The sequence below is a fragment of the Chelonia mydas genome, chromosome 14, assembly GCF_015237465.2.
Source record: "Chelonia mydas isolate rCheMyd1 chromosome 14, rCheMyd1.pri.v2, whole genome shotgun sequence".
In the NCBI taxonomy this organism is placed as follows: Eukaryota; Metazoa; Chordata; order Testudines; family Cheloniidae; genus Chelonia; species Chelonia mydas.
In genome coordinates this window covers 15,410,649-15,678,954 of record NC_051254.2, presented here as the reverse complement: position 1 = coordinate 15,678,954, position 268,306 = coordinate 15,410,649, and the positions used below count along the sequence as shown (strand labels likewise).

Here is a 268,306-nt window from a genome sequence, read left to right as displayed (position 1 = left end):
TGGGCTGGGATCCAATCTCGCAAACTCTTACACACATGAGCAACTGGAGGCATGTGAGGAATCCCATGGGAGACTTGGTGCATTGCTCCCCGGGCTGTAGGTAGGTTGATGCAGATTATGTTTAATGGGCTGAAAATGGTGGATTCTGAGCAAGCAGCAGTTGTGAGCAGATGTGTCCAAAACCCCATACACAACCCCGAATCCTACTAGCACTGATGCCCAGGCCAAATCCTCCAGGTGCACATAGTCCCATTAACTCCAGAGGGACTGCTCATGCTGTGGCTTTGCAGGGATGTGGCCTCTCTGAGTCACCATGACATTTGCTGCTATTATTTGTATTAAGGCAGCACCTGGGAGCCCAGTCATGGCTCACAGCCCCACTGTGCTAGGAGCTGTACATGCAGGGAACAGAAAGACAGCCTCCCTCCATGACAATGGGCCTGGAAAGCCAATGTGCCCCAGATTGCTCTGAAGCCCTCCTCTCTAGGGGAAGGAGAGTCGCTCTTCTTTGGTGATGGAGAGAAGGCTTGGTGGAGAGGAAACTTGCTCTGATTTTTTTTTTTTTAATTCTGACACTTAAACTGACCTTTTATTTAATCCTCCCCCCCCATGTTGTCAGTGAGTGCAAGAGGGGGAGCTGCCCCATGATGTCACTTTCTCTTGAGAGATCCCTCCTGGAGGGGTACCCGCATGTGACTGTCTCTGAGGGAATCTCCACTGCAGGGGGTACCCCCATATCACTGTTTCGGGGGATCCCTGCTCCAGGGGGTACCCCCATGTCTCTGTCTCGGGCGGATCCCCGCTGCAGGGACCTGCCCCCCACCTCCGTTTCTCTTGGGGATTCCGCGCCCCCCGCCCCCTGGAGCCGGCCCCAGGGCTGCCGCTCTGACACCAGTTCCTGTTGGGCGGAGCTGGCCGCCCTGCTCCCGGCTGGCGAGGCCCCCAGTTCCTCGCACTCGCAGGGAGCAGCCCGTCGGCGCGGCATGGAGGGCGGCTCGGCGGGCGGCGGCGGCGGCCTGCCCAGCCCGCAGGACTCCCCCTTCGGCTGCCCCATCTGCCTGGACGCCCTGAAGGACCCGGTCACCATCCCCTGCGGCCACAACTTCTGCCTGAGCTGCCTGGGGGCGCACAGGCACCGCCCGGGGCTCGGGGCGGGCGGCGGCCAGGGCGCCCCCCGCTGCCCGCTGTGCCAGGAGCCCTTCCCGGCCGACCTCCAGCTCCGCAAGAACCACACGCTGTGCGAGCTGCTCCAGCTCCGCCAGCCGCCGCCCGGCGCCCGCAGCCCCGTGGCCCCGCCGGCGCCCCCGGGGGAGGAGGCGGCCCCCGGCCCGCCGGAGCCCTGCGGCGCCCCCCAGCGGCAGGAGCCGGAGGAGGAGCGGGTGCTGTGCGACGTCTGCCCCGAGGGCGGGCGGGCCGCGGCGGCCCAGTCCTGCCTGGTGTGCCTGGCCTCCTTCTGCCCGCCCCACCTGCAGCCCCACCTGCGGAGCCCGGCCTTCCAGGGCCACCGCCTGGTGCCCCCGCTGCGCCGCATCGAGGACAGCCTGTGCAAGCTGCACCTGCGGCCGCTGGAGAGCTTCTGCCGCACGGACCAGGCCTGCATCTGCCAGCTGTGCCAGGGCCAGGAGCACCGGAGCCACGAGGTGGTGGCGGTGGAGGTGGAGCGGGAGCACAAGGAGGTAAGGTGGGGGCACAGAAGGGGCTGCGGGGGGACCTGTCTACCTCTCTGAACAGCCCTCGCCACGCTGGGCGCCCAGACCCTTGTGGGGTTTGCTCCCTAGGGGCAGGACAGCAGGGAGAGTTAAGTTGAGGGGCATCAGGGCTGGGATAGCATGGGGCTGTCCTGTGGGTCAGGACTGAGGGGCATTGACAGGGCTGGGTGGGGGGAGCCCAGCACTGGGATAGCAGGGGGCTATGGGTCAGGACTGAGGGGCATCGGTCGAGCTGGGGGGAAGCGCAGGGGTGGGATTGCAGGGGGCTGTGGGTCTAGATTGAGGGGCATTGGCAGAGTGGTATTCCAGGACTGGAATATTAGTGATGCTGCAGGGCAGGATTAAAGGGCATCAGTAGGTCTGTGTGCAGGGAGCCCAGGACTGAAATATCAGTTAAGTCATGGGTTGGGGAGGGGGTTGTCTGTTTTCCAAGCTGGGAACACAGTTTGGCCCCTTTCATGCATGTAGGACCAAACCTGTTAAAGCACAGTGCTATGACATAGTCAGTTTCATAGTACAGTGCTTAACAGTCAAGGTAGGATTTTGCCAGTGGAGGGAGAGGGAAGGGGAAAAAGGTGTCAAAATCCCAGAACACTCTGTGCTTGTTAACTTGAAAACTGTGCTCTGTTCTCTGCAATTCCCTGGAGCTGCAGCCAGGCGGGGGGAAATCCGCATTGGAAAATCCACTGACAAGATGGTTTTAAGTAAAAATAATAGTTTAACTGGACTGCTACAAAGGGTTCCATCTGGGCTGCCAGATTACACACATGCAAGAGATCTGGTAATGTAACTGATTATGTGTGGGTTTGGGGAGGAGGCAGAAACAAAAGTTTGGGCATATACAGGTTCCTTTGGGAGGTACTGGGCCAAATGCATCCCTGGCCTCACTCCATTGCCTTCACTTGAGTTAAACGTGGGAGCAATTTGTCCACTTGCGTCTCTTTCCCACAGTATCTTAAATCAGGTCCTTTATTTCTTTTGGCTCCATTCCCAGACTCCAATCCTTGCTCCATTCGTCTTTTGTGTTCTGTCGGCAGGCATTTTTCCATCACTCCCGTTCCCAGATGGGTTTGACTCATCGACCAAATTCTCACCCACAAGGTTTCCTTGAGCTGTCAGTTTCATTCTGGGTCATCTGCAGTAGTTGGGAGAAGTTCCCAAAGTGAGAGAGGAGGGGCAGCTTTGCCGGGCGTTGCCATGACCTGGTTAATGGCCACTGCCTTCTACTGGTTAGAATCAGAGTTGCTGAAGTGCCTGTGTTATGGCTCTTATACTGCCAACACTTCATGGGGATTCTCCTTCAGCTCAAGTGGCAGGGGACTGTGCTACTGGAGCGGATGGATCTGAGTCTGATTCCCGCTGGTGCTAGGAAGCTCTGAGTGGGCGTAGTTGTTAGAGGCAAACCTAGGCGATCACAGATCTGATATATTGTGGGGAGTACTGGGGTGGAATTAACACATGCTATTTCATCTGGTTCTTGAGGCCACCCTCCTGCTGCAGAGAAATCCTCTTGCCTTTTATTATTGAGTGCCATCGGTGTGATCTGCATGGTGGAGAACACAGAGGAAGGCAGGATCTCCAAGGAGCTGCCAGCCTTAGGCAAACAATACTCTGCCCACCGGATCTAGCATGTTTAAGGCAGATCATATTGGAGGCACAATCTACTGGACAGTGTTGGCTCTTTCATGTTAATGTGACTACTCACAGTGATTTGACTTGAGGGACGGGAAAGGGGGTAATGCTAAGGATCATGCTTCACCACCTCCCATGCATCAGGAAGATTAGTCCAAGATGGTACCTGGCAATGGAGGAGGGTGGAGTCAGCTTCTGGGGGCAGAGGTATCAGGCAGCTGCATTAGGATCTGAAGTTGCGGTAAACAGCCTGGACCGTGTCAATGTCAATTTCGTTGACCCTCCGCGCTCCCTCCCGTGGGTTCTGCAGCTTCCCAGGTAAGATCTCTCCCATGCTCTGGTCTTCTTATGCTCTCAGCCACTGGCGTGTGCCGTGCTGTTGGTGTGATTTGGCGTGTGGCTGGCTTTTTCACTTCATCGGGCGACAGCACATTGTGCCTTGCTCTCAATGCGCCTCTCTCAGGCCGATGTTTATCCAAACCCCAAGAATGTTGCTCGTGTGCAGCTGTGGCTGCAGCCACGTACTGTGCCCCTCGCAACCTTCACGAAGGGGAGAGTCTTCTTCTCAAAACTCAAACCACAGACACCCAGGAAATGTGGAGTCAAGGTCCCGCCCCTCATGCCCTTTACAGGTGCATTGGCCTGAGGACACGACGCACACTGCAACCATTAGAACACCAGGCAATGCAGAGTTAAGGTGATGCTTCCAACACACCCAGCACAGCTGCACAGGTTCTAATGTGTGTTGTGGTGAAGCTGACCCTCTTGTAAGGGGCGCACAGGGGCCTTTACGCAGCATCTCCTGGTTATCCAACCTTCAGGAGCAGTCCTCTCCCATTTGAAAGGATGCTGGGGAATGTCAAATCCCTGCTCTGGAAGGGGATGGGGAGCTCACTACACTGCTGTGAGGCTGCAGCTGTTGCTCCGTGTTTAACAAAGTTTTTTGCATTTGAATTTCCCTGTTGTTAAAGTGGGAGGTAGCAAAGGATGGGGGTGTGGTCTAAGGGAGATGGGGCCGATAGGACGCTTGGAACAGAACGACTCCCCTGCCTGGTGAGTCCTAGCAGGTCTGTTGGGGCAGTGCTACTGCCCTCTTGCTTTCTCCTACTCCTTCGACACCCACCTGCCCCTAACCCTCTTTCCCTCATATGCCACCATAGCCCTGCTTACCCTGGGGGGCCATTAATAGGGGGCCCAATAAGAGTCCTAGATGTGCAGGACATGGGTCAGGTGTGGGGGAGGGACGCAGGAAGAGATTGCTGTTGAGGGAGTCATCTCTGCCCTTCCATCCACACCTCCCCCTCCAGAAATTCCCCCTCTTCAGCTCCGGTAAATATCCTCATGCCCCTGGCTGCCAGTCCCAGTCTGACTCACCAGTTCAAATGGGGGCGTGGGGGATCTGTGCAGTAGGGCCTGGTTGGGATGGGGCAGAGATGGTTCCCTGTCTCCCTAACTACAGTACCCCTTACCTCCTGCATGCCCCTTTCGCTCTACCTATCCACAAAGCCTCCCTGACCCCCCCCACATCAGTGCCAATGAGCATGACACCCCATCCCTGCCTCCGCCAATAGGTGTGCCCCTCCCCTCCCTGCCCCCTGTTGCAGGAGCTATTAAGCCAATGAGCACAGGAGTTGAGTGGAACACCCTGCATGGTGAGTTTCCCGCCCTGCAGGGTGCTGACGATGCACACACTAGCTGTTCAGAGCGTTGGTTAATAGGGGGCACGAAGGTGCGACTGGCGTAACGGGTGTCCGTTGGGTCTGTGAAATGCCCCATCCAGTTGGGCGAGCCCCGGGAACTGCCGTGCTTCGACTGGCTCGCTGTAGGGGTCGTTCCCACGCGTTCTCAGCAGAGTGGCGCAGTGGAAGCTTGCAGCGTTGGAAGCCAGTGGGGTTGACCTGCACAAGTTTGAATCCTGCTCGCAGCGAGCGGCTCATTTAAACAGGTTGGACAAACACCTGCCAGGACTGGTCTAGGTTTACTTGGTCCTACCTCAGCGCATGGTGCTGACCTCACTGACCTCTCAAAGTCCCTTCCAGCCCCACAGTTCTGGGATTTTGTCCTTCTAGAAAAGAACCCCAAATTTCTCCTGGGCCACTCGAGCCCCAAGGGAAGGCAGAGTCCATCGGTGTCTCCATCTCTGCTGCAATGTGAGGACGAAGGAAGGACTCAGCATTTGCAAACAGACCGCCTGCTTTATTTCGGGGGCCCGTCATTCTGGAATCCCCTGTTCGATTTGCCTGAAATTTGGTAGAAAAGCTCTGCCTTGGCCTCAGAGGCATCCTCCTGATTTTCAGCTCAGTTGGTTTTTATTGGCAGACTTTAGAGGGGTGGCTGTGAAAAATAAGGGTTATCGGGGAAAAAGTGTTTGTAACATTAGTGATGGAGCGAGTGCTGTGGCTCCCTGCAGGTGATGTGTATAAGCCGCACCCATTCGGAAGGCTCAGGTTCGGAATGCAGCCCCAGTATGGCAGCTAAACACACCTTTCAGCAGGGCTGGTTTCATCCTTTTTGTTTTAAAGGCCCAGCGACCCAAGATCCTGAGCTGCGTGGAGAACCAGCTGGATGAGCTGGGAGTCACCGTCGCGCAGACCAGAAAGACCGTGGAGCTCATCAGAGTAAGATGATCTTGTCGTCACCTTGCCCAGGGCTTGAGCTGAGCTTGGAGCATTTTCTTCTCCCTTCCACCTCCCCTCTGAACTTCGTCCTCTAACAAATGCCCTGGAGAGCCCCCCTAGAACCGAGAGCAACTTCAGCGAGACTTCTTCTAGAGGCGGCTCTTCCCAGTTCGGGAGCGTTCAGGTGCTTTGGGAAAGCATGGTGGCCACCCAGCCTGCTGGCATCTGACTTCCCCAGGGGCCATCTGACCTGATACACGGCCCCCAATCTGGAATGTTGTCAGGATAGGAAATACTGCCCCTGTGGAAACCATTTCTGGGACTGAGGTTGCTCCCCTGGAGGAACTCAGTTGGGGAGGTATTTCCTTTAGCCCGGTCAGTCCCCATGGCAGCCACATACCTAAGCTTTTAGCAGGCTGATTATACTCCAGGGTTGCTTGTCTGTCACCCATTCACCTCTACCGTTCACCTCGCTTTCTGCTCCCATTTGGGGAGGTCTCGTGCCTGCTCGCTGCCTTGACCACATACCAGACCGTGGATTTGGCATTAACTGCATCTCTGCATGGGACAGCAAAGCACAGCCTGAGGGAAAGTGCTGAACTGCCATTTCCTGTGGAGAGAGGTGGGGGAAGTGAAGGGAGAGGTGATCAAAGTGAAACAAGTTGGACAAGTGCAGCCATGCTCCATGGAAATGCAAAGGGACACAGTGGGGTCTGTTGGGGTCTACTCCTGCCTCTGTTACTGCCTCCCTGTCTGACCTTGGTTCACTTCACCTCTCTGTGCCCCCGTTTCTCCCTGTGTAAAATGGGGGCAGTAACACCTGCCGACCTCAGAGGGGTGGGGTGTGGCACAGGTCTTGTCTACACTGCTTGGAGTGCGTTTTTTGGCACCACTTCAGCTGCACTGTGCAAACCCTCAATGTAAGCACAGTGCCCTAGTACAAGTGGTGGTTTGCTCCAGTGCAGCTACATTGGTGCCAAAAACCCCAGTACAGGCAAGATCTTAATGATCTGCTGCTGTTGGTAAAGAGCTTTGAGATCCTTCCGTGAACTGAGCTATAGAAAGGGGAAAGCTGATTACTAATAATGCAGATGCCCATCTTTGTGTGCACAGAGCGCTGCCCTGAAGGAGAAGGAAAATGTCAGCAGGCTCTTCAATGAAGCATCCAGAGCTCTGATGACCTTCCAGAAAGAGGTGACTGGCTTCATCGAGGATGGCGAGCGATCCATGCTGATTGAGGCTGAAGAGGATCTCCGGCAGAAGGAGGAGAGGCGTGCCAAGCTGGCTCAGTGCAGGCAGAACCTGGAGAGGGTTCCGAGCACGGATACCATTTACTTCCTACAGGTGCGCAGGGACTGGTGCCAGGAGCAGAGCAAGTGCTGGGGCAGGGTTAAAAGTCACAAATGACCTGAGGTACTGATCTCCGCTAGCCCTTCTTGGGGAGCTGGAATGTGACACTTCCAAGCCCTCTCCCTCCAAACTGCAAAGCAGCTCTTGGCTAATCCATTGTTCAATCAGGATCTGACCCAAAGCCCACTGCAGACAACAGGCATTTTTCCATTGCCTTCAGGGGGCTTTGGGTCAGGCTGCTAGGGAGCAACTTGCCCACACTCCTGGTTGCAAATGGAAGACAGACAAACACAGGGAGCAGAGGTTCACTGTCAGCAACGGGCGCTGGGCGTGGGTGGGAGCGGCAGGGTGCTGGGAGCGGCGGGGTGCTGGGAGTGCATGCTGACCTGCACCAAGTACATAGCTAGATACTTCCCAAATTACTGTTAACACTAAACCTTTGTTATAACGGAGGGCATGACTCTGTGAAGAACAAGGGCCCAGGAGCTGGCAAAGGTTAAACTATGCCAGCGATCCCTGCTGGTATGTGACAGCGCACGTGTAACCCACACACCTCCTGGGTGTGGTGCTCTGTCCCATGTAGTGGCATCGAGACCACTTAGAGAATAATGAGTCTGCTCTACAGTCAGGTGGCTTTTAGCACATGCTGTAGAGGCTCATGCACTAAGCTCCAGAGGTCCCAGGTTCGATCCTGCCTGCTGACAATCAGGGTCTGTTGGTGTTACACGTGCATAATAGGGGGTTCAGATCTGCAATGCAGCAGTGTGGGGACAAAGTCTGTAGACTTGTGCCTCCTAAGGCCATGTTAATCGGGTAGCAGGTGAACGGAAATAGGAGGTGAAGAGGGTGAGTTGTTGGAAAAGGCCCAGTTCAAATGATGCCCTAGGCTCAGGCCCATAATTAAAGGTCACTACAGTGAGTTTGATATTGGGTTTTTGGGTTGCATGTGAACTAACTCGCCTCCTTTCATTCACTGGAAAATTAAAGGGGGGGAAATAATGGGCAATTTATTGTGGGCATGCACAAAGCAGCCCCTGGCATGGAGGCAATCTCTGCAGCGCGAGCGATCCTCAACTGTGGAGCTGGGGCAATGGTCCTTGATGGGAGGAGATACTGTTGTACGTGATAATTCTTGAGTGAGATTTGAAACTGACTAAGGGACACATGGCCAGAGAAGTCGTTCCCTCCCTGTTGCATGTCTGTCTTCATGCTGGGTCCTGGGAACAATCACTGCACGAGTGTTTCGGGAAGGGGTGTGGTGGTGGAACAAGACACATCCCAAGATTCTTGAAGTCTTTTGATCCCTGTGTCCTTGGCTCAGGAGTTCCAGGCATTAAAAATAGCAGCTGAGGAAAAGAGTTCCCTGTGTCCAAGCTTCCAGAAGGAACTGAGCTTCACCAAGTCTAGCCAGGCTGTGTGTGCCATGAAGGAGCTGCTGGTGACTGCATGCAAGAACCAGTGGGACCAATTGCTGGGGAAGGGGTATGAAGAGTCTTGTTTCCATGGGATGCAAGAAGGTGTGTATTTAGCCACCATGGGCTAGCCCCTTGTTGTGTGGGCCAAGGTTTATATTGCTCCCCAGCGTGCACAAGGAGCACTGAGGCTCTTTAGAGTCCCCGTTTAACTTTTATAACTAGCAAATGAATGTGAGAAGCCAGCACCCTCAGGGCAGAGCCGTGAAGAGCTCCCTACCCGTCCCCACAGCCTTGGAAACTGTACAGCATGGTTACGCTGCAACTGCATAATCAGCCTCTCAGTCAGCCTCTGCCATCTGGGCTCACGCCTCGCTCCGGGGGTTTTATGAAGTTTCCACAACGACTAGAAAGTCAGAAGACAACAAACAGGCTTGGAGCTAGGTGTGGCTGGGTGGTTTGGGGAACTTCCCCCAAGAGGCTTCCTATGAAAGGGAGACTTGTCTCTCCCGGACTCTCCGTCCTGCCGGGGTGAGGGGGGGAAGCCGAAGCTGCTGGTTGAGTTTCAGACAGACTGAGGCAGCTCCATTTTAGCTTTTAATGACTGGTTCAGCTCCCCGTTGTTCGTAATTCTCCTGGAGACCCATCAAAATCATTCCCTTCCCAGCCCCGCCCGTCTCCTCCTGCGGAACACATGTGGCCATTGCCTGCCATTAAGCCCAGTCCAACAGGGATCTGCCTTGTGTTGTGTATACTGTGTTCTGGCCTCAGCCTAGGAAGACAGGGCTGGGTTGTTAGTGCCCCCTGTTGGCTGGCTGGCAGTGCAGCAGCAGGACCATCTATCATAGGACCCTGCATGAATGTTACAGAGTCCCAGGGATGTTCCTTTTTTGGTCTTTGTTTTATATTTTTAAATGCAGGAGTAGCACGATGCACCCTGAGCTGTGAGGCCCGGGGCTTTGCACCTCCCTCTGAGATTCACGCAGCATCCGTTCATGGGGGCTTTGTTGCCTTTGCTGTTTATGTAGCTCAATGGTGACGCCTTTTATTCCTCTCCTGGCAGCAGTCGCTGAGCTCCAACCTTCGGACAAATCAAACAGTCCAGCCTGCTTGGAGACAAGAGACTATTTCCTGAAATGTAAGACCCTGACTTTTGCTTTGGCTTCTGTTGCTATGGTCAGTTACTGTATTTCCCCTTTCTGCTCAAAGCACTGATGACATGTAAACTTTCTGTACTGGCAGCTGCGTTTGTATGTCTGCTCCCTGGCAGGGTCTGGTCCATGTTGTTGGGATAAATACCATACAGCTAATAAAGGGAGTCCATTTGCCTTCCAGCTAAAGTCTTAAAAACTCAGCCTATATGTAGCTCTGCCAAACCAGTCCGGGGAGACCTAGCTAAGACGCTGTTGCAATTAAAACGCTTTCCACTTACTTCAGATACAGATGAATTTGATCTTCTGTTTAATTAGCTCGGAACCTCTGGAGTCAAATAATTTGTAATCAGAATAACACTAATTCCGTGCTATGTTTTGAATGAGTTTGATGGCTTCAGGCAGGTGGATAATTCGGTTGCTGAATAGATGAAGTTGTTAAAGCTGGACAAAATTCTGAATCAAAAGAGCCCAAGGAAGAGCCAGGCTAACCGAAGAGGGCTACAATGAAAAGCTGCCTGATTCAGACACCGTGACTGACATTCAAAGCACTGTGCGGGGCTTGGCAAGCTGCCACACAAAGACCAGCTGTAGAACCAAAAGAGCTAGAAAGAGACTCGATCTGACAGACGGCGCTCCAGCAGCGCATGGTGGAGCACTAGCTCGCAGAGGGGGGAGAGGGATTGAGCTTGCATCCCTCCCAGTGAGCCTTTACACTACTGTGGATCTCTGCTTTCTTCCCCCGGCTTTGTTTTCTGCTCCTCGTCTGTTCACGCAGACATGGTTTTACTCACAAATCCAAGGGCGATTTTCTAGTGCTTGTCAACAGTCTTCTTGGAGGAGCTGCTGCCCCACTCTGCTGGTCACTCTCTGCAGGGAAGACGGGCCTGTGCAGATATGGATCCAATCCACGAACGCCTCATTCGGCAGGAAATTCAAGGACCTCCCTGTTCCCCATGACTCCTCTGCATCTCACTAGCAAGCTGGATCCCCTGGGCTTCGTGGATCTACACTCTGCCTTATTCCTGGGCGTGGGAGGGTGGCCTGTACTCTATCCCAACTGAACTCCTGTTTTGTAAACACCCAACAAGGCCCCAGGCCATAACCCTCCTTCTGACCAGACAGAAATCCCTTGGGATTAAATATTATCCTTCTGGGACCAATTACTGCTGCTCCAGTATTCAGTGGTAGGCCTATTGCTTCCATGTCCCCCCAGCCCCTTGCTGCCCTAGAGAACAAGACCAGCCATAAAAAAATTTGTTGGTTCTTTCAAAGTCAGTATCCATGGTGGATACCTGCTCAGCTTCTCAGTGCAAGGGCATGTGGTCAATTTATTGGGGGTAGGGTTGAGTCTGTGCAGTTCTCTGCAGCATTAAGAAGCTCTTAATGGATAAATCTGCTGCATGGTAAATTCAGAATACCCCTCTTAACCTCTCTGCTAGACAGAGAGAGCTGGTCTTTCATGTTGTTTCTGGCTCTGCTAATAATCTGCTGCCTTAGTCTGTGACTAATCACCCTAACACGCACCATCCGATCAGACACTGTATGTTAGCTGCAATCAGCAGGAATGCTTTTGCTTTCTATAGGCAGGGTTGAATTCCTAGAGGGGTGGGGGTGGCGGGAAGTTCTCGGGGTAGGGCTCTCTGCTCTGGAATTCTCCTGATGATCAGACAAAGGCCAGATCCATCCAGCAGCCAGTAGGACACCGTACTAAGGGCATGTCTACGCTGCAAGGGAAGGTGTGATTGTAGAATGCATATGCATACCCGCACTAGGTTTACTCCAGCTAGTACAGGTAACAACAGAAGTGGAGATGCAGTGGCATGGGCTAGCAACCAGGCTCCCCAGCAGGCTCCTGCTCTATAGCTAGCCTGTGTTGAAGCCTATGCCATCACATCTACGCTACTATGGTTATCCGTGCTAGCTAGAGTAAAGCTAATGCGGGTATCCCCCTCCCGCATGCTACAGTCACACCTCTGCTTGCAGTGTAGACATACCCCAAGACGCATCTCTTTAGCTTTGCTGATTTGGGTCAATAGCTGGGTGGGTGTTTATTGTCATTTGGGCCAGGGGGTGGGAAATACCTCTGCCCGGATATTGGAGAGCGATAATACGGAAACAGACCTGGTAACGCTAGCCACTGAAACTCACCACTTGGGGCTAAAGGGGGATGGGATGCTCTGTGCTAAATTCTATTCTGATTCTCTCTCTTGTGTTTGCTTGTCCCCTCCTTCACAGTTGCCTTCATCATCGATTTGGACAGCGACACCGCGGACAAGTTCCTCCAGCTGTTTGGAACCAAAGGGGCCAAACGTGTATTGAACCCCATCGGCTACCCCGAGAGCCCAACCAGGTTCATCAACTGTGAGCAGGTGCTGGGCGAGAACCTGATGAACCGAGGCAACTACTACTGGGAGGTGGAAATCATCGACGGCTGGGTGAGCATCGGCGTCATCGCCGAGGACTTCAACCCGCGGGAGTCCTATGACAGAGGCCGCCTGGGGAGGAACGAGAAATCCTGCTGCCTGCAGTGGAATGGACAGAACTATGTGGCCTGGTTTGGTGGCTTCGAATCTGTTATCCAACAGCCCTTCTTTCACACGATCGGGGTGTACCTGGAGTATTCGGAAAAGGCACTGACCTTCTATGGGGTTAGGGACTCCAAGATGACGTGTCTCCAACAGCTCAAGGTTGCCCGCTTCAAAAAAGGCCACTTTGACCCCTTCCAGAATAAGATCAACCACCAGTTCCCATCGCTGTTTGCATATAACCTCAAACCAGGCTTTTTCCTTGAAAGCGTAGATGCCCATATGCAGATTGGGCCGTTGAAGAAAGATTGTGTTTCAGTGTTAAAGCGGAGGTAACTTGCAGAGAAGACTCAGGAGTCTCTCTTGTAATTGTTTACCAGCACCATGGCTTATATAGTCTTCTCTCTGGAATAGCCCTGCCAACCCACTCTAGCCCTGTGCTGTTTGTAACCCAGGGGTTAACAAACAGAAGTCGCCTCTTAGTGGATAGAGACCTGGACTGGGACTCAGGAGACCTGGGTTCTGTTTCTGGCTCTGCCATTGCGTGACTGTGGGTAAGTCATGTCACCGTTCTGTGCCTCAGTTTTCCCCTCTGTAAAATGGGAGTAATTATATTAACCTGCTTTGTAGAGTGCTTTGAGATCTACTGAGGAAAAGCAATAGATAAGAGCTAGCTATTATTATTATCTTTAAAAAACGGGCATTTTATGATGGCCTATCCCTGCCAGCCCTCCGTTCCTAACCAAGAGGATATAATCTTAGTGACCACTCTGATCGTGTGATTCCACAGTTACTCTGCTCTGTGCCTTAGTCCACACTGTAAATGCGGGATGGTCATTTAATACGTGTTAGCTCCCCTACGCCTTCAAAATCTGCTTTCTGGGCGAACGCCTCCTAGACAATGCTTTAAAAACAGCAGGTACAGCATGGGCTGCACAAATACAATGCTCTACACAGCAACAGTGCATGCTTCCGCAGCACTGCACCACCAGCGTGCCTCAACCTTATTCTGGAGGGACCATATTTAAGAGTGAGAGTGCCCTCACCTGTCCCCCCAAGCCATACATGTGTTGCTCATAAAGACACCTCATGTCCCAAAGCAGGGAGGTGATAGACCAACACCGATGAGATCACACCTAGAATGCTCAACTGAGTCCAACACACCTCCACACCAGAAAGAGGGAGACCGGAATTCAGGGAAAACCAGCAAGAATAACTAAGGGTGTGGGAGGACTGGGCTGGTTGAGGAAAGATTAAAAGAAGTCCTGGATTGGCTGCAGGATGACGATGGGGCATGACTCCGATGCACAAGGATGTAACCTCATTTTAGTAAGAATTGTTAGGGGTGATAAGGAGGGCTGTAACTAGGAGGAAAGGGATGAAATTAAGGATAATGAAAGCTGATTATCAGGGAAACTTCGTAATAGCGAGATCTTTTCTTTTGTGGAATAGTCTCCCAAGGGAAATGGTGGAAGGCCCCATCAGCTGAATTATTTAAAAGTGGTTTGGATAAAAGACTTAAAAATATACTATGTAGAACAATCTCACATTAGTCAGGAGATGGAGGAGGTGAACGAATGTCGTAGAACTTATCCCTCTCTAGCTTCTGAGAGAGGTTCATTCAATTCTTGGCTTCTTCAGTGGGACTGCCAACTCGTCTAGCCCCCATTGCGATGTCACTCGTCCACTAAAACTGGTCTGGGACTACCAAGCTCATTTTCACATAGTCCACCAAATAACCATCCAGATGGTAACAGCTTTCAATATGGGATGGATTTGAACTGGTGACACAGAGATGAAATATCCCAAATCTCATTGCCAATCCCCTGAACAAAGTGATGTTATATGTAAAGGGAAACGAATGACGTCTGTGATGTTCATGCAAACCATCTATATATGCATCATGAACATCATCTTCTGCAGATACTTTGAATGTTGGTCTGTTGCATTTGGGAAAGAAAAATATTCCTGTGGGCATTATGAGGCCAGTCCTGAACGCCTTACTTAGGCTAAAGTCCAATTGACTTACACTGGAGCAGCTCTGGGCCCTCAATCTGCTTCCCAGTACTATAAAATATCCCAGCCAGTGGGATGAAATAGCTGCTAGTGAGAGACTCCAGCACCATTCACTGGCTGGAGATCCTGAAATAGCAGTAGTGGTATTTATGAAAATTCACTTTTAACAGATAGTTTCCTATCCAGGAACTATTATTTAGTTAATTAAGGCGTCGCTGCAGGATTCCTTTTCTGTTATAATCACATCCCTACTTTCTTGAGAACTTTAATAGCAATAAAATCCCAAACTCCTAAAAGACTCCAGTTAGTGCAGTTCCTTTTTAGTTATTAATGTACCCCAGTGTAGTTTATAAAGGGTTTTAAATGATTAATAGATGTGATAAGTTGTTACAGATATAAATAGCATGTGTTATAGAAGATGGTTATCAGCACCTTAGTAGAAGCTGTTCTAGGTGGTTGTAAGTCCTGGTTAAAAACAACCTACTGACCTGTTGGATTCTGACAATCTGTAACCTTTCATTAACTATATATTAAAACATCTGTTAATTATGTATTAACCATTTATAAATGTATCCTTAATATAAAGGATGGTGAAGAATCCCTTCTGAAAAAGGTGGAAAGGAAAAGAGAACTTTCAAGAGCACATTTCTCAAGCCACCTTCTCAAATATACCCTGGAGATATATAATAGCTGGAATGAATTACTGTCACATCTATGCACTGCAGTAACTTCATCTCCTACATGTCTCAGTGTTATATGCATTGCTGTGAGTTCATTTTCTCTGATATTAGTTTATCACCTACCTCCTAGAGCTTGCATTATAAAAAAAAAAAAAAAAAAAAAGAAATCTAGTGTACTGTATATATGTAGAGAGAAAGTAATTGGGTCAAATTCACCACAGATGTAACCCGCTTCCAGTAGGGATGAATTTGGCCCATCAACTGCTAAGATGGAGTTAAGGCTGTAAATACATAGAAATATATTCAAGGAAAAAACCTTAATAAAATGCTGTAATTAAAAAAGAAGTCCAAAGGCCAGGAAATTCACAGTTAAAATTACAGGTACATCTCCCAACATGGAGGCCTGGTGAAATGCACCCACTCGCCTTCTGAAAATAGTCAAAGGCTCCAGTCCTCTGAAGGCCAACAGCTTCAGAAGACCTGGGTTCTGTTCCCAGAACTGCCAGAAGCCTGCTGGATGACATTGGGCAAGTCACTTCCCAGGTCTGTGCTGCAGCTTCCCCATCTGTAAAATGGGCATAATGATCCTTACCTCCTTTGTAAAATACTTTTGAGATCTACTGATGAAAAGTGCTAGATATAGATATATATTGATATATATATATATATATAAGAGCTAGGAATTATTATTATATGGTGATTTTTGAAATATTATGAGCTATTAAAAAAAAGATTAGCAAATTCTTCAAGAAGTGCAAACACCTTGGATGAAATCTTGACCCTGTTTAAGTCTATAGGAATTTTGCTATTGATTTCAATGGGGACAAGAGTTCACTTCTTATGTTTTTAACTCTTATTTCTGAAACACTGTGTCTTTTTTGTGTCTGACTTTGCATAAAATCTCTAATGTAGCATGAGACGATATTTGTGCCCTTTCATGTGGATTGCTTTAGTTTTGGCGAAGCTGGAGGGTTGGAAATGGCTATATAAGCAAAAAGCTAGATTCAGCCTTCACAACAGAGAAGCTATCCATAATGCAGTGAGAGGAGAAAATAAGATATTAATCTCTGTACTTCTGCTTAATATGTGCAGTAAGGGCTCTAGGACACTTGCTTAAGTCTTTATCGGCTAATATAGCGCTCTCTCATGGGCCAAATTCTGACCATGCTACTCAAGCAAAGCTCCCATTAGCTTCAACAGGAGTTTTGCCTGAGTGTGGGCTACAGGAGTGGGCCCCTGGTTCCATTTGTGTATCAAAGAAGATGACTTAATTCCTTATTAGAATGAATGTGTCTTTGGCAGAGGGTCTGTTATGCAAAGGTGGGCATTCCCCATTTTCCCAGTTGCCCGTAGCAAAGGTGTATGTCACACACCCTGTCTGTGGTACTCATTCAGGAGATTAATCAATTAGGGTGATCCTAAACTTTCCCCTGTGTATCTGCACAACTTTTTTCCCATCCTGGGCTTCAGCGGTGAAGGCAGTGGCAGTACTCAGGAGGCAATGATGTCTAGCAGTTAGAGCAGGGCATTATGAGTTGGGAGAATTGGATTCTGTTCCTAGTTCTTCCACTGACTTGCTAAGTGACCCTGGGTGAATCACTTAACCATTCTGTGCCTCTTTTTCCCATTCTGTGAAATGGGGATACTAATACCTGGCTTTAGAAAGGGCTTTGAGAACCACTGTTGAAAGGTGCTATATAAAAGGGAAGCATTATTATATTACCCTCCCCGTGGATGGAAGAAAATGCTGATGTAAGACTTCAGAACCACTCCATAAGCAGCCACAAGGGCAGTGCAGAAATGCAATGCATGGCAGGAAGCTATTGACATGGGCCCTTCTCAGCCCTGTGATAAGCAGTTGCAACTTCCATTGTGGCTGGTATACCTGCTTACCTCCATGCCTGAACTTGGCCTATTCTTGGCAGGCCAAGAATTCTATGGCAGGTTGGAGAGGATGAGTTCCAAGGTCAACTATGAAACCAGTGCCCTGCCCAACAGTGAATAACACTATCCACTAGGCCCCACAAATAATTGGTATGTCCATGAAATGAAACAGTAGGATTTTTACAGAGAACCTGCTATAAATGCTCTTCCACATTTGCCTGCAATAACTGGTGAAAGTAGCTTTAATAAAAGACAGCCGTTGAGCTGATTCATTTTATCACAGCTATACAATTTGCTGCATTTTAAGATGAATATCCCCTGCCTATTCTTTCAGTCCATCTGGAAGAAAGATAAACCCTCATGTTTCAGGGCACAAACCAAACTCTAACTATCAGGGATAGGAAGAAAGTTCACCCTGTCGGCAGTTTATTCAATAACTTCCCTCTTCAAGATTCCTCTGGTGCATCTGATAGTATTTGGAGACAGGGTACTGGATTAGATGGACCACTGGCCTGATCCAGGATTAAAATCCCTATGTTCCTAACATGCATGGGGTGTAAACTGGAATGATCAGGAAATTCACACTGAACCAAGCCTGGATCTATCCTCTGTTTTTCCAAAAGCAACAGGATAAATCCAATAAGTGGCTGTTAAAACAGCATTGTGCAATTCTGAGTGTCTTGTTTTTTCTTGAGCAATTTTCACCTCACATAGCGATCTTCTTTTTATTTAGGATTTTTTTAGGTATACAATTACTGTATTAAAGTGTGTGAGGAAACTGTAACAATAATATAATGCTATTAAAGAATGTTAACTACCATTAAACAGTGTACAAACATCATAATGTACTGGATTGTCTTTCCTTACAAAACAAAACGACTGAATTATTTGGCCATCTTGTCATTGATTGTTCTGAGTTTTTTTAATGCTGGACAAGACAATGGAGATTTGTTTCTAAGTGATGAATGGTTATCAGTAATCATCTTGCAGCAATAGGGACTGACCTCCATTTTATCCATAGTGCATACAGGAGCTTTCTCAGCCTGCTCCACCAGTAATCTGAATTCTGACCCAGGCACCAACTAGGAATCAGAAATAGCTCTGTCTCCATTTTATCTCAGCCCTGTGCTGCTCTCTGGTAGATTCTGCCAACTACACCAAATATCACTGGTGGATTTGCAATGTGATGTACAAACAGTTCTCACTTATGGGATTGTAAACTGGATGTGAGCCCAGAAAAAATGAGTGTTTTTGCCATTACTGAGCCAGCTAGAAAATTTCCTTAGAAAAAAACATGGCGTGAACCACAACAAAATACATTGGTTCAAAAATAACTTGTAACTCAGATCGTGCCAAAGCGCTCTACAAACCTAAACGCTCACCCGTGAAGTGCAGCTGCTCAGCAGGGCACAAGCAACACTGCAAATCATTTTAAGCAAGGAGGAGTGCTGTGTCCAAGTGAACCATTTCTTGCCAGTTCAAGAGAGCTCCAAATCTGGTCAGAAGCAAATGTTAGCAGAAGATATTTATGTTTCCAAACACTCTTAAGAACTGTCCCCAAAAAGATGAGAATAAATCTTTGGATTATCCCTACTACTATAATATAGAAAAATATACACCCAATGGGGTTTAATAGAAAAGAGAAAATCTGAACTGCCTTTTTAGCTCAGTTCTCTGTTGAGGCTAGTGATGGTTTAAAAGCTAACAATTTGCCTCTTGTTTCCTAATTAATCCTGTGAAGAATTTGCAGTGTATAATACACCCAGTTCTAACCAGTCCTCTGCTCCTTAGTTCCACAAAACAGTCTCTCAAGCACACTGAGGCTGAGCATCTGAAAGAGGAATTTGGAAATTAATTTCTTGTTTTTTTAAAAAAATATGCTATGCTCAAGCAATTCTATGTGTCCCTCCACTGCTCTGAGTGGAGGAACCTACTTGTTGCTCGGGAGAGCAGCAGACAAAAGAGCAAGACCCACAAAACAGATCTAATCCAACCCTCCCAAGCAACTAACTTCTTCTTTATATTGAATACTATTTCTGAGTTGTTCAGTGGCTGTTTTCTTTCCTCCCAGTTCCTTCTGCGTTGGTGCCACTTGTTTTTAATAAAAGTAGTAACAATTTATTTAAGTCTAGGACCTATGGGACTTTTCAGGCTGCAATGTTCCCAATGTGATGCAAATTTGACAATCTCAGCATTGTGTTGGTGCAGCCTTGTGGAGTCCTGTACATCCAGGGTCAGGCATTGATTTAATTAGATGTACCTGAATATTTGGATGCTACTGTCGAAATTGTATTGTTAAATTTAGTCACCTAAATTTGGGTTCTTGCTGATTATGTACTATATGTATCTTATGACTTTTAAAACAAACTGTGTATTTGTGGATAATCTAAGCACTATACCCAGATGTACAGACACTCTTTTCTTAATCTGTATATTATATATATTTTTTAACATTAGCTTTAATAATATTTTAAGGGACAAGCATAGTGTCATGATGGAGATGTTTGTGGCCATGGTGTTGTTTGCACCAGCCTGCAGGGAGATGTCAGCACATCACAAGACGCTGACTCCTCCACGTGGGTTCCTTCTGTTCAATGCGATGGGGCGACGTGTTGACTTTTTGTGGGTCCATGACCTGAGATGTTCTTGGGGCCAATGAGCAGTGGGGGTGGGACACGGGGCCATGGGCCTGCCAGAGGAGGGAGGTCCCAGCCCATTTGGATGGACAGGACTCCTACAAACTACAGGGCACTCCGAAAGGGCCGTACCCTTGAGAAGCACCTTCCCCCTAAGAGTGCAAGACCCCATGCGGCCCCACCCCATCGGCAGCCTTGGGGAACATAGCAGGCCCACTGCAGATGGGGAAGCAGAAGGCCAGCCCAAGGCCACCTGCTACAGTCCATGCCATGCTCCATGTCCCTTGGAGCAGACCATGGAGACTACATGCAACAGCCCATCGCAGAGGGAGCCATGGTAACTACAGGTCCCAGCATGCAACACTTCACCTCTAAGGGGATCATGGGAACTACAGATCCCAGCATGCAACACTCCATCTCTAAGGGACCCCTGGGAACTAAAGCTCCCAGCATGCCACGCTCCCGCCTTCGTGCCGTGCCGCTTTGCATGCCGGGCGATTCGGTTTCCGCGCACACCCCACTCCGGTGCTCCCTCGCTGCGCAGGCGCAGTGTCTCATCCCTTGGTCCCTGTCCGGCCGCAGTGGGAGGCCCGGGACTGCGCCGCGGAGGCCATGGCGCTGAACAGGAACCACTCGGAGGGGGGCGGCGTGATCGTCAATAACAGCGAGAGGTGAGAGCCCCCCCCCCCGGCCTCTTTTTCCGGGGGGGGGGCCGTTACCAGTGGGCAGCTTGAAGGGGGAGGGGCTTGGGTCACGTGGTCCTCCCCTCCCCCCACCCTGGGAGCAAGCGCCGCGTCGCTCGACAGCCCCCTCCCCCCCCCCATGGCAGCCTGGCCCCCGCTAGCCCCCTGCCACGGGCCCGAGGGGTGTCACCTGTCCGCCATTTCGCGGGGTCGGCCCGCCTGGGGATAGCTGCCCGCGTGCTCAGGATCGTCCCCCCCGTGCCCCGGTCTTTGTGCCGCAGAGGTGGGAGCTCACGGGCGGCCACGGCGACCGCTGGGCAGCACCAGGAATGGAGGCGGGGGAGCCCCAGCTCCGCTCTCGCTCCTTGCAGAGCCTGCACCCCCTGGGACTGCTCCTGCCCATCCTACTCTGCTGCCCCCGCCGGCTGGGCAGATGTGCTCCGGCTGCTGCTGGGAGGTGTGCTGTGTCCTGGGTGGATCGCGTAGTGCCAGAGGCCTGGACCCCAGGCAGCATCCATCTCCCACCCCCTCTCCACCTGGTCACAGTGAGAACTGAGACTCCAGTGGGAATTAGGTCTGTGTTACTCCTCTCTGCCGTTCAGCAATCTCCTGCTCCTCGAAAGTTGCTCTTTCCTTCTGCTTTTGTTGTTTTGCTCGTGGATGTTGTGCCTTTCTGACCTAGAAAGCAAGCACCCTGTTCTGCCACAGCAGGGTAGTTCACTCTTCATGGCGCCTGTCCTCCGAGGCCTGTCCAATACTCAGTTTTTGTACAAATTTCTCTGCTGAGGCCTGTTCTACACATAGATTTCACTGCTTCGATTAGGAATGGGATCTCACACAAGTATAGTTTAATCGAGGTAGCCCCCGCTATCATGGACACAGTTGTACCAGTATAAAGGACGTATAACTGCATCCACTCTAGGAGTTGCACTGATTTAACTTACAAGTTTCTAAATCAGAATAGCTAAATCCATACAAAAACTGTACATTGACAAGCCCAGAAACTGCCAAAAAAGGAGCCAATTGTGGTAGTGTCTTTTGTGATAGGAACACTTGTCTACTAAGTATTGGATTGAGGTCATCAACTCACTTTATATAGGCCGGGGTGGGTAAACTTTTTGGCCTGAGGGCCATATCTGGATATGGAAATTGTATGGTGGGCCATGAATGCTCACAAAATTGGGAGTTAGGGTGAGGGCTCTGGCTGGGGGTGTGGGTTCTGGGATGGGGCCAAAAATGAGGAACTCAGGGTGCAGGAGGCTACTCCGGGTTGGGACCGAGGGGTTCGGGGGGTGGGAGGGGGATCAGAGCAGGAGGTTGGAGAACGGGAGGGTGTCAGGGTGCAGGCTCCAGGCGGTGCTTACCTCAAGCAGCTTCCAGAAGCAGCAGCATGTCCTCCCTCTGGCTCCTATGCAGAGGTGCAGCCAGGTGGCTCTGTGCGCTACCCTGTCCGCAGGCACCTCCCCTGCAGCTCCCATTGGCTGCAGTTCCTGGCCAGTGGGAGCTGTAAGGCAGCGCTTGGGGCGGGGGCAGCATGTGGAGCTCCCTAGCTGCCCCTACACGTAGGAGCCAGAGTGGGGACATGCCACTGCTTCCTGGAGCCGCACGGAGTGGGGCAAGCCCCTGACCTCACTTCCCAGCTGGAGCGGGACAAGTCCCAGACCCCACTCCCTGGTGGGAGCTTAAGGGCTGGATTCGGCCCTGGGCCGTGGTTTGCCCACCCCGATATAGGCCATTGTACACAAACTGTTCCTCTGGATCAAGTCCTAATAATGGGCCTCTTCTTTCCTTTGCTTGCTTGTAGTATTTTGATGACCTATGATCACATAGAAATTGCATTCAGTGATATGGAACACATGCCAGATGCCTTCAAAGGGACCAAGAAAGGAAGTGTCTTCTTGACTCCATTTAGAGTAAGTAGTTTTCGTAATGGGATCAGACACTTTAAATAGAGAGAAACCTTCCTGGTTCCTGAAAGTATGGTTAATCTAGCAGCCCTTGAAAATGGATGTTCTTTGGACCTCAGCAGCATTATGAATGCATTATAAATCCTTCGTCAAAAGACATAAATACTGATTAGTTCCCGCAGACAGCTATGTAGCCTGCAAGGGATCCTCAGGAGCTGAAAAGCAAATGCTTAATGCATCAGTTAAACTAATAATCATACCCATCTGGAGAGCAGCAAACTGACTAGAAATCAGGAGGAGAGAGATCATGGCTCGTGTATGCTTCTAGAAGGCACTTCACGTTATTGCCTCATAGCCTCAGCTTTCAGGCATCTTGCTGCTGTTCTCGAGATCTTGTGACCTGCAGGGCAGATGTAAAGCTCCAAGCGTGGGAAGCAGTTTCAGCACATTGAGCTCCATTTTCTCACAGTAAATTGTCTCTATGCTTCATGCTTGTTTTGAATGTCGCTTACTATGACTTTGCTCCTTTCCCCTGCAGGTTATCTTTGTGTCCAAGGGAAAGGATCCTATGCAGTCTTTCATGATGCCCTTTTATTTGATAAAAGATTGTGAGATTAAACAGCCTGTCTTTGGAGCAAATTATATCAAGGGGACAGTGAAAGCAGAGACAGGAGGTATGTATTTTTTGGTTACAGTAATGCTAAGATACTTACATAGCATTAGATTCAGAGAAACATCAAGTTTATGCATTGAGCTAAACTGGGTGTTATCCAATACTATTAAAATGTATTTCTTTAAAAACTGTAACCAGAATTGTGTCTCCCTTCCCTTTCTCCCTGTCCAGTTACAATGAATTGGTCTGTTTCAGAAACTGATCTCATTTCCACTCTCTGTTCTGAATGTTAAAGTTCAATCGGCCAAATGATCTCCTTGATGAAACATCCTTAAGCCTCTCATAACAGAGAGGTCATGCCAACAAAGTTCTAAGGGATGTCAATAAGCTATGGCCTGTTGAGATAACCTGTTCAATCCCTGTCCAGATGATTCTTTGCTAAACTTCTCTGCTTCTTCCTAAATCCACATTCACTTTCAGACAAGTAACCAGAAACAGTTGTCCATCACAAATCTCTTCTGTAGCTCAAGGAAAGGTTGTGTTATTGTCACAACACATCTTAGTAGTAAAAACAATCTTATGTCACTTTACTTTAACAGGAAACTGAATAAATGGGCATTACATGTTGTATTTCAGGCTTGAAAGGGAAGAGGCAGTCTTGAAATTGGGGAAGCTGGTTTTAAATGGGGACTTACATACTCGAGCGAACCTGGAGAAGAGGGGGAAAATACTTGTACAAATAAAACATATTTACCCAGTATTTCTTTTGTTCCTCCTTTCACTGTTACTGGAAACCTGTAATTTAATAACCTCTCTCATATCCCCAGCTCAATTTCTTTTGCTTGCTCTGACACTGAAGTCATAATCCCGTGCTTATGACCCAACAGTCTGTGATCCTGGAAATCAGCATTGGATCAAATAGGACAAACCAGCCTGTAAGGGGGTGCACACAGTGAGAACAAACTCTGAAAACCATGTAAAAGGCAAAAGGATTTGCCTAAAATCTGTATGAGTCTTTCCCAGAGGAGTTCCCCTTTAATAGGAATGTCACTATAACACACAAGCATCTCGGGTTTAAAGTGATTTAATTTTCCTGTTCCGCCACTCACACTGATTCCTCTCTGATGTGGTGCTTGGACTCTTGGGCTGTTCTTGTTTTTTGTTAAGCCTGAAACCTGTGATGTCACTCATATATATATTTTTTATCCTATCCTAGAACACCTACCTTGGACTCTGTAGTAGCTTTAAATTGCCCACATCTTTCATACCATTTATGCTCTTCGCTCCATTGGGTACCCAAACCCCCTGTCTATTTATAGCTAATGATTGACTAGCTCTAAAGGCTTTTTAGCAAACTGGATTAACACAATCCCTGTTTTCTGCACTAATCCTGTACCGAGCCAGAGCAAATCTCATGCTGCCGGTGTCATTGTCAACCACTGACAGACTATGACAATAGGCACATAACTTCATCAACCTCTGATTGATGCTCCAACTTCAGGTACCCCTTGACCTGAAACACCCATGGCCAACATGTATTTTTCTAATCAGAGCATAATTATGACGATCCTATCCTTTTACCTGCAGGCTTTTAAGGTATTTGAGACAAAGCTAAAGTGCTTTAGTGTTACATGTGAGGGATCTATATAGATGGACCACAACACTTACCTCATAGCAGGGAGACTAAATAACATTTAAAAAGATTCTCCTCTTTCAGCTGATTTATTTTCTTCTCTGTAGGTGGCTGGGAAGGATCCTTAACGTTCAAAATGACTTTTTCAGCTGGGGGTGCTATTGAGTTTGGACAGCGTATGCTGCAAGTGGCATCTCAAGGTACTGAAGTTTCAGTTTTAACAACAAGGCTAAATCAGGTAATGGTAGAGGGGGAGCTGGCTTTTTTGTGTGGGCTTGTTACAAGCATGTGGTGCGTGTGTCCTCCTTAGAATAAGCTATGGCAGGATGGATTAAAATATTTTTGAATTTCAGCCAGTAGCTGGAATTAATTTGCCTTTTTTAAATCATTAATTTTACTCATCTGGTCAGCTGTAGATCTGCTTGGCCTATTGCACTCGACTCTTGAGTTTGTCTGATTTACTGCTGTGAAGAGGTCGGATCTGTCCTGACCTTGATTCAGTCCTTGTGGATCTGGTAGAATCAATTTTCTTTTGTTTTCACAGCCTCTAGAGGAGAAGCTCCCAATGGAGCGTATGGTTATTCCTACATGCCGAATGGAGCTTACGCCTTTGCGCCACCTGCAGCCAATGGGGTGTACGGTCCCCCTCCGCCAGGATACCCCTACCCACCACCACCTCCTGGTGAGTCTGCAAACTGAATAAAGAAATCTTTCCAGTGACCAAATTAAAAGCAGGTTAAGGAAGAGGGGAAGGTGGATGTATGTTTGCAGCTAACATCTGGATTGTTTTCAGGTTTGGTTCAGCGCCTTATGCAATTTAAACAACTGAGCTTATTTAATGGTATTTGGTTTTCAGACTTGTTTTGGCTGTATATGGTCCATGGCTGGCCCAAAGGAGCTGTTCCTACAATATTTTCATTCTCTTTCTTTCCAAGCAGAGTTTTACCCTGGTCCCCCCATGATGGATGGAGCCATGGGTTACATGCAGCCTCCACCACCTCCTTATCCTGGGCCCATGGAGCCTCCAGTCAGTGGCCCAGACCTTCCTTCCACTCCTGCAGGTGAGAAGTATGTCCCGCGGGTTAGATCAGAACCTCTGCAATGTTAGTAACATCAGTCACTGAGGACGAGTTGATCTACTACATTCCAGTATCATTTCTCTTCTCTCTACGATAGCCATGTAGAAATGTACAGCAAATAGTTGTCTATAGAACATAATGAATATGAGCAAAAGCATTAAAAAGGGATTCTCCTCTGAAAAGTAACATTCTAAAATTGGCATAATCAGGGTTTCATGTTCATCATCTCTTGGTGATTTCAGAACAAACCTGCTCCATTTACAAGTTAAAATATATTTTTTTCCTAACTGCCAGTCTTGCAAACTCAGTTCAGTCTGATGGCCAACCTGGGGTCTTTCCAGCAAGTTCATCGTCAACAAATATTCTGCAGTTGGATCAATTCTGTTTCTGTATGAGCCGGAAGAGAATCCAGTTTGTTTTCCAATAGTGATGTTCATTCTGCAGGGCTAACAGGAGTAAAAAAAAAAAAACAAAAACAAAAAACAAAACCCAGCAGTGTCAAAGCTTGTATTAGTCAGTAGATCTGACTCTGATATATGTAGGAGTAGATTTGATGAGTAAGAAGGTCTCTGTGAGAACAGAACGCTTTTCAGAATACAAATGCTCTTATAAAGGAGAGCTTTCAACGGCAGCAGGTCAATAGGAATCAGTCTGACTGCCATTCGGTGAAATGGAACAATGAGTGAAGCACAGTAGAAATCCATAGAGTTAAGCAGCATTTGTTTGGCACAGCTCTGGCATTGTTTGCCACATCCCATCAGAAAGCCAGAGGACTAAGCAGAACAAACCTTGTTAATCTCAGCTGCCCAGCTTCCATCTGACCTGCCCCATACTTCCCTAATCGATGAAATTGGATGGGAGGCATATAATAGAAATGGGTCACAAAACTCAGACTTGTAGTTTCAATTAAATGAGGTTTCTCAAAGTGATTTGGGACATTTTCTCAAGTTCTTCCATGTGAAATCGCTACATTCATGCAGAACAAACACTAAAATCACATGAAGCGAATGCTAAATAAGTGAGATGTTTAATACTACTGGATCTCTTGTCTTTAAAGGAACTGGGGGTAGGGGAAGGGGTGAGTGTAGCACACCTCTTGAATCTGAATCCATAGCTATTCAGCTCAGGACTGTCACTTGGAAAGGTGGTGGGTCCATGGGGCTGAACACAAGACTTCAGAGTCCGGGGCAGCCGCACAATCCAGGCTGTTCTTGTGGATTAGCTTTTTCTAAGGAGTGAGTTTCCCACAGCTGCTATTAAAGCGTCATTTTTCTGTTGCAAAACATCTTTGGATCATTGCCTTCTGGGAGCATTGCCTGTGATCGGCTGGTCTTCAAAAGCAGCTGTTAGCATTTGTTCCATGGACAGAGCAAAACCCAGATGGCATCTGCAAGCTGATGTGGCAGGATATCGTAGCTCCTTCAGTACTGAGTCCCACAGGACCTGCTGATCTCCCTGGTTTCTAACTGGGCAATACTATAGTGACTTGATTCTTCACCCTCTGCCATTTGAAGGGGTCCCACTAACTAGGTAGCTTTGTGGTGGTGTTGCCACTTTGTAGATCAGGTGGGTACAGAACTGAGGGTTGGTCTAATACCTGGTAGGCAGAAACATGCTGGGCTTTTATTTAATGATAGAAGTTCCCTGCGTTGTCACCTAATCTTTAACCTGTGTTTGCTTGCAATAGCTGAAGCAAAGGCTGCAGAAGCTGCTGCCAGTGCTTATTACAGTCCAGTCAACCCTCATAATGTCTACATGCCCACAGTAAGTTTCATGCATTGTTCTATACGTAATAAACACCTGTATGTTGCATGTATGAAGGGGGGCAGAGTCACCCTAGGGGGAATGGGCCACTGGTAAATTTCACAGGAAATTAGATTAAATGTTCATAATCTGGATAGTGATCATGTACGGATAGTAGAGGGTTAAAAGCAGCAATATTGATTGTGTTAACAGCCATTGTTCCTGTTGGAGAAGCAGGGTTTGTTTGAACTAATTGATTTCCTAGCTGTGGATTTATGTTCCTTACATATTTTTCCCTTCCTCTATTTTAGGACCAGCCTCCCCCTCCTCCTTACTTCCCACCAGAGGACAAGAAGACCCAATAAGCTGAAAAGGAACCTCTCCATGATGCATTGCTTCCTTATTTTCCTTCTAGCTGAATCTTGGGGTGGGGTGTACAGCTTTAAGGAGGCATAGTCGTCCCTCGAGGCAGGTAGATACACACACACACAGTGAAGGAAGAGATTTAAAATGTTCTGGACTATCACTTGCAACCCTGAGGGTTTGTCACTCCCTGCTGTCAAATTCCTGCTTTCCCTGTGCCCAGTGATAGCTAGACTATCCATTACAGTTTCCCTTGCATCCCTTCTCCACCAGTACACTTAATATAGTCCTCTTTTGAATGAGGTGACTGTTCCAATTTTAAAGCTAACATCCCTAACACTGAAACAAGACGTGTCTTAACTCTGGAGAATTCCCTTCAGCCTGGCATATCTCATCTAGCTTTCATCTGCTCCATAATTGCATGTGGGAGGCTGCAGAGGGAGCTCTGGGCTTCAGAAGGAAACTGATACCTATTGCACTTCTGTCCAGTGCTTAGGAAACTTCCCTCAGCAGGGACACCTGAAATATTGCTGTACCCCCACAAAGTGCACTGTTGCATCCTATCTTGGCTCAGTCAGGTTTTATCTTTTGAGGAAATGTTTGACTTGCCTTACAAGGCTGTGTAGTGGCACCTACCTATACCTTGGGTCTATTGGGGCATTAGAATGTCCTGCTGTCTCTTTCCCAGTAAGACAGACACGTGGGTCTTAGATCAGTAATCCTGACCATTCCTTTTTTAGTCATTAATGCACCTTGGTTTTTTTTTCCTTTCCAATAACGCAAGCTGCACTTTCTGTCCAGTGATGCGTCTTACTGCTGTGATTAGACTGTTCAGTTGAGGTGGGTGTGGAAATAATTGTATAAATTCCACCCTGGAAGGATTTGGGAATTGTGTGTGTCGTTTTGACTTGGATGGGAGAGCATTTTTCCCCTTACCGGGTGGAGATGAAACATCATCATACTCTGCTTTCCTGAGGTTGTGAGGTTCCCCCTTCCATCCACCCCACACAAAATGGTTCCCAGTTGCATCCTCTTCTGCTAATATAACTGGGAGCATGTGGGAAGAAGTCGGAGACTGATGATGACTCTGTTCTGTGTTTCATTCCCTGTGGGTTACTGAAGACTGTCTTGTTGCACCCTGGAAAGACTGAGGGCCTGATTCTTCGCTCATGTTGGTTTTAACTTCATTGTAAAGTCATCAAATTCATTACTGCTCATTTTTCCAGGAGGGAGATCAGAATCTGACCCCGAGAGGGCTGCGTTTCCTAGATTTCCTTCAACAGAAGGAAACACAAGTGCTGAGATTCCTGGTCTCTGGAGTGCCGAGTTACAAAGCCAGCGTCTCTCTAGTCGCTGACAGGAGGCCCTCCTCCAACACTTCAGAACAGATTTGATTCCTGAACGTCCTGGTTTGTTTGACATACTCAAGCTGGTTTGAGCTCTGTGATGAACGGTCACATGCCAGTCTTGTCTTTCCGAGTTAGCAACAGTTGTAAATCACCTCCCATCACTATAGCAATGGCGTTCCAAGCAGAAGTATGTAGAACAATGTGTTCACTTGCGGCTGGATTTAATTTTTGGAACTAGCCCTTCAGTGCTGGTTATCCAGGAGAAAGCAATGTAGCACGGCTTAAGAACATTCCTTTTTTTCATCACTGGACCGATGATTAGTACTGTTGGTTAGTGCTCCCAGAATTTAATTATAAATAACACTAATCTTGCACTTTCACATGGGCTTTTCAGCTCCATTAGAGATTCAAGCATGCTTGTTCCATAATGTCATTTTTATATCGATTTCAGTAGCAGTCACTGTCGTACTTGGAACCTCTGTGGGACTGATCAGTAACCAGCTGTGGGAGAATCCTGCAGACTTATATATAAATCAGATTTGTAGATTTCCTTTGGGAGAGCAGTGCACGGTTCTTCCAAGCAAGTGTGCAGAAAGATCACGTGCTAAGGAAGCTTGCTGAAGTTTACTGCATGCAACGTGCCCGAAAGACAAGGCCCACCTCCTGTTTTCTTTTAGTTTGATCTCCTGAAAGCTTTCTGGCTAACAGGTCATATTACTGCTCTTTGTGCACTGACTTTTCTAGATTTGCTGTTGAAATTGCAGTGATGTAAAGAAATAGGTATTTTAAAAAAATTATTTATTTTGAAGTTAAATTAATATATTAATGTTTAAAAAAAGTTCGGAATGCAGTTTTTGTTTTGCTGAGACCGTGAAGTAAAGATAAATTCGCTTGACGCTGTTTGTGCCTGTGCATTTGTGTGTCATGCTGGCCTCACCACAGGCATTGGGATGGAAGGATTGTCTTGCATTTAAAGCACAGGGCTGGCAGTCAGGAGACTTGGATCCTATTCCTGGCTCTACCATAAGTTTCCTGTGTGGCCTTGGGTGAGTCACTTAATCTGTCTTGACTTCAGCTTCCCTGTTTCTAAAATGGAGATGATGGGTAACATTTTCCAGAGCTCCTGAGTCCTTTAGGAGCCTACGTCTCATTCCCCTAGGTTGTTTAGGTGCCATTGGTCTTTCTTGGGCCAAATTAATTCATTAAAGTACTCTGTGGTCCTTGGATGGAAGGTGCTGTAGAGTGACAAAGTATTCCAGTGAAGTATTAGCATAGTGTCTCCTCAGGCTTTGAGGACCCTGAATTCCTGGGGTGACTGTTTTCACCCCTTCGTTCTCTAGGATGCAGTGACTTACAGTCAGCTCCAGCTTGAAGAACCAGTGTGCTCACTTAGGCCAAATGCTGTGAGATGGTGAACACCTCCAGCTCCCACTGAAGTGAATGGGAGTTGAGGGCATTCAGGATCTGGTCCATAGCAGGAAACCAGCAGCCTCAGCCCTACTCCTCTTCCTTCCTTCCATGAGCTGTAACAAGCCACTTAAACACACCTGATATTCACCCACCCACTGACATGACCATCTTCCAAACCCAAGTCTCTAGCTACTGTACACTCAGCTTTGGCAGCTTATTATACATGTAATTTGAACTAGAGGTTGCTTAGCTGTCGGGTTTTTCCCTAATGAGATGAAGATGGGGAGGAGTGAGACACAAGACGAAACGGAATCTTACAGCACAATGAGATCCTGGTAAATCCTGTTTTATGGATTACATTTGTCATGAGTAATTTCAAAGCCAGCAATAGTTTCTGCTAGCTTCCCGGAGTGTAGCCTTGGAGATGCCCTAAAACACTTCCCATGGCTCTAGCAGAGTGCTTTGTGCTGCAGGGATCCTACACTTGGTTTTTATGCCCTTCCGTGATTTCCTTTTGCCCAAGCACAGAAAATCCCAAGGAATTTATGGTTGGGTACAGCGCTGCCTGTGCTCCTGCCCCCTGGGTCGTTCCCTGCAGCTCTGGTATATACGGTGTGACTCCACAGCCCTGATTAATCCTGCCTCTGCTGGATGTGCCCCAGAGAAGAAATACGGACGCGAGGCTCTGCTGGCAACTGGATCCGGTGCTGAAAGTGAGTGTGTCTTCCCTTGGGCCCTTTGCCAGCTCACTAAAGGCGCTCACATCTGAATACTGAGCGGGAAGGTGTCTCCTCCCCAGTCCAGTCCAGTGGAGATTCTGAGATAGCAGACAGGACTCTCTGCCTGCTTAACAACTGGATACGCTCCAGGGGGGCGGAGCGAGTTGCGACCGGACAAACGTTTTCCATCTGAAGAATTGAAATCAGTTGTCTAAATCAGTGGTTCCTAACCCTTTTTGTTGCAGTTCCTCTTGCGATAGGTTGGAGAACAAATACGCTTCCCTCTCACCATGCCTTCGCACAGATGTGAATCTGATTGAAGGGGCAATAGGGTGTGAGTGAAAGGATTTATGGAGCAGGGAGGGGGGTGGATCACGGTCATAGCCGAGAAGATTTTTGCAGCAGTTTTGAATAGATTGGGGAGCTGTGAAGCATGTGTGAGGAAGGCCCAAGATGTAGAGGATGCAATAGCTGAGCTGTGAGATGATCAAGGCTTGGACCAGGATATTTAATTCAATGGAGCTGCCTGGGTTTAACTGGGGGCAGATTTAATCAGAATCCATCAGATTCTGTAGTGAAATCCACATAGAAATAGAGCCTGGTCTCTACACACTAGGAGTAGAACAAATAGAGAACACTATACAGACCCAGTGATAGAGCTCTTTGCTCTAAAATGGCTGCTAACTCAGCAGACTGATAAATCTCCCTGTCCCCGACCCAAGTGGCCACCAAATCTACAAACCCCATTGAGCTACTGAGAAGCCAAGTTGAGTATTCTGGCACAAGAAGAACCCCTGCAGCTGCCTGCGGGAGACAGGGTGGTCTAGTGGATGGGGCTCTAAACTGGAAGTCAGGAGACCTGGATTTTCTATTCCTGATTCTGCCACTGAGCTATTGCGTGACCTTGAGTGAGACACTTCGTCTCTGTATTTGTTACCCCATCTGGAAATTGGGGGTAATGGTCTTACTTTCCTTTGGAAAGTGCTTTGGTATCTGCAGATAAAAAGCTCTAGGGAGAAGTTTCGTCTTATTGTTAAGAACCTGATGTAGAGATAAGTGGCGTGGAAGCACTGCCTCCTCTTGGAAGCGAAAGCAGAGGGCTAGGAAATGGCATAAATTAATGTCTCCAGATCTAGTTTCAGCATGTTGGATCTTTAATTAGTTCTAAACCAGCACTAAGTCGACATCCTGTGATCCTAAAATCATACCATTGTGATGTGTCATTTGGACAGTCTTGTATTGTATGTGGTGGTTTTGGCCCTACTGAACCAATAAAAAGGTTTTTAAACCCCCCCCACAGATTTTAGGAGCTTATTGGATCCTGAACTCTGTAAGTGCTAATGGGACGATAGCAATAACAGAGGCATCAGTGGTTAGCGCACAGGACCAGAAGTCAGGAGTTCTTCACCTGGCTCTATTGCTTATCCTCTATTTGAGATTGGGTAAATCACGTAATCTCTTTGCCTCAGTTTCCCCATCTTTAATATGGGGATATTTTCCCTGTCTCACTGGGTGTAGTGAAGCTTAATTAATGTTTCTAAAATGCTTTGAAATCACCTGATGAAAACTGCTACTACAAGAATTCCAGGTACTGTTTATTAATTCTCTCCCAACACCTTTGAAATATACAACTTTCTACAACTCTGCTGCTGCGTTTTGCCGACTGCTCTTGTTCTAGTTCTGTGGACATCTGAACTAATCTGTGGTATCTCTAATGAGCCCATCCCCATAGTACTTATTAGTTGACTAGACAAACCTTCCAGTTATTGAGAATGGGAAAACTAACTGGCTGAACTGCTGTTCTCACTTGCTATTTGAGTGGTTCTGGTAAGTGCTGATGCTTTTACTTTAGGGTCCATTCCAACTCTGACAGATGCCCGCAGGAGTTGGATCAGGCCCTCAGTTTGAAATGCTGGCATTTGTTTTTGTTCAGAAAGTGGAACACTGGAAGCAAGGCAGACCAGTCCCAGCATGCGCACAGTCCTGCTGAGACCGTAATAAATGCACTGTTGTTATCCTATGAGCAGAACTCATCATAATAAAATCTGCGTTTTGCATTAATTTACTTCCAGATGAAGCAGCTGAGTCATGTAACTCTGTCTCTGGGATTGCCGTGGAACAAGCCTGGCTAGCCAGCTACCCCATTCATATCCGGCATGCAGTTTTCCTTCCAGTGCCTGCAGGGTTGCTGCCTGCCTTCCTATAATCAGTAACTAATGGAAAAAAGCAATTGATCTTGTCCCTGGTGATTGAGGTGGTCTGGCCTGTGCAGCCACAGCCTGGGAAGCAGGCTCTCTTAGTAAATGCAAATGGGGACAGCAAGGGGCAAAGTTCAGCCTGAAATATTTCAGTGGCAGGCATTGCAGGGAGTGTCCCTGTGAGTGAATCTCTCCTGATCCCCTCAGGTAAATGGGTTTGGTTGGTTTGGATGCATGTTTTGAGTTTCCTGAGAGAGAGAGAGCAGTTGGAAAATGGTTTGTGTCATGCACATACATGTGTGGGCTTGAGATAATGGGCGGGCGTTGGTGTGTTTGTTAAAATTGACTGGGACTGATGGCTAGTTCCCAGGCTTGAGGCTTGGATTGAATCTGTGGAAGGAGGCTGATATGCTGGGGCGTGGGTTTGAAATGGCTAGATGCACATAAGCTTTCAAAAGAGGGGATGTGAAACCGGGGGGGCCGCTTTGTAAATTGTCATCCTGCTTGCAGTCCAGGGGCATCATTTCAGGGGGAAAAAATTGTCAGCATATAGAACATTGTATGTGATTATATGATATCCTTTAAAGTTGGGGGGGTGCGTATAGTGGAGCATATAGACCTATGAACTGTCGGGGGGCGGGGAGCAAATAACACTCCTGTTGCTGGTTTCAGAGTAGCAGCCGTGTCAGTCTGTATTCGCAAAAAGAAAAGGAGGACTTGTGGCACCTTAGAGACTAACAAATTTATTTGAGCATAAGCTTTCGTGAGCTACAGCTCACTTCATTGGATGCATTCCTGTTGTCGTCATGCTAGGCAATGCTCACGGCTCCGTTCACTAGAGTGAGTCAGTTATGTTACATTGGGCTGATCATGGGATTAAACTCGAAGTTGGTATTAGAGTTCCGTTTGCTCTGATGCTATCTGTTTGCTGCTGTGGCAGGTCATATGGTTAAATATGTCTGCTGCTGCTAATAGGTGGATGTGAAAAAGGGCTGGATAATTGTGTTAGGGGCTTATTCCTTCATCCGCTTACTTCCCTGGTCCTTCTTGCATGAACAGAGAGCAACAATACCCGAAGTCCAAAGGTGCAAACAATTAGATGTTTATTGGGGTGAACTTCCAGCAAGCATGATTCCAGTTTCCTTCCTCAGTGTCCCCCTTCCCAGCTCTGACACCACAGAGCCTTATCTGTGTCTCTGTTCCCATTCACCCTCTTAGCAAAACATGATTCCAATTTCCCCAACCCCATTCCCTGTTCCCATTCCCCCCCTCTTTCTTCCTGATTGGCTGCAGACTATATAGTAAAACTTGAGTTCTGCTTAGCTGTACCTTAACCAATCATTTTACTGAAATTTAACTAACCAATCCTAACATATTGTAACATGATTATTTAACCGATTATATCCTACCACCTTAATTAGTTTACACCCAGCAAACTTAATTATACAGCAGACAGAAACAATCACAGAATCAGACAGAGATTATGCAGACAAACAATAGGGAAATGGGGACTACAGTGATAGAACAACAAAGAAATGAGACAAAAAGAACAGGAGTACTTGTGGCACCTTAGAGACTAACAACTGTATTTGAGCATAAAGCTTTCGTGAGCTACAGCTCACTTCATCGGATTTCAGATCCCAGCTATTGATAAGTGAGTTCTTGCCAGACAGGATGCTATCAAACTAAGTTTTCTTTTACATCTTCTAGGCACTTCTCTTTCTCTGGAGGTGATAGGCATTATCAGGACAGGAGTCGCAAAAAGAAAAGGAGTACTTGTGGCACCTTAGAGACTAACCAATTTATTTGAGCATAAGCTTTCGTGAGCTACAGCTCACTTCATCGGATGCACAGATGTAGCTCACGAAAGCTTATGCTCAAATAAATTGGTTAGTCTCTAAGGTGCCACAAGTACTCCTTTTCTTTTTGCGAATACAGACTAACATGGCTGTTACTCTGAAACAGGACAGGATTGTATTCTTAACAGCCCAATAGCACCTTATTTCAATGTGACCAGTTTGGAATGTGAGGATGTGACCGGTCGCTTCCCAGCTTATGGCTGCCTCTGCTGCTTGTCCAGAGGCCTTAGCCTAAGCACAGGGCCTCAGACTGTCACAGTAAGAGAAGGCCCTTACACCGGCCGACAGTGATTTTGATTCTTTCTTTTATACCTCTATAACTAGCTAAATGATAAGAATACACCTAAATTCTTCGAGTATAGGCCTTTACAGACAGGCCTGAATATCTATATTCTAACAAATTGTATGAGCAATAATGTATAGTTAGGCCAGCCAATGGGGTGATCAAATCTCATGCTTTAGGGTGTAACTGATCGTTGGGGAGAGGGGAGGTCAGGAAGGAACTCCACCCTACCCACCTCCATCTCCATGGGCAGCATTGAGTAATTGGCCACTTGTGCAATAGGATGCTCTCACTGAAGCAGCAGCAGGAATTGCTACTCTCTTGAGCAACCGGTATTGGCCCTTTCCCAGCAATGATCTGGTATGGAAAACCCCACCTTTCTAAAATTTCCCTTTATGCCATGCAAAGATAAATTTAGACTCTCTCTTGTAGGTCAGTGCAGGTAGCCCTGTAAGGCCTGGGTTCTGGCTGGCTGAGGATATGTCTACTGTGATAAAAAACCTGAGGCACCAAGTCTCAGAGCATGTGTCAGCTGAGTCGGGCTCATAGACCTTGGGCTGCCGAGCTAAAAATTGCGGTGTAGACGTCTGGGCTCAGGCTGGAGCCTGGACTGTGGGACCCCGCAAAGGGGGAAGGTGCCAGGCTCCAGCCTGAGTCTAGGCATCTGCACCGCAATTTATAACCCCACAGCCCAAGCCACGCAAGCCCGACTTTTCTGACCCGGGCCAGCCATGGGTGTTTTATTCCAGGGTAGACATACGCACTGTATCTTGATCTCTATATCCAGAGACTGCTGATAGGGACGGCCTTGGGGAAAATGGTGCGCTGGACGAACTTGTATTTTGGTGCTCCTGGCCCCTCTGCCTCCCCGAGTTCCCCCCATCGCTCCTATCGTCTGCTGTCTCCCTGGGCTCCCAACCCATTGTCCCCAGGTCCCACTGCCTTCTCCCCCCGCCCCCCATTGACCTGAGTTCCCTTCCATGTCTTTGCATCCCAGGCCTGCCCTGTTCCTTGCCTCTTGACCACATTGCCCTGGGTGGTCACCCACAGCGCCCACCGGTAAGGTCTCGGCTCTGAAATGTGCTTCCTCCACTGGCCCAAGTCTGCTGCTCTTCAGGGCCCATTCTTTTTCTCAGGCTCTCACGTGTGTGCGGAAGAGGTGATTGTGGGGTGAGTCTCTCGATATTGAAGCTGGTCAATAATCTTATGTATGGTGCCTGGGCACATATAGTAGGCATGTTGGGTACATTAATACGTAAAATACCTGGTTGCCCAGGCAACATGCTGAGTCTGGATCCCAGATGTGAGCTCAAACCACTTGACCTTGCCTTTCTCAGAAGCATCTGACTTGGTCTGAAGGGGATGCTGATGTGTTTTGAGGTCTAAAGATGGGCTCTAGAACGGTGTGAAATTGGTGAGGGAATGGCCTATGAACTCTGAAGCCTCCTTTCCTGCCTCTCCAATAGCAGTGAAACAATGACTGTTTCCCTGACCTGTTCTATCATGGATGGTGCTACTGCAAATATATGGAAGTGAATAAACAAAGGGTACTGAGGCTGAATTCATCTTAATGGGAAATGCACAGGGAGGGGAAAAAATAACTTTGCCACATGTATTAAAGATTAAATTAGTAGAGAGAAAATGTTATTTTAAGTTTCTGAGGAGAACTGCAAACCGAACAAATGTCCAGTTGGACAACATCCTCCATAAGCTAGAGGCCACTGAAAGCTCGTTAAATCTAATTAAAAAGAAGCATGGCTAAATTATCCAGGGCAGTAACTGGAGAATTAGCAGGAGGAAGGAAAAATCAGGCAAGGTCTGAGTCAGAAACCACTGGTCTCGCCATTAATTCTTTAATCATTGCTGTGTTGGGCTTGTCTCAACCCCCCCTTCTCTCCAGAGGAATGCTGGGGTAATGTTCAGGATGGAAGGGTTTTACCCCTTCATTGCCCCTGGAACATGCAGTCCTGAGGAGGACACTTAGTGGTGGAACATCCTGTCCTGACCTACCAGGTAATGCAGCCCAAGCTCGAACAGCTTGTTCCCTGGCATGTTGTGCCATGCCAAAAAGGTTATTGTGATAACCTCTAAGAATTTCTGAGCTGGTCGTGGAATCGGACCTAGTACAGAGGTTATGGAGTGGGTCCGTGTCCAGTGCGATACTAGGCGCCCAAGTGCAGCTGATCTATGGTATCATAAATGGCACAATCAAATTCATGTTGTTGGAAAGGGCGAAGAGAGAAACTCCTTAGTTACATAATTTGTTCAGTAAAAACCATTCCCGTATCTTCAGGAACGCAGCATCTCTGTGGCTCAGAGGAGACATGATCGCATGTTGTCTTTTGATTGGGAGCATTTAATGTAAAAACTATGCACCCGGCACCGTGGTTCCCTGTATATGTGAAAATGTGTGGCACTGTATTCTTAGGATGAGAGCTTAAACAAAGCTCCTGTCTGCCCTGCATTGGCATTAAAAGTCCCCGGCACTTCTTGTAAGAGTAGGTGTTTGCCCTGGTGTCCAAAATTCCCTAACTGTGGGGCAACATACTGTTCTGGGTTTCTTGTCATCCAGCCCAGAGGTGGCTGCTTTTCTGCATTGCTATAGTTGAAGCAGTTTGGGGATCCCTCAGGATGGAAGGCTTTCTCATATTTCTAGGCAGGATACCAATAATCTTTGTGCTCCTACTCCTCTTGACTGTGTGTGTAGCTAATAGCAGCCCAGAGAGGGGGTGCGTTGTGGAAGAGAAAGGAATTTGATTTGCATCCCATTCAAGGCAAGGAGTGGCAGCCAGCAGAATGCACTGAACATACACTCCTGGAGAGACTGATGCTGAGAGGGTGCATCAGGTGATGCAATATCTGGAACTTTGAGCCCAAGGACAGCAGCAGTATTTCAGAGAATCTGAAGAGGAGGAGAAGGGTATGTTATGATTGCATGATGAAATTGCTTTCCGTTTTTATGCTGTAGCCCTCTTGGGTTTTTCCTTATGACTTGTCAAATAGTAACAGGCAGGGCAGAGTTTTGTATAGTCATTCAACCCAGCCTCCTCCCTAGCTGGCCCCGCGTGTTAAAAGGAGAAGTGAGTGAGACTCATGTTGAAATCATTTTTTCAACTTTTCATGTATTTCCAGCCCACTGATCAAGATAAGAGTGAGGAAAGGCTGTGGGCCCGCCGGCAGGATAATCAAGCCAAGAGGTAGGAAGACAAGCTGCTACTTACATTTACTGAGAATTGTTTTTAGCACTGGGTTCTCTTTAAAGGAGAAAATCCCTTTTAAAGTGACTTTTGTTGGTCTGTTCAGTTTTCTCTGACAACTCAGGTCACTCAACCGTGGCATCTTGTTTACCTTGGATGCATTCAATGCTGCTTTAAAACACTCTTTCAGAGGGCTCTGCTATTTGATGCAACACGCTCTAGTTTGGGGCACACCCAGGTGGCCCAGATTTCAAAAGTGACTTTGGGATCCCAGTTGGAGATGCCTAGAAGGGGGTCTAATTTTCAGAAAGTGCTGAATTGGCCCTTGAAGGTGTTGCTCATACTTACTCTGTATTTTACTCTGTATTGGCCAGTATATTATAGCAGATCTTTCCATTGCCATTCTCTTTGGGATGCTCTACCAGTCTCTTGACCTGGGTTTTCTTGAGTGGTTTGCATGAGTCTGGCTAGGTATCTGTGCTTTGGTGGTGGAAATTGTTCAGAGAAATTGAACAGGGTAGCTGAGATGCACAATATCAAGAAGCTCATAAATCCATGGTAAGAATCAGGAAGGGCAGAGATCAAGCTACATGTGAACGTGCTGGAGGTTTTATCTTCCCTAGCAGACGATCCATATTCAAAAATCACTGCCCCAGAAAGTTCATGCGAAATTCATGCTACTGGATTTTGGGAGTGGGGGAAGGACAATTACGTGTGTGTAACCAGTGCAATCTCTGGGTAGAAATACAGTAAAATCAGATACTTTTTCATAACGGTGTCTAATATCATCGTCACACTCTTACTTTTGGGAGGAGCCCAGATGCAATGGCAAAGGCTGCCTGAATGAACTCCGGGCTGGATGGAGAGATCACATGCCTAGGATTCAACTGATCCCTAAGCTCAGGACCAGCAAGGACCTCGCCCCTTCCATGCATACACATGAGGGTTCGTGCACCTTCCCTTGCAACCCTGAGCAGGGTCAGCTGTAAGGTGCAGGTGTGTTTAGAGGGTATTGACCACTGTGATCATAATTTTAAAGTAGGTCAAATTCTGTATTTAAAGTACTTGTGTCCCCCATCTGAGCCATGTTTCCGAAAAGCACTGCAAAACCAGGCTCTTGTGCATAAATGCAATGACTAGCTCAAACTTTTTGAGTTTTAAAAAAACTGTCCCTCAAATATTTAAGCTGCTGCTTTCCATGTTTCTAATTTAGGAGTCTTTTTTAATGAGAAAACCACAGCATTGTGGCTGGCCTATGACTGAAGAATTTCTGTTTCATTGTGTGTTTCTTTTCAAACCGATTTTGATGGATTGCATTTTTTGAGCTTTCCAAAGGAAGGTGAAGCCGATACAAAGACTGTCTAAACTCTTAAGTTACCCTCTCTGCTCATGCAGAGAGAAGAAATTTCTGCGAGTTTTGTTACTTGACATCTGCAAGAACCCAGTGAAAGGTGCTGTCTGCTCATGGAGAGAAAATGGGTGTCTGTGTTTTATGCCACAGCTTCTTGCACCTCCTGTGAGCTGTGCTACATCAGATCTTGCTTTTGCAATCACAAGCTTTATTGCCTATCACATGGCACCTCAATGCGAAGATGAAAACAGTTTCCAAAATCATTTTGCCTCTATATTTCTTCCATATTCAATTATGGTGCACTGGCTTCTGGGCATATTGCAGATGCTGCAAAGCAGAACACCAATAGATTCTGCCTATGTAGGGGCTAATAAAGCTGTCCGACCGATCATTCCAGTCCAGCATGTTACAGGGGAGAAACCCTCTATCGTCTAAGCCCAACAGGAAGCAAATACTTGGTTGAAACTCCTGAAGGCTGGCAGACTCAGGGGGTGTCTACGCTCGAAGTGTTACTTGTGTAAGAATACCAATATACTATACCTACAAAGTGCTTCTAGTGTGGATTCTCCAGTCTAGCAAAATCACCTCCACAAGCAAAACAAGCTATACCAGTAAAAACACAGCTTATAACTGAGTCTACACTAGGGGCTTTTGCTGGCACAGCTATGCCCATCAGGGATCACACCTCATCACATCCCTGACTGCCCTCACTGTTCCAGCAGAAATCCATAGTGTACCTGTGGTCTCAGGCTCCAGTTGGCTGCTTAAGAGAACGTGATCTGTAGCAAGGGATCAGTCAGTGTGACAGTGGAGAGGGAGAGAGCTGGCCCCTAAAGCTGAGCAGTGTAATGAACTTGAGAGGAAACAGTGCTGCTAAGACATCTCCCCCCTGAACGTCTGGGATAGTAGCAAGAGGGGAGGGTTACAAAAGAAGGGTTTCCTCACCGCAGTTCCTCCTAGGTTGTTGCAATGTGTGCACCCAACTGAAACTCTCATTGGAATGATCCCGCTGTGCAGCCCTGAAACAAGGACCGAGACCTGTGGGCGACGCAGACTGAGATGGACCTATCCACCTTGCAGTAGGAAGGGGAGGGAAGGGGTTTCTCTCCTGTGCTGTTAGGGAGGACATACACTCTTTGCCAGGCACTGCACCCTCGGGGTTCATTGCTGGCCCTTGCAAATGAAAAACACTTGTCTCTGGCTAAAAAGGTTTGGCTCTCCAGAGCTGGGAGTGAAAGCAGATGCTATTGAGAGTCCTTGTGAAACCGCGAGGGAGGTTTGCAGTGTCATTGAATAGTTACAAGCAGCCTTTTAAATGGTAAGGGAAGAACTCAGCCCTCCTGCACCCAGTTGCGTCTCAACCCTCTGATCAATGAACTAGCATTAACCTCCACTTGCAAGGTCACTGGAGAGAGTGTGTGCTTATCCAGCCACTGGGCAGAAGGTCCTGGCCCAATTGTATGTCAGTGGGAATGGGCAGAGGGGATGAGATGTAAAACTAGTGTCTGGCTGTCTGGATTTTTAAGGGATCTCTTAGCATTTTTCACAAGAGTGAGGGCTGTTAACCCACATCCTGGCCCATTTTCTCTCTGCCTACTTCAGCTTCCCCCCTGCATTTTCAGTTGGAAAGGAAATCCCTGTCTCACCCAAACCTAGCTGTTTAATGGTTCATTGTATGCTGTTAAACAGATGCTGAGTTTCACCCCAGAAGTGGTTGCAACTCAGAAGGTGCCTACACTGAGCTAGGAAGTGGTTGCAAGGACATCCGTTGGATGAAATGGCTAGTAGTCTCGCTTGTCCTTGCATAAGTGTTTTTGACATCGTCCAGGCACAGCACCCCTACCAGTGCTTTCTGGGACCCCCAAAGAACTGGCCCCTAGTGCACATAATTGCTGCAGAGAACATGATCTCGTAACCAGCCACTGCATTATGGGATGGAGTTAGCAGGACCAGCTGAACTGCTGCAACGTTTGTGGCTTCCTGTCCCCAAGAGGGAGAAATCACTGTAGATTACATGGCTTCAGCAGAGCAGAGTCAAAGCACTTCTCCTGTGTGCTGCCAACAGCTGGTTCGACCAGTGTTATTCAAATGCTGGAGGTGGCTGCTGTGTGGACACCACGCTGTGCCCGATCTGCAGGGATAGGCGTCTGCTACAGCCCCAGCTATGGAGCCTGTCCTCTTTAGCGCAAGCTGTAGCCACTCAGGCTTTTAGCTCTGGAGGTCCCTGGAATGTCAGTCAAGATGGTGCTTATTCCGCTTATGGGCAGTGAACATGTGACATGCTCCTGGCTAAAAGGCACTATTTAAATGTAAGACCAAGCCCATCCTTATCGGCAGACTGCATACACATTACGCATACATGAAATATATAGGTGCCAGAGCATCTTGTCTCTTTCCTTTGAGATTTCCTAGGCTGATTTTCTTTCTGATGACGGGGTTCTCTGGGTTGCCATCCTTCCCTTCCCTCTCATACATCAAGAGAACAGGAATACAGATCCTTTCGATAGGCCGGGGTGGACAAACTAGCCCATGGGCTGGATCCAGCCCACGAGCTGTTTTAAGCCAGCCCACGAGCTCCCACTGGGGCGCCACGTTGGGGGGCCCCACTCCGGGGCTCCAGCCAGGGTGCCGGGTTGGGAGCCGTACCAAGTGGCTCCCAGAATCAGGAGCCTTTCCACGCATAGGAGCCAGAGAAAGGACATGCCAATGCTTCCGGGAGCTGCTTAAGGTAAGCGCCACTCAGAGCCTGCACCCCGAGCCTCTCCCCAAATCCCTACCCCAGCCCTGATCCCGCTCCTTCTCTCCAAACCCCTCAATCCCAGCACGGCGCACCCTGCACCCCAAACCTCTCATTCCCAGCCCACCTTAGAGCCTGCACCCATAACCAGAGCCCTCACCCCCCCACACACCCCAACCCCAATTTTGTGAGCATTCATGGCCCGCCATATAATTTCTATTCCCCGATGTGGCCCTCAGGCCAAAAAGTTTTCCCACCCTTACGATAGGCATGTCTTGAAGGGGATGGCCGTTGCTGTTAGCAGCCGTTAACTCATCTGTCTGGTAATTTGCAATCAGATAAACTGTTTGTGAGAATGAAGAGTGCTGGTAAAACAAAATTTGTAACTCTGCTTCCCGTAACTGGAGAGGAGCTGCTTCTCTGAAATCTGCTGCACCCGGTCAGAAACCCCTGCTGGAGAGCAGCCATCTCAGCAAGTCCCTTTCCAGCATTAGGGAGGATAATTCTCTTCTCCATTCCAGCAATACAGTGGGATGATTAACTGGATTAGCTCTTTCCAGTGGCTTAAGTACAGAACTGAGCTGCAGAGACTGGAGTAGGCCCAGCTTGACCTCAATCAAACACGATCACCTGCCCCTGAGCGACATTTCTTATTCCCCACCTCCTCCAGTGCAGTGGCCTTTGGTTTGAAGACCGCTTCTGCTTTTGACAAACTCTCATGGGAATGGAGTCTGGATGATTCTCTCCTGCACCATGTTTGGAGTACAGTGAACTCCACCCTCTAAAGCCCCACAGCTGGCTTCACACCCCGGGCCAGGACCTCAACGCCACATCCTCGCCTTCTACATGGTGCATGGCTCTGACAGCCTGTATCTTCCCACGTGTTTCGTTCCGTTCCCCGTTACAGGCCCTGTGCTCTGTCCTCTCTCACTGCTGCTCCCTTCTCCTTCAGTCCCCTACACCTGAAAGAGCGTCTTACTTCCCACCCATTAACAATCGCCCCCTGGGCTTCCCACTCCTTTTGCAAAGCCTTCCCTGGTCCATCTTATCCCTGGCACCTCTGCTTCAGAGCCTTTCTTATTTCAGTTGCATTGTCTGGGTCTGAGTTGAACTGTAAGGTGCCTCTTTGGGTGTTTGTAAAGTGCCACGTTCACCTACAACCCTCGATAGCTAATAATGTGAAAGAAACTGAGGACCCAGCCGTGGATCAGAGGAACGCAGCCTCATTCCCTCCCCAATGCTGGACCCCAGATGGGAGTCCACAAGCAGGGGAGAAAGTATAGCTCAAGATCTATTCAAGGAGGCCTCTGTGCATTTCCGGTTGTTGTTAAAATGGTCAGGGTGAGATAAAGAGTGTGGTTTCCTCTGAGCATATGAACAAGGGGCGGGGCGAGGAGGTGATGCTGGTGGAGAGGGCGGTTCAAGCCTAAATAAGCAGAGCTGTAGCTGTGTTCTCTGGGGCTCAGCCTCCTGTATCCAGCACAGGTTTGCTCTGATCCACCCCAGCATGGAGTCTGTCAGCGAGATGCCAGCAGGGGACGGCCCTGAGGAGGACAGCAGTGACGTATGTGGTCTCTTTACTCTCATTTTAAACAGGTGTTTACGTTGCATGCTATGTGTCTCTGATTTCATGCGTGGTGTTCTCACTTCCCCTCGCTCCCACTTTGCTCAGATCTTGAGACGTTGCTGCACAGAGCATCTTCTGGGGTTTAATTGTTGGCACACGGAGGGACTAGGAGGAGAGCCTGGGGCTACTAAGTCCTGAGATTCCCTGAGGTCCAAAATTGAAGGCTTTAAGGTTTTCAACCTAGAAGGAGATGAGAGCTCTCAACACCTTGGAGAAGGTGCTTGGACCCATATTATCTGTCTACACTAAACACTCTCAATCCTTCACCACTGCTGTAGCACTGTTGCTGCTCCATCAATTCTGGGAACCACGGGAGCTCCAGTGTAGACTTCAAGCAGGTCTCGATGACCTGGTGGTAAAAACACTGCTGGCTGGTCTACGTTAACACCGCCACTGTGCCAAGCACCAGTGGAGCGATAATGGTGGGAGATTAAGAAGAGAAATCTCATTGTAGTCATGGTTATTGAGTAGCAAGGGCAAAAGTACCCAGTGAGAGACTGATACAGGCAGGCACTAGGGCATCTGCACTATGCTTCCTTGCCAGAGATGTTCCACCGTTGCAATTCCACCAGTGAAGAAGGACGTACTCTGAATATCATCCTCCACAGTTGAGGGCATCTGCCCTGGGATCGTTGATCCACAGCCTTAGGGTCCTTTTGGGCTCCTCACTGCTACTGTATGCCCAGGTAGCACTCACTAGCAGCTAAAAATACCCACTTCTATCTGCAACAAGCCCAAAGACTGTACAACAGCTGATCCTATGCAGGCTTGATTACTGCAGCTCAAAGCCATGTGCTCTGGAAAAATCTCCCACTAGTACAAAATGCAGCAGCCTACGTACTTCCTCATAAAGGTTGCTGGGAGCACATTTTGATGCTATCTGCACTGGCTTCCTAAGCTACTCTGTGCTGATAATCAAAGCCCTCCATGGGATTGGCCATAGCTATCTGGCAGATCGCCTCTCCCTCTGCAAGTCTGATCTTCCACATCAGGTATGTTCTGCCTGACCAATGAAACTGTCCACTAACAAGAGAGGCTCATGAGTGCAGGAGACTTTCACAAGACCTGGACCTAGACTGTGGAGCTCCCTCCCACTAGAGGCAAGAATGACCACAGGCCTCAGGACGTTCTGCACTAAATGCAAACTGTGGTTCTTCAGCTTAGCTTTTCCATAATAATCTCCATGCACGCACAAATGAGCAAAAGAACAAAAAACCAACCAACCCCAGAACAAACACTATTAAATTAATCAAGCTATTTCTCTTATAGGCTGGTGCAGCGCTGACAGACCCTGGTCCTCAGCAGGTGGGCTCGAACCAGGTGTCTCCGGAACTTAAAGCATGAGCCTCTACCGCATGAGCTAAAAGCCAACAGGCTGTTTAGCTAAGCCTGTAGAGCAGACTCATTTGATCTCTCTAAGTGGTCTCGGTGCCACTAGATGGGACAGAGCACCACACCCAGGAGGTGTGTGGGTTACCCAGGCAAAAAAGAAAGAGACAGTTGTTTCTATATGGGGGGGCCATGAAAGTGTTGAGAGAGAGCGAGAGAGCCAAAAACAGCTTCTCCCCTCCCCTCTTACAGCCCCGCTGCAGCCTGCAACGGGGGGAAGAAGTGGATCTGGTGTCCAGCATATAAAGGATTGTATTGAGGAAGAACAAAGTTCTTTCCATTTGTGCTTGAAACTTGGCTGCACTAGTGGGTCAGTCTGAAGGATGGTTGGAGGGCTGGGAGGCTTTTTGATCCACAGAAAGAGGATCCGGGAGAAAGGTCTTTACGCTCTGCTGCAGCGACCCCGAGGGAAGTACAATACTCTGTTTCAAGCCCGGTGTAGGGGACAATCTAAATGAAGTGTTTCCAAGATGGGAGGTGCTCCAAGGACCGGGAGGCTGCAGAAGCTGGAATGTGCTGCTTTTAGAAAGGATCATTGCAAGCAGAGCTATTCAGGAACCAAAGAGCAAAATACAGCTTCCAGCTGCCTCCTGCTATTTGCCAGGGACCACCTAGCAGACTGGAACAATGAGGGCAGATATGGCTTTCCCTCCCCCTATAGTTTAAGGATCAAATTCATCCTGGGTGTAACCACTGACTTCAGTCAAATACCTCTGGGATTACTTTGGCCCTAATTTTTGTATTAAAAGAATTGTTTCCATCTCTTTTTTTAACACACAGATCCTGTAAGTAATGCAGCTATTGCATCTCTGCCATTCTAGTACTACTGAGCCCTCATCTGCCTCTGCATGTTTACCATCTCTTGCTAGTTCACTCTTGGACCTTTCCTGAGCTGTGGGGGCTGCCTTCGGTGAAACTGAATGGTGGTTTTGTGATGGGCGTATGTGTGTGCTGAGCCCTGAGCTAAAAGGAACACTCATTTTACTTGTGGTGTAAGGAAAATTTGAAACTGATCTCTTGCAAGGCGATGTGATCATGCTTTTTCGCCCTGTCCTTTAACTGTCCCACGCTTGATTTCTTGTGCCTAGTCATTATGCTGCTGTGAGAGAAAGGCTACAGGCCACATGAGAATTTAAACCATACCATGTCCAGTTAAAACATAACCTGATCACCCAGTTTGGGGTGGTGAAATCATCACTCGTCAGGCGATGCTGTGTGCTAGGAATGTGTTGCTAGTTCTCGGGCTGTGGGTTGAGTGAGCGATTATCTGTGAAATACTCTGAAACCTGTGAAATAAAGACCCACTCACCTTCTGAGAACACTGGGTGTGCACTAGCCCAGTGGTTCTCAACCAGGGGTCTGGGGCCCCCTAGGGGGCCGCAAGCAGGTTTCAGGGGGCCACCAAGCAGGGCCAGCATTAGACTCGCTGAGGACCAGGGTAGAAAGCCAAAGCCCCACCGCATGGGGCTGAATCCCGGGGTCCTGACCCTGCCACCCGGGGCTGAAGCCTGCACTATGTAGCTTCACCTGGGGCTCTGACCTGGGGCCCCAGGCAATTGCCCTGCTTGCTTCCCCTAACGCCGACTCTGGCTTTTATCTGCAGAAAACCAGTGGTTATGGCACAGGTGGGCCATGGAGTTTTTATAGCATGTTGAGGGGACCTCAGAAAGAAAAAGGTTGAGAAGCCCTGCACTAGCCCCTACTACCAGGCTGAGAAGTCTCCAAAGAGAAATAACTTGGTGCTTGTGAGGATTTGCTGGTATCTTTGGCTTTGGCAGAGGAAAGGACATTGGCTGGAAAGATCCCATTTTGTTTAGAGATGAGCTTGCGCCAGAGAGCTGGGAGCTGAACTTCCCCAAAGTTTGGGGTTGTTGGGATCAGAAGGGCTGGTCCCACCCATTAAACAAAGAAGGACCAGATCGATTCCCACTTGGATCAGATCCAAATATGCTCCGTGCTTGGGTGTTGTAGATTCAGAGCCCATGTGTCATTTTTGGTTTTGATTGAGTTTCTTTTTACATAATGCACAAAGATAAACAAGTTTGCAAAAATTCACCCGCTGCAATATAGGATCCACCATGTTATCATGACCCACACATTATACAGTAAACAATGCTTGATACTAGAGATCAAACATTTTGTTGTTGTTCATAGCAAAGGTCAAATGTGTAACCGTCAGAAGATCAGATACTATTGTTACCCCTTCTCCACTTATAGGAGGCACCCATATATCAACAAGGAGCAACATAATGTTGCTGTCAGGACAATAGTTCCTTCCTGGAAAATACATTTAGGATTTATATATCCTCTTGGCTTTTCTGTGTTAACTTTATAAACCTAAAACAACACTGTCTCAAAGGGAAATCACACTGACTATGTGACATGACAATAAAATGCAAACATCATGGTGTTTCTAGGAAAACAAGCTCTACAGAGAAAGTGTCGGGGTTAGCGGCTCCTTTCCACAAATCTTAGGCATTTATTTGTAAAGAAGCCTCTAGTCACCTTATGCCATAATCCCTAGAATTCCCCAAACTTTTATACCGAGAATCTCATCTGTCCTTTCTTTCATCATAAGAACGGCCATACTGGGTCAGACCAAAGGTCCATCTAGCCCATTATCCTGTCTTCCGACAGTGGCCAATGCCAGGTGCCCCAGAGGGAATGAACAGAACAGAGTGATCATCAAGTGATCCATGCCGTCGTCCACTCTCAGATTCTGGCAAACAAAGGCTGGGGACACCATCCTTGCCCATCCTTGCTCATAGCCATTGATAGACCTATCCTCCATGAACTTTTCTAGTTTTTTTGAATCAATCATGCACACTATTGACCTTCATAATGAATGGAACAACAAGATACTCATATACTACATGGCTCAAATGCCACGTTAGCATCTCTCCTATTCTTCTGAATGTGTCTGTCCCTCACCAGTAACTCCTGACCTGATTCAAGATGTGTTTGCCCCAAGCCCACACTCTTGCTCCTGGCGTCATGAATGCTGGAATCCAAGGAACTGTCCATAGCAAAGGGCTCTGCTGCCATTTTTGATTGGCTGCCATTACTTGCCTGGATAATTGAATTGGAAGAAATTGTCTCTTCCTCCTGAAGGTTTTTTTTTTCTTCCCCATGTTGAACAGCTGCCTGTTTAGAATGGATTTCTGTGTCCATAAGTTCACAATAGCACCACCAGACTAGAATGTGAAACATTCAAAAGTACCAGGAGATCCCAGATCCTCTTAGAGGAGCATCTGGTGCTTCCGTAAAGGCCTCACTTTTAACTGTACTGAACCCAGGACCTGAGCGAAGAACGTGCTGCACTCCCTAGGCACATAGGATTGGTCATACCAAATGAACATATGTCCTTCAGCAGTGGTCAATATTTGAGGCTTCAGAGCTAGGGACACCAACCCAGGTGGTCAGTTCTGCTCTTCTGATGGTGAGTGTGGGGGGAGAGGAAATTCCTTCCTGAGACAACAAACTGACACCTGAAAGCATGAGACTTAGGTCCTCCTCAACTTATCTTGGCTTGCCTAGTTACAAGTGTTTATTGGTCACAAAGTTATCCAGCCTTTAAAAATTTATCTACAGCCTTTGTCTCTGACCTACTGCTGCCAAGAATTTCTCAGGTCAGCTATGCTCCTGGTGAAGGATTCCCAGGGGTTTTGGTCCTGTCACACTGTGGGCTTTCTCTCTCCAAGAGGGTGAGCAGCCTATCCCCAAACAAAAACAAACTATACTCTTCCCCTATGTAGAGCAATGAAAGAAAGTCCTTCCCTCACCTGGGATACAATACAAGTTTGCAGTTATTTAAAATGAATTGGAAGACAAGTAGTATTTGTCCTCTCTCAAATCTCTTCACTACCAGACACCCGCTGCTGTCTTTCCTTCTCCTTGCATACCCAGTGGTTGCACCTGCGTTAGGTTACTGAGCCCAGCTACATGTGCTCCACACCCCCTAACTGTCCCCTGTCTGCTTCTGCCCCTTGCAGAGCTGACCAGGGAATGGAGGGATGAGCTGGGGCTGACTAGGAGATTCATGGGACCTTGTTGGGTAGTGTGTCCCAGTCCCCTTCACCTGCCTTTCCCCTCCAAGTGGCTCCCACTGCCCCCTTGAAATAAATCCATTGGGTGGAGCAACTCTGATAGGGAAAGTGCTGCACAGTACAGATGCCAAGCGGGAGGGGTATTTTCTTAGACACCACATGCCTTGTCTCCACACCAAACCCTACTGGGGTGTGCAGAACTTGCCCGAATCCCTCGTTAAACTGAAACCTCACAAAGGTTTGTTCTGCCTGCAGCGAGGGAAGGGTGTAAGTTTCTATTTTGCTGTTTCTCCAGGTGTTTCAGTTGTATGGTGCAGGGCTCTTGTTTACTCGCCCACGCTGAGTGTGAAGTGGCTGAGTCTTTGTGAGTTCCGGTGAGGCGCGACTGCCCTGCCTCTGATTTGCTGCCTGGCCCTGTTGGCCACATACATTTGACATGGTGGAGGCGCTATGCTGAGACCTTCCAGACCAGACTATCAAAGCTTGAACGGCTGTGCTTAGTGCAGGGGTGCTCTGATGGGCACACTGCTCGGGCTCTATGACATTATGGAACACACTGTGTATGGGCCCTACCCATCTGCCTGTGACATTCTGTTGGCATTCTGTCAAGGCCCTTTACAGTGATATGAACCCCCTGTGAAGGGCCTGTTGTCAAGACACATGACTATCCCTCAAAGAGTTGTGAGTACAGCCCTAAAGGCACCTCTTCAAAGCCCTGTGTAGTGTGGTGGCCCTCCTGTGATGGAGCAGTTAGTTGTCTGGCCCTAGGCAATGATTCTGTGCATAGCACCTGTAGTCCCGGAGGGTCGAGATTTTCCAAGATGGTGTGTAACTATGCCAATAGACCATCTAGACCAGTGGTTCTCAAGGTCTTCCAGGGGTACATCAACTCATCTAGATATTTGCCTAGTTTTACAACAGGCTACATAAAAAACACCAAGGAAGCCAGTACAAGCTAAAATTTCATACAATGACTTGTTTGGATTGCTCTATGTACCATACACTGAAATGTAAGTACAATATATTCCAATTAATTTATTTTATAATTATATGATGAAATGAGAAAGTAAGCAATAGTTCATTAATAGTGTGCTATGACGCTTTTGTATGTTAATGTCTGATTTTGTAAGCAAGTAGTTTTTAAGTGAGATGAAACTTGGGGTACGCAAGACAAATCAGACTCCTGGAAGGGGTACAATAATCTGGAAAGTTGAGAACAGCTGATCTAGACATACAGGCTATGCATGTTATCATAAATATAAAAGGAAGGGTAAACACCTTTAAATCCCTCCTGGCCAGAGGAAAAACCCTTTCACCTATAAAGGGTTAAGAAGCTAGGATAACCTCGCTGGCACCTGACCAAAATGACCAATGAGAAGACAAGATACTTTCAAAGCTGGAGGGGGTGGGGGGGGGAAACAAAGGGTTCTCTCTGTCTGTGTGATGCTTTTGCCGGGAACAGAACAGGAATGGAGTCTTAGAACTTAGTAAGTAAGCTAGCTAGATGTGCGTTAGATTCTGTTTTGTTTAAATGGCTGATAAAATAAGCTGTGCTGAATGGAATGGATATTCCTGTTTTTGTGTCTTTTTGTAACTTAAGGTTTTGCCTAGAGGGATTCTGTATATTTTGAATCTGATTACCTTGTAAGATATTTACCATCCTGCTTTTACAGAGATGATTCTTTTACTTCAATTAAAATTCTTCTTTTAAGAACCTGATTGATTTTTCATTGTTCTTAAGATCCAAGGGTTTGGGTCTGGGTTCACCTATGCAAATTGGTGAGGATTTTTATCAAGCCTTCCCCAGGAAAGGGGGTGTAGGGTTTGGGAGGATTTTGGGGGGAAAGACGTTTCCAAGCAGGCTCTTTCCCTGTTATATATTTGTTAGACGCTTGGTGGTGGCAGCAATAAAGTCCAAGGGCAAAAGGTAAAATAGTTTGTACCTTAGGGAAGTTTTGACCTAAGCTGGTAAAAATAAGCTTAGGGGGTTTTTCATGCAGGTCCCCACATCTGTACCCCCTAGAGTTCAGAGTGGGGAAGGAACCTTGACACATGTTCTTGAGTCTCCAAAATAATCTGTCACAGTTGAGGGCACCTGCACCTGTATTTTCCCCTCTATGGTCCACCAAAGGCATATTTAAAACAGGCCTTCAGCATGGACTCGGAGGAGCATCACGTTATACTGCAGCTGGTCAGAGAGTTGGAGGTGAAGTCTGACCATCTGCCCCAGATCACACCACCCATAAGTAGGGGCAGACTCCATATATTTCTATTCCGCAGACACCTGCAATGCCAGCAGAATTTGTGCCGGCTCACTTCCCCCTGTGGGCCTAGCCCCTGTAAAACTCCCACTGAGCTCAGTAGGATCAGCTCATGTGTGTACATAAATGTGTGATAGATACAGGCATCATCCCTTAAGTGTGTGCCCACCCCAGGGCAATGCTTCTGTAGCAAGAACTCAAGGTATTCCCCATTCTACAGAGTAGTAACGTTCAGGTGACATGGCCGTGAGTATCTATAGCTTGCACACATGCTACTGACCTCAGTGCTTCAGGCTTCTTAGGCTTCTCACTCCCCGGCCATTACCTCTCTTGGGTGCAGTCATGTGTCTCTCTCCCTGCTGACCAGATTATTTTCAGGCTGCACAGTTCCCTAACTACTCTGTGAATTCCCCAGCAAGTTAGACTGCCTAAGCAAGCCTGCTTTGCTTCCCTTCCTCAGAGGTTATAAACAGCGTAATTGCCCACAGTTAAGTTACAACACAGCTCTTCCTAAGCAAGCACATTTATTTTTAAGGTAAAAGCATCATAGAGAAAACATTAAAAACAATCAGAGAACCTACATGCATGGTAATAAGCCTGCCAGAGATCACCCCAGTTCCAAAAGGTCTCCGGCAGGTGATCAGTCCTTCAAACGCCAGCAAGGGGGTTTTCTGTGGTCCCAAGTTCATAACAGCGGAGAACAAGCACCTCCAAGAATGGGTCACGTCCTTCTAACCTGTCCCAGGGAGGATTGGGGCCTCCCTTGGACAAAAGCTTCTGTCCTGCTGGATCCAAAAATAGGGCCTGAGTCAGTTTAAACTCAGGCTATTTATCCAAAAGTCCTTTTTTGGTCTGTTGGTTCTCTAGAGAATCTGGTTTGAATCAGTATATGTGAGCCTCTGCGAGTGTCGGTACCTCTTGGGAGGTGTTACAACCTGAGTGAATTTGCCTAATCACGCCCTGCTGTCCTAGCACCTGAAGGGCTGTGGTCCCCCAACCCCAGGGAAGACCATACAATCCCTGGCCCACAATGCTTCATGCACTTAACACAGCTATTGGAGGAAGTTGATGCTTCTGTCACAATCTACATTTCGTTTTTAAAAGCATGCAGAGAGGAGAAGGAAGCACCCCTGGCCTTGTTGCATTCTCTGAAAAAGCATCTGATGGAAAAAAGGTTCTGTTATGCCATCAAAACTGAACAGAAACGTGTCTCTCTGTCTTTCTTGTTTCTTCTAGATGGACCTGTCCCACCGATTTTCCAGGCGAGAGGTATGAGTCTGGCATTGTTTCTTTAATCAGTGGAGTGTTGGTAAAAGGGTTGGCAGCCCTGCATATGGACATCCTTTTTTCTATCCATATAGACAGGGAGTAGCAATGCAAGCTTCCCTGCAATGTGCCTTAGCACAAGTTCCAGCCTTACTGAGTACTAGTCCTCTGTCGTAGGGTGACCAGACAGCAAATGTGAAAAATCAGGACAGGGTGGGGGGTAATAGGAGCCTATATAAGAAAAAGACCCAAAAATCGGGACTGTCCCCATAAAGTGGGGACATCTGGTTCCCCTAGTCTGTGGAGACTGCCAACAAAGAGGATAATTAGTGGCAATTGCCATGTTGACAAAACACCTCTAGAACTGGGTTTGATTATAACAATGTCTAGTCGCTACCAGCCTGCTCCAGCTTCAGCTTCATCTGTTCCCGATAGCAAAGCGCGGAGAAGTGCATTGCTGGACAAGCTGCCCGTCATCTGTATGCCTGAAAGCTAGTGTGTTCTACTGAGCTGATGCCGAAGGGGGCATATAACAGGCTTGATTTGAAGCATGGGATAACATGGCCAGGCCATGTCCTGCTGCTTATTCTGGGCAGCAGACGCAGTTTGTGAAAGGAGAGCAAACATATTTCCCCTTGTGTTTTGTGGAGGAAACATTTAATAGTACAATCCGTACGCCCTCCACCACCCCCGCCCCAGAAAAGACCTCATCCAGCATGCCGGAGACTAGCTCACACAATGTCTAGAGGAGGAGCTGACTGTGACCTGTCACCCCCTTGCCCTGCAGCTCAATCTCTTGTACGAGGAGGTTCTCTACACCATCCTGTACCGCCAGGGCAAGCCCGAACCCGCCTATGATGCCAACACAGATGAATTGTACGAGTATGTGCAAAAGGTCAGTCCCTGGGCTCAACCCCAACCCCATCCCCATCCAGGTCAAGGGAGAGTGCCTGTCCTGCAGCTCCTTGAAACCCTGCCCTACGTTCCTGTCCTCTTGCTATCCTCTCTCTATATCTCTCGCCCTCAAAACTCCCTCCGTCCCACATTGGGAAGAGGCCACCTCCATGCCCCTAGCTCTGGAGTTCCCTCTGTCCCACACTGAGCGGGAGTTCTTCTCTCCATATTTCAGATCCCCGCAGCTGCCGGGGCTGCTCTGCAGAGCTGGAATAAGGCATGAATCTTTTCTCTGAGCTCCTGCAGTTAGAGGGGTCTGCTGGACACAGGCATGAGTCATAGTCAGAGCAGCAGTCAGCAGCACAGGACAACGCTGAGTCACACCAGCCAGCCGCCTGAGCAGGGCTGCAGAAGGGTCGGGGACCTTGGCCTGGGAAGAAAATAATGGTGAAGGGGAAGGGCAGCAGAGTCTGCACAGGGGCTGGGGGCGGAAGTGCAGCTGAGAGGAGCAGTCTGGCTGGGAAGAAGCCTTTATCTAGGGGATGGACAGGCTAGGAAGTCTGTGTGGACTGCACCCAAGTGTTCATGAGTCTGGGTCTGGATTAGGCTTAGTTTAAGCTGTTCTATCCTTTCCCATCAAACCCTTCATGAGTGCCAGCTGGCTCCCAGAGGAAGGGAGTAGTGGGAAGCCCCTGGATGTATTCCAGGTACCATTGTTATAAAGCCAACCCTATATCTTCTGTATTATTTAAAACAGGCCTTCAGCATGGACCCAGAGGAGCATCGCGTTATACTGCAGCGAGTCAGAGAGTTGGAGGTAAAGTCTGACCATCTCTCCCAGATCACACCACCCATAAGTAGGGGCAGGCTCCGTATATTTCTATTCCACAGACAACTGCAATGCCAGCAGAATTTGTGCTGGGTCACTTCCCCCTGTGGGCTTAGCCCCTGTAAAACTCCCACTGAGCTCAGCAGGGTCAGCTCATGTGTGTACATGAATGTGTGATAGATACAGGCATCGTCTCTTAAGTGTGTGCCCACCCCAGGGCAATGCGTCTATAGCAAGAACTCAAGGTATTCCTCATTCTACAGAGTGGTAACGTTCAGCTGACATGGCCATGTGTATCTACAGCTTGCACACATGCTACTGACCTCAGTGCTTCAGTTATGTGGAACAACATAGAGGGCTAGGTCAATGCCAGAGGTATGTTTAATATGGATATCCCCAAGGATTGGTCCTAAATCCTGTGCCCTATTTAATGGTAGGACAGCAGCTGGTTAGCTAAGGCCCAGGTGGACTATCCATAGTCCAAGTTTGTCCTTCGATACTGACAGTCATTGCTATCAAATCCAGATTAAAGCCTTATGTTTTGGGGAGCGAGGAGGGAAACCAACCAGCCAGGGTGAGGTTCAGGAATGGGGTAGGTGGCTTATATGGGATGATCCCCCACCTGTCAGCCTTTGTCCCCTCTGCAAAGTCTGTGGGGCTGAAAGACCAGTTATGAAAAGGAGGTAGGAGCCAGACTGTGGGAACGACTGCGTGGGAACTGGAGGTGAAATTTCCAGCTGAGGAAGCTGTTTGTGCACTAGCTGTCAATGAGCTAGCGTGCTAAAAGCAGAAGTGTAGCTGTGGCAGTGTGGGCGGCAGGATGGGCTGGCCTCACCTCATACAATCCTGCCTGGGACCCTAGCCCATCCCACTCTCTGAGCCGTGGCAGCTACACTTCTATTTTTAGCCTGCTAACTCAATTAAAGCTAGCGCGAGTACGTCTGCCTGAGCTGGAAGTTACATATCCAGCTTCAGGGTCGACATACTCATGGGGCATGTTCCCGCCCACTCAGTGCTGCTTAGTGGAATTACAGAATGCAGCCTAGTGGCGAACAGCAGCACTGTCAGGAGCCAGCTCTGCTGCCCACAGGGGCAGGAGTGGATTCTGGAGGAGAGAGACCCTCCGTGCACCTGGTCTGGAGCTGAGGGGTTGGGGGCAATATTTCCCATAAGTCCCTTGTCCTCAGATGCTTCCTTTGGCCTTGCCCACTCTACCGCATATTTCCACAGCTCCCATGGATGGAAAAGGTGACTGAACAACTTCCTCTTTAGTCCCTCGGAAGTTCAGTGACTAATTTGTTCCCCTCTGTGCAGAGGTGGGAGAGGATCAGGGCTCAGAAGCAGTTGAAAGTATTGTTGGTTGGGTTTGGTTTTTGTTTCTTGAGAGACCTTTGCCACCCCTCTCAGCACTGACCTCTGACAGCAAAAAGAAATAGCTACAGAGAGTCACGTTTGGTGCTGAAGGGATCTGTCTGTCTGCAACTTTCCAATTGCATCCTTGAAAGGGACACTGTCAGCGTCTGAACACATTGTGATCCTGCTGCTCATTTAGGTCCACACTTTGGTCTTCATGATTGATGCAGTCTGGGAGGTAGTGTGTGCTCGTGGTTGAAGAGGACTGGCAGGTCAGGAGGTTGTGCTATAAAGACAGGTCTCTGCTTATTTACAGTACTTTGTGCGCTTGACAGCACAACGTATGGTCAGTTTCACTGCTTGGACAATGGTCGTTGCATTTCCTACACTGCTCTGAAGGGGCTGCTGTACATCATCTCCCCAAGGAGGGGAGGGCTTAGCGAGAGGGGGATTGCCACAAAAACTGAATTGGAAATGGCAGCGGGCAGATGTGTACAGAGAGGAAGCAAGGGGAGAGAGATGCTTGATGTTTTCCTTAAACTCTCAGCTTCTGGAGTCACATGATTATATGAGACTCCGCTTTCTTTCTTTTTTTTTTAAGTAAGTTTCCAGTCCTCCTGGAAATATGACCTGAGTGCTCCATAAAAGCTAAAAAAAACAGAATGCAAATTAAAAAAACTCAACCTCCACATTTATTATTTTTAAAAGATCTTTTCTCAGCCATTTTCTCATGATTTTTTGGGGCCTGGTATTTGAGTGCGTGGGGTTGGCAATATTGAAACAGTGTGTGCTGCTTCCTTGTTTTATCATGGGGTTTACAAATAAATCTAACACACAGTCACTTCTGTGTATGATGGAGATTTTTCCTTCAGGTGAGATGAGTTGTTTTTTGTTTATTTTTTAATTCCAGAAACCAGTTTTTTGTCTGAAAGTGACTGTGAAGCAAGCCAAAGACATTCTGGGTAAAGATGTCACTGGTGAGTGTGAATAGATGTATGACGCATATATATGTGTTCCTGATCAGAGCAGGGGACTGGGCCAGGAGATCTGGGTTCTGTTCTTACATCCGCTGTCTCACCTTGGGCAAGTTGGTCACCCATCTGTGCCTTGGTTTCCCTATTTTTAAGATGTGATGTGAGGATTAATTAATGTTTGTGAAGCGCTTTGAGCTCCTCAGATTGAAGGCGCTTAGTGCAAAGTATTGTTATCATTGTCCATCCCCCCGAGAGGCAGGCGGACCTTGGCACAAAGGCTGGGTGTTGCATTTTGTCACAATAGATAATTCTGTTGGAGGAAATTTATTTTTTTTATGCCTTGTGGTTGCAGGGTTCAGCGACCCATACTGCCTGCTGGGGATAGAATCAAAGAGCCAGGAACCTTCCAGCGACAGCAGCTCCCATCCGGAGAGCAAGAAGCCATTAAAGGCTGTGGTGAAGGACATGATCCCCGAAGACCAGACACACCGCACCCAAGTCATAAATCAAACTCTCACTCCTGTGTGGAATGAGACATTTATAATGTAGGTCTCCCCGTTGTCCCTTCCTTTCCCTTCTCTGCTGCCACAGCTGTTTCCTTTCTGCTTGCAAGGACCACTGGCAAGGAATCTAGGTCCAAAGTTTGGTCTTTGTGATTGACATAAACTGGGAGGTAACATTGCTAGTAGTTTGTGAGGGGCAGGGGGGACTGGCAGGATTACAAGCCAGGATGCTGTGCTATAAACACAGGCCTCTGCTTGTTGGAAAGAGCAGAAGCTCCTGTGTTGTTTTAGCCTGGTAAAGAAATTGGAGACAGTGGAAAAGTGAGGTGCAATGATCTCTCAGGTTATGTCTACACTGCAAAACCAAAACACCCCTGGCAACGAGTCTCACAGCCTGGCTCTAAGGACTTGGGCTCACGCTCCGGCACTGAAAACAGCCCATATAGACGTTCCTTCTCCGGCTGGAGCTCAGGCTCTGAGGCCCAGCGACGGGACGGGGCTATTTTTAGCACTGTAGCACAAGCCCCATGAACCCAAGTCTGTAGACCCGGGCTCTGAGACCAGCTGATGTGGGGTATTTTTTTTTAATTTTTGCAGTTGATACACCTCAGTGGGTATCTGGCTCTTGTCTAGCAGGCCAGGTCTATTGCAGGGATTAGACTTCCTTGGATCTTCTATGAATAATTTTGCCCTGTGTCTTCCATATTTGTCAGCCCGGGGGCTTCTCTTTCTGGTATTCTTGGGCAAGCCAGAAAAATCTGAAGGTAGTCCAGCCAAAGACCTGCCACCACTCTAGGAATCAGAACACAAACTGAGCACCTGAAACATATTGACCACCCATAAACCTGGGAGTGCCCCAAGTGAACTAGAGAGCAATTGTGACAGTCCAGCTGTAATAACCAGGGTTTCCAGGGGCCTGACTCGTCTTCATTATTGACACAAAGCTACACCCCAGCCCTACACTGTTTCTAGCTTGTGGCGTGGGGGCTCCCTGCCTTTAATCTCTCTCTCCTTCACCCTCCCTTCCTAATATTTGTGGCCTGAGTGGAAATCCTCTCGAAATCCCAGGAGTAACGTCTTCTGATTCTGTATCCTGCAGGGAGTTTAATGATGAAGCAAATTCCAGCTTCCATCTGGACATGTGGTGAGTGTGATGGAGTGTACGCACCCATGCCAGCTTGGGGCTGAAAACTCAAGACCGGTCTGTGTGCAGAGATCCTGCTCTGAGACAGGGCTCTGAGAGCACTGCTCCTGCAGCCTGCACCCTGACAGATCCCTGTGTGGAACCCCAGCTAATGTACACGGGGCCCAGTCCTCCACTGCCAATGGCTGCACACTGTCCTTTACGCCTGTGGAAAGCGAGTGCGCTGTGCCATCGGATCAGAGGAGTTGCATTCTGCAGTCACTTTGCACAGGTGGAAAGGGTTGCACGAGGTGCAAGGCAACAGAGACTCCAGCCCTGAATTTCTATGTCAAGGTTATAGGAAGGAGGGAGGCATCTGAGGGACAAGGAAATAAAGACGGGTGTGCGTTCACCCCTACCCCTCTGCCCTGGGTCTGTGTAATCTCTACAAAGGTGATGTGCACAGGCGTTGTCAAACTGGGGCTTGTGCCCTTTTGCCTTCTTTGTGGCGGATGAGTGTTGCCTTGGAGGTGGGGCGGGAGTCTCGACTCCCCACCACAATTGCTGCAAGAAATCGCGTCTAGCTCGACAGGGTTTTATACCGCCCCCCAGCACTACACTGTATCTGAGCATTGTCTCTCCTCCCTGAACACCTGATTATTTCTCCCCTTCTGGCCCGGTGGAGTCCGTGTGTTGGGGGCCTCTCCCTTAGTCCTGACTTTGACCCTGCGGCTCCCTGGCAAACGAACGTTAACAATGCGGTTTTCAATGTGCCCCCTCCTCACCTGCTGTGTTTCTGACCTTCCTCGGCAGGGACTTGGACGTGGAGGAATCCATGCGGCATAAGCTGGGAGGGCTGACAGATCTCCATGGCCTGAAGAGGTTGGTACTGGGGAGTGGGTGGACGGGCTGTCAGTCACCCCGCTCTGTTAGCAGTGCACGCGCTCGGCTTGAGTGCTGCTCTGAGTGCAGCGCTATGAGGTCCTTGTTCAGCATGCACTTGGGAGGCTCCCCGGCTGGGCATCAGACCTTTGCTCTGCTGTGCTACAGGCATGGGAGCAGCTCTGTCACACGCTCGCCATCCCCTCCTGGGGAGATTTGCTCTTTGACGCCGGGTGTCCTGTTCTTCACACTAGTTAATCCTTATCTGCAGCAGTAATGTTTAAAGGTTATAGGAAGGAGGGAGGCATCTGAGGGACAAGGAAATAAAGACAGGTATGCGTTCGCCCCAACCCCTGTGCCCTGGGTCTGTGTAATCTCTACAAAGGTGGCTAGAATGGGCAGCCTCCTCTGAACATGGCACTCCGCTGGAGATGTACCAGGAATGTCCTTAAAGAGAGATGCAGATACTTCCCTTGCCCAGCCCAACACCAAATAGGTCACCTCAATGATGGGCCTGATGTACTCCAGCCTGGGATCCTGGTGTCTGCTGTACTGGACTAACGAGACCCAGCGTGCAGACCGCAAGAGACCAGGGCACAGGGAGATGAATTTTGGATGTGGCAAGGACTCTGGTCGGTGATGAGCTCCTCCTGGCTGGGCCACAGCCTCCTCTTCCCACTCACAGTTCTGCCGTCATGCAGGGCATGTCTCTGTGACAGGTGTACCACGTGTCCTGGCTCATGTGCATGTGCGTGTGGGTTGGCCAACCCTGCTCTGAGAGCTCTACAGGTTTTGCCGCCCCAAGCAGTGAAAAAAACTTCCTCCGCGGACGGCAAAAGGGAGAAGCTGTCGCCGAATTGCCGCCACGGCCAGCGGAACAGAGGAGCCGTCGCCGAATTGCCGCCACAGCTGGTGGGACAGAGGGGCCGCCGCCGCGGAAACACTGCCGCCCCTTTCTGACTGCCTCCCCAAGCACCTGCCTGGAACGCTGGTGCCTGGAGCCGGCCCTGTCTGAGAGTCCACACGGCCGCAGAGCCCAGGCCTGGTTAGCTGTGCCCACACAGGTGCGGCAGCTACCTGTGGCTGGGAGGGAACAAGGATTTCTGGGGGCGTATCCCAGAGTTCATGGCTCCTCACCAACTGGAGCCTCTCTAAGAATTGTTTTGTGGTGTGTTGTGGGAGAACTTGTCTGTCTTCCCTGGACCTCTTTGTAGCAATGGCTTTAGCCCTCCCACACCTTAAGCTGAGGCGCTTCTGGCTCTGCATGCTGCTCACTTCTGCCCCTCCCAACCCTGGGACAAGCCAGGGGTCTGTCAGGGGGCAGGTCAGGGCTCAACACACACTCTGCTCCATACCTCAAAGATGGGCACTCAAGCTCCCTACAATCACAGGCACCGACTTTCCAATGTGCTAAGGGGTGCTCGACCCCCAGCTCTGCCCCCGGCCCTGCCTCCATCCACCCCTTCCCCCAAGGCCCTGCCCCACCTCTTCCCACCCCCACCCCACCTCTTCCTGCCTCTTTCCGCCCCCTCCCCCCGAGCACGCTGCGTCCTCACTCCTCCCCCACCCAGCCTCAGAGCCTCCTGCGTGCTGCAAAACAGCTGATTGTGGTGGGCGGGAGGCACAGATAAAGAGTTGGGAGGCACTGATCGGCAGGGCCCACCAGTGGGAGATGCTGCGGGGGGGGAGGGCTGCCAGTGGGTGTTCAGCACCCACCTTTTTTTCCTTGTGGGTGCTCCAGCCAACAGCGTACCCAAGGAGTTGGCGTCTTTGGGTACAATGCTCCCTAGATGCACATTTGAGAGCTTTCACTGTGGATTATAGGGGGGGTTGGGCAAAGGCAGCCAGCCAGCGTGTGGTGTAGGCATGCCCGTAGTGACATAGAGCCAGTGGCTCCAAATTCCTGACTTCCAGGGGCACCTGGAGGAGCAGGGGCTCATGTCTTGGGCCACAGCTTATCTACATATTAAATTGCTCAGTTTGTATAATATTGGAATGGAAAATGAGTATCAACTACCACTGAGTGTTTGTGATCTCTACGCCCAAGCTGTTTCTGGCTCTGCAGGCACTTTGCATCCACCATTGTTGACAAGGAGAAGCTGAGAAAGTGCCCTATCATTTGCTTCCCTAATTTAGCAGGTCACTTAACTATTGGTGCTGATACTCCTGGGTGAAGGAGAGAGAGTTTTGCAGAATCATAGAAGCAAGAGGGAGACGGGCAACAAAAACGAACAGCTTCCATATGAGGAGAGATTAATAAAGCCTGGGATTGTTCAGCTTAGAAAAGAGATGACTAAGGGGGGATGTGATAGAGGGCTATAAAATCATGCCTGGGGTGGAGAAACTGAATAGGGGGAAGTATTCTTTACCCTTTCACATAACTCAAGAACCAGCGATCGTCCAATTAAATTAATAGCAGGTTTAAAAAACATAAGGAAGTATTTCTTCACACAACACACAGTCAATCAATGGAACTCTTTGCCAGGGGATGTTGTGAAGGCCAAAAGTGTAACTGGGTTCAAAAAAAAATTAGATAACTTCATGGAAAATAGGTCCATCAATGGCTATTAGCGAGCATGGTCAGGGACACGACCCCATGCCCCGGGTGTCTGTAAACCAGTGACTACCAGAAGTTAGGACTGCACGACAGGGGATGGATCACTTGATAACTTCCCTGTTCTGTTCATTCCCTCTGAAGCACCTGGCATTGGCCACTGTGAGAAGAAAGGATACTGGGCTAGATGGACCATTGACTATTCTGGGTCAGACCATCCGTACATTCTTATGTTCTCTCCAGTCACACCCATCTCCTGGGCCCAGTGCAGGATTGGCCCCTCCAGTGCCTTGCACAGCCTATAGATCTTTTACATTCCTGGGAAAAGATTTTCTCATTTCACCCAGCTGATTTATATTTTCCTTTCCAGGATGTTTAAGGATGCTCGGAAAGACAAAGGGCAGGATGACTTCCTTGGGAACTTGGTTCTTCGCTTGCAGGTGAGCATGGAGATGTAGGCTTATAATGCTCTGTTCTATAGCATCTTTCCTCTGAGCATCTCAAAGCATGTCACAAGCATTAACTAAATCTCACAGGGGTTGGGCAGCATGTGACAGAAAGGTAAAGTGAGGTCTGCAAAGCCAATCAACTGCAGAGCCAGTAATAGAACCCCGGTCTCCTGAGCCCATTGCTCTCACCAATAGACCACACTTCCTTAAGGAACTAATGATTAACCAGGGCTGCTGGCCTTCACAAGCCCCCCCAGATAGTCAGCTATCCCTCAGGCCAAGGTAATTCTCAGCTAAATCGTAAATAAGCAAAGATTTATTGGTCGTGATCAGTGCTGAGATGTACAACAGTTTTGCTGCTGGTGGATTTTGTATTGAAAAATGAGACTAAATTAGGAAATAAGGAAAAGTGCCTCCAGCCCATGGATTATTTTTTAAATTAAGTATACATGTTAATTGTCTAATATTACAAAGTCCTGCCATATTAATGTGATGGATCCTATTCTCTGAATGGGCATCCCCCTATCACTGACGCTTCAGTGTTTGACAACTATCCATCCGTCTGTCTATCTACAGGACCTGCATTGCAGGACTGACGAATGGTACAACCTGGAGCCCCGGACAGAAACCTACCCCAACCGGGGGCAGTGCCACTTACAGTTCCTGATGACTCACAAGAAGGTAGGAGGAGCTTTTCGTGAAGGGAGGAGGTTAAACACTAGGTTTGTGGGTTGCTTGCCAGGGCTATATCAGCGGGTCCGATCCTGTTGCTGCTCTGGAGGTTACAGAGGTGTAGAAGGCCCACAGGCTGCTGTAGTGATGAGGAGTGGGGAATTCATTCTCTTGTATCCTATTTGTTCCATTTTCTCTTGGGCACTCTCTAGCATCTCTATGGGTCCTTCCATGATAAAGGTCTATGCCTCAGCATCAGTGGTGCCTGGTGATTAATTACCCTGAAAACGAGGGCACTTGGTTTAACTCTTCCAGGAGGCAGTGTCAAACCTCTCACAAAGGTTGTGGTTGCTTGGACATGAACCCAAAGTCCTGCCATTAAACAAGGGACCTCTAAATCCGGCTCCAGGTTTGTCTGATGGCTTGGATGTTGGGTGTCCTGTGGAGACGTGCTCTCTTCCATCTCACACTCTGAGTCGTCTCCCCGCTTTTGTTTCTCTTTTCAGAGGGCCACCTCTTTGAGCAAGACCCAGCCGAGTTACACCGTCCATCGCCACCTGTTGCAGCAGATAGTGCTCTATGAGATCCTGCAGCACCAGGTACATGTGAAGCCAGCAAGGGTCAGGGAAGCTGGTGGGAGCTGGGTGAGGATTGAATTTCATGCTGCAGTGCAGATGGCTCAGATTGTGGCTCTCTTCAGAGCCTTTGGGTGTATCCCAAGAGACTTTCCAAAGCAATGAGTTACCCCCAATGGTGCAGGCGTCCAACACAACAGCCTGTGTTACTGAGAAGGGACATGCTGTGTAGCACACTGGGATCTTTAACGTCCACCTGGGACAGGCAGAAGGGCGCCTTCCTTTGATGTCTCCATTAAAAGACCTTGGTATCTATGGCGATTGTGTGAGATGACATGAAACCTGGACCAGTGCCAGCAGATCTGCAGCCCTGTTCCTCACTCGTGCAACAACTGCTTGACCCAGCACTTTCCATTACCTTTCCAGTAAGCTCATCCCTGTGTCTGAACCGTGTGGGTATTTGCCTGGGCTGGTGTAATGACCATGTGGCATGAGAAGGGCCCATTCTAGAGCTTGAGAGAGGAGGTGGGGCAAATGAAAACCAAGTACAAATCACAGGAGTATCCAAATTCTATGGCTGGCTCGAGGAGACTCTTCTCTCTTCTCTTCCGCAAGGCAGGATTAACTCTCTCGCTCTTTCCTTCCCCGTATAGGCTGGGAGTACTTCCTGGGATGGGGAGCTGAGTAAACATGCCAGAATGATCCTGTACCTGCACGCAGCTCAGAAAGACCTGTCTGACTTTCACCAGGTCATGGCGTAAGTACCACATGCACTCGGCCAGTGTTGTGTAATGATTATGGCAACGGCGTCTGGGAATTAAGAGACCTGGGTTCTCTTTCCAGCTCTGCCACTGATTCCGGGGGACCTTGGGCAAGTCCTTTAACCCCTCTGTGCTTTTGTTTGTAAAATAGTAATAAAATGGCCCTATTTTGCAGGCATGTGAAGCCAGACTATGCTTAGTGATGTGCTTTGAGATCCCCAGATAACAAGCACTATGGAAGTACAAAGTATAGCATTAATATTATTATTGTTGAACTGCAGATGCCCACACCTGCTGCCTATGGTAGGGTCAGTAGTCTGACTTCCTTGCTCTTCTCCATAAGTTTGGTCACTTCTGCCTCGTGCATCGCTCTAGACATACGTCATTGCCTGCACCCCGGGACATGCTCTCCCTGGATGTTTTATGGCAGCAGAACTATTGGGATTCTCTCCATCACCATCTTGCCTGTGAGCAGGCGCCAGGAAGCCCCTGATTCTTCTAACGCTGCAGACACGGCCATCGCTACGGGTTGGGGCAGGTGGAGATCGGCGGGGGGGAGCTCACCTCTCACTACCGCTACCCCAAGCTGTTTTCCCTTCCCCCGCCCCTCTCTTTCCCTCCACGTGACCACTGTGGGTGCAGCACTGAGCTCTGGGCCTGAGCGAGTCTTGGGGAGTGGCTGATTCTGACCTCCTGGGGTAATAAGAACGTGTTCCTACCTGAGGAGGGTGCTGGGCCTGGCCTACGCGCCCCCAGTCTCAGAGTGTGTCTCTTTCCCTTTCACTGCAGCCAGTGGCTGGCTTACAGCAAACTCTACCAGAGCTTAGAGTTTAACTGCACCTGCCTGCTCCACCAGATCACCAGCATCGAGTACCAGTGGATCCAGGAGAGGCTGCGATCTGAGCAGGTATGAGCAGACACCACAGCCAAGCTTGGGGCAGAGATCCGGGGAGCCGGGGACAGCCGCCAATAAGCCACGACAGCCAAGGGACCCTCTTTATGTCACCTCTCTCGGCTCCTCGTTGGCTGGTTGAGAAGCGCCACAAATTGGTGCTGCTCGGGTGGGAGCCCCCTGCAGAAGGAGTTCCTGGCCTGTGCCAGCTAGGTGAAAAACCTGACGATGGGCTAAGGAGCCACTGCTGACGCCTCATAATACAGACCGTCTTTAAGATCATGTCGTAATCTAGAAATCAGATTGAGGTGGTTCTGGGTTGCTCTTCCCTTTGGCTTCTGTGAGTAGCTTTAGCACCTTCCTAGAAGGATGGCGTTTCTTAGCGGTTTCCTTTGCAGGGAACAGATCATGCTAAAAAACCTGGCTCTAGGCTCTCCTTGAACGAGCTGTAGGGTCTGAGCCTTTGGGGTAGGATTTCACCCCAACCAGCTGGGCTTGTTAAGTGGCGGACATGTTGGGGAGCCATGCTACAAATGGAGTCCCTTGCCCCGGGTGAGAGACTTTGTTACCCTACCTTCGGTGAAGCTGGGACTGGTAATGGGCTGAGAGTCCTTCACCTCGAGCTCACTGGTTCAAACCCGGCAGTGGCTGAAGATCTTTACCATCTGGCAACTCCTCATTGGCGGATCCCAGTCCAGTCCACAGAGGACTGGTGTTCCCACGGAAACTGCCCCCATCATGGTACCCGGCACCCTTGTTGGCCACCTCTTTACGGCCGACCCGGGAATAGGCCATGGAGATTGTGCTGCCCTCTCCCCGCAGGGGGAGATCTGCTGAGGCCCGTTGGAGTGGAAGCTTGCACTGCTGCTGACTGTGCTATACCCATTCCGTGGTTCAATTCCAGTCAAAAACTACAAATAACACCGTCTGTGTGTCCAGCTTGCCTGTCTGCTCGCCCAGTTCTGGCCCCATTGAGACAGACCTCTGGCTATCAGGTCACGCTCAGGGTCTTAAATTGTGTCCGTGTTCCCTGCTTGGGAACGTCTCGCCGTTGCTGTATTTTTCGTTATGGTGGGGTTAAATCCCTGCTTTAAATGCAAAACTCACCTCAGCCTTAACTAGGGCGCCTCTACCAATGCCTCAAGCATCTAGATGGTTTTTAAGATCCTAAAGCAGTCTAGAAATCAGTTCGAGGTGATTCAGTTTTGCTTTTCCCTCTCACTTCCCAGAGGCTGCTGGGAATAATTTCAGCGTCTCCCTAGAAGGGCTGGCATTCCTTCGTGCTTCCCTTTGCAGTGGGGCAGATAATTCTTAAAATGGTTTTGGAGGCAGAGGCATGTTGCAAAATCCAGAAATAGCCCCCATCAGTAGTGAGGCCATGTTGGCTGGGGATAGGCGTCGTCCACCTGAGGAGCTGTGACCATCACAGAGTCACTGTCGCTGCTGATGTGTCTTCCGTTTCTTCTTCCCAGAAAGCAGAGCTGGCCGAATCTTTCCAGTCCTTGCTGGCCTATGGAATCTCTCTCCTCCAGAAGTACCGCATCGTCTTCCCTCTCTCTGCCCCTGAGTCCACAAACAGGCTACAGTTACTGCTCAGGTCAGCCAGCTGCAATGCTTCATAAACAGAATAATGTCAATTGGAGAAGAAACAGGGCCCCGCCCATCCTCCTGGGGCTAGTATGGGATTGTTCCCTATGCTACATTATCCAGTCTACCTTTTGACACCCCGTGTATTGGAGCTTCTACTACTTCCCCCGAGGAGACTGTTCTACAGGAAAACCTCTCTCCCACTTTCATTCCCAGCTCCCTTTGTTGTCTCCTCTCCTCTGCCTTTCCCTGGTGGGTCTGTCCCCTAAGGAAGTAGACAGACATCAAGGGTCCTCCCCCATTCTAAACTGGCATCTTGTCATTTTTTCTTCTGATGCCTAGGGAGTATTCCCTCCTGGGTGTGCATTGACTGGGTTAAATAGAGGCCTTTATATTCTGGGATAACACTTTTCTCTGGAGTTTATGTAACACCCCCCCGCCGGTCAATTCCTGTTACAGGTCCCTCTGGCGGGGAGAGATGAGTTTGTTATAGACCCCCTAGGGAGGTTTGGTTCTTTAGTGCAACCTGTAGCAGCTCATGCTTTTAGTTCTGTAGGTCAGCAGTTCATCCCCTGGTGTGTTGGCCATGAGGGCAGCTGTCACACTGTGATGGCTTTTGTTTGTTGTTTTAACTCCAAACCGTCCCCTGTAACCTCTCCTGCCCCAAGGTATTTCTCACTTCGTGGGAGGTGAATTTGGGCTCTGGACCATAAGTCCTGCCAAGTTCAGAGCCCTGATGAAGAAGTCTTAGCATTCGGTCCTCTCCCAAGCTGTCAGCATAGGAATATGTCTGTCCCTCTGTCTGTGACCTGGCAGCTAGGCGATAACTTATAGGGAGCCTCTCATTGAAGGAAGCTCTATAGAGGAAAATGTGCATGGGGAGATGTTGCTGGTGGCAAAGCTCTCATTTCTGAAGCTCTTTGGGTTGTGCTGTGGCTTAGCAATGATTCTCATTTCACAGGGTCCTGGTCCAGATGTGTAAAATGAAAGCCTTCCAAGAACTTTGTACTCTGACCCCTAACCTTCAGCAGATGGTGATGGAGGCTCTCAAGGTACAGTACAACCTCTGTGCTCTCTCCTCCCCCAACCTGTAGGGCAGTGGTTCTCAACTCGCAGCCCACAGGCTGCTTGCGGCCCAATCACTACACAGCTATGGCCTATGTGACCATCCTCAGGAACATACAGGTAGTATATATATATTTTGTGTGGATGCAGCCCACGTAATACATAGAGAGCTGCATATGTGGTCCACACTGATAAATAGGTTGAGAACCGCTGCCATAGGGGTTCCTCTGACTTCCTCCTGGAGCCGCGAGCATTGTCCCTTCCCTTATGCCAACGTGCAAAGGCCTTGAGTCCTGACCCTGATTCCAGCAGAGGGGGTGGGAGGTAGCGTTTCCAAAGCTTTTCTGCGCTGTGCCTTTGACTGCCCAGTGGGTCCCCTCTAGAGAAGTGTAAGGCGCTGCTTTCCCTCCAGGACTGAGCATGCTGCCTGCTCAGGGTGAGAGATGGAGCCTGGATGGTGAGCTGAGTCCCGCTCCCCGCCATGCTGTGTGTCTCTGGGCTGCTAGCCTGACCTGCGTTCAACCCTGAGTCACAATGAAGGTGTTGTGCTGTTGTGTCTGTTGTGTCTGGATGAATGGGGTGGCTGGGTTGTCTCTGCAGCTCCTGCTTCTCTCCCTTCATTCTGTGTCCTGTTCTCTTGCAGTCAGGAACCACTGAATGGTTTCGTATGCAGAAGCAGCACCTGAAGCCAATGGTAAAGGTCAGATCCCCCTTTCATTCATACACCAGTTTGCTGGGCCAGGCTGAGGGGCTGTTTGGGTAGGAAGAGGGAGGTGACGCTTTCTCAGGCCACAATTTTCAGAAGGGGGCAGTGATTTTTGGATGCCCAAAAGACACCTTGAGCCCAATTTTCAGAGGTGCTGAGCACCTGCAGCTGGGGTAGAAGACAACCAACTGTCCCCATAAGAAGAAATGAACAGTTGCCATTCACCTCCGGTCCCCTCCCTTCCTGTGTGTCAGTCTGAGCAGGTCACTCCTGTTAGCTTGGCACATCTCCCATTATAACCTGGAATGGAGCAGCCACCCAAAGAATGTCCCACCTTCGCTTGGCAGCATGGCCTTGTGGTTAAGGCACTGTACTAGCATGGTGGAGATCTGGGTTCAATGCCCAGCCCTGCTAACGTATTTCCTGTGTGATCTGGGGGAAGTTACTTCACCACTTTCTGTGCATCAGTTCCCCAATGGGGTAATGATGTATCCCTACCTTTGAGGGGCATGGGGAAGGTAAATCTGTGAGCTGCTCAGATATCACAGTGGTGCAGGCTGTCGCTAGATATGTTGATAGATCACTTGGTACCAAAACCAAGGCGTAACTTTCCGTCCTTCCTTTTGTAGACCATGGAGGAGAATGGGAAAGCACTGGTCAAGCTTCTCGTGGAGGTGAACGGGGATCTCAAACAATGCCACAAAATCTGGAACAAATTTTTCACCAAGTAGGTAGATGGTTCCCCCATTCCCCTCCCCAGCATCTACCCCATGCTCTGTCAGCGGCTTTGCTTAGGGTACTGAAGGCGACAGCTCCAAAGCACATTTCCCAGCTGCAAAAGAACATCTGTAAAGATAAACAGATTGTGACACCAAGTATGAGACTGGAAAGCCCCGGGAAACATTCCCTCATGGTTCGTTATGCACTACAGTTGCCTGTTGTTCAGGGATCAGAGGTTAACTACAGATGTCCTAGCTTTCCAGCATTGCTGGCTCTGCCGGCTGGAGCCTTTCAGATTGTTTTAGTTTTGTAGCTTCTTGTCACTCTAGTTCATGTCAAAGGGCTCGGGTGGGAGAGGGTTAATTGCACTGGCTTTGACAGGTTGGTCAGTGAGTTGTATCCGGCAGATTCCTGACCTCCTGTTTCTCCCCTGCAGCACTGTGAATGTGGATCTCTTCTTCATTACCTACCTGGAGCTGCAGAAGCTGGTGAGCGGGTGTTCCAGGCTCTCCAGTCAGAGCAGCAGAGAATAAAGAAATGCCAAGGCACTTAGCCAGCTGTCAGAGGAAGGGAATAATCTGAGGTGCCCCCGCACTCCATGTGCTCCTCAAGGGCTCATGGGAAGAGCTCACTCGTGGTGGAGAATCCTTTGTATTCCAAACCCTGGATATGGGACTGTGGGCATCCTTCGGTTGTGAGGGAGGGACTAATCCTGTCCCCAGCCCCAGAGGCCTGGACACTGGGACTAGCCAGGAGTTTAAGAAAGGCACATTTAGGCAGTGCAGCCTAATGGCTAAAGCAAAGGAGTAGTGATTCCTGGCTTTGATTCCTGGCTTTGCAACTGAGTCAGTTGCAAGGCTGTAAATTAACCGAGTCGCTGAAATTCTCTGGGCCCATAAAATGGGGCTAAACAGGTTTTGGCTGTATTATCTGAACCCCCTGAGCCCTCAAACAGCTGGTGTCCCCAACTTATACATCAGACAAGAGGAAAGTGTGTTGTATCAGCTAATTGGGATGGCACATTTCCTTTCCCTGATCCCATTGCAGGACAAGCATTCACAGATGCGTTCTTATTAACCCTCCTTCCCTGCGGTTCCCGTTCCCTGCAGGTGTCATGTCATGTCAGGGAAGAGCTGAGTGAGATTGACAGCAGCATGTCCCAACTCACAGCAGAGAGCCTTTTCCAGCTCTACATAAGCCTGCAGGAGCTTTATCGGATGAAGAGCTTCCTGTTCAAGAGGTACTGACCCACCTGAGCCAGGCTCAGCTCATAGTCCAGTCACATAGAGCGAGATCAACATTAGCAGCACCAGGGAAACTGAAGGGGTTGGGACCACATCAGTGGCTGACTTTCTGCTGGGCCAATTGGAGTAGATTTGAGTGGAATCAGAAGGTTCACTGGCCCAGCCACCTGTCGCTTTAGATTAGTGCAGTGACATCATAAACGCCAGACCATGTTGGGGGTTTAATGTAACCTGCACCCGCCACGCTTCAGGCATGACGCTGAACGGGTCTTCAGAGAGCTAGAGCTCCGGATATAGACAAGTGGGGTTCTGGGAGGCAGAGGTAGCTACAGACATGGCTCAGATAATACTTTAGGCTGCTCTTCTGCCAGCCTATGGATCTCTGTCCTGTGTTGCCAGGTGGGCAGCTGTGCGGTATGTGCTGTGAACGCTGCCTTCTCTGTGAGCCAGGTATTTTTCAGGTCTTAGTGGCAGTGGAATGTGTAGGCTCGTGTCTTGGTTCTGCTGCAGCACAGAAACCCGTCTTGTGTCTGTATTCCCAGGGATGGCCCCCTTGCTCTGACTGACTTCCACCAGTGGTTTAAGGAAGCCATCCCCAAGTGGCTCCAGAAGACCTACATGATAGCACTGGAGAGGACCCAGAGAGCGATCCAGGTGGACCAGGTAACACTGAGATTGCCACAGAGGGAAAAACTCCCCCCAGCCTTCCTGAGGCTCTCCATCTTTTGACATTGTCTGACCCATCTTTCACTTCCAGCCCATTCTTTTCCCCCAGGACTCCCCTCTTTCTGCTATGTGAAATCCTAAGGATCGGCAGGCTTTGGGACCCCTACAATAGCAGTCTCCTGCACCCCGACAATCAAGTGTCCCCTATCCCTGCTGAGAGCCATTGTGGCAGGCAAGCCCTCGTGAGGGGCACAGGGGTGACAGATGGAACCTGCCTTTCCTCTGACAGCTGATCCTTCGTACCCCAGGGCCCTTGCCCTCTACGCTCTCCGTAGCCCTGTCCCCTCACAGCATCATGTAATTGCTGACCCTGTTGTATTCTCATGGGTTAAAGACCATGGCTCTGTGGCAGCCTGTGTGAAGCGAGTTCATGAGCCTCTGCTTTGTTCCTTGTCACAAGCCACAGTTGGCTCCCTTTGTTGGCAGTCTCAGCAGAGAGGCCAAGGATGGAATGGGCCTTGGAGGGGAGAGACCCACTCTCCTTTAGTCTGGTCCTGCCAGGGCGGGTGAGGCCTGATGGGCAGGCAGCGCCACCTCTGCGTGTTCTGCACCTACCTTACGGGCAGAGAGCTTCACAGTCCAGGTGTCTCCCCAGTGCTGCCTTCTCTCACTAAAATCAAAGGGACCCCGACTGGATAGATAGAACTGCTCTTCTACCATGACATGCTGATGCTGTGGCCAAGAGCAAACTGCCTGGTCCCAGACCAATGATCTGGGGAGCAGAGCAGGGGAAGGTAAATAAGGGGCTACTTTGCAATAAGAGCTGGCTTTGGAACCGGTTTGTTGGTTTACTTGCAAGTTTCTTGGTAAAATGTTTTTTCTGTCGCCACCCACCCAGCTGATGCCCCTGGGGGAGCTGAATAAACACAGCACGTCCACTGTTGACCTGTCCACGTGCTATGCTCAGATTGTTAAAACCTGGCAGCAGCTGGACTGGCCGGACCCAGAGGAAGCCTTCATGATCATGGTGAAGTTTGTTGAGGTGCGTACTTGGACAGTCTAGCTGGATCAGTAATAGCAAGTTGTAACTACGCTAAGAAGAGGTCATCAAATGTCATGTTTCAGAGCATCAGCGGCAGAGGGTCAGGAAGGAATTCCTCTCCTACCCCTATCCATGTTGGCCAAGTGCTTTGGGTTTTTTAATCCCTTTCTCTGAAGCATCAGACATAGGTCAGTCTCAGAGACAGGGCGCCAGAGAGAATGGCCCATTGGCACGATCTGGGGTGATAAAGCCAACATCTGCCCCCAGCGCAAACCTGTGCAGTGTTCTGTCCACTGTGCGTTACCCATGCTCACTGCCTCTTGCCCTATCCCCTAGGACATGTGTAAAATCGCTCTGGCATACTGCAAGCTGATCAAGAGCCGGGCGGATGAGCTGTCGTCGAAGCAGCAGGACGAGGGGGATGCAGCCAACAGGGTGAGTGTCAGTGCCGGCCTCTGCTGGAAATTCAGGGAGAGGAGGGGGATTGGGAGGCTGTTGAGGGAGCCAGGGCAGCCTCTAGAGAGAGCATGTGGTGTGGGGCGGGGGTGTGGCCTGTGACCAGAGCTCCGTGATTCAATAGGGTTGTAGGGGTAATAACATCCCAGCCTTTGTTCCCTATAGTCCTGTTGGGGGGTGCATTCTGAAGGGAGTGAATTTGGACTGGGGGATTCTGTGCAAGTCCTGGGACATTTTCGGATGGAAACTCTCATTGATCTCTTGGTGGGGGAGCCAGGGAGGAAGGATTGCTCAGTGGTTAGTGCTAGCCTGGGACTCAGGAGACCTGGCTTCAATCCCCTGCTCTACCATGGATTTACTTGGTGACCTTGGGCAAGTCACTTAGCCTTTCTGTGCCTCAGTTCCCCATCTGTACCATGGGATAAAGCACTGCTCTGCCTCACAGAGGTGCTATGAGAATACATACATTAAAGATTGTGAGGGGCTCAGATACCACAGTAACAGGGGTCAGATAAGTACCTGAGAGAGCTGGATGGCTCCTGCGTTCGCTGCCCTGCTCCCAGGATCCATGGGGAACATAATCCCACACACCAGCTTTCACCTACCTACAGTGTCTCCTACGCTGGCCCAACCTTCAGCATGCATTTTCCCAGCGTGTCTATGATTGCGCTCGGTGTCTCATAGGCACTGCCAGCTGGGGCCAATTTGTGAGGTCGTGGCTGGGATCAGACCATTGTTACCTCCCCAGAGGAGGGGATGGAACAGAGCTTGCCAGCAGCACATTTAGTTACAGCCTTGTCCAATCAGAATGCAAGGAAATAAATGCCCAGCTATGGTCGTGCATGGGAACTGGGTGCCATCCTTTCCCTCTGATTAGCTCAGACAATTCATCATAGTGTGTTCTTAAAGTACAGGTCTGGAAGTCAGATATCTGGGGTCTGGATCTGCCATTGGCTTGGGCAGGAGCCTAATCGTTCTCTGCCTCAGTTTCCCCAGTTGTCTGTGCTGCTGGACATGGCTTGTGTCTCCGCAGCTGTTTGTACCAGGCTGTTCATTGATGTCCCGCTGAGTGCATAGATACAGCCACTGGGTGCAGGGTGCCTTTCTCAATGGGCCTATGGGTGCTGCTGCCCTGTGGATCTGATGTGGCTGTGCGAATGAGGGGGCCAGGCCTGGTGTGGGGGTGAAGATGGGAATGGAACAGGGGGAGCGGGCTGCGAGCAGCGAGGGTAGTGCGTGTCCACCGACGTGGGTCTTTTTCTCTTCCCTCCCACCCCAGCTCTGCATTGTGGTGAACAACGTGAAGCAGCTGCGGCTGCTGATCTTGAAGCTGCCGAAGCAGCTGGAGTGGGGGCACCTGGAGCAGCGAATGAAGGACATCATTGAGCCGGAGCAGTTCCAGCACACCCTGCACAACCAGCTGCAGGGCACCATCACCTGCCTCGACCACGAGATCAGAGACGTGGTGCAGAACCTGGCAAAAAAAGTAACCCCCCAGCCTTGCCTTTCTTCCCCAGCCTGGGCTAAGGGTGAAGACTCAGTCAAATAGGGTCCGATCCAAAGCCTATTGAAGCCAATGGAAAGATACCCATGGGCTCCATTGGCCGTTGGGTCTGGTGGATAGAGATGCCAATAGTATGGAGCTAAGTCCCGCCAGCTCTCTCCCTGGGACTGTGTGTCCTGAACCAGTCAGAGGGAGCCAGGGCTGGATGAAGACAAGATCCTTGGGATCAGGCCCTGCCAGACCCAACCCAGTGACATGTTGGAGGCAACAGGGCACAGCTGGGTGGGCTGCCTCGTTCATGAGGGAGATCAGGGACTCCGGTGCCAGAGGCAGATGGGGCTGTGTGACAAAGGGGTTGAGCTCTAAGGAGCTGGCATGGCAGGTTCTCCATCAGAAACCTCAGGCATGGTGGTGGGGGGCAAACCCAGAGTTCTAAGTGTGTGTTTCTTTGGCAGCTGGATGCCGGGATCTCCAGGCACATCCAGAATCTGGCGGCCTGCAGTGACTCTCAGGATCCAGAAGATGTAGGTGCCAACTCCTGATATGTGCTGCCCGGGGTCAGCATGGCTCTGACCAGTGCCCTGCATGTCCCTGAGGCCCAGCGGTGTGCCATGCGCCGTCAGGGATGGCCTAGGAATACCCAGTCCTGCCTCAGTGCGGGGGTGGGTGGGTTGACTCTCTGCTTACGAGTCCACGTCGGTGACCAGCTGCTACGCCGAGGGGCGCCATAAAAACCTGCAATAATAATTGTCCTGGGCGGTTTACAGGGAGGAGTCCACCCCGGCAAAGCTGCACCCTAGTTGGGAACTGCTGCTAGTGGTTTGAATGCCCTACGGTGCCTCACCCCTTCCTGCTCTGGGCCAGCCTGGCTCCTGCAGGAAGGGAGAGGCACACGCTGCTTGCTGCATGGCCCCGAACCGTACCGGCAATTTGGTAGGCTCCTTGCCAGACTCCCTGGCACAGGCAGTACCAGGAACTGGCCTGTCTGTAGGTCTAGGGTCTGTCCGGGCCTTTCATCACATACCAAGTGCAAAAGGCTCATCAGGGCCCTTCTCTGCTGTACTCATAGCACCCCCTGCTGGCTCCTGGCTGTGACTCTCCATCTCCTCCCCACTCAGGCTGTGCCAGCCGTGTTACCCGCCCCATGTCTTTGAGAGACCATAGGGGTGCGTGCACACATAAACACACACGTGTGCACACACACCCCTTGCATTGACTGGGAAGCCAGATGGAGCGGTCAAAATGCAGCTTTGGGAGCCAAGCTGTGCAGGCCAGGAGTTCAATGGGATGGGATCGTGGGGGTTGGTGCTGTGACTGATGGGTTAGGCGTGTGTGTGTGGGGGGGGAAGCCAGGTAGGTTTCTGGCTGTCACCGATCCAGCTATACACTCTAGGTAGCACAGAGAGAATCCAGGCACGGGGCTGGGGGCGGTACCACACCCCGTCAATGTCTGCTGCTTCCTGGCAGACCCAGCCCAAAGGCGCACAAGCTCTCTCTAAAACAAGGAGCCACACATGCAACTCCAAGCCTCCCTGGAGCAGCCCCAGCTCCACTGCAGGGTCAGGTGGGCACAACAGAGTAGGAGGCAGGTGCTGGCTGGCACAGCTGAGCTCTCAGGCTGGGAAATGGCAGAGGGGCCCAACGTGTTTGGGAGCTGCTTGGCAGAGAAGTTTCAGATGGAGGCAGGGCCTGAGAAACCCCTTTCCCGTTGAGTTTCCTGATTCTCCTCTCCACAGTCCATCATTCCCCTAATGAAGTTCCTGGAGTCGGAGCTGCAGTACATGAACGAGCATCTGGTCCAGGAGAACTTTAAATGGTGAGCTGCGGTGTTGGGACCACAAGTGTCAGCCGTGGGCTGGATGAGGGCAAGTGGGGAGTGTTCGATCCACACCATTAGCCTAGAGTCTATTGCTATGGACCGGACCAATGGGTTCACTGCGGTTGTGACAAATTGCACACAGTAGCCCCCTGCAGGATGCTTTCTCCGCTACTATCATTTCTCTCTCCTCCAGGAACTGTGCTACCTTATATAGAACCCTCTATCCCTAAAGATCCCAAAGCACTCTGCAGACCACATATATGGAGATCCTTCACCCACTGCCGAAATGCAACCACATCTGGGGTGGAATGCGGCAGCCTTTCTAGCCCAGAATCACTACACACAACAGGCTTTTTCAGGGGGATTTCAGGCAAAGAGAACATACTAACTACAATGTCCCAGCCAGCTTACCACACAGGAAACATCCCAGCACTTGTGAAGAATACGATGGGATCTTTGATCACCACAGTGCTCAGGGCCTTCATTTTAAGTCTATACCCCCACGACGCCATCCCCAGCACCATCGTGCTTTCCACCACTGTACTGGGCCATCAGCTCAGCACTGAGCCGAGGGCTAGAGTGCTACCTCCCCATTTACTCTCACTTCCCACCTGCCATACTAACCTCAGTGACGTTTATGGGGAGCCGTCATAACTTCGTGGCTAGCATTGATATAAACTGGCCGTCAACAAGTTTAGGCACAAAATTAGATGAAGGTTTCTAACCATCAGAGGAGTGAAATTCAGGAACAGCCTTCCACAGGAAGCAGTGGGGGCAAAAACCGAACTGGTTTCAAGACAGAGCTTGAGAAGTTTATGGTGGGGATGGTATGATGAGACTGCCTTCAATGGCATGTAGCTGATCTGCGACTGCTAATAGCAAATATCCCTAATGGATGGTGATGGGACCCTAGATGGGGAGGGCTCTGAGTTACTACAGTGGATTCTGTCTCAGGTGTCTGGCTGATGGGTCTTGCCCATATGCTCAGGGTCTGACTGATCAGCATATTTGGGGTTGGGAAAGAATTTCCCCCCGGGTCAGATTGGCAGAGACCCTGGGGGTTTTTTCACCTTCCTCTGTGGCATGGGGCATGGGTCACTTGCAGGTTTAACCTAGTGTAAATGGTGGATTCTCTGCAACTTGACGTCTTTAAACCATGATCTGAGGACTCAGTAACTCAGCCAGAGGTTAGGGGTCTACCACAGGAGTGGGTGAGTAAGGTTCTGTGGCCTGCAATGCGCAGGAGGTCAGACTAGATGATCATGATGGTCCCTTCTGACCTGAAAGTCTATGAGCTGAGGCCATCACCCCAGTTTGCAGTGTATGGGCTATTACGGAACAAGCCGGTGCTCCTCTTGCAATAGAAGTATGTCCCAATACGCACTCTGACACGTTTCACTTCCCCTCCTCCTTTCATGGCCCGGGCTTCTCTTCACTTATATCGTAGCTAAGACCAGCAGCTTCATGTCTCCACTGAGGCACTAGGGCCCTAGGTTTTCCAGCCCAGGGACTGACAGTATCCGCTGTGCTGCACTGGCCTTGTTAGAACTCGCTGTGTACTGCAATCCTTTCTCTGCCTTTTCCCCACTCACTACAGCCTCCTGGAGCTGCTCTGGAACCACACCCTGAATGAACTGACAGTTGCAGCTAACCAGCTGCAAAACTCCTCCAGGTACTACAGGAAGCTGCAGTTCGCCTTGCAGGTAAGCAGCACCTGGCAGCAGAGCATGGGGCAGAGGCCTGGCTTCGGGGGTCTCCATACAGCAAATAACTGTTCACTCCTCTCTGGTTCCCACAGAACCTGGAGCTCTGCTTTCATGCTGAGGGCTGCGGGCTGCCAACGGACGCCCTGCACACGCCAGCATTTATGGTAAGAAGCTGTTGCACCTGTCACAGCTGGCTCTAGCAGAGTGATCTCCCAGCCAAGGGGTTCTGACAAGAGGGGGGCTGCATGCGCACAAAGTTACTGGAGCCCCAAGCTTTTATTGCACACCCTAGTAAATCGCTAGCCCTTTCTCTTGCAGGGACAGAGCTCAGAATACGCCCCCTTCATCAGGGAGACGTTTTAAAGGAGTGGGGAGGACTGAAGGCCATTGTTGCAGAGGATGTGAGGGAGATCCCCACACCTGAGCCATTCCTTTTAGGTCACACATGTGAGGAACTGTCCCAGACTGAGGTGTCAATAGAAGAACAAATTGGTCAGTTATACAGTAATAAGTCACCAGGGCAGGATGGTGTTATCCTAAGAGTTCTGAAGGAACTCAAATATGAAATTGTAGAACTACTATCTGGGGTATGTAACCTATCGCTTAAATCATCCTCTGTACCAGATGACTGGAGGGTAGCTAATGTAATGCCGATTTTTTAAAAAAGACTCTAGAGATGATTGTGGCAGTTACAGCCCGGTAAGCCTAACTTCAGTAGCAGGCAAATTGGTTGAAACTACAGTAAAGAACAGAACTGTCAGACACGCATAAATAAATGCAATACATTGGGGAAGAGTCAACACGGCTTTTGTAAAGGGAAATCATGTCTCACCAATCTATTAGAATTCTCTGAGGGTATCAACGAACATGTGGACAAGGTGATCCAGTGGATATAGTGTACCTGGACTTTCAGGTAGCTTTTGACAAGGTCCCTCACCAAAGGCTCTTAAGTGAAGTAGGGAGTCATGGGATAAGAGGGAACGTCCTCTCCTGGATCAGTAACTTGATAAAAGGTAGGAATAAAAGGTCAGTTTTCACTGTGGAGAGAGGTAAATAGCACAGTCCCCCAAGGATCTGTCCTGGGCCCACTGCTTTTCAACATGTTCATAAATGATCTGGAAAAGGGGATAACCAGTGAGATGGCAAAGTTTGTAGATGTTACAAAATTACTCAAGCTAGTTAAGTCCAAAGCTGACAGTGAAGAGGTAAAAAGGGACCTCACAAATCTGGGTCACTGGGCAAAAAAATGGTGGATGAAATTCAATGTTGATAAATGCAATGTAATGCACATTGGAAAACACCTTAATCCTAACTATACATACAAAAAGTTGGGGGTCTAAATTAGCTGTTACCACTCAAGAAAGGTCTTGGAGTCATCGTGGATAGTTGTCTTAAAAACATCTCAGTGTGCAGTGGCAGTCAAAAAAGCTAACAAAATGTTAGGAACCATTAGGAAAGAGAGAGATAATAAGACAGAAAATATCATAATGCCAATATAAATGCATGGTCCGCCCATACCTTGAATACTGCGTGCAGTTCTGGTCTCCCCATCGCAAAAAGATGCATTAGAATCGGAAAAAGTATAGAGAAGAGCAACAAAAATGACGAGGGGGATGGAACAACTTCCGTATGAGGAGAGATTAATAAAACTGGGACTTTTCAGCTTGGAAAAGAGACGACTAAGGGGGGATATGACAGAGGTCTATACCATCAGGACTGGTGGGGAGAAAGTCAACAGGGAAGTGTTATTTATCCCTTCACATAACACAAGAACCAGGGGTCCCCTTATGATATCAGTAGGCAGCAGGTTTAAAATGAACAAAAGGAAGTACTTCTTCACACAACGCACAGTCACCCTGTGGATCTTGCCGGGAAGGCTGTGGTGACATTCAAAAAAGAATTAGATAAGTTCATGGAGGGCAGGTCCATCGATGGCTATTAGCCAAGATGGTCAGGGATGCAACCCCACACTCTGGGTGTCCCTAAAGCTCCAACTGCCAGAAGTGGGGTTGGATGACCGCAGATGCATCACTCGACTGTCTGTTCTGTTCATTCCCTTTGAAGCACCTGGCACAGGCCACTGTTGGAAGACAGGATACTGGGCTAGATGGACCTTTGGTCTGACCCAGTATGGCCATTCTCATGTTAAAATGTTTCCACTGAAATGTTCCCAAGGTGGCAGTGGTGGGGCAGGCGCTGATGAGCCTGCTAAGGCTCCCAGGGGCTGTCTGCTCCTGCAGATGTTGGCACAGTCATGGGAAGAGAATGCCCCTCTATCCCTTCCCACCCTAAACCTCCTGGTGGCTTCTCGCTGCTGCTGCTCTCCCTCTCGGGGACTTCTGGGTTCGAGTTCAGGTCTGAGAGCGCGGATGTGAGTACTGATCTCTGCAGGCATGAGTGTATCTGCTGGCCTGAGTGCCTAACTTTGTGTGTTTCTCCACTCACCTCCCCACCCTCCCCCCCATTCTCTCAGGATTTGGAGGAAGGGCTGAAGCTCCGCTCCGCCACGAGCAGAAAACTCATCCAGAGCTACTTCAGCGGGAGAATCCAAGAGCAGGTGAGAGCGTGCTGAGCCTGGCCTGGCCCTTCCCAATAAAGCCCCGTTACCCTGCCCACCCCCATTGGGTTGTTCCCTCACTTCACTCCTCCATAGTCACATGTAGGAAACTGGTCATAATAGGGTTATTATGGGATGGAGCCATGCATCACACCCACCCACCCACTTCCTTTTTAGTCAGTGGGAATCCTCCCCCCACCCCCAGTTGTAATCCAGTTAAATAAAGCAGCAAGTTACCAGCCTTCAGTCCTGTGACTGTGAGTAAACTTATTTTGTTGCATTGAACAGTCCCTTTACAAAACATGACCCTTCTGTTTGTATTTCCTTGTGTAAACTGGGCCTGACACTTACGTGTTGTTCTACTGTTACACTCCAATAAAACACCTGTGGCTGGCCCTTGTCAGCTGACTCGGGCTCACGGGGCCCAGGCTGTGGGGCTATAAAACTGCAGCATAGACCAGCAGGCTTGGGCTGGAGCCCGGGCTCTGGGACCCTCCTCCTTTTTGGGCCAGCACGGGTGTTTTATTGCAATGTAGACATACGTTAACAGTCGACAATCCAGGACCCAACTATAGCCCTTCCCAATCAAATCACAAGATCTTCCCATCCTCCGCTTCCTGTCCTCTGCTCCCACAGTGCAGGATGGCAGGATCCACTGGGGATGGAGAAAGCACTACTTAGCTATCCTGGGGAGGGGGCAGGGTGACGGGGAAGGACAGGTGATTGGGAGTTTAGCAGATGAGATGTGAGGGGAGAGTCGCTCCCCTGTCCACCTTTCACGTACCTAGCCCCAGTACAGACGTGTCAGGATCTCTTTCTTGCGGTGATGCCGGCTCTGGGTGCTGTATCCTTGTGCTCACCCTTTGGCAGAACCAGTGATTCACCTAACGGGCGAACTCTTGTTTCTGTTCTGCTCCTCGCGTCCCAGCTGGAGACCAGCTCTGAGAAGTACGGTGCAGTGACCATTAAAGCACTTTACCGCCCCTCGGAACAAAAGCTCCGTGTTGAAGTGCTCAACGCTGTCAACCTCATCCCGCTGGACTCAAACGGTGAGAGCCCATGGGCCGTGGAAACAGTCAGCACCAAGGTGCCACTTGGGTCCTGTGCAGCATCAGAGCTGGTGCATGCAGCCAGTGGCTCCAGGGTATGGGAGAGCGCTGAGTCTGCGCAATGACGACACCATTGGCGCATGGCCTAGAGGGGCCCCTTTGCGGTCAGTTGTGCACAGCGCTGAGTTGTGAGCCCGATATCCCAGGGAAGTTAGTTTGGTCATGACCTGTGAAATCCCCTGTTATCTGCAACACATGCCCAGAGCGGCTGCCATGAGATGAGCCTAACCCAGAGCCTGGCGGATTAAGCAGGGTGTCTGCTCGCTTCATAGAACCGATCCCGATTTGTCTCCACTCCTGGTAATGTGTGGGGTGCGCACACAGCAAGGGGGTGGCATCAACCTGTGGCATCCTCCAGAGCCACAGGGACATGTCCCCTCTAACCTGGACTGGATCATCTGGGGTGATCTCTAGGGAACAGACTGTAATTCATGCAGCCGTCCAGGAGAGGTCACTGCTGCTTCACCTGAACACAGTGGCAACCCCGTTAGCTGATAATCCCCCACAGCCAGCGCCAGCCCGGCTTTAGCCCATTGATTGGAAGAGTCCAGACGCCAAGGGGACATGTGTCCCCAGCGGGGTTCATGGAGGAGAAACTGACCTGCAAACCAGAAACTCTTGTGCTGCAGAAGCCCCAGAGAGCCAATCCCCCACTCTGCCCCCTTGTTGTAGCCCCCAAGCGCCCTTGGAGGTTAGATCCATTGTGTGGGGGGGAGGGAGGGCGGAATGCTGCTATTGCATAGCTTTGCCACGCCAGTGCTGAATAAACAATCCCAGCATCGCGCACAGCACTGATCCCTGGGAGTGAGGGGATCCCCGCAGCAGCCTCGTGCTCTCTCTCAGTCTCAACACCGCCCCCCTAGGCTCCAGCGACCCCTTTGTCCAGCTGACCCTGGAGCCGCGACACGAGTTCCCCGAGGTGGTGGCACGCACGACCCAGTGCCGGAAGAACGAGCTCCACCCGCTGTTTGACGAGGCCTTTGAATTGTACGTATGAGCAGCCACCCTGGCTGCTTCCCGTCGCCTGCTCCATACGTGATGGTGGGCGGCAGAGAGCACCAGCCCAGCACAGAGCCCCCACAGACACGCTGTCTCCACCCAGTGGCTGGACCTTCCCTTCCCAACGGGATCTGCTTGCTCCTCTGCTCGCGGGGTGGGGGCAGATCCTGCCCTGGGCCATCTGGGAAGAGAGAGCTGCATGCGTTCCAGACGTGATTAGTGCAGTCACGATTCAGGAGGGCTAAAACTCAGGCTTGTGTGTGCAAAGCCCTACTGGGTAGGGTGAGCCCAGCCTGGAGCAGAACGCTGGGCCTTCCCTGGCTGCTGAAATGAAACGTACACACAGTGCTTTTCTGTCTCTTGGTGGGGCCAGGCCAACATCTGCTAGTGTGAAATGCTGGGGCTGCCTGCCTGAGCGGCTCCACGCCCTTGGCTGCCAGCTTAGAGGGGGATGGCCGGGGGGGGGAGCTACACCAAAGCAGCAAGAAAATTAGAGAGGTGAGGATGGGTGGGCGCATTGAACCAAATGGGAAATACCCAGTGCTGTGAGTATTGGAGCTGAGCTGATACTGAGCATGGGGTTCATTTGTTCTCTCCTGATTATAAACCTACCTGTGGAGAAGCAGGGGCTGGCCGGTAAAGCACAGCACCCCGGGTTCTACAGCCAGAGGCAAGTCACTCACGCTATGACTGGGCAGCAAGGCCCTACCTGCTTGCTATAACTACTCCAATTGGAAGCCCTTGGGGGCAGGGATGTCCCTGGGTTTGTACAGCACCTAGCGCACTGGGGTACCGGCACTATAAATAACTCCTGTTTGGCTTCCTTTGCCCTGATGCGAAGGGCAATCAAGTTTGGCCCCTTCACTGCCAGCTGGATTTTGCTTCAGTAGTCACAGGGTGCCCATCACCACAGTATCTGGGCACCACAGGGTCTGAGCCCCTTGCTTGGACCCGGCTGAGTCTCCGCCTGTTGCTCCTGGCGGGTGGGCTGCGCCTGTGCCGTGGCGTGTCTGCGAAGGCCTGTGCCTGTCTCTCTTCTCTGCAGTCTGGTCCCTCCCGAGAAATGCAGGCAGCACGGCGCCTGCCTGCTGCTCACAGTGTTAGACCACGACACGGTGGGAGCCAACGAGCTGGAAGGAGAAGCCTTTTTCCCCCTCGGCGACGTGCCGGGGCTGGCCGGAGACGAGGACGCAGCTGACCCAGCCCAGGTGTCCCAGACCCGATTGCCGCTGATGCACCCCAAACCCACTGGTAGCCTTGGTTTTGTTTCCAGCTGCTCCCCTGCCCCCACCTTTCTCCCCTCCCTGGAGCTGCTTCCCTCGCTGGGCCGCTTTGGGCCAGGGACTTAACCTCTCTGCGTCTGGCGGCTGTGCCATCAGACAACCCAGTGGCGAGCCCTTCTCCTGCGGCAGGGTGCTCAGGGGTGTGCAGCGCTGTCTGAGTGCTCGCCAGTGGGTGCTTGCCTCGGATCTATGCCAGTGCCATTATATTGAGCCTTGGGGAATGGACCCAGCTCGGTGCTGGGACTTAGACATGTCTCTGCTTTCTGCTAGTGGGGGCCCGGCCCATTGCAGATGGGGCATGTGCAGGGGCCCAGCCCCTGAGCACAGCACAGAGAGTGTCACTTTGGGGCAGCTGTAGCTCTTGGCCCGGCCCCGAACTCTGCTATGGCTGAAGGTGTAGCCCCTCAGCCACGTGCTTTGCTGTCGCTTGGCATCAGCCTTGGGGGCTGAATGTGGGTTTCCTAGGAAGGATGCTCCCCTGGAATGGGGAAGAAGAGGGGCTTGAATGCACCAGTCTCTGCTCCCCTTCTTTCTAACCCCTGCCTCTCTCGCCTCACCCCAGGAGACCCACTCCTGAAGCTGCTGGAGTCCCGGAAAGGGGACAAGGAGGCACAGGCCTTTGTGAAGCTGCGCAAGCAACGGGCGAAGCAGTCCAAGGAGAGTGTGTGATGGCAACCAGGCAGGAACCGGGCCAGAGCGGAGCAGGCCTCAGCCCTGAGGTAGCAGGGCCCAAACCACTACCAGTTGCAAAGAACTCCATCCAATCCCAGCCCCCTTGGCAGCGACGGCGCCCGCGGAGGAGGCCCCCAGGGGGTGAAGCTAGGCTGAGGCAGTCTCCAGTCCCAGCTGTGTGTGGAATTGACCCAGCTTCAGGCTGAGGACGGGGGAGCTCTGTGCTGCTTCCCATCCCAACCCAGCATCAGCAGCCTTGGCTAGTCAGCGGCAGCCTGTCAGGTGCCAGCAGGGTGTGCGACATGCCCCGGCTGTGATCCCCGCGGGCCATGCTGTACGCCGCTCTCCAGATGGTGCAGGAGCAGAAAATGGGGGGAGGCCAAAAAAAGCTGCAACCAAAGCCACTGGGGATGGGGGGGGACGGGGGAGGAGGGTTGAAATCTATCCAGCTGGCCCTGCTGGAGCAGCAGCAGCTGTTCCCTCCTGCTCTAGGAGTTGCTGTCGAAGCAGAACAGAGCGTCCGAGACTTCACGAGCGCTGGAGGGAGCAGAGCTGAAAGGGTGGGAAGGGGGGAGCTGCTGTCAAGGGTAAGCGCAGGACTCTGTCCCCGTGCAGCAGGCACAGAGGGTGCTGTGCCAGAGAATTCATCAAATGCAGGACCCATGAGTGCAGCTCTGGGCAAGGGCTGGGCCCTCGGCTTGGGGCCAGGGCCTGGGAGGTCTGTGGTCTGCTCAGCTGCTGCAGCGGGTGCCCTTTGCCTTAAAGGGACTGGACCCACGCCGCCTTCTCTCCAATGTTTTAGTTACTGTTACAAATAACTAAACTTCTCAGAGTGGAAATACTCGGGGAGGGGGGCCGGGGGGAGTGTTGCTCTCGTTAAATAGCTTCCCCTCTCTGCTACAAGGAAAAGTAGGTACCACACTGAGCTATGTGCCAACCCCCCCATCCCCACCTCCTCCCCCAGTCAGTGTCCTGGTTCCTTGCTGTAGCGTAGCTGGGACTTAGTGTGTGTGTAAAACGCCTGTCCAAGAACACCGGGTGGGGCCAGCCTGCTCTGCAGCAGGAAGGGAGCAGGTTGGAATGGGGCCAGAGACCCATGATTAGAATGGGGTCAGAAGAGCAGATTATATGGGTAGAGCAGAGGCGCTCGCTTACCCTTATCCACAGCGTTTCCAGTTCCACCCTGCCGCTCGGCTCTTCTGAACTCAGCTCCAAGCCCCCAAGGCCATAGCTACGGCTCGGCAGGGACCGGTGGAGCCCAGGCACACAGATAAATACAACAGCATCCCGGTCCGCCAGGGGCTGCTGCACGATTCTTGGTGCCCTCCTCCCTCTCGGTAATCAGCAGGGACACCGCCGGCACGCTAGTGCATGCGAGGGCTGTTTGACCTGTCCGCCTGGAACGCCACAGCAGCACTGGCCGGTATGGCTGAGGGGCTGGGGGGAGCGTGCTCTGGTCTCTGGGGAGGCTTGGGCACATGTTATAGTAAAGAGAGCCAGGGCCACCCACCCACACCTTGCTGGGGGCGGCTGCGCTTCTGATTCTACTGCCGAGCAACGGCAGCTGGTCTGCAGCCACAAGGGAAACCCCTCCCACCCGAGCCCCAGCCAGCTGACTTCCCACTAAGGCCTTCCATTGTGGCTCTGATCCTGGACCACTGTCTCAGGGTCTCAGCTCACAATTGACTTTCCTGGTATTCGCCCCATGACAGAGATTGCGGTGCTGACTTGCCCTGAGTCTCTACAGCAAGAGGCTGGGTAGGGCGGTGACAGCACCCACCAGAGACGATGCGACTCCCTGAGCCTTCACCCAGAGGCGAAAGTAACATTCCACCCTTATCGGTATTGGCAGCCGGCTCTGGGCCCAGCTGAAGGCGGTGGGGCCTCGGGCAGAAGGGGGCAGAGCTGGGGAGTCAGCGTCCCCCAGCCAGCCCATCCACGCTGTGGGGCCCACGCTGCGCAGGGCTCCGGCGGCAATCTAAAGGGCCTGTGGCTCCGGCCGCTGCTGCGGTAGCAGCAGCTGGGAGCCCCGGGCCCTTTTAAATCGCCAGCCCTAGGGCAGCTGCTGCTTTTGAGCCCCCCTTATCGGTGGCCTGGGAGCGGTGGGAAGGGGCAACGATGTTAAAAAGAGGATCCTTTGCCGCGGCTGCGCTTTAACATCGGCTGCCTCCAGGCCGGAACCTGTGGCCAGTTTTTACCAGTGCACCGTACTGGCCTGTAGCGGCCCACTTTCACCCCGTGATAGCATGCAGTTGGGTCAACGCCAGAGGGACCGAGAGGTGGGCTGAGGAGTCGTAATGCCCCACATTCACTATGCCTCTGCTCCCATTTTGTACCGTGAGGCTAGCACTGCCTGGCAGGGTGTGGTGCTCCACGTGCTCAGTGTTGTCACTCCAGCCATGGCCCAGGCGTAAGTCCCTGCATCAACGTGGCTTTGGGCAGCTCCATTCTGTACTCGCTAGGGAAGTGGGGAGCTCCAACTAAGCCAACTTTAAGGTTCTCACAAATAAGCTATTCTTATTTAAAACAAAGTTACAGCCCTTTAAAAGCTAACCCCCTGCTGTACAGTAACTGATGCAAGTACTGTGAGGGACTAAGTTTGTGATTGCAGGTCAATGGGTCAAAAAAAGTAAAAGCAATAAAGAGGAAACAGCCTCCAGTTAACCTGTGGAACTCTCTGCTGGTGGGGGGGACGACAAAATTAGATGCACAAGTATGTGATGCATAAGCAGAGCAGAGCAGTGATGCGTGCTAAATGACTAGGGCTTTTGAGTCTCACAAGCCAGGGTCAACGGTGATTGCTACAGGTGGGAGACACGTGGAATTGCCATTCCAGGGGGCTAGGCCGACATTTTGAGGTTTTCTTTTGTCCCGAATCAGCCCCAACAAAGTCCCCACAACAGTTCTGTGAAATTCTATCAACCCAGAACCCTACTTCAGCACCCCACCCCATGGCCACATTCTGTTTCTATAGGCTCCGAGCACTTCATTGTGGGGGTGGTATTTTGACTTTTACATTTATTTCCAACAAACTCTAACCTAGTTCAGACCAGAGGAATCGCAATGCTGCCCCAGTGTTTTGTTAACATTTCAGCACACATGGACTAGCCTGCTGGGTTCCTGCCAAAGGGTTCCATTGTGTAGCACGGGCACGTTTGGCAGGCGGCGGTTCTTTCCCACACGGCTGCCCACACCCCAGCCAGGCACGTTTGGTTACAGGCCTTTGAGCCCTAATCCCAAACTGGGTTCGGAGCTGGAGGCTGCCGCTGCCCTGCGCAAGCTTCCAGAGGCTGTGGGATGGGTGCTGCAGCACTGAGCCAGTGACCTGCCTTCCCTGCTCCAGGCAGCCATGAGCACACCCGGCAAGGCCTAGCAGCTCGTGTGCTGGGGTGGGGGCACGTGGTTGCGCTGATGAGGTGGGCGCTGTGATAGCAGCTCACTGAGCCTGACGCTATGCAGGGTAGGCTATTGCCTGTTCCACCAAGGGTTCCCCTCCCCCACGAGTGCCAGTCCCTTTGTGCCCCCTGCAGGCAGCACTGTCCTGGGCGGGGGCGCCCGCACCCTGCTTGCACCGTGGGCAGCAGATCTGCGGCCTTAACTCATTCCTGTAGGTCAGGCGAGACACAGCGGGAGCCAGCTCCTTGCACCTACACCACCATGGCACAGTGCCCCAAGCCTCGGTCAGAGTCAGCCTGCCACAAACACAGGGCTTGAGGTGCCTCCCACCCGCATCAGTGTAACTACTGCCCCAGTGGGGGGCACTCCTGCTCTGCACCAGTGGGGGGGGGGGGGCGCAAGGGCAGAATCAGGCTTCCAGTGATGGTGCATGGAACAGCTAAAACCCATGGTGGGGGTGGGGAATGCTAAAATACACAGCTTGGGAAACAGCAAATTCCCTGTACGCTCCCATCAGTTCTCCCCCCCTCCCCCCGCCCCGCCCCGCCCCAATCCTGGGCTTCTACTGCATCAGGGCCTCTGTACGTGCCCTGAAGTACAGGTACAGGCCAGCAGGGGGAGCAGCTGACTTAGGCCTCTGGTGCAGACTTGTTGTTTCTAGGTGTGTGTGTCAGCCCCTCCCCCGCTGCCAATGCAGCGCCTGTGGGGATGAGCCAACACATGGCCACTGCTTGAGGCCCCTGGGCGCAGGCCTGCCTGCCTTTGGCAGATGGCGCAGTCCAAAGCCCTTCGTGGAGCTCGGCCTACCCCGGGGCTGGCTGACCGGAGCAAGCCCAGCCCTGTCCTGTAGCCTCCCGAGGTGGCGCTCCTGGGTGGGGCGGCCTGGTGTCCGGTTTTTTTACCGGACCGTCTGGTCCAAGAGGGCCCCGGACGCTGAAAGTCCGGATACCCGCCATAGCAGGGCCTCTGCCACCAGGGGTGGGACTAGCAGCAGCTGCTGCTTTTCTCACCCAGGCGGGCACTATAGCCTGTCTGCCCCCACCCCGGCGCTGAGCCCTGATTTCCCCGGCCCCTCACTCTGGGCCCCCCCCCACTCCCTTGCTCCAGGGATGGACACCCATCCTGCCCCACTGTACCCCGAGTTCCCCATTCTGGCCCCTCACTCTGGGGAAACCCTACCCCCCCACACCCCCCCCCCCCGTGCCCCAGTTTCCCCCACCCCAGCACCTCACTCCGGGGACTGACCCCTGCTGTGCCCCAATTGGGCAGGTGGGCAGATGCTGCATCAGCGCCCCCCCAGCCTGGCTCTGCAGGCGGCAGGTGAGGCCCAGGGGATGGGGGGAGCAGGGACGGAGAGCCAGCGACCCAGGCGGGGCGGGGAGACAGGATGGACCAGGCAGGGCAGGGGTGGGGCCTTGGGGGGGGGGGGGGGGGGGCTGCGGTGTTTGGTTGTCAGGGTTTAAAGTTGGCAACCCTACTCGTGAGCATTACCTGCCCTAAAAGCAGCCCTTGCCACTTGGGGATTTCCTACCTCTTTGCTTTGGATGCTGGTGCTTCGGAGGAGGGGAGGCTGTGCCAGTGGCTGCCTGTAGGAAAAGCGCCTGGAGGAGTCCCTTCAGCAGGCCACTATAGACCAGGTCAAAGGCTGTATCTTTTCTACTGCTCCGGCCCCAAGGGCCGCTGATGGCCCACGCTGCGCAGTAGCCTTCGCTCCAGACAAGGTCAGCGGACAGGAACGGCGTTTGGCGCCATGCAGGGATGAGCCCCGCAGGTCAACACACCGTTTGTTACCAGGTCTGGGCAGCTCACCACCCGTGGCACGAGCAAAGGCCACTCACTGTTTTGCACTGACACCTGCTGTAAGGGGTTCACCAGCCAGCCAAGGTGCGACAGTGCCGGACAGCGTCCTAGTCACCGCATCCCTCAGGGCTGGCGCGGGATTTCAGTGAGCCAGGGCTGCCGAGGTGCAGCACCAACCAACATTTCGTGGCTGAGAGGTCCACTTATTACCATTTAAAAATAACCTTGCCCTTGGAGCTACTCCAGGCCAGGAAAGGGGTGAAACCACCACGGAGCTACAGCCGAAGCCATGAAGTGTTATTTTTAGTCCTCCTAATTCTCGCTAGGAGCATGGCTTTGCCAGGGACTTTCCCACGTTGACTCAGAAGGCTTGGGGGAATATGCTGGGACCTGGGATGATACAGGAGATTGGTCTTCCACTCTAAGTGGAAATGGTGATGGGTGTCTCTTGGCCTTCCTGTTACTCAGACAGGCTTGTTACCAACCCCTGAAAACAGTCCACCTAGCAACAGCCCCCATGCCATGGGTGATGAAAACAAGGTGTAATTAAACCATGTTATTAATGAGTGCTGCAGCGCTGCTGTGGTGGATGAGGGAGCAGTTGGCCACATCATGACTGGGTGCCTCTGATATTAGTGTCAGCAGAGCAGCAGAAAGAGCGGAGACAACGTGGCTGCCTTTTCAGGGTGCCGTACGGGTCTTGTGAGTGAAGCTCTCTGGGATCTTTCGTGAGCAATGTAGGCTATTGAAATAGAGGCCAGACCTTCCTAAGGTGATAGACAATTTTGGATGCCAGATTAGAGGCACCTTAAACAGGCCTGATTTTCAGAGGGAGGGTGCCTAGCAAATCTTGATCAGCCCCAGTGAAATCCAGATCCAGGGCAGCACCCGTGCCCAGGGTGTGCTGAGCCGGTTTCAAGAGTCACACCCAATCCAAGTGGCCTGCTGGTGAGCTAATGTCAAGTCTTTGACTTGCTTTAGCTTGAACTCCCGGATAGTGGTGCCCTGAAGGGACTCACAGCTTCTAAAGGCAGCAGGGAACTCAGGCTCTGGGCTCAGGCCATTTGTCCTGAGGTGGTTTCTTGCATGGTTCCAGCAGGATAAAGTTCAATGCACAAGACACATTTGAATAATAAAAAACGTAGAGTCCAGGGGAGTGGGGTATGGGGAAGCTGCACGAGACACTCCAACCCCTGACACACCATGGGAGGGGATGGGAGCCCTGCTTGAGCCCCTTCAGCTTCTGATGCAGCCCCTCCAGCCCCACACAGCCAAGACAGATGCTGCAGTGCCCGTAGCTAGTTCCCAACACACGTAAGGTCTGATCCAAAGGCCAGTGACATCTGTATTAAAAATGCATTTTCCAAAGATCTTTTGGAAATGTTTATGACAGCTGCCATCTTCCATGCCACCAATGTACCCTTATAGTGCCTTTCATTCAAGGATCTCACTGTGCTTTTAATGCTATTTTTCACACAGAAAGTGGGTGGCAAATCTGAGAACAGATCCAAGGTCCCACTCCCAGGGTCCTGCTCTAACACTGCCTTTGATACTTTTACTGATTACATCATGGGACTGCTTCTTCAGCCAGGCTACCTCTCATTCCTCCAGAAGAAGGAGTTTGAGACCTGATCTCTCAGCCAAGACCACGAATCTGGCTAGTTTGGAGGCACCTGCGAAGAGCCTCATGTGGCTCGGTCATTCCACTGATGGGACTGTCTCAGCCCTGTTATATATTGTCATATAGATACATCTTGATTGTAAACTCTTTGGGGGAGGAATGTCAGCGACAAAGCTGTCTGGGAGGTGCCCAGCCTCTCCTAGTGCTGTATCCCAATGAGCTGGGTCTGTAATTACAGGAACTCTTTCGCTCCCAAGAGCAGGGCCAAGGCACATGGAAAGTTCACCCCACTGCCCGGATGCACTGTGCGCACATACACACACAAGCTGCTTGGGTTTTTTTTATTAGCAAAAAAATAAAAATTTATTGTCCTCTAGAAAATCCATCCTGCCCTTGGAAACTGTGACACAGATTGCATTCCTTCCAGCCCCACATGCAAATTCACTCTGCCGAGAAAAAGAGTCTAAACCAGGTTTCCAACAGCCAAAACACGTATTTACAGAATACGAGAAAGAACGACAGCTGAAATCACAGTCTATACATGGAATCAACAACACATTGTACACACCACGGATTACCATTCTGCCACCGTCTACACAGACTGAGGGATGCTCCTTCCCAATGCTCCTTCTCCGGAAAGTCCAAGAAAGAGATTGGTCAAGAACTGCCACCAGATCTACTGTAGTGTGTATTGTTTAACGCACTTATTTTGTTTTAACATCGGAAGCTACAGCATGGGGAAGCCCCATAGATATCTTTGATCCACAGTCACTAATTTGCAGGAATACTTCACTTTTGCAATACTTTTCTTGACACCAGTAACATCTATTTTCTGTTTGCAGTGCTCCAGGGATTATTATAATCCTGGAGGAAAACACTGGTAAGAATATTCTGCCTTCTGGGAGGAGGAAGAGGGAACAAGAGGATGAACTGTGGCTAGTGGAACAGCAATGAATTACTGAGTCCATTCAGCGTTAAACTCTTCCTCACACGGTGAGGAATTCTCTTCATTGTCTGAACTGTGCAAGCCCTTGCTAGTGGCTCAGGTTAAGCTTTGGAGATGTATGGAAAGTAAAAACCCCTTCTGAATGAGAACAGCTGCAGAGGTCCCTTTGCGGGAAGATAGAATGTTGTGCTCCCTAGTTGGGCCATTTCCCCGTATCATCTGACTACTATGTCACATACCCCCATGCCACAGTCTGGGTTTGGCTGGGTGTCTACATGGCCGGGAGATGAGCTAAGCATGGCCCCAGTGTCCCTAGGCTATGTAAATGCACTGTAGCTTTCCGAACATGGAGAAATTCTCAGGCTCACGGCTATTCTCTAAGGAGATTTTCTAGCTTTTTGAAGTATGTATGTAGAATATTGTTGCTCTAATTCATCTGTTTCAAGTGGACAGACTTGAATAGTTTTCATAATAAAGTACAAGTTTATTGACCTTTAAGAATACTGTGGTTTCACAACACAATTAATACTCCCTTCCCTCAAATCAGGGCTAGGAAGCTGCCAAGCAGGCAGAATTAGTCACTGAGGTCAGCGTTTCTAATGAAACCTTCCAACGCTACAGGACATTTTGGGAGGCAAATGCTACTTATCCAATAAGGACTCTGTGTGGAGGGGTGGAAGCTATGGGGGCTGTTCCCAGACATGCCCTATCTATTCAGCATCAGCGAACTGGGCTGCTAATTCAGAAGGGCTGGAAATTGTCCACTTTGACTAAGACTTTTTTTCTTTTAATGTGACTCAGTCCATAGAAGGGTCCCCTTGGTCTGATTTAATTATTCCATTCATTACACTATGGACTTTTCTGCTCCAAAATACACAGCCCGTGACAATACATTAGAGGGGCTGGGTGCATTAGCACCAATATTTCAGCAAACCCCCTTTTGATAACACACAGAAGCTGGCCACAGAATCCTGTTGCTTTAAGAGCAGCACAGTGGCTCCATGCAGGGATCACCTGGCTCAGACGATGTAAAGTCAACAGCTGCTAGAGAGAGTCAGAGCCTTTGCCCTTTTTTTTGGCCCTGTCCCCCAACTCACACTTATTTTCTTATTAATTTCTAGCAAGAAAAGGGCCCCCAAATTATTTATCAAATACACACAGATCAATTTCTCTGTTCCATCTGGAGCAAAAGAAATCATTCACATTTCAGAGATTTCATGTTGTGAAAGAGCAGCAATTAAAAATTCATAGAAACCTATCTTTAAAAAGCCTTTGTTGAAGGACCAGAGGAAGGAGAGAAAAAGTCACTGTGTTTGTATAAAGATACAAAATACAATGTATTGGGGAGAGGGTCACACTTCATACCTGGTGCTAATCCCTTCAACCTGTTCTGCTATGATTGGTGTGGGGCAGGGGAGAATCAGGATTTGAGGGCAGGGAGGGGGAGGATTTTTAGATTATTTCCAATTTGGATTCTTTGGTCCTTCTGGATACGTATTAAACAGAGAAACTGTGTTTTGCTCAGAAGGCAAACCATGTAGTTCTCCAGGTTGGAATTTCTCTTGTACCCCACTTGGCTAAGCAATCTGCCAATGGGGAAAAGTCTGACCCCCCAGCATGACCAGCTAGTTCTGCATTACTAAGGAATTACCAGATCCTAATGGGACAGACATGAGTATGCTGATCATGGGTCAATGTAACTTTGGGAGGAGAAGGGAACACATCCATAGAACCTCCCCTGTGGGAATCAGTTGCAATTATGCAGCCAGTTCTCTGGATAAACTGATTTGTCCAGAGAGCACGGGGTCACAATGGACAATCCTACAGGAAGGAAGGAAGGAGAGTAATAAACCACAATGTTAACAAAAACAAACATTACACACTAATTTCCATCCAGTAGCCACGTGGGCTGATCAGCTTCAGAGCTTATAAATATTACAGACCTGATTCGAGAGTTTATTCCCTATTATTTTTCCATTAGTTACCAAAACAGTTTAGTAAATTTCATTTTCATTGGGTTTTTCCTTCCCCCTTTTTTTGTGGTTTTTCATTTGTTTTTAAAAAAGAATTTTCATACATTTTAACAAATGATCTTTCCTTAAGATCAAACCAAGGCAGGTTCGCAGGCCTTTGAGACCAGTCCCACCTCATGGCACAGACATTCAAAGGCTATAACCAAACAACATGGCCACAATAGTCACCCAGCAGTATCGCTCCATACAAAAAAAATTTAAAAATTGATGCTAGTTACAATAAAATACACATGGAAAAAAGCATTTTTACCAAAAACAAGTTAATGGGGAGGAGAAAAAAAAAACAACTACACAGAGCTGCACTTAGAGATCATCTGGGAATGCATATTAACCCCTTCCCTGCAGAGGAAGGATGGAATCATGGAAGCAAATCTAATTAATTCCTTGCATTAAATACGAAATACTTTGAAAGTCTCTGATAACAGTTTAATTGTTCCTATTAACAACCATGGGCTGCTGGGGTTTCCGGTGCACTTCCAGGGTGGGGAAGGTGGGTAAACTAGCCCAGATCACCCAGAACCAGGAGTCACTGATGGGATTAAAGACCCCATCATGCAGTTTTTAATGCAGGTAAAACTCCCAGACATGGAGGTTATGGTCCTTTCAGACAGAACGGATACTTATCAATGTGTTTTATAGTGTCTCTGCAGTAGGTGCATTAAAAAACGCTTAAAAGAGAAAGAGAGACTCTGATGGGAGTTTTGCTCCTGCAGATACGGCAGGATTGAGCCAAAAATGGGTAATAATAAAACAGTGTCAAACTCAGGCCTCAGATACGCACACAGTGTGAGCCGTGCATTTGTACCTGAGAGGGGAGTTTGCCCCATTAACGGCAGCCTGTTTGCAGTGCCCCACAGCCTGCCCGCCCTGTATGGCGAAAGAGAACATAAACAAATTAATGACCTGGTTGGCCAGTTGGTTGGGAACCCAGCAGGTTATTGCCTCCCTCTGAAATCAGAAGTCAATTTACACACTGGAAATGGTTGTAGAAAAGCTCAGCTACTAGACAGGGTCCTGGCCAGTGGCATTTTGTTTTTCCTGGAGGGAAACAATGAACTTGAACATTTGTTGCTGGTGTAGGGCTAATCTGGAGGTTCCCATCTCTCTCCTTCCCCACCATACTAACCTAGGAGTACATTGCAATGCCAGCCCAAGTGAACAAGTAGAAGGTCGCATGAGCTCCCCTGCTGATGGTGCTGGGAGGTAAAGATCCAGGGTGCTCACAGCAGGTCAGATCCCCTAGAAGGATCCAGCCAGAGTTTGCAGAAAGCTGCATGTTCAAAAGATGAACCTGCACAGCAGGAGATGGGAGAGTGAGAGAGCCCAAGGACACCGGAAGATATTCCTTGCACCAAGGAAAAGGAATGTCGTGGAAAAGGAAGTGTGTTCATGGGACCTCAGTTCCTCCTTTCCCATCTGTCCCCATTACCAGAAGGAGATTGAGTTTGGTGGAACCCTATCTTTCCTGTTACACTCCCCAGGTCCAGCTGTTGTCTGCTAGACACCTGCAGGCTGGAGTCTATAGCTAACTCCACCAAGTCACCAGGAATGTTTGTACACAATGGCTGGTGGTTTGAGGATTTTCAACGTCCAGCTGAAATTAAAGTTCTTTTCCTTTCTCAACTGACACGATATCTTGTCCTAGTAACCGTATAATTAACCTGTGGAACTCTCTGCAACTGGACATTACTGAGCAAACTAGCTTTAGTAAAGTTTCAAATTAGTGTTATACATGTATGTGAATAAGAACAGTCTCTGCAATTACACTAGCTAAGTTTAAAAGTCACACATGTTATCAAATATCACGCTTCAGGGCATAAAGCAGTCAGCTGTGATCAGGAAGAAATAACTTATACCTGTCTCTGCAGCCTCTGGCACTGGCCACTGTTCAAGGCTGGAATAGATGGAGCAGTGATTTGCTCCATGATGGAAATTACTTTGTTGCCACCGGCATAATGCTGTGTCAGCAGCATGAATACTAGTGGCACCTGTAGCAAGAGTGCAGCTGGAGATCAGCAAATGGAACTTTTATCACTGTCCTGCGAGCTGCCTGCCTGTGTTGGCTGAACAGCCTGTTAGTGACACAGAAATAAGTAGGCTGGTGTGGATACCTCTGTTTACCGTGGCACAGCAATGGCTCTGCTCATGGAAGGAGAACCCCTCACAGGGATCTTCTGAGAATTCCTTACTGAAAGTGCTAAATATTAACCAGATGCATGGGCAGAGAAAAATTACAAACTTCCTGAGTGCTGTGCCCTGCCTCAGAACCCAGGAAGAGCTCAGGCTTCACCTTCACCCACCAGACAATCATGGAGAGCACAGAGCTGTGGGAACCCTGTTATCCTTGAGGCAGTGACGCAGGAAATATCTGGCCAGTTCAAGTACGGTCATTACCTCCCAGCTCATCTCCCACCCTGACATTCTCACTCACCAATTAGAATCTCTTCCACATGCATCAGCAATTACGAAGCACATCCCCAGACTACCATCCAACCTGAAGCTGAAATACATCTCGACTAAGACGCCATCGGGGGAGAGACAGAACCTGTGGTTCCACCTCCCTTCTACTGATTAGCCTTAGCTTGCCGGCTGGGCAGTATTTCTAAGGACTCTCAAACCCAGGACCCCCCAAACAGACCTATAATATACACTAGCCACTGGCCTGGCCTGGCCTGGCCTGAGTTGCTTTAAATTCATTTTTTCCCTTTTGTTGTTTTCTTACAAATATACAAATTGTGTAAAAAAACTTCTAAAAAGTGAACTTTGTTGTTTAAATGGACAGGCAAAGTTCTTGTGTATTCAGAGATCAGCAAGCATCCGAGCGAGCAAAGCTCTAACCCAGCAGACACCCAACAGGGCTTCTGTCAGCGGGGATGGCTTTAACAAGCTGGGTCAGTAAAAGAGTGCAGGTTTGAAGACATGATCAAGCAATGGGAATTCATCTCCTTCCTCCCCCATGAGTCCAACCCTCACTCTGGAAAGCACCTGGAGGCCCCTCTCCCCAACTCCAAAACCCTCAAAATAGTCAAAAATTTGTTATATCCTAAATAGAAAAGAGGAAAAACACAGACTCTGCACAAACGGCCCTTTGTGCTGTATTAACAACAGCTCTCAAAGTTCCTAAATGGTTAGAATTAGTGGGGAGTGGGAGAGGGGCAGTTTAGATTGGGGATGTAAAATATTAAAAAGTGCTCTGCAACTAATTTTTGTTTTTAATATATATATATATATATATATAAATATATATATATATATATAAAGTTAAAAAGTTCTATGTGATATGAGAAACCAAGTGTCCTTGAAGGGTCACGACTGGAGAGTGTGTGGCCTGTTGGGATGGCAGATGGGGCATTCGCCCTCCTCGGCACACATTTCACACAGCACGGCATGTTGGCACTGTAACACCACCCGGTTCTCCTCCTGACACTTAAGACATTTCACTGATTGCATCTGAAATACTGCCTGCAAGAGAGGACAAACCAAAACACAATCATCACAAACAAGGAGGTGCTGGGGAGAGGGAAAGCTCCTCCCCCTGCACACAGTGGAGTATATTCCCATCAGCTTTGTGAAGTGAAAGTGAGGCTGCACAGGCTGGTGTATTGAGAGCTGGATTCCTGGGTACTTTTAGGTTCTATTCCCTGACCTACTTAGATTTAAAATTGTACTCTAGCTATAGCCCTGACCTCTGTAGCTGTAGAGACCAGGGCTACAGCATTTGTTTAACCTGGTTATAATGCAGTTTGACTAGATCCACTCAGGCTGAGCAAAAAAGTTGCTAACTTCTGTTTTGGCTGTATAGACAAGGCCTTAGATCTCTATAGACCAACTGGAAAGTAAGAGGTAAGCGGAATGCTCCCACCCCAAGGTCCCTCATGCTCACCTTGTCGACTCTCTCCAGGTTGGCACGCAGCTGTTTCTGTAGGGTGTACAGTGTGGAGAGTGAGAGGGTCTCTAGATCAGAGAATGAGCGAAGGAGCTGGGGGTCCTGGCCAGCATGGATCCTCTCCAGCTCCTCCTGGAGTTTCTTCACTTGCAGCTCCAGGGCTTCCCTCTGCTCCCGGGCCAGCTCACATTCCATGTTCGCTGTGCTGGCGCGATCATTGGCTTCCTCCGCTTCCTTCTTCCAAGCATCACATGCCTGAAAGTCCCAGCAAAAAGAGAGAGTCAGTATAAACCCTTTGCCAGCATCTGAGACCAGCTGAGACTCCCTTTTACTTATCTACCTATTTAGATTCACACCAATTTACCCACATGAAATTTACACCCCCTTAAAGTCAGTGGGCCAGATTCCAAGGTGGTGCGTGCACTGGCATAACTTGAATGCCGAGAGACCAGAGGAGAGATGTAGCAAAAAAAAGTGGCTAACTGAAGGATGTAAGAAAGTGCACACTAAATCAATGTCACTCTCTGCAGTAACTAAGGCCTTGGCTACATAGGAAAGTTGCACTGGTTTAACTAAAGGTGTGATTTTACACCAATTTAATTAAACTGGTGTGAGCCTCTGTATGGAGATTCTTATTTCTGTTTAAAAGTGTCTGGTTTCAGTTTAGCTTAAATGGATTCCTAATTGACTATGCTAAAAGGAAATAAACTTGCTTTAAACTGAAACATGAAGTGTCCACACAGTCTTTTGTACCACTTTAACTAAATCGGTTTAAGATGGCCCCTTTTGTTAAATTGGTGCAACTTTAGTGCGTAGACAAGGCCTTACTTCATTCCAGCTCCTACGTATATGAAGTACACCAGCTCTCATTCCCTTACCCATTGGTAAGTGGGTGTAAAGAGGTCTAAGGGATTCTGGCTCCAGGAGGGTCTGAATTACATCACCTCACGTCATCTCTAGGTTTGGAAAAGCCTCTTTGGCTATGCCTTGACATCCTGTTGCCACATCCTCTGCAAATTGCACTGTACCTGTTTGGCTTGTTTCCAGGACTCCTCCCACTGCTTAATTGTGCTGTTGGCTTCATCCAGTTCTTGTCGCAGTCTCGTCAGCTCAGCAGCACCTGGACCTGACAGAAACGCAGGTGAGGTACTGGGCGAAAAACTCCCAGAAGCAAAGTGCTCCCATATGCTGCTGTTCATCCCATTTAAACCTGTTTCACGAGGAGACAGAGAGGGTTATGTCACAGGTGTCGGAGGTTTCCCCACTTGTTCCCTGCCCCTGTGAAATCCAGGGCTCACAGTGAATGTTTAGGAAGCAGAGGATTGTTTTAGAACCAGTTCACTCCTTCAGGAGACAGTCATCCATTTGGGGACAGCAATGCCCACACACTAAAGGTCTCACACTTTTAGGTAGCTGAGTGTGTAGTTTGGGAACTGACGTCTCCTGCCACCAGACAGAAGCTCCCCTTGAATGCGGCTCCGTCTACACAGGCTATAAAGGGGAGTTTTTCAATCAAGTTAGCTTACCCCAACTGAAATCCCCCCATTTGCACCTGTGAGAGACAGTTTAACTTCCTCAGGATCAGTTCAGCTGGTCATGCAGTAGCCTAGTTAGGCGTACGCTAGCGCAGCGGTTCTGAAACTTCATTGCACTGTGACCCCCTTCTGACAACAAAAATTACTACATGACCCCAGGAGCGGGGACTGAAGCCTGAGCCCGCCCGAGCCCCACTGCCCTGGGCAGGGGGGCCAAAGCTGAAGGCCAAGGGCTTCAGCCCCTGGCAGGGACCTGTAACCTGAGCCCTGCCACCCAAGGCTGAACCTAAAGCCTGAGCTCCGCTGCCCAGGGCTGAAGCTATCAGGTTTGGGCTTGGGCCCCGGGAGGTGGGGCTTGTGCCCTGATGGGGGGCTCAGACTTGGGCCCCAGGCTCCAGTAAGTCTAATGCCAAGCCTGGCGACCCCATTAAAATGGGGTCATTGGGCATCTTGACCCACAGTTTGAGAACCACTGCGCTACCTCGACTGCAAACACCCACTTTGTTTGCCTGCGTAGACAAAGCCAGGTGTGACTTCTCCTTCGGATTCCACAGTAAGCAAATCAGTGCCACGCATGCCATCTTCGAGCACTAAGAGGGCAGTGATCTAGCTATAGCCACATTCTTAGCCTAGCATCTTCAAACCCATTTCCCCTCTCACAGTAGGACTCAGGGCCTTGGGTGACACAGTGGAAGGAAATATATGATAAACAAGGCCACACATTGGTCATGGAATCCAGGATTTGTGCCTTGCCAGTAAAAAAAGTCTCTGTTTTTACTCAGAATGAACCTCTGCAGCCCTCATCCAGGGCACAATCAACAAGAAGTTGAGGGATGACTGCTGCACACACAGCAGAGAGCTCTGGGTACTCAGGCCTTGTCTGCTCACCAGCTTGCACCAGTTTAATGAAAGCGTTGTTTAAAAGTGATGTAGTTTAGAAATGATTTAGCGGCAAATCTCTGTGTGGTCACTCTTAAATCAATTTAAACCTGGCTTATATAGATTTGTCTTAATTCAATTTCTAACTGCATTAAGCAGAATTGATATAAATCAGGTTTAAATCAATGTAAGAGTATCCACACAGGGGTTTGCACCAGATTAACTCAAACTAATTTAAAGACCAAATTTAAGTTAAACCAGTGCATACAGACCAGCCCCTAGAAGCACGGCAGAGAGCATCTCAGTCAGAAGCAGCACTCAAGAACCAAGAAGCTGGTTATCCTTGCTGGGCAACTGAAACCCAGTGGCAGAAATTGGTTAGTTTGGGGTCTCTACCGCTTCTTTCAGGGCTTGTCTACACTAGAATGATGTACCACTTTAACTAAATTATAAAAGTAGCACAACACCCTAGTGCACATGCAATTATAACGGTGGAAAGGTACTTTAAACTGGTATAGCTTATTCCTGTATGGGAAGGGAAATAAACTATACCGGTGTCAGCAACTTTTATAGCAGTACAACTTCATCCACACTAGAGGTGGTATAATTATTTTGGGGGGGAAAAAAAATCCCACCACAACCGACATAGTTATGCTGGTTCAAAAACTGTCCCTGGCCTCCCACAGCTCTCATCTCCTGCCTCTAAGGAGGGAATGTCTGTCCATTTGCCCTCCTGCTGGTAAAGCAAAAGAATTAGCAGTGGGGGAAAGTTTAACGTTTTATTTTTATTACTGTTCCAGATTTCTTGAAAGGGAACTTGGCAATGATTAGGTTGCTGGTGTCCTGATACCACTGCTTATCATGCTGACCAATGAAATCTCACTGTTTCCTTGTACTCCCCTGCCCGTCTGGCTCCCTCTGTGGTCTCTTGTCTTGGACTGTAAGCTCCCTGGGGCAGAGACCATCTTTTTTGTGTTTGTACAGCAGCTAGCACTATAGGACCATAACTAGGGCTCCTAGGCACTACAGTAATACAAATAATAAATAAATAAAAGTAGTAACTATTGACACTAGGCATTCTATCTCAGCTACATTCAATGAGCTGCATGGACAAGTCCTACATTTTAAAACGGTAAGTTACTACGTCAAAAAACCTTAACAAAAGCTGAAAAGACTCAAATTATTCCCACTCCTCTACTGTGTTCTAAGCTGTATTTTGCTTTTTAAAAAATTCAGATCACGAAATGTATTTTGCAATTTTATTCCATTTCTTTGATTCTGCACTCTGTGTGATTATATGAATACAAACTATTTAACGCTTTTCTGCTGAAATAAAAAGTATAGCTCTATTAAAATAATTTTTTCTGTTACATTTCCCTTTTCTTACTGAAATTGTGACTTTTCTCATGAATAAAAACCAGCTGTAATTAAATACCATTGCCTTCTGATAGGTCTTTTCTCATTAATGTCATTGTATAAGCCGTTCAAGCAAGACCAAAAAGAATGCGATTACAAGATATGAGACACAGCGTTGTCAGATGCATGGAGCAACGGATTAGCAAAACATTTAGCTATTTTACTGAGATTTAGCATTGAAAATTAAAAAATCTCCCGAATTTGATAGAAAAAACGAGGAGTACTTGTGGCACCTTAGGCCTGGTCTACACTGCAGGGGGGTCGACCTAAGATACGCAACTTCAGCTACGCGAATAGCGTAGCTGAAGTTGGCGTATCTTAGGTCGAGTTACCTGGCCGTGAGAACGGCAGCGAGTCGACCACTGCCGCTCCCCCGTCGACTCCGCTTCCGCCTCTCGCGAGCTAGAGTTCTGGAGTTGACAGTAAGCGCGTTCGGGGATCAATTTATTGCGTCTAGACAAGACGCGATAAATCAATCCCTGATAGATCGATCACTGCCCGCCTACATTAAGGTGAGCTATTATCATATTAGCCCACCTTAATTGATTGGTCTCGTTAGAGCTGGTATGACAACCCCCATTTTTTCATGTTCTCTGAGTGTGTGTGTGTGTGTGTGTATATATATATATATATATCTATCTATCTATCTATCTATCTATCTTCCTATTGTATTTTCCATTACATCTGATGAAGTGGGCTTTAGCCCACGAAAGCTTATGCTCAAATAAATGTTAGTCTTGAAGGTGGCACAAGTACTCCTCGTTCTTTCTGCTGATACAGACTAACACGGCTACCACTCTGAAACCAAATTTGATAAGTGCTCTCTCACTATGGTCTAAAGGAAGCCCTATTGCCTGTTGTTGTTGTCATACACACTGATAACTCAAGAGTCACTGTAACATTCAGCCAATCAAATGATTTGATTTCTTGCAATATCTGTGGATTCTTACCAGATCCTGCTCCCCCATTCTGCCTGTGTTGTGCCCTCAGTGTGGGGGGCACAACTTTGGGAGTGGAGGTGGGGATGGAAGGGAATGTGGCTGGAGCACTGCTGCATTCTGCTGAGCCCAGGTTGTAGAATGGCAATATGAAGGGAACTGCAGCCGGGCATAGTCTACAGTATGCTTGAGGCTGCTCTTAATTACTCCAAGGGCCAGTCCAGCCCCCATTTGTTCCCAAGAATTGAAGGTGGCCTAAAACCATCTTCCCTTCTCCACCTCCGCTCTGTTGTGCTGAGGATCCAAGCTATAATCACTTGCCCTAAGCTCTGAGCAGAAAGAGATGCAGTCTATTTGTCTGAGCACAAGATGGGGAGCCAGGAACTCCCAAGTTCTCATCTCATCGAGTCATCATTAGTGCTATGTGAACTTCGGCAAGTCACTTAACCTTTCTTCTACAATTTCTCTATCTGTAAAATGGGGATATTTGCTCCCTCTAACACTGAAGTGCTGTGAAGATTTATTAATTACATGTTGGTACAGCAGCTTGCAATTTTGTTGTTATTATGGGAAGGAGAGGTATAAATGGCAACACTGAAAGAAAACATTCAAATTAAAGTTAACTTAAAAGAAAATACTTACATGGTATAGACACGTATGTATATGTAACACACACACTGTGCATTTACCTAATGATCCATGAGAAGTTGATGTCCCCAAGAATGTGTTTTCTGATTGGCTTAAGTGTCCCTGGGGCTGATGGAGGAAATGCGATGATAGGCTGACCGGTGGAGAAGGAGAGGCAGAGTGAAAAGAGGCGGAACTTCCAAGGGACCCAGGGATATTTACAGGAGCAGAACTTTGCAGCAAACTCCCACCTGGACAAAGAACACACAAAGAGGATGGGAATGTATGATCATGAAGTATGGACCAGAGGACAGCACAGGAGTTTAGAACAGCAGATGTTAGCTTCCCTCTCCTCAACAAAAAGGGGAGCCCTGGGAATTCCCACCATTTCCCTTCTACATTACACAGCTCTCAACCTTCAAAAGGGGCACTGCGGCCAGCACCCTTCTGGCCAAGAAGGACCAGATGTGACTCCTTTCAGAATATGCCAAGACTGCTGGTCAACTGGCCAAAACAGAGAGAGGCTCTCCCTCCAGGCCCTGAATGCACTCCCCCTGCAGAGTACACAGTCCCTGCGAGCCTACAGAAAACCATTTGTTTTAGATATCAGGTGAGCAGCTTTGGAATGAAAATTCACTTGCAAAATTTGTTCTTCCTTTTTTTAATACCAATAAACTATCGGCAGTCATGAGGAAGAGGATCACATCACCACTCGGTCAATCTAAAATGAGCAACTGGCTTCAGCTGTACTTGAAAGCTTGCAACTAGTGGTAACAGAATCGAGCTCCACTACACCAGAGAGCAGTCTCCTCCTGCTGCACAGATAGCTCCAAAGAGTTTTCTCCCCGCCCCCCTCCACTTGGTACTGATATATCCCAGCTTCAAAGGCAATAGTTAACATCCAGACCTAAAGGGAGTGACAGAAAGATCACAATTCCTCTATTCCATGCTTCTTGTCTCTCTAGGCCAACAAGGCTGAGCTGTGGCAGGAATGGGGCCCTCACAGCACACAGAATCTGGATGTTGAATCAGTATGTTGATCCTTTGAGGGGGATCGGATCTAAAATCGTCCACAGAATGGAGTTTGGTTTCTCAGGTAAGGTTCTGAGCAGTAGCTGCGTAGGCAAATAATAGCCATTATGGAGACAGCATTAGCTCATACAGAAGAATCTGTTTCATTGAGTAAGGGGATGTGGCAGCTAGGCACCAATGCTCTCTGCAAAGAGTCCTGAGATCTATAACTTCTGAGCCACTAGAAACAGGCAAAATGGACGTTGGTTCAAATGTCACATACAGAAGATGAGACATACATTGTATGCTTTGATATAAGGCCATTCACTATCAAATGATCCTGTGACAGTAGAACAGTATTGCCAGGTCACTGGGTTCTCTGTGACTTTTACTGGGATTTTCCTCAGGAGATGTGAGTTGCTATATTTTCAGCTGTTTTTACAGCTCCCAGACACATTTTAGATGGTCGCTGTTTACAGACCAAGACAAACAAAACATGCTCATCTCAGAAACATTCCTAGGCCCCGGGCAAGAACTCATCTCTGCTAGCCATGGAGAGTGAACTTTTGCTCTCAGGATTCTCACTAGTTGCCTGAGTTAGTTACAACTGTTGCTTCCAACCAATAAATCTTTTTTGAGGCTGATTTTAGAGCTTTGTGGGGGCTGGTTCAGCCTAGCTGATCTGGCAACACTGCTTGGCGATGATCAAAGAAAGCTCTGTTGCTTTCATGTACCTATCATGATGCCACTCGTGTGGGGCACCGTGCTGCTGTCAAATGTCTTCTCCAGGGCAGCCACTCCGAATTCGTTCAGGTCCAGGTCATCCAAGGCAGATTCTGCCGGACACAGAGGTACCAATTATGTTACAAAGGACCAAAAACTTCAAGAGATAGGGTGGCCCAAAGAGCCTACATACTGCAACAGCCATTGCTGTCTACTGGGCAGTGTACTCAGCCCTACTCTCGATCCTGTGCAGTGTCGCTATTAAATGATTTGTTGTGAGTCTAACAGGCAGCTTTTCATATGGGTTTCCGTTGTCTGCCCCGATTCCCCAAGATTTTATATCAACTTGTTCCCAACAGTTACATGAAAACAGACATACAAATCTGAAATAATAGCAATTCTCACAGATCTCCCCCATAGTGACGTTCTGGTTCTGTCCATACTATGCAACACCACCTGCCAATGTTCTGTCTGGTTATGGCTAATGCTGTATCGCCAATTTACTGAGGAGAGGCCTAGAAATGGACTAGCAGCAGCAGGCAGACTGCAAATCAGGTCTGAAGTTCAAAGACAGTATAAGGTGAAGAAAGCTTACACAGTGCCTGCCAAATGCTGTATCTAACCATATTATTAAAATATACCTCATCACAGACTTACAGATGTACATATACTTATATACATACATACCACCCGGGCCTGTTTATTTGTATTAACTACTTTTATTGTTGTAATTAATTTACATCAGAAATGCTGGCTCATGAAAGAGGATACAAAGAATCTGACTGACAGAACAGCAGTGACTCCCCTACGGGAGCCCCTTGCTCTACTCTTCTAGGGACTTTGTCCTACACTTGGAGCTCTGGATGGGGAGAGATCAGCATACAGCTGACCAGCCCCTCCTGTTAAAATCCTCAAAGGGAAAATAAAGAAGTTGTAGCTGTGGAGACTGTCACTGGGATTTTCTGCTCTACACAGTGTATACCCAAAGTCTGCCAAACCCACGCGCTCTCTCAGGGCCAGATGTTATTCATATAGAGTGAAAATCACCCCTGCGCAGAGGGCCAGCTTACGATCTATGCACCATCAAACCTCTCTTAAGCACTATTTTGAAGGTCCAAGTCGCACTTAAGGAGTGCATAGCCCTTGTGCTGATCCTCTGTGCAGGGGTGAATGTCATCCATAATGACCTGCAGAAAAGATCTGCCGAGCCATAGTCATAGAAACCCTAGAATCGCAGGGAAGTGTGGGATAAGAAACTAGAGCGCACTGTTACATCCTTCAACCTCATGGCTGCAACATGTTATTCCAATTCTCATGCCTGAAGAGCCCCTCCTGAGGGCCCCACTCAGTGTAAATAAACAAGCAGTGTTACCTATAACAGACTCCACTGTGTCGCTGGTAGGGTAGAAAGGAAGGGCATTGGCATTCATGCCTGGGATGCTGCTGGTGCCAGCGGGACTTGGTGGTGTTGCTGCCAGACTGGAGGTGATACTGGAGGAGATGCTGGAAGTCAAAGGGCTCCCCACTGGAAGAATCCCCAGTATGTCCTGAAACAAGAAGGGGGAGGTAAGAAATTAAACATATCCACAAAAGAATCACTTCAGTAACATGCAGCGATATGGCATCAGCCAAGGCTCATTGGTGAACGTGTTCTTTGCTGCTTCCATTCAGACAGATGGTTACTGCCACCAGTGTGGGGGCGGGGAAAGAGGGAGAGATTAACTGTTTGTGTTTCATTTCTACAAGTTTGTTTCTTTTTAGCCTTACAAAGATCCTTCAGGCCTCACTGAAACGAACTCACATGACCCACAGGTAGTATACAATCAGGGATCTAGGTCATTCACTCAGCAAACACATTTCCTGGAAACTGACAGGGACCCTCTCTCTGCCACAGTCCAGAACTGTGAATCTAGCCTGAACTCACGCAGGCCTTGGCCTTCACACACAAGTCTCCAGAAACCACTGGAGGGCCCTCCCTTCTCAAAAGGTCATTTCTGACCTAGAGTGCCCTGACTCTGTCTGGCCTGTCATTGGCTTCCTGCTGATTCATTTGGCTCCACAGATCTGGCTAGCGTTCTCATTTGAGGTGGGGTGAGCTCCAAGCAAGGTCTCAGAGCTCTGTTGGCATTACTGTACCTGTTTGGGCTGTAATAGAGGCTGCTCCTGGCTCCTGTATTCCAGTGAATGGGATTTTATTTTCGCCTGCTGCAGTAAATAAATGGAACAAAAGATAAGCAGGGGGATTAACAGCTAAATTGGAAATGGCTGACTGGTGGCTTTTGGAGAGGCCATGAGGAACATGCACAGCCCCCACCCCTTCTATTAGGCTGTCCTGGATGCTTTAGAATCCAAAAAGCGGGGCGGGGTGCTTAACAAATGGAGAACCCCCACAAATCGCTCGCCCTCTCAATACACGGACATTCTGCTCATTTATTTATGGATCTATTGCAATTATGTTTGCATTTAACTGAATTCCCTTTCATTAACATTAAGAACTTCTTAAGAATATGAGACCAAGTGTGGATTCCTTTCCATTGCCCATAGTATCTGCCATTCTCCAATAAAAAGAGGCAGAATTGGTAGGAAGCACATTACATTTTTATTTGCTTTTGGAATTATTTATTTTTGACAACATACTTTACTGTTTATTCTTCTACGTCACCAGACAAGGTCCCAACCAGGATTGCTTAGTTTAAAAAGGAAAGGGAAAAGAAGTGACATCAATTTCCCCATCTGCAAAATGGGGATAATGATACTGAGCTCTTTTGTGGAACGCTTTGAGATCTACTGATGAAAAGAGCTAGGGATTATTACTACTACTACAAAGGGATGTAAAAAAGATGGGGTAGAGATCAGCCAGACTCTCTTACTTTCATTTCCCATTAACAAAAACAATAAAGGCAAATGTAACGAAATTAAAAAGCAACCAAAAAACAGACTCAAGGAAATCATTTTTTTTAACCTGTGGAACTCAATGCCATAATAGATGCCACTGAGCCAAGAGCTTACTGGGATTCCAAAACAGAGTGGATATCTATATGGAAAAAAATATATCCACAGTTCCACTAGCTTGGATAAAAAAATTACAAGTGATTTGAAGCCTCTTGCTTCAGGACATTATTAGCCAACCACCAACTACAATAACTGGGGTCAGGAAGAAACTTCCCTCATGAGCATGTCATTGCATAATGGTTTATTATGGAGGTTTGGCTGCTGTTATCCTGCTGTATCTGTGATAGAAGGCAAACATGGGATCAATTACACACCCTGAGGCTGTGAAAAGGTGCCCAGGATCTGCTCTGCTTGTGTCATTTACTGGGCAGGATCCTTGTGATTTAGAGAAACACATTCCAGACATAAAAAGGGCTGCTCCTCATTTTATTGAGAGTACAGAGAGTAAACAGATCTAAGAGAGTAGGGAGAAGGGGAGATTCAGGCATGATGCACAACAGTATCACACAAAATGAAGAACTTGCCTGCCATGATCTGCCTCAACTTTTTGGATCACCCTTTCGGGGTGAGGGAAAGATGGGGCGGAGAGTTAGACAAAAAAAAGTTGTTACGAAAATGATGAATGATTGACTGCTGAGGATGGTCACCGTAACCAGAATGAATAAAGAGAAGAAAGACCAGCAGTCGAGCATAGAATTCCTCTCTTGTTTTACCTAATTGATTCATTTTCTCTCTTTAATCTGCCCACTGCGGGCCACGGTCTAGTGAACAGGCAGGTGAGATATGGACTCAAAGATCTTTCTGTACTGCTCTCCCTAAATAGTGCACCGTGTGTATGTGGCAGTCACAACTGAACTGATCTCAGGCTTGTCTTTCTTTGTGTGCAATTGATGCTGTGTTATGTTAGTGCATCTGCGTGTGTTTGATAACAAGCCTGCTAGACTACCCAGTGCATCTCTTCCTTGCTGACACTCATCTGAACGCAAAATGTGACATAAGCAGGACTCAGCAGTTAGAGTGGAGAGAGAGAGAGACGCACACATACAAACAGAATCAGCGCCCATTGTTTTTCCCACCCTTGCTGAGAGGATTCTTGCCAACATACCTGGCAACGTTGCAGCTAAGCCTCACTGAAGGTTTTTAATACATTTCAGGGCCAGCCCCAATGTCTGCAACTCTGAATTTGGTGCAACACCAGTTAAAACTTGACATTTTTTTCCTTTATGCCCAGGTACAGTAGTAAAGAAATGCCTGTACTCCTGAATAACATTAGAGAGTACAAAACTAACCAAAACAGGTAGAAAAATTAGAAGTGGAGATTGAAATTCTATCTATACCTTGCTCTGTTGAATTGTGGGGGAGGAAAGAGTGGTGTAAATTATGGATGAAACACAGAACAAGCTACATACAGCCCAGAAGAAATCTGCTATGCAGCATGTTTGCAGGTTACTAACACCTTTTCATCCAAAGGTCTTAAAGGCCTTTACAAACACTAATAAAGTAAGCTGCACAACCCCACTAGGTGGTAAGTATTATCATGCCCATCTTACACCTAGGTAAACTAGAGCATGAAGAGGTTAAGCAACTTGCCAAAAGGACCCAGAGAAACGCAGTAGCAGAGTCATGCACAGAACCCAAGAGCTGTGACTCTAAGACCGAGCTGTACATCACACTCCATCCTCACTGCACGTGAAGGGGTGGAAGAGGATCAATACTAAAAGGAGTTTAATTGGCACAGCTTTTCCAGTCTTGTGTCACAACCTGCATGAAAACTCCGTAATGAAAAGTTACTTGTGTTACTTGCTTAGGAAGCCAGGCCAGATATTCAGGTCTCTTGACTAAATCTGCTGTCTTTCTTTTTTTAAAACCAAGTATCATTTATCCAGCTACATTCAGATTCTTTTACTTGTATTGTGGTCGCTTTAGCATGCATGCTAAGCAACCATCATGTTTTACTGGGCGTGTGTTTTGGATGACATACTACTCATGCATTCAACTGAACCGTTATGGAGCATCACACAAAGCCTGGTTCACCAATGTGAACTTTAATATGGATGACCCAGATCCGTTCAGAGTAGCACAATGACAGCAGAAAATGGCAGAAGATAGATCCTACAATTTTGGGTCTTTGCGTAGTTTTCTGCCAACTGTACATTTTCATTTGGGGGGGAAAATGTAAGAATCCATCTTCCGTTTTTTTTAGAAGAACATTCTCAATCCTTTGCTGTTAGCTAAACATAGGCTGATGTCTGAAAATCACTTTAAAGATGAAGAGTTATGTAGGTGCTAAGTGTTATTATTATTATTATATTATATTATTACTGCTCTGTTAGCTCACCCTTGCCAAAAACTATCGTCAACCAAACAACAATAACAGCAAAGGTACAACTTCCCCTCCATTCACCTCCAAGAGAGAGGAATGAGATGGCTCATTTAAATACTATCACTATGAAGTCTACATCATACTCAGGTTACAGAACTCGGCAAAAGCCTCTGACCAAAATGTTCAAATACGAGCGCCTAAAGTTCGGTGTCTAATTCCTGGCCTGATTTTCAAAAGTGCTGAGAACCTGCAGGACCCACTGAAGTCAATGGGAACTGTGGACTCTCAGCACCTGTTGAAAATCAGACCACTTTTATTTATTAGATGCCTAAACAGGGATTTGAGCACAGTTCAGCACAGTTTAGCACAGTTCAGTGGCATGGTTACTATACAACTTGGCTGCGTGCACACAAGCAACGCCACACTATGTCAGAGCATACTGCCAGAACACAATGTGTTCATAGTGCAGACTGGGCTTCACTCACACACACTCATCTCGAGACAGGGCCCTTTTAAGTGTCATATTTATATTCTCTCCCCCTTCCTCCCTCAGGTTGGGCTCTTTGCCCATGTTTTCTCCAAAGCAGGGTCTCCCTCGGGCCTGGTCTCTGTTGACAGGAGACTGGGGTTCTCTTGGCCTTCAGTCTTGGAGCTGCCCAGTTACTCCTTTGCTGCAGCACTTGCAATGGAGAATGAGCATGGGGCTTTTCTTTTGTTTTTAAACAACTGCTACAAGCTGCTGTACTTAGCAGGGAGATGTGGTGGAGTCACAGCCAGCCCTGAACTTTGATCCCAAAGACACATTACATAGATTTGCAATTCCCGGTTTCTTAAGCCATGCCCATGTTAAGCAAACACCAGAACTGTTTTTGAAAATGGTTTAAATCAATAGGGCTTAAACGCTGTCCATTCCACAACTAAATCATTTTAACTAAACCAAAGAGTGGTCAAGACTAGCCTCCTTGCAGGATGGAAACACGGCTCTTTCACTCAGCTGTAAAAAAAGCATGTGGGCACAAATGGCATTAATGACTTCTAAATCATGTCATTTTTTCAAGACCTTGTCTAAGCTGGGGATTTCAATTGTTTGTATTGTAACAGAAGTACAACGTACACAGTGCTTTTTAGGCTTAATGCTAATTTCTTCAATGTAATGTAGACAGGGCCTAAATGTGTTCAGATTAAAGGCAGATTTTCTGGGCACCCCTGCTTTCAGTAATGTACAACCATATCTCAGGTTGCTAGAGACCAGCCCTCATGAAAAGATGTCTGCGAATATGTCTTCTTCAAACCCTAACAAAAATCTACTTATCGCGCTAGCAATAACATCAGCAACAGCAATTTACAGAACATCACTTTACAAAATAAAGACGAAGCCACCATCTCTGTCCCGGACACAGATGAGTCATCAGTTTCGGAAGGGAAAATGCAGAGAAATTAACGGTAACACCAAGGAAGGAAACTGATGGAAAAATTGGACCTGAAGGTGGAAAGGGTGACACATGGCAGACAAGAAACAGGAGATTATTCTAAGCTTAGGAAGCAGTATGATGAAGGCTTTAAACTGAGAATGGAAAGAGACAAAGGGAGCAGTTATGCAAGAGGATTGGGAGACACATAAAGAGGAGGAGGAATGACAGTTGAGTTGTAGGTCAGGATGAGATTATGTGGGGCAAGTGAGAAGAAGTTATTCACCCTATGCAGTAACTGATGTTCTTTGAGATGCTTGTCCTTGTGGATGCTCCACATCAAGATATGTGCATACCTGCAAACTCTTGATGGGAATTTTTGGTCCACAGTATCTGCAGGTCCATGCCTGCACCCTAGATATCCTTGTGCTCCAGTATGAGGATATAAAGGGGACGGACTCGCCATCACTCCAGTTCCTTCTCAGCCATGAATGCCCAGCGAAAGGACTCTGAGGCAGAGGGGAAAAATGGTGGATACTGGAGCACCCACAGGGATACACTTCTCGAAGAACTCCAGTTACTGTAAAAGGCAAGTAACCTCTCCTTCTTCTTTGAGTAGTGTCCCTATGGGTACTTCATGGCAGGAAATTCCCGAGCAATACCTCAGTCAGAGAGGAGGGTGCTGAAGAGGTGGATTCAGTTTGTAGAAAGCATTACTGAAAGCTGCATCGGTTCTGGAAGCAGGCATGAGAGAGTAATGCTGGGAAAACCATGTGCACTGAAGACCAGGTGGCTGCCCTGCAGATGTCTGAGATAGGTATGTTTTTCAGTAGGGCTACAGAAGTAGATTGACCGCACATACACCTTTTGTGGATCCTTACACCAAATTTAGAGAATTGAGGACCCACCAAGGTATAGACCCATGCTTGGATAGACTGTGCTTGTTGGGTCTGTAGATGGTTCTCATCCAGGCTTGAAGACACTGAAAGTGTGGTCTTGCTAAGGGTGTCACAAATGTACAGGCTTTCATATGGGCCAGAAGTTGCAGGCAATCCCTTGCTGTGGTTTGCAGGCTCTGTTGTATTGCTGAAACGAGGCTGGACATTGTGGCAAATTTGTTCTTAGGAAAGTATACTCTGGCAGTGGAGGAGTCCAGAGTGGCCCCAATGAAGTCCATTGAGTGGGTGCGAGGACAGACTTTTCCACACTGAGGCGGAGGTCCAGTGAATGGAACAGAGATTGCTGTCTGTATCTCAAGGAATGAGAGACCTTTCAGGAGCCAATCATCCATGTAGGAAAGATCATTATTCCCATCTGGTGAAGATGGGCTGTGATGGCTGAGAGGACTTTGGTAAAGATTCCTGGGGCAGTGGAGAGGCTAAAGGGTAGGATGCAATACTGGTAGTGGTCCTTGCGCACTAGGAAACGTAGGATAAGTCTGTGTGAGGGGTGCATGGCTATATTAACATAAATGTTCTAAAGGTAGAGGGAACAAACCAATCTCCTAGATCCAGGGAGGGAATTATCACTCATAGGGTTACCATTCTGAAACACTGAGAGCAGATGAAGATGTTTGAAGACCTGAGGTCAAGAATTAGTCTCCATCCCCTGTTTTTCCTCAGGACCAGGAAGTTCCAGGAATAAAACCCTTTCCAGATAAAGTCTGGTAGAACAGGTTTGATCTTATGTTAGGAGGCCTCATGAGACCACCATGAGAAGGGTCCCTGAAGATGGATGGGACAGGGGAGTTGGGGCCTGAAAGAAACTGAACTGGGTGGAACAGGCAGTAGAAATCACCTCCAGGATCCATCTGTGTGAGATGATGAGCTCCCAGAAAGGTAGAAAATGGGAGAGACAATCCCCATAACAGTGGAGGGAGGGAAAGGGTCAAAATTGTTGTTTTGAGGATGTTGCCGACTGGGACATCACTGTAGGGGACGGCCCTTTCTTAGTGAACCTGGACTTCTTCCTGGGGGGGGTGGGGGGGGTGCAGACAGTCTTGTGGGCTGGTAGTGGATGGGATGAGAGTGATGAGCCATTTGTGATCTACTGTATTTTCTTTCTGCTGCAAGCATTTAGATGCCCAGAGATCAGTGTCACCAGGGGGTCTTTAAGAGAATGGAGCAACCTGTCCATGGCATTGCTGAACAACTTGGGCCCCTCAATGGGAAGGCTCTTGACAGTCTTTTGTTTCTCCTGGGGGACGCTGGAGGAATTCAGCCAAGAAGCTCAGTGCAAGGACTACTACTGTAGCCATGGAACATGCAGCTTTATTGGTGGCATCGAGCAAGGCCTGGAGAGACACCTTAGCAACTGTCTGGCCTGTTATGGGGGCTTGAAATTGTTCCCTCTGATCCTGAAGCAGGTGTTCAATAAAAGATAAAAACTGAGTGGTTTCTAAAATCATATTTTGCCACAGGGCTTGGTTACTAGTTACTCTGAGCTGCAAAGAGGCTGAGGAGTAGCTTTTATGGTCCAGAAGGTTGAGCCATTTCAACTCCTTGTCAGATGGCTTTGAGCAGGACTGATGTTGCCTGTTTCGTTTGTTAACAGCCATGACAACCAGAGAATTGGTTGTACGTTGGGAAAAAAAAAATACCCTGAGCCTCTGGATGGGAGATAGTATTTTTTGTCAGCCCATTTACATGTAGGCAATATGGTAGCCACATCGTACAGCCTGGGGCCAGCAAAGCATTGTTGATGGGGAAGGTGATTTTGCCCTTAGGAGATGTACCTGAAGGATGTCCAACAGGGACCGTTGATGCTCCTGTATCTCCTCCTGATATTCATTCCATAAGGTCTTGAAATGCCTTTAAACCATTGGCATAAGATGGTGGGGGAGGCATGACAGCCTCAAGTGGTGAGGAGGAGGATTTGTGGGAAGGTGGTGTTTCTTCTTCCTCAGCTGGTTCTTGCTCCTCTGCAAGAGCCTCCTGTAGAGCGGGATCCAAGGGAGACGGTTATTGCTCCTGGTGTGTCCTTTTATGAGATATGACCATGTAGAACTGGTTGCCAAAAGGGGCCCCTGGGTTCCATATAAGCCCACTGTGGTGGGATGTAAGGGAAAGGGGCAGGGCCCCATAGCTTTCTTTGCCAGGGCTGCCAGCTGTATCTCCTGCCAAGAGTTTCTTCCTTAGAGTGTACCCCAACGGAGAGACGTGGCATGGGAAGGTGGAGAAACCTTGTATAGACACGTCAGAATAGGATGAGGTGTCATTCTCAGTGACCATCAGAGGAGCAAGTGGTGCTGCTACCAGTGACTGAGTTAGTACTGGGGTCTGGAAAGGGTCCTGTAACTGCACTGGTACCAGGGGCTGATACTTGATTGGCTGATGAGATGGTACCAGAGGATGTGTCAGTACCAGGGGGAAATTACTCTCGGTACCCTCAAAACATTTGTGGGAGACTGGTGACTGTGTCAGTACTAGACGACAAGTCACTGCTGAAGATGGTGGAGTCAGAGTGTAAGTAGTGTTGTGACAAATGGGCCTACAAATTTACTCAAATTGGGAGCTCAACTGTAAAAAGTACGTAAAAATTCATAAGATGTTAAAATAACTTTTAATAACAAATGTTGATGGGAAAAGGTATGAAAGGGAGACAGAATAACTGAATTAATCTAAATAAAAAGGCCGGATTGAGATGATTCAATGACTGTGTTGAAATTATGCTTGTAAAAAACAGGAGATATAGAGACGGAAGATAACAAGCCAAAACTGGTACGTCTGAAATTAAGCTGAATTGGTAGACAAAATAACGAGGAGTAGGCCATTCCACCCATCACTCCCTTTTTGGGTCCTTAAAAGACAAAGAGTCTGTGGGGAAAGTATCATAGAACAAAAAGAAGAACAGATGGAAAGAACCAACAGAGGCTACTGGCGCGAACTTCACCACCATGGCTGCCGCTGCCACCGCCACCTTTTCCTGGTGGGCCGCCACCATCCTGACGATAATTTTACATGAGTAATTATAAAAATAAAATACCAAAAAATTAAGTGAAGCTTAGCAGGCTGTGTGTCTAGCTAATGGAAAATGCGATGCTCCATCTCGAGTCACAGTTCAGCAAGAAGTGTAATGACAGCGGGTCCACCCTGCCTCATATTCTTGACCCAGAGCACATGGATATCTAGAGAGCAAGTGCAGACTCATGAATGCTGCTCATGAAATTCTCCAATCAAGAGTGTACAGGCTCATGCACATTCTGATGTGTAGCACTCCTATGGACACTACCTGAAGACCAAGGAGCCTCAATTTAATGTGGAAGCCAGGGAAGAGATTCCAGAAAGGTGATATGGTTGGAGCAGTGGGAGAGGAAGAGGACTAGCAGTGGTGTTTTAGACAGACTGGAGAAGTGAAAGGTGACAATAGCAGAGATCAAGGTGCAGTGATCAAGGTGACCAAGATGTGAACAAAGATTTTAGCAGTGGAGAGCAAGAGAGGAAAAGATTAATTCTGGGATAGTCTACATCTGAAGAGAACCTGGATATGGAAGGAGGCGATATAAATGACATCAAGTTGCTATCCAACGGTAATAGAAAAGGAAAGAAGTGGAGAAGGACTTGAAGTGAAGAGGAGAAGCTAAATTTTTGACAGACTGAGTTTGCAGGGGCAGCAGGACACCAAGGAGTTGATGTGAGACTGAATGGATTGACAGAGGTTGGGAGTGGAAGAGTAGATTTGGGAATCAAACACTGTGGCAACAGTGTGTTACTTTTGTTCCACAAATGGAGGAATCAATCCAAACTAAGTCAGGCAATTGCTCTCCACCACCCAACACTCCTTTCTTACCTGGCATTTGAAGCTCTTCAGATACTCAGCCCCCACCTGATCCTCCCGCTCAAAGCCTGGTGCTTTCTTGTAGCTGCTGGCTGCTGTTACTGAGTCTGTGGGAAAACCAATGCTCTCCAAGCTGTGTTGTTTCCCAATGGCACCAGGAGGGGACCCACATATATTAGATGGACTTCCGAGGCTGCTGTTCCTACAGAGCATCTAATGGGAGAAGAAAACATAAGGGTCATAAAAAAGGAGAGTTCAAACAGTCAGCAGCACTGAGTCAAATGATTCCTAAGGACACTGATTCTCTTACTTCCTTGTTTGTGCATTAGCTTTATTGATGGTCAGCACAAACAGACAGATCTAGACAGCCAGTAGGGGGAGCACAAAATACTGTTTGTGTGCAAATCTCACAAATATAATGTCTCTTTGTTGTAATTTCTCAGCAACAGAGAGGTGGATTTAGCACAGTGATTTGTACCCTGAGGCTCTAGAGACACTTCAACCCCTCTGCAGCCTCACATGCAACTCCTGGAGTTCACAGGCCTGACCAAAGCTCTTCTCATTTTCCTTAAGCTACAGGGTGATTCAGGTTAGGATCCTGCCTGCACTCTGAGGATGAACAGTGTTTTAACCCTGTTAGACAGTAGTAAAAACACCTGAGCCTGCCGGAGCAGCATATATGCTACAGCATCTACGCTACAGCATCTACCAGTGGAGCTGCACCTGCTGGCCTGAAAATCCTAGTGTAGACAAGGCCAAAGTATCGACAACCAGTGTTAAAACAGGGCTCCGCAACAGGTTCTCTCCTTTAGGCCACAACTATGCATCATGCATTTAAACAGGATCACTTTTGCAACTTAGAACTATGTTTGCACATGCTTGTTGCTCCCAAAGTTTGAAATGCTGCATAGAGAGGGCTGGAGATCCAAAGAGGGAGTGCTGTGAGCGTCCTACAATCCTTTGATTTTTTACACAGGCTGTCTGCTGTTTTCCCTCCCCTGCAGTCACTACTTACTGTGGTGGAGGTGGGGCTAGTTGGCAGAGTTCCTGGTTTATTCCACACCTACAGTACAAATACAAAATAGAACATGCCATGTGAGGTTGGTTACTTCACTGAGTATTTTCCTCTGATTAATTACTCATGTAAAATTATCATCAGCAAAGCTATATTTGTTTGCAGACTACAGGTGAGTTGCATCATACGCGCATTTAACTTACGCAAATTCAACTATACACGCTCGGGTGGGGGATCGATCTAAGTTACGCCACTTCAGCTACGTGAATAACGGAACTGAAGTTGACGTACTTACATCTACTCACTGCGGTGTCGTCACTACGGCGAGCTGACTGTTGCTGCTCCCCCGTTGACTCTGCCTGCACCTCTCGCAGCGGTGGAGTATAGGAGTCGACGGGAGAGCGCTTGGGGGTTGATTTATCGCATCTAGACTAGACACGATAAATCGATCCCTGCTGGATCGATCACTGCTCGCCGATCCAGCGGGTAGTGTAGACAGCCTCTACGCGCTGTTGAAACCTCCCGCCAAAGAGGGGCAGCCTTCTGATGAGAAGGAATTCAAAGCCAGCCAAGGTTGGCTTAACAGTTTTAGGACCTGCTTCAACCTCAAAAATGTGCAGACTACTGGTGAAGCTCCATCTGCCAATGAAGAGGCAGCAAAAACCTACCCCGAACAATTAAAGAAAATCATAGAAGAAAAGGGCTATCTTCCAGAACAAGTTTTTAATGCTGACAAGACTGGGCTCGTCTGGGAAAAAATGCCCAACCGCACTTACACTTCGAAATCAGAAAGACAAGCCCCTGGCTTCAAAGCAGTTAAAGACCGTGTGACTCTGCTGTTTTGTGGCAATTCAGCTGGGCATTTAATAAAGCCGGGCTTGCTCTACAGGGCTGCAAATCCCTGTGCCCCAAAAGGCAAGAACAAAAATCTCCTGCCTGTGTTCTGGCAATCAAATAAAAAGGCTTGGGTGAGGGCAGCATTATTTCTGGATTGGTTCCACAAGTGTTTCATTCCGGAGCTCACGCGGTACCTTGAAGAGAAAGGACTGGACTTTAAAGTGTTGCTGATCGTAGACAATGCTCCTGGCCACCCTACGGCACTCCGGTTTGCGATTTAAGGGATTTTCAAGGGTAATTTTGACTATACGCGATTTTCGCTTTATGCACTGACTTTAGAACCTAACCCCTGCGTAAGATGGGACTCCACTGTACATGCAGCTGCCCTGATGACTGAGGAAATGACAAAAAGACCATGTGTTTCCTTTTTTGGTATGTGTTCATGGATGAGGTAGGGTTCAGTTTTGAAGACTGAAGGGCTCCAGAAAGAGAACAGATCTCAGTGACCATCAGATGGACAGACATTTCCTTGTGGCTTGCCCAGCATTCAGATGGCACTTTCACAGAAAATAAAAGAATGTCTGTACTTTATTCCACAGTGGTATTTACTAAGAGAAAATAAATTAGTTCAACTCATCTAAACCAGTTTAGAATTTGCAATCATGATTTAAGACCCTGCCATTCTAGCTCTTCAAAATCTTCATCAACAGTTTGGGAACGCTGCAAGCTCCAAAGTGGCTCAATGCAAATAGGCAAAGATAAAAAAACGGGAAAAAAATCAGAAAGAAAAGAAGATGCCTTGCACCCCATTCACTCCCGTGTCTGTATGTTGTCTACTTTGATTGTAAGCTTTTCTTGACAGGGACTTTTCGTCCTGTATGTACAGCTAATGTACTTAGCACACTTTGGGGCACTATATAAACCAGTAAATGTAGCAGGGCTTGGACACCCCTTGGTAAATCACAGATATTCCGTAATGCAAGACACATTGTGCACAGGCTAAACCTCTCTGAGATTTCATGGATAAGCAAACTAAACTGCAGTTTCGTACTCTAGATTATACTGGCTCATGGCTTGTACATGGAAACAGAAGCCCTACATTTATCTCCAATCAGAAAGGAGTTAGGCTGGATGCACTGCTGCAATCCACTCTCCACTTTCCTGAAAAATACCTTAACCCAGAGCTAAAAATGAAACTTTTCAGAGAATGAAAAGCAGAGCAGTGCTATAGGCATGGAGTGGGTTTCTAGGAAGAAGGCAAAAACCTGTGTCCCACCCCAAATAAGCTCTTTGCGGGAAGTACTGAGCTAGAGCCAACAAAATTCAAATCCTTTGGGAAATTCTCCTCCTCTGGAAGACAGTGGTACAGTAGGTCAGGGAAATGCAGGTTCACAACATGTAGACAAATGCTTCCCAGCAGGGTCACATACATTACTAAGGTCCGGGGCATGTGGACTGGAAGGGCTCACTGGAACAGAATCACCAGCAGCTGATGGCATATACATCACAGGGCCTGTTTGCGTTGGGCTGGATACAGCTGAAGATGGCTGTAAATCTTCGAGTGGAGGCTCTGCGAGAAATAAAAGGGCGTGCAACATCACTCAAAGCTACATGAATGGCCAGGGATCACAAGATGCTTGGGAAGAACAGCAGCTACATACATCTCCTGCTGCTAGCTCTCCACAGGGAATGTTTCAGGGATGCTTATTTTGAATCAGTATAGAAGCAACAAGAAATCCTATCAGGCAAAATGGGTATTTCTTATCCTCTATTATTAGTCTTTCTCCAATTCTGCAAGATGCTGGCCTCTAGCTCAGTAATACCTCTTCCTCCAACAGTATTTTTACTAAATGAATTACACGCTACACATTCAGGATATCCTGAACTAACTAGGGGTTTGGGTCATGCTATGCACACAGGTGATTGATTTGTTAAGATTAGCTAAGGGAGATAGATACATTTCCGTAAGTCCTCAACACCCACCATTACAGAAAATGGTAATGTGTGTACAAGGCTATGGAATTGCCCCCTTCCCTTTAAACATCATAAATACCCAGGAAAACAGTTCAGGGTTTTGCTGCACTGATTTAAAACATTATACAGCCCTCAGCAACAAATGGCTATCACTCGTGAAATTCATCAGGATGATTTCCAAGAGATTTAGATGTTCTTGGACATGATATTATTTTCCTTTTTATAGGGGCTTCCATCTATGGATCTCAAAGCACTTCACATATAGTAATGAATTAAGCCTCATTACACTTCCATCAAGACAGAAATTATTATTTTCACTTTTAGATGGGCAAATCAGGGCACAAAGAGATTTGCACAAGGTCATGCAGTGAATCAGTCTAAGAGCAAGGATTAGAGCCCAATTCTAGTGGCTCACAACAACTCTGCTCCGACTACCAAAAATTCCGCATTGCAACTTGAGTGCAGGATCGAATAGGAACAATGGGATGTGAAAGAGCTAGCCCTCATTTATAAATGCAAGTATCGACAGTAATAACCAAATTTATCAGCCAGAATTATGACAAAGAAACTGAAAGGGAACGGAATTCAAGTTTTCTATCTGTTATGTATGAAAGCACCTTTCAGTATGGAATTCCAAATTCAAACAGACATTTGTAACTAGCAATTCTAGTCATTTGGCTCTACTCTATTACATCCAGAGAAATATGAAGAACAAGCCAACAACAGACTCTCTGCTCTCTTTTAAAGGGGCATTGTCAGGAAGTATAGAGGTTTTCTAGAAAACAGTTTACAAAACTTACTAGTGCAGTTTTTAAAAAATATTAATAAAAACAGCTCCTATCTGGATTTAAACACTCTTGTGAAGTATTTGTGATTCAAATGTTGGAGCATCATTTCATACTGTATAAGAGAATTAGCAAGAGAATCTGCCTAATAATGTTCCTTAGTATTTATATAGCACTTTTAATCTTCAAAGCATATTACCAACCATTAATTAATCCTCACACTAAAATACTGTTATTACTTTATACGTAGAGAAACATGCAGAGAAAGTTGAAGTGTGCAGGACGTCACTCTAGATCAGGGGTTCCCAAACTTGGTTTGCGGCTTGTTCAGGGTAAGCCCCTGGTGGGCCGCAAGACACTTTGTTTACCTGAGCGACCGCAGGAACGGCCACTCGCAGCTCCCAGTGGCCCCGGTTCTCCGTTCCCAGCCAATGGGAGCTGCGGGAAGCGGTGGCCTGGCTGGGAACGGCGAACCGCGGCCACTGGGAGCTGCGAGCTGCCGTACCTGTGGACACTCAGGTAAATAAAGTGTCTCGCGGCCCACCAGAGGCTTACCCTGAACAAGCCGTAAACCAAGTTTGGGAACCCCTGCTCTAGATGATCATGATGGTCCCTTTTGGCTTTAAAATCTATGACTTGTCCAAAACTGCAGAGGGAGTCAGTGTTTGGAGTTGGGATTAGAACTCAGGTGATCCTGGCTACCAATTATAGGGGGCAAAACTAGACTAGAAACAAATCTATTTTTACTGTCTAATCTCAGTTAAGATATAAAATGTAAATTAAAAACACAAATGGTAAAAATAAATTTGATTTTTAAATGTTAATAATCTCATGTTAGAAATTACATTCTAAGATTTTTAAGAACTCATATGCTTTGAACTTGACTGTGTCCCAGTTTAACCATATGAAGAAGAAAGGCAGTGTTCTCTCTATACTATAGTCCTGATAATTCTGAGGATATGGAGAGCTGAACTAGTGAGATACAAGAGTGGGAAAGATGCTTCAAAAGTGAAGGCGATGAGTAACCACGGTTGTAGCCCTACAAAATATCTATTGCCTTCAGCTGTGCTCACACCTCCTATTGGCATCATGACTTTAAATGAGCTACCAAAGAAAGCTCTCCCCTTTGTGGTCCTATCTACTCTGGCCTGGAGCACCAAATTAAAGTCATTTATGGCTAAAGCATCACTGAAAGATGAGAGAAGAAGCTAACATACGTTCTACATGTGCAAAGGCACAGAAGGGTCCCCGAGGACAGCTGCCAGACTGCTGCATGTCGTTGCACTTGGTGGATTTGTAGATCTGAGAAGAAAAAAACAAAACAAAACACAACACACAGAGACATAGTAAGAAAAGACTGAGCGTAGCGACTCAGGCAGAGAAATGCCTAAAACAGATTCAATAGTGAGACAGAAACACAGACTACCATCACAGACACAAACAAAGATCTCAGAGCATCCATTTCAACACTTTGCCTTAAAGAAAGAAAAGCCACTGGAGTTCTGGTAAAGTCAACAATTGTCCCATGACAGCAATGGTCACCTAAGGGTTAACATTTACCATCAGTCCCCAATGACTTCAGTTGGAGCTCTGGGTGTGGAACAATAGTAAATTATAGTGTTAGGGGAATAACCGATAAATGACAGGCTAGAAGACTGATCCCCTGTTTACTAAGAAAATGATCAATAACTGACAATCGTTATCAGAAATGGGTCCTTCCTTCCTCTGATGGGGAAAATGACATTGCTAGTGTAGGCCAGACAAAACCACTTTCAACACCATAACATGAAGTATGACTGTGACATGCTTTCTGTAATTCTTCTGGAAAAGCTTTGGGCCAGTCTGCACTAACAGTTAAGCCGTTTTCAGAATTGGTTCATGGGGACCTGTTATTGACAACAACTATCAATTACAAATCACTTTCATAGTAGATAAACCCTATTAGTTCACCTGTGAACCCATTCAACACATCTACAATACACACAGATACACTGTGGACTTACCCTCTCTTTCTCTCTCACACACACTCTTTTCCCCTCCTTAGGATCATAAAATATCAGGGTTGGAAGGGACCTCAGGAGGTCATCTAGTCCAACCCCCTGCTCAAAGCAGGACCAATCCCCAATTCTTGCCCCAGATCCCTAAATGGCCCCCCTCAAGGATTGAACTCACAATCCTGGGTTTAGCAGGCCAATGCTCAAACCACTGAGCTATCCCTCCCCCCCAACTTTACCTTCCCCCCAAATTGTCTTTTTTTCTGACTAAAAGGGACCCTTGTCAAGTAGCTGTGGTCCAAGCTCACCTCAGATGTGCTGCTTCTGCACCCAAGGACCATGTTGCAAGCAGCTCACCATTCCCTGCCTGTTTGCTGGGCCCTTGCTGCCTATCAACACCTGTAACCCTGGAATTCTCCCTCTCAAATAGCAAGATGTCAAATGGGAAGGTCAGGTTACCATACCTCTGGGTGAAACTGCTGCTCTGTGCGAGTGTGGCAGTACTGGCATGTGTCCCCATTCTCACACTTACTGGGGTCTCCCCACTCGTCTCCATGTTTCACACTGGGGCATGGTGAAGATCTGTATAAAGAACAGGTAGTGGAATGCATCAAACACAAACATGTATTGGCCATTCTCAGTCCTACCTCCTGGCACCCCAACATCCCAAACTGGGAGCCAGGCTCCACTGCTCCCTTCCATTGTACACACGCTGCTCTCCCAGCTTCTTCTCCTGCACTCACTTCTTGGTGTCTATGCAGCTTCCTCCCTGCTACCTCTGCAGCTTCTATGGCTTGTAAAGATCGCCCAGTTAAAGAGATTTTTTTTTTCACCATCTCAGACTAAATGCTGACTTGAACCAAAACAGTTTAACTGTATTTGTAGGTGATATGATAGTGTCAAAGATGCTGGATCTGTTTTCTGTTTCAGAATTGGGTCTTCATATAATGTTAATAAGTTAACTGGCTAATCCCAGAACATATAGCACTGTAGGCTAGTCAGTTTCCAGGGTTACATTGTGGCCCTGTAGAAGACTGGCTGTGTGGGGTCACTAGCGAAAAGGCAGGCCTGTTTCCTTTCTCTCTGCTGAGAACTTTTTCTGTTTCCCCAGGCTGCACTCTTGATGTGCCCCATTCCCCCTGTTCTATATGGTCTTACCCATTCCCTCAGTAACCTGCAGGGGAGGCCCATCGCAGCAGCAGCAGGGACTGAGCAGACAGCCACATCAGTTGTTGGGGGAGGATGGCTGGCAGCACAGAAGTGGGAGGAATACTGATGCTCTCCATGCACTGGTAGGGGACCCTCAACTCTTCCAATACTTGCTAATAAGGCACAAAGATGGGACAGAAAGATGGGAGGGGGCACCTGTTGGAGATAGGAGGAAGAGTCCCTGGATGGCACCCAAGGACTCTCATGGCGTGTATGTTTGTCCTCGAGGTGATGGGTTAACGCTCCTTTGATTTTATGGGGTTTTATAATTGATTGGAAAAATCTGTGACAAAAATGTGGGAAGGAAAATGAGACTGTTCATGATTTGCCCACCATGGTTTTCAGCCAGTTTTGATATTTTTAAGCGCGACTGAAGAAAAGCCCCCAAGGCCATAATAAAAGTTCTTTTGTGCTCTTGGAAATCAGAGCCACTAAGCTGGACAAACTGTATTCACGAAGACACATCAATGATAATGAGTCAGGAGACAGGAAAACGACGTGAACACCTGTAACCTAAGTTGCAGGACTCTTTAACAGTCAAATGAGGAGTGCAAAGCAGGCACCACTGGTGATCTCCCCAAACCCCTTTCAATCTCAATCATCAGACATATGAGATGGCCTGATAATTCTGAAACATTTACCTGCTCTCAGTTAAGCCCATAAAAACATGACCTACATGCAGCATGTGGTTTTGTTTACAAATGGGACTAAATTCCCCTTTTAGTTTTTTTTCACCCTGCATCACTTTTTTGAAATGAGTTTTTTGTTTAATTCATTATGGTTATCATGGAGAAGCCAGATGCAGGTTCTGTCCACAATGAGTAGATCAGAGCTGTAACATGATTTGGTAACACAGTTATTTGTTTATTATAGACATTCATTATTGACCCTAGTTATAAGGCAAATCCCCAGGCCTGGGGACTAGCATGTTAACCCAGCCCTTCAGCACAGCAGAACTGTCAGAACAGGCTTTAAGGAAGGGCTAACAGTATAAAATGAAGCAAATCCAAAGTCCTTGGTTGGGGACCTCCACCAACCCTGAACTCCTAAAAGCTGGAAAACGAAAGGCCCAGGATGAGGGTACCTGTATTTGTGTTTTCTTGGACTCCTTCTTCTATCTTTGCTGTTGTGGTAGTACGGACAGGCGTAACCCTGGCGACAGAGACGGGGGGGTTTCTTGCATTGCTCTGTCTTGTAGTTTCCCAACACATACGTTGTGTCTGTGAAGGAAGGTCCCACAGGTTACTTGGAGATGGCAGGTGCTTTGCTTACTATGCAAAAGCCCTTGATGGGAGCGGGCACTCCAAGCACACTGGATTGCCCTCCTTGCAAGACCCTAAGAGACTCACCTTGCCACCTTGGCTCCTCACTGAGTATTTTCTCTATCATAGCATGGCTTGCAGCGACTGCAGATTGACCCTCTATGCCACCCTCTGATGTGGTCTGACCGTTCTGCAAAGCCTCCATAGCCTGAAGCTCCCTTCGGGAATAGAGTTAAATGAACAATAGGCAGACAGAGCAGATGAAGAGACAGATACATGTGTCTACAATTTTGTCAGACAGCAATTGCTACAGCACTTCGAAGTAGTTGTATGTTCATGATGTCTCCTGGCTTTTGCCATAACATACATAGAAACAAGTGATTAAACACTGGCATTCCCTGGGAATTTCAGTCTCATAAGTTTGAACCCCCTTCAGGGTTCTCAGGCAGGGTGCGACTAGCCTCGTGCTTCCTCCTTTTTGGGGAACCTCTTTGAAGAGGTTTTTGTGTTTTCCCCTGCTAGGGAGGGAAATATTGCCATCACTCTGATACTTAGCAGTATTTTGTTACATTTGTGTATATTCTTTGATCAGCTGACCTTCCATTCAGGTCCAGTGATCACCCCTCCATGCACAGCCCCAATGTGAAACTCCATCCTCTGCTACCTGATGTCATAAACAGGAGAGCGTAGGTCATGAGGCCCATGAGCAAAGGCGCAGTGGAGGCCGTTCTTTGTGCAATTTCCTTTGGAGTCAGTCTCATGGATGCAGATTCCAGTTTTGTAGTAGCGCAGATGATATCTCCTCTCTGTGTCACCAGTAGTTCTATGCAAGAATGGACACCTGAGGCATAGGGGAAGAGAGCCAAATTCTGGTCACACTCTTGTTGTCAGGGTGGACTCACCAGTATGAAAGGACATGCTGATGATGAAGACTGCTGTTGTTGTCAATTTTACTAACCCTGCCCCTCTCTTTTATCATGCCTTGCAGCATTCTTTAAATCCTAAATCTGCCACTGCATACTAGAAAACAGCTTCTCTCACAGACAAACAACTGGATCCTTAAGCCTTCAGAGGCTCATTATTCTATAGACCAATGAGCGTCAGGGATCCAGAAAAGAGCAAGAACACTCTCAAGGCTTTACTGGTACATTAGCGATGAATGAGGGACATCACATGGCACACACATTTCCTCTGCAGCTCTCCTTTCATTTAAGTTCCTATCTGTTACTGTTTCCTGCCAATATACTGCTACAGGGCCCGTGGGCTGGGCCAGTCCATCAAGAGCTAGACACACCCCTCACAGGAGGGCATGGGGCAAGGGAGGAAATACAGAACACTATCATTTTAGCTAACACTTTATTTTTTTCTTCCTACTGCATCTTAGTCATACCCAAAGTGGGGAAAAAATCCACAAACCTGTCACTAAGAAATGTAAAAGAACCAGAAAAATAAGTGAAGTTGATGTACTTGTGGGACCTATCCAAAGATACGGACCAACTAACAGCAGTAAGATGGTTTCATTCACTACTAACCTGGGCCAAATATGAACCAGTGATCTGGAAGTCAAAGACTCCATATCCTATTACCTGCCCAGCCAGCACCCCACTAATGAGAGATAATCTGAATAGAAACTGACACCACAGGTCTGGTGGATTGTTTCATTCTCTTCCACCTACCTTATCTTTTATTCAATTAGCAGAATTTCCCACTTTCCAGATATGTCTAACCCTTTTTGTTTATATTGGCACCATGAAACGTAACTGAAATTGCATCAGTCTATATTTTGACCACAGTCAAGATATGCTGTTATTCCTCTACAGATAATCTTGTCTCTGATTCTGTATTCTCCATGTTCACTCCTGCATGGCTGAGGCCTGCCTTAGCACACTGCAGCAATAATCTTCTAAAGTATCTCTCTATTCCAATAGAACCAACCAAACAACTGATGAGGAAAAACATGGCATTCTACAGTGTTTCTCCATCGTGTGTACCTCCCATGGCTTTAGTGAAGTATTACTGGTCACTAGGCACCAGTAAAGGGTAATTAAATTATATAATTTTAAAAGTTGAGGCTGGATGGTTCAGGGCACAGGTAAGAGGACACAGAGCTTTTCACCAGTGGGCCATCAGTTCAATTCCAGCTCAAGCTGACAGTTCCCATGAGCTAATTTGATGTTTGCATGGTGGCCATTCAGTCCAGTTCTTATCAAAACTCTTATCAAAGCTGAAGATGCAAGGACTGAACACGTAATGGAGACTGAACTTCTCTCTCAATCCTAGAAGTAGTAGCTTTAGGATTGAAATACAGAGGTTGCTACTGCAGCTTTTATATCTGTTCTTATGTTACTCTGAATGATCTTAAGCTTAAAAAGCTGCTTTGCTGAAGCGTCTTGTCTCTATAAACACTGGTTGGAATCAACACCTGGACTAATCCCAAGAGCTGACTGGCAGAAAGTAGGAATGAGCAGACTTTACTTACTCATCTCCTTCTGGGCAGATTCCTGTGGTTTCATCATATTTGGTACAGTAAATGTCAGGGCTGTAGTTAAAGGTGCCATCCCGACGGCGGATAGATCTGCGACGACGCTGGTTGACAAAGTGCCAGTGGAAGCAAGTATAGGGCCGGTGCTGAGTGCATTTGTGCTGCACAAAAAGGGGGCACTGCTCAGTGCGGAACTCCTTCAGGTAACTGCAGGCAGAAATCAAGGAGAAGGAGGTTAGAACAAGGAGATTCATCAGAGCCCACGTCAACTCACTCAGCCGAGGCCATGCCAAACTACACAGCATTCATCATAGAGATGCAGGCTGTCTTTCCCACACCCTCCCCCGTTTTAATTCTCAATAAAAGATTGGAAGCTGCTGGTTTTCTGTAGCAGAGAGACATTAGTTTCCAGGCCGCTCAACTCAAACTTGGAATTCAAACATCAGCACTAAAAGCAGCCGCAATCAACAAAGAATTTCCTATTATATTTTAAGTATAATTTAAAAGAGGGCTGTCTGAATGCTTAGTGAACTAGTTAAATATTTAGTAAGCAAGCAGTATTTTTAGATACAGCTCTCTCTAATTCCACCCCTAACTCTGAAAGATGTGAGTGGGAAGAGATTTTCTTCCCTTAAAGAGATACAGTCAGGTTAAAAATCACGTTAAATAAACACACCGTAAAGACAGGTTTAATGCCTCAGATTATTACAACTGAAAGAGTTTTTAAAAACAGATATATTTTTCTCCATTTGTCCTGACTGGTTACTTTTTGCTTTTTCCTAAAGCTTGGACAGTGAAAATAAAACTAGTCACTTTCACTATCCGGGTCTTTTGCATTAAGGAATCAATCCTGGCAGCTGCTGAGCACTAAGGTTGCCACCCCTCCAGGATTGTCCGGGAGTCTCCAGGAATTAAAGATTCATCTTTAATTAAAGATTATGTCATGTGATGAAACCTCCAGGAATACATCCAACCAAAACTGGTAACCCTACCGAGCAGCCTCAACTCACTTTGAAGTCTAACGGAGATGAAGGCGCTCAGCATCACACATGACTGCTCCGCACTTAGCAGGATCAAGCCCTAGCTAAGAAAATGTTGCAGTATTTGGACTGTAAAAAACCCAGATGATATTTAAATTATTTTTTTAAACAGTATAAACATTAATTTTACAGGAGCTTTTAGGGCTATTCTGTTGGATTTTTCTTCCTTTTAAGACCTACATATTTTTAAGGCCAAAACAACCTAACAGTGTCCCTTTAAAATTTGTATGTCTTCTCTATCTTCAGAACTAAAGTGGTTTTGAGCCACTGTTGGAGATACAGCAACAACTGAATCTCAAAAACAGCCAGCAGAGGATTAAAAAATGGTTTACATACCTGAATGAGACCTAATGTGGGGTTCTTACACCTTCCTGTCAAGCACGTGGTGCTGGCCACTGTCAGAGACAGGATATTGGGATAGACATCCCTTGAGCCTAACCCAATAGGGCAATTCTTATGTGCCTAATAAATTTAGCACAGCTACTGAGTTTTGACTAATGTGGTATTTTGTAATAACCTGTAACCAGAGCCCAGTCAGATCACTGTGTCCCAGTAAATCATTATTGACTGTGAGGTTTATTCACATATACACTATAAGGCAGGAAAATAAAAAGTACTGAACTTTGTCAAGGGCTCATTCCCCTCTTAAATTATTATTGTCTTTTTAATGTTGATTTTAAATAAACAGAAATGCACCACATGCTTGAAGAAGCAGAAAATAATCTCAGGCTGTGTCTGTACAAGGAGAAACGTGTGTTTTTAAAATCATTAAAATATGGTGGCTAACACATTTCAAAAATAGCCTTTTCCCCAGCAAGGACAGGGCCTCAGAAATGCATAACATATTCCAAGCCTTTTCATTTTCAGAGGCCAGAATCTTGCTGGCAAGGAGTTTTCTGCAGGATGATTTTGCTACTGAGAAAGGTAAAAGGCTTTCCCAACCATTCACTTCCAAATCTTTTGGCCCTATACACATTTAAGACCTAATTTTCAGAGGTGCTGAGCACCCACATATTCCATTGCCTTCTATTACAGTTGTGGGTACTCAGTACTTCTGACAATTGGGCTCTAGGGCTTTCTATTATGTCCAAAACCATTTTTAAACACCCTTGCAAGCTAGTGTTGCTGTAACACCGAACAGAGTTATAACTATAGATATCATATAGTTATAAAGCAAGTCAAAAGAATTTTCTGTACCTGTGCTATGGACTAGAATTTGTTTATTACGACTTTTGTTTTTAAAAAGGTTTAAAAGGCCTGCTCCTCTGAGAAGAGATCCATGCCTCAACCAGGTTTGTGCCAACTGTGTTGAAAAACAATTGCCTAGAAAGGCTGCGCCATGCTTGAAAGGTTTTCTAACACAGCTATTCCCAGCACAATTTCATGCCATTGTAGGAACATGCACTCCTTGTAAAGGGCTGACCCTTATCAAACATGTAAGTTTTAGCTGATCAAGCCCAGTTGCTGTATCATGCTAATGAGCCTTAGGGAAAAATGACTGTCCACTAATGCCTGCTCATCTGGGTTGGGAAAACCAATTATGCTAGTTATGAGAATTTGAGAAGTAACATGATCACTTAAATGCCAATACCTAGAATGTTTTTTCACAATAATACATAGCAGCATATAGCCCTTTTCACCCACAGATCTCCAAGTGCCTCACAATGATGAAATAATATTATCCTCAATTTAAAGATTAGGAAACTGCAGCAGAGAGGCTAGGTAATATGTCCAATGTCACAGTACAAGCCTGTGACAGTCAGCAATAGGGTTGCCAACTTTCTAATAGCAGAAAACCGAACACCCTTGCCCTGCCCCCCACTCACTCCATCCCCCTCCCTCTGTCACTTGCTCTCCCCCACCCTCACTCACTTGCTCACTTTCACCCGGTTGGGGTACAGGATGGGGTGAGGGCTCCGGCTGGGACCAAGGATGAGAGGTTTCGGGTGCAGGAGAGGGCTCTGGGCTGGGGCCGAGGGGTTTGGAGTGCGGGAGGGTGAGGGCTCTGGTGTGGAGTGCAGGCTGTCAGGTGAGGCTGGGGATGAGGGGTTTAGGGTGCAGGAGTGGGCTCCTGGCTGGGGCTGAGGGGTTCGGAGTGCAGGAGGGGGCTCAGGGCTGGGGCAGGGGGTTAGGACTCGGGAGGAAGTTTGGGTGGGGGAGGGGGCTCAGGACTGGGGCAGAGTGCTGGGGTACAGGCTCTTGGAGGGAGCTCAGGGTACAGGCTCCAGGCAGCACTGACCTCAGGCAGCTCCTGGGAAGCAGCATCACATCCCTCTGGCTCCTAGGCAGAAGGGCTGCCACGGGGGTTCTGCCCAATGCCCCTGCCTGCAGGCGCCACCCCTGCAGCTTCCATTGGCCATGGTTCCTGGCCAACGGAAGCTGCAGAGCCAGCGCTCGGGACAGGGGCAGCGCGCTGAGCCACTGTGACTGTCCCTATACCTAGGAGCTGTGGAGGGACATGCTGCGCAGAGTTGGGTAAAGAGCCTGCCAGCCCTGCGACAACCAGATTTTTAACGGCCTGGTCAGCAGTGCTGACCAGAGTCCCTTTTTGATCGGTAATTCCCGAGGCGACCTTTCTGAAAAGTGCTGAATCCTCTCAACTTCCACTGAAATTAATGAGATTTGAGGGAGCTGAGCACTTCGCAGTACTGGGCCCCAGGACCCCTGCCTTCTAGATGTAAGCTTGCTTGTGTCTGAGTACTGATATTATTTTAAAATAAAGAATGGAACAGATGGAGAGGAGAGGAATTTGAACAGCTTTAGCTTAGCAGGGAAGTTTAAAAATGCTTATGCTGACGAGGGAGTACAGTCTCTGGAGTGTAGGCTGTTGCTGAACCGCAGTTCAAAATTAATTGCATTTTATGATTGGCTAAGTTCCCTGGAGATGCATTTATTATAATGTAAATTAGAAATAATTACATAAGTAAATGGTTCACAAGAAAAGTGTTTAACACCTAACTGACTTCATTGGAAACTCATTCTTTAATGCTGTCTATTAAATAAATGATCTCTCACTTTCAAAGCAAGCATTGAAAACAGGTACCATTGAGCGCCATACCAAATGCATCAAATGTGTATAAACACTTCTGCAATACAGCTCAACAGAGCTAAATAAGGGTTGTCAGAATAGCTCAGAAATTCCAATACTTTCAATCACTGGTTTTGGTGCAAATTCAAAGGCTAGGTTTTTTTTCAAACCAGTGGAACACTAAAAACAACTTTCTCCACAATGAAAGGTAAATTCTTCCTATAGCCATGCACTGTCTTGATCCAGGAAGCAAGATCTGGGTCAACTGGGAAAATATGAAAAACAGGCCATTCAACCAGCCCAGACAGAAACATCCACTTTGTTTTGAGGTGCTTGGAAAGACATTCTGAATTGCTGGTATTCTAACGTGTTCTTGAGCTGCAGAAGAGATGCACACGACCACATTAGCCATAATGGAATAGCTCACAAAGCAGTCATTACAGCGCTCTTTGTCTCTGTTGAGAATCTTTGCAGAGAGAGTACAGTGTCAAAACGAGCCCTCAGGTTATCAGAATGGTCTCTAGACAATTTCTCGGCAGAGCTGAGATAAGGAATCTCTGGAATGACCCCTAAATTTAAGAACAGTTGGTCAAACTAATGGTTATTTAGTACAGGGTCAGCCAAATGATGCTCCCAAGCAGGAAGAGGAAATACAGTAATGATACTTTGCATTTCTCATTTCCAATCCAATGATCTCAAGAAACTTTACAAAACCCCTTTGTTGTAGGGAAGCATTATTAGCCCCATTTTACATATAAACTATCCCTATATTTATGAAACAAACAAACAAACAATCATGGAACAAATAAGACATGTACCTATCCACTTTGCTTGCATTATCTGTCATGTCCCTTTCTGACACCTTTTGTATGTCTTTTTAGATTGTAAGCTCTTCAGGAAACAGACTGTTATTCTCTGTGTTTGGAAAGCATGCAGTATGCTTTTTGGGGTTTACACAATCAAAATAAATAAAACGGTAACAATGCTAGCTGAGTCAAAAGGACTGCTGAGTGGGGTGTTACTGTTTACCATTCCTACCAAACACATAAAGCCACTCTTCATTTTAAACAAGCAGAAGAACAAGTAAGAGACCATCAGAACAATGTAGTTCAAGACACTGGGTCAAACTGAACCTGTTGCTGAACCAGTTGAAAGCAGTATTTCAAGCTAATATAATTAGGAATGGTCTAGATAATACTTAGTTCTGCCACAAGTACAGGGGACTGGACTAGATGACCTCTCGAGGTCCCTTCCAGTCCTATGATTCTATGAATTTGGTAAATTAAGCCAGATTATGTTTAAAACGAATTTGGAAATCATGTTCTAGATTAGTTTTCTGTGTAGGCTAAAACATGCTTTCTAAACTCAGTTTAAAGACTGTTTTGTTCAGTTTCCAGAGAAAAATCAAATCATGTTTATACCGAGCTAATGTAACACCGACAGATCCTGATCGTCGTTGGGCGGAATCAAACCTGGGGCCTCTGGAGTTTAGTGCATGAGCTAAAAAACCACTGCCTAAGGGTATGTCTACAGTACGAAATTATTTCAAAATTATTCTACTTGAATTTTCGGAAGCTATTTTATACATTCGGTCTTCTGTGTCCCCACTAAAGCGCGTGAATTCGGCAGATTGTGTCCACACTACCAAAGCTAGCATCGAATGTCGGAGCGGTGCACTGTGAGTAGCTATCCCACAGTTCCCGCAGTCCCCGCCACCCATTGGAATTCTGGGTTAAGCTCCCAGTGCATGATGGGGCAAAAACATTCTCGCGGGTGTTTCTGGGTGTGTGTCATCAGAAAGCTACGGCAGACAATCGTTTCGCACCTTTTTGGCGTGCAGACACCATACTGCTTTCAGCAGACGGTGCACCACTGCTCTCCTGCTACTATGAATCCACCTCTCCAACTCAACTCTGCTATCGTGAACTTAGCAGCACAGCTTCCGCCACCAACTCTGCTCTCCTGCTATTGCCACGCTTCCGAGCTTCTCCATGTTGTCTGTCCTGGGCTCCCACCTCCATGAAAGCCACAGAAGACAACCATTTTCCGCCGCTGTTCGGCTACCGTGAACTGAACAGTACAGCTTCCGCCGCCAACTCTGCTCTCCTACATTTCGCGCCCTTTTTCCAGGATTACCCGTGCAGGTGCCATAGCCATGGAGCCCGATCAGATCTCCGCTGCAGTTTTGACCATTGTAAATACCTCACGTGTTATCCAGCAGTATGTGCAGTACCTGCAAAACTGGGTGAGGAAGCGACGACAGCGCGATTTAGTGATGAGGACATGGACACAGACGGCACGGCATGTGGCGATTGGGAGATCATGGTGCTGTTGGACAAGTTCTTGCTGTGGAATGCCGATTCTGGGCCCGGGAAACAAGCACAGACTGGTGGGACCGCATAGTGTTGCAGGTATGGGATGATTCCCAGTGGCTGAGAAACTTTCGTATGCGTAGGGCCACTTTCATGGAACTTTGTGACTTGCTGTCCCCTGCCCTGAAGCGCAAAGACACCAAAATGAGAGCAGCCCTCACAGTTGAGAAGCGAGTGGCCATAGCCCTGTGGAAGCTTGTAACGCCTGACAGCTACCGGTCAGTTGGGAATCAGTTTGGAGTGGGGAAATCTACTGTGGGGGCTGCTGTGCTGCAAGTAGCCAACACAATCATTGACCAACTGCTATCAAGGGTAGTGACTTTGGGAAATGTGCAGACCATTGTGGATGGCTTTAATGCGCTGGGGTTCCCTAACTGCGGCGGGGCAATAGACGGAACGCATATCCCTATCTTGGGACCGGAACACCGGGGCAGCCAGTATATAAACTGCAAGGGGTACTTTTCCATGGTGCTGCAAGCACTGGGGTGGATCACAAGGGACCTTTCACTGACATCAACGTGGGATGGCCGGGAAAGGCATATGATTTTCGCATCTTCAGGAACTCTGCTCTGTTTGAACAGCTGCAGGAAGGAACTTACTTTGCAGACCAGAAAATTGCTGTTGTGGATGTTGAAATGCCTATTGTTATCCTTGGGGACCCAGCCTACCCCTTAATACCATGGCTCATGAAGCCGTACACAGGCACCCTGGACAGTAGTAAGGAGCAGTTCAACTATAGGCTGAGCAAGTGCAGAATGGTGGTAGAACGTGTGTTTGGACGTTTGAAAGCGCGCTGGCGCAGTTTACTGACTCGGTTAGATCTCAGCACAACCAATATTCCAATTGTAATTGCTGCTTGTTGTGTGCTCCACAATATCTGTGAGAGTAAGGGGAAGACGTTTATGGCGGGGTGCGAGGTTGAGGCAACTCGCCTGGCAGCCAGTTTCGCACAGCCAGACAACAGGGTGATTCGATGAGTGCAGCAGGGCGCACTGCACATCAGAGAAGCTTTGAAAGCCAGTTTCATGACCGGACAGGGTACGGTGTGAGAGTTGTGTTTGTTTCTCTTAAAGTTACCAGCCCCCCCCCCCCATATATATATATATATGAAAGGAAATAAGGTCCCAATTGTTTAAAAAACGTTCTTTATTATTTGCTGCACAAAACATTGAGAGAAATCAGAAGCTAGACGGGAGAGGGAGTGTATTGGGTTGGGGGGTGGAGGAGGAGGGAAGGACAAGTCCAGAAACCAAAGAAAAATTTAGGATATGCCAGCTTTCTGCTGCTTGTGCAATCCCCTGGTGTTGACTGTGTGGGTCCCTATAGCCTCCCCCCCATGTTCTTGGGCATCTGGGTGAGGAGGCTACGGAACTTGGGGAGGAGGGAGGGCAGTTATTCAGGGGCTGCAGCGGCAATCTGTGGTCTTGCTGCCTTTCCTGCATTAGATCCACCACACAGCGGACCATGTCAGTTTGCTCCCCCATGAGCTTGACCATAGCATCCTGCCTGCTCTCATTGCGCATGTCCCTCCTCTCGTTGTATTCATGTAACGCTTTACGCGACTCCGCAATTGTTTGCCTCCACGCGTTCAACTGGGCCCTATCAGTATGGGAAGACTGCATGAGCTCAGCATACATGTCGTCAGGGCCCTATCAGTGCAGGAGGACTGCATGAGCTCAGCAAACATGTCGTCCCTTGTTCGTTTTTTCTGCCTTCTAATCTGGACCAGCCTCTGGGACAGAGTAGATAGGGGCCGCATTGAAACATTTGCACCTGCTGCAGGAGGAGAAAAAGGGAGGGTAGTATTTTAAAAGATACATTTTAGAGAACAAAGGGGACACTGTTTCTCAGTGAAACAGGCAATTCATAGTACACAGCACATGTTCTTTCTGTACAAGGTCTCATTTTGCCTCTTATGCTGAAGTGCCTGCCACTTTGCTGTGAGTAAGCCATCACATGCAGCCAGGCAACAGAATTCAGCTTGCAGGCAGCCTGTGGGCTCTCTGGGATGATTGCTTCACACAACCCCCCCCCCCCCCCCACACACACACACACACACACCGCGGGGCTCCGATGAGGCTCTGAGCAGGGATGAGCCCTTTAAACTAAATACGAACAGCCCAGAGCGGCTGGGTTTCCCCCCAACCCCACCGCGTGGCTCTGATCAAGCTCTCACTCACCAGAAGTGCCTTCTCCAGGGTCATGGTCCAGGAGCATGCTTTGGGAGTAGTGGAAGGCTACTGGCTCCAGCGTTCAGAATAGTTCCTGGCTGGGGGGGAAAACAGATTCCCCACTTGCCACCTGTGCACTGTCCTCCTCCTCCTTCTCTTTGTCCTCCAAAAACTCATCCTCCTCGCTCCGTGCTACTCCCCCCTTGCAGGTGTCCACGGACAGTGGTAGGGTACTGGTGTCGTCACCCCCCATAATTGCATGCAGCTCACGGTAGAAGCGGCATGTATGGGGCAGTGACACAGAGCGCCCATTCGCCTCCCTGGCTTTTTGGTACGCTTGCCTGAGCTCTTTGATTTTTGTACGACACTGTTCTGTGTCCCTGGAGTAGCCTCTTTCCGTCATGGCCCTGGAGACTTTAGCGTACATATTTGCGTTCCTTTTTTTGGAACGTAGTTCTGCCATAACAGATTCGTCTCCCCAACATGCAATGAGATCCAGTACCTCCCGTTCGGACCATGCTGGAGCTCATCTGCAAATCCAGGACTGCATGGTCTCTTGAGATGGTGGACTCTGCATGGTCCCCTGTGATGGTGGACTCTGCATGGTCGCCTGTGATGGTGGACTGTGCTGATGGTCACCTGTGCTGATGGTGACCAAACAGGAAATTCAAAAGTTCCCAGGGCTTCTACTGCCTACCTGGCTAGTGCATCGGAGTTCAGAGTGTTGTCCAGAGCGGTCACAAGGGAGCATTCTGGGATAGCTCCCGGAGGCCAATATCGTCGAATTGTGTCCACAGTACCTGTAACTCGGAATTGCGATCTCGATTTTAGCGCTACTCCATTTGCCGAGGTGGAGTACAGAAATCGGAGTAAAGAGCCCTTTAAATCGAAAAAACAGGTTTGGTCGTGTGGACGGAACCAGTTTTATTTTGTGGTAACTCGGCTAATTCCGAAATAACCGCGTACTGTAGACCTAAGAGCCACTTAGCTAAGGCTGTACAGCATACGCATTCTCTCTTTCTCTTTCTCTCTCAATGGTCTCAGTTGCCCTGGATGGGTCACAACACCACACCCAGGAGATGTGTGGGTTACACTAGCACAAACCAGTTTTGTCTACAAGATCAATCACGTCAGGGGACACAGTTACTGCACATTTCATTATAAAATAAACAAAACGCTAGATTTTTTAATCACTCCGAATTTAAGGTGATAAAATATTTGCAAGAAAATGTAACCATATTTAAATGTATTTATGAATTGTGCTAAACCCGCTTTGAGGCACAATTTAGAAATAATTCAGTATTACCCACATTGCTAGGTTGATGTGTTTTAACCATCAGGGGCTACTGGTCCCTTAACACAAATTGTTTTGTAGAACTTTAAGAACAGTTGAGCCATCGTGGTTCATGGTCTAATGTAGAGGAGGGGTTAGATACTTCCCCAGCTTTGTAGTCCAATCTCACAGACTGTTTGGGTTAATAGATTTAATAGAAGCACTCAGATCTATCACTTTACTTCAGGCCTGTCTCCTCCTGCCCTAACTCAAATCTCAGCCTCTCTCTCTCTTTGGCATCTCCTAGTGGATGTCTAGTCATTAACTCAAACTCAACATGACTAAAACAGAGCTCTTAATCTTTCCCTCAAGCCCTTTCCCCTGCCTCTTTTCTTCTATTACTATGGACACCACCACCACCCTGCCCATCACTCAGGCCTGTAACCACGCCTCATCTGCCGCTTGAGTTCTTTATATCTAGGCTAGGCCTAAATCTTCCCAGTTCTGCATAACATCTCAAAGAGATAGCCTTTCCTATACATCCACACAGCTAAAACCCTCATCTAGGCTCTTATCTTATCGTCTCGATTACTACACCATCTTTTTCTCTGGCCTTGACAAATACATTCTAGCCCTGCTCATATCCATTCAGAATGCTACTAACTAACATAACATTACACCTTCAATCCCAGTCAAAGATATGGCCTGAAAGGACTGAATCTATCGGGCAGCAGCATATCTGTTTGCCCTATGCACAACTCAAAAAGATATATAGATTTCTGCATTTACAAAAATGAATGCTAACCTTAAACATAAAAAATTGTAGGCTTCATGGCTTTTCCCCACTCATGCAAGTTCTTCCTCTCCACTTAGACAATATATTTTTGAGAGAATTTTGACATGTGTATTTCAAGAACATAGTTAAGTTTATGGCACTACACATGTAAGGAAAGTTATGCATGTGCTTAAGTATTTGCAGGATTGGGCCAAAAGCATTTGAGTGGGCAGAGCATGGAAGGAGGGGACCCAGAAGAATCTTGAGTTGTGGAGACAGGAAAAGGCCCTTAAAAGACTAGAATTTCACATTTGAAACACCAGGCCAAAGCAGTATTAATCTGGACACCAACAAATTCAGGATTCAAAGATTAATGGACATTTAAAAAATTTTAGGCCTTAGCTTTTGTTTCTCAGTTTCCCCATCTGTGAATGGAGTTACTTTCCTAACTCAGAAGATTGTTGTGAGGCTTGCTGTTTGTAAAGCATGCCGAGTTCCTAAGAAGAAAAACACTATAGACATGTGAAGTATTCTCAAGGTGGACAAACAGGCCCTAGTGATAGGCCAAAGCTACATGGTGACATTATGAAATATGGCTGATGATGGAGGTAATTCAGGTACCTGGATCATCCAACAGCAAAGGGATCTTCCAGGGGAGGGGATAACTAGACTTACATCGACTCAAAGCCTTTGATTTTAGAAAGGTGGCCATCACTGCTCCTCCACTGCCCTTCAAAGGAAGTTTAAACAGAAACATCAGTGTCAGAAAAGTACTGATGTTCCAGACCCCCAAGTGGTTTGGTGGGTGGAAATATAGTAAAGGCAATCCAACAGGAATGGGTTGAATCTTTTATTTTATTGTACTTTACTAGATCTTATTTCCCTTTGGTCTGGTCACTAGAAAGCCACCTGTGCTGAATTTCTGAATATTTACAAGATTCAAGGGTTTCTTACCGTTTTTTTGTTTTTATATCCCCAGTGTTTTCTGCACAATATAAGCTTTCATTTGAAACAAGATTACATTTCTAGTCTTTCTGGCTGTAATGATGGCTTCAAAATGTAACCAGAAAGTGTTATTGTGTCAGAGAAGGGTGAGATGTTCCCCATTCCTCTCAACACAGCATTAAGTCTAAAGCTCAATTATGACAAATTTAAATATCAATGTTAACTATTTTGTTGCTGATGTTCTTATCAGAAACATCCAATGGGGCTGAGTACTCCATTCATTTGAAAGGACTTTCCACAGGAAGAAGGCTAAAAGGCAAACTGACTTCGGCTTTGTCTACATTTAAACTGCTACTGCAGCTGCACCACTGTAGCACTTCAGTATAGACACACATTACAGCAATAGGAGGGGTTCTCCCGTCTCTGTAGTTAATCCACCTCCCCGAAAGACAGTAGCTAGGTTGACAGAAGAATTCTTTCATTGACCTAGAGCTGTCTACACCAGGGGATAGGTTGGCTTAACTACATTGCTCAGGAGTATGGATTTTACACTCCTCTAAGTAACACAGCTGGGTCAAACTACCTTTATAGCTTAAACCTGGCCTTTGTTCCCTCTTAATGTGGTACTTTCACCCATCACTGCAGGGTGACTGCTGTCCCAGTTTACTGGAAAAGACCTATGTTTATGATGCCCTGATCAGAGGTGAAAGTAAGCCGGTACGCCCCCGTATTGTGTACCGGCAAGAGCCCGTGCGCCGTACCAGGGCGGATCGGCGTCCCCAGGCAGCAATTTAAAGGGCCTGGGGCTCCCAGCAGCATCTGGAGCCCCGGGCCCTTTAAATTGCCGCCAAAGCCCTGCGGCTGGAGCCCCGGGGGTCACGGCGGCAATTTAAAGGGCCCGCAGCTCTGCTGCAGTAGCAGCAGCCAGGAGCCCCTGGCCCTTTAAATCACCGCCAGAGCCCCCAGCTGCCACTGCTATTCCGGGGTGCTGGCAGCAGGGCTTGGGTGGCGATTTAAAGGGCCCGGGGCTCCCACTGCTGCTACCCTCCGGAGCCCTTTAAATTGCCACCCGAGCTACTGGAGCCCTGTGGCCCTTTAAATCACCCCCGAGCCCCAGCACTCCCAGCCGCCTCTGCAGCTGGGAACTCTGGGGTGATTTAAAGGGCTCGAGGCTCCCAGGTGCTGCTACCACAGTCCCAGCCCCAGGCCCTTTACTTGATTTAAAGGGCCTGGGGATGTAAAGGCCCCGCCTCTTCCGGTTGAGGCCCCTCCCCCTCCTAAGGACTCTGGAGAACCGGTAAATCCTTTAAGTTACTTTCACCCCTGGCCCTGATTGATTATAGTGAAACCTGGGCTTTGTCCCACTTTCATTATAATCTGCTGACTGACCAAGCTCTTTCTGCCCTTTGGCTGTGTGCCTCCATACTATACAATACTCCTCTCCCCACCTTACAGTATTACAGGATCCAGCTTTCTTAATGCTATGCACTGCCTGCCAAATGCTATAATGTGTCATGTATGCACTGGGTGTAACAAATGAGGCATGCCGAAGCCTGGGGGGGTGATCTCAAATCAGGGAAGTGGGCTGGTAGCGCATCAAGGCAGGTGATCCCTAAATTCCTCATTAAAGGCCTGATTCAAAGCCCTTTCACATCAACAGAAAGACTCCCACTAACTTCAGTGGGCTATGGAGCCGGCCCTGAAGAAGGGAGGGTGTGCCAAATGTCTGTGTGTTGGGACAAGGGAATATAGAAAACTGAAGTGAGAAGAGTTGGAGGACTCTGGAAGTCAAAGGAGACAAGCAAACAACTTTTCCAAACTCTTCTCCTTCCCACACCATAAAAAACCCAAGCCCTACCTCCCTGTCATGCACCCTCAACCCTCACCTCCCAAATTCCTTCAGTAAGTCCCCTCACCTCACCCCCCAAAGTTCTTCTCTAGTCTCAGTCCTCCTTTTCCAGAGGTGGGCAAACTACGGCTCGTGGGCCACATCCGGTCCGCGGGACCGTCCTGCCCGGCCCCTGAATTCCTGGCTGGGGAGGCTAGCCCCCGGCCCCTCCCCCGCAGCCACGCCGCCATGCGGGCAGTGCTCTCGGCGGTGAGGCTGTGCGTTCCTGCAGCGCAGAGCAGCAGCATGTCTAGCTATGGCCGGGCGGAGCAGCTGCCAGACATACTGCTCTGAGCAGCATGGTAAGGGGGTTGGGTAAGGGCAGGGGATCCCAGGGGGCAGTCAGGGGACAGGGAGCAGGTGGCGGTTGGATGGGGCAGAGGTTCTGTGGGGCGGGCATGGGACAGGGAATGGGGACGGGGTTAGATGGGGGGGTCCCAGGGGCGGTTATGGGTGGGGGTCCCAGGAGGGGGCGGTCAGGGGACAAGGAGCGGGGGAGGGGTTGGATGGGTGGGGATTTCTGAGGGGGTCAGTCGGGGGGCGGGAAGCTAGGCTGTTTGGGGAGGCACAGCCTTCCCTACCTGGCCCTCCATACAGTTTTGCACCCAGATGTGGCCCTTGGGCCAAAAAGTTTGCCCACCCCTGTCCTCTACTCCTCCTAATCAAAATTCTTTCAGCTCCTGCAAAGACACTAGGGAACAGAATACTAGAGAACAGAGGCTGGGTCTTCTGCAATATTGTGATAGAGAGAAAGCCTGGTCATTAGATAAATTATTTGACTAATCCTTGCTAAGACACTGTCTACAAAAATTAGAGCAAGAATGAGATATACAGTATTGTCAGCTACAGGGCGCCTCAGCTACACAGGGTTTTTTGCGTTAGTGTAGTTATACTAGGAAAAACCTCTAGTGTAGACTAGCACGAGAAGTGCAGCATAAAAAGTGACTTGCACTGGTTTGAAACCAAGTGTTTTTATAGTGCAAACTGGTATTAAAATAGAGGCTACAGGGCCAACAGATTTGAAAGCCAAATGACAATAAGTTTTTGGCAAAAATCTTGCTGGCTTTCGTCATGATTTGAAGGAAAGTCCTGTGCAGATTTTGCTAGTATTCCCCCTCAATTTCTACTCCTCGTAGACACAGCATCACTGTTTTCTTTCTCATATTCCTCTGTGGCCTCACTGCAACAGGCATGTTAGTTCTTAATTGGTGCAAATGTGTTGGCAGGGAGACATTACGCAAAACAATCTTGCTGAAACAGTTACAGTCTTGCAAGAAATTCTATTTTTGGACTCCCCCTAAATCTGAAAATAGTGGTCCTTTCCCATACAACCAACCATAGTGAGCCAGACCTTTCCATTTTGCACCAGACCAAGAACTGCCTTTGAATTCTCCCTCTTCCACACATCTTCCTTACACAAAATACAAATGTATCCTTTCTTACTGAAATATATAAGCATTAGCCAATTTTCTTCCCCATATCCCCCACAGATAGGGACAGTTTTGAAACTCTTGAAAAGATTATACAGCATTTAAACTAGAAGAAAATGAAATGGATCATGTTATGAAAACAAGAGGCAAACTATGAATGCAGGATGGGAGGCGGAAGAAGTGTGACAAAAGCTCGCATCTGTCAAGATTACAGCCTTCACATGCCTCAGTATCTTCTTTATCTTCTAAATAAACTGAACCACCAACTGAAAAGAGGTCACACTGCAAACAGTACTATGTGATTTCAGAGCTGTTATATTTCCCCTCCTCCATCAACTCTTGACAATACCGCCAGTCTAAGGGTCTACAAAAATCTACCATGCAAATTGCCAGATTTCACAAGACTCTGCTCAAGAAGGTCCCAGGTATAGAAGAGCAGGACGTTCAATGAAAATATTTTGGCCTTGTAAAGTACCTCCATTTTAAGATCTCAAAGTACATCACAGATCAATTAATTTAACCTCTCAATTCCTCTGTCTGATAATAGCAGTCTAGTACTACCACTTTATTGACTGAGAATCTGAGGGACAGATGGGTCAAGTGACAAGCCCAAGGCCATGCGAAGCGTTAGGTGTACTGGCAAAGCTGTGTCGGAGCTTATAATAAGGGAAATTTCAAGGCATTACAGATCTTGAAAGAAGTGTCTCTCACATCTAGCACCTGCTTCTTATTTTCATGAGCACCATATTCTCCCACAATTTTAAAGGAGATGGAAGTACACATCTAGGATTTTCAAGTGATTATGTCACAGTTGAAGACAGACAAGTACATACTCCACTTTCTGTTTTTGAGTAAAGTTATAGATAGGGCCCTACCAAATTCACGGCCATTAAAAACACGTCACGGACCGTGAAATCTGGTCTCCTCCTGGGAATCTGGTCTTTTGTGTGCTTTTACCCTATTCTATGCCGATTTCATGGGGAGAGACCAGTGTTTCTCAAATTGGGGGTCCTGTCCAAAAAGGGAGTTGCAAGGGGGGGGGAGTCACAAGGTTTATTTAGGTGGCTCGCGGTATTGCCACCCTTACTTCTGCGCTACCTTCAGAGCTGGGCGGCCAGAGAGCAGCATCTGTTGGCTGGGCGCCCAGCTCTGAAGGCTGCACCCTGCCAGCAGCAGTGCAGAAGTAAGGATGGCAATACCATAGCATGCCACCCTTCCTTCTGCACTGCTTTCTTCAGAGCTGGGCAGCCGGAGAGTGGCAGCTGCTGACGGAGGGCTCAGCTCTGCAGGCAGCAGCACAGACATAAGGGGCAATACCATACCATGCCACCCTTACTTCTGCACTGCTTTCTTCAGAGCTGGGCAGCCGGAGAGTGGCAGCTGCTGACGGAGGGCTCAGCTCTGCAGGCAGCAGCACAGACATAAGGGGGCAATACCATACCATGCCATCCTTACTTCTGCACTGCTGGTGGTGGCGGCTCTGCCTTCAGAGCTGGGCTTCCGGCCAGCAGCCATGGCTCTGCAGCTGCCCAGCTCTGAAGGCAGAGCTACCACCAGCAGCAGCACAGAAGTAAGGGTAGCAGTACCAACCCCCCGCTACAATAACCTTGTGACCCTCCCACAACTCCTTTTTGGGTCAGGACCCCTACAATTACAACACCGTGAAATTTCAGATTTAAATAGCTGAAATCATGAAATTTATGATTTTTAAAATCCCATGACTGTGAAATTGACCAAAGTGGACCATGAGTTTGGTAGGGCCCTAGTTAAAGCCATGGCTCATACTGATGTGCACGCAAAGTTCTGTCCATTAACCAGATCTTCAGACCTACATTCACTCCCAATAAGGAAAACATTTAAAAACAGTCATTTACAGTGTTACAGATGTATTTTGTCCCAGCTAAGTCTTCAGCTACACAAATTTCAAATTGCATGCACGGATAACTGCTGACCACACCTACAGTAAAGACTGTCTGCCACACTGTTTTTGAAACATTTGTGATGCTGCTGTCTGAACTGTTTACAACAAACATGGCTGTGTCTGCAAAGCAGATTTCTTCATAATACAATCATCAGTTTGTGCCTCCATACCACCTATGGTGTCTGTATTTATACTTGTGCATTCTGGGGAAATGTGGGCAGGTATACCATAATGCTTCAGCAGATGACAGAATACCTGTAGGACATACACACAAAGTGGCAACAATACCATGTGTGGCAACAATACCATGTGTGGCAACATGTTCTGGGATGTCCTATTTCACAGACAGCTAGGAGGAAGGAGGACCAACCAACACAGTTACATAGGTACAGTTGTGGGGGGAGAGAGGGATGGTCTATACTGAAAAAGAAAAAACCCCCAAACTCTAAAAAAAGGTGCCAAAACCCTTACAGGAAGACAGTCACAGGCCAACAAAAGCCATTGGCAAGGGCAAAACACTGTTCACTCCCATTGTTACTAGCCAAGTTCTGACCATATTTTGTGGGGGCACAAATCATGTTCACAGCCAACCATCCTTCCAAACTTTATACTGATGGGCAAAAAAGATGTGTTTTTCAATCATGCTATGCTAACTCAATTGAAAACCACGCTTACTTTTCCCATAAACACAGGCCTGGCCGGCTAAACTTGGGTTAAAGTTGCACTGAAGTCAGGGCCTATAGGGTATCAATGGAAGAAGGTTCGTGTTCACAGTGTACACCTTCTCTAGGCCTGCCCTACGTACAAAGTTGCACTGGTTTAACTGCACAATTTTAAACCAACTTTGTTAAAATTGGTGCAACTTTGTGTGGGGGCATTCTAAAATTTATTTAAATCTGACATATTGGTTAAGCTTGAAAGTTACATGGCCAAGCTCCAATATAATAATTTTTATACAGATCTAAGAGTGTTTTCGCAAGGGTTCGCCCTGTTTTAACTATACCAGTTTAACTAAACCAGTGCAAGTCTGTGCATAGATTAGCCCAGGGATCTCAAACTCAAATACCGCGAGGGCCACATGAGGACTAGTACACTGGCCCAAGGGCCACATCCCTGACACCTTTTCATATAAAGGTACAAAAGCCCTCCCCTCTGCTGCCCCTGGCCCTGCCCCCACTCCACTTCTTCCATGAGGCCCCATCCCTTCCCAGCTCCCATTCCAACCCCTTCCCCAAAGTCCCCACCCCAACTCTGCCCCCTCCATGAGGCCCCTCCCCTGCCTCGCCTCTTCCCACCCCTTCCCTGCCCCTATTCCAATCCCTTCCCCAAATCCCCTGCCTCTTCTCCACCTCTTCCCCTGAGCACGTGGCTCCCCACTCCTCCTCCCTCCCTCCCAGGAAGTGCCTGGAGGTAGGAAGAGGAGCGGGGACACGGCGCGCTGGGCGAAGGGAGGGCGGTGGGTGAGGGGAGCTTGGCGGCCGCAGGAAATAACTCCGGGGGGGTGGAGGGGCACGGGGAGCTTGGCAGGCCGCAGCAAATAACTCCACTGATCGCATGTGGCCCGCGGGCCGCGTGTTTGAGACCCCTGGATTAGCTCATAGCTGCAATGTTATATTTCAGAGCAGAAGTGTCTTTACAAGCTGTTGTGCACAAGCCAAAGCCCCACATGTAGTCTGCCTTTTGGTTTCTTTCGGTTTGACTTATTTTGCCCAATCTAAAAATGTCTGAGTGCATATTAACTAACATGATTTTAAGTACAACTTGGCACCTAAATTTAGGCAGGGCATATAGTGTTTTAAAATGAGTTAGTTGGTTGTGGCTAACCCTAGCTAACAGGTTTTTAAACATGACTTGACCTGTCTACAATAAAAGCAAACTTATGCTTAAAATAACATTAGTTACCATGTTTTCAAATATCACTTATTTTCCCAATCTAGAGGAACCTGTTGTTGGCCCTCACTTTAGACTGCAGAACGTTTAGCTGAAATGTCACAGATGCTTTGGGACCCTTTTGAGCCTATGAACTGGACAGTAAGGCCTGGTCTACACTAGAAAATTAGGTCAGCTTAGTTATGGCAGTCGGGATCTGAAAAATCCATGCTCCTGTCCAGTGCAGTTAAACCAACCTAAGTCCCCACGTAGACAGCACCAGGTGGATGGAAGAATTTTTACATTGACCTAGCTACTAACTCTTGGCGAAGTGGATTACCTATGCCAACGGGAGAACGCCTCCCGTCAGTGTAGCTAGTGGCTACACTGAAGTGCTACAGCAGTCCAGCTGCAATGGCGCAGCTGGGTTGCTGTAGCGTTTAAGTGTTGACAAGCCCTTGCTACAGCAACAGGAAGGGTTCTCCGGTCTGTAAAGGTAATCCACCTTGCTGAGGGCGATAGTTAGGTTGATGGAAGAATTCTTCCGTCAACTAGCACTGTCTATATGGGGACTTAAATTGGCTTAACTATATCTCTCAGGGGTATAAGATGTAGCTATGCCAATGTAAATTTTCAGTGTAGACCAGCTCTTGGTGAAAACCTGGCCAATACTGAAGACATCTCCTCTAGTTGAGGTCTGAATGGCACCTGTTCATCTCAACGATGGGTAAACTCTGAAACTTAATCACAAAACTTTTATCTATCTAGAGTTTATCTCTTGCTTATCATCATGATATCTGCACACCAGTTTAAATGTCAACATCATTAACTATTTTACTGCTGATGGTTTAGCAGAAATATCCAGCTAACATGCTCCTCTAGTATGGTTGTTAAAGGTGTGTTTACACTGGACTATTTTTTACCTCAAGTTAATTGGATCCAGACTACAGATGTTTGTTCTTTCCCTAAATATTTGTAGCCTGGATCAAACGTGGGGAGTGCCTACTGGCCTTCATAAACATATTACCAGTTAACTTCAGGTACTAAATCAATTTGTTCAAGGTAAAAAGGTCTAGTAAAGACCAGCTGAAAAAGACCATATAGGTCTGTGTTGTGTAAATCATGATCCCTGGCTCCAATATATCTTTCTACACAGCAATTCTCCCACTACTGGTTTAGCACCAACATAGCTGGTATAGGCTAGGCACAAGTGTGTTAACCACTATGTCACTTCTTCTGCTTTCCAAAAGTTCCAAAGCTCAGCATCCCACATGTGGGAATTTGCAGAGGCCACCTCAAATAAATATTGTTTTCAGATACTTATTACTGAGCTGTGGCAAAGCACAGACTAGTTTTCAGCTACAAACTATTTTACAGACATTTACAGTAAGTACACCAACCTTTCTCACTCTCTAATTTACCAACAAATTCTCAAGAAATACAAGACCAGTAATCATCCCTATGATGAACAGACAAAGAATCTTCAAGAGTATTTTGGCCAATGATTCAGAGACTCCCTCCCAAACAAAATAGATAGATAATTTATAAATTGTTTGCAGACCAGATCATACTCAACTGAACCAGAAGAGCATAAAAGCTCCACAAGAAATGATTGATTTACAATGCTCCAATCCAGTCTAATCCGAGTTTTGTGAAGGAAATGTAGCCTGCTGAATGTCAGATTTGTGGTAGCTTCTTTGGACGGGTGTACAGTTGGGAACAGATATTTTCTACTGTGAATTTCAATCAAAACATTGTGATTACCTATCAGATATGAACCTGCATTTTGTATCACACATAGCCAACACAAAGATAAAGCCAGACATCAATAAGATGGTTTTAGAGAAGCAGTGCCAGTCTTTCAATTGATATTCCTTTCCCTGCAACCCACAAATCATACTTTGTGTTTTTATAAAGCATAGTGGATACTTTCAGCACTCGATAACAAAAGTTTGCATTTATTTCAGATTAAAATAGTATATAAATGTATATGCAAATTAGGTGTGGCCTCATGATCATTGAAAGTTGCCAGTGTGGTATTTTATGCTGCAAAGATTGTGTACCACTGCTCTAGAGTGTTCACCCAGGGTTTTCTCTGTTGTGATGGTAATCCAAGTGCTTTTACCGATATCTCACAGTCCTTTGAATGTTGCAAGAAAAGACAGCTCTTCTAGTGTATGGATATGGATTGATGGACAGCCGTCTTTAGTATGTAATATAGCTGGATCAAAAAGAAAAAGAACCAACCAGTAAAATAATCTTGACTTCATAATAAATTCAGATTCTTTTGTAATTAATCATCAGGTACTATCTTGGGAATCTATTCTCCCCTCTGTATGTGTGTAATGCCTACTGACCTTAATGGGAGTTATGGGCACAAAAGGACTGAAAAATAAACCCATTAATTATAATCTTAATAAACCAGTGAGCTCTACAAAATTTTGTTAGTAGTTTTGCTCATCACGATATCAAGCGCTGGCCCTAGGTTTTTGCAGGGCTCTAAGAAGCTCCTTCCTGAAACTTGTGTAGGTTCCTATCCTACAGGTACCAGTAAAAAGCGCATTCTATTCAATAGTTTTTGGTGATCTGTGACTCTTTTCAAAAAGGTTAAAACTAGGCCACTTTGCTGTTGCTCAGTAAACCAATACTTTTATCTGCACCACTGTGCTTCAGATTTTATGATTTCTTCTTTTTAAAAAACAAATTAAGACTAGAGCTTTTATTGTTGCAAAAATAATCTTAGAAATGTGAACCAAGTGAGGCAGTGATGTCTGCAAAAGCCAGAAGACAGCTTGAAACCACAGCGCTAAGAAAAGTGTAAATTGCTCCTTTTCATTTCCAGGGGATGTTAACTCTGACTGTGATACTTTAAATGTCAACAGTGTTAACTATTTTAGTACTGTTCAAGTACACAAAGAAAGTTTGGGAAAGTACCAGACTGTAGCAACCTCCCCACCTCTCCTGATACCTGAAAACAAAAACAAGTTCCTAAGAAGGGAACAGGGCAAGGCAGTTAGGAAATTCCATATCTTCCATAGTCTGCTAGGATAGGAATCAGACATGAATTCAGATTGGGACTAGAGGATGGAGTTCTAGTTGATGGGATCTGTGCGTGTGAAGCAGGAGCAGGACTGCACGGAGCATTTTGTGAATACATGCACCTAAAGCACTACAGATTAGGGTGCCAATGGTTTCAATGTGACTTGGATGTCAATATGTCCTGTTTATATACAACTGTGCATTAGAAAATTAATTTAAAGAAATAATTTGAACATTATTGCTCCAATTGGCAAGAACTCCTTTAAAAATCTGCCCTGTGGCTTTCTATAATTTACATACATATTCCAGCTAGTTTCTTTGAAAAATCTTAATTTATGAAGCTACTATTACATGCCCACATAAAATTGCTTTTGGGAAGCTAGTCTTGAAAAGATTTTGTATTGCCTAGGATTAAAAACTGGCCAGGTTAAGTCAAAAGTCTATACAGAGAAACATTCTGACTGGAAGTTAGTTGATGGCATACATAGAACCAAGAGCAGACTGAAGTATTATCAAGTTTTCTAAAATGCTGGGGGATTACGTTTGCTGGAGAGATACACACACAATTCAGAATGAGCAAAACTTTACAATAAAAGTTGGCCTTCACTCTACAAGGGGTATAATAAGAAGAGTAATTCTGTACTAGAGCTGGTCAGAAAAACATTGATAGAACCATTTCCATCTGAATACACAGTCCTGTTGAAACTGAAAAGCTTCTTGAAATCGAGCCAATTTTGCTGGAATTTAATTTTGGAAGAAAACTGAAAACAAAAGTCCTGGCAATGTCAAAACGTCCTGTTTTGACATTTTTTTAATGAAACTTTTTTTTTTTTTTTTTGAGTTTCACAACTTTTTTTTTCTAATTTTTACATTTGCATTATATAATAGAAAAGTAAAAAAAAACTGAAATAGAAATGAAAAACAATATTTTAATTTTGTCAAAACAAAATGCTTTGATCAACCCAAAACAATTTTTTTTTCCCCAGAATTTTCCTTCATGGAGAATTTCAAAATTTTCAGTTTTCATTCCTATTCGGAATGAAGCCAAGTTTAAACATCTTGAAATCCTTTCTGAAATGGAACTTCCGTCATCTGCACAGCACTAGTTCATATTCTACACAATGGTCACCATGATGTGAACTCTCTGACAATTCTGAGATGTTGACATGACTTCCAAAAGGACAAAATTGATCAGTCAATCTTCTGAAAACTATAGTCTTCCAAACAAAGGCCCCAATCACATATTGTGTTTTAAGTCAATGGAGCTGCATACAAGTAAAGCATAAATCAATGGAGCTCAGCAAGACACAGAAGTTCCCCTGCATCAGGGGTTCCCAAACTTGGTTCGCGGCTTGTTCAGGGTAAGCCCCTGGTGGGCTGCGAGATGCTTTGTTTACCTGACAGTCCAGAGATACGGCTGCTCGCGACTCCCAGTGGCCATAGTTTGCCATTCCCAGCCAAAGTGATGGCGCCACTTCCCGCACCTCCCACTGGCCGGGAACAGCAAAACCGTAAACAAAGCATCTCGTGGCCCGCCAGGGGCTTACTCTGAACAAGCCGCTAACCAAGTTTGGGAACCTCTGCCCTGCATGGAGGCCCAATGACTTCAATCCCAATGCAGGATCAAGAAGGCCTAAAACATTAAACATTCCCCCACCCCAAAAACAAACAAACAAACCAAAACCACCTAATTATATTGAAAGTCTGTGAGTATACGGTCAAGAAACTACTGGTTTCCAGCTTGTCTCTGTAACCATTTTCTATAGTAAACATACATTGTGAATGCTACATTTCTTGCAACTGCTCCAGTACTTCACATTTTCACCTCCCTGTTACAGTTCACACTTCCTAATAACAATACATGATGGAATTGCTTTCAAGGCGGTTCAGTCAGCCAATAAACCAGCCTGTACTTGCCCAATAATGTAAACAGACATTTACAGACAACACAATACAGCAGAGTGTAGTAGTTCCTTGTTTTAAATTTTATAACAATAGGTATTTTGGTTTCTTCCAGGTATCTCAAGAGTTATTAGTGAGTTGCAAGCTGTCTTTAAAATGTACCTGTCTCTTTTTAAATGTGGCCAAATTCTGCTGTTACACAAGCATAAATCCAAAGTAACTGTATTGATTTAAAGGGAGTAATCAGTATAACAGAACTGAATTAGGCCAATCATTTATTATTTTTAGAGATCTGTTTGTTTTAAGAGTATAAAAGGTAACTTTTGAAAAAAATAAAATTAAACAATTTTAAACAAACTGCTTATAAGTAAAGAACATTTCTGGTCATACTAAAAGGGTGACTTAAAAAGAAGACCCACTTATAGGAGAAGACTAAAGGGTGTGAAGTCCACTGCAGGTAATAACTTCACTGAAAGTATAAATCTAACGCACTGTTGATTTTTAATCATATTTTCAGAAACAGACAGTTTGTGCATATAAAGTCAGAACTATTTACACAGCATATTCACCTGGTCATCTCTGCCCATTGATAAGAGTTGTGGTCTTAAATCTTAAGGGCTCAGGCACCGCAAACACTTCAGACTTTTTTTCAAAAAATTATTTCAATGGCATGCTTGTAAAAAAATGAAAATGTGATTATTTATCAGTAAGAATATAAACATAAGATTGTTTGCTAAGCTGTTCAAAGGAATTCCAAACCCACATAAAAATAGTGGGATCAGATTTCTTATTATGATATAATATTTATATAACAGTAGCACCCATTGGGAACCCATTGTGCTGGGCACTGTGCAAATACATGCAAAAGCACCGGGCATGTCTTGGTTGCACCTAACTCAACTCCCATCCATATATAAAAACCGTTAAATCGAGTGCAGTGATGCTTTTAATGTAGGCATTAACTTCTCACACAACCGGTATGCAAAGCGGATGCAGGCTAGCATTCCTTGAGTGGTGCTAGTTATCCAGCTAGTGCCTTCCCCCAATTCCCTTGTGAGCCCAGGAAGGGCAGACTCGTTCTCCCACAATACACTGCAAAACAATTCATAGTGCAATCAGCTTACTTAGTAATAAGAAACATGGTATATGCTCCCAGAAGTCTTAGTGTCACTCACAAGCGAGTGCAGCCCCAGTATGGACAGAGCAGCTTGTCCATAGCACAAAATAACACAGCAGTGTTATTTTCCAGTGCTGCACTTGATCAAGGCTAACTTGAAAGGAGTACCTCAAGTGTAGATAATGTGTGTTAACTCTGCAGTGAAAATATACCTACAATCTATGCCCCAAAGGGTTTATAACTCAGCTAGAAAATATTTAGATCACCTGGGCCTGAACCAAGGTGTTCTCTTGGGGGAGTAGGATGGGAAAAGGGGTTACTGTTCAAAATAAATGTGAGCACACTAGAATGGATACATTCACGAGTCTCATCAAATCTCACCCACATCTGAATGTTTGGCTTTCTGCAAAGTTCTCAAACAATCTGACACTCAGGTGAGAACATGTGCAGAAGAAAGTATCACTCCATTTTCACTCTTCTGGACTTCACAAGAGGGATAAACAAGTCCACAACCCTTATCACACAGTTAAACAGAGCTCAATAACATCCAGATGGACTAGGCTGACTAAGTCAAAACAAAATCTTCACTACATGACGATTGGTTTTCTAACACAATTGATCACTTGCTTTAGTTTCTTCGAACCCAGCCTCTATTCTGATTTGCAGATATCTGGGTATCTAAGACGATAATTATACCAGTTAAACATAAGAAACAATGTGAAATAATGCAAAACACACAGGTATTTCCATAAACTATTTAAAATATTTGATTGAGGTTTGGCAGAACACATGAAAAGTATTTTTCCTTCTGTTAATGGTAACCTAAAGCCTGACCAACAAAGATGTTACAAGAAACACTTCATTGTAACAACACATCCAGCCAGCCTGCAGAAACCTGAAGCCTTGTTTGGGTATCTTAATGACATCACCGTACTCTTGCAATTAAAGCAGGATCACAAGGAACCATCGGCTAATTCAATAAACCCAGAGAGAACTTAAAAACAGTGGGGTACTTCTAAAATTACTATTCATCTGAATTCTGCAATTTCCAAAATTAAGAGATTTGAATAAGAAAATAAATCCCCAGGGGAAAACCATGAGATCTCTCACTCAAATAGGGAACGTTGGCACATGTAACAATATACTAATGTACTTCACTTCCAGCTACATGTTACAATTGCCACTAATGTCAAAGCTAAGATTTTATAAGGCTCTTGGTCAACTAACAAAAGGAGCAGAGCAAAAGGTGTGTATTAGCAACAATTGTTGTTTCATGTTTCCTTTTGCTGTTGTTCTAGAGCAAATAAAGAGGAGCTCCATTCCAGATATGGAACCACAGTTCAAAGTAAATTAGATTACATATCAATATTGCCAACATTTGAGAAAATACCAATAAGGAAATCGGAACATTTCCTAATAAACACAACCAAAATTCTTTAAGACAGAGATTTCCTGTATCGCCCCCATTCCCAGAGGACAGCACAGGATGTGGATAATTAATTCTATTTGAATTTACAATTTGTGACCATAACGTCCTTTTACTGAAACAAAACCAAAAAGAACAAAAAAAGTGCAATGAGAGATTTAAATGTTATAGCATGTTCACATAACAAAGAGCAATCAAAATAGGTTCCCATATATTATAAAAAGAGTTTATGACGTGATGTGCTCTAGTTTATAAATTTTCAAGCTTCTTATAGTACGAATCACATCTTAAGAGGTAGTTTCACACACACTTCCCTTCTCATCCTGCAAGCATGCAGGTCACCTCAACATTCCTGTGGTAACTACAGCAATTGCTTTCATGGATATATAGAAATATTTTTAGCTGCCTTTCATGCAAGTGTTTTTGTCCTCTTTGAAAAAAGTTAATCACACAAATTTTTCTCTATTTTGTTGTTTCCATTCCCCTTCCCCATTCTTCTCTACCACTTGGTCCCCTTCTCCTCTCCCCTCCAATTTTCCTGTTGCCTGGTTTCTCTTCCACTGCATGTGATTTCTTGCTGACTTGTTCCCTTTTCCCCTACTTTTGTGGGTATGCTTAAGAACCATGTGGTCTGCTTCTCCCCATGCTATATCAGACATAACCATCTAGCTACCTAATTTCTTTTTCATGCGGACATTCCCCTCCCACTCATGACTGATAGTTTCACTCCCACTGGTGACCTTCAGTCCCCAAGAACAGCTCCTGTTTCCTCTCCTCCACCTTTGTAGCTGTGGTCCTAACAGAGAGAGCTAAGCTAGATTCTCTTTATTTGCAGTATATTCAAAAGATTCTAAGATCTACATCTGTTGAAGTGGCTGGTAATATGGAGAGCCAGCACAATATGGCCAAGCAGCTCTCTGTAAATCACCCAGCAAGTGCCCTGAAGACTACAGTTGGGAAATTGAGATTAGTGGTTATTGGAGGTGACTGTGAGTTAGGACTCCTAAATTCTATTCCCAGATCTGTTACAGATTGACTTTGTGATTTCTTGCAGGCAGATTACTTAACCCTGGTATACCTAAATTTACTCCCGTGTAACAGGCGTGAGTGTTGTGTGATACAGTGCTTGTAAAACACATTAGGTTCAGTGAATAAAAGGAGCTACAGAAATGCAAACTATTATTTTCTAGCAAGAAAAAGTCCACCATTACACACACTAGTGATATGGGTAATTTGTTCTCATGATTTTTCCTTCTAGAAGCCGATGCACCCTAAGGAGAAGGGTGACACAATTCAGGGATATTTTCTTCACAGGGCACAGTTCCAGTCTAATATTTTTAGAGGAGGTCCAAGAACTGCCAGTTATTTCTACCCTCACTGCCCCCATCACCAACCCTCCCCTCACCATGATGCTCCCGCCACTTAACCCTTCCATCTTCTTCCTATTTAAAAAAGAAAAATGAACTTTATTGCCACCGCTTCCAACCTGTATACTTCAGCCGCCAAGGGAACACCACTGGCCAGGAGCACTGAACAGCACACTAACGATATTTTTGTATTCTTGGGGAAACATGCTCCAGCAAGAATTCCCACACGGAGAAACACACTCTAGTGAGGGATGCTACACACTAGCAATATTTCTTTCATGGAGGAGTCATGCTTCAGTGTAATGGGAGCATGGGGGGAAGGAGGAAGAGTAACATACTCTGCCATAGCTCCTTGAAGAGAAGGAGACACTTGTGTAACATTTGCCACATATGGATGGGGCTGTGACACACCAGTGATCTTTCCCACATGTGCACGTGCAAAACATTCAAGTGATAGTTCCTTCGGGGCATGCGGGCGAGATACGTTCTAGTGAGGAATTCCGCACGTGACGTGCTCTAGTAAGGTTTCCCTCAGGGGTATGTGTGTGCAACATGGCCTTCTGGTATTTCCATAGAAAGGTGTAATGACAGTTCTCTGATGGGGGTGGGAACCTAGACCTTCTAAATGTTTTCCTTATGGGCGTGTGAGAAAACCCCTAGTGATGTCTCCTTCACAGGTCCATATGTGAATATATGACCTGCCATGGGGGCCTGTCCCTAGTTGCTGGGCATGTGACCTGTCCAAGCATTATTTGTCATGAATGTGTTTGTGAAGCAGGGGAGGCACAACACATGGACGGACATGCTCAACACAACAGTCACCCACACCAAGGATGGGGGCGAAGGACTGATGTGCTCAGGCCTTAGGGCCAACACACCCTCCTGAGGTGGGGGGAAGAGCAATGTATTCCAATTAGAGCAGATGCACCCAGCCAAGAGAAGCTAGGGGGTGGGGGAGGGAAACAGACTCAAAATGGGGGTGACCCACCCTTCTGCTGGGGGTGACACACTCTGCAACAACAGCCCCACCATGTGGAAAGGACCCAGGCAGCCTCACTGGGGGGAAAAACAACCTGATAAAGGGGGTACAAAGGAGACCCCGAGAACCCCGGGGGCAAGGCTGGGGGGGGGAAGAGAGGGGAGGCCCCAGTGCATCATGGTCAGTGCGTGTGGGAGTATGCGCGTGGGGGTAAGGTGAGTCACTTCAATCCCTGCCCTGCCCCGCCCCCTCCCCTAAGGCGGGATCCCACCGGCCCGCGCCGGCCACGGCCGGTTCCAGCCGGTGCCGGGCGGGCTGTTGGTCTCCGTGCGCGCGTGCCGCACGCTGCCCGCTGACGTCAGGCGTGTGTGGCGCGCGGGCGGGCGCCGGGCGGAGGGCGGCGGCGGCGGGTGTTCTCGCTACGTACGTGTAGTGCTGCGGTTTCTCGGGCTGCGCCTGCAGCGCGCTGGCGGGGGCCGCTGGCCCGGCCGCAGGGGGGCCGCTCGCCACCGGGCCCTTCGACATGCTCCTGCCTTCCGTTCCCTCCGCCGCCGCTACCGCCGAGGAGACTTTATTATTCACTCTGCGCGGTCCGCACGGAGACCGCAATGCGCAGGCGCCGCCGCCGCCATTACCGCCCCGGTGCGCAAAGCATGATGGGATTTGTAGGCCGGGCGCTCGCGCAAACTCCACCAACCCGGGACACAGCTTGGCGGGGCTTCCGGCCTGTAGAACTACAACTCCCAGGGGCACTGTGCGGACATTGCCCTGGACTTCCTTCAGCGAGGGGCTTGATGGAAGTTGTAGTTCTGCTGCCCCTGGGAAGCCTAGCTCTGCACCTCCTGGAGGCAGGGGAAAGAGCTGGTAGTTCACTGGGGACATGGAAGTACTGGAGATTAAGTGGGGTGCATACACTAGAGATTCAGACCTGTAACCACAGCCCAGATAAGGGAGGGTTGTGGTTAGAAAGGTCATTGGTAAATGTAGAGTTCACTGTGCACACCCACCTACACAAACCAGTGAAAAAAATATTTTCAATAATAAGAATGTATACATAGGCAAAGTAAGAAAATGCTGCTTGAGAACTTATCAGAGTTTGATTCAAGGCTCTTTACAGTGTATATTTTCACATGTGATGTTTACAACTTTTTTTAATTAACCCCATGATTTCCCACAACGGTGAAAATTTAGATAGCTCTAAATTGAAAAAAAAAGCTTTAAAATAGACGTTATCCATCTAAGTTATAAAAAAATAAAAATATAATTATTCCAAGTTATGATAAAATAGGATGTGGGGAGACATGCCATTGCTGTAATACCTTGTAATCTACTGATTTTTTAAACAGTAGACTTTGTAACAAACATGGTCCTTAAGTATTGTCCTGACAACAGTTGACTTTTTTTCCTACAGTAAATTGAGAGAAAGACCTTTGTGAATAGTGTATGTTTTGGTACACACGGCTTTTGTGAAGGTCATGGATGAGTTGGTTTGCAGAGGATTAGGGGGGTATTTTCTGTATACAGCTTCATTTTCTCTCCCTCCCCTACTTACAAACAAAAGACAGACATTCAGCTTCTGCATGACATTCTGCTGGATTCTGTAGTGTTAATTTCTACATTTCCCTTCTCTGTACTGCTTACCTTACCCCACAAGGCAGAAAAGGTCCAAAAATAGGCAATGAATAAATAACAGCACACTCCATTTGAGAAGGATGGAGAGAGTTGTATGGAGAAGCTGCCTCTTTATAGCTAACCCCAGATTCTGTATCAATGTTGGGTTATTGTACACACCTTTCATGCCTTCCAAGGGAGAAAAAACCTCTCCCGAAAGGAACATTTCCTCAGGAACTTTGCAGAGTTTTGCGTGTAAATTATCTTCTTCCATGGGGAGATGATGTAAGCCTTTGTACACAGAATTTTGATATCTCAGGCTCAACACATAATTATTAAACCCACTGGGCTATTTAGAGTTGGGGAAGAGAGGGAAAGAGCACAAGGATTTATGGGAGGAACACCTTTCATTTTAACTTGGCCACTACGCACAGATTAAACAATGTTAATATTAAACTCTTAGGCCTGGTCTACACAGTTTTTGTATCCGTATAACTATTTTGGTTAGGTAATGTCTACACTTAAAATGCTACTGCAGTACAGCTGCACTTCAGCATAGTCACTCACTTCAGAGAGGGTAGGGGTATTCCCCTTGCAGTAGTTAATCCACCTCCCCAACAGTCAATAATTCTCTTGTCGACCTAACACTGTCTACACCAGTGGTTAGCTTGATTTAACTAGGTCGTTGGGGTGCAGATTTTTCACACCCCTGAGTGACGCAGTTGGGTTGACTTAACTTTTGAATGTAAACTTGACCTTAGGGGTGTGATTTTTTTTTTTACCTAAATAGTTACACTGCTACAATGCCTAGTGTGGACACAGTTATGCTGATACAGTTTAAGAGCTCATTATCCTACATTTACAGGAATAAGATCAAATGTATAAGTATCTTATACAGTATAACTGTGTCCACACTTGTAGGAGTTGTACTACTTTAACTATATCAGTATAGTTACAAATTTTGTATGTAGACAAGGCAAAATATATAAACAAATAAATCACAGTAAGTGATTAGCCTGTAGAAGGAGAAATGTTGGATTATCAAATAATACTCAAATCATAAAAAGTTTTATATATATACACACACACACTCACCTCCATTGAAGACTAACATGTTGTGGCACTGTTTAACCCAGGGGAGCTAAACTTTTCATAGTGCTATTGGATAGCCAATCTACCCTCCCATTTGTGATTGCACAGAATCCCTGTAGTAGCTACAACATTTGTTTATAAAGTAATATTATGTCAATGTTTAATCTGTTTGTACCCGTGTTTTAAAGGAACTTACAGCTGCACGCAAGGAATTATCAGCACCATGTGAACAGCCAGCTCTGTGGACCACCAGGAGTGGTTCCACACACCCTCATTTGAAAATCACTGGTTTAAGCCAAACAGACTGACTTTTTCTAGACCAATTAGTCCTGGCACTACCCTGGTTTCCTCTGCTAGTTCTCTTCCTTGCTCCAGTTAGGAAAACCCAACATACACTCTGAATGAAAGGCAACACAGAAAAGTTAGGTTTTACCTGGTAAGTTTGTTTTGTCTGCACTTTGTATTTTATTATCTGTATGTGTCTGAGTAGATCCGTGTATCTTTGGAATTTTGCATATGCGCCTTCCTGTCACAGCTTGTTTTAGTTTTAGTTTCATTTTCTGTAACTGCTGGATAGCTCCTCTTGAGTCCTAAACCAGAACAAAAAGCTATAAAAGTATTTCTATAATTAGAGGCTTGGGCAATCATCATTATAGAATTACAGAAAAAAAGTCTAGAATCAGGACATAACTCTTGTTAATAAACACTAACCACGGATTTATCTGCAGTGTTAATAGTGTACCATCCAGTAAAAAAACATGCAAAGGATTTTTTCAGTTGTCATCACAGAGTGTTTGAACTTCTAGAGTTTCTGGAAGGCTAGCATGTTCATTGTCTCTAAGCACCCAATGAGTCAAATTAAAATGGGCTCCTCCTTGCAGCCCATGAGTCTTGGCTTTGGATGGAATGGAGTATAAGTAGGTCCCTGTTCCAAAGTTTCAGCTACTAAGATCCCTTCTCTGTTGAAAGCACAAAAAGACCACCATTATATAAATGAATGCAAAATAGTTTTATTTATATCTAATTATTTTGCTTTCATAAAAAGTAACTTTTTTATGTGCAAACCCCAAAGAACAGGAAAATTAAACAGAGGATGAAGACATTAGGTGGAGAGGATGCATATATGTAAACCACAGCAGTCCCTATCCTGCAGCATGTGATGGATCCTGTCACATCATACTAGTACAAGTCTGAGTTAGTGTATAACCCACATCTGTGCAGAACTTCTTATTGCATATGGCAAGAGAGGTGATTAGCAATGTTCAGCTAACCAAATCTAAATTAGTGGGCTGGTGGGGTAGCTTTGGAAGTGGCTTGGTGTAATTATGAGTTGCCACCAACAAATGATTGAAGCAGATACTGATTTACAATGTGATCAATAGTTTGCAACTTATGTCCACGGTCACACTATGTTGTCTCTCATCTTCCAGAGGTGTAAGAGATGATGGCATCTGCCATGTGATGTTCTGAAATGGTGCAACGTGGACCATTGTTTCTGAGGTAGGTTGAAGCCTGGATGTTCTTTTGTCTGGTTGTCAGTCGGGTTTTGGATATTACCATTATCCCAGAATTCTTCCCAGTGTGCCTCAGGATTGAATGAGGATGCTTTAAGAGCTTTAGGCAAATCATAAAAAGGCTTGTGAGATTTCAGGCATGTCTACAAGAGGTTCTGGAGGTCTTCATGAATTCAATTGTACTCACAAGCTGTATGTGTCTCTCTCCAGGATTTTGGGTGGGGGTACATGTGCCAGAGTAGACAACCGTTGAATGGGTGTTGATTTTAATGTTCCAGTTATAACTTTTATTGTGATATTAAGCTTGCATATCCAGAGATTTGGTACATAAGCTGCCCACCCTGCCTGGTGCACACTATTCAGCATTCAAGTACATCAGTGCTACCATTGCTGTTTGAAAGGTGTGTGCATCAGCACCCCATGTTGGTTTTTGGACATGGCTAGTTCTTCCTTTTACCTTTTTGCATGTCTTTACCAGATGAAATTTAAAATTCAAGCTTCTGTCCAAATTTACACCCAAGTACATTGGATGGAGCTAGTTTTGGACTCATTCACTGTGAAGGGTGACATTAAGTCATTCCTTGGCAGCTTTATTGTTTAGGTGAAAGACTATTACCAAGGTTTTGGAGGAATTATGACAGAGCTTTCAGTATTGAAAGTATTCTGCCATTAACCTGAGGCTGGCATTGAGGAGGTCACCAATGGTGATGAGGTCTTTGTATGGTACCACAAGAGTGTTGTTCTCAGCATAAGTCACTAATGTAGACATTGAATAGTGAAGGAGTCAACATGGATCATTGAGACAGACCATAATTAAGGGTGTGTGCTTTGCTGATCTGCCCATTCAAGAGAACATAGTATCTACAGTTGCTCAACATTGTGGCCAGGAGTCACATAATGCTATGGCATTTGATGACGCTTCATGCCTTGAGTAACAGCCTATATCTCCATATTGCACTGTATGCAGCAGATAAACCTGTCAATGCTGTTCCAGTTTTTAGATTCCACTGAAAACCAGCCTCAATGTAATTAGTAATGGTGAAAACCTGCTCGCAGCAACTTTGTCCAGGTCTGAAGCTGGCCTGTTCCTTTCGCAGAATGGTCTCAAAGATAGGGGAGAGATGGGCCAGTAATACCCTCTTGTGATGGGGTGCCTGTCTGCCCTCTTCCCATCCTTGGCTGACCTAAGAACTGCTCAGAGACTCATCTTTTAGTGCCCACTCTGTATAATTTATTCAAGTCCCCTCCACTAACACTTATATAGTGCAACACAACAATCCTAATCCCTATGGGACCTTCATCAGGGCCCTGGAAAGACAAGATATCTCTTTTCCTTTGGATCACCTTCAATCTGGGCACAGCGAGCCCTGTCCTCCCCCATAACAAGTCTTTCCTGGCTTTTATCAATATTGTCATCTGATGGATCAATTAATTCTTTAACTCACCCTTCCTCCCCAACTGATTAGCTCATTCCTCCCTTTTTCCTCAATCAGCTGTTACTGGGGAAATTAATTGAGGCTACAGTGATCAGAGTACTGACTCATCTGTGAAGCCTCAGCACTCTGTCACACCTCTCCATTAATTTATAATCTTGAATTGGTCTGCCAACAATGATCGTCCCCTGAGGAATTTGGGATAAATGCCATCCCTGCCAGCAGCTTTTCCACTTTGTGTGACCATAAGGGGCTTATTTACTTCTTCTGTAGTGTATGGGGATGATGGTAATGAAGTGGTGGGGCTTTGTTAGATGTTTAGAAAGAGCTCTTTCTGAACTTCTGTGCAGTACTGGTTCTGCCTTTCACCCTCACTTCTGTTTTTAATCTGTGAATTGGGAGGGTGCTAAACCTGGTGCAATATCTATTTGAATATGTAATTCTTTATTTCAGTTTTCAGGACATACAGATGTGATCAGGAATCAATATAGAGCAGGCAATTTTAGGTGTTCAGTTTATGCCCTATGTACAGTACATGTGAAAACAATATCATAGTCCCTGTCAGGCATTTTGGGCCTGATCCTGTTTATCCTATTCAAATTCCCATTGAAGTAAGGATTGCATGATTTAGCCTATCCGTTGTTAAAAATGTAATGAAATGGTTTCATTTAGTAAAATATAATCTTTGAGGTGGTTACATTTCTAAACAGACACAATCTTACTTACTACAAAGTAAGTACATAACTAAATTTATTTATGTCTGAATATCGGTGATATCATAGCAGAATTTTCAGAAGCCTTCATGATCCATTGTTAACTTCGAGTACTCAACAGCTGACCTTCCAGTGATCTGCTGCACACCATCCATCCATCTCTTCACTGGTTGTCCCTGACTACGATGGTCCTCCCCATCCCTTTCATAATAACTTTCTCAAGTTTATTTCCATCTCTATGCCTAACGTGACCAAAGTATATAAGTTTGTGTCATGCTGGTGTCTGTTGAGCCACTAATCCTGTGAGAAAACACGGGTGCGTGCTATTATGAAATTAAAGCCTGGGAAAGGACCAGAGGAGTGGTAGATAACGTTCCCAAAGAACTGGCAAAAGCAACTGGCGAAAGCAATACTGATTTTATGTGGTAAATTTGTGATGATATATGGATGACTAGAAATTGGCTGGACAACTGGATGAAGAGAATTTTTCTGACCTTGCCAGAAAAGGGAAAAATAACAGAGGGTAGTAACTATCATCTCATCTCCCTGATAGTGCACACAAGCAAAGTTCTGTTCTACATAATCCAGAATTGCGTGAAAAGAAGTATAGCAGCAGAACTACCACCACAAGCTGGCTTCAGAGAGTGCTGAGACACACCTGACCAAATTGCAAATATCCATCACATCACTGAAAAATGTAGAGAATACAGTCACCCACCAATCATATGATTCATTGACTATCAAAAGTGTTTGATGCTATCTGACATGACCGCCTTTGGACGATATTAGCAAGCATGCAGATTCCAATCTGACTAAACTCAGTGCAAGTCTCTACCACCAACAGCAGACCATGGTGTGAACAGCAGTAAGCGGTTTTCTCCTGAGTAGGGTGAGAGACAGGGGTGTATTTTGTCCCCAGCCCTCTTTAACGTATGTGCAGAATTTATTATGAGACAAGTCTTGAAGATTTTTATAAAGTGGATGGAGCTGGGATTTCCATTGGAGGTCACCTCTTAACCAAACTCACATATGCTGATGACACAACTCTCTTTGCTACAACCATCAATGCAATGCAACAAATGCTGAAGTCTGTAAAAACAGTTTTGTGAGGAATATGGACTATTCCTGAATGTAACAAAAACAAACTGCACATACGTTGACACAACAAACAACAACAGGATGCAAGCAAACATCACAATTAACAGATCAGCTGTAGAAGCAGTAGATTATTGAATTCTTTGGTATCATATATATTCAACCAAGGAGGCTGTTCCAAAGAAATCTGAAGAAGACTAAAGATGGCTCACTCAGCTATGGCTTCCTTTAAGAGAATGTGGAAAATATGTGGCATCTTGAAATATACAGACATGCAACTGGTGAAAAGCGTAACCATTTTCATAGGCTATATGATGGGATGTTAATGCTGCTGAAAAAAGAAAACTGAAATTTTTGAAATGTGGTGCTGGTGAAGACTTACATATTAATGATTTATTTTCTGTGAACTTTACAGAAGTTTTCCCAGTTTTGATATATTCATATTTTGTTTTTTTTTCTTCCTATCCAATTTTGTAAAAATGTTATATTGATACCTTTGTTAATGTTTGTATACATGCTGATGTTGAAGATAGTGCTATATGACGGCACTAGGAGTTTTGCGTCAGTAAGAAGTTGAGGATGAGTGAGTTGTAAGTGCTAGGGCCTCAATCTTGCAAATACTTATAAATAAGCTTAATTTTAAGCATATGAACAGTTTCACAGGTAAACTCCTGGTCCAACTGAAGTCAGTGATCAAACTCCTATTGACTCCAGTAGGGTCAAGATTGCACTAGAGCCCTGTGCAGGACTATTTTTTAAATTCTGCTCACGTCCTGCCCTGCCCTGCAATACCCACTTCCACCCGCTCCCACATTTTTTCTTGTGTTTTTATCCTGCTCCCACCCACAAAATCCTTAGATCCCACAAGAGAGACAGATTCCCCCAAGTTACTAAAATAAAATAAATAGTCAGTTAGTATATTCTATATATATACGGAATTCAGACAATTTTTACCACTAAAAGAATAAAACAAATCTTGCTTAAACCATGTAAAAATACTTTAATCTCTGTTATAATAGACATCAAATCTCAGTCCCTCACTTACATTTAAGTATTAAAAGTTTTAGTGTTTTCCTGCAAATTACCACAGTCTGTTGGGTTTTTTTGCCCACTCAATCCTGCCCTCAATAAAGTGCATTTTACCCATTCCCATTATTATGGTAGCGGGTCCTTTGGGACCAGCAGGATCTGCAGGGCTCTGGATTGCACCTATTGACTTGAGTGGGACTGCTCATGTGCTCAAAGTTAAGTCCACATGTATTTCTAGAATTGGGGCCTAAGTTTCTTCCTTTATATCACTGTATTATTATTATTATAGTTATTATATAACTATAAATCAGGTTTATTTTATTCGTATGGTTTTAGATACAAGGGGGATCCATGTCGTGGAGATATATAAATACACAGATATTACGTATTTCTTATTTAACTTTATTTTTCAGTATGTATAGCTATGTATCTGTTGTATAAAATAAATGTTATGAATAGGTTTGTGTAGGAGAGACAGAAAATAATCTTAATGACATTAGTGTGTTGTGTATGAAAATCACTAGCACACAAGGCCCTGATCCTGCAGTGAACTCCATGAAGCCCAATGCTTTAACTTTACGCATGATGTATACAAGATCAAAGCCTTGGTATATGAAATGTGTTGTAAAGATCAAATTTATTACATTACTGATTGTTCTGCTTTATTTTTTAATGAATTTACCCACCCAGACTGTCCGCATTTAGAAAGGACCATCCTTATCCTTAGCCAAGTATTTATAATATTCCCTGCTTCATCTTTAAAAAAACAAATTCAGTGTATTTCAGTGGAATTAAAAGGTTTTAATCCACAAACATCCCTGAATTTGTCATAGATTTCAAGTGTTGGTACGTAGAGTATGAAAGACATTATAGAAAATAAAGTTTACTAATTAGTGTTTTGTGCCTGAACAATGCTTTAGAAAATGAAGTTAATTCACTATTAATAATGGTTATTATTTAAAAGGGATGATTAACTGCATTTTTGTTAACATACATTTTTATGAGGGACTTTAGGAGCTGATACACAGACATTAATAAAGCCTCCAGCATGCTTCTATTGAGCTCCCTGTCCTCCAGCTGTCCTCCCAGCTGCGCTTAGGACATTCATACACATTGCCTTCCTATTGCCTTTCCATTGTGGAGCTTTACAACAAAGGGTAGGATCCAAAGCATGTTCCATTTTGTCCAATCAGAACAAGAAACCTGGAGATAGTTCTGATTGGCTCATTCCTGCCTCCCAGTAGCCAATCGGCGTGCTATTTTAACAACCAATCAGCAGCCAAGCTTGCATCCAATCAGCACTGAGAAAACGGAGGACCGCCTTTGTGTCCTGTGACGGCACGGCGCCGGCGGAAGCCCCGGCCAATGGGGAGGTGCGCCGTTTCCAGGTATTATGAGGTCATCACGCCGCCTGCCGCCCCCTCTATAAAAAGCCGGCCCTCGGAGCGGGAGAGCACAGTGAGGGGGATTGTTGGCTGGGTTGGGTTCCGTGCGCGGAGCGGATTATAGCAGCAGCAGCAGCAGCAGCAGCAGCCGGCGGATCCTCGGACAGGCGGTGAGTGGCTGTTCCGCGCCGGGCAGCGATCGGCTCCCGTGGGGACAACACGATGGGCCGACCGGCACTGCTGAGCGCAGCTCCTGGGGGCGTCGGATGAGACTCGCGCCAGGCCTCAGGACCGTGTCTGGCCGGCTTTGTCCCGGAGGAAGCGGCGCGATCCCTTGTCTGCGTGGAGCGGGCCTGCCGGAGGTGGCCTTCCCGTGCTGCGCGGCGGCGGCCGCCGCTTGGGACTCGCCGGCCGGCCGCAGGCTGAGGGAGGCGGCCGTGACTCACTCTTCCCTCCGAGAAGCGGGGGCGGGGGAGCCGTGACTCCTCCTCCTGCTCCCAGGGGAGGCCGCTGGCGGCCTGCCTGCCGCGCGGGGGAGGGGAGGCAGCCCACGGACATCTGCTGCCTGGGGCTGGCAGCGCTGTGCCCACGCCTCTGCGTGGGGAGGAAGACGGGGGCGGTTTTGCCGATGGCGAGGCCTGCTGTCCCCATGCTGGGGAGCACAGATCGGGGGGGAGTTCTCGTGAGGAAAGGAGAAGGTTTAATGGTGGGGTAGGCGCTTCCTTGTGTCACACGTGCCTGTTTCTCTTCTAGGTAAGTGAGGGAAAATGGCCCGTACAAAGCAGACTGCCCGTAAGTCCACTGGTGGCAAAGCTCCACGTAAACAGCTGGCCACTAAAGCGGCTAGGAAAAGCGCTCCCTCTACTGGTGGCGTCAAGAAACCTCATCGCTACAGGTAAGGAAAAGAACCTTGCTGAGGCGGTGCCTGAGAATATCCTGCAACTCTAGACTTGGAGCTGGAACAACGCGTTGTGATATCCTCGTGGACTGAAGTCTCTTATTGTTCCTTCTAGGCCCGGTACTGTGGCCCTTCGTGAGATTCGTCGTTATCAGAAGTCAACAGAGCTGTTGATCCGTAAGCTTCCCTTCCAGAGGTTGGTAAGGGAAATTGCTCAAGACTTCAAAACAGACTTGAGGTTCCAGAGTGCAGCCATTGGTGCACTGCAGGTATTGTACTACTAGTGACCTCGCTGCTGCTTATGGTAACTTAGGAAGCTGGGGGAGCATGTGTTGCTTTCGGAAGGTTTCTAACACTCTCTTCTCTTGCCTTTTTTTAAAACAGGAGGCTAGTGAAGCATATCTGGTGGGTTTGTTTGAAGACACAAATCTATGTGCCATCCATGCCAAGAGAGTCACCATCATGCCCAAAGACATCCAGCTGGCTCGCAGGATACGGGGAGAGAGAGCTTAAGAGAAAGCAGTTTTTATGGTGTTTTGTAGTAAATTCTGTAAAATACTTTGGTTTTAATTTGTGACTTTTTTGTAAGAAATTGTTTATAATATGTTGCATTTGTACTTAAGTCATTCCATCTTTCACTCAGGATGAATGCTAAAAGTGACTGTTCACATAAACCTCAGTGATGTGAGCCTTGTTGCTCAAGAGTGACAAGTTGCTAATATGCAGAAGGGATGGGTGATCTTTCTTGCTTCTCATGCATGTTTCTGTATGTTAATGACTTGTTGGGTAGCTAAAATTGTAAGGTACTAGAATTGATATAAATGTGTACAGGGTCCTTTTGCAATAAAACTGGTTATGACTTGATCCAAGTGTTTAACAATTGGGGCTGTTAAGTCTGACCATACATCACTGTGATAGAATGTGGACTTTCAGAGGGTGAAACTACAAGTCTTAACCACAGTGTAACTTACAGTTTCCTAAAAACGTAAACCTGGCAGCTATAGAATACACTATGTGCATTTATAATAGCTATTTTATATATTGTAGTGTCAACATTTTTAAATTAAATGTTTTACATTCACATGTGAGGTGTCCTGTCATTGATGTCCATGGAGTTAAACAACAAGCTAGATAAAATGTTTGAAGGGAGTGAGTTAATAATCTTTGCCCGGGGGAGAGGTAGTGTAATACTTGAGAATATTCTTGCACTAGTTCGGTGTGGTTAGTCCTTACAAGTGACCTGAACCAGGGAAAACTTGAGCTTTTGTCCTCTGGCTGCTTTTGTGAAGGTCATGTTTTAAATTAGGAAGTGGTCTTGTCTAGGCTGGAAGGCAGAGCTTGGCTGGTCCCACTCCTTAAATCACAGTAGCAAAGATTTATTTATTTTGGAGAGGGAAGAAGGCCTTAAGCTATCCACCTTCAAGGTGCATTGGTATACACTAATCTCTGTTCCTTAAAACCAAAGCACATCAAACAGGCTGCAAAAAGAGTTAGGGCTCTAATGGGTTGTCTTAATGACTAACCTAGGGCCATTAAAGTATTTATTAATGGTTTAGAAAAGAATAGTCTTAACTAACTACATTATGAAGTCACTTCAGTTTTAAGTATGTATTTTCCTTGGAGTTCTAAGTTTAGGAGCAAGCATGGGAGATCTCAGTTGAACACTGAGGTGTTTTAATTTAGGAGCCTTCTAACTTGACAAATTTTAGGTGCTTTTGAAAAGGTTAGACTTTTTCTCTAACTATTTAACTCAAGTTACAGGTTGTGAGCAAGTTCTAGAAGGAATAAAATTTCTCTATTTCAACATCTTTTGTTTCACTTTCAATTTTTTTTCCCCTGCCTGGAATAATTACTCTTAACTTCTTCCCTGCTTTCAACTTTCCCTCAGAAAATAGAAGCAAGAAAAGCATTACTAATAAAACTCCCCCTCCTCCTGGAACACACAGGTGGAGGGGTGAACTTAGTTGAAATTCTAAAACATGTAATACATCTGTGAACACTTCAGTGGTAGCAGCTATAACTTAATTTGACTAATTAAAGATACAGAAAAGGTGTTAAGAGCAGCACTGAAATTGCTGTCTTTTTCAACTTGCTGTGGGGAGGGAGGTCATTCTCTTTTTCCTTGGCTGTTCTAGAATACTTGCATCCACGCTACTAGTAAGTCAAACATGGAAAAACTGACACTGGGAACAGCTGTTATTCCCATCTTGTTTTATTCCACAAGTGAAATTCTCCATGGGGAATTTTGTAAAGAAAGAACAGTTTATGATGTTGAGACTGGGCAGTAAGTTAGCCTTGGCCTTCAGACTGATAGCTTAGAACAGAATGCATTTGAAATGCTTCCTTCCAAAATTCTGACAGTTTAAAAATAAAATCCTAAATTCAGTTCGTTACAGATGAAGACAGCCTCTTAATCCGTTGTCAAGGTCTTAACGTCTGAAAATAGGATGGAATTGTCACCAGGGCTCCAAATGTGGGTCACTGGAGTGCCCCGAGAATGCTCTGAGTTAGAGCCATCACTCCACCTTCTCATCAGACAAACCATTCAGTGTGTTTAAATCCAGCAGCTGAGGGAACAAGTACTTATTACCAGTTACTCTTCTGAAAACTCTTAAGTTTTAAGGGTGGCACCAGCACCCTTTTCCTCTTTGCAGAATGATTTATTTGGGACAAAAATGTCAGTATTAATACCTTCATGTAGAACATTATTTCCCCCCAAATTGTGGATACTCTGAACAGCACTAAGATAAGTGACCAAATACTACAGGGTAATAATACAAGATTCTAACAAGGGCATTGAATTATGATGTAAATCACTTGAAAACATCTTAAATGCAGAAGGGCAGAAGGTTAAGCAAACTGGGTATCACCATCTTGACATTTATTTTTATTATGAAGGATGGTCCAGTGGTTAGGGCACTAGGACTTGGGAGATTGAGGTTCAATCCCTGCTCTAGCACAGACTTTCCCTGTGACCATGGGCAAGTTGCTTAGCCTGTGCTTCAGTTCCCCTCCTGTAAAATGGCAATAAATGCATTGCCCTACCTCACAGGGGTGTTGCCCAATAGGTACCTTTTGGGGGTGTTTACACAGCAAAAAAAAAAAAAAAAAAAAGACCTGCAGCAGTGCGTCTCAGAGCCCTGGTCAACTGACTTGAGCTCACACCACAGCTAAAACTAGTGTAAACATTCAGGTTCAGGCTGGAGCCCAGGCTCTCAGATTCTTGCCTGGTTTCAGAGCCCAGGGTTCCAGCCCAAATATCTACGCTGCTATTTTTAGCCCCATGCTGCAAGCCCAAATCAGTTGACCTGGGCTCAGACTCACTGCTACATTTTTTGTTGTGTTTTTTTGCTGCATAGACCTACCCTTAGATACCTGGGTAAATAAAATCCAAGGCTTACAAGCAATGGAATGTCCCACAGCTTGATTCAGTCCTATTTGGAAAAGTATCTTTAAATATTAGCCCCCTGAAACAATACAACTCCATTCACTGAGAGCAGGTACTGAAACTTTGGTATTTCTACCAGCTGTTACCTAAAACTGGTTAGGTATGTGGTAAATAAATTAGGTACAGTATTATAGGAATCACTAGAATTTTTCTTTAAAAAAAATCACATTAAAATATTTAATTTTACCTACTCCTGTGCTAATTAGACATCACAACAAAGAATGGAAGTAAACAGTTACTTATGGTTTACATCTTTCCCAATGCCTTATGCTTTTTTAGCCCACCTGTTCTCAACAGGGAGAGTTTCCAAAACACCAAAAACTTCACACATGGGTACAGCTCATTAGATCTTGTGATTGGGGCAGTTAAACAAAGGGCATTTTCCAGAGAAGAATTACTTCACGATCTCAGGCCTTGCTTCAGGAAAGCACTAAAGTACATGCATAGCTTTAACTTACGGACATGTTCAGGATCTATCAGCTTCAGTGGGATTTAAGCACAACCTTTAGAAGATCACATTAAAACATTTCTTTTTACCTACATGTGCTAGTACCTCACAGAAAGTGGAAGTCAGTACTTGCATGTTGCAGAACACAAAGAACTTCCATCTTTTTTACTCTAATTTACATCTAAAACAGTAAAATGTTTGCTTACCAATTCTCTTGATAATTTCTTCACATTCTCTCTCAGAATTTGATTCAAACACAAGACAGTCAAAGGTACTGTGTTCGGGGGTCCCTGGTGAAACCCTGAATAAGAAAATTCCTTTCAATAGACAATAATAAGTCCAGCAATTCACAAAGGGGCTTAAAATGGTGTCCAGGTACAGGAAGTACCATAGAGTGACCTCATCTCAACAGCCGGTGCATCTGTCCCGGTTTCCAATTAAGAAACAGCAAGGCTGGTGGTCCATGTACAAGTACAGCAATGGCACACATCTATTGCACCCTGGGCTGGTAGCCCCCATTTTCTTTTATTGACTTTCTCCAAAAGAGTATACATGTTTTCTAACTCTAACTTACTTGAGAGTGGTTTAAGACTATGCATGAAAATGTAATTGATAAATTCATGATCCCAAACACCGGACTAGGTTTAGCCCACACTCAACTCTTACCCAACACAGAAGGCAAAAAGATGGTTGCTGTCCAGCCGGCGACCCACACAGGAGATCTCCGGATAGGGGTACTGGAACAGAACCTACGGTGTAACAGTCAAGAGAAAGATTTGGTTAGCAACAAAGCTGACAGTTCAGGGTTCAATCCCTGGGGCCTGCCGTTTGTTCACTGAATTAGTCTGGCGTTAAATAAATTGCTGCAAAGGGAAATTCTTTTCCATGTAGAATGAAGTCAGAGCTGCTGCTGCCACGCATAAGAGACACAAAATAGTTTCACATTCTGACACTGCTCTGTACACACAAAGCTCAGTGCACTTTCTACAAGCTAAAAACATGCAAAAGCAGAACCATGCTAATGAAAGTGAGAGGACACAAATCGGGATATTTAAACATCACTAATGTGCCATGTTAGAGGGCTTTCACTTCACCCTCCCGCTTCCCTGCTTCTTGTCACGCTGAGAGCAAGCAGCAAAAGACCAGAAGTCCTAAGTGCAGACAATGCGATGTTTATTAGGGTTAGTTTCCAAGCAAGCATATTCCAAAGCCCTTCACACCAGTCGGGCTTATTTCTATATGCCGATAGTCTGTTCCCCAGTGTTACGTTCCCATCTCTGACGCCGTAGAGAGTTTACCCTGTGGCCCCCTTCCCAGCTCTGACGCCGCAGAGCCCTGCTTGGGTCCCTGTTCCCCCCTTTAGCAAGCATGATTCCAATTTCCCTTCCCCCCACTTCCTGTTTGACCCCAGTTTATAGACTAATATTCTCAGCTTACTTTACCTTAACCAATCATTTTACTGAAATTTAACCAATCGTAACATATTGTAACATAATTCTCTAACCAATTATATCCCACTACCCTAATTAACTTATACCTAGCAAAATTAATTATACAGCAGACAGAAACAATTAGAGAACCAGACAGATTAACAATAGAAAAGTGGAGGCCAAAAAGATAAAACTACAGAAATGAGGGTTTCACAACCACAACCATTGATCAGTGAGTTCTTGCCAGACAGGATGCTATCAAACTAAGTTTTCTTTAACCATCTTAAGATCAGTTTCTTTATCTGGTGGTGATGGGATCGTCTTCCTAACAGCCCAATACCACCTTATTTCAGTGTGACTGGTTTGGAATGTGAGGGTGTGACCGGTCGCTTCCCAGCTTATGGCTGTCTCTGCTGCTTAGCCAAAGGCCTTGGCCTAAGAACAAGGCCTCAGACTATCCTAGTGAGAGAAGGCCCATACACAGGCGGACTGTGATTTTCATTCTTTGTTTTTAAACCCCTGTAACTAGCAAAGTGATAAAAATACACGTAAGTTCTTAAAGTATAGGCTTTACAGGCAGGCCTGAATATCTATATTCTAACATGCCAGACTGTTTCAACTAAACTTGAAGACATCCCTTTCTCACCTTGGAAGAGGTTTTCTCTTGTATGAAGACTTCAGTTTCTTTCACGTCAAATAAAACTTCCTGAATAAATAAACAAAACCAACTTTTAAGATTTATTTTAGAGAAAGATAATAGCAAGAGAGCGCTTAACCAGGAGTGATGTAAATCATACAGAAGCCCAGGTTTTCAGGAAACCTTCTGCTGGTGGCAAAATCCACAGATCACAACGGCTGGTTGGTGCAGCAAATTTAATTTTCAGCTCTTCAGACTTTGGTTCAAATTCAGTGTGGTCATGAGTGAAAATAACCCCGGTGATAATCTCCGTCTAACCTCTGGTCATGATTTGGCAGGATCGCAAAATTGCCACATAATTTAGTTCAGGAGGAATAAAGGATGGGAACCAGCAGAGAATATTTCAGGTCAAGACAGGCAGAGCTGTGTGCGGAGGAGGAGTTATGCAATACTCAGTTTGTGTTCTCCCCTACTGAGCTCACAGGACCTTATTCACTGTTGCCCTCCATCTTGTGCAGTCCTTTATACCGGTGCATAGCGGGCATCAATCACGGCCATTCTAGTACGGTAGTGTTTTCAACCTACTTCACAAACATCTACGCAAGGTTCAGGACAATGGTAAATCAGGCCCAGAAATGTAGATAACTGATTGAGGATTTAAATTCTCAGATTCCCTATTTTAAATGTTTTCTGTTCTTCTGGTTGCAAAGATCCTTCTATATATTAAATCCCTACCGGTGGTTTGTTGAATATACGGCCCAGCTGGTTGAATCTGGAACCAGAGTGAGCGAACAGCACTGGCAGAGATAGGACCTTCCTATATTTATCTTACTGAGGTGTGGTAACAACATCACAATCCGAGCTCCGTCAACTTAAATGCCAACATTAATCTGCCAGTATTCATAGTACACAAACACCAAGCTTGAATGACTGAAGCGTAATTGTAAACCCAGCTGGGGCTGATTCTCATTTAGACTATGTCCCTCTCCTTTTGCCAGCCACATCCTCCCACACACCGGCTCCAAACCTACACCCGTCTGTTCTGTGCCGGCTCAGCCAACTTAACCGTAGAGTTACTCTTCAGCATTTCTACAGCACCACAAGGTGGACACCGCACTTTACAACTGATCAGTATGCCAGACAAACAACAAAAATCCCTCCCTGTGGAGTTTATACACAAAAGGCAGGAATGGATCCAGTACAAGAATATTAAAAGTGTCCTGAAAAGGGAAAACAACGCCTGGTCTGTGCCTTTATTTTGCTTCTTTGTGAGGTCTAAAGAAGGCCCGACATTTTGTTAAAGGAAAAGGGGTTCCACTTGTTTAGTCAGCTTAAATCTGATCGGAAATTACCAGTCTTGTCTTCCCAGGATTTGCTGGTGAACTTGGAGGTGTATATTATGCCTATTCAGTGAGTACGGTACTACTCAGCTGGCATGAGAGTGGCAGAGCTGGGCTCTTAAATTATAACTCTGAAGGGTAGAGCACATGTCTTTTTTCCCCTGAGCGTTCTTTGCACTCGGTACTATGTCATCGTGAGCAGTACTAGCCAGCCTCTTCAACTCAATCCATTTCACCCAGGGCTTAGGTCTCAGGCTCTCTTCCTACTACAATAACGTGCACCATACATGCACAATATAGAGGTATCCCAGATGCTTGTTGTATGTGCACGTAGGCTGCGTGATGCATGTATTCAAAATACAGAGCTACGGCTCTCATGCGCTCTGTGTTGCGTAAGGAAAAGGAAATACATTCTCACCAACCCATTTTGTTTTGACTCGTGCAATAGACACAGATTTGCCGAGCTCCAAACACTACGTTTCAGACTCTTATGAATACTCAAGCCATGTGGTTCTCTCACTAGGTTTGACAACCTAAGCAATGCAAGTAGTATTCCCCTCGCTCCCTCCCAACACACTAGCTCAGGGGTGGCCACCCTGAGCCTGAGGAGCCAGAATTTACCAATGTACATTGCCAAAGAGCCACAGTAATACGGCAGCAGCCCCTCATCAGCTCCCCCCGCCCCGCACCTCCGGCAGCCCCTCCCTCTCCCTCCCCACGCCTCCTGATCAGCTGTTTCGTGGCAAGCAGGAGGCTCTGGGGGGAGGGGGGAGGAGCGAGGGCAGTGCAGGCTCAGGGGAGGGGCAGGAAGGGGTGGAGTGGGGGCAGGGCCTGGGGCAGAGCCAGGGGTGGAGCAGTGAGCACCCCCCGGCACATTGGAAAGTTGGCGCCTGTAGCTCCAGCCCCGGAGTCAGTGCCTGTACCAGGAGCCGCACGTGAACTTGTGAAGAGCCATGTGGCTCCGGAGCCACAGGCCGGCCATCCCTGCACTAGCTCTTCCCCGAGCTCTCCTGTGCATGTGTGCGCGTACACTCGCACCACAACATACTTAGCTTCGTAGCTAATGCCAGCATCGCCACTCATGCATGAAGGTGGAAGACTTTCTCCTAGGCTATGGCAGGAATCACGTCACTTGTAGAAGCCACGTGCAGGAGGAAAGCCAATCCTCACTATATTAATGTTACGGCTGAGTCTGCACTTCCATTCCAAGCCCTGTTTTCACTCTAACTTTTGATCAGAGTGACCCATTTGTTTGCAATCTGAAATGCTTACAGCAGGGTAGGAGAAGGAGTTTTCCCTAGAATCTGGAGAATGCAGGAAGTGTTTATGCTACAAATCAAAAAGCCACTGTGGCTTAGAGGTTTCTCCAGTGCCTAATGCTTTTTTTAGTCCACCAGTTCTTGGCAGGGACGAAAATTTCAAAACCACTGAACTTCACAGAAGTCTGAAGCTCTTTAGTTCCTGTGAATGGGGAAGTTTTAAATTGAGAGGGCATTTTCCAGAGAAAAATTAAATCACAATCTCAGGCCCCAATTCAGGAAAGCCCTGAAGCAGCACATGCTTAAATTCTAGCGACTTTAATGGGATTTAAAACCCATGGATAAGCGATTTCGTGAACAGGGGTTAACCCTTATGGACCACAGCCACAGACAGGCTAGACAAGTCAGTTGCATTACCCTGTATAGTGGAATGACCACTCTGGGCCTTTAAAATTTGCATCTGAACACCAGAGACTAGACAGGTCTGGTTTGCTACCATAGAGGAATGAGATGGGGGGAACCTGGTTGAACAGGGGTGAAGAGAATCTGAAGAGGAGACCCTGGGCTTGTCATAGAGATGAAGAGTTGGGGGTCAGCGGGGAGGCAGAGGAGTTCCCAGGCAGTGAAGAACCCCTGTCCTGTTCTTCAATGCCCCATCCTTCTACTCTGAAGGCCCCAGGCAGGAGGTCCCAGGGAGCAGAGAACCCCTGCCCTGTCACACACACCCTCACTGCTAAGGACCCAGGGAGGATTTTTTGGAAATTAAAAAGTAAGAAAATTCCCAAACAAAGAAATCAGACTAGAGGAAGGGGTGAGAGTGCCGGGGAAGTTGTGCTTATTAAACAAATAACCCCCCAAACCCTTAGAAACCGAAGAAATTCAGCGTTAAGATTAAACCAAAAAGAAACCCAAAGAGCTGAGAAGTCTAGAACAGCACCGGCACCCCAAACAACCTCATCTCTGCCCTGGAGCGATGCCAGCTGCCAGTCTAGCCTTCCTGCGAGGTCACAGCGAGTAACTCACCCGTGGGCACAGGTGCTGCTCTAACACCAGGAGTATCCCTTCGTCCAGCACCTCTTTGCCACCGTACTGAAAACGGATTGGGGCAGGCGGTGGGGGGAAACAAAATGATGTTAAATGAAAGTCAGTGGAAACAAGACCGCGCCCCCCGCCCCACACACACTCACTCCAGTCCATCAGAATCACAACGGTACCTTTCCTACATTGGCCTGGCCCAGGTACCGCAGGTTGTACAGAAGCCTGGGGAGGAAGAAACAGAATTAGGACAGGGAGTCCATGCAGAGCTCCTCTAAGGTGTCTTGCTATGGCACAACTTAAAGCATGCACTAAACCCACTCACCCCCAGAGCGGAATGATACTGGCTGCTTCACGGCTGAGATTCTAGATGAGTCACAATACTGGTACCAACCTGAAGGATCTCCACAACCCCTGGGCATGGGGCATACGTTTCAGCGCAAAATAGCAGCATCCAACACGCACTGGGCAGCTGAGGACTGCTCTGGAGCACACGCTGCAGTGGAAACGCTGCCCAGCCCCACATATGTAACAGAGACCTCTACTCCCTTCCCCATCCCGGCCTGGCTTCATTTCCCAACGTCAGGGCTAACCCAATGCTGGGCACCTGGGATCACGTCACCCCTACCGAAGTGTGTTCCTCAGTTCCAGCCGGCCCTACCTGCCCCCTTGCAGACACCGCTCCTCCTTCTCCTCTTTGTGTGCGTGCTCCTGTTGGAGCTGGAAGCTGGGGACCTTCTCCCTTAGCACTTGCAGGTAGGGCAGCAGCGGCTTGTACATCCCTCCGTCATGCCACTTCCACCGGATCATGCGGAAGCTCAGAGGCTTGCCCTTCAGCTTCTGCAGCACAGTCCCTGCCTGACAGAGAGGAGAGAGCCAGGGCACGCATTGAGGGCGGGGGGCTTGGATCATCCCATGCCAATCCCTCCCTGCTTTCTGTGGTGTAGCTGTGTGTACTCTCAACAGCTGTTAATAATGGAACAACCTGGCCCGCCCCTGCGATCCGGCCACAAGCTGCCAACACATCGTTCCTCCCCTTCCTGCTCACCAAGATCAGGGAAATTGTTCTGTATCCATCCCACGGCCAGACATCTCCCTCCCCCTCCCCCCACACTAGTGAGGCTTTCACTTCAGACAGGATCCCAGAAGAGGGGGCAGCACATCAGCCCCTGAAGGCAGGAGTTCGTCTGACCCCGTGTGCTTCCCCACACCTGTCCGTTGCGTGCATTTCTCAGGGAAAAGCCACTGATCTCGTCAATGACATCTCCAGCCAGCACCACTTCGTCCACCTCTGCCTGGCTCTCGGGAAGCACCTCAGTGACAAAGATCCGACCGTCCAAGTACCTGAGGGCACAGCCAGGACACAGAGTCATCCCAAGTCACAGAAAACATCCCAAGCGGCTGGGGAGGCAGGATCCCTCAGGCCAGAGGAAGAACTAACGTGGCTCTACGTTCCTTGGCCCAAACAGGAGGTAGGTCCAGCCAGTTACAGCCCTTTTGCTCATTGGAAGACAGGGCAGCTGCTGGCAGAGTCCATTGGCATTTGGGGTGCAAGCCTGCCATTCCAGTCATCCTTCCCCTTGCTCTGGGGCAAGTGCCCTGCCTTTCAACCTGAGTCAGGCTGGCATCTAATCAGGGATGCGGCCCAGACCACGGCCATTGGAGAGAGTCCAGAGAAGAGCAGCAAAAATTATTAAAGGTCTAGAAAACATGACCTATGAGGGAAGACTGAAAAAACTGGGTTTGTTTAGTCTGGAGAAGAGAAGACAGAAGGGACAGGATAAGAGTTTTCAAGTATGTAAAAGGTTATTACAAGGAGGAGGAAGAAAAATTGTTCTTCTTAACCTCTGAGGACAGGACAAGAAGCAATGGGCTTAAATTGCAGCAAGGGAGGTTTAGGTCAGACATTAGGAAAAACTTCCTAACTGTTAGGGTGGTTAAGCACCGGAATAAATTGCCCTGGGAGGTTGTGGAATCTCCATCATTGGAGATTTTTAAGAGCAGGTTAGACAAACACCTGCCAGGGATGGTCTAGATAATTAGTCCTGCCCCGAGTGCAGGGGACTGGACTAGATGACCTCTCGAGGGCCCTTCCAATTCTATAAGTCCATAGATCCCAGCAGCACTTACAGCAATGCAGATGTGAGGCTGCCGAGCAGCAGGGGAAGGGAGGAGGAAAGCTGGTCTCTTACCTGAGCACCATCCCCAGTTCTCTGCAGGGTACAGTCTCATAGGTCACACACACCTACAACACAGCATCTGTCAGTACAGCCTCCAGCAACGGCTCCAGGTAGCACAAGAATTCCCTCTCCAGCCCCTTTCCGCCTTGGCAAGGAGGGGGGCATTTTGCCCCCCATTAGTGTTTGCTCCATTTACATTTGGGGGAACTGCTCGGAGAGATGCCAGCCTGAGACCTCTGGAGTCTGAGGTCATCCATTTATCCACAGAAGAAGTGCAGCAGCAGTGAGCGTTCCCCCTTAGAGCCCCACCCTGGGTCTCCAGCCCAACGTTGAGCACCACCGCCATGTCTTTCCAGAGTCTGCTAAAAGCCCGCCTAAGGTGCTCAGCCAAAGTTTGTTCAGTCTCCAGCCTCTCTGCTGAAACTGCCAACAAGAGCGGTGACTGCGGTGGTGCTTTTTGAGACAGACTCCAGCCTGCTAGACACTGGACGGAGGCCAGAGCCGGCCACCCACCCCACACTTCTTAGGTTGCCATGTTGTAATGGCCTTTGGTCAGTGGAGACAATGGAGCCACGGGTTCCATGTCCCATTACTAACCCCTGGAGCCATCTCCTTCTGGGAAGGCAGCTTTCTGACCTCACCGACACACGGTCATTCACTGCGGGTCTCTAACCTGGGATTTAGGCAGGGCCAAGGCAGACTGTGGAAGGATTAGTCTGCAGGACACACACAAACCCTGTATTCCCCCCAGAGAAACACCTCCCATCCTGCCACGTTAATTAAACGGACACAGGCAACCTGAAATGCAGTCCATTCAGTTGTAAGCCTTTTAGGGGCAGGCACCGTGGGTGAAATCCTGGACCCATGAAAGTCAATGGGCGTTTTGCATTTGGCTTTGGTGCAACCTGGATTCCATCCCAGGTCTTTGTATTTCTAGGATTTTGAAAATCCAGTGGAAAGGAGGAAGGGGATAATTTTTAAAGAAATTAACACTTTCCTGAAGGTTTGAAACCTCTTAGCACAAGAAAGCCAGAAAAATGAAACTGAGTGAAAGTGACCACCCTATTTTCATTGTGTAAACCCAGAGACATGCAAGATGTCTAAGAGCAGTAATAATAGTGGAAAGGAACTTAGATTTTCTAAAATTTCCACCAATTTTAGATACCTGCAATGTTAGTAACTTAGCCCCAGTCCTGTAAACACTGACTTACCTGCTTCACCTTACTAACAGGAGTGGTCCCAGGGACTCGAGGGACTAAAGTGAATCAGGGGAGTAAGTGTTTGCTGGTTCAGGACCTATGTTAAGGAATCACATAATGGGCTAGATCTTCAGGCCATGTAAACAGATGGCACTCCACTGACTTCAGTGGAGCTATGCTGATTTGCACCATCTAGCCCAATGATTTTTAACCTGAAGTCTAACAAGGTTCTGTGTTTATGATCCAGGTATTCAGCAAGGGGCCACCCAGCAGATGGAAGGAAGAAGAATAAAATCTTGGATCCCGCATCAGAGGGAGAAGCGGAGTCTTACCGGCAGCAGCCAACTTTCATCCAAGAAACTGGAATTCTGCAGACAAAGCACAGCAGAGCAACTGGTGTCAAGTATGAAGATGAAGACCTCTGCACACAGAGTTATGTTAGACATACAAAGCTGCTGCCCAGACCAGTTTATTACTGTACCTGCAGATCCAGAGAGAAATTCATCTCTGACACCACCAGCATCAGTGAGAGGAACGGCTCTGTAAGAGGGGGGACCAAGAGCCAACATTACTGCCAGACTCCTCACCAGCTGCACATTGGCTTATCCCCACGTCCCAGGGACACTGCAGAGGTCCAGATCAGAAGAGATTTTCCAAGTAAGTAGCAGACAATGGAGGACATGGCTCCCAATTTGGACAACAGGGAGTTTTAGATCCTCAGGGTCATACTGTATTAATAACAATACTTGCCCAACCGTACATACCAACAATATTTTGCACTTCTCCAGTGCCTTATATCCAAGGATCTCAAAGCTCTTTACAAACCTCAATGGATTAAACCTCATGGCAGCCTGTGAAACAGGGATTATTATCCCCATTTTAGAGAAGGGAAAACAAAAAGGCAAAAGTGACTTGGTCACGGGGCCCAACCAGACTGAGTCCATTGCAGGATCATGGTTAAGTTCACACAGCACGGCTGAGAGAGCCAGGAAAAGACCCCAGCTCTCTTCAGGTCTGCACTGCAGGAGCTGCGTGCTATGTTCCGCAGTCACAGAACTCTGACCAAAACCACACAGCAAACAAACTAACCTCATGGCATGAAACAGAATTCGAACTCAGCTACAGAAAAACAGCTGACCAAGAAGCACTGTGGGCAGGGAAAGGGATGGCTCCATGAGTACACTGGCCTGTGGACACAGAGGGATCGGCCAGATGGTTAGCAGGGCTTTTAGATCTTCACTTCCGGAATGCTGGTTTTTCATCCCCTACCTGCTTTGCTACTGGATTCTAAGGCCTTGTTAATGCCAGTCTTTTTTTGCTTTGTTTTTGCAAGAACGTCCCATCAGAGCCTTGTCTATAACAGTCCCCTCTGCATCGCTACCACTGGTGGAACTGCACTAGTGGGACACTTGTGCAAAATACCCTCAAAACCTAGTCCAGACACCCATCTGGAGTACAAATGCAATACACGTGGGCCTCAATTCAAAGCCCATTGAAGTCAACGAGCATCCTTCCCTTGACTTCAACAGGCTCTGAATCATAGAAACCACCACTAACCAGGTAACTTCTTCCACTTCTGTCTTTTAATCTCCAGTCTGTCCTTCCTCTCCAACACTAATCGTGCAATTATATTGATGGGTTTGTGTGACTTAGACTTCAACTAGAAGTCCAAAGTGATTTAAAAGCCATCTAGGGACCGTTTTACCCCCAGTTATTTATCATAATCAAAAGAAAAGGCTTTCTCCCTGTCCCGGTAATCTTGGGAGAATAGTTGCTGATGGAGTCACACAGCATTCCAGCCTTTTATAATAGCTGGAAAAGTGTTCCAGTTCGGATGTCCTCACCTGGGATCAGCAGGATTTAGGCTGCTAAAAGTTACGGACAAGACATCAGACTTTTGCAGTTTACTTAAAGAAACACTCCAGTTACAAATCATCCTATTTAACTTTCCCATCTCAGATCCCTACCACCACCAAACTGAATGATAAACGTCTCCCCAGCACGGAGATTGCTGACTTAGATTTTACCACTTCCTTCTGCTTAGACAATAAAACCGACGTTCGCTTTCCTCACTGTTCCAGCACCGAGCTGTGACATCTGGGCTGCAAATGCTGCGGGGGGAGGTTTAGATGCAAAGAAGAACTGTTTTATTGGCTTAAAAAAAACAAAAAAACAACCACCCCTGGTGTTACTTCTATTCATTTGAGGTTTGGTAAAACTTAAAATAAAAACACCCCCCCAAGACCAAAGTTTTGGGTCTGACTAAAAGGAGGCTGATTTTTCCCCTGTATTACAGTAACGCTTAGAGATCTCAGCGCATTGTATTGTCTTCACCCTAGTTTAGTTTGCAGCTAAATAGACAAGGGTAGAAGAAAGGCGGTATTAGGATCCATATTATACAGATGGGAAACTGAGGAACAGAGCGATCATGTATCTTGCCCAAGGTCATAAAGGAATTCTGTGGCAGAGCCAGGAATTTAACCCAGCTCTCGGAGTCCCAGCCCATCCTTCTTTTCTGTCCCTGTTAGGGAACAGAGTTTTCTTAAAACCATTCATTGCCGAAGGTTATTTCTTAGTGATGAAGGTCAAATTCATCCCCTGGTGTAAACTCTGCTGAGTAACACCAGGGATTAATTTCATCCTGACTGCAAACTAATAATCTCATTTCATCCCTTGAAATGGTTCCATCACAGTGTCCTTACTCAGATTAAATTCCTAAGGAGCTGAATGAATAAAAAGTGCAGGATGGAAGCTATATCAAATCCAGGAACTATAAATAAACTGGAGGTTTTCCAGCATACAACATTGCATACCCTGGCTTTCAGTCATCTTTGCTTCATAAATATTTTTAGACCTACATCTCAACCAATTTGTGTGAGATTTTTTTTTTTAAGTGACATTACTGAATTTTGGAGGAAGTCTCAACCTTACCCATGAAATCTTCATTTCCCAGCACTGAGATCAGAGGATCGTAACACTGAAATTAAAAAATTTAAAACAAACACACACACAGATACACACATAATTTAGTTGTACGCCATGAACTGAACAACATGGCCACAAAACCATCTAAAATTTTACACTGTAAATTGCAACCATGGCACAAATAGAAATGAATGACCCCAAATTTGTTCTGGAAGGTGGTTTTAGCTTGGCACCCAGAAGCCTGGATGTTTATTTGAATCCTCTGGAGCCTGTCCACCTGGCCTAGAGAACTCAGGGGAGATTTAAGATTCTTCCTATTTTTGGCCAGGCTGGAATTATAAAATACAGAGGGTCAAGCAAAAAAATAAATAAAAAATATAATATCTTTCTCCTTAGGCCCAAGATTTGGGTCAGTTCTTAGTTTATCCAAAACGGGCTCCCTGCTGCCCCTCATCATAAAGATATTTCATGGTGAAAGCTCTTCCTACCTCCAGCAGTGTTGGATTCCGAGCCAGCTGTTGAATGGCAGTAGCTAGTAACTTCTGATTTAAAGCTAGGCGCAGGAAGTACCGCCCTCGTCCCTGCGCTGTCAGCACCTTCTCACAGGAACTGGCTTTCTCTATCATAATTGACAAGGGGGTCACCCTATAAAGAAGGAATATGAAGAGGTGCCAGGGAATATTTACAGCATAGGCAGGCGACGACCCATTCCCAGGCTCTGGTTGTCTGCCAAAAAGGGTCTTGGTCACTCACCTGTAATGGGGTTCTCTTCCAGGAGCAAGTCCTTGTGCCAGTTTCTGTAATGGCACTTGTCACAGTTCAAGGCAACTGCACTTGTATTCCCCCTCTGGGGTCCAGCAATGGCACCCACTCTCAGGTTTCCCACTCCCCTGGCCATCACCTCTCTTGGGTGGAGACATGTGTCTCACTCCCATCTGACCAGGATATTTCCAAGTTGCACTGATCAATACTGTGAATTGACCCACAAAGTCAGTCTGCCTGAACAGGTCTGTGCTTCCTTTCCCTCCAGAGACAGCATACAGTGCAATTGCTCTGTTATAAATTACCACACATTTCTCCCTAGGTGAGCCTACTGTGTCCTTAAGGTACAAGTGCTACAGAGAACACATCTTAAAAAATAATAAAAGAACCTCCATGCATGCTAGTAAGCTTACCAGAGACCACCCCAACCCTAACAGGGGCTCTGGCAGGAACAGTTCTTTAAAACCCCACCCAAGGGGTTTCAAGTTCATCACAGTTTCAGCTCGGAACAAGCAACCAGTCTTATGGGGCCTCAGTAGGCGCAGTACGTCCAACCCCTCCCCAAGAATTAGGGCTCTCCAGGGGTTCTGTCTATTGGCTGGATCAGGAAGAAGGCCCTGAGCCAGTTTAAAACCAGGCTATTTATTCAAAAATCCTTTCTTTGTGTGTTGAGCTCCAGAGAATCCAGTTTTAACTAGTGTACGTGCACCTGTCCAAGGGGGGGCAGCTGCAAAAGGAGGACTTGCATTAACATCACCCCCCTCCTCCTAGAGTAGTTCCACAATAACACATACTCCACCCCATTTTTTCCATGCAACGGACCCAAAAGATTGTCCAGGATGTTGTCATCCAAAGGCCACTCACCCGCTGCAGGTATCCTGCTGAGGAAGCTGCTCTAACCAGTGCCAATAATCTCGTCTCTTGAAGCCCAGCACCGGCTCTGAAGGAGAGAGAAGAGGAGCTCCTTTAGGAAGGCCCTCTGACAGGTAACCAGGAGCGCGTTTCCCTTGGAGATTCTGCAAATGCTGCTGCCCCTATTCTTTCCACACAGAGCCACCCCCAACCAACACACACGACTCCCCAGGGAGTTCTAGGCCTCCGTGGTTCCTGGGCTCTGCTCGTCCTTTACTAACAAGCAACACATGCACCGGTCTGTGCCGCCCCCTCTCTTGGGCCCACACCAGCCCCTGCAGCGTGCATGGAGTAGAAGTGGCCACTCACGTTTAATTCCTTTTCGAAGGATCATTTCCAGGATCTCGCAGAAGGGGGCTAGGTGCGGGGAGGCATCAGTGCACAGGCTGCTCCCCTCCTTGATGGCGAGGATGCATGCTGTGAGAAAGTGGGAGGGAAGCAGAACGCTGAGGACACCTGTTCACATCATCCTCTAGTGGGACTGGTCTTGATGAGCTGGTATTTTTAACCAGAGCTGGAGCAACAGCTTGTGGAATAACTCTGCAGTCAGTCTGTTACCATCAGGTTGTGCATTTGGCAGGAAGGTCCATGAACAGACCAAGGTCAAGTCACATGGCCAAACCATTTGCTCAGCCCCCAGAGATATAAGATCAATGTCAAACACCAGGAGGAAAGCAAACTCACTCCCTGCTTCAGGCCTGGCTCATGAGAGGTAACTTGATCTAGGGAAAGAGCACAGGGCTGGGCGTCAGGACTGCCGGAGGTCTAATGCCAGCTCTACTAACAGACCACTCCGAGACTTTGAGCAAGTCACAACCCATGGGGCACAGTTTCCCTACTGATATAAGGGCGGGGGATATCATCACTTCACCACCCAGGCGAGAGATAGGGAGGATTAGACAGTATCTATAAAGCACACTGATGAGGTGAAGCATTCACACATAGTCTTTCCTTTGTAGACGCACAAAAGGCCCAAGACTGAAACGTGTCAAGCAGCCTCAACTCTCCTTGCTGGCCAATGGCGTTTGAGAGCGCTTGATGCCTGGCAGAACTGGGTACAAAAGCCAGCACCCCCTTCCCACAAGGAAGGTGGGCTTTTCAGCAGCTTGGTTGGAAATTGCAGTTGTCCCCTTTCTATCAGCTCACTCACAGCTGATGGTCAGCCCTGTCACCATCTGGAGAAGTGGAGCACAACATACAAAAGAAAAAACGGCTTAGAACTTGTGCCAGGGAACAGGGGAAGCTCTGATTGCTGCCCGAGGCAGGACACGGCTGCCCTGCTGAAAATCAGTTTTACTTTCTTTTCTCCATTGGGTTCCTGCCACGTTACTACCCTGTTTCTCTAAAACCAGCAGCACTCCCCTACTTCCTAGTGCATCGCTAGAAACCAGCTGGAGCCTGACAGCTAGTCTCACTTTTTGACCACAGCCTACACTTCTGCCATAAAGAGCAAGTCAGACAGACTAAGAGCTTCGTCTCCTTACAAATACGGCACAGCAGCGGCAGCGATCTCCCAAGTTGAGACAGAAGCATCTCCTTCCTGCTGCTGTAACTCCTGTCTGCCTCGAGTCATTCTTCACTGTCAGTTCCTCAGGCCAGTTTTCAAACTGGTTCTGTGACGCACCAGGTGCATGACTGGTGGTGTATAAATAATAACGAGCTAGCGAACAGGGGCAGCAAACCAGGGAGTTTGAGAGGGAGTCGTAATATCATCCCTATGTTTAGCAATGCCAGCGCTGCTCCCGTCTCTTCTACTGCATCCAGACAGGGAACCTAAACACAGAGGCCTCTACCCAGATCCTGATGTGGATTACTAGGGACTGTGGCCTGAATTTCCCACTCACAGAAAGTCAGGTGGGGAGACTGTCCAGTATGAAAGGTGTCTGCTTGCGAAACCTCTCAGGAAGCAGGTAGGAGAGCTACAGGAGGAGGTGGCTAGGCCGAGGCACATCCATGCCCACGAGGAATTCATTGAGTGTATTCATATGGAGACCGCCAAGGCTGAGGAAGCTGTCCAGCTAGAGAGGACTGCTGTCATGCCTAGGTGAAGTGGATAAGGCTCTGTCACAGGAAAGACACTGGCAGCTGGTTACTTCTGGCAGCAGGCCGTGCTCCACCCCTGCTCCCAACCCACCCACCAGAGTGATGGAGAACCATTATGCTGCCCTGGCAACAAGCAGTGAGGACTCGCCCCCAAAGGTGGAGGAGGAGAAGCTCTGTACCCCCAAGGCTGGAGGGATCACAGCCACTATTCCCAGGAGGAAACGTAGGATAGTGGTGGCTGGTGGCACCCATCTGTCGGCCTGACATGGCATCCCAGGAGGTACGTTGCCCACATCCGAGGCATTACGGAGGGACTGCCGAGGATCATCCGGCCCTCTAACTACTACCCCATGCCGGCATTAATGATACTGTGAGCAGATCAGAAGTGACTGCAGGGCTCTGGGAGTGAGGGTCAAGGAGTTGGGGGTGCAGGTGGTAGTCTCTTTGATCCTTCCAGTCAAGAGCAGGGGCCCAGGCAGAGACAGATGCATCCTGGAGGTGAATGCTTGGCTGTGCAGATGATGTTGCCAGGAGGGCTTCAATTTCCTTCACCACAGAACTCTGTTCTGGGAAGAAGGACTGCTGACTGGAGAGGGCATCTACCTATCAAAGAAGGGGATGTGTATCTTTGGATACAGATTGGCTAACCTAGACAGGAGGGCTTTAAACTAGGTTCAATGGGGGCAGGAGACAAAAGCCCACAAGTAAGTTAAAAAAAAATGGAGACTGATCAAAATCGGGGGGGGAGTGAGGGGGGGATGGGAACATGGGCCATTATAGCAGGGACAAGGGAGAGACAAGAGGAAACATAGAGGGGAAATAAAACTGGTATCTTAGATGTCTGTATACTAATGCGAGAAGTATGGGGAATAAACAGGAAGAACTAGAAATGCCAGTGAATAAACACAACTATGAAATAGTTGGCATCACAGACCTGGTGGGAGAATAATACATATGACTGGAATATTGGTACAGAAGGGTACACCTTGCTCAGGAAGGACAGGCAGGGGGGAAAAAAGAGAGGAGGCGTTGCCTTATGTATCAGAAATGTATACACTTGGACTGAGGTTGAGATGGAAATAGGAGACAGACTTGTTAAAGTCTCTAGGTAGGGATAAAAGGGGTAAAACACAAGGGTGATGTCACTGTAGGGATCTACTACAGACCACCTAACTAGGAAGAAGAGGTGGAGGTGGCTTTTTTTAAATAACGGACAAAACCATCCAAAGCAGGACTGGCTGGTCATGGGGAACTTCAGCTACCCAGACATCGATTGGAAAAATAATATAGCACAGCACAGATTACCCAACAAGTTCTTGGAATGCCTTGGAGACAATTTTTTTACTTCAGAAGATGGAGAAAGCAACTAGGGGAGAGGCTGTTCTAGGGTAAATAGGGAGGAACTGGTTAAGAATTTGAAAGTGGAAGGCAGCCTGTGATCATGACATGACAGAGTTCATGATTCTAAGGAATAGTAAGAGGGAAAACAGCACAATAAAGACAATGGATTTCAAGAAGGCAGACTTTAGCAAACGCAGGGAGTCGGTCGGTAAGATCTCATGGGAAGCAAGTCTAAGAGGGAAGGGTTCAAGAAAGTTGGCAGTTTTTCAAAGAGATGTTATTAAGGGCAAAAGAGCAAATTATCCCCCTGCGTAGGAAAGGCAGGAAATATGGCAAAAGACCACTCTGGTTTAACCAGGAGATCTTCAATGAGCTGAAACTCAAAAAAGAGTATCTTACAAAAAGTAGAAACTAGATCAAATTACAGGCAAGCAACACAAGCACGTAGGGACAAAATTAGAAAGGCCAAGGCACAAAACAAGATTATACTAGCTAAAAACACAAAGGGTAACAAGAAAACATTCTACAGATACATTAGAAACAAGAGGAAGACCAAGGACAGGGTAGGCCTGTTAGTCAATGAGAGAGGAACGACAATAACAGAAAACGGGAAGTTGGCAGAAGTGCTAAGTGACTTTTTTGTGTCAGTTTTCACCAAAAAGTTTAGTAGCAATTGGAGGTCTAACATAGTGAACTCCGATGAAAATGAGGTAGGATCTGAGACTAAAATAGGGAAAGAACAAGTTAGGAATTACTTAGACAAATTAGATGTCTTCAAGTCGCCAGGGCCTGATGAAATACATCCTAGAATACTCAAGGAGCTGACTGAAGAGATATCTGAGCCACTAGCGATTATCTTCAAAAACTCATGGAAGATGGGAGAGATTCCAGAGGACTAGAAAAAGGAAAATATAGTGCCCGTCTATAAAAAGGGAAATAAGGACAACCCTGGGAATTACAGACCACTCAGCTTAACTTCAGTACTTGGAAAGATAATGGAGCAAATAATCAAGCAATCAATTTGCAAACACTTAGAAGATAATAAGGTGATAAGTAACAGTCAGCATGGATTTGTCAAGAAAAAATAGTGTCAAACCAACCTAATAGTTTTCTCTGACAGGGTAACAAGCCTTGTGGATGGGAGAGAAGTGATAGATGTGATATATCTTGAGTTTAGTAAGGCTTTTGATACAGTCTTACATGACCTTCTCACAAACAAAACCAGGGAAATACAACCTAGATGGAGCTCCTGTAAATGGGTCCATAACTGGTTGGAAAACTGTTCCCAGAGAGTAGTTATCAGAAGGCTAAGATTTAGTCATGGATATTTTTAATAAAAGTCATGGACAGGTCATGGGCAATAAACAAAAATTCACTGCCCAGTGACCTGTCCATGACTCGTACTATATACCCCTGACTAAATCTGGGGGGCTCCGGGGATGCAGTTGCTGCTCTGGAGAGGGGGCTCTGGGGCACCCGCTAGTGCTGGGGGTTCCAGGGCACCCACTCGTACCGGAGGATGGGGGCTCTGGTGAGGGGCTGCCTGGGACCGCCACCGCTGCTGCTGCTGGCCAGAGATGGACCTGCTGGCCCAGAACCCCGCTGCTGCTGGCGGAGTGGCAGCCCAGGACCCCCACTGCCAGTGGACCACCACCGGTGCTGCGGGGGGCGGTGCGGCTAGCCACAGGGCTGACCCCAGGGCTCAGTCGCACCTGCTAGCTGCAGAAGTCATGGAGGTTCCAGAAAGTCACAGAATCCGTGACTTCCGTGACCTCTGTGACAGACTCGCAGCCTTAGTTATCGGTGTTTCACAGTCAAGCTGGAAGGGCATATTGAGTGGAGTCCCACAGGGGTTGGTCTGGGCCCAGGTTCTGTTCAATATCTTCATTAATGATTTAGATAATGGCATAGAGTAGACTTATAAAGTTTGTGGACAATACCAAGCTGGGTTGCAAGTGCTTTGGAGGATCGGATTAAAATTCAAAATGATCTGGACAAAGAGTCTGAAGTAAAAAGGATGACATTCAATAAGGACAAATGCATAGCACTCCACTTAGGAAGGAACACTCAATTGCACGCATACAAAATGGAAAATGACTGCCTAGGAAGCAGTACTGCAGAAAGTGATGTGAGGGTCATAGTGGATCACAAGCTAAATATGAGTCAACGGTGTAACATTGTTGCAAAAAAGGCAAACATCATTCTGGGAGGTATTCGCAGGAGTGTTGTAAGCAAGACACAAGAATTAATTCTTCTGCTCTACTCCGTGCTGATAAGGCCTCAGCTGGAGTATTGTGTCTAGTTCTGGGCACCACATTTCAGGAAAGATGTCACCAAATTGGAGAAAGTCCAGAGAAGAGCAACAAAAATGATGAAAGGTCTAGAAAAAATGATTTATGAGGAAAGATTGAAAAAATTGGGTTTGTTTAGTCTGGCGAAGAGAATACTGAGAGGGGACACAATAACAGTTTTCAAGTACATAAAGGGTTGTTACAAGGAGGAGGGAGAAAAATTGTTCTCATTAACCTCTGAGGACAGGACAAGAAGCAATGGGCTTAAATTGCAGCAAGGGAGGTTTAGGCTGGACATTAGAGAAAACTTCCTAACTGTCAGGGTAGTTAAGCACTGAAACAAACTGTGGAATCTCCATAATTGGAGGTTTTTGAGAACAGGTTAGACAAACACCTGCCAGGGATGGTCTAGTTACCACATAGTCCTGCCTTTAGTGTAGGGGACTGGACTAGAGGACCTCAAGGTCCCTTCCAGGCCTACTCTTTTATGATTCTAAGAATCCTCCTCCCAACCTCTTTGACCCCTTCTGAACAGGCATCTGGAGACACTCCCAACTGCCCAAGAAAGGGAAGTGACTCACAGTGAGAAAACATCTCAGAGTTAAACTCTCTGAATCTCTGAAACCAATTCACCTGCTAATATCAGCATACAATAGACTGCTTCTGTAAATATTGATTCATCTTCTCTGGGCTGTGTGCTCTGCCCTTCAGTCTCATAGGTCTGAGTCCTAGACAGAAATTTGCAATACAGCTTTCACTTCATTAGGTGTCCAGGATGCACATTAAAGTAGTGAATCCAGGGTTCTCTCTTGCAACCCACCCCTAAAATAAAGGAAAGTGTGGGGGGACCAGTCACCAGAAGAATGTGTGTCCCCAAAAGGGATAAAGGTGTAAGAGATAGCAAAGATAGTACCAAAAATACACAAGTGAAGGGCTGGCTGGTTTCCAGGGAAGGGAACAGCTGGATGTAAAGGAAAAATGCATGGTGGGGTCACCATCCTTTGAAGGAGAAACTAGTCTCTACTTGGAAAGGATGACAACCCAGAAGAAAAGTGGCTGTGGGTTATTACAGCCTGCCTGAAGGAGGAGACTAGACTTTCCTTTAGCAGGCTGTTGATTCCATGGCAGATTCTGCACAGGTGTTTCAGAGGCATTTGCTCAGCTTTGCAGGTGGCAGCTCAAACCCCATGAACACAAGTGAGTCTAAGGCCCTCGCAGATAGACAGTCTCTCCCAGGGAATGCATACACGGGTCACAGCATACGGTACAGTGAGTAATTACAGCAGGTTTTCCCCACTCCCCAGTGTGTTCTAAGGCACGAAGCTGGCGTTCTGACAGAAGTGTGTGTGTAGAGGAGACGGGCAGCGAGGTGTGTAACAGGATCTTCCCGTGCTCCCATTTTATTACTTCCCTCAAATATCCTGTACTGGTCAAACCAGCCTTCCAGGCTGTAAGCAACTCCCAGAGCATGTTAATGCCCCCTCTTCATTCAACCACATGAGAGTCACTCAAGAGCTCTGGGAGAGGTAAACTCCCCCCTCAGCTAACCGTGCTGTCTCTGTATTGTTCCCAACTAGGGTTGCCACGTGCAGAACAATCTCTCTGACCCTCACCCTGCTGGTTTTCTATAAAACCCCTCACCGTGGTATCTCGGTGCAATATGGCAATGCTTACATCACAAAGCAATGGTGTTATCTCACTGCATCACCGTGGGCCCCAAGATCAATTTCAGGACCTTGTCAGTGTCCCATAATGATTGCCCATAGGGCCACCGTCCCCACAAAAAGGCTAGCTGGACCCAGGAAAGCCAGAGCGGGGGATGGCAACCTTACCAGGGAACTGAGCTCAGCACTTACACTCAGACCCTCCGCAAGACATCAGTCCCCCAGAGGGGTCCTCACTTTGCAAAACACGAGGGCAGCCTGGCTCTCAAGTCTCCCCCAAGCTCTCTGGCACCTGCCCAATTCAAAGCAGCATCAGTCACACCCCTCCTCTCACCCAGCCCCTTGTAAATCCCTCCAACCATGCAGCCGCGCACAGTTGCCTGCATCTCCCCCCTCCTCCAGCCACTCACCTTTCAGGGTCCCCAGCAGCGGCTCTTTCCCAGTCATGCTGCCCCCTCCCCAGCCGCAGCAGCCCGACAGACACCTGCAGGGCTCCACCCAGTGGCGACTGTGAGTCCCTTCCGCAAACACAAGGCAACATACTGGGAGATACCACTCACTCTGCAGCAGACAGGGGGAACAGAGGGAGCAAGGCCCAGTCCAGTGCCTTTGCTGGGAGCCCAATACAAGGCTGTGCATTAGGGAAGCTGGAATGGACTCATCAGCTCTCCTGGAGGGAGACGAATCATGTTCCCGGGATGGTGGTCTGGGGTGAATGATTAGGAGGGGCTATAGACACCCCCCCCCGGAAGAGATTTTAGGCTCTTCCAGCAGCTTTGGAATGTTGATACTTATTATCCTGCAACAAGTCAGCGGCGTGATGACGCTGATCAGAGAAACAGTCCTGAGGTGGGTGGGTTGCATCCTGACACCTCTGTGGAGGGCCAAGGAAAAGCCAGACCTCATTATCATTATTTGGTATTATTCCTGAATGTGCCTTTTAGTTCCCATTAAACAAACACCAGGATCTCCAAATGCAACAACATTCAATCAACTACATTTCTTCATATTACTGTCTGCACTACAGCCATACAATTAAGTCACACTGTAATAATTAACAAGGCCAAACTAGGGGTGTTTGCAATGACAGATAGGAGGAGTGTGCATCTCACGTTAGCCCCAGGGCTATCACGGCATGACAGAGTGAGATTTAAAACTAATTTGGTGAGTGAAATTTTAGTATCTCATTGAAACACACATTGTAAAGCCTTTCACCATGAGACTAAAAGTTTTTAAATTAATATTTGTGCCTTCATCTTTACTGCTATAATATTGCTTAGAAACTACAAAGATGAGTGCAATCAAAACAACCCCTACATTAGACAGATCCACAACTCACTTAAGGATTCTCTGGACATTTGTAAACTGAAAGAAAGTTCACCTGAATAACACATTGCTCTTACAGGTTACAGATAGGAAATGTTGCTGGTAGCCCTGCAAGCTGATAATGCCACATACACTTAACAATCATTTTTAAGGTCAGGCTTAACAAACCCCTGGCTGGGATGATTCAGTTGGGGATTGGTCCTGCTTTGAGCAGGGGGTTGGACTAGATGACCTCCTGAGGTCCCTTCCAACCCTGATATTCTATGATTCTATGAATAATTAATACATTTCATTTCATATAGCATCTCTCATGCAATGCATCCCAAAACCTTATACATTTTTGTTAACTTCTCCAGGCCTCAGTCCCCTCATCCATAAAATGACCTGGCTTCTTAACAGTAGGGTGACCAGATAGCAAGTGTTAGACATCAGGACAAGGGGTGGGGAGTAATAGGTGCCAATGTAAGAAAAAGCTCCAAAAATCGGGACTGTCCCTATAAAATCGGGACATCTGGTCACCCTACTTAAAAGGGTTGGGGGGAGGCTGTTAGTTAATATGCCATGCTTTCCTTACAGTGGAAAGAAGGTGGGATGGTAACACATGAATCCCAAACCCCATCATTTAGAATTTGCACATATTAAAGGCAGATCTTTCTAGCAGATGGAGAGGCTGACACCACTGTGATAAATGCAGTATAGATGGATGGATGAAGACTTTGAGCCAGCAGGGAGAGGGAAGGTTGTATGGCTAACAGAGATGACCAAAAAAATAATTTTGTCACTTGCAAAAAACGTTTAACAAAAATGGGGGAAAAAAACATTTTTCTTCTAATATTTTTTGGTTTCCATTGAAAAAGCAAACTGCCAAAACTGATTTTTAAATATTTGGTGTATTTATTTATTGCAACTGACCACCACTTTTGGGGGGGGGGGTTGCTGAAAACTGAAAAATGTTTAGGGGTTCAGTTTTTCAAAGAAAACCAACACGGCTGTGATGGAAATGGGCATTTTTGGATCCAGTGGAGATCCTGGGACATTCACACAGAACTATGTGAATCTGGAGAATCCCCCCAGAAAAAGGCTATCTCCTTGGCTTCTCCCTTCCCTCCCCTTTGCCTGAGACAGCCGCACCCTACCCTCATCTCTGAGGCCCTGTCTGCACTAAGGTCATTTTCTATACATTGCTCACCTCTGTTAGCAACACTGGGAACTCTAGTGTAGAGAGGTCACCAGCTACCACCAGGGTTTTTAACACTGCGTTAAGGACCCGTGATCAGGGCAGGTCTAATGGACACTGTTAAAAACAGCAGCAGCCAGTGGCCCATCTACGCTAGGATTTCCAAAGTAGCTAACACCCGTAGAGCTGAGCTGGTGTTAGAAAAACGTGCAAACTGTCCCTACAGTATACTCAGGGCCTGAGAAGAGCTGTAGGTACCGAGGGAATGACCACTCCTCCACCAAAAGCAGTATCTCCTGGGAAACCCACCCGGCACCGGAAAAGTAACCACGCTTCACCCAGCAAATGCTCTCTCGTTCTCCACTCCAGCAGCCCCGCCTTTAGAGCCCGGGAGTCCCAAAGGAAGATGCGGGACTTTCTACAGCGACTGGAGCACACAGGCAGCTCCCCCACTGTGTGGTTGGGGGAGGGGGTCCTTTCTGGTTTTAGGGTGCGCCCTTCTGGCGCGCTTTGAGATCCTCTGGTGGAAGATGCAAAGGGTTAATCATTGAACCGGGTTACTATTCAACCCGCCTGATGTGGGAGGGGAAATAACCGAACCGAGCTAAAAGAATTCACCAGCTCCAGGCCAAGGGGTGGGGCAGGGCAGTAGAGAAGCCTCCGGCGCAGGCAGGAAGCGCCAGGCGGGGGCAGGCCCTGGCGGCATGGCCCTCGCGTTGTTGCGGCTGTTGCAGCCGGGCCTTCCGTGGTGGAACGTTGCAACACCGCGCTCCCAGCCCCAGCCCCCTGCGGAGCATGGCCGGGCGAAGGGAGGCCGATCTCGGCTCGCTGCTGGCGCAGGCCCGGGTGGCTTACCGAGGGGCCTTCGCAGGGGCGGACCCTGAGCTCGCGGTGTCAGCCCCCGGCAGGGTGAACCTGATCGGAGAGCACACGGACTACAACCAGGGCTTCGTGCTGCCTATGGTAAGGGGGAGGGCAGAGGGGCTGGGCTTGGGGGGCCGCCAAAGCATTACTTGGGCTGTGGCCGTGCCGGCACCCCCGCCTTCCCCCACGACTCGGGTGCAGCAAACCCAGGCACTTCGATACGATCCCGTTCTTTCATAGAGGAGCGTGGGACGAAGTCCGCATTGTTGCGAGGGTCGGGAGCAGGATCCTCCGCGTGTGAATGCAAGTTGCTGTCTGTCTCCCTCCGTGTTTCTGCAGCCCCCTGGCTCGCGAGACGAACGCTTGTCCCTCGTGTTTGTTACCCGGGGCGTCACTGCACAGAGAGCCACAAAGCGAACCGCCCCTTCCCCCAGAACCGCGGCGGGATAAAGAGCCCCCCTCCCGCCTGGATCTCAGCGCTCACGCTTGCACTCAGTCCCAGCAAAACAAATTCTTCCCGCTCTGCCACAGCCTTTCTTTAGATCAGCACGGTGCTGTACAAACAGTAACTCATTCACTCGGCTCTGGATGTTGGATTGTATTGGATTATATTGGAATTGGAAAAGTTTCAGAAAAGGGCAACAAAAATTATTAGGGGGCTGGTGTGTCGGCCATATGAGGAGCGTTTAATAAGACCGGGACTTTTCAGCTTTGAAAAGAGACAACTAAGGGGAGGATCTGATTGAGGTCTATAAAATCATGACTGGTGTGGAGAAAGTAAATCTCCACTGAAAAATCCACTGAATGCATCCGATGAAGTGAGCTGTAGCTCACGAAAGCTTATGCTCAAATAAATTTGTTAGTCTCTACGGTGTCACAAGTACTCCTTTTCTTTTTGTAAATCAGGAAGCGTTATTTATACTCCTCATAACACAGGAACTGGGGGGGGGGGGGAGGTCACCAAATGAAATTAATACGCAGCCAGTTTAAAACAAACAAAAGGAAGTATTTTTTCACATAGTGCACAGTCAATCTGTGGAACTCCTTGCCAGAGGATGTTGTGAAGGCCAAGACTATAACAGGATTAAAAAAAAAACTAGATAAATTCATGGAGGATAGGTCCATCAATGGCCATGGGCAGGGATGGTGTCCCTAGCCTCTGTTTGCCAGAAGCTAGGAATGGGCGACAGGGGATGGACCACTTGATGATTACCTGCTCTGTTCATTCCCTCTGGGGCACCTGGCATTAGCCACTGTCAGAAGACAGGACACTGGGCTAGATGGCCCTGGTCTGATCCAGTACGGCCATTCTTATGTTATGTTCTTATGGATAAAAATCAGGCCTAAGGACAATAACAGTCCCCCATTTTAATAAACTGTTAAGGTTTCCCCCATCACTGTGTAATGCTTTTTGGCCTGAGCTGTGGCTGTCCAGTGGCAGCACTGCCAGACATGCTGGGTGTGTTCGGAAGCACTTCTTAGCAGCCGCTTGGATTAACTTCCCCAAACGAGAATTCTAGGTCATAGGATAACTCATTGGAGAAGGTAGGAACCATTCTCATCTTCCTGCCATTCCAGGAACCAAACAAGTGTCAGACAGCGGACTTAGAGCACCACCGTGTGGGCACAGCGCTAGGGAAAACAGCGTCAGGCCAAGATTTCCAACCGTGGAGGACTCCTCAATCCTTTTTTCTGGCATCTCAATAAATGGCCTAATTTCCAAAGGTGCTGAGTGCCCTTCGACTTCCCGTGCTCAGCAGGGCTTTTGCAAATCATGCCACTTATTTAGGTGCTTAAATATGGATTTGGGAGCCTGTCTTTTGATGATCTTGGGCTTGGCCTGTAATTACAACTCCATCTCCTTCAGGGCTGCTGTCTCACCACCGAGCACGACAGGTAACATGGCCCTGCGTAAACGAGGTTACAGATGGGTTGTACTGCCCTTCCCCTATTCCGAAGCGATGTCCTGAGGCAACAACTGGGCAGTTAAACTGCTTAATTCTCCTTCTTTTCTTTACTCACTCCATAGTTTCTGCCTCTCTAACTTTTTTAATTTGCAAACACCTTTTGATGCTCAACAGAGTTTTCTGCCCCTTTTGACTGCCTGGAGCAAATCCTGACTCCAGTAACTTGGTCTCTGACTAGGACTTTGTTTGGCAGTGGTAACATTGGGGAAACCCTAGGAGAAAAGGCCAGTGTGATGCCCTCACTTTCCATGGAGCCTCGGCTGTGAGGATGGCATTTGTGATGTGATGACCTGTCCACTAGCAGCTAGGCGGAAACTATTATACTGGTTTCCTACAGGCCACCAAAGAGCTAGCACAGCACAGTAATGCCTTTGGGTCTCCTGCTCGAGGATGGGGAATCAGTGTGTTTTTTTAATTTATTCAAGGCTGCTTTTCATGTGAACAAATCAGCCCAGGGAATAAAATCCTGACCGGGAGGCAATCCTAAGAGCATCATCTCTGCACACGTGTATAGTTCTGCCGCTCTATATAGGAAGGCTGGTGTCTCTCTGGGGGCAGCGTTAAGGTTGTTTGGGTATCTTAATTGCAGGACATGGCAGCAAGGCCGTCACCATCCTTGTGATAAGAGGCACAAAGTAGCGACCAGTTCATAGAGAGTGGGAAATTCCTGCTCCTCGGGGCTCCAGCCTGTTCCCTATGGCCAGTTTCCCAGTGGGAGCAGGATCCCAGCCTTAATACCAAGACCCTCAGGTATCTCTGCACCGTCAGTTGCGCTGGCTTTCTGGAAGCAGGACGTGTTGGAGGTTTCCATCATTTCCTTTTGCACTGGGTGGGGTTCAGCCAACGTCTCTCTCTGCAGGCCCTGCAGCTGGGCACCGTGGTGGTCGGGAGCCCAAGGCAGGACGGAACAATATCCGTCATTACAACCGCGGAGGAGGCAGAGGAGCCCAAAAGGGTGCAGTTTCCAGCTCCAACAGAAAGAAACACCCTGAAGCCCGGAGAACCTCACTGGGCTAACTATGTGAAGGGCGTGATCCAGCATTACCGGGGTAAGGTCCAAACACACCTGGGCGGCGGGAGATCTGTTTGGGTCAGCAATGTTCCTGCAGGCGCTCAGGATGCAGCGTGCTCTGGTTGGGAGGGTGGGTGTTACAATGCAACTGGGACAGAACTAGGAACAACTGTAGCCTCACTTGCAGCTGAACGTTAGCGAAACGCAGCTGATCCCTGCAGCTGCTGTTCCATTCATGTCTTGTCTGCGACTACAAGATGGTGCCTGAAACCCAGGTGCCATCTCTCTCCCACCACCAGGCAGCCTGCCTTCCTGCTCCCAGAAGTGACTGCTCCATGGCGGAACTGGCTGTGAGTAAGGGATATCTTCCTCCACTGCCCTTTCCTTTCCCTGAAGCTGCTGTCCCAGCACTGGGCTCCAACTATAGAGAGACCAAACAGCAGTGTGCCAAGCATGGTGTCAGGATACTGCTTGGTTGTCTGGATTGCCTCTTGGGAGTGAGAGCAGAAGAGTTAGAGATGGACCCTGAATCAGCTCATTACAGCTGTAGTTCTCAGCTCCTCAGAGATGGCCTTCACCTGCCCTCTATCTGGTCAAACACAGCCTGATTGCTACCGGCCTTTCTAAACTGGACATACTTCCCTCAGCCTCTCTCCGGTGGCAGCTGCCTCCCATGGGGTGTTGTACTCCCGGGGGTATCACCCGTCCAAGTCCACTTCATTTTCTGTCTTGTCTCTGGTTGGGCTCATTCTCCTTCTCCCCTTTGTTTTTTGTCTCCATTACAGCCGGTCCTCTCCCAGGCTTCAACGCAGTGATAGCCAGTAACGTTCCCCTGGGCGGTGGCCTGTCTAGTTCAGCCTCTCTGGAAGTGGCTATGTATACCTTTCTGCAGCAGCTCTGCCCAGGTAACACAGCAGCCAGTTCATCAGCTCCACGAGCCTGGTGCAAGAGAGAACCTCTCTTTTGGGATCCTCTGTGCCAAATCCAGGTGCTGGCCAAGAGACACTATAGGAGATGCTGTGATTCTAGTTCTCCCCTTCACCTCCACTGAGAGCTGCATCACAGCTACTTAGCTGCTCTCCCTGCCCAGAGGTAGAGCCCATCCCTTCCAACAGGGCCCCTCCAGATCCCTGGCTAACTCTGCACAGGATTAATAGGAACTCTCTCTCTGTTGAGAATCAACCAGGAAGTTCTTTGGGTTGGCCAGGATGAGTGGAGAATGGTCCTTAGGGAGCAAGTGTGAGAAAATAGCCGCACTTCCACCCTTCCCCGCTAGTGTGTCAAATCAAATTCTGGCTGAAGGATGTGGTATCCAACATATGGTGACTGGATTGGTCCATGCAGCCTGGTACCCTGTCTGTGATAGTGGCCAGAACATGTGATGCCCGAGAAGACGACAAATGTGCCCCTCATCCTGGGGAAGAGTGCGCCTAGATTGTGCAGTGTTGCACATGGGTGGGGAAGATTCCTTGTGACCCCATCTGGTATATGATCAGTAACAGAACTAAGCACAGAATATGCTACATACACAGTTTATACCTCCCTTAAGCTCTGTTCTGAGGCCTTGCGCAGGCTGTCTGCAGGGGGGTGAATTTCACCCAGGCTGCAATTCCCCTTCGCTTGCATAGCTGCAAACGTCATGAGCAGAGATGGGTTCAAGCCATAGAATTTGGATTTGGAGGCTGAACTGCTTTAGTTGGGGGCGATCTCTAGCTATAAATCCAGCCCTCTTTAAACAGGTGGCTGCAGTGCTGGCTCTGTAATGAAAGAAAGTGAAAATGAGCTTTAATTCCGCCCCCCGCATCTCACCCCCGGGTCCCTTGGGCAAGGTGGGAAATGACACAAAGCAGGCACCATACTAATCTATCTCTTTCTCATTTGGCACAGATGATGGGGACTTAGTAGCCAAGGCTCTGGCATGCCAGAAAGCTGAGCACACATTTGCTGGTATGCCCTGTGGGATCATGGACCAGTTCATATCTGTGATGGGCAAAGAGGGCTATGCGTTGCTAATAGACTGCAGGTCAGGACATGGACTCATAGCTTACTATACCATCTAATGATGATACTCTGCATTTCTACAGCACCTTCCCTCCAAGGATCTCAAAGCGCTTCATGATCATCTGCCTACTATGCCTCATAACAGAGGCTTGGAGAGGTGCAGGGCCAGACACCCAGTTACATTAAGGCCCCTTTGTACCACTCTGGCAGTGTCAAGGGCTTTGGAAGTGAATTACATTTATACGCGGAGTGGCATAAAGGGTCCTCAACCTAGGTGAGAATTTGTCCTTGGCCACCCTGTGTGACCTTGAGCAGGCCAGCAGAGCTGGGATTACAGCCCGGGTCTGCTGATTCTCAGTCCTGTGTTCTGCCCACTAGATGACACTGCCTCCCACAGAGCAGAATCGCTGCCTTGTCCTGGTTGCGCAGTGTAACTCTTATGAATAGTATCTAGCTGGCTGGGCAAGGGAATTCAGACAGCAAGGTGAGCTGCTGCCTACGGAACCTGTAGCATCCCGTGACCTTCGGCCAGTGACAAAGGGTCAAAGTCCCCACTATCCAGCGCTCCCCAGCTTTCGGGATCAAGCCATTCAGACACAAGCCACAGAGAGCTTGGGATAGGGCCACAAGATGGCTCCATGGCTGTGGATGCAGGATAGCCTTCCACAGGATTATTATGGGAATGCAATGACTTGAACAGTAAAACCCTGACAGAAATCAGGTCTGTAACTTCATGGTAAAAATCCTTACAGGATCATGGCCAGTAAAACCCACACTTGGAGGGCCAGGAACTCCAGAGTTACTATTGAACGTTTCCATTGCAGTAGTGCCTACTGACCACGACCAGGTTGGGCCCCCATTGTGGTAGGTGCTGTACAAACCCTGAATAAATGACAGCCCCAGAGAGCTTAAGGTTAAACTGAAGAGCGTCCAAACACCTGGGGTAGCTTATGTAGAGGGTAAGCGCTGGGTAGGGAGGACTAGCTTTATCTGCGCATGCAGGGCCTAGTAAAATAGAGCCCTGACTTGGGCCTGTGGCTGATACTGCAATACGATTGCTGAGATGATGAAAATCCAGCATCAAGGTGCACAAACCACCTTAACTCTGCCCCCTTAGAGATACCAGCCTCCCAGCTGTGTGGGTGGAGAGCAGCCGTAACACTGGCTTTGTTCCTAGGTGGCCCTGAGCCTCAGAGCGATGTCCGTGGCCTCGCTGTAACGCAGGCTCCTGAGGCGCGCCAAGGTGGTTGCTCCGGGGCAGCTCCCAGCTCATCAGGGTCCCGTCCCTGTGACCCTGCTGTGACCTCTGTTCCAGGTCGCTGGAGACTTTCCTCTTGCCTTTGACGGACCCCAGCTTGGTGGTTCTCATCACCAACTCCAACGTGCGGCATGCGCTGACGGGCAGCGAGTACCCCACGCGCCGGCGCCAGTGCGAGGAGGCAGCGAAGGCTCTGGGCAAGGCCAGTCTGAGGGAGGCCTGTCTGGCCGACTTGGAGGGTGAGTGCAACATCTTCCTTGGGTCACCAGAACAGTCTGCGGCAGCCTAAATCTTGTGAGACAGTGTGGGGAGCGAGCTTGGCGACGGCGGGGGCGGGAGCTGGTGGGAGAGGGGCAGGGACGGTGTGGGGAGCGAGCTGGGCGGCACTGGGTGGGAGGCTGTGGGAGAGGGGCAGGGACGGTGTGGGGAGTGAGCTGGGCGGCACTGGGTGGGAGGCTGTGGGAGAGGGGCAGGGACGGTGTGGGGAGTGAGCTTGGCACCTGAGGGGGACAGGAAGAGGGGTAGGGACTGCATATGGAGTGAGCTTGGTGACTGCGATAAAGATAAAGAAGTGAACTCAAAAGGTGCAGGGCAGCATGGAGCTCCATTCCAGGTGGTCCCATTTGGAGGCTCTAGGCCGTGGGTAGCGTCTCAGTCCAGCCTCGTGTGTCTCCAGCTGCCCGGGCCCTGCTGAGCGAGGAGGTGTACCGGCGCGCGAGGCACGTCATCGGAGAAATAGAGCGCACCTCCCGGGCGGCGCAGGCGCTGCAGGCCAGGGACTACAGGACATTTGGGAGGCTGATGGTGGAGAGTCACAACTCCCTCCGGTACGGGCGTCGCCAGCCCCGCTGGGTAGGGACACTCCAGCTGGGGGTAGGATAGCAATAGCTCTCAGGGCCCAAGGATGGGACACAAGGAGAGCAACGTGGACAGCTTAAACCATGAGATTTCTCACGCAGTGTCCTATCTAGTCTCTCCCACAGCTCAGCGTTGCGGAGGGGAGCAGCCTGCAATAAGTGACCGACTTTAGGAATAATTGCAGAGAAGAGCCTGTTCTACAGCCTCTGTGTTGGTCTGTACCAGAGGACAAAGGCACAGCCTCTGTACGGGGGGAGGGACAGCTCAGCGGTTTGAGCATTGGCCTACTAAACCCAGGGTTGTGAGTTCAATCCTTGAGGGGGCCATTTGGGATCTGGGGCAAAAATTGGGGATTGGTCCCGCTTTTGAGCAGTGGGTTGGACTAGATGACCTCATGAGGTCCCTTCCAACCCTGATATTCCATGATTCTGTGATTCAGAAGGAGGCCTCTGCCCCTGCTCCTGCTCCTCAAACATGCCCATGGCCAGTTACCCAATACTCCTACCACTGAAGGGAATGTGCCAGGCTAACCCCAGCAGCTGGGCCTGCCGGGGCCCACAGTTTGAGAGACCCTTGCCCTCTCCATTTTGGCTAGCAAATGCATGTGTTTCTAGGACTGGCCCTGAAATTTGACCTCGGGAGGAATCAAATGAATCTTCCATCTCCCACTGCAGCCAGGTGCTATAGGGTTGGGTGTTCGGAATGCGTTTACAGGGACGCGGCACTGGCAGGCTGCCCAGACTCTGGTTTGTGTTTCCCAGGGATGATTATGAGGTCAGCTGTCCTGAGCTGGATGAGCTGGTCGCTGCAGCGCTGGACGTCAGTGGGGTTTATGGCAGCAGGATGACGGGCGGAGGCTTTGGAGGCTGCACGGTCACGCTGCTGGAGGCTGAAGCAGCAGAGGAAGCTTTGCAGCACATCAAGGTACGTAGCCCTTCTAACGCCATAGCTCTGGCCTTAGGACTGGCAGTGCAGAGCCCGGCTCCACCAGCTTGAGTGGAGAATTCTGACCAGGCAAGGTCCGAGGCAGAGGAGGATCAGGCCCAAGGAAGATGGCTGAAAAGGCTGCTCAGCGTCCGTTCTGGCTTTTCCCTGCATAGATAAAGCTGGGATAGTGAGACAGACGAGTTTCTCCAGAGAATATCTCAGGAGAGTGAATAAGCAAAGTGACACGTAGCTGGAGACCTTGCTTGGGGGACTTGGATTGGTAATGAGGCTATAGGACCTTTGGCTCGCTAGGGCTCTAGTCTCAATGTGACCATTTTACTAGTCCTATCAGATGGCTCTACTGAAGTGTATATGAAATGAGTTGTGGTTGGGGGCCAATAATGCTCAGTCCAGCAGTAGCTTCCCTGAATGCGTTCTGATCGCATGGCCCATTGCATTAGCATGCCGACTCTGTTGAACTCTTCAGTGCTTGCTTCTCCTTTTGTCTCCTAGGAGAAGTACAACGGCACAGCTACTTTCTATTTCACTACGCCTTCAGATGGGGCAAAGGCACAGCCTGTGTACGGAGTGACTTCCCTTTCTGCATAGGGTGCTCTGATCTCTGGGTCCTCAACGGTGTCAGAGGAAAATTTCTGGGCCAGCTGCCTTCCCCCTTCCTCCTGCAGGAGATCAAACGTGGCTCTGTTTCTAACTTCACAACGGAACACAGGGAAATGTACAAATCTGTGCCACTCAAGTAATAAAACTAATTTTGCACAACAGTTCTGCCTCTTGACTTAACCATCTCAGTCTAAACCACTGGAGACCATATTCTGATCTCAGTTACACAAACGTAAGTGTGACTTACAGTCACACTGGGGTTAACTCTGTGAACAGACCAGAGACTGATCCAGATTACTGCAGTGGTATGGGCAACATGTAGTGGGAATGTAGTAATGACTTGCATGAAGCTCAGTAATTACTGAAGGGAAGTGTAAGGGACTAGGATGGCAGAGGTCCATGTGCCAAATAGCTTGAGAGAAGGAGTCGCTGATATGCTGGGAGCATGGTACATCCTAGCCACCATAACTCATCCCTTGCCAACTTGCACAACGATCAGTCTTTATCTCTGCATTTTTGAAATAAATGGGGCAACCAGACTAGAGAGAAACTTGTTTATTAAGTGCAATATAAAGCCATGTGGTCCAGAACACCTGCAGACAGACTCTTCCTTGGTACACACCAGAAGTATTCATATGCCGCCAATTGTCCTTATCTGATGAAAGCTACAAAAAAGTGGTTATGTTCTATTGTGGCTCTTCTGTACAAACCTTTTTAAAAGGTCAGGTTGTTAGAAGTGGGATCAGCCAACAGGCTACATTCTGCCCCAGATAACTTAATTAACTCTTTGGTTACAATTATTGTGTGAACTCTCTTGAGGCAGTGAATCAGTGTGTTATAACTACAGTACAAAGCACTGTGATGCACGGCAAAGGGAGGCTACAGTGCAACATGGTGTGGCTTTGGTGAAATGCCACTTTAGCTGAAAATACTTCCTTCCATGCCAGGAACTGAAATATAAGGCAACTGCCAACTGGACATTCATTCAGTAACTAAATTATTTCTAATGGGCTATGTAAAATCACATTTGGTTTCATTTCTAACAGACCGGGCTTCTTGTATTTAGATCAAAAACTAAACTAGCCCCAGTTCCCACCTAAGTTTAGGGCAGGATGGTCATGCACAATGGGGACAATGTGTGTATCTCTCTCTCTCACACACACAGGTCTGGCTCACAGGGAAATCAGTGGCAAAATTCCCATTGAAGCCAGGTGCAAGACTGAGCCCTTGAAATGGTCTGTACTGTGACCTCTCCCTGGTTCTCAAAGAAAGGCAGAGAAGTTTCATAGCCTGCTTAAATAAAACAAACGACACCTCCAGGGAATAAGGGCAGCTATTGTTTTTGTTCCACGGCCTTTGAAAACTGGCTTTACCCATGAAAGGTGGGAGCTGCCATTCTTACTAGAAACAGTTTCCCAATTCTCATGAGCAGCTCCCATGCTATTTGGCTGAGGGTGAAGGTGAACCAGTCCACGCTCAGACCCCTTCAGAGCCAAATGTAAAACAAGGGGTAATTCAAGAGCATTTCTCGTTGGTAGATTTCAAAGGTGAGCCCTAGCATCCCCATCTGACAGATATGCCACAAGGTACTGGCGTGTTAAGTGTCTTGCCAAAGCTCAGGGAATGAGTCAGGGGTTTTGCCTCCCAATCCAAAGCTCTAGCTTTTGGCCCATGCTGCCTCAGCTCTTGTTCAGCCAGCTTATGCCGTGTAGTGGCCTGGAGGGGCTTAGGGAGAGATTTTCAAAGGCATAAATAGGAGGTAGGTGTCCAATTCCCACTGACTTCCCATGGGAGCTGGGTACTTAACTGCCCTCTGGGCCTTTGCAAATCTTCCCTTAAGGATTTAGGTTAATAGCCATCTTAAACATTGGCACAGCTGGTGTTGGATGTGTGGCTACGGAACTGAGCGCACAAGCCCTGTGGTTAGTATGATCCATTATGATCAGAAACGCTTGCTTCAGAGACAGCCTTCGGGGAGAGAGTTGCGCAGTGAAACGTACGAACGAGTCACCCCGCTGGCAGAAATTAGTGCTTCACTGCAGTGTTTGCAGAGGCGTGTGGGACAGAAAGGAGAAGCTCCCCCCAGCATTGCCACGAATGCCCTAGGGAAAGTGAACATACAGAGTTTCCATCACCACTGGGTTGGGAAGTAGCAGGGAGGGAACTCAGCAAAGGGTATGGCAAGCTGCTAGGATACCTCTTCGACCCAGGAGCTAGACACACAGCAATAACGCCAGTAAAGGATCACTGGATAATGGCCAGACACATGACAGCCCCTCAGCTGTGGGTAGCAGGACCGTGGGAGCTACTAGGCTCACGCAGCCGCCGCCTTGCCACAAGCGGTAACTAGGCATGGCAGGGTTCCAGTACAGCTCTTTACCCTGATGTGGTCTGAGAATGGCTGATGCTGGGGAAAGAACGATGTGGCTGAGGCTAACGGTTCATCCACTCTAAAGGAGAGAGACTGTCCTGCCCCCACTTCTCTCTCTGCCATCATCTTGTATTTACTGGATGACAGTAGAATGTAACACTCTACATTGGGGAGGGGATCAAATGCCTTTACAAGTCACGCAACGGTATCTGCCTAAGCTCCACTGTGGGAAAAGTGATACCAACAAGGATTTTAGGTCTTAGGTTTATGACCAACTTGGTCTTTCAAGAAAACAAAAATATTACCCATTTATAGTGCATGTCTTCCGATCCTACGCCACTGAACTAGCAATTCTGATTCTTCCCTTGTAGTCCTCCAGGCTTGACTTGGCCTTTGCCCAAGAGTACGCTGTAGCTACAGTAAGACTGGACTGTTGTGTGCTTTGCAGTACACAAGCTCCTCGATCTGGGATGCCGTAGGGGGTTGGGTTGCTGTACTGCAGAAATCAACCATGGAGGATTTAGGTACTGATCTAAAGCTCATTGAAGTCACTGGGTGTTTTCCCATTGGCTTTGGATCAGGTTCCTTAACCAGTCTCTGCTATTATAAATAGAAAAGGAGTACTTGTGGCACCTTAGAGACTAACCAATTTATTTGAGCATAAGCTTTCGTGAGCTACAGCTCACTTCATCGGATGCATCCGATGAAGTGAGCTGTAGCTCACGAAAGCTTATGCTCAAATAAATTGGTTAGTCTCTAAGGTGCCACAAGTACTCCTTCTCTTTTTGCGAATACAGACTAACCCGGCTGTTACTCTGAAACCTGCTACTATAAATGTTTCCCAAAAGCTGTGTGTCCTTAATGCTCATTGTAGATCTCATCTACCTAGGTTTCTTTATAAAATAATAAAATATATTTATATATACAAGGAAAACTGTACAAGAGTTAAGCAAAATTGCATCAGAGCATTGTGGGTAATGCTATGCAAATTAAGGCTGTCATTTGTTACTGCAGTAACAGTATAAACAGTGTAAAGCAGCAGGGTGCTTTACACAAACAGGTGCGGTAGGAATGCAGTGATTACCCTGACCATCTACATTGCAACACGGGCTTATAAACAATAGAACTGTGCACATTTGCAGAGCACAATGAAGTTGCCTCCCACTGGTGAAATGAACAGGGGGAGAACAGGGCTGAGCCAGCAGGTTGGGAAAAAAAAAATGACCCTGCATAACAGGTCGCACACAAGGCAGAGCGGGAGAGGGACATTTAAATACAAACGAAAGCCCAGTGCAGTCAAACTCCCAGCGGGAGGCCAGCGGTGTGAGAGTGGGTAGGCAGAACATACACACACAGTCAGCAGGTAAGGATTATACCACACGGGAGTCCACAAACGGCTGGCCAATGACCCTGCACTGAGAAGCCTCTGCGACAGACCACTCAACAGTGAAGATCCTAGGCTGGACAGCCCAGAAATGGAGAGCTCCAAATGCCAATCACACACTTGCCACCCCATCCGCTGACTTGCCGCCTCCACAGCGGTGGGCTTCCAAGGAGTGTCAAGTGCCACTGCAGTTCTATGCCCAGGTGAGATTGGGTGGGCACGGCGGTCCAGAGCCTGGCAGCTGACCATAGCATGAGCCTGCCTGAAAAACTCTGCAGTCTGAACACGCACACCCCTTTGGCAGTCTCTCCCCGGCTCAGGCTTCGAAGAACTCTCTCTCCATCTGTTTGGTGAGTGTTCCGCTGGACATCATGGTCCTGCTGACAAACTCTTTGGTGACCTGCTTGGTGAGGGTGCCACTGCTCTCCACCCGCTGGGTGGTCATCAACATGCCATCTGCAACAAGAGGAGCAGGTCAGCGGTGGGCATGACGGCCTACGTGAGGTGCTGCCCTGGCTCTATCCCGGATGGACTGTCAGACCTGCACGCAGGTATCTGCAGGAGGAGCAGTAGCTTTTGGGCCCTAGCCTGTGCGTTGGGATCAAAAGGCTCAGAATTCGCTGCCGGACCCCACATGAAGGCCATCAGCCACCGCCGGGACCTGGGCTGCGTTTGGAAATGCAACCACGGCGCGCTTCAGACTGGCATTCACCCAGTACTAGGGCAGGCAGAGCAGGCAGTGCTGCAGCAAGGCCAGAGTGGTGGTGGTTCAGTTCCCATAACAGCAATTTATTGGGTCTCCAAATCATCCCCCCTTGGCACCACAGGGGTGAAGGGATGGGGATATTTAAACATGATTTTTTAAATTGTTTATTCTTCCTCTCACTTTCTCCTTTCGCCCACCCTGCTGAAAGCCTACAGTGTTGAACAGCCTTGAGGAGCCCTCCAATAGCCCCTCCCTGGATGTCTGCAGAGCTAGGACCCTGAGATCTAGGGGCAGTCAGGATTGTGCTGTAACTTTTCACTACACCAGGCACCTTCCTTTACACTGGGCGACACCAATGACTGTGACGCCGTACAACAATCTGCCCCGTCCCCAGTGCCTGAAGCATTCCAGACAGGAAGCCCTTACCCGTGTAGTAGGGCTCCAGAGAGGAGTGGCTGATGGTGGTGTTGGTGTTATATTCCACGGGGAGGTTGTACACTTCCTCTCTCATGTATTGCTGCCCTCCGAACTGTGAGAAAGCTCCTAGAGAGAAAAGGAGAAAAGTCAGCTCGGGGAATGTCGCAGGAGCTGTACAATCACATGGAGCCCCTAGCTATCCGTCACTGGCGGAGAGGTTATGTCATAACTGTTCCAGTAGGAGCCCTTAAAGAAAGAAATCAAGAATGCTCATGAGAGATCGGGAGACTGAAGGACCTCGTGAGATGGCTGCTGGGTCTTGGGGATACACAGTCATCAAAAGAAGAAGGTTGGCAATAAAGTAACAGTAATAAGTTCTCAGACTCCTTTCTCACCCAAGGATCTTAAAGCCCCTTATAAGTATTACATTAAACCTTGCTGCCCCCAGGAGATACATATTATCCTCATTCTACAGATAGCGAAACTGTGGCACAGAAATTGTTTCACCAGCAGAGGCGGAAAGAGAACCCTGGAGTCCTGACCCAGTTTCTGGCTCTCCCCATGACTGTCATCTCCCACAGGTTCTGTTTTGTTGCCCCGCATATACACAAGAAATGTGGTACCTCCATCTTGAGACTCAATGGTGATGATGCCCTCTCTCTCTGGCCCAAACCCTTGCGTGGTCTTGGCTTGCACTTTGAACTTGTAGGGGATGTTCTCGCTCAAATAGGGCACTGTCAAGGAGGTTTCTGGGTTGTCCCCCTCCACATAGATATTCCTGGGTTCCCCTAATCCAAATAGAAACACAGTATGATGAAATAGAATACAATGGCTCCCTAAAGCCCACCACCATTCCCACCAAACTGCTACCCTCCTGTAGTTTCCACCAACCTCTTCCCTGCCCCACTTTATTCTTGTCTCAGCCCTCATCCCGCCCCTTATGACATCCCTGGCTCTCTGTCAAAAGATCCCCATTTCAGTACAGGGCTGGGTCTCAGTCCCAGCCCTCCTCACTAAGGCTGCTCAGGGATTGAACCGAGCGGGAGGCTCTGTTCCTGGAGCAGGTTTGCAGGTGTGACATGCTACGCTTTAGCCCCAGCAAAGGGATAGTTTGTCACTTCTCCCATGGCTTGTTTCCAGCCCAGCCTGAGCGAGAACATACCTCCTCCATGCAGCATCTCGCAGGTGACCATGTAGCCCAGAATGGCCCCGTTTGGCTTGCGGGGTCTCTCCCAGCTGAGCTGAAGCGACTCCGGGCTCAGGGCAGTGAACACCAGGGGTCCCGGCGCACTGGGGGTGCTCAGTGTAAACGGTGAACCTGCAGGAGCAACAGCGAGAGGTCAGTGCTGGAGATGGGGAGAGAAGCAGCAGCCTGGGTCTATGCAGGTCACTGCTGTAATGGGCTGGGAGTCTCAGCTGTTTGCATAGTGAAGCTGGCGCATTGGGGAGCAGCATTCAAGGAGAGTGGAGGGTGTTCTTTTTAAAGGGGGAGTGAAGGAGCTACAACTGGGAGCTTACAGAGCCTAAACTTCGACATGGGGGTGCTGCCTCCATGCCCCTGACCCCCAGCGCACCCTGAGGCCTGCCTCCATACCCCCCCGGGTAGTGGAGCAGTGTGTGAACCCTCCGCACTAGGGGCCCCGCGGCTCATTGCCCAGCCACAGGGAGACGGGAGGGGAGTGAAGCCAGGGCCGTGCCCTCTCACCTGGTACAGGACTCAGCGGGCTCTGCGGATCCACCTGGGACTCAATGGTGATGACGCCCTCTCTCTCAGGGCCCCAGCCCTCCTCGCTTTGGGCCTTCACCTTGAATATGTAGGAGTGGTTTGGCAGCAGGTTGTCCACCACCACCGAGTTGTGAGTGGGGTTCGGGATGCTCAGTCTGTGCACTTCTCCTGGAGGGGGGGAGGAAGGAGAGAGACAGGTGCCACCTTACAGTCACAACGGCAGGGCTGCAGCCGCAGTAGAGAGCACGGGGGGGTTGTCACACCAGAGCAGAGCAACCGTCCGTCAAGCCTATTCTCTTACCTCTGGCAGCGGCCTGTACACAAAGTGGACATGTCCTTACAGTGCAGATGGCCAGCTACAGCAGGGCTGTGTTTGTGTTCATGGGGGAATCCTTCCGAACCCCCAATAGCCTGACCCATGTGATAGGACCCCTCTGCCTTTAGAGAAGTCTTGCGAGCTTGGGTACTCTGCCCCCATTGAGCGCAGGGTTACCTGGCTCCTTTCCAGACCCAGCTGCAGCACTGAACTCAATGCGACAGGCTAGGGAGGGGAGAGGGTGCGCTGGGGAAACGTTGGGATGGTAGCTACAGTTAGCCCATAATGGCCACTCTACGTCTGTGTTTGCCACTGCGTTTCTCTGGCATCTGCCTCAGGGTCCAGAGGCGACTGGCTCTCAACGCTGACTAGAATTAGTAATAGGGAACAAGGAGGCTGAATGTATCAGACTTGGGCCCCTCCTCCATCATCTTCCACCTGGATAGCTCACTGCACTTCACAGATGTCAGCGAACGAGTCCTCAACACCAGGGGGCGGGGGGAGAGGGAGGGACAAGGGTTTGAGCTAGTCCAGACTGGGGGAAATGAGGCGCCAGGAGGGTAAATGATTTGCCCAAAGCCACCCAAGAAGTCTGTGGCAGAGCTGGGACTAGACCCCCCTAAAATCCTGGCTCTGCTCAAATCAGTGGCAAAACTCCCATTGGCTTCAGTGGAACCTGGGCTCCGCTCTAGCTCTCCCAGCCCCATGCTGTATCATGAAGACTCGTTCCACGCCCGGGACCGAGCCATCAGCTGAACATGGCTCACTGACCTCCACTGAGGAGCTGGTACTGCACGCTGTATCCTTGCACCGCTTTCTCGCACTGCGGCTCCTGCCAGCTGACTTTCAGGGAGGTGGGCCCCAGCGCAGAGAACACCAGGCGGGTGGGAGTGTCGGGGACGCCCAGGGCCATCCTGGAATCTGATACAAAGAGGGAAAGTCACAACCTTGGGTTCAAAGGCGAGAGGCAGAGGGGAAAAGAAGCAGACGCAGCCCAGTGTGTGATGGTCCTTACAGTCCAGGGAGAATGCAGCAAAACGTCCTCTGCAACCACGGGCCGGATCTGCCGAGAACCTACCCTGAGGGGCTTTGGGGGCTGAGCTGAGAGGCCAGGATGGGGTCTAGCGGTGTACAAATGGGTTCTGACAATGGCGTCCTGCAGTCTCTGGGCTTAGAGAAGCAACACCCTGACTCAGCCAGGGGAGCAAAGGGATTGCTGAGAACATCTAGACGTTTTCTCTGGCAGCCCCTTAGCTCCCCAGCAGGCTTGGGGCCAGGCTTGGCCAAACTCACTCCCCCTGAAGCACCATGTCCAGGCAGCTGGGTGCTTCGAGGACATCTTGGGAGTGAGTGTGACTCCTGGCCTTCTGGGGGAAGAGGGAATGCACCCTAGGGTGTGTGCTTTGCCCTGACAGGCCTGCGCAGGGAGAGGGGGAAGGGGAGTCAGAGCAGCCATCTAACAGCCCTGAGCCTTGCTGCATGCGTGTTGGGGATGGGGTGGGGGTGGGATCACCCAGTGGAGAGAAGGGCACAGAGGTGCTGCAAAGGACGAGCCGTCCCTACCCATTCGCACATCCACACTGGTAACCCACGGGCCACTCCTCTACCTTCCACACACTCACCTACCTAGCTGCTCATTCCCCTGCCAGCTTCTCTCTGACCTACCGCTCTCCGTGCCGGCAGCCACTCATCAAGGGTGACACTTCAAAGGGGAGACTGTCAACGGGAGTTAAGCACCCAACTCCCATGGGCTTTCAGTGGGGCTCGGGTGCCTAACTGCCCGTTATGCCTTTGCAATCCTCCCCCATCATCTTCAAAATGCTTTGCAGTCACGTGTCCCAGTAAGTGATTCAAGCTGCTAGGGAGCTGAGTATTGCTATCCCTGGTCTACAGACGGGGAAACTGAGGCAAAGAGGTTCATGTGAGTCAAAGGGGGAGTAAAGATTAGACCCTGGGAGCTCCTGGCTCCCAGCCCAATGCTCAGGTCATTAGGTCACCCTGCTCTCTCAACAAACAGCACGGCCAGAACCAAAGGGTGGGAAGAGTTAAGGGGTATCCCTTAACCACTGCCTTCATGGCAGAAAATGGATGCAATGACGAGCAGATTCTCCAGCACCTCAGTGCCAGGCGCTCCATGACTCAGCTGCCTAGTGTGTCTCAGAGGGACGTTTTGCATTAGGCACACATTCTCCCCCAAGGCCTGTGGAGAGACACAGAAAACAATCGGCTTGTTAGGAGCACAGAGGGCAGGATGCTGACGATGAGGTCGTTAGAGCACGGGGTGGGTTAATCAGCTCACATGGCTTTAACGAGGTCAATGAACCCTGCAAATGGAAAGGTGGTGTGGTGGAGGCGCAGCCAGGGTCAGGGGCATGGATCAGCGCACACACAAAGCCGATGGAGGAGAGGAGCAGGGAGCTCACGGGTGGATGGGCTGGTTATGGGGTGCATGACTGCAGGAAGACACCCACGAAGACACTGGACAAGGCTTTGCTGTGGGCTGTACCTATATACTTGACAATCCCTGTGGGCCCATCAGTCATGATTATAGAATCCCGAAAGCCATTGCTGGCGTAGGAACCCTTCACCTTTGCCCTGCTGCTGACACCTACGTCCTGGGGCAGCAGGGCCATCCTGCCAGCATCTTCACGTAGGGAAGGGAGAATCCTCCCTGGCTGGTCTACAGGATAGTGGGAAACAGAGAGAGAGAGAGAGAACACTGAAGGCATCTGAAGCCAGAGCAGCCCATGTGGGCTGCTTTAAGGAAGAGCATGAAAAGGGCTTCTCCAGCCCCGTCCCCACTGCCAGACCGACTCTCAGACAATTTGAGCTGGAAAGTAACCATGGAGATAGAGTAAGAGGCATGGAAGCAGCACCCCCTTTTCCCAGAGAGCCCTGGGGGGCCCCATGGAGGCAGCCTCCCCTTTCCCAGGGAGCTTGAGGGGGCCCATGGAGGCAGCCCCCCCTTTCTCAGGGTGCCCTTGCGGGGGTGCACAAAGGCAGCCCTCTGTGTGGAGAGGGGGAGCTCTGGGAGGTAGAGGTACAGGAAGCCCCCTGGCTGGTGTGACCCAAGATCGCTCTAAGGGGTAGAGGGTAGGAAGACAGGTCCCTGCTATGGTGGAGCAGAGGGGAGGGTCCCCAATCCCCCTCCCCCCCGACACTCACCATATCCTGAGGTCATTGTGCTGTAATCTCTGGTCAGAGATGAGCTGCCCATCAGCCTCCTCTCCTGGTGTATGTGTGAGGTCAGCTGGTTGTAGCTGGCATTCAAGGTCCTGTTCAGGGTGCCCCCACTGCCGGGGAAGGTGAAATCCATCCGGCCATTCAGCAGATACTCTGGGAAAGATTGAATTCAGTCAGTCTCAACAGCTGCAGTCTAGGCATCGGGACCAGCCCACGGCTCCATGCCTCCTGCATCGGCTTCGTCCTGCTCTCCAGGTGTTTGAGAACATAACTCTGGCTCTTCAGACAAGTGACAACTGCACAGCCAGCAGCAGGGGAAACAAACAGGAACCTGCACCCCCTGCACAATACCCAACCAACTCGCAGTGCCCAAGGTAACTCCAGAGCTCAGCTTGTCAGGGGGCTGCTAAGGTCCAACCTCACGTGTCCTAACGGTCAGATCTCTTGACCCCAGCACGTGTTTATATTTTGTCTTAATGAAAGAAGAAGAAATGCCAACTTAAGGAGGCGGCTCCCACAGATTTCACATTGGAGCCCATCTCTGCCAGACCTGAAAAGCAAACCCTGCCGTTAACGGTCTTTATGAACCCCCTCTTAAGTGACCACCCAAACGGGCAACAGAAATCTCCTAGAGGCTGCTCTCTGAATAACAGTCCTGCAGGTTTGCACCGGAAACCTGAGGGTGGGGGGGTTTACTTCAGAGCAGTTACTTAAGATGAGGCGTGGCTGTTCTTACAGGCTTCACACGGTTTTGATCTGCTCCTTCCCTAAGGGTCCGAGCCTATTGCAGAAGCAAGCTCCTAGCAGGTTCCCAGTCCATGCCCGAGGTGGGTGTTACCTTGGCACTCTCCTGAGCAGACAGACCATGACAACACTTTGCAAGCAAACTCTACTACATGTGACCAGTGCCTCATGCCAACACCAATGTGGGTACAGAGGGGATGTTAGGGGGCAGGGCTCAGTTCCACGCTCTTGGCTCGGAGAAGGACGAGACACGACATTCACTGCAGAAGAAGCCGGCCTTCACCTGGTTGGGGCCGGGGCGTCCCGCTCCTCATCAGGCTGCCGCTGGCTGTGTCGCTGTCCAACGGCTCAGAGTGGGAGCCATCCTCGTGGAGGAGGCCCTCGGTGTCGGAGGAGAAGCAGCTGCTGCTAGAGAGGCGGGGGATCATTTCAGCTGGGAGCCTCCAGGTGATGCGGCGAAGGTCCAAGTCCTCCCCCAGCAGCTGCACATATTTCCACCTGGAGCCTTTTGGAACAATTTAAGTACTCACATTGGCATGGCCTACAGGGGCAAAGCGGGGAACCTGCCACCATTGGGCCACCTGCAGCACACTGGGGTCAGCCTCCAGGAGCAGCTGCATCTGCCTCCTGTGACAAACCGCTGGTGGGCTACTGCTGTGTAGAGATCACGGGACAGAGCTGGAGAATGGAGGGAACAGGACAGTGGGGGTTCAGCCAGCCCTGGGGAGACCAGAGCTCCATCCCCATTTCCGTCAGGATTGAGAACAGGGTTGGCGATCCCACTGCATGCCTGTCCCCATCACAGGCACTGCTGGGTAGAACTGTCCTCCCGTGCTCAGGAGCAGCCTCCTCACTCCATGAAGCTCACAGGTGTACACAACGCTGGCCACCGTGGGGCTGTCCTAACACGTATGCTCTACTCTCTGCAAGAATGCATCGATTCTCAAAGCAGAAAGAAACCGAGAGAGAGCACAGGGCAGGAGACGCCTCATTTCAGCCACTGTCGAACCTGCTCCAGACTAGGTCTCCTGTAAGGTTGCCCCAGCTCCACATTACAGGTCGCTTTCATTCTTCCCATTTGAAATAGCTATTCCAAGCTGAGCTTCTGCCATGTTCACTTTAGCAGCCCTGACATAGCCAATGGGACACCCCCCAGAGCACAATGGGAGAGAACCAGAAACCATGGGCCAGTAGGGTTCTTCTTGGTCTTAAGCTGCTATGAGCTGAAATGTCTCTGCTCCATCCCCCAGTAAGGTCCCTCTCATTGGCCTGACGGCTGAACTAAGAAACATCCCAGGAGCTAGGAGGTCAGGACTGTGTGCTGTACCCTAATCTCATGGCAACGGGCAGAGGCCCAACCTCTGGATGCAAAGTTCCTACCCAATCATGCCAGGTGGAGGCTGAGCCTCCATTGCTCTCCAGAGCAGCAGCACAGAAACAAGGTGACAGCTCAGCCTCTGCATGGTCCTCCCAGAGCTGGGACATCTCTCTGCCTTCGCAGCAGAATGAGGAACAAAACGATCTGTGCTGATACTGTGGCTCGTAAATCACTCCCTCGTTTGGAAGGGAGGTTCTCTGCTGGTTTGCTTTCTCGAGTCCCCTTCTCCCGGGGGAGGCTCGGTGTTCAAAGCTGTCAAGAGAAACCAATAAACCGCTCTTTGCAAAACACAGCGCACGTACCGGAGTCGTCGGCGACGCTGGGGTGCTTGCTGCCGGACGGGGAGCGCATCACGTCCGCGCTGTACATCAAGTAGCTGTCGTAGTCTTCACCGCCCTCGGCGTCGATGATTGGGATGTCGGGGATGATGGGAACTGCGAGAGGCGGCAGAAAGCGCCATTAAACACGTCCCTCCCATGCCAGAGGGGAACCACCCACCCAGATGCCACGGGGACAGGCATGTTAGTGTGGACACGATGCGTTAAAACAGGGAGAGGGAGGGAGAGAGCGTTGTCAAGCCCCACTCCCCACACGCTCAGGCCAGTAGAAGCACTCACTGGACATTGGGCGTCTGGGTTGTGTGGCGAGGTTGATTGTAGCTTCTCGCTCAGGCCCCCAGCCGGCTCCATTCTTGGCCTTCACCGTGTAGCGGTACGGCTGCGACTCCCGCAGGTTTTCAATCAGAACCATGCGCTTCTTCGGCTCCTCAACCAGAACTTTCTTCATGGGCCCAAAGGGAACTGCAAGGAAGCACACACCCATCCAGCAAGGTCATGTCTCTCCCTCTGTCACACACAGACACACACAGACACACACACACACACTATTCTCTTCAATACAACGGCAGGAGAGGGGAGAGAAGAAATGAACTAGCCGGCTTTGCTCCACCATTTGAAAGGGAAAACAGCAAAAGACACACAAAGCCCAGCCTCCAACACCCCCTTGTCTCCCACTGACACTGCTCCCAACACATCCAGAGGGGACGCTACAGACTGACGGGAGAGTCTCACTTGGCCTGGGGAGCGAAGGACCCATCAGATCCTGAGTTCGATCCAGCTCACACAGGAGCACATCGAGCTATCGTTGAGTCATCAGCCCCCCATGGCCTCTAACACTGTCAGCAGTGCTGGGGTGCAGGCATCGAGCAGAGCTAGAGCCCTTCCTCTTAGGAGGAGTCTCGCTGTTTCCTAAGAGCAATACAAACAGCGCGGGTTTCATCTGTCATTGCATTCTAAGAAAAGACTAGAGATGGGCCAGAAGCAAACCCTCTGATCCAAACTCCCCCAAACAGGGTTGAGATCCAGGCCTGAACTTCATAGCTGGCCTGTATCAATGGGTCAAACCAACAGAGCCCTTCACAATTGTGGCTGTTCATCTGAACCTTGTGGCTTGGGCCCCATGTCTAGGAATGGCAGCGGGAGACCTCGCAACCCCGCTTCAGAGGGCTCACTTCTACTTTCATCACTGTGCTTTGCTCCCAGACGGTGTCTGCACTGCACACTGCACCAGTACCTCCGTCCTCCTCTCAACAGTCCCAGACTGCACCCCCCAGATCCTGTCTGGCGAGCTCCATGGAGCCCCCCACGGCCAAAGGTCTCAATGAGACTTGGGCTGCAGGTGCCAGGACAGAGGCGGGTGATGTTACCGGTCATGCAGTCAGCCATCCTGAGTGTCTGTTTCTCGGGGTGTAACTTCACTTCTGGGAAGCTCCCAAAGCGAACAGGGAAATGGGCCTCCAGCAGGGGGTTTCCCAGGGCATCATCCCTAAACTGTTCAAGGTAAGAAGCGTCCCCAATGCCCACTGAAGTCAGAGGAGGTCAACAGGAGCTGAGGGTGCTCAGGACCTCACAGGATCATGTCCCTAATACTGAACTTCTGTCCTGGGCTCTGGCATCCCACCACCACCCACCTCCCCAACAGCCTGTGCCCTCTCACTCATCGTAACGTGGGCTGCTCCCAACCCCAGTTCATGGCTCCAGGGTGGGAGCAGCGAATGACTGGGGACAGCTGCTGGCTGTTTCTGCCAAGGTCTTCGTGTCTCAGTCCGATGGAGACGCCTCTACAGGACCATTCGGCAAGGGGGAGCCCTCTCTTACCATTGTCCTCATTGACAAGTCCGTAGCTGACTTCATAGGCCGTGATCTCCCCATTGGTCTCAGCAGGCTCAGCCCAGCTCAGCTGCGTCACAGTGGAAGAGACGACGTTGAAAGCCAGACGCCCAGGTTCGCTGGGAACTAACAGGAACGAGAACAAAGAGGCAGGGTTGGAAACAAGCTGGCGGGGAGGGCTGGATATCTCTGGGTGTGAGTGATGGGACAACTGGCTCGATCTGGGGAGATCTCCCGACTGACAGTGGCACCACCACATGCTTATTTTACACCAGTTGCTCTGGAAGGTGCTGGAAAACGCATCACAGAGCCTAGGGTGTCTAGACCCTTCCATATGCCTATCGCTGCCCATGTCCATGATGGACTGTCTTCTCCTCTCCTCCCGCAATTTGCTTCTTTCTGATTGGCCCCCTGGAGGAAGGTATCTGGGTGGAAGGAAGAGTCTTGCCAGCCACAAACCAGGGATAGGAGGACACAAGACATGCCATTGGGTCTCACGCAATGTGGCCACCTTCCCACTGCTTCATTCTCACGTCCTCAGACATTCCCCTTGGGCGCCTATTCCACTGCCACTCATGAAGGTGCGGTACAAGCATTCAGAAGCACATTAACAAAGAGGATTTATACGAAGTGGGCACTAGGGGTGGTAGATGTGTTCCCAACTAGGAACTGGGCGAAATTTTTGATCAAAACCTTTTTTTGGCAAATAACGCCATGAAACATTTCATGAATTCATGTTGATTTCGCGTAATTGTTTTGGTAAAAAAAATCCTAAACCTTTCATCTCAGTACTTGAAATATGAAACGTTTCTATTTTTCTTTTCAAAATGACTTCTTGTTTCAAAATTTCCTGTTGTTTTTATTTAAAAAAAAAAAAAAAGCAATCAAAACCATTTAAAAATGCTTGAAACCCAAGTGAGATGTTACATTTGGGGTCAAAGAAAATGTTTTGGTTAACCCGCAATTTTATTTTATTCTGTTCTTTTGATTTTTCAGAATTGCTAGTGAACCAAAAAATCCCTTATTCCTCTAGCTCCATTCAGAGCTTCACAAGACATCCGGCTGTCATTGGGCAATAGGAATCCTGTGATCAATATTTCAGGTTTCCATTTGTTTGGGGTCTTCTGCTTTTTTGTTGTTTTCATGGCAAGATTTAATAAAACAGCCATCCCCGACTACTGACTGGTGCAATACAAGATGAAGTAAGATGTTCAGATTGGTACCCGGAGAAGCAAATACTCTTCCATTTATGAGGATCTGAGCAGTTCTTGGACCTATAGCCCTTTGTAACACATTCACACAACGTGTTTCATCTTCATTAACCAGTTCATCCCCACAACAACCCTGCGGGAAAGGCAGGGGAATATCCCCATTACACCAAGTGATGAGAATGGGATAAAACATTGGACACATGGGACTTGAGTTTAATCACTTGGTATGGAGGTTGCTCAGCACTTAAAAAAAATGAGGCCTATAAGGGTAGGTCTACACTGCACCAGGGAGCGAGTCTCCTAGACCAGGTCCACAGACTCAGGCTAGCGCAGGGGTGGGCAAACGTTTTGACCTGAGGGCCACATCTGGGAATACAAATTGTATGACGGGCCATGAATGCTCACAAAATTGGGGTTGGGGGTGTGGAAGGCAGTGAGTGCTCTTGTTGGGGGTATGGGCTCTGGGGATGAGGAGTTTGGGGTGTAGGAGGGTGCTCTGGGCTGGGACCAAGGGGTTCGGAGGGCGGGATCAGGTCCTGCATGGGTGCAGGAAGGGGTGCAGGTTCCTGGCTGTGGGTACAGGCTCTGGGGCGGGGCTGGGATTGAGGGGTTTGCAGGGCTGGGGCACGGGGTTGGAGCATCGGGACAGGCTCTCAGGGGTGCAGGCTCCAAGTGGCACTTACCTCAAGTGGCTCCTGGAAGCAGTGGCATGTCCCTTCTCTGGCCCCTACGTGAAGGCATGGCCAGGTGGCTCTGCGTGCTGCCCCATCTGCAGGCACCGCCCCTGCAGCTCCCATTGGAGCACCAGAGGGCGCCATAGGAGCACATAGGAGCCGCATAGTACAGCCCACGACCCAGTGCCCTGGCTGGATCGCTGGAGCGGGGCAAAGCCAGACCCAGCTCCCCAGTGGGAGCTCATGGGCCGGCTTAAAAAGGCCCTTGGGCCATAGTTTGCCCACCCCTGGGCTAGCATGCTAAAAAGAGTGATATAGATGTTGCAGCTTGGGCTCTCAAGCATATGTGTGCATGTGAGAGAGCGTCTGGCAATGGCTACCTGGCTGTTTTTACACTAGCACAAGTCTGTGGCCCTGGGCTGGGAGGCTCACTCCCAGAGGCAGTGTAGACATACCCTGAGATGTCCCAGCTGGGGACACAGGGTGAGAGAGGTTCAGTCACTGGGCCAAAGCCACAGATGGCACCTATTTCAGAGCTGGTAGCAGACACTCAAGCACTCCTGGCTCCCAGGCCTGGGTGCAGACCACCAGATTGTGCCTTTTAAAAGACAAGGTTGTCCTGAAGACATTTCCAATGAGGCATCAGCCTTCAATACACGGGACAGGGTTTGGTGTCCTCTGGCCACATCAGGTGGCCACTAGGATCTAATCCCCACAAACACCACGCGAGCCTGTGGGAACAAGTCAGGGGGAGCAGCTCACCGTCCTCCAGGGTGCGGCAGTGGGTGATATCCGAGTAGGGCCCCTCGCCCATGCTGTTGTAGGCACAGACCTGCATCTCATAGTCGCAGTAGGGGTATAGGTTATTCAGCTCTGCTGATGGCACTGTGGAATTGATCAGCCTGGCCTCCGACTCAGGGTCCCCTTGGATCCAGTACTTCACCTACCATCGAGGGGAAAACCATAAGTACTTCTCCCCTCCCCTTTTCTCCTTCAGTTCCTCTTCCCTGCCACCAAGAGCGATTATAAACCAGGGGCAAACTTCATGAAACCCGCTGCCTCTGGCAGGCTGGGGTAGTGAGTGTTCTGTACAGCAGGACGCAATGGTCAGAGAAGTGGTCAGAGAAGACCCATGCACCAATGAAGCCCTATTTTGAGAGAATAAGTGGTGTACAGTCTGCACGGGAGGGGGGAGTTTCACCCTACATTCAACACTGACCATCTAGTCCTGCCCACTCCCAGCGCGGGACTGTTCCCTCCAGTACATTTTCTGGAGCTTTGCCTAGGCTAGTTCTTTCTGTGCTAAATGATGGAGTTTGCCCCACTTTCCCTGGCAGGAAGCTCTGCCCGCTAATCCCTCATGCCCTAGCAACACCCCTTTGGGAGTGCAGTGAGAACACAGTGGCCTTTCCCCGCTGGAGAAATGTAACTTCACATCTAAGGGAAATATGTCTGAGTCCCCAGTGGGCTCTGCTGCTCAGGCATGATTAGCCGCTACTGCTCAGGAGAGAGAGGCGGCAAGGCAGGTCCTGCAGGTTGAGGTCCCTGTGCCTTGGCAAAGCTATGTTGGAGCTGAGGACCGTGGGATATGCATCAGAGAAGGAATGAGGGGAATAAGAGTCGGGATATGCATCAGAGAAGGAATGAGGGGCAGTGGCTGAACTGGAGGGGGGTGGAGAGGGTTGGAGTAGCGAGGCACACTGGAGCTAAGGGTCGAGATTCCTTGACAAAGGTGAGCAGGGAAGATTGGCACTATGCCTGGCTCTCCCCTGAGCTACACGTTCTTTCCCTTCCACAAACTCCAAGGCCACCCCAGCCCCACCCACCCCCACACCAGACAGACAGGCAGGCTCCATATGAGAGATAAGCCCCTTGCTGACTTTCCCTTACTGGACTTGAATAAGATTTGATCTGGTCGGAGGGAATCCACCCAGGACATCCTGCTCCCACCCATCAAGCTCTATGCGAGCTCATGGGCCCATGATGCCCTCCCACCTTCCAGCACCTTCTCTCCCCTCCCCCGCTGCAGGATGAAGGATCATTGGACTGGAGTGGCCATGACACCCCAGGATGATGGGCTGTCCATGCCCACCCCAGGAACCGGTTTAGCCCTTACCTTGTACCCTATGGGTTTGCCAGGCGGTGGTAACCAGTTGAAACGGATTTTCCTGGAGCTTAGAGTTTGGGCGTTTGGATTGAGCGGTACACCCAGCTTGCCCAGGCCAATTGGGATCTGTATGCCATCTACAACCTCTGCAGTGGGGAGAGTGAAATGCCATGAGTGCATCAGTGACCATCCTTTAGCAGGACGGAGTGAGAATGGGACAACCCACATCACCACTTCTCCAGCTCTCTCAGTGCTTTACGGCCATTACTACATTAGGTCTCAAGCCATCCCTGAGGAGCTGATCAGTATCCTCTCCACTTTGCAGAGAAGGGAAACTGAGGAATACAGAGGCAATGTGACATGGTCACACAGCAAGTCGGAGCAAGTCAGGAATAGAACCCAGGTGTCCTGTCCCCGAAACTAGCCGCTGAGCCACGCTGCCTCTTCTGTGATGCATGCGGGGCTTGTGCTCCGGAAATGAATCCGTGAATACACCAGCTGCTTGGCTTGGCTTTCTGGAAGCATTTGGCTTTTCTATTGTGCATTTTATCCTGCTTCAATAATGGTTTCTCCTTTGGATCACAGTTCCACAAAACCGCTAAGACAGTGTCAAGTACATACCTAATAATGACATTATCACCATCTACCCAACAAGTGAGGAGAATACACAGCTCTCTGATAGGGCCTCCCGTTCAACCCACATAGCCTGGCTGATGCGGGAAGGGCCACTTCACGTGTGGTTGCACAGGTATCTAAACCCCACGGAGCCCCATGGGACTAAAACATTAACGCTGCAGACAGAACTATGTGGTTTATCGACTCCCCCAAAACCCCTGCTACCTGCACCCAGATGCACAGGGAAAGGAAACAGAGAAACCAATTCCACTTCGGTTTGCAATTCACATGATCCATCTCCTCCCAGTCTCTGGGAGGGAGATACGGTCTATGCACGTCGACCACCAGGGGGAACGAAAACTATATCCTGAAATACACCAGCACAACATGCAAAATCTGCAGACATATCTCCATGGCTACAGCGATCAACACCCCCACAACGCACCTTCCAAGGTCCCGGGTTCCTACACGAGCCGATCACAACGGGACGGTGCACCTCATCTAGTGCACTAAATGCCCAACAACAACTATGTGGCTGCAACCAGACAATCACTAGGCTCTCGAATGAACTGACACAGGAAAATATAAAAGGGACGGGGTGGGGGGTAATAGGCGCCTATATAAGACAAAGCCCCAAATACCAGGACTGTCCCTAGAAAATCGGGACGTTTGGTCACCCTAGCGCGAAAGCTTGTTTCTCTCACCAACAGAAGTTGGTCCGGTAAAAGATGTCACCTCATCCACCTTGTCTCATTAACCGCCCCAGGCAGCTGGGGTTAGGACCCAGACCGGCAGCATGCTGAGACAAGGGCATCGCCCATGGAAGCAAAGGAACATCTCTGGTAGCTCAGGCCACACATCTGTACACATCACTGATGTGACACACTGTAGTGATTACATGCCTCGTACTACTTTCCCTGGCCTAGAGTCATTCAATCTGCCAGCAGCACATGGCACAAGAACCTGGCGATGCAGGAAAAGCACGGCTCCCCGGCGGCACACCCACCTGGGTCGGTGATGGTCACCGTGGTCTGCGGGTATTTGCCGATCTTGGTGCCGTACTTGGGGTTGAGCAGATCCACGGCAAACTGTTTGAGCTGGCGGTTCTGCAGAAGGGCATCTATCTCGGTCAGCTCCAGCAGCTCCACCCGCACCTCCTTCTGCATCTCCCCAGGCTGGAAGACCAAGTCGCCCTCTGCGAACATGTAGTCCTGGGAGAGGAGAAGAAAGAACATGCTAAATAGTGTATTACTCCCTAGCCACAGCATCCTCGGGACATGGCTCATTACTGAGTCCTTCCCCACACTGCATCCACAGGACATGTCTCATCAGCATGCCCACCCCCTCTCCATCCACATCCGTCCAGTTCATTAGTGTGGTCCCCCCAACCCTCCACATAGCCATGGAATATTGCTCAGTACTGTAGCAGATTCCGAAAGGAACCCAGCTGTATTCTCATGTAATATAAACACAAACACACGCTCCCTTCTCTAGTGCTATCACTCCTGCAGTATAGTCTATACAGCAGGACCTCTCCAGGCTGACCCTGCTGCAGGCAGCTTTGCAGGACATGACCAGCACATGATTCCTGCTGGGGAGCTTCTTGATTTATCCCGGCTTTTCCAAACAGTCCATTACCACAAGCATGTCAGAGGGCTGGTCAAGATGACAGAAAGAGTGACATTTTTACTAGCCACAAACCCAGGCCTCCAATAGGCAAACCTGGTGGGACAGAGCTGGGAAGAGAACGCGAGAGCTCCTGGCCCCCATTCTGCGCTCAGACCTCCAGGTCACATCTCTCCCACCGCCCCCTGGAGTACAGTCGCCATTCATTCATTTTGCTGGGATCTGTCTCTGCTGTGGCAGCCCCTGTAATTACTGGTCGCAGCTTGCTGGGTTTCATGCCACCATGCTCAGCTCCACCAGTACCAAGAAGCACAGTCCTCACCTTGCCATCCTTGGCGGTGAGATCGCGAGTTCTGTAGGTGATCTGGGACTTTCCGTTTTCCACGATCTCCCGACGCACAGGGATTCTGGCCACCTTGTCGAAGCGGCTGTGAGAGTAGGCTGGCTGTAGAAAGGTGATGATGCTGCTGGCTGAAAGAAGTCAGATAGGTGGACCGTGTGAAACAAACAAATACCTGATGGAGGCTTCTTAGAAACACACACAAACTGAATAGAGCTGGGTTCTTTAAAGCCACCATACTGTTGAAGACATTAGTAAGAAACTGTCGCAAAAGACCTGAGGATCAGGTAGTCTCAACAGTGCAGTTTCTAAGAAGAAACACCAGGAGGAAAGATGGAGTTGGGGGCATCACTCAGAGATTACTTAAAAGTTAAGAAAGAAAAAAGGGTGTGAAAGGGGAAGGTCAGGGAGAAGGAACCCCAAAAAAGGAACAGAGGAAATCTGGAGTTATCCCTTCACACCCAGCTAAAAAGTCTCTCCTAGCCTCATGATTGACGGCTTCTGCTGAAAGCACGAGCCATCTAAGTGGGGATGGGGGCTGCCGGCCAGGACAGCACAGGAAGGGAGGGACCAGCTGTGGGAAATTCTCCTTCCCTTCTTGTCTTCAAATCAAGATGATCTAGTTCAGACACAAATCACTGGGCTGGAGACAGGAATCCCTGGGTGAGGGTTTCCAGCCTGTGTTGTGCAGGAGCTCAGACTAGATCAGAATGGTCCTTTCTGGCCTTAGGAGCTATTCACCTAGGTTTGAGAATTTCTTATCACACCCCCTCCTCCCCCTTCACCTTGCTCTTTGATTATGGTGATATTGACGAGCCTGCGTCCAATCGCCGCTGTCCCCATGGGGACCTCAGTTGCCGCCACCTGCAACTGCTTCTCATCGTCGTCTTCCTCCCTGATGAAGAGTGGGACCCGGACGTCCACCAGCTCCACACCTTCCTGGAACTCCACCATCCCGTGGGCATCTGCGCAGGCGGAGAGGGTGAAAGGGCATAGCTGGGAGGGTCCCTCCTCACAAACCCCTATTTTGCCTTGGTCAATAAGCTCAACCCCGCTCCTACCTTGGTCAGAGGTCACGGTATAGTAACCCGGCGTCACCTTCAGCTCATTGAAAGCCTCCTGAGAGACATGTTTCGCCGTCACTTTCACAATCTCCATCTTGGCCGAAAGGGGAGCAGTGAGCACTGTGTCCACAATTGTGTGGTCCTGCCTGCAGCCCAGTCAGGGGAAGGAGAGAAAGGAGTTCATGTTCTGCCCCTGTTCTGTCATCAGACGCCTCTGCCAACCAGCTATTCACAGCACTAGTCAGCCATCAAAGCTTTCAATCAGCCAATACGCACACGCCACGCACAGACACCCGCACAGGTGAGGAGTGCAGAGATGAATGGAGAGACGGACAGACAGAGAGAGACGTGAACATTCCACCTACCTTTTCCCAGCATTGGGCTGCAACCTAGGGAAAAAACAGACCAGCAAGTGAATAACCCCACCAAATCCCACTTGGGGAGCCATGAAGGTCTCTAAGTATCCAGAGTCTGTCTAAAGCAAGCTAGCACTAAGAGAGCAGCTCCACTGGCTCCACCAGCAGAGCACCCTCATGGGACCACTGAAGGCAGGAGTTCAAGTCCGACCTCTGACTTTTCCCTGTAGCTACAGTTTCTGTCCTTGCTCTTGTGCAATGTGTGGCAAACGATCGCGAGTTCCGAAGAGCCCCACATACTGTGGGACACAGCCTTAGTCTCTGGCTAGCAAGTTCCACGCAGGGCATCTCTGCTTTGTCATCCAGAGCTGCTGACCCCCAGCACTGTTCTCTACATGTCCTGCCGCTCCCTATGACCCAGCTTTTCCAGACGCCATAGTGCCCAGGGATGTGGTTTACAAAGAGTTAACCTTGGGGAACAATTCTCCCTGCTGAGAGGATACCATGTTTACAGGGCCAAAACCGGGTCCTCACTGCAGTCTATGGGAATTTTGTCATTTACTTCAGTGAGACGTGATTAGACCTGTAGCATTTTAGCCCCATGTATGGAGCCAGAAGTAGTCCAGAGAGCCCATGGTGGTGCCTTTGGGGGTGCGCTGGGAGGCCCATGGCAAGCATGTGAATCGCTGGCATTCACATCACGGTACTAGGGGTACCACTGCACCCGGGCTGCTGGGAAGGATTACTCCTCGGAAACTGCCCATGCAGAGTTTAGGTGCCCCTCTAGGTCAGAGTGCCCACCCTGGGGTCAGAACTGGGAGAGTTTGCAGTCCTGGGTGCCCCAGGCCCTCCCTTCTTCCCAGCACCCCTATATCCGCTCTGTCCCTGGGTCACTCACCTGAACTTGGTCTGCTGGAGTTTGTGGGCACCAGAAACGTGCTTGTAAACATCGTTCAGCTGTAAGGAGCAAGAGAGTCTGTTACAGCCCCACGGACTGGCTGTGTCTCAGCACAGCAGGCACCATGCAGCCAGCAAACCGAGCCTGCTCCACTCAGCCCTCTCCCTCGCTACAACCCCACCCTCCTGCCCACCTCTCTGTGCCACCCCAGCCAGAGAAGCCAGGGCCTCCCTGTCGTCTGCACCATCCTCGGCAGGGAGGCAAACCCCCGGCAGAGAGAACCTCCTCGGTAAGACAAGCCCTTCAGAATCGATGTCTGTTTCCATCCGCTCCCCAGCCCTGTTGGCTGCAACCAACCGGCTTCCTGCTTTCCTGGCCCTAGTCACAGAGCCACAGCTCACACTGGCTGTACCTGGCTCCCTCTGCCACAAAAGGCAAAGCCCAGAGAGAACGGTTTGGCCCCTTACGTTCTCCTCCACCTCCTTGCGCAGCTGCTCACATTCCCGGGTGTCCGGTTTCATGAGGTTCTGGGTGAAAAGCCGGGCCAGTCTCAACGAGATGCCATAAGGAACTGGAGAGAGGAATCCCCGGTCAGACCCCCTCACTGTCAGTCAGAGAAACCACCCCATGAACAGCTGGGAGCCAGGCAACGCCGGGGCCTTGGGGACCCACACCCCAGGCAGCAGCGCCTAGTTTCCAGGGCTCGGATGGCTCACACGGTGCTCAGACCATCAGTTGCCACAACCAGTAAGCGCTGGGCAAGACACAGCCAGAGCCCAAGAAAGCAGCCACTCTGGATTGAGGAGTAGAGTGACCATTTCCCTCACCCCTCCCAAAGCAGCAGCAGGGAGAGTGGAAAGCTGAATCCAGGCAGCAGCCTGCTGAACTAAGGCAGCAGGTAGAGATGGAGCATCTGCTGGGAATAGCTGTTCTAGGCTGGAACATCTAGGGATGCTCATGGTGGCGGGCCCAGGGGACCCTCGCAGTCACTGCGACAGAGACGGGATATACTTTGAGGGGCAGGCGTCTATCCCTTGGGGGCGGGAGAAGAGAAAGGGAAGGGGAGTCTCCTCACAGTGTGGGTGCTGTCATGGGAAAGGAGCTAACTAGGACCTGGGGATAGTGAAGGGCCAGGAGGAGACCCCAAGGCAGCCAAACCCTCTTCCCCTTTGGCGTCAGTGGGAGGCCACACACAACCCACCACCCGCGCGGCATTAGCACTCACTCAGCTCCTTGGGGTTTGCGGCGGCGTGGGAGGAGAAGCCTGGCTTGTGGACGTTGTTGTTGATCTTCCAGCAGACGGTGTCCCTGCCCTTTAGGGAGCCGCTGCGCACCATGGGGGTGTCCAGGTGGTCCGAAGCCATGAGGCTCTGCCGCAGCATGTAGTGATCCTCTTTGAACCCGACAGTGCGGCCTGCAGGGCGAGGGGGGAGCAGGTTAAAGCCCAGAGGGCTCCAAGGCTCAGGCTCTGCCTTGCACTCATGCGGTGCTGGTGGGAGGAGCTGGACTGACAGACCCTCTCTGTTTATCCACAAAGCACGCTCCCCCATCGCACTGCCCTGCTGGGGAGCTCTGACGCCATGGCCCAACTCATCCATGGCCTCTCTGCCAAGACGCCAGTAAGGGGCCCACTAAACCATCCTCTCTCTACAGCAGCTGCAACCTCTTCCTGGGCCCTGTGGAACTTACCCCTCCCGAGATCACTGTCCCCAGGAGGACCTTCCAGGAGACCCTCGATCCATCTGCTGCCTGAGGTTCGGTGCTTTGCTCTTAGGGATTGTTATTGCATGTGACAAGCCCAGGATGCCAGCAGCATCTGCCCAGAGCTAGCATGGCTCATGGGGGACCAGGGTGCATCATGCCAGCAGGATATCCTGCTTGTCCACTGAACAAACAATGCCAGTTCAGCAGCCACGCTCCAGGGGCACTTTAGCAGCAGCCCCGGCTCTGTCCCGTAGAAAGCACACACAGCCCCTCCAGTCTCCCACCAAGGCCATTGGCTAATGGTCTCCACTAAGAACCTTTGCCCTGCTGAGCCTTTCAGGCTCTTGAAGGGTTAACCCCACTTGGGGGTCTTGCTCCTGCTCAGCCCCTTCCCGTCCTACCCCGCTCTGAAAGCGGCCCCCTCCCCCCAGAACAAGGTACCTCGTGCACAGCAGGGCAGCAGGGCCAGGCAAGCCTAGGAGACAAAAAAACAGAAATGGAGAGTCCCCCTATGGCCAGGAGCTCCTCAGAGCACAGTGCCAAAAGAATGCTCCCTCCCACGCTGCTGGAGAGGGTTAGATCAGCAACAGGAAGCCATGGGGGGGGGGGGCGGGGGGGGCATGAATACAAATTGTGCAGTCTCCAAGAGCTGGCAACCCCATGTCATCGTTCCCCTGGGAATGCTGAGGCCAGGTCCCTTTGCCTCCCGCACCCATCTCCCGTAGCCCCCATGCCATCCTGGCCTGTGCACACGACAGCACCAAGGGGGACGGCTGCAAACTCCTCAGCCGTGCATGGCAGGCTTCCATTCTAGCCTTGCCTCCGGGGGGAAATCCCTGCCCGCACTGCTCACGGAAACCCTGCTAAGCAGCAACTGTGCTAGAGCATGGACACCATGTGGAAGAGACATCTCGTCTCCTCCCCCCACTTCTGGGGGAACTTCGGTCCTAGAGAGAATGTATGTTCTCCTTTGGCAAATGCTGCATTTGGCTGTTTGGCGGGTGGGTGGGCAGTGGGTGTTTAGATACAGCAGAGCCACCAGGGCCTCTGCGTTGTTAACTCCCCAATTAGCGTAGCAGCATCCACAGCCAGGCAGTTATCGCTCTGGAGACCCCCGCAAAATGACTCACATTTGGTAGCAGGCCCACAAAACCAGGGGCTTCATTTAAAAAGAGATTGGCAAGCAAGCCGTGGGATTTACAAATACAGTCAGAACCCAGTGGCCTTTCCTCACCTTGGCCCGCTCTACACTACAGAAGTAGCCACCTTTAAACACCCCGCCTAGCTCACTGTGTTCTAACATGGCTTCTTTTCGGTTGTGCGGGCAGAATACCCCAGGAGCTAACCACGTTCGGAAAGCCTAGACATCTGTCCGCGAAACCACAGAGCAACTGCTGTCCCTCGTGGGCAGGAGTGTTTACCCTAAGGGGGACACAGCCACGGATGTGCCGGGACCGTTTGGCACGTGCCAGCTCCCATCTACCTCCTACTGAAGCCACTGGCAAAATTCCCCTCAGTTCCAATGGGAACTGGCCCTCTTTCCCCCAAACTACATTACATTCAGACCCTTTGGCTTCCCAGCTGGATCAGCAAAGGCGCGGCGGGGCCTTTTGTAAAGGGTCTTCCAAGAGATGGGTCTGAAAGGCTGCTTTCCAATAGCTAGGATTTCAGCCATAGATAATTCCCCTGCATCTGCCACACCTGCCCCGGGGGTCTGAGTGCAGCCCCGCACGGCGGGACCCAGATCTCACCTTGCAACAAGTGCAGTACTTCCAGCAGAGCAGCAGCAGCAACCCCAGGAGTAACATCAGGAAAATGAGCAGGGGGATGAGCCAGAGGAAGCTTCCTGGTGGGCACTCTGCAACCAGCAGCAATGAACTAGCGGTTAATTGGGGGCAGCAGGACCCAGCATGTCTGGGGTGGGAAGAGAGGGAGAGGGAAGGAGAGTGGAGCCAGAGAAAGGGATGGGGGGATGGGAGAGGGCAGGCCAGAATTCTCCTTGGGAGGGTGCAGCCAAACCTAGGTCCGGTAACGTCCCTGCGACTGCCCCAGGTACTCACTAACAGAGACACCCATAAGTGCCAGGCAAGGAGAGGCGGCTGCCAGCTCTTCATTCACTTCCCCAGCATGTAGCCAGTTCAAAGCCAGCCTAGGGCGGGAGTGACTGAAAAATGCTCCCAGCTGATGGCTGTTGGGTTGCCTGTGTGGGATGAACTGGGGGGAATCTCAGTCCAGTTCCCAGGGGACAATGGTAACCAGCTCCCAGTAACCATCCCCATGGGCACTACCAGGCCCCTCTGCTGGCAGCCTTGGCTGAGTGACCACGGCCTGGCCAGATCATTTGGCATTATTTGTACAACCCCACCAATGTGCTTGGGGTGCTACGGACAGGCGCAAAGACAAGCCGTGGGCCAGAAGTGGCTGGGGGCTCAGCCAGGGGGTCCCTCGATATTTCAGCTTATTGCTGTGGAGTGCACTCCCCTTTGCAGGGCAGGCAAGCCAGGGTTTGCAGGTGTCCTTGGAGATGTGAGCTGCAGACTGAGCCATGCTCTTGACCCTCCAGGGGCCCCATAGGGCAGCGAGAGGGAAGCTTGCACCTTCCCCTGTCCATGCTGGGCCTGTGCTGTGGATGGGGCTGGCTCTAGCCCTCTGAGAGGCTCCTTTCACTAGCCCCAAGTTCATACACTTCTTTCGGAGAGAAGTGGCCTCTAGAATGGTCACCGGAGGGCATCTCAGACTTAGTGTTTGCAGCCCTGAGGCCCGCAAGGGGCAGACAGAGAGTCGAGCTGTGACCAGCGGTTGGCGCGGGCACAAGGCCCTGCTAGCTCTGAGCCTTAGCCACGCCTCCTCCCCCCACCAGGGTCCCGCTCACCTTTCTTCTTCTGCACCAGGATGGTGTTGTTGTGCAGTGTGTTGGGATCCCCTTCCAGGGTGTAGCGGTAGGTGCAGTCGTCCTCCTCGTCCTGGAACGAGCAGTACTCATTCACCTCCTTCACTAGAGAGAGAGCAGGGGTGGGGGCAACTGCTGTCATGGGAGGTAGCACCCAGGGGCTCCCATTGGGATTGGGCCCCATTGTACTAGGCGCTGCTCGCACGCACAAGCAAGTTCGGGCAAGCCACATCAGATACACACACAGCTTTGACACCCGCAGGCTGAGGGCTCAGTACCTTTTTGCAGTTCATCCACCATCTGGATCTTGAAAGGGCAGTCCTTGCATTTCTGCCCCTTCTTCTCCCCGGTCCCCCAGGCCTGGCACTGGACGCAGCTTCGAATGTCTTCGCACACCCCCAACACACCCTGTGCACCAGAGACATGACATTGGACAGTGAGAGGGAGGGACAACGTCGGACTCTGAAGGATGAGTGTGGGAGACAATTCATGCGCCCTCATCATCAGAGTAAGGGCGGGGGTGGAGAGGGGACATCAGACTGGGGGGGGACTAGAGTGAAAGTGTGTGGCGGTGACATACAAAGAGTGACTGCAGCAGAAGGTGAGTGGGAACCCAGCTCAGCTCAGTTCAAATCCCTTTACGGACTCAAACTGAAATCCCAGACAATCCTGGATGCTTTTCCTTTTGGGCCCGAAGGTGGCATTTGGAATCTGAACCCAGATTTAGATTTTGGCAACTGGCTCCTAATTTCTATATTGAGCAAAACCAAAACCCCAGATTCAAACACATGCGCATACACATGCAATGCACGCAGTGTATCAACAGAGACAGGTCCCAGGTCACAAAGTTTTGATCTAGAGCCAAACTTTCCCAAATGTAGGAGATATTTAGATCTGGGGTTTTGAATCAGCCCCATGTCAGTAAAATAATCTACACTGATATTCTGCCCTGAGGTAGCAGCTCTCATCTGAGGATCTCAGAGAGCTTTCACAGACATTAACAACCTAAGTCTCCCACACCCCTGAGAAGTAGCAAAGTATATTCCTCATTTTAAAGTTGGGGAAACCGAGGCACAGGGAAGTTAAGTGTCTCAGAGTCAGAAATAGAAGCCAGGAGCTAAATCCCAGATGTACACTCTAACCACTAGGCATGCTCCCTTCCTGTGAATACATATCTTAGTATACTGTTGTATTTATCAGTGTAATAGCATCGGCGAGCTAAACAGACCTGGCTAAGAGCCTTCTATGGCTGTTCAGCAGCCACACCAGCCTTGCTGCCGCAGGATGGAAACCATTCTAACGAGCCTGAGGAGAAAGCAGGACCATCCCCAGGAGTTTGCTTTTAGCCTGTATGTGCTCTTGGCCTTGTTTGGGGTTCCCCCCAGCCCTCTCAAGAGCCCCATGTTCCCCCAGAGGCTCAGGAGCCAGGCTGTGAACAGAGAGGTGATGCATTAGGAGTACTGGTCTCTGACCATCGAACTGGGAGCCTTACCAGGGAGTAGCTGATTTCACAGGTGAGATCTATGTACGGAGAAGACTTGTCGCAGATGCACCTGCCGCATTCGCATCTCCCATGGCCATTGCAGATCCCCTGCAGGAGTAGAAGGGGCCAGGATCAGCCTCTGACACCAGTGATAAGCCCTCACTTAGCGCTGCTGGTAACAGAGGTCCTAGAGCAGCGGCTCTCCTTCAGTGTTGCCCTGTCAACCTCTTCCCCGCCATCCCCATCACTTACCGACAGTGACACCAGCTGGGATAAAAATGATACGGTCCATCAAATCCTCATGTGTCAGGGCAGGAGCTGATCATCAACTGGGGTCAGGAAGAAACTCCCTCACTCATGGGATAGCACCGGGCTAGGGAGAGCATTGTACCACCCGCAGCCGCACTTGCTTCTCTCAGGCCATCCAGCACCCCAGCTTAATTAGATCCAGCTCTCTCTCTGACCCCGAACCCTTTGGATCCAGGGCAGCAGGAAAGTCAGACCCAGCCTCCACCTAGTTTGCCCTCCCCCGCCCCAGCATGGAACAATCCCGCACTCAGTAACCTACCCCTTTGCTGTCGATGCAGGTGTCATTGCTTGTGGGGCATTCACAGCCAGGGCCCCCCCAGCCACTTTCACATGCACACTGACCCATGTAGCAGCGACCACGATCTGCGGAGAAAGAGCGGATGCTACAGGTGAGTGCTGAATTGGGCAGCATCCCTAGCTCCTGATCCCCTGAGGATATTCCTGCCTTTGATTCTCAGTCCCATGAGCCATCCCAGCTGCTCCCTAGAGGATTCCCTTACTGTATCTTAGATAGCTGGGCTTTGTCCTCCTACTTTACCCTTTGAGGGCACCTGCCCTCCTCTCCCTGGGGGAGAGGAAAAGGGATAGTTGCAAGCATGGTGCAAAGAAGCAATTGATTATACTGATTACAGACCAGGAGCATGATCCAGTTTCATTCAGATCAATGGGCATCTTTCCATTCACTTCAATGAGGGGTGGGCCAGGACCCAGGGCTCTAATCAGACCTGAGCTGCACCGATCCTTCACTATGGCCCTGGCTCCAAAGCAACTCTACGGTTAGCAAAGTACACTCCCTTCCTTGTGCTTTGCAGTGTAACTTTCCGGCTCAGGATGCGGGTGGTGGGGCCATGTCCCTCTCTAGTAGCTGGTTCTTAGTGCATAAAAGGATCTACTCAACTACCACCACCAGCTAAAGGAAATCTCCTTTAGCTCAAGGAGCAGAGGCCTATCTATTGAGAGCCCCATGTCCTGGGTTCTCTCCCCAGAGTCCCTGTGAGCAGAAAGATTTGTTCCAGGTGCAGGCTGAAAGCCAGGCTTCATGTTGGATTTAGTATTTGTATTTAGCTCTAACTCTCAAGGGATGTCTGGGTCACACAAGACAAGCTTTGGCAGCCATTCTCGGACAGTCCTGTTCAGAAAAGCTCTTTGCAGAGATGGGTCCTGACCCAACTCTCCGGATCTAACCCCTGCACTGGGGGGCATTTGCACATCTGGCGTTGAAGCTCACATCTTGAGGGGTATGAATGGCAAAGCTCTGCGCCTGCTTCATTACCAAAATCATGCCTGGGCAGCGCCCCAAGGGAAGGAGCTGCAGGAGCCCCCGAGGCCAGCTAGCACCCGTGTTGCAGGCGGGCAGGCGCCAGCCTCTCGGCCCCCACTCACCATTGCAGAGGAAGCCGGCGGTGCGTGGGCACTGGAAGTTGTCGAACTGGCAGAAGTCACCCTCGTAGCGCTGGGTCAGGTCCTCAGCATAGCACTGGCATTTCCCGCAGAGGCACTCGCCCCGCCCCGAGCAGGGCTCTGAGTCTCCAGGGCGGATGCAGGCCTGGTTGTCACTGGAAGAGGCTGTGGAACAGTTACACACGTCCCCTCGCCTGGCAGAGAGAGAGACACACACGCACACACTGAGAGGCCTTAGAAGCCAGAGGCACCACGGGCCCATCAGGGGACAGATCCCTGGCACCGGACCCAGTGGGGAGATTCACATCCACAGAGAGAGCAGCCATCACATACAGAGTGAGAAAGCCTAAGCCAAGATCTTTTGACCTCCACTGATAACTGAAGCCTGGAGGAGGAGGTTTCCAGGACTGGGTCCCCTACGGAGCAGCACTGGACAGGATCCTTACCAGCCTGGATAGCAGACGCACTGCCCACAGACGAAGTCCCCTTTGAAACCGCACCTGGATGACCCAATGATCTTTTGCTGTAAACGAAAACGAGAGGGGACGTTACTGACCTTCCTCCAGGGACTCAGACCCAGTCACTTGCCCCTAGAAGATGGACTAGCAGGCTCTAGGGTCTCTAGGACCCTCTGCTGATGGCCCGAGGGCACATGAAGAAGAGAGGGCGGGTGGGGGCTGGGCAGATCTTCAGCAGGATGCGAGGGGAGCTCTTTTTAGCAGGTACTGTATCCCTAGCTCTGTGCACAGGCTGCAGCAAAATGTCTCCTTGGCGAGATTAGGAATCTGTTCCACAGGAAGCTGGGAACAATAAACTCACTTCACTTGGGAAGCCCACCTCAAAAGGCCTGGAGACGCTGCCCGCAGCACCCCGAGCAGACACACCTGTAAACTCCATTCCACCCCGAGACCTCCAACGGTGAAACAAATCCACAGCCCCCAAGCTCTTTGCAGTTGATACTACACTGCTCACCCCAGCCATTTGTGCATTCATGGCAGCAGCAAGGACAGGATTCCTGCTCTGAAAGCACAAACCCTGGCTACCTGAGCTAAAGGAGAATCTCCGTTAGCTGGTAGCTGCAAGGGGAATATGACACACAGTTGAACAGCGAGGATCCCATCTAGTAGAGGGCAGTGGTGCTCACACACACACTAGCCAATTCATTACAATCCCGGTCTGTAACAGAGCAGAGAATGTCCCGGGGTTTCCCCTGGAAGCGAAGAGGGTGGGAATGCAGCCTCCATACCTGCTCGCAGGGGCAGACATCGCAGATGACGGAGGCGGCGATTTTCAGGCTGTCACTCAAAGAGGAGGGTTTCACGTGAATTACCCCGTGCTGCTCTTTCTCGGGGAGGTTGCAGACGTGCTCCCCGCCCACGTACTCATGAGCTTTCACGTGCACCTTGAAGCTGCCCTGAATGGAAGAGACCCATTTGTTAGCGGCCAGTGGCCAAACACTCCTTCTAGATCCAGCCGCTGCTCTGGTGGATTTGAACTGGCGGCCTGGAGGCGAGAGTCTGGGGAGATTGTAAAGGGAAGGATGGAGATAGGTATTTAAGAAAAAAAAAAAACAAAAGCTATCTCCTTTCCAGGACAATAAATGAATTGTGGGGAACTACCTTGCCCTGGCTGTAGAGGCTCAGCCTGCAAGGTACCTTCCGCTATTATTCATCTGTATTGCAGTAGCACCTAGAAGCTGCAATAATAAATGAGGGCCCCCATTGTACTAGGTGCTGTACAAACACACGACAAGACTGTCCCTGCTCCAAGGAGCTTAAGTCCAGCTATTACTCTGATAACACCAGGAAGATGCACATTTCAAAACTGCTGTTAACCTACACAAGACAGGAAGGATGGCCCAGCAGTTAGGACACTAGCCTGAGACTCAGGAGACCTGGGTGCATATCCCTGCTTTGTGAGACTCCCTGCATGACCCTAGGCAAATCACTTTGTCTGGGTGCCTCAGTTCCCCTTCTCTAAAATGGGGATAACAGCACTGCCCTACCTCACAGGGTTGCTGTGAGCATGGATACACTCAAGACTGAGGTGCTCAGATACCATGATGATGAGGGCCAGCTAAGTCTCCAAGACGGATGGCATGAGGGTTTGTGGAGCACACAGGAATGCAGGAACCACTTTTCAGAGGCTCGTTAATCAAGTATTAAACGAGCTACAAGACTTTACCCGAGTTTATACTGATGACATTGCACTGTTTAGCAGTTCTTGGTCAGATCACTGAAACCACTTGGGCATTGTGCTAACAAAACTCAGAGATGCAGGTCTTACTGTACAGGGGTCAAAATGTAAAACAGAAGCTGATGAAGTTCCTTATTTAGAACATTGGTTAGGAGGTGGCCAAATTTCTCCCAATCCCCTGAAAGTGAAAGCTGTCGTTATCTGGCCTATGGCCCAGACTGAAAAATAAATCCAGTCTTTGACAGGGTTGGTTAAATATTGCCACCGATTTGTGCATGTTTCAGTGACATTGTGTCTGCTGTCACAGACTTGCACAAAAGCCAAAGCCAAATAAAACAGGGTGGGGACAAAAGCTTGCCAGGAAGGTTTTGATGAGGTAAAGAAAATCCTGTCAGAAAAGCCTGTTCTGCCCAGTCCAAATGTTGACAAAATGTTTGAATTATGCACTGATGCGTCAGACACTGGTTTGGGTGCGGTGGTGATGCAAATGGGGGAAAGGAACAAAAAGCTGCCTGTCGCTTTCTGAGGTAAAAAAGACTGACACCCACTGAACAGAATTATTGTGTCATGGAAAAAGAATGTTATACCATTGTATGGGATGTCAAACCGGTAAGGCCCTGTCTATTAACAGAAGGTTTAGGATCCTGACAGATTGATATCCATCGGTGTAGCTGCATCGAACCCAAGGTACTAATTCCAAACTGCTACACCACACTCCAAGAACATGGCATGGAAACTGTGCAGATTAAGGGAAGAGAAAATACTATGGCAGATGCCCTGTTCAAGCAAGAGGGTTATGACCCGACACCTGCAGATCAGCCCGTGGCTGACCCTACTGTAAGAGAAGAAGTGTGACCTTAAGAGCCACTCAGTGCCAACTGGCAACAGGTTCACTATTGTGGAACAACAAATACTAACAGGCCTGAAAACTCACAACCATTGGCACACTGCTTTCATGGTATTTATCCATAAATGATGTCACATGAGGGCTCTAATAAAGGCTTATGTCAGAGTAGGGTGGTCAGGTGTCCGGTTTTCGATCTTAAAATCCGGTTGGAAGGGGGACCTGACGGTGTCTGGTCACTGCAGGCGGGGAGGCGCCAAGCCATCACCCGCGCCAGCCCCTACTCAGCCAGGGCCGCCTCCCACCTGCATCAGGCGGCTGCAACTCCCAGCCCCAGCTCTGTAGGCGAGTCCCTCCCGACCCTCACAGGGAGTGGCGGGGAGAGGGAAAAAGCAGTGAGCGACGAAGAGAGGGGGAAAGAGGAGAGAATGGGGGACGGGGGCTCAGGGGAAGGGGCAGAGCAGGAGCGGGTCCTTGGGGGAAGAAGCAGGGCAGGGGTGAGGCCTGGGGGGCAGGGGCGGGTCCTTGGGGGGGAGGGGCAGGGCAGGAGAGGTTCTGGCACTCCTGCTGGAATGTCCGGTTTTTAAATATTACAAAGTTGGCAACCCTTTGTCATAGTGATCCTCATAATTGTTGCGATGTGTACGTACAGATGATATTTTAAAAGTTATGTATGTATGTACTGTACCATGAACATATGTTCATAAAGTCTGAATCAAGGCAGGGTTGACAAACACGTTTCTGCCAGACACAGGCTGTACATTCACTCGTCTGCCTTGGTTGACGTGTAAATTAAGCATTGCAAGCAAACACAATGGAAGTGCCCCATTTGCAGACAAAGTCAGCATAAAGCTGTGAGGTCAACACATCAGGAGGGGTCATCCCAACCAGGGCCGGCTCCAGCTTTTTTGCTGCCCCAAGCGGCGAAGAAGAAGAAGGAAAAAAAAAAGAAAAACCCGATTGAGCTGCCACCGAAGAGGAAGAGAGGGAATGAAGGATTTGCCGCCGAATTAACGCCAAAGACCCGGACGTGCCGCCCCAATAATGCAGGGAGTGCCGCCCTTTCTATTGGCTGCCCCAGGCACCTGCTTCCTTTGCTGGTTCCTGGAGCCAGCCCTGATCCCAGCTCTGGGGACAAACAATGAATTTGCAGGAGGCGGGAGATATAAGGAGAAGGCAAAAGGACACCTCTTTATCCTTCACTGAGGAAGCAAAAGGACAGTGCTTTTTGCAGTCACGAAAGGGGGATCCCGGCCAGTTGGTTGAAGATGCTGGGAGATTGCTTTGGATGAGATCAGCCTCTTTAGACAGAGGTTTAGTCTGTTATGCTTAGACTCTAGGAAGTGCGCTCTACTTTGTTTTACATGTAACCATCCTGTTTCCATTATCCTTACTCACTGTCTCTTCAATCTTAATCTTTGATGATAAACTTCTGATTGTTTTCACTATAAATATATCTCAGTGCTCTGATGTCCTATAGGAGCTGGTCTTGTGTTGAACCAGTCAAGATGTGTGTAGTGTTCTCTTGGGGACAGCAAACCTGGTAATTTCTGTGAGCGTCCAGTGTCAGGGGCTGGACATAATAGGAGAACTCTTCAAAGGAACTCAGGGATTGGGGTGCATCTACTGTTCACCTGCAAGGCAAAGTTTGGCTGGCATAGCCCAGAGAAGATTGTTTGGGTGTCTGACAACTGGTGGTGTCAGGGAGCTGACACCCAGTGCAGCACAAGCAAATCTCTCTCATGCTGAAGGCAGGGAGGTAACAAGGTGACTCACAACCCTGGGCACCCTAAGAACTGTTACAGATGGATAGAAGCTCAGTGTAGGACTTACCACTTCCCCGCGGGTGACATGGAACGAGCCAGACTCTGTCTTTACATATTTCAAGGAGGTAAATTCTGTCTTCATGGACTTAGGGACTGAGTCTGCCCGGATGTCCATCTTGGAACGGATACGCTGGGATGGAAGAACGAAAGATAGATCCCAACAGCACTTATCTTCAGCATATAACCCTTCCACGTCACCCCTTCCCACCTGCCCAGGAGGTGGCAAAGGGCTCCACTGCTCTTTCCCTGGCAGAATGCTCCCCCTACCCAGTGGCTTGATTCTCTGAGCTAGTCTGAGACCCCAGAGGTCGTCTCTTACCTCGAAAGCCACGCGAATCAGCTCCACGATATTGGAGGAGTCTTCCTGCAGCACCCCAATTTCCGAGATGGGGAAATATTTGTGCAGCTTCTGAAAAATAAAGGGAGACGAAGCTAAGCTACAAACCCTTGAAGGAACACTGCGGTTCCGGAGACACCCATGCAAGGGTTCATTTCCATAAACCAGCAGCAAAGGCAACAGAGCCCCGCCCTCAGGCTATGAACAGCCAATGGGAGTTTGTGCTGGAGCTGACAGCTGGTGGGTGGCGTTTCTCTGAAGCCTGCCTAAAGCAAGACATCCCTGGCCCCATCTTGCTCAGGTTGTTTAAGTCAGATATTAATAAAAAGCAGTGGCTTCCCCCATGTCACCTCCAGATTCAGAGCGAGCATCACTCCAAACACGACGGCGGTGAAGATGCACAGTGGGGAATGGCTGGGGGCACCTTCAAATCAGCAGCTGCTGCTACCATCAATTTTCTATGCACAGGACAGGCGGCACGTGGGACCTTGTCGTTCTGAATTCCCTCCCCCCCCACCCGCATTCATCAGCATGACAAACCCAGTGGGACAACCCCGCTCAGTCCGGGGGAAGGGCCCAGGGATCTTTAGGGGGGATGGATTTGGAGGGTGGCCTACTCAATGCCCAGAGGCGAGAAGGGCCTCTTCCTTTCTGCACCCCATACCTTCCCCACGTTAGTGTAGGCTTTTCTCTGGCACTTGCCATTGCAGTGCCTGGGCCCCACAGCACCAGAATGAATTTCACCCCTGGAGTGGGGGAAGGGTGATTATCCCCATTTTGCAGTGGGAACACGGAGGCACAGAGATGAAGTGACTTGCCCGAGGACACTCAGGGAGTCTGTGGCAGAGGTGGGAACAGAATGGAGGTCTCCTGAGTCCCAGTCCAGTGCCTTATCCACAAGGCCATTCTTCCCTTTGCCCTGTCATTAGCCAAACGTTTGCACAACACACCTCCCCAGATATTCCTCTCACCTAACACAACAGTCACGTCAGTAGCATTTCACTAACCAGCTCAAGGTGAAACGAGAGCTAGGCCTGCGTGAAAAGCCTGGATTTCACCATCTGCGAACTGTGGGAAGGTTCTGATTCGGATCAGAACTTGACAGCTGTCCCCTCTCTCTATAATAGGCCAAACCAAAACCTGGGCTCTGCAGCTGGACACACTCAGACCCCTACCTTACGTCTCAGACCCATCTTCATATGGAGCTCAAATACCTTCAGCAGGAAAACAGAGCCAGAGATCTCCTCAGGAGAAAAACACACCTGAGACAAACCTCGCCAGCCACTGGATGTCCTCACTGCTTCCCAAGAAACATATACCTAAGCCCTGCCCACCAGCACTGAGCCCCACAGGAAGTCAGAGTGGGGGGTTCCTGTGGATCTGATAGAGCTCAACAGTAGCCTCGCCCCACTCCAGACTGATCAGTCCCTGGCACCCGTAGAAGATGAAGGCAGATTAGGTGATGTGGTTTAACACGTCAGAGAAGAGAGGAACATGTGCCCCCTCCCCAGGAGTCCTCCTTAGGAAGTAATTTAAGGCTCCAGGTTCAGAAGTACTGAGCGCTGGCAGCTCCCATTGACGCTCATCATGGCTGAAGTCAGGACCCTTCGCTCCTTGAGCTGCAATGCCCAGTTCAGAGTGGGTAGCGGTGCCACATCACACGGCCCGTTTGCTCCATCGCAGGAGAGGGGAGAGAGACGCGAGGGGAAGGGGAAATGCCAGAGTATGCCAACGAAGGAGAGCGCCTGAAAAATTCAGTTTCTGGAGAACCCAAATGAGATATTTTGACTTGCCCGCTGCCTGTCTGAAAGCAGAAAGTGAAACTGACAAGGGCCTTCCAACCAAGAAGCTGCCGTTTTGCTGATGGAAAGTGGAATTGTATTGGCAAAACTGAAATTTTTCCCCACAGAAAATTTCAAAAATGTTGAGAAAAGGGCATTTTCCACTGGGAAATCATTCTGACTGAGAATTCCTGGCCAGCTGACCCCTAGGGTCGTGACCAGCACTCCCTTTGCTTCATCACAGCCAAACTACTAAGAGAGGTTGGTCCAATAAAAGGTAGTACCTCACCCACCTTGACCAGCCAAATTACAGGCTGATGTGGGTCCCCTGACAGAGATTTGATCCCATTCAGCATCCGTACCGTTTTCCTCCTAAGCAGTCCCTTTATCTCCCTCTGAGGTATTTATCTGGCCCCATGACTAGGGTGACCAGGTGTCCGGTTTTCGACCAGAACATCCGGTTGAAAAGGGAACTTGGCAGCTCCGATCAGCATTGCTGACCAGGCCACTGACTGTCCAGTTGGTGGCGCCGCGCAGCGGGGCTGGCAGGCTCCCTGTTAGCCTCCACGCCGCACAGCTGCCGGGAAGCAGCTGGCATGTCCCCCCTCCGGCTTCTACACGTAGGGGCAGCCAGGGTTCACCACACACTGCCCCAGGCCAAGCGCCGCCCCCGCAGCTCCCATTGGCCGGGAACCATGGCCAATGGGAGTTGTGGGGGCGGCACCTACGGACAGGGCAGCACCCAGAGCCACCTTGCTGCGCCTCCACATAGGAGCAGGAGAGGAGACATGCCGCTGTTTCTGGGAGCTGCTTGAGGTAAGTGCTGCCCGGAGACTGCACCCCTGACCCCCTCCCATGCTCCAACCCCTTGCCCCAGCCCCAGCCCTTATCTCCCTCCCACCCTCCAAACCCCTCGATCCCAGCCCAGAGCATCCTCCTGCACTCCATACCCCTCATCCCCAGCCACCCCAGAGCCTGCACCCACAGCCAGAGCCCTCACTCCCCCACCCAGTGGGGGCTGGGCCTCAGAGAAGGGGAGTGGCATGGGCGGGGTCTTGGAGGAGGGGTGGGGCAAGGCAAGGCAAGGGTGTTTGGTTTTGTGCAAGTAGAAAGTTGGCAACCCTACCCATGACCAGTGCCTTAACTCCCTGCGCCTCCCACCCAGCTGTCTGCCCGCCCACCCCTTTCACCTCGTAGTAGCTGTAGGAGTGGTTGGTGACGGCGAAGATGGGGAAGATGTTGTGCTGGCCCAGCAGGCGCACCAGGGTGGGCACGGAGGGGTAGTCCTGCCTGGTGTCGAAGGTATAGATGCCCGCTCCGTTCAGGTGACACTGCTCATCATTCCTCGGCAGGATCCCTGACAGGACGTTGGTGCCATCAGCTTCATAGTGGAAGGCAGACTCGGTGGAGAACAGCAGCAGGTGCGTGCTGTCATTCCTCCAGCCGATCTTCTCCTAGGGCCAGAGGGAAGGGGGGTGATGGGCATTTCATTCACTTGACCATCAAACACAATGCACAGGGCCAATCCCAAGCGAGCACGCTAGCGGTGGCAGGCAGGGCTTTTCAGAGCATAGCATCCGACTCCTCACTGAAAGTCACTGGGGCTCTGGGTACCAGCCTCCATTTATAATCCCCGCCTTCGCCGCTAGTGCACACATCCAACTGCCACACAGCCCAGGGAATTCACAGATGGCAGGGATGAAAGGGTTAAGCCCCTTCCCTGCTCCCCCAGTGCACATCTCCCACCGAGCCTCTGGGGAGGTCCAGGTAGGTCCAGCCACAGCGGAGAAGCAGGCAGGTTCCTATATATATCTGGCAGGGCGCTAGCCTACTGATAAGGGAAATATCCATTTCTCCAGCCAGCCAGAACACATGCTGCCATGACTTGCTGGCCTCTGGGGAGCAGATTCACACAACCCTAGGAACAAGGGAACACTCAGAGGGCAAGAGGACCCAAGGGGAACACCGTAGACTGGGGCACCTTCTCAGTGGGGTTTACTCTAGGAAGACGAGACAAGCTGCCATCTCAGCAACAGCAGCAGGTGCAGCGGACTGGCCATCCTGGGAGAGCAGTAGCTCCCACCAGGTATGGCCCTGAGTTCTGGGCTCAGGTTAGCCACACTGCTGGTCACCCATCCCACCTGCTGTCGCTCTCCCATCAAACACACAAACCATCTGAAGGAGCCAGCCCCCTCCATACTCACCTTGCAAACAGCCGTCTGTAGGATGGCATCAAAGCCCCCCTCCGGGGCGTCCAGGTTGCCCGAGATGCGCTCTTTCATCAGCTCCTGGCTGAAATCATTGATGTTGCTGGTCAGGCGGATGACATTTTTGAAGGAGAAGGGCGAGTCGGCATCCCTCCAGGGCTCTTGCAGCCTGATGGAGAAAAGGGGAAGCAAGGGCTTTCCAATGGGGCTTGGCTACTGAAGTCATCAAGAGATCACCACATATGGTGCCGTAAACATGTCTGGCACAGAGCGAGGTACTGCCCCAGCAACCCACGGCAAGGCATGGGACAAGAGGGTGTGCAAGGAAGGGCCCTGCATGAGGATCACCGGTGAGAAGGTAGAAGAGATCCCGGGAGCAATTGGTGCAGAAAGAAGGATTAGAAGCAGGAGAGACAGGTGGTCCCAGAACAAAGACCCCTTTTCCAGGTAGCAGGGCAGCACAAAGGCACGAAGCCGAGAGGTCCAAAAAGTGACATGAGGAGCAGTGAGGGGAGACAAGTGAGAGGAGCACTGGCAGCGAGAACAGAGACATGAGTAGGAGCAAGATCGTGTAGCGCTCTGAAGGCGGTAATACTTTGGTCTAATTCTGGTTGTTGGCTTGGCATGGAAGGAACTGGATGGTGTTCAGTGATGTACAGAAGGCCAGACTAGATGATCTGGTCCCTTCTGGCCTTAAACTCTATAAAAGAATGCGTGGCTCGAATTTGTTGTCGTAGGAAAGGGGAAGCCAAGGATGGGACCCAAGGAGTGGGGCCGACGTGGGCTTGTGGCAGGACAGGCAGCCGATGGCATTAGCCGTGGCATTTGGGAGACACCGGTGCGGAGGGCAGGCAGCCGATGGCATTAGCCGTGGCATTTGGGAGACACCAGTGCGGAGGACAGGAAGGCAGGAAAGAAGAGGTTTGCAGTTATCAAAGCAAGAGAAGAAACCTGGACGGGGGGTTGAGCACTGGAGACTGTGGAGCAGGGGAGCCAATTAGGAGACAGACAAGCGTGCCCTAACCAATCTCATCGAAGCCTGTCCATTAGGGCCTCTCAGCATCACTTACTTCTCAGGTCTCAGGTCTGTTTGTGGAGTCGAGACTTTGTCAACAAACTTGCCAAATCCGATGGTGTAATTGGAGGTCAGGGTTTGCAGGAATTCCGCTGGCAGGGAGGGAGGAAGGGAGAGAGAGCAGTGAGCTGGGATGCACTGGCAGGGACCAGAGCCCTTTTCCCATCATCTTCACATGGAGCTGTTCTGAATGCCATGTCTCAGGTAAGGCTCCTGGCTAGTGCAAGGGGTTATGGGATGAGGGGAACAGAGCGTTTGGGTCATTGGGCACCACACAGAACACACCAGCTCTCTAGGACACTGGTTCCCAGCTCTGCTTAGTACGAGACTAGAAAAGAGGACTCATGATGGGCCCTGTAGTGCAGCAAGGGCCAGAAGGAACGCTCCAGGCGGGTAGAGGGACCCCAGGCCAGAAAGAGCCAGGTGCGTCACTAAGCAGCGAGGGCCAACGACAAACACCTGGTGGCCAGATGCACACAGCCCCTCTGGTTGTGTTACTCTTCCCTGCCCTGGGTGGAGATTCTCTGCCCATGCTGTCAGTAGGGGGACCTGGCTTCCCTTCCTCCCCTAGCATGCCTAGCTCCAGCCTCACCTAGCTTCTGGCCCATCTTTTTGAGGTTGCTCAAGTCATCAGACATGGAGTAGGAGAAGTCCATAAGGATATAGAGATCCACAGGGCTCTCGAGGGGCTGGAAGACGTCCATGTTGAAGCTGGCCTCCTCACCAGCTCTCAGCCGCATGATCATCTGCTGTGGGGACACCTGGGTTTTCTTCAGAGACATGTCAATGCTAACATTCTGCCAGAGGAGAGAGCGGAAAAGCGTTAGCAGAGCAGCAGAGGAGATTCACCCTGGTGCTTGCGATGAGGGGCAGGGGTAATAGCTGGTGTCTGGTGAACAAGGGGTCAACTTTGATTCTCCTTCCCCTTGCATGTGCTCAGGGGAAGCACTGCTGGGGACACCTGGCGGGACTGACACCAGTGGGAAACCCCTGCACCCAGGTGAGTCTGGGTTAACCCCCCAGCTGGAGACGTCTGTTTATTTTTGTGCTAACTAGGTGGATTGCTTCTTATCTGTGTGATTTCTAAGGACAGGCCCTCACTGACTGTGCCCAGATGTGTCTAACCTACCTGAGGATGGGGAGCTTTGAGAATAGTTTATTCTGCTGCCCTGTCAGCATGAGTCCTTCCATTGCCCTCCTCACTCCAGCTGCACCAGCGTTGGCAAGGGGGAAGCCCCAGAGAGGCCATGTTGATTGGGCAGGGTGAGAGGACAGTGCAAGGGCACCAGCAGCTGGTCTACATTAGGGCTAGAGGAGCTACACTGTACAAGAGCAACAGAAGGGAGAGGTTGCCCCAAATTCGCCATGCCGACGAGGCCTCAGTGCCCTTTGTGGTGGGGTGGAGGTGGCCGTTACCCCTTTCCAAGGGGAACTGTGCTGTGATCCCAAACTCATTTCAGGTGGGCTGCCAAACAGGCATCAGGGCTTCCAATCAATAGCTGTCAACTGGAGCTGGGCAACATGGGTCAATTGTCGATGACATTGTTTCCAATAGAGCGGAAAAAGATCCAGGACGTTCTCACAACATTTCCCTGCCCCTCCCCCATGTCCTGATCCACTCAGCTGTCAACCTTGGCTGAATTCTGACTGGCACCCTAGAGGTGAAAGGCTGTTACCCCATTACCCACGCCAGAGTTAGCCTGTCGAGCTGCCTCACCCACTCCTGCATTTCGAACAGAGCTTGACATGTGCGTGTCTTTTTGTTCATGCATCCGTTTCGCCAGCAGGTCTTTGAGAATGGGGTATGGTAATCAGCTAGCAAAGGGCATATCCTGTTTTTGAGTGGGCCTTATATAAACAATAGTTGCTGGTAGGTATATTCGCCTAGCCGTGTGGAATTGCAAAGAAGTATTTAGGAATCTGGAGAGAGTTCTCTCAGTGGGTTACAACAACCAGAAGGTGGGGTTCGGGACATGCTGATGTCCCTTGAAGAGCTGTGTGAATGCAATCAAGTGAAAGGCTTGTCAAGGAAACAAGGAGCAGAACATTGGTGGATTATCTCCAGGGCTCTGGTGCTCTTTGCTCACCTTCTGCACCAGCATCTCTCCTCTCACGTACACAATGCTGGCCCGGATGCAGCCATAGCTCACCAGGTTCTCTCTCAGGTCACATCGGGATTCTTTGAAAGTCTGTGACCACAGGAGAGGAAAACCCACAGAGTTAGGAAACAAACAGAATCCCGGGAGGCTGGGAAGCATTCAGGGAGGGGGGGATCAGGCAGCCGGCCCCTCCTCCGCTAGGATAGCAGCGGGCAGGAGTGGAAAAGGCTCAGCTGGGCAGGCATTTCGGCTTCATGAGAGACTGCCCCTCGGACACCTCTCTGTCACAGGCCCCAGCTCCCCTCCCGTTCGTGAGGACCAGTGTGTTCAGCCAGTCAGCCCTCTCCCCCTGCAAACACTTACCCTCCGGAGAGCATATAACAGATACTGAAACGTCATCTTAGATAGAAAAGAGGGAGAGTCCCCCACCTGTTCACTCTTCCATCTCTCCCACATTGTGGGTTTAGCGTTCTCTGTGCTTCACCCGCCTGTGTTTTACATCCCATTTCCTCTCTGCTCCCTCTCTCCTGCCCTCCCCCCTTCTATTGAGCCAAGGATCAGGCTTATCTGAGTCTGAAATTACAACAAAGCCCTCTTAAAAATTCCTCACTGGTCCTCATTTCCTGCATTCTTGGTTCATTTGAGTCCCTCCCCTCCCTGCTCTCAGCTTCCTTTCTCTCCCCACACAGAGCCAGCACCTCTTGTGTGGTCTACCCTATGTGCCCCCCTCACCCTGCTGGGACCGGGGCCCTGCTACCTGACAAAGCAGCTGTGCAAGAAATGCTTTTGCACTCTTGCCACTGGGCTATCCAGCTCACATCTGGGCAGAGCTGCACCGTGGTAACTTGTGCCATTGGACTGGAGAGACTGGGGACCAGGAGGCAATGGGGCAATTGTTTTGTCTGATCACAGCCCAACCCCTTGTCTCACAGTGGGGTACGTCGGACCCAAATGCCCACCCCTCGCTCTCATTCCAGAGTTGGGGGTTGGCGTCTATCCCTGAGCAGCCAGAGATCCCTGCTCTGAGCCCACCACAAACCGCCCCCTGCCTGGGTTATACTGCTGCCAGGTTCATTTCCCTTTGGACCCATTTCTTGAGGAAGCAGAATCTAAAGGAGCCTCTTATACAGCTCCCCTAACAGGGAGGTTCTCCAGCAGTCTGAGCGAGGGCTGCACTGAGGGGGCGGCAGGTCAAAAGAGAGACGGGCCTGAGCCCAAATCTTGGAATACCCCCAAACTGTCTGTGAGTGACAGACAGAGACAGCGTGGAGCCACACGTTGCCAAAGCCGGGATCCAGCCTATTAGAAGGAGAGGGCTCAATTGTGAAGCTGGATCCAAACACAGGTTCCCTCTCTTGGAGGCTGATGGGGGGCCTCTCTCTAGTGAAAGGCCACGTGACCACACTGTGCGTGACACAGTCCTGAGAGGGGAGGCGCTCACCTCGTCCGTGCAGTAGGAGCAGTCCTTGCTCACTCGGATACACTCCGTGCAGCTTCTTGCTCTGGAGGCCACGCAGCGATTAACTAGGAGGCAAGATCAAACACATCAAGAGCGGAAGAAGCTGGCCTGACCTCGGAAAGCGAGAAGGGGCGAGCCACGATCAGAGGGGCTGGACCTGCTCCCAGTCAATAGGAGTTTTATCGCAGACTTAGTGGGAGCTGGCTCAAAACCAGAGGCAGCGTGTATGTCAGACAGACCAACGGACGGGACCTATGGAGCAAGTGCACGCAAAAGAAATAGGAGGGTGTGTTAAAGAGCATTGTCTTGGATAGCGCCAGGGCCTAACAGTCAGGACACCTGGATGCTACCCACAAGCTCTGCCACACATTCAGCATTTCAAGAGTGATTGGAATAGGAGTAGATACAAAGCGGCTGCTTAGCAGGCCAGGAGAAGGCAGCTGGAGAGGCATGTGCCCCAGAGCTTGCGGGGCCAAGGACTTCAGCAGCGTAACCGAGTAGGAGAGACAGACACAAGAGCTGAACTTACTTCTGTTCTTTTGGCACAAGCATACGTCACAGATCATGACCAACAGGAGCAGCCCGGCCAATGCCCTTTGGAGCAGCATGTCCATCCTCTTCCTCCTGGAAATGCACAAGCCAACAATGTTACAAGGAGTGTGTGTGGAGTTTTATATTGGGGATAACCCATGCAACGCATCCAACACATGAGCAATCACAGCCGAGCAGTTGTGGGGCTTCAGAGGACTCTACCTCCAGACAGGTTCGCAGCATGGGGTGATTGGCAGAGCCCCCACAAATAGGAACATCCCCCCACCACACAGAGAGATGGGGGGAGGGGGGATTTTATACTGGAATTAACCCATGGGATACTGGAGCAGGACAGGGGAATGAAGCAGGGTCTTTAGTTTCCCAAACAGGTGTTTCAGCTTTAAAGCGGCTAGTGATCTGTGCAAATGAGTTGAATATCCCAGTGCATCCCTGTATGTAGTGCCCTCATGCTGGCAGCAGCCACTGCCCTGTTCAGCACAGATTTTATTGGGTCACCTTCCCCTGGCAGGCTCACTCATATCCAGGAACACGCTGTGCTCTGGGACTGGAGCCCAGAAGGGGCCCTAGAACGATGCCTAGCAGCAATTAGTTCTGGTTAGCAGTCTCTGAATAGGAAAATGCCTAGCCCTGTAATATCGGGGTGCTGCAGGTCTGGTGTGAGGTACATCAGCAGAGCGGCAGGACAAACAGATGGGGGCTGCGGGCTGGGATCAAAGTGCCCTGGCAGAGCTGCATGGGGAGGCATGCACAACGCTTGCCTGGCTCTGGCAGAGCTATCAGTCTCTGCTCAGGAGAGGACCCAAGCAGTCTCCCTTCCCCTCTTTTAGCTGCCCACTCCTCCCTTCACAGAGATCCTCCTTGCTAAGGAGTCGCTGTGTGTGTTTAAAGGCTCCAGTAACCGCTGGTTCTTCTGCACCCTTCTCAGCAGAGCTACAAACACATATAGTTCTCTGCCTTCCAGCCCCAACTAAGGAGGAGAAACCACTAATACTGACTGTCTCCACCATCCCATGGTTGCCTATGGACCAACAATAGGGTAGGCCATGGCTAATCAGAGCCCAGTGCCAGTCAGCCTGCATGCCTCACAGCCAGAGCAAATACCTCCTTTTCCCGGGGTCAGGGCCCAGTGGTCTAATGAGAGACGGAGAAGGAAAAACAAGGTACCAAATTCCTCCTTTTGGCTATTTTCTATTGTAGTAAGAATTTCCAGAATGGCACCAACCACTCTGGCAAGTGCCAGACATCCACGGTGAACCCTGATGTTTGGCCCCGTGACAGGCTATTGAACCGGTTTGCATCCTTGAGAGCCCGTGAAGAGCAACTTTCACTCTCTGTCTGTTCCAAAGCTGCACCGCACTGAAGTCAAACTAGTTGCAAAAGGCTGACTTGTTAAATCATGTTTCCTGTGGCCATGCATGAACTTGCAATATTTTATTCAGCCATTAGATGTCTCTGGCTACTGCACTACACTCTAGATGGAGTGTGGGGCCCCTGGGGAAACAAAGGAGACAAAACTTTGCAGAAGATCATTTAAGAGTTCGTAGTTTTCTATTATAGACACCTCCTCTGCCAGGAGGACTGATTCCCTATATTGCTACATGTGGGCAGGAAAATTAAAAATGTCAAGGCCGAAGTCTAGCTTAAGGTACTAAAGCACCTCAAGCTAGAGGATGCAGGCACAATGCAAGGTTGACTCTCACAACAAAGATTCCCTGGGGCTAGTCGGTTTGTTTCTCCATCTCAGGGTAATCCACGCTCCTGAGCATGATGTTAAAATATCAAGAGGCTGTAAAACCCTTCAAAGCAGGAATCTTTCAGGAAGGTGGGAATGATGCGTCTTGGGTTGTCACATACAGCAGCAGCTCACCAGTTCCCACTGGGAGACCCCCCCGAAGAACTGGGCTTTGTGAACTAGCTGGTAAGGGCCTTATATAAAAGTGTCTGAAATCAGCAGAAAGACTCCCATTGACTTTATGGGCTTTGGGCCAGGCGTAGATCCAGCAAAGACTTGCCTCCGGGTCCCTTCCAGCCCTACCTCTCTATAGGTCTGCGTTTATCTGCATGGTGAGTTGCTCCATTGAAGCCCACCGAACTGCTCGCAGTGTATAACGCTGAGCATGTGCGTCCGTCTGCCAGATCAGGGCCTCAGCACTCAAGCGCTGGCCTCTCCCTCTTGGTGTTATACTGCACTTTTCATTAGAGCACCTGGATAACATGACGAGATGTACTCTGTTCACGTACCTTGCTGCTGTGGCTTAAGCATTCAGTCCCACTGGTCTATCAAGTTTAAAGTGAATTTAGAGCTGGTGGAAGGTGCTACATTGGCAGCCATGGAGATCAATGTTCTCTGGTTACTCATAGCTGTGGCCTCCTACTCTGACTCCCTGACAGAGCATTTCAGCCCGACCTGGAGGCACCCATCTCTAAGGAGTCTGAGGATATTTCAACCTCTGCCCGCATTCAGACTTTGGTGCTTCTGCTGTCACTGCCAGCAAAGTTCCAGTTAATGCCAGGTGCACTGTGGGCAGCTGCCCATTAGGCACTGCACTGAGACGACCATCTCATTTGGCACCAGATGGTAACAGTTTCCAATTACTGCTGGGCGGGAATGGTTCTGAACTGGGGAAAGTCTCCCATTCCCATGAGCCGCCTCCTGCCCTACTGAACCCTAGTCCTGATGACATGATCGTAACGAGAGGCAGGGAAACACCAGTTGCTCAGACTCTCCAGCAACGAGCACTATAGAAATGCCTTGAAACACCATCCACAACTGAGACCCAAAGGATGGGCTCTCTTCCCAAGCGAGAAGGAGAAAACACAGAGGTAAACCTCCCTGGACTGCCACTACCGGCACTCAGTAAAACCCACTCCACCACACATCCAAAGAGCCCATGGCTGTTGTGAAGACCCTGCATTTGATGCCTGCTATGTCACACGGGCACTGGTGTTGGCATGCCAAGCTCACAGATATATACAGATCTCCAGAGGAGGGAGGGTACTTGGATTGTTTAGAGGAAAGACAGGAAAGAACCATTAGAGGAGAGTTTGAATCACCATGTGCTATTCAGTGCCTTGGGCGCACAGGCTGCCATCAAGTCGTGGTGAGCGGTTAGATAAAAGACGATAAAATCCAGCCCCATTTTAACAGCAATGTTGCCATGCAACAGACCAGGGAACGTGCACGTCTGTAAGAACCCTGTTAGACGGTGTGCTCTTCAAGGCAGGGGCTGTGGTCTCTTACTAGGGTTTTATATTACACCTAGCACAATGGGTCTCTGACTCCGAGTGGGGTCTCCAGGCACTACTGTCATACACATAATAAGGAGTGCTGTAGCCCCCACTTTTCCCGCTAGCACTTCTCGCCTAGCCACCCTAGACGTTGCTGAGTAGGTCCAGTGCTCAGTCCTGCCCTGAGCACCACATGGTCAGATCAACATGGAGATGCCCTGGGGAAAACACCCCCTCAAAACAACCCAAACACACACCAGGCTGGCCAAGAATGATCACAGCTGCCCAACAACAGGTCAGATCATTTCAGAACCCGACGAGCAGGAGTTAAAAGCAGGAGATTACTGTGTCTTAACAACCACGGAGTGTTTTGAATTCTCCTTTTGTCTCACATTTCCTCTTAGCCAGTGAAAACTGCTCCAAACCCCTGCAAGGAAGTGAACATTTCTCAGTCGAAAAGATTTGTTAGAGTGTATTCTCTGTGCACTCACTAGCAGATGCGTGGTCTGTTACGCTCTTGGTTTCTCTCTTTTCTAAAGGTGCAGCTTAGGAAAGTAGCAGCACTGGCCAATTCTAGCACAGGGGACGCAAGAGGGTGCAGCAGGCAGGGCACCAGACTGGGAGCCCAGAAACCTGGGATCTAAATCCTGACTCTGCCATTAACTCACATTGCAACTTTGGGCAAGTCACTTCAAGAAGGGCTGTGGAGAAAGAGTACTGGACTAGGACTCAGGAGACGTGGATTCTATTCCCAGCTTTGCTATTAGCCTGCAGGATGACCTTGAGCAAGTCACTTTGCCTCCGTGCCTCAGTTTCCCCACTTGTAAAAGGGGAATAATGACACTGACCTCCTTTGTGAAGTGCTTTGAGAGCGACTGATGAAAAGCACTAGATAAGAGATGGGTGTTAATTATCTCTATGCTTCAATTTCTCGATCTGTAAAATGGGAATATGAATGCAAAATGTAAGTTGTATTACTGTAGCAGTAGAAATTCCCAACTGCAATCAGGGCTTGTTTGTACTAGGTGGTGCACATACACATGATAAGACATAGTCCCTTCCCTGAAGAGGTTACAGGTTAAATCGGCAAAGGGTATGAGAAAGGAGCAACCACCCTCTGCAACACCTTTTAAAGAGTGACTTTTAAAAGTATGTGGGTGCCTCAATTGAGCCACCTTAAAGTCTTGGCCAGAGTCTGCTCCTTGTACCTTTACTGAACCAATATGGCTGTACCAGCTGGCAGGATGGATTAGGCGTAAACCTGACAGGATGCTGCATCTGGATTCCAGGACAGTTTTTAATGGAAGAGAGGTCCATGTGTGCAGACCTGGCTGGAAAGGGGAGCGCCTCCTCCCAACAAACGTGAAGTGCATCATTAATAGGGGCACAGACCAATGGCATATTAATACATGTGACAGAGCCAGAGCTGCTTGAAAATCGATATCCTAGGAAGGCATCATATCTCGATAAGTACTCTAAGAATTGCTAGACTGGATCAAACCTGAAGTCCATCTAGTCCGGTATGCAGTCTCTGACAGTGGCCAACACTCAATGCTTCAGAGTAAGGTGCAAGAAACCTTGCATTCGGCAGATGTGGGAGAATCTGTCTGCCATGGTAGATTTCATGCTAATCCCTAATAGCTGTTGGTTTAAACTCTGGCGCATGAGGTTTAATATCCCTTGCAGGATTTATTAGCATTAGCTATAATTCTGGATATTCTTATCCCTATAAGCATCCAGCCCCTCTTTGAATCACACTATTTTTTGGCTTCAAGAACATCCTGACACAACGCATTCCACACTTGGTTTGTGCGTTGTGTGAAAAAGCATTTGTTTTTATTGGTTTTGAATTTGCCACTTTTAAATGTCATTCAATGCCACTTGTTCTTGTGATATAAGACAGGGAGACCTAAACTCCTGACCTACCTTCTCTAAACCATGAATTATTTCATACACTGTCATCATGTCTCCTCTTATTTATCTTCTTTCCAAAGTAACAACCCCAGGCTTTTCCCATTTCTAGTCATAGGAGAGTTTTTCCAAGCCCTGGATCATTCCTATCACCCTTTTCTGAACCGCCTCCAGTTCTGGAGGATCCTTTTGGAGATGGGGTGATGAGTACTGCACACAGTATTTCAGATCCTTCTACACACTAACATTTTGGCTGCCTTTTAGAGTGCAGCTGCACAGTCAGGGAGACCCTCATTGAGCTGTCTATGCCTTCTGACCTACTCCGCCCAGGTCCCTTTCTTTGGCTGACACAGTTAATTTAGAACCCTGTAAGGTGTTGGAGTAGTTTAAATGTTACCCTTCAAGGTGCATTACTTTGCATTTAACAATGAACTTCATTTGCCGGCATGTTGTCCGTTCTCCTAGCCGGGGGAGGTCCCTCCTCTGAAGTTCCTGCCAGTTTTCTCCGGCCGTGACTAACAAAGATAGCTTTGTGACACCTGCAGGGTGTGCCACCTCACCCTCCTTTCCAAATAATTAATAAATAGATTAAAACATTAGACCTCGTAGGGAACCTTGATGAACACGGACCATTTCATCCTGCTAAGGTTGGTTAGTCTCTAAGGTGCCACAAGTACTCCTTTTCTTTTTGTCTCTTAGCAGTAGCTCTGGTAGCGGGATCTCTGCTGCCTGTAGCAGTTGCACTAATGCAATCCTCTAAATCAAAAAGCAGCATCTACCAACGTGCAAAGTGTAAATTCCTAAAGACACAAATTACAGTTTATCTGGCATGGGTCATGACCCCAGAAACCCTGGTGCTTTCCTCCTCTACCTTCCCCCTCCCCCACATGAACATAGCTCAGTACAACATTGCCACTGGATCTGCTTTAGAAAGGGACCACCAATATAACCGAGCGCAGAAGCCACATGGTGATCAGCAAGGTTATAGATGTCTATCTGTCCGTCCATCTGTCAGCAGACCTCACCTTTAGGCAGTGAGCGCAGTAGAAGATAATGGGTCATCAGGAGTCCGCGTATGAAATTCTGACTCCACTGAAGGCAGTGGGAAAAGCTCCCAGCAATTTCTATGGGACCAGGATTTTGATCCAATCGGTTTTGGGACATAAAACTCGAAGTGCAAGGCATTTGCTCTGGTAAGTTTGGCAATGGGTTCCTGATTATCTGAATGGCCTGAGCCAGGGCAAAGATGTCTGGTTCGTCGGGAAGCACCGGAGTAAGGAGAGACGTTTTGGAGAAGGGGTTTGGAGAGCCAGGATTCCGCTGCAGTTTGTCACTTTTCCAAGCTTCTCCTTGGCCAGGAGCTTTGGGCAGAGCCCAGGGGTGAGGCGGAGTCTTAAGCCCAGATACCTTGGTGCCTGCACAGCGTCTGGAGTTGAACAGCTGGGGCCAGCCAATATAGCCAGGAAGGGCAAGATTCCCATCCAGCTGAGCTTGGCCCAGCCAGGCGGAGGCACTTGGCATGCTCACCCAGGACAGATACCGCAGCTGAGAAGCTGGCACCTGTGTGGTTGTAACATTCAGGGGACACACTAAGGACCAGCCATTGAGAGGAGGACTCCACCCGCTTGGGCCGCTCTGCCATACTAACTGGCAGAGGTGACAGCTGTTTCTAGACGGAGATGGAACCTGATGGGAGCAAAGGGAACATGGACAAAAGGGAAGAGGAAAACCGAGTGGGAAAGATCAAGAAGTCATAGTCTGCAGAGAGGCAGCCCTCTGCCTCCCCCCACACATTGGGGGGAAACTTTGGAGCCAGGAGAGAACAGCCGCCACGCCCAGCCTGGGTCTCCGTGTCCGTGCATTTTGAGGGTCCAGCTGTTAGAAGCGTGTTCTGGTGTGAGCTGTGCACTTCCCCCAGCAAGGCTAGAACTGCAGAGCGGGACACAGCAGCCTTTTGTGCTCCATACCCATGATGAGATATGAAACGACTCAGTGTGCTCAGGTTTCCCCTCAGGCCCTGTCTCTGTCTATGACGGCCCTGTTGGGCTGCTGGACAATAGGAATTTCCTCAGCCTCTCCTCCCAAGTAACTTCTCCTCCCGTTCCCCTTCCCGAAGCCCTCCGCGTGGGGGGAATCACACAGCAGCCCACTCCTCACCCCCAGCAGCATCTCCTACAGCACCGCAGCCCCCGCTACCGATGCGGGGCCGCTTGCCAGAATACTGCCCCCTATTTCTGACAGGCACTGGCAAGAAATATCCCTCTTCCTAACCCCGCACCCTCCTGGATCACCGTCTCCAGCCAGGAGCTGGAGGCAACAGCTGCAGGAGGACAGGTTGAGTGCAAAGCACATGGTTCTTCTGTACTGCTACGGAAGCACTAATGTGATCGTTGCAGCAAGGGTGGTAAGATCTGCTAACAGGACGCATTGTGCACAGTCACGCGGTGAGAGACAGACCCTGCTCCAAAGGGCTGACAGTCCAAACAGACGAGACAGAGGAAGGAAACACCCTCCCCATTTTATAGATGGGAATTCAAAGCCTGGAGAGATGCACAGACTTGTCCTGGGTCATACAGGGAGCCAGGAACTGAGCCCAGATCTCACACATGCCCAAGTCCAGTGCCTCCAGCACCAGACCACCCTTCCCTCTCTGAATAGTGAATGTCAATGCTGCCTCCTGCTCAGCCTGTCCAAATCCAAGTGAATCTCCCTGCCCCCCTAGGTGAATCTCCCCCAATTTCAGAGTTTTCGCTGAGGAAGGGACGGATGATCTGACCCTTAAAAGCGATGTGCTCAACTGCCCTTCGAAGCATTTATGGCGGATGTTCAAAGCGCTCCTGCTGGGACACCCCGACATCCGTATGTGCAAATCGAGTCGTTCCCCCCCGACTCACATGCACAGTAAACCCCCGGGAGGGGCCCTTTCCAATTAAGGAAGTTTGGTTCTTTTGCACAGCCCCACAGCCTCTCCTGGCCCTGGAGCAGGCCATCGTCATCATTACTATGACCCTGGCATCAGAACCGCCCGCTCCTAGTCCAGGACTTAGTGCACTATTCTACCCAGCCTCACAGAGCTGCCCCCCCTGGGGCCAGAGGTCATACTGGCGGCTCAGCGGCTGGCAGCAGCTGGCAAGGAGTCTGGACAGCACTACTCTTGTAGCCATAAACACAGTTAGGTGCTTAGAAATCCATGGTACATCCATACCTTGAATACTATGTACAGTTCCGGTTGCCCCATCCCCAAAAAGATATATTAGAATTGGGAAAAGCACAGAGAAGGGCAACAAAAATGATGAGGGGTTTGGAGCAGCTTCCGTAGGAGGAGAGATTAATAAGACTGGGACTGTTCAGTTTAGAAGAAAGAGGGCTGAAATGTGGGATATGATAGAGGGCTAAAAAATCATGACTGGTGCGGATGAACGGGGGACAGTGTTAGTCACCCCTTCACATAACACGAAAACTAGCGGTCATCCAATGAAATTAATAGGCAGCAGGTTGAAAACAAACAAAAGGAAGTATTTCTTCACACAACACACAGTCAACCTGTGGGACTCGTTGCCAGGGGATGTTGTGAATAGCAAAATTATAACTGGGTTCAAAAAAGAAGTAGATCAGTTCATGGAGGGCAGGTCCATCAATGGCTGTTAGCCAAGAGGGTCAGGGACACAACTCCATGCTCCAGGTATCCCTAAACTTCTGATTGCCAGAAGCTGGGACTGGATGCCAGGGGATGGATCACTCAATAATTGCCCTGTTTTGTTCATTCCCTCTGAAGTATCAGGCACTGGCCACTGTTGGAAGACAGGATACTGGGCTAGATGCACCATTGACCATACAGGGTCAGACTATTCTTGTGTTCACACACACGTGCATAAGCAATAGGGGCCAATCAGAGACACCACTTCAAACCAAAGCCAAATGGCCTTTCCAATGGCGCATGGCTCCAGGTATAATCCCCTAAAAGGAGTTCGTGTTTGACCACTCAAAGAGATGCAGCACATCACACTGGCAAACTGAGAACGACTGGCAATTTGTCCTGTGTTTGTACAGCGCTTAACACAATGTGTCCTAGCTCATGACTGGGGCTCCCAGGCACTGCCACAATCCACACTAAGAATGAAGGCAGACTAACCACGCTAGCACTGGGGACACCCCCAACGCTTGGGTCTGCTCCTCTGCAGGCTGGGGAGCAGCGGCAAGCTGCTCTTTGGCTGGAAGCGCAGCTGCCTCAGTTCAGGCTAAGCCCTTCCCTGAATGAGAGGACGACAGGCAGATGGAGCAATGTGATTGTGGACTCATCCGCCCCCCGGCATGGCTGCATGCAGAGAGTCGCCGCAAGGCAGAGGAGCCAGAACTCTCTGTTGCTAACTCCAAAAATTCAGACGTTAGGAAGAGATCCCCCTAAAATATCCCTCCAGCGTGTGAGACACAAACTTTTGCCATCTATAGTAATGTAATTTCAGCCCCTGCTGCAGGAACTCCCAAGATCCAGGCCCCATCGTGCTAGGCACTGTACAAGACAGTCCTTGCCTCCAGCTTACAGTCTAGTGCAGGGGTGGCCAACCTGAGCCTGAGAAGGAGCCAGAATTTACCAATGTACATTGCCAAAGAGCCACAGTAATATCTCAGCAGCCCCCCCATCAGCTCCCCCACCCCACCCTGCCGATCAGCGCCTCCCGCTCCTTCCCCGCACCTCCCGAGCAACTATTTCATGGCGTGCAGGAGTCTCGGGGCGGGGGGGGAGTGGGGCAGACCAAGGGCAGTGCAGGCTCGGGGAGGGGGCGGGAAGGGCGGGAGTGGGGGCAGGGCCTGTGGCAGAGCCAGGGGTTGAGCAGTGAGCACCCCCCGGCACACTGGAAAGTTGGCGCCTGTAGCTCCAGCCCCAGAGTTGGTGCCTAGACAAGAGCCGCAAAATAACTTCTGAGGAGCTGCAGGTTGGCCCCCCCGGCCTAGTGCAAAACATAGGGGTGCGTCTGTGACATGGCTCATTAAAGCAAACCCATTAAGGGCCACCAAATATCCAGTAGGTGGGAACAACCTTTAATTCCTGCTCAGCTGGGCAGGATTCATACTGGTGAGCTGCTCAGTGAAATGCTCCATAACTTATTAGCAATGCCCGGTGGTATCCTGTTCCCTCCAATGCTAATGTTACCCCATGGGGAATGCCCCTGTCCAGCTGGGCGTACTGAATGCCCCTTGGAAAACTACATTCACTCTAGTGCCCCTCTCCTCCCAGTCGCCTCCCCACAAAGGGGCCCAGCAGTTTGGAGACGGTTTTGCTGAGGTGAGCATCTGCAGCAGTGCACTACAAATCTTGTCTGTGCTGTTACCAGGATTCAGAATTCTGATATAGCCCCACGTCCACAAATCCTCTCACTTTCCCCTGCTCCCCTCCCCACACAGCCCCTTCTCCTCCAACTGCCCGGCACATGGCCCCCTCCTGTCCTCTAACCCTCCACTGCCCCTTTTATCTCCCCCCAAAACACTTTATTCCCCTTATCCTGTCCCCAACACATGCACGCTGACTCCCTTATCCCTCCCCACTCTCACCGCCCCTCCATCCCTTTATTCCTTCTCTTGTGCACACACTACGCCAGATTTGCCAGCAAGAAAAAGCAGAGCTCTATCTGCAATTCAGAAGAGACCAAACTCCCTGAATCTGAACACGGATTTCATAGGTGGCCCATTTTTAACTGGCTTAACCCCAAACTTTGGACACAGATCCACATTTTGCAAAATGGCCCCTGTGTTTATAATGGGCTCAACCCAACCTGTAGCTCTGAACACCTTGGGCCATCTTAGTTGCAAGTTCCCTATGCTCTCTCTGCTGGCACAGTTCATCTTTCCCTGGCTAGCAAGAAGCGGAATGAAAAGAGCAACCCTTAGAAACCTGGGACAACTTTTGCTAATCCCACAACTCAGACATCATTGCTGCTGTGTGTGTGAGGTAAACAGCACTTCACATATTTTAATAAGGTAACTCCCTTGCCCCCAAACAACTGCACAACTCTGCAAAACAAACCTGTCTGATCAACCAGTGCCATTTCCAAGCAGCACAAACGAATGAAAATACACGTTTAAAAAACAAAACAAAAAAGAGATACATACAATAAGCAATCCACCTCAATCTGTCCTGTGCCTACCTGTGAGAGAAGCCCTGTGCCTCATTTAACTGTTCCCCTTTGTTAATCAATAGCAAAAAAATTAGAGCAAGCGCCACACTAAAGAACACAGATAAATTAATTCCACAAACCTCATTAGTGCTGTGTCTGATTCAAAGTCCAAATACTCTGCAACAATCCAAATAGCAGTCACCCACACAGCAAGCCAAGAAATTCTTTTGAAGGCAAAAGGGGAATTTCACTGCTTCACTGCCACCAGCAGACGTCCACACTTAGCCTGTTTATTTTATTTGTTGATCCCCTTTCTCTCTTTTCCATTCAGTTGCCAAGTTTAAATCCTCAGGGTGGGCAGGCAGCTCATGAACTTGACATACCTTTGCAGGGATCTCTGTCCCCTCTGATCAAATATTGACTTCTCTTCCTCCTCTTTCTCTTAGAAATGATTCCCTCTGCCTGTCTCTCTTACCAGGGATGTAAGGGGAGGAGGAGAGAGGGTGAGAATAGCTGTAGTGGGATCCCTTTTCCAGAAAGGGACAGTTTTATTCCAGCTCAGGTAGAGGGTAAGGGGAGGCGCCTGTCACTCAGTCTGGCATTCCTTCAATTTATGCACACCTGTATGGGCAAGAACAGCGAGGTCAGCTAAGCACTCTCTCCCTCCTCCCCACCCACAGGAAAAGGGCTGGGAGCTGAGACATAGCCCAGCCCAGTTACACTTCATGAACAAAGATTTACAGAAGGGATCGTTTGGAGAAGGAGGGGGGTTGTGTCTCAGCCTTTGCTTTAGAAACCCGGACGAGCGCAAAGCCAGACCCTTATTTCAGGGCTGAGTGTGCCATCCAGGGCTTACAGCTTTGCACCACCCAGGGGCTGGCCCTAGATTGCTTGAATTCCCCACCCTCCGTAGTTCCTTCTGTCTGGTAGGAACTTTTCGTCCAGACTTCCTATGCTAGGCAAACTGAGATAATATTGTATTGCAGAATTCAGGTCCCAGCAGCTCCCTGCAAAAAAAAGGCCAATCAAGTTCCAGCAGGGACAACCATCACCCCTTCCCCACCGACCCTGTCTCTTTCCATGTCTGGCTGACAACAATTAATGGTCAGCATCCTCCATTTGCACCCTGAATGAGAGTAAAAGCCCTCAGACCTCAAAGGCACTACCGCTAGAAGCAAACCAGGGTTCCCAGGAGCAACATTTCCATGCGGTAGTGTAATCGGGACCCACCCACATCCCTGATCTGTGCTAAGGCTTAGACGGGCCAAGGCTTTAACACTGTAAGGTGATTCTGGTCCTGGCTGCAGCTCTTGCTGGTTGTCTGATGGTGTGGAGCTTCCAGCTTCTCCCCAAGCCCCACACTTCTAACTAATTATGTATTCCGCAGCCCAATTAATTATACAACTTCCAGCTACGGCATCGTTTTTCCTCCCTCAGCCCACCTTCTACAGCTCCCTGGGTTCTTCATCCCCCTCTCCCAACCCGGGGCAGGGGGGCCAGCAGCAATGGGGTTCCTCTTGCCCCCTTTCCAGGGTGGCAGGGGCAGCTCCAGGAGCGGTTCACTGCTCCGCCTCCCTTCCTCCTGCAGCATCCCTGATTGGCTGCTCTTTCCCCAGAGGCAGGCAAGCGGGGAAGACAGCCAATAAGAGGGGGTTTCCTCTGGGCAGGGCTGGAGCTTCTCCTGTCATTGGGCTACTGGCTCCAGTAGGGGTCAAAATTGCATTACTTGTGAGAAGTGGCTGCGCTACCTGGGCCGAGCTGGGGGAGCACTGAGCATACATGAAAGAGTCTCCCTGCCTGCCCTTGTTACCGCTGCCCCAAGGATCACCACCAGCATGCAGGAGCAATGCAGAAAGAGTCTTGCTCAGCCCCGAAGCTGCGGGATGGAGCATGCTCAGTCATCCTTTGGGGACCGTGTAGCCTGGGGCGCTGCATGAGGATGGAAGATGTTTAGTGTGGACGGGATCTTTGAAAAATAACGCTGCAAACCTCGGAGCCTGTGTGAACTGTGATTGTTCAGAAGCTCATAACTTGGCCAAATTTGGGCAGATATTCACAGGGGGGCGAAAGGCACATCCCTGCCACTAGGGCCACCCCCCTGCCAAAATTTCAAGTCACTGCTCCAAAGCATGGAGACATTAGAGCTTCTCAGCAAAATGGGTGTAAGAACTTACCATTATCAAAACAATGTCAATTTCCCTAACCTAGGGAAGAGTTGAACCATTTTTACAGAAGCTTCCCAAAAATATTTCAGTTAGAGGCAAACAGGCAGCATGGAAGATTCCTATCTGAATGGTTAAAAGTTGGCAGAGTTATAAGCAAGTGAAAACAGGAATCTTCAAATGGGACGTGTTCACAAATTTAACTATAGACATCTCTACCACTGACACCTATTACAATGCATGTGTCATGAGCTCACGTGAGGAAGTCATTGGACTGAGTTTGCAGGGATTACATGGCATAACAGTTTTCTATCATGGAGTCTGAAATGCAGTGGAAGGTGGATTTTATAGGTACTGGAGCCATTTTGGTTTAGTTTAAATGTATATTTCCCTGTGGAATTGGCTGCTTTCCCTATGTAAATAGGGGGATTAGAATTCTATCCTTCTGAATAGTCTATGGGAGGTTCTCTTAAGGTTTACCAAGTCTGGATAATTGGGCACCTAACTCTCCCCTGTACAAGTCTCAAGATTCTGGCCCTTTGCACAGGGATATGAAAGTCATGGGATCTTTGGCTGCTCTGAACAGGGCTGTTCCTAGAGAGCTTTTCTTTCAGAAATGGATGGGATGACAGAGGAAGGTGGTGTTTTAATAACTCTGAGAACAGGCATCCTTTTCTGTGGCTGAACATGGGAGGACTCTGGAGGAACCACTTCTAGGGTGAAAATAGTTCATTCCCAGGGCCCATTCAGTCCTTAATTTCTCTGCTGGGATTGCCAATCAGGGTGCATATTGCTACCACTTAGGTGTGGGGTGTTTTTTTAATGCCACACCAGCCTGCTCAGTGTCTTGCCTCCTTACACAGTACACCCAGAGTGACAGCCCTTGGATTCTCACTTTGTCAGATCATACCTTGTGTTTCTCTTAGAGAAAAACATTCATTAGCACAACAATAAAACACAAACCCTCTTTTGCCTTATATGATCAAACAAAATTTTACTGAGGATTTTTTGTAAGAAAAGATCGGTTTTGTACCAGAAGTTATGTTGACGAAAACCAACTGGCAGCATCCTTTATAATGTCATCTCAAGGGAATTTCAGCAGCACGCACTCTGTATCCAGGTAAATAAATGTTTTCATTCCAAAATTAGTTATAAACTATAATTATGTATGTAAAGAGCTTAGAATGAAAGGAATTCTCTCTCCTACATATGTAAGAGTGGAAGTGAGAACAAACACTGATGATCACTGAAATGCGGCCACCTCTGGGGTGGGCAGACCGTAGTCAGGTGGACCACAGGCACATGGCACAACAGAAAGAGGACGAGAAGTGTTGTCCAAGGGCTGCAGGACAAACCCCTACTCTGGCTTAAGGCCCTATGGGGACTTTAACATCCATACAGAGCTGATAGGACCTTGGTTTTATAAAGTCTCAATTAACTGACCTGCAAAGAAAAACCAGAAAGAAACTGTATTTACCTCTCAAAGTTTGAGGGACTTTGATGAATCTGCTGGAATTAGAACCAGTTGCTCCAGGAAGTCTCATTACACTAAGAAAGGCTCTCAGCTCTGTCTCTGTCCCCTGCCATGTGTGTACAAGCCACTGCCAACCTAAAGTAAAGGAATCTGAACTTCAGCAGAGTGGATGCTGGATGATTGTTCCTCCAAATTCAAATACAACAGCAATGATGAGCTCCATAAGGCCATCGGGACAGAATTAGAAATTGGGACAATTTGACGTTTAATGGAGAATGCCTACTCCAGGTCCACATCCTTTGTGCTTCTGAGTAGCCTCCTCTCCTTTCTGCCAATTGCTGGGGAACAAGTTTCTCTGACCACAGTTGGTACTCAGAAGCTGTCAGAGCCAAGCTATGGCTTAAATTATATATGGAGGAATGTCAGTGGGTTGCAATGTTCAATAGAAAAGGTCCAAGACACAAACACACTCTCCATCTTGAGGGACTTTGAGGCAGAGAAAGAGGCAGGGAGGGAAGAGAAAATCCTATTTCTAGGAAACTGCTTCTCCCCCCCATGAATTCTGCAGACCACTGGGCTAATTCAATGCCTCATGCCTTCATCTTTGGACTCAACTAGGATTCTAATGCAGAGAATCTTCCTCCTGATGTTTCAGTCTCTCTTCAGTACTGAGACCACACATGGCTGCTGTACAAAATAAAATAAGATACAAGATAATCAGTAGGACCCCACTTCCTGCTACACACCTAATCACAGCAACTGCACTGGAAGGGGACGTAAAGGCTGATGGAAACCAGGTTCTACTGTAGTGATGTTAGAGCGTTCTCAGCAGAGGGCCCTCAACTGTGCTGTGCCTTAGCACCTGAGATGAGGCTGTATCAGCCTCTTGATACTATTAGGATGGGATGCAAGACATCTATTCCAACAATAGGGAATGCAAGATCAGCCCCTATTGTATGCTCTAGTTTAGAATCATCTTAAGTAAAGACTTAAAATTGACAAGAGGAGCAGAGAGATTTGTTCTTTTTTGGAAGACTTAACTTGTTTTAAAGCGATCAGTTTAGTATCCCTAAAGCAAGAGAGACCTTGGGACTGCATATGTAAAAGATTCATAACATCAACTGGCATGAATTATGGAGGGTGGAGTTTGCTTTTGAATGCCAGCAGAGCCCATCAGGTGAATGCAGCCTGGTGGTGTACCTTAGTGCAGAGTGCAGTTCTGTCTGCAGTAGCACACAGTTCTCATTCCTTTGGGATGTTTTCCTCTCTCATGTCTTCAGCTGGCTCACTGAATGTTTCAGGCTGGTGGCCTGATGGACCTTAACTTTTCCTCCAGCGATTTTCTTTCCTCTCAAATGAACTGTCTTTCCTGTCTTTCGCATTACAACCCGCGTTGGAAGAGTCCCAGAGAGATGCTCTTTGAACCTGAACAAGCAAACTAAAGATTCCATAAACAAGACACGAGATAAGGGACTGAATCATCAAGAAAATAATCCTCATGGATCATACAGCACTGAAAAGGAGAACACACACAGCTACCTGGAAATGACTAAGTGTCTAGAGACACTCCTTTTCTGCATGCTTATCAAATAGAAAACTCTCCTATATCAAGCCATAGCCCATGAAGTCTTTACTCAAAGGAACGATCATGCAGACTCATTCAATTATCTGGCTTCCCCGTCCTGATGAACATTTTACGTCGAGTCAATTTAATGTTCCCATCCAGTGATGCTGATTGGAAGTTACCAGCACTCAGAATTACCCAGGAAAGGAGATCAGCAATCTATTCATTGCTGGTTTTTAAAATGTAAAAGTGAACATGAGTTTATAATGAGCCATTACAAAAAAAGAGTAATAAAAAAAGTCAGGAATCGTATATTTTACAAGTTTCACATTGTTTCCATTGTCCCAGTGATACCACATACACTCCTGAGTCTTGCAATAAAAGGAGAGAAAACAGGAGTTCTAAATGGCCTGTAAACTTTACTGGACTCCAGAATGCCAAAAGTTAGTTGTATGCAATCCTAAGGAGAAGGGAGAACACTATGCTTTTGTAGTAACCACTGGCAAGGAGGGAGCAGCTGGAGAAAGACTATTCATGTGGGGCCAGATCCTCAGCTGGAATAAATCATTGTCGCTCCATTGATTTCACACCAAGGACCTCTCCCGCAGAAAGGATTGCACTCGAGTGGTTTCAGTGTGGGTAGATACATGTCTTACAGCCTCTACACTTGATGTTTCATGGTAAACCAAGGGGTAGCGGTATGGTAAGTTCCATCAGCTGCAACAGAGGGGCTCAGTAGGGCAAACAAGCACTAGAACGGGGGGGGGGGGGGGGGTCTGTCTTTCGCATGTGACTGCAGAATGGGCAGAGACTGATAAAGTGGATTGAACATGGCTTCTAAGAAACGAATGAAGCAGCATTGAGATTCTTCATTAAGAGGTCCTTCCTTCTGTTGATTTAAGAGTTGCCCTTTTCATCAAAATCTTCTCTCTCCATGTCTAATCAAAGAGAAGACAGCACCTCTCGCCCAGCTGAGGCCCAGATGGGAAACAGCAGGCCAAGAGGAGGGATGCAAGAGGAAATATTTTAAAATTAGAAAGTGGCTAAATATAAAAGCCACACGGAAAGCACAAACTAAATACAGTGATTGAAAACCAGTTTTAAAGAAGGGAAGAAGCCACTTGCAACATGGATCATTTGCCCACATTAGAGTATCTAGGGTCCCTGTGCATAAGATTGTCCTACTGCAAACAATCCCTTCCCCCCCCCCCCACTGTAGTGTCTCTTAATGAGTCAGTCTGCATAAATTTGCGAGAAAGGCTGCTGCTGCATAATGTAAGGATGTCTCCTAGATATGGCAAGTGAGGGATTTTGAGGCAAAACTAAACTGCTTGTACTGGTAGATGGCTAGGATGGAAGATATGCTATAGAAGGGCAAAGTTATTGGTGTTTTAGCTATTGTAGAAGAGGCCTGGT

The 268,306-nt window shown here is 48.7% G+C and overlaps 8 protein-coding genes across 25 annotated transcripts; 5 read left to right on the top strand and 3 right to left on the bottom strand.

Annotated features, from left to right (window-relative positions):
* Positions 1 to 926: 926 nt before the first annotated feature.
* TRIM47 (tripartite motif containing 47) lies at positions 927 to 17,821 on the top strand. 2 transcript variants are annotated; one of them, XM_037913941.2, is made up of 6 exons: positions 927 to 1,676; positions 5,864 to 5,959; positions 7,073 to 7,303; positions 8,631 to 8,826; positions 9,788 to 9,859; positions 12,111 to 17,821. In XM_037913941.2, exons 1-6 carry the CDS (start codon positions 984 to 986, stop codon positions 12,734 to 12,736), a joined length of 1,914 nt encoding a protein of 637 aa, XP_037769869.1. In that variant the 5' UTR covers positions 927 to 983; the 3' UTR covers positions 12,737 to 17,821. The 2 variants fall into 2 exon arrangements, with proteins under 2 accessions (XP_037769869.1, XP_027690562.1); XM_027834761.3 differs by having other exon boundaries at positions 930 to 1,676; positions 9,785 to 9,859.
* A 2,129-nt stretch (positions 17,822 to 19,950) lies between these two features.
* On the top strand, positions 19,951 to 29,881 carry WBP2 (WW domain binding protein 2). Of its 3 annotated transcripts, none has more exons than XM_043527710.1 (8): positions 19,951 to 20,287; positions 22,104 to 22,212; positions 22,745 to 22,880; positions 24,560 to 24,652; positions 24,997 to 25,134; positions 25,388 to 25,513; positions 27,219 to 27,295; positions 27,586 to 29,881. In XM_043527710.1, the coding sequence occupies exons 1-8, from the start codon at positions 20,229 to 20,231 to the stop codon at positions 27,637 to 27,639; spliced, it is 792 nt and encodes a 263-aa protein (XP_043383645.1). In that variant the 5' UTR covers positions 19,951 to 20,228; the 3' UTR covers positions 27,640 to 29,881. The 3 variants fall into 3 exon arrangements, with proteins under 3 accessions (XP_043383645.1, XP_027690495.1, XP_043383644.1); XM_027834694.3 differs by having other exon boundaries at positions 20,068 to 20,287; positions 25,391 to 25,513; XM_043527709.1 differs by lacking the exon at positions 19,951 to 20,287 and adding an exon at positions 20,525 to 20,873.
* A 3,567-nt stretch (positions 29,882 to 33,448) lies between these two features.
* UNC13D (unc-13 homolog D) lies at positions 33,449 to 87,584 on the top strand. Of its 7 annotated transcripts, none has more exons than XM_037915216.2 (33): positions 36,179 to 38,375; positions 38,588 to 38,652; positions 53,300 to 53,332; positions 54,117 to 54,224; positions 54,981 to 55,040; positions 57,316 to 57,382; positions 57,732 to 57,924; positions 58,982 to 59,026; positions 59,819 to 59,887; positions 62,812 to 62,881; positions 63,467 to 63,571; positions 64,069 to 64,161; positions 64,791 to 64,894; positions 65,688 to 65,805; positions 67,263 to 67,387; positions 68,339 to 68,429; positions 69,086 to 69,142; positions 69,778 to 69,875; positions 70,305 to 70,356; positions 70,978 to 71,108; positions 71,655 to 71,775; positions 72,677 to 72,820; positions 73,157 to 73,255; positions 74,556 to 74,762; positions 75,236 to 75,304; positions 76,517 to 76,596; positions 78,197 to 78,302; positions 78,398 to 78,469; positions 80,779 to 80,862; positions 81,791 to 81,911; positions 82,835 to 82,958; positions 84,016 to 84,221; positions 84,816 to 87,584. In XM_037915216.2, exons 3-33 carry the CDS (start codon positions 53,300 to 53,302, stop codon positions 84,920 to 84,922), a joined length of 3,159 nt encoding a protein of 1,052 aa, XP_037771144.1. In that variant the 5' UTR covers positions 36,179 to 38,375; positions 38,588 to 38,652; the 3' UTR covers positions 84,923 to 87,584. The 7 variants fall into 7 exon arrangements, with proteins under 7 accessions (XP_043383642.1, XP_037771144.1, XP_043383643.1 ...); XM_043527708.1 differs by having other exon boundaries at positions 36,459 to 38,375; positions 69,086 to 69,136; XM_043527707.1 differs by lacking the exons at positions 36,179 to 38,375; positions 38,588 to 38,652 and adding an exon at positions 33,449 to 33,520.
* Positions 87,585 to 92,077: 4,493 nt separating this feature from the next.
* Positions 92,078 to 157,970, bottom strand: UNK (unk zinc finger). Of its 4 annotated transcripts, XM_037913935.2 has the most exons (18): positions 157,724 to 157,947; positions 152,977 to 153,080; positions 128,752 to 128,961; positions 126,937 to 127,113; positions 126,360 to 126,490; positions 126,095 to 126,230; positions 124,266 to 124,383; positions 123,025 to 123,109; positions 120,479 to 120,618; positions 118,212 to 118,259; positions 117,209 to 117,409; positions 107,873 to 107,941; positions 107,109 to 107,283; positions 105,748 to 105,849; positions 104,065 to 104,253; positions 99,636 to 99,817; positions 98,605 to 98,862; positions 92,078 to 98,183 (listed from the first exon to the last, which is right to left on the bottom strand). In XM_037913935.2, exons 2-18 carry the CDS (start codon positions 152,982 to 152,984, stop codon positions 98,028 to 98,030), a joined length of 2,385 nt encoding a protein of 794 aa, XP_037769863.1. In that variant the 5' UTR covers positions 152,985 to 153,080; positions 157,724 to 157,947; the 3' UTR covers positions 92,078 to 98,027. The 4 variants fall into 4 exon arrangements, with proteins under 4 accessions (XP_037769863.1, XP_037769862.1, XP_037769860.1 ...); XM_037913934.2 differs by lacking the exon at positions 152,977 to 153,080 and having other exon boundaries at positions 99,636 to 99,733; positions 157,724 to 157,970; XM_037913932.2 differs by lacking the exon at positions 152,977 to 153,080 and having other exon boundaries at positions 157,724 to 157,969.
* A 2,451-nt stretch (positions 157,971 to 160,421) lies between these two features.
* Positions 160,422 to 196,732, bottom strand: LOC114022549. 6 transcript variants are annotated; one of them, XM_027834658.3, is made up of 16 exons: positions 196,497 to 196,732; positions 185,951 to 186,058; positions 185,594 to 185,669; positions 184,456 to 184,612; positions 183,974 to 184,019; positions 181,524 to 181,582; positions 181,375 to 181,410; positions 179,856 to 179,908; positions 178,875 to 179,007; positions 178,325 to 178,521; positions 177,843 to 177,888; positions 177,652 to 177,717; positions 174,039 to 174,098; positions 172,629 to 172,711; positions 172,169 to 172,263; positions 160,422 to 160,607 (listed from the first exon to the last, which is right to left on the bottom strand). In XM_027834658.3, exons 2-16 carry the CDS (start codon positions 185,973 to 185,975, stop codon positions 160,468 to 160,470), a joined length of 1,272 nt encoding a protein of 423 aa, XP_027690459.2. In that variant the 5' UTR covers positions 185,976 to 186,058; positions 196,497 to 196,732; the 3' UTR covers positions 160,422 to 160,467. The 6 variants fall into 6 exon arrangements, with proteins under 6 accessions (XP_027690459.2, XP_037769866.1, XP_027690456.2 ...); XM_037913938.2 differs by lacking the exon at positions 196,497 to 196,732 and adding an exon at positions 196,339 to 196,472; XM_027834655.3 differs by lacking the exon at positions 196,497 to 196,732 and adding an exon at positions 193,391 to 193,538.
* Positions 167,114 to 169,149, top strand: LOC102943316 (histone H3.3A). Its single transcript, XM_037913939.2, has 4 exons — positions 167,114 to 167,338; positions 167,922 to 168,063; positions 168,182 to 168,335; positions 168,451 to 169,149. The coding sequence occupies exons 2-4, from the start codon at positions 167,936 to 167,938 to the stop codon at positions 168,577 to 168,579; spliced, it is 411 nt and encodes a 136-aa protein (XP_037769867.1). The 5' UTR covers positions 167,114 to 167,338; positions 167,922 to 167,935; the 3' UTR covers positions 168,580 to 169,149.
* Positions 195,591 to 205,152, top strand: GALK1 (galactokinase 1). The gene is made up of 8 exons (XM_007072551.4): positions 195,591 to 196,446; positions 199,174 to 199,363; positions 200,112 to 200,231; positions 201,214 to 201,349; positions 202,643 to 202,824; positions 203,262 to 203,412; positions 204,205 to 204,367; positions 204,884 to 205,152. The coding sequence occupies exons 1-8, from the start codon at positions 196,279 to 196,281 to the stop codon at positions 204,977 to 204,979; spliced, it is 1,206 nt and encodes a 401-aa protein (XP_007072613.2). The 5' UTR covers positions 195,591 to 196,278; the 3' UTR covers positions 204,980 to 205,152.
* Positions 205,153 to 205,531: 379 nt separating this feature from the next.
* On the bottom strand, positions 205,532 to 262,600 carry ITGB4 (integrin subunit beta 4). The gene is made up of 42 exons (XM_027834667.3): positions 261,831 to 262,600; positions 250,416 to 250,510; positions 249,869 to 249,951; positions 248,416 to 248,517; positions 246,921 to 247,125; positions 246,324 to 246,420; positions 245,251 to 245,422; positions 244,237 to 244,500; positions 241,248 to 241,337; positions 240,936 to 241,058; positions 237,309 to 237,476; positions 236,509 to 236,585; positions 236,045 to 236,256; positions 234,921 to 235,024; positions 234,362 to 234,460; positions 233,148 to 233,277; positions 232,852 to 232,974; positions 231,731 to 231,837; positions 230,421 to 230,454; positions 229,501 to 229,689; positions 228,743 to 228,846; positions 228,276 to 228,334; positions 227,387 to 227,410; positions 227,019 to 227,167; positions 226,743 to 226,922; positions 225,940 to 226,088; positions 224,998 to 225,202; positions 223,386 to 223,522; positions 222,032 to 222,212; positions 219,373 to 219,510; positions 217,834 to 218,016; positions 217,519 to 217,650; positions 216,122 to 216,343; positions 215,077 to 215,247; positions 214,418 to 214,591; positions 212,683 to 212,832; positions 211,575 to 211,763; positions 211,032 to 211,187; positions 210,493 to 210,657; positions 209,879 to 209,995; positions 208,185 to 209,202; positions 205,532 to 207,959 (listed from the first exon to the last, which is right to left on the bottom strand). The coding sequence occupies exons 1-41, from the start codon at positions 261,833 to 261,835 to the stop codon at positions 209,063 to 209,065; spliced, it is 5,604 nt and encodes a 1,867-aa protein (XP_027690468.2). The 5' UTR covers positions 261,836 to 262,600; the 3' UTR covers positions 205,532 to 207,959; positions 208,185 to 209,062.
* Positions 262,601 to 268,306: the final 5,706 nt, after the last annotated feature.

Coding starts and splice junctions, on each gene's coding strand:
- TRIM47 (XM_027834761.3), top strand. CDS start 984: ATGGAGGGCGGCTCGGCGGGCGGCGGCGGCGGCCTGCCCAGCCCGCAG. Junction 8,827..9,784: donor TTTCCATGGGATGCAAGAAG/GTGTGTATTTAG, acceptor CTCTCCTGGCAG/CAGTCGCTGAGCTCCAACCT. Junction 9,860..12,110: donor AAGAGACTATTTCCTGAAAT/GTAAGACCCTGA, acceptor CCTCCTTCACAG/TTGCCTTCATCATCGATTTG.
- UNC13D (XM_043527706.1), top strand. CDS start 44,248: ATGGAGTCTGTCAGCGAGATGCCAGCAGGGGACGGCCCTGAGGAGGAC. Junction 53,333..54,116: donor ACCGATTTTCCAGGCGAGAG/GTATGAGTCTGG, acceptor CTTGCCCTGCAG/CTCAATCTCTTGTACGAGGA. Junction 54,225..54,980: donor TGTACGAGTATGTGCAAAAG/GTCAGTCCCTGG, acceptor TATTTAAAACAG/GCCTTCAGCATGGACCCAGA.
- WBP2 (XM_043527709.1), top strand. CDS start 20,629: ATGGAGGCGGGGGAGCCCCAGCTCCGCTCTCGCTCCTTGCAGAGCCTG. Junction 22,213..22,744: donor TCTTCTTGACTCCATTTAGA/GTAAGTAGTTTT, acceptor TTTCCCCTGCAG/GTTATCTTTGTGTCCAAGGG. Junction 25,135..25,387: donor CTACCCACCACCACCTCCTG/GTGAGTCTGCAA, acceptor TTTCTTTCCAAG/CAGAGTTTTACCCTGGTCCC.
- LOC114022549 (XM_027834655.3), bottom strand. CDS start 193,427: ATGACTGGGAAAGAGCCGCTGCTGGGGACCCTGAAAG. Junction 184,613..185,593: donor CAGCAGGATACCTGCAGCGG/GTGAGTGGCCTT, acceptor CCTTCTTTATAG/GGTGACCCCCTTGTCAATTA. Junction 172,264..172,628: donor CTTTTTGCCTTCTGTGTTGG/GTAAGAGTTGAG, acceptor TTTCTTATTCAG/GGTTTCACCAGGGACCCCCG.
- GALK1 (XM_007072551.4), top strand. CDS start 196,279: ATGGCCGGGCGAAGGGAGGCCGATCTCGGCTCGCTGCTGGCGCAGGCC. Junction 199,364..200,111: donor CGTGATCCAGCATTACCGGG/GTAAGGTCCAAA, acceptor TCTCCATTACAG/CCGGTCCTCTCCCAGGCTTC. Junction 204,368..204,883: donor AAGCTTTGCAGCACATCAAG/GTACGTAGCCCT, acceptor TTTGTCTCCTAG/GAGAAGTACAACGGCACAGC.
- UNK (XM_037913932.2), bottom strand. CDS start 157,821: ATGTCGAAGGGCCCGGTGGCGAGCGGCCCCCCTGCGGCCGGGCCAGCG. Junction 127,114..128,751: donor ATCTGCCCAGAAGGAGATGA/GTAAGTAAAGTC, acceptor CCTATGCCTCAG/GTGTCCATTCTTGCATAGAA. Junction 120,619..123,024: donor TGCCTTTGCACATGTAGAAC/GTATGTTAGCTT, acceptor TATTTCTCGCAG/AGCCTCCACTCGAAGATTTA.
- LOC102943316 (XM_037913939.2), top strand. CDS start 167,936: ATGGCCCGTACAAAGCAGACTGCCCGTAAGTCCACTGGTGGCAAAGCT. Junction 168,064..168,181: donor AAGAAACCTCATCGCTACAG/GTAAGGAAAAGA, acceptor TGTTCCTTCTAG/GCCCGGTACTGTGGCCCTTC. Junction 168,336..168,450: donor CAGCCATTGGTGCACTGCAG/GTATTGTACTAC, acceptor TTTTTAAAACAG/GAGGCTAGTGAAGCATATCT.
- ITGB4 (XM_027834667.3), bottom strand. Junction 247,126..248,415: donor GAGAGATGCTGGTGCAGAAG/GTGAGCAAAGAG, acceptor CTCCTCTGGCAG/AATGTTAGCATTGACATGTC. Junction 226,923..227,018: donor TACCGTGACCTCTGACCAAG/GTAGGAGCGGGG, acceptor CCGCCTGCGCAG/ATGCCCACGGGATGGTGGAG.